This window comes from Pogoniulus pusillus, chromosome 5 (assembly GCF_015220805.1).
Source record: "Pogoniulus pusillus isolate bPogPus1 chromosome 5, bPogPus1.pri, whole genome shotgun sequence".
NCBI lineage: Eukaryota > Metazoa > Chordata > Aves > Piciformes > Lybiidae > Pogoniulus > Pogoniulus pusillus.
In genome coordinates this window covers 47,927,063-48,174,137 of record NC_087268.1, presented here as the reverse complement: position 1 = coordinate 48,174,137, position 247,075 = coordinate 47,927,063, and the positions used below count along the sequence as shown (strand labels likewise).

The window sequence follows — 247,075 nt, the reverse complement described above, 5'->3', positions numbered from 1 at the left end:
TGAAAAGTCTGTTAAGGAGCAGGAGGACCAGAATCTTTGGGGGAAGGTTAAAGAGACTCATGGGAGTCTAATAACACAATAACCTGTCCAAGTGAAAAAAATTACACTCTTTATTTCTGCCTCTTCTTTCTGTTGCAGTCACCAGTGCTGACTGACAAATTTACAGAACCATTCTGAGTCTGGATTCTGAGTCATACATTCCTCTTGGTAAGGGTGTACCCATAGGCAATATATTCCCCTGGTTAATTATTTTGACCCTGAGTGAAAAGTATCTTGGTACACAGAGCATCTCAATTTAAATAGGGCTGGACTGAGTGTTAAGGGAGGCACAGTCCTCTCTTAGTCATCTTCAAGAAGAAGGTGTCACTCTATGCATGAGCATCCCTTCCTTTTCTATGTTAAGTATTTGTTGCATGGAATTTCCCTAAATGACTCTTCTCCTTTTGACTCAACCTGCTAGAACTACTGGCTACACGTATAGGTCATCTTAGACCAAGCTTAGGCAGGAAAAATTCAAATGGTGGCAGAGATGGGCAACCCACCTCCCAGATAGATGTACCATTACCTCGCTGTGTCTGCCAGCTGAACGCTGCCAGGCAGCTGGCCATCATCCACTGCCAAGCCTTATCTGGGTTTTAGAGTGCTTAGTTTTGGTTGCCTTTTGATGTGGCTTATGTCAAACACAGTTAAGTTTGGAAAAGTCAGGTCCAATGAGCAGTCCCATAGTAGTGAACTAGGGAGAGCCAGGACCTGCACTTGAGCAATTTCCTGTGTTCATCCATGCCATTACTAAGCACACTTTTTGGCACAGTTTTGCTTGTGCCAGTCAGTAGTTATCGCTGGAGAAACACTTGAGCATGATGTCTGAAGTATAAGCCCGGGACTGTTTGCAGTAGAGGCCACGCAGGCCTTTTTGGAAGGTGAGTTTAGTGATACAGGTACAAACCATGTTGTGGCACTTATTCTTTGGCTAGACTCTGGGCTTTGGTATGTCACAGCTTCTGGAACAAGTGCAGCTTTTTTAAAGCTGTATCTTGACACTAAAAAATGTGAGCATCACTTGTTAGAACGTCTGTAAATCTTTCGGACACACTGGTTATACAACAAGCATCTTACAGTCCAGAACACAAGAGTACCAATTCTGTCTGGGAGCTCTGAAGTTGTAAAGGGTCTATCCTTTGAAGGACTATGTGTGTGAACAAAACACATCCAGTGATGTGTGCCTCCCTTTCTGGGAGCAGATTCTGAGTGGTCTTTGTCAAAAGTTACCTGCTGAGCCGTTGCTCATCACCATCCCTCTCACACAAAGCTACACAGAAGCTTCATAGGGCTAGACTGTATTATGCTGTTTTCATATGATGGCTTATGAGCCTGAATAAGGATGTGGGGGTGGAACAGTATTTTGTAGGATATTTCATACTTAAAAATGGAAATGGAACAAAAAGCTGACAAGAAGGTCATGTAAAGAAAATGCATCTTCTTAGCAATCAAGGGACACAGGCTTTGTAGAAAAGTCTATGCTGAAGCTAAGTGTGCAGAGCACAACCGTCTTGTTCAGGGGAAGGAAAACATGGGCAGTACAATAACGTATTGCCTCTCTGGAGTTTGCTGCATGCATTGGATTTTAATAGTACTGAATAAGTCCTTAAACCTAAACGACAGCATTTATGAACTAGTATGTGCAGTTTCTGACAGCACTCCTCTGTCTTAGAAGTCAACATCCCCTGCCGGCAGCTTCTTAGGAAGCATTTTAAGAACTCTTTTGCTGGCAAATAAGCCCAAGCTTCCACTGCTGTTTGCTAGAAACGGTCTCTGAACTATGCCAGCAGTCCAAACAGGGAGAGAGAGTGACCTCCAATTAGCAACCAACCTCGTTATTTTTTAATGGGAGTAGGGAAGGACTCCAAGGCACGTCTGGTTTTCTGTCACGAGTCGCATCAGGGCACCCTATAATCTGAAAAGAAATAATGTTTGGTTGGGACTTTTTTCCACCTTTGGAATATTAAATAATCACCAGAGCTAATACAAGAAGTCATTATCAATTGAATGTATTGGTTGTTGCAGATCAGTCAATAAAGGATAGATGTGCTGCTTTATTCTTAAGATGAGGTCAGTACTGTTTCCTGGAGTGTCTTACAAGTATGTGTTTTCCTGGAGAGGGTCTATTCCAACGCATCAGATGCTAAAGACTCAGCAATGATAAGTCTGGGGCTTACTTTGGGTAGCAGAATTGACTTACTGTGCCACATAGTTTCTTCTCTGTGTTCAAAGGTTTTCAGTACAGGAAAATACTGATTTTTCTACAGTCTGTATTGGTTGCATCTTTCCTTGTGTTTCTCAAACATTCTGGTTAAAGAAGGCAATGCTGTGAGACAGGTTAAGCTTATCTCTGATTTGCAAGCAGAACAGTTCTGCTTGAATGCAAAATGATGGCAAATGAATATCATCTAGCACCTGGATTGTGAAAGAAAGATGCTTCAAAACAAGAAGATATTCCTGGCCTCAGATGTTTTTATTATAAATCAAATCTATTTGCTCATATCAGCTGGAATATATATATATATATATATATATATATATATATATATATATATAAAGCCCTTTGTGCATTACTTATAAAGAAAAGACATCTCTTTCATTTGGGAGGCATGAGTGTTAACATGGCAAAGTTGCAGTTTATCAGAAAAGAGATGCATTCATAACATTTTCTTCTTGATTGTAAAAAGATAAACATATAGTACAGTGTATCTCAACTCGCCAAGACTGCCATAAATACTTTTCACTTCCAAATACCCAGACTATGAGATGTACCAAGTTCAGAAAGGTTTGCTTGCCTTGGTTAATTAACTCTGACACTTGTGGTAGTGGTTTGTGCTTGCTGTTTTCTTGTTGGCTGCTCTGCATCATCAGCTGAAGTTCATCAGATATTTGTTGTTTAGTCAATAACTTCGTGCTACAAAGTACTGAGCATAGGAAGAGCTAACCATCAGCAAAAATAAGGACTAGAAATATGGTTAAGGAGACATTTGCTAAGTTGATTTTTATCAGAGTTTGTTTTTGCTGTATTGAAAGAAACTCTTAATTTTCACAAAAGAAAATAGGACTGAAGGCTAGTCAGAAACTTGTATAGCATCCTACATACTTCATAACAAAACCCACCCCAAATATGAAGTAAGTGTGGGCCTGGATAATACCCTTTATAAACAGACTCTGAAATGTAAGCAGAGCCAAAGAGTAAGATACAGCATTCCTCTGTTCCTTGTTACTGGTAACAGCAGGGCAGTTCACAGCCTACAGAGAGAGGTATTGCAGCCGTTGTGAAGGTGTTAAAAAAAATGAAGAAAGCCTCTTCTCTCCTTTCTGTTTATTACTGGCTGTACTCAAGGAGAACACAGATGTGCGCAGATAAGAGGGACTTGAAACGAGATCTCATGTGGGAGGGCTTTCCCCCACAGATCTTTTGCCTCTGCCCACACACTCAAACAGCAGATACTTAGTGCGTATCAGATGGTAGTGTGTGTTCCCCAAGACAGGCTTCTGCAGAGCTTTCCTTTGATGAAATACAGTGCTTCTTCACTTCATCTGCATAAATACCTGGAACCCTCTAGCTGAAATGCAGCAGGTCTGCAATATAGATTTCTATGGAAAATTCAAGCCTAGTCTATTTTTCCAAAGAGTAATTCCTTCCATTTTGTGTCTGAAGGTCTGTGAAAGCACCTCATTTTGTGCAACCCAGCCCTACTGCACCTGAAAAGTACAGCAAGCACAGAAGTAACCAACTCACCAGAACTTCTAATTGATCTGGTATTTCTACAAGGTGCCACCCTTTTCCACACCTCCTACCTTCTCCTTAAGTGACTCAGCCTCTGAAGGAGAAGTCTCTTGACTTTTCAGACAGCCGAATGGGGAAGGACAGTTCAGCTCTCAGTCTGCTTTGATTGTACCTCCCTTCCAGGTATCTCCAGGTTGATTTGCCACACTAGGACACTGACTTCTACCATATATAGGTAAGGGCATTTACTTTTCTATTTTTATGTACCATATTTTCAGTACTGCAGTATGCTCTGTGCTTTCTTAGTGTACAGCTAAGGATACAACCTCAAAGGATCTAATTTTCAAGCAGTGTGGAGAAGCTTACTGTGAAAACTCAGCACTTAAAGTGTCTCAGTTTAGGTACTCAGATTCCCTGGACCTTTCTGAAATGTTCTCTTGGCCATAATATTTCACTTACTTCATTACACACGTTAATTGTATTTATCTTAGTGCTACTTCTCTCATGACAAACCTGTTGTTCAGTACACTTGTCCTGAGTCGCTGTTTTAATCTGCTTTTTGCTTTTCAGTTTGCTTTGCTGTTTCTTTATTCTGTTCTTGGAATTTTAATCTAAAATTTAAAAGTATTAAAATCTAATTTATTTGTATTTGCTTCAAGCATATGTTTAAAACAAAAAAAAATTAGCAAAAATTTGTTTTTTAAGAAAAAATTACTTGTGGAGTAGCCAGAAATCATTTCCACCTTTGCTAAAATTATGGCCAAAATACCTGTTCTGCTTTGATACAAAAATTTATCTGCACCATGAATGGAACCCATGTATAACCAGGTGGTGTTCTTCATTAGAAATATAGTAAAGTGAAAGGAACAAGTTGAATAAAAAAACAATTTTAAGATTATCATCCTCTTTCTATGCGCTATTAAAAACTAGGCACCATTTGGGACTAATCATGTAATTCTAATTTGAAGACATGTACAAATTTGAGTTCTGAGTTAACAGCTGATTTTACATTAGTGACAGTTCCAAAGCTTCATTTCTCTCAAAACAGAATCTCCTCCACCCACGTCCTGAAAAACCAGTTCTGAGAGCTCTTTCTGCTACAAATAGATGAGTGATTTCTGTCAGAGGTTCAGGCGTTCTCTATTTCTACCTTGCCATTTCCTCTTGTACTCACACATACACGTTATTCCTATTGTCTGAGATCTGTTATTAATTCTGTGGCCTCAACTGTAAGGTAAAATACTCATTCAAACACTCTTCCCCTGAAGTGTACAGATGTATTATATGGCTATTGCTCTGATACATAACTCTTGGGAGGGGGGAAAAAATCACACTAGGGAAAAGGTTTTTTGTTGCTCTCTTATACTTGCAAAATGAATGTTTTAAGTAAAGTAGTTTTAAGTAAAAGGTCAGTAAGACTAACTAATTTCCAAGTAAGCTTAAACATGTTACTTATGATTTTGAAGCACATAAATGATACTGCATATATACTTGGTGCTGTGTTGAGTCAGCAACAGCATCGTTCTTTTGCTTTGTGTCCTGACCCCACAGTCTTGAGCTACAGCAGTGGGTACTGGTGGCAGTTTTAGAGGAAAGAATGTGCAGCATCATGCAAACCTGCAATCACAAAGTGAATTCCTGTTAAGGAGTACAAATTCTAAGTAGAGCTGAAGTATGGGTAGCCAAACCTGACAGCCCAGCCACAGCACTTTTGGTATTTGAGAGGAAAAACAATGGATGTAGAGAACAGCAAAACTGGTATTAACTTCCAAACTAGAAAGATTTCATGTGACACCACTACGGATGTCTACCCAAAAGCTTGCTCATACATCTTGGTCTTGCTGTATTCAAGAGAAATAATGAAGAAAATAATAAAGTTTGCTGACCTGACATAAAAGTTGGTAACTCAAGGCAAGGAAATACAGTGATGTGCTTTGGAATGGTGATTAAGTAGGATCAAATGTGCTTTTGTTTGAAATGTCCCATTCTCCACATTCAACTCATATAAATGAAAGATAAACCAGGTAGTATAGAATTAACATTAACAGTTCCAATGGAAAAGAGGGGGGAAAAAAGGAGGAAACAAAGTTTTGAAATTCTGAGCAGAGTGCTCACAAGACAGTGAATGCTTAGCTTACTTCAGAGCATAGGAGTCCTCCAAGAAGATTGAATTTTGCTGCAAAGTTTCATATTTGAAACGGAGACATAACAAAGAATATATTTATTTTGTTTTTCATGTGGCAGATATTATGGAATATGAAAAGCTGGAATTTTAGGGCTGTGTGGCAAACAGTAGTCATCAAGCTGTGGCTATGTAGAGCCATGTATCCCAGCTGGAATTCTGTATTGACATGCCAAACTCGGTGCCTTCTCTACAGTCCAAGATGCTTTGGAAGCTGGAAGACAGGATTATTCATATTCTTGTTTGTTTTAAACTAGTGGTTCATCTACAGCTTTTTGTATCACCCACTTCATTAACAGAATCACAGAATTATTTCAGGTGGAAAATACCTCTAAGATCATCAGGTCCAACTGCCAGCTAAAACCACCAGGGCAAACAAACCATGTTGCAGAGTGCCATGTCCACACATTTCTGAAACACCTCTGGGGGTGGTAGCTCCCCCAGCTCCCTGGGCAGCCTGCCCCAGTGCCTGACCACTCTTGCAGGAAAGATTTTTTTCCTGATTTGCAACCTAAACCTTCCCTGGCATAATATCAGGCTCTTGCTCTATTGATTATTCCTTGGGAGAGGAGTCCAACCCCCCACCTCACTTCTACTTCCTTTCAGGGAGTTGTAGAGAGCAATGAGGTCTCCCCTCAGCCTCCTCTTCTCCATGCTAAACAGCACCAAGTCTCTCAGCTTCTCCTTACCGGACCTGTTTTCCAGACCCTTCACCAGCTTTGTTGCCCTTCTCTGGACCTCCTTCAGAACCTCAATGTCCTTCTTGGAGTGAGTGGGCCAAAACTGGTGTGACTTCACAAGTGCCAAGTACAGGGGCACGATCACTTCCCTACTTCCGCTGGCCACATTCATGCTAGTCTAAGCCAGGATTCTGTTGGCCTTCTTCATCACCTGAGCACACTGCTGGCTCATGTTCAGCCGTAGTAGGAAGTCTGATGTTTTAGGCACTCAAAATTGGCAGTGCTTTATAGGAAAAAACATGAGTATAAACCCAAATGTTTCTTTACTTTTATGGGAAGAAGGTGTACCTCCCTCAGCTCTCCCTCAACATCTACTATGCTGAATAGTGTGATGATCTGTGGTACCTTGAAGCTGTGGAAATACTGTTTATTTAAAGCAAAATACATATAGATTGAAGATTTATAAATAAGGTTTTAATTACTGCCAAAGAATAAAGTCTTGCTTGGTTTTAACTAGCTCAGTCTGGTGTGGAAAAGATGATCCTTACAGGAAATGTTTGTATTATTCTTGCGTACTTTCTTTTTAATAGGGCAGTGTGTATATGTGAAGCCTAATTATGCAGAAGGCTACAGCAAAGAACAGGAGAAGCAAAGCTAAAAAGGCTCTGTATGGGCAGAATGGCTGTGTTCAGATCAGCTGAAAGCTAGAAGGTCTGGCTTTGAGAATTTAAGGCAAGCCTGAGGTCTTCTGCTGATCAGTCACTGCAGGATGTGGAAAGGAAACGTGACAGTGTGAAAATGGCTATTTCTGATTAAAAAAAAAGAGGAGAGGATCTGAATCCAGGCCTGACATGTCTTGAAACTTTTTTGGAAACTCTTCATTGGACTGGCTAGGGCAGTTTTAATTTCCTTTTAAAGTTTCCTGACGCTGTTTTTACATTCAAATTACACTGGAGCTGCATTCCTGATTGTTTTTGTTTTGCATTCCAGCTGAGTTGTTTTGCTTTAGTGGTTGAGATCTTATTAAAAAAGTCTGAACGTAATTTACTACTGCACTACACTACAGAAGCCTGTAAGTTCTTTCTCACAATTCATGTACAGATTTTAAACCTTTTCCTTTTTTTTTCCTGAAACCTCTCTTGAACTGTGGCCTGAAGAGAAGCAGTTCACTGACTTGTGTGAATAATGTGGAGGTTCCAGACCTTTGGAGCTGGTTTCTAAGCAAAATGTGATCCTCATAATCTTCTCCATACTCTTTTTTCCAGATACAGAGATTTACGCACATTTAGTTCAGATCAGTGAATATCAAGGAAAAAAATTGGTTAATGAGTTATGTTCTGCCTCTTAATGCAAGATTATTTCAGTTGCTGACCTCTTGAAGTTTATCTCTCGCTGATGATTCTTGACTTTCTGTGATAGAGATTAGACCAATGTTTTTTATTATTACTATTTTGCATTTTAAATTATAACACATTCATCTTTGGTAAATGACTTGCAAGTTTGGAAGCAAGAAATAAACCCTGAGGACAGTATGGCAGAAATCTGTGAGACAAACATGCTTGTGTTTAAAATTTCAGAATGCCTGGCACATTTGCAGTGCCGGCTGTACAAGGCAGTGTGCCTCTTGCTTATGCTCTGTACGCACGCCGCTTTGGGGCTGGGAGGCTAGCTAGTGGTTTGCTTTGGGACGTGTGCAGAGATGCCGCTTTGCCCTGAAAACGTTACAAAAGGAGCATGCAAGAAGAGAGAAAATGCAGTTTTAATTAAGGGATAGAGGACAAAAGCATGCTCTTGCTGGCCTTTTCTTGTCATGGGCACAAGTGGGAGTTAGAAATGTGCTTTGCCCTTGCTTTTCAGGGTGTCAGTGTCATTAATGCATTGCTAGTTACTCTGTTGGCTTTTAAGACAAGCCTTAAAATAAATGGATTTCTTTTTAATCTTTGGCAATAATTTGCATTTCAGATGAAATGTCTGAGGCTTTCTCGCTTATCTTTAACAGAGGTGTGTAACACCTCCTTGCCAGTTCTGTGGGCATTCTTTTTCCATCGGCATTCTTTTTCCATCAGGAATCTACAGAAAGGAAGACTACAGTGTAACCTGATGTCTGCATAGCAATTCCTTGTCCGTTTTAATGAGAAATATTTAAATGGTGTCTTTTAAACAAGGCACTCTAAGCTCTAGACCACATGTAGCTTAATTTCCACAAAAGAAGGCTTCATTGTCAAAGTTTTGTGATTCAGTTCCCTTAGGAAATGACTGTGAAAGTCTTTATTAGAGAATAAATCCAGTTCCTTCTATACAAACTACCGCTTCTTCTCCAGATGGAGCAGCGGCAGTGCGCGCTGCTTGCAGAACACACCGAAACCTCAAGCTGCCTCTTGTCCTGGGGCTGACTGAAATAAAAAGCACTGTCACATGTCCAGCTGTTGCTAAGATGAGAACATAAAGAAGAGTCCTCCCTCTCATCTTCTGACAGCTCAGGAAAAACCATAGCAAAGTTGGCTGTTTTCTGGGGCTGATTGTCTGATCACCTACCTGAACACTTTCTAGGAAACCCAGCACATAGGTGCTTGAAGCCTCATGCCAGCAATTTGGGAAGTATTTTATGCTGCATTATAAATTAAATTAGGCTCAACATAACCCTAAGCGTATTTTTATGGGGTAGGAATCAGCGGTCATGTTTCCTGTACACACCTTGCCAAGGCATACTCGATGCCAACTACAGTTAAAAATAAGGGTGTATCAGAGCCTGCCAGTGGATGCAATGAAACTTTACACTCTTATAAAAACCTGGAATTTCACAACTGGGTGAGATTGGTGTCGTCTTTTGCACTGAATATTATATTCTTTTTTTCTTATCTCTTCACTCTCTGAAGATACCTGCATTTGTATGCTTCCATATTTTGCTCTCCTGCTTTTCTTTGTAAGTTTTTAGCAGTTACCTGTCAGGAAAAATACAGAATGGAAAAATCTGCTCTAAGTTCAGCTCATGGGGACACCTACTATTTCTGTGTATTTTGCTGTCAGTATTACTTGTAGGGGTCTTGCTAAACTTCTGCCAAAATTCACCATCTTCTTCATCTTCCATCCGTAAAGAAATAGCCACAAGCTCTCAGTCTACCCTTAGATGAGTAATATACTCACTCTGTGTCTCAAAAAAAAACAGGACAACTGTGTCATCCAGCAGACTGGGAATGTTCCTGATTTCAGTGAGTGCTTCTGCCACAAAAGCTGTTTTCCAGTGCGTCTGGAACTTTAGCATCCTGGCCAGTGGAGCTGGTTTGGACCTTCCAGTGTTAACAGTATCTCCTTGGGAAATGTTGGTTTTCAAATAGGAGTCTGTCTGCTAAAGAGGGTCAGTTTTGTTCACACTCAGGTGAGTATTAGGACGGCTGTTTTTTTGTACTTCAGGTGGAGTCTCCCATTGTTGACATGTCATGGTATTCTGGTTGATACCTTCTCTAGGAAAGCTAGTATTCAGAATCCAGCTACAAAGCACAACATGAAAGCTTTTCTGTGGCTGAACTCCTCAGTAATTACTGTTTTTCTAAAATCAGCAGTCTCAGAGGCTCAGCATTTCACCTGGTTTGAGATAAGGGCAGAAGTCAGTGACTGGAAAACTGCTGCAGGGCAGAAGAACCGCCTTTGTCTTGGACCCCTGTGTTAGGTGCAGGCACTGAAGCTGTGAGACCTGTCAGTGTGGCTAGGTGAGCCTGTGTGCTCCAGGTGCTGCTCTGAGCCACAGACTGTTATCATTTTCCTATTAAGCTCATTGCCTCACCCTATCCTTCATTACTCTGTCTTGCCCTCCAAAGCTTTCACCCTGCATCCTCTCAGGGAAGGATCTTCCAACAAGGAAAAGGAAGGCGAGACAGTGTGACAGAGACACAGGCAAATGATACACACAGTCATTGGTGCGGGGGTAAAAGTCACTGTCATGCACGAGTATCACTCCGAAGAGAGCTGCAGCTAGCACTAAGTCATTCTACTTGATCAGACTAAACTTCTGCACGGAGGTGATCATGTTGGCACATGAGCTGAAACTGTCCTTGGCCTGACTCCTAATCTCATCTTCGTTCTTCATATTTTCATTTAGATTCCCACAGAAGAGCAGCACACCGAAGAAAATGTCGACATTCAGCATACGGAAACCATCACCAAATCAGAGTGGTAATACTGAGTCTCCTTAATTTGCTGGTCTTGGGGTACTTAGAGGCTGAGGATAGCCTCCCTCTTCTTTAGGTGTCACCGTGCCCCTTGTGCCACTCCCTCACAGGGCTTGCCCCATGCTGCGGTGTCAGGCTGGTGATGGCTTTCACAGTAGGATCCATGTCAGTGGCACAGGCAGCAGTGTTGTGCAGAGCTTTCGCTGGCAGAGGTTGAGGCCTAAACAGCACCCCGGGCAGAGTATTGTGGTGGAGTCGAGGGAACCAGGCAGTGTGGTGCAAGATGGTGGTTCCCTCTGCTGAGGCTTGTGGTTGCTGTAGAAGTGCCTCAGAAGCATGGCGGCTGGCAGGGCAGTGGGCAGACAGGGCATCCATCAGTCTTGCTGTGGAGAAACAAGGAGAAGCTGAGGAAAATTAAGATGAGGGAGACAGGAGACTAAAGCTCATTATTATCAGGTGGAAATGTTTGTTCCCGTGGAGGGACAAACCTTTAAGAGAGGTAAAGTTTGGTTTCCATGCAGCAAAATTCTCGGGTGGAAGTTTGAAGCCCTCTGGAAGTTTAATTTCTCCAGAATGTACAAAATACTTATAAAAAGTGAAGGCGCCTGAGGACCAGGTTTGAGTGGGACATGCTGTTCCTGAGTAAACCAGAATGGGCACAGCTGTGGTGGGCATCAGCTTGGCTCTAATGTGTTAAGAAGAATGAGAAAGGGATGAGTTCTGTCTGCTTGTACTCATGACCTGAACTGTTGCACCAAATCTATATTTAATCCTTTAATTTTGGGCCAGAAATGAGCACTTTTCAGCAAACTCAGGGCTTCCTGCACTAACGAATTGCTTGTGATGCTTCCTGAAAATAAATGTGGCAGATCTCTCGAAACCTTGTTCAAACTAAGCACTTAAGAAAGCCATAATTGCTCTGGAATCCAACCAATTTTTTGGGTAGGTGATGACAGTTTTCCTAAAATATTGTTGGAGAAAGGATCCAATATTATACGTGCAAGGTCAGGTTTAATTTTCTGATGTGCACTGAGTGCTTCTTGAATATATTGGAAACACTTCTGTTGTGTTTGTGTTCAAGATTCACAGGAGGTTGTGGCTGACAGTACAGTGCAGATTAAAATGTATTGCAGACAGCTGAAAGCATTTTTGGATAAAACCATTAGCAAGATAGGAATGCTGGAATCATTTCTACCCCTTCAGCTGCCATCAGCTATCCTTGCTGTAGAGAACTTCTGTCTCTGCAACTCATATACTTGGGCTCACATTTTTCTTACTTGCAAAACTTAACGTTTTTTCCTTTGTACTTCTACATGTTTTCTTTTATTTTTGGTGCAAGTGATTGTACCAGATCACAAATATCTAAATATTGATGGGAATGGGAAGGTGCAGTTTTTGCTGTTGGATCTTCACTGAAGTCATTTATTGATTGGTGGAAAAGATTTTTTTTTCTATGTATGTTGATCAAAGTCCCTCTTGCGTCCCAGTCATTGCAAGCCTCATCAGTATATTCAAACCAGTAAACATTCAGAGCCAAGGCACTTTCTGTCATCTTGTTCTTCATTTCCAACTCTCTCCATTCTTGACTAGCAGATGGAGGTCTCCGTTCAGTTTGCAAGAAGTGGTTACTTTCATAGACGTTTTAATGAACCACTGGAGCTGTGCAGGCGAGGCTGGGGAGTCTTCACTTCTGGAATGCTTTAAATTAAGATTTTCATAAATATTTTTAGGAGACAAACCAGCTCAATAGGCAGTGAACAAGCTGATGCAGAAATGGTGCAGGGAGGAGGGACAGCTTTTTGTTCTCAATATACCGTGATTTCCAGAACATTCTTACAAGTGCCGTCTTTTATCTGCCTGTTCATTTTTCAGTCATTTCAAAGGGCTGCATCTATACTGATTAAAACCAACCAACCAACCAAAAAACCCTGAACCCCAAAATACAGATCTTGCACTAGAGCCAAGACATAGCAACATACATCTGTGCTATCACAGCCATACTTAAATAGTTTTTTGCTTCTCTGTCAGCTCAGTCCCAAGGAACGTTTGCAGTCTTTTAATTCCTTCTCTGACCTTTTACATTGGGTAGTATGGACATAGCTACATGGAACTGCACCAGATAAGAGCAGCTGCCATTTGAGTTACAGTCAGAGGCACATTTTAGACAGAACTTTTGATTTGTACTGCAGTGTTTTTCTTTTGCAAGAAAAGTGTACTTTAAAAATCAACCTTGTCTATTGCCAGCTAAAATAAATGTTTTGGGGCTTTGTTATGACTTGGTCTTTCATTTGCTGTATCTGTCATTTTTCATGTGAGGACTACAGTTGGAGTTCTTGTTTGAAAAGCAAGAAGTACATTTTTATTAAATCTCAGCAGACTGCCAAAAGACAGCTCTGACAAACAGCATAATGCTGACTGCCTATGAAGTGTGGTCTTTCTGAGCAGAACATTTATGGTCAGATGTCCTTACTGAACACTAGATAGTGATGTCTCTTGAAATCTGGTGGTGTTAAACTCCTTTTCATGGATGCTCAGAAAGTCAGGAATTGGTGAAAAAAATAATGAAGATGTCTAACAGAGAACATGAGAACTCAGTATTTGTCATCAACCAGTTTGGTGATTAATGGCATGCTACTGATGAAGGTTTTGCATATTTAGTTTTTCACCTCTTGTCTGGGAAAGTTCAAGGCAAGAAACGTGATCAAAAAGTGGAGTTTCTGTTTAGGCTTAAATTCTAGTTTCCATATTGAAGAGGAATTTTAAAGTGGCACAGTAACATTTCCTCTCATCTCAAACAGGCTGACGATATGAAGCTTAGGTGTCAAGAAGAAGAACTGAGAATACTGGAGGATAGTCACTGAATTTTGTGCTTGCTTCTGGGCCAAAGTTCTCATAAAGGGAAACCAAATGAGATAAACATCAGCTTTTTAATACAGCGAGGAAGACGTAGTCTCAAAAGTCAAGTGAACATTGTGTTGTCAGTTCCTCTGTACACAGAATATTAGCAGTGTCACAGAACATCAGAGGTTGGAAGGGATCTCCAGAGATTGCCCAGTCCACCCCCCCTGCCAAAGCAAGATCACCTAAGGTAGTCTGCATAGGAATGCATCCAGGCAGCTTCTGAAAGTCTCCAGAGAAGGAGACTCCACAACTTCTCCGGGCAGCCTGTCCCAGTACTCCATCACCCTCACTGTAAAGAAGTTTTTCCTCATCACTGGATCACAGGATATTAGGGGTTGGAAGGGACCCAACGAGATCGAGTCCAACGCCCCTGCCAGAGCAGGACAATCCTAACACAGATCACAGAGGAACACATCCAGACAGGCCTTGGAAGTCTCCAGAGAAGGAGACTCCACAACCTCTCTGGGGAACCTGTTCCAGTGCTCTGGGACCCTTGCAGTAAAGAAGTTCCCCCTTGTGTTAAGGCAGAACCTCCTGTGCTGCAATTTACACCCATTGCTCCTTGTCCTATCACAGGACACGTTGAGGCAAAACCTTCTATGTTCCAGTTTGTCGGGCAAAGATGTTTTTGGCTGTCTTCGTAGCTAAAGCTGGCATTTCATAGAGTATGTGAGCATGCATGTCTGTCTGTCCTTCCCAAAGACCTTGAAAGCCAAACACCAGTTTTAGTTAAATGTGACATAATGGTATAGATCTTAAAGATAGTGCTTTTAATAGAAGTTTAGCAAAACTTGATAGCTGGTTAGAGAGGAGACTCTCTAGTGTTAGCCACTGAGGGAAAAAGCCTCTAACCCTTTTGAGAAACCTGAAAATCCATGCATGTGGGGCTGGTTGTAGGTGGAAGGCCACGTGACCATCTCGAGATTAGCTTTCATCTGAAGTTTGCATCCTGTCACACATCTGCAAATGCAAAACCCACAAACATCCCAGGAAACAGGATCCATGAGTTGTCTTTCCTGGAATTACTCTTGTATGTATATTTCATCATTCCTTTATCAGATCTGTGATGTTTGTTTACATCAAAAATCTACAAAGCAGTTTCCTATTGGAATGAAACCTCATTTAATTTGGTAAATTAGGCTTCTGCCAAGTCCCTTCAAGATTGAAGGGATTAAGCCACCAATTTTTAAGGAAACAGCATGCAGTGGAATGCACTAGACCGGAACGATATCTGAGGAAGCAATCAGTGCTACTCAAAAAAATCAGCCTTACTTAAATCAGCAGTACTTAAAGCTTCCAAAGTTCTTCAGTATGTTAATGTTCAAGACATGTTTCTTTCCATTTGCAGATAAAAAGAGCCCCTCTGTTGCAATCAAAAGCAGGCAACAGGCTACTCACGATATTAATAAACGACGGACTCTTCTGCAGGACAGCAGCTGGATAAAGAAGAGGCCCGAGGAGGAAAGGTAAGGAAGATCTGAAATGCAGGTCTTCTGCACGCACTTCAGCTCGCCATGCACATGTTCTTCAAGTGCCTGCTTTTCAAGAGTGCTGTCAGCCAGAGCGATGTGAATTTGACCAAGTAACTATTCTTTGCTTACCTTACCTGAGCCTGCAGTGTGCCCAGGTGCCACGGAAGTGCAGTGGTGTCTTGGCCTGTGTCAGGAGCAGTGTGGCCAGCAGGACTAGGGATGTAATTCTGCCCCTACTGAGGTGCTGGATGAGACTGGTGAGGGGGCTAGAGGGAAAGTCTTATGAGGAGCGGCTGAGAGAGCTGGGGTTGTTTAGTCTGGAGAAGAGGAGACTTAGAGGGGACCTTATGACTCTCTACAACTAGCTGAAGGGAAGTTGTAGTCAAGTGGGGGTCATGCTCTTTTCCTAGGCAACTAGTGACAGGACAGGAGGGCATGGTCCAAAGTTGTGCCAGGCAAAGTTTAGATTGGATATTAGGAAGCACTTTCTCATGGAAAGGCTGATTAAGCACTGGAATGGACTGCCCAGGGAGGTGGCAGAGTCATCATCCCTGGAGGTCTTTAAGGAAAGATTGGACGTAGCACTTGGTGGCATGGTTTAGCTGATGTAGTGGTGTTAGGTTATAGGCTGGACTTGATGATCTCAGAGGTCTTTTCCAGCCTCAATGATTTTGTGATTCTATGGTTAAAGATTACCTTTGGAACTATTAGTTAGCAGGACTTACTGACTTTAGAGCACTGAGCATTCTACTCTACAAGACAAATTCCACATTTCATAAATTGGTGAACTTGCAGGAATAAATCATGACAAGGCCTTCTAAAGGAGCTTAGCTCTGAATCAGTGGCATTTACTCTAATGCAAACTAGGACTTGAATTACGGTAGAAACTCCACCTTGAGATCAGGCCCTCATTATCTTGCTCATCAACAGCACACAGAAGGAGATCATTCTTACTCTGAAATGTCTGGGGTCATCTAATGCATGGATCTCTAGCTGGTGTAATTGCAGTAGCAGTGAACACAAATCCTTTGCCAAGAAATCATTTCCTATTTTTAGAACTCAAATTTTAACTAACCCCTGTTTTTCTTTTGCTTGAAGTGCTGATGAAAACTATGGGAGGGCTGTGCTTAATCAATACAAATCCCAAGACAGCCTACACAGGTACTGTAGAATATTTTGAACACTTCTGTATTGTATTGTCAAAGAGAACTGTGTCCTTTTACTATGTTCTTTTGCATAGCAAGAGCTTGACTTGTTTAATTTTAGTCCCTGCAAGGTTCCACTGTGAATCTAACCCCAGTGTTGACAATCGAGCTCATCGTTGCAACGGATGCCAGATTGGATCTTGGGGGTTTGAAATCCTGTGTGATAAATTCTCTGAGACTTATTTAGTACTGTACTGGTGATAAGTTGTTTGACAACAACAGTGACCAAAGTCCCTCGTCCAAACTTTTTTTTATAGCACTGGCACAAATGAAAAGGAAGATCAGAAAGCTGTACTTGGACGATACAGGTCTGATACTACCTTGGACAGGTAGGCTTTTTCTGTATGCATTGTGTTTTGTGATTCTCATACCTGTCAGAGGTCTTAAAGTATGAATGGAATTGATTTGACTTGATGATCTTAAAGGTCTCTTCCAAACCAAACAATTCTGTGATTCTGTGGAATCAGTGAGGTGTTGGTTTTTTCTTGTTTATTGTCTGAGTAGAAGGCATTGTATGATTTTTGCATCAATTGCTGATGGGACAAATGGAAATGTGATTTGAGAAAAGGTTTTTTGACATCTTGTTCTTCTTTCTCTGCATCAGTCTCTGGGTTTTCCTGTCCTCCTAAATTAAGTAGCTGTGCAGATGATAGCCAGTCCCCAATTTCCTGTTTTTCAAGTTAAAAATCAAAGTCCTATCTCCAATAGCCAAATGCAGCATGCTAAACCCCTGGTTCTTTGCAGGTCCTTGCTGCCACTTCACACATTTTCAAATATGCTTATCATACAGGTGCTCAACTTGAATATCCTCTTCAGGCTTGGCCTCTGTTAAGACGTGACCATGCTTGTGTTTGCAGATTCTTTCTGCATTGCATCTCCAAGCTTCACCCTCCATTAACATCTGATGTCTACAAGGTGCTGAGGCTATGAGCATCAGCACTTTGATGCACACTGTGGAAAAAGTACACTTGTTTTGCTGGGTCTTAGCACTGTGTTATTTTGCCCAAGGAGCCTTACTTCTGTTATAAGAAAAGCAAAAATATTAGTATGAAAAATTTACCTTCTCCATAGAATTCTTGAACAGAATAAGCTACAGAGCGATGGGATATCATCTCTTCATTGATTCTCCTACAGCCATCAAATGCTGCTGTTTGTGCACTTATTGTGAGGAAGTCATTCTGTAACTTCAGTTTACCTCCTCCTTTGCCCTGCATCTTTTCTGTTTTCACATTAGTCTCTTTGATTTGGGCGTCTAAATCTCCAGGCAGGTATTTAAGATGGGGACACACTTTGTGTATATAGAGAAGTATAACAACAGATGATAGTTCATTTGCTAGTCCTTTCCTTGTACTTCATAATAGCGAATCTGCTCTTTTGAATACTGCTATACAATTTCAAGACCTCTTTCCTGAGTGATAATAGCTGTTTCAGAGATAAACTGTTTTTCTTGGCAGGCATTACTTTGCATCTAAGAAAAGTGAATGTCATCTGTCATTTTAACAACCTGACGTGTTAGGAGATGACTTCTGAAAGCTTTTGCAGTCAGAGTTTGTTTAGACTGCCATGAGTTAGTATCATTGGCAAGCAACATCATCCCCCTCCTTCTTTTCCAGATAATTCATAAGCATACGGAAAAACACAAAACTTGTCTCAGTCCCTCCTTGCAGCCTGAAAAATGGTTATTTATCCCAAGCCTTTGTTTTCTACTTTTTAGCCAGGTATTCACATCTGCAAGCACCTTCTCTGTTACCACATTGGACATCAGTCTAGTTAAGAACTCTGTAAGCAAATTTCTATGAGGGTCTCTGGAAAACCGAGTAAAACGTATCAGCTGCATCATTCCTACCCACATGCTTGTTGGCTCCAGAACTATTTTTAAGGCTTGGTTTTCATGCATAGAAAGCTTGATTGCTGATTTAGATGTCATAAGACAATTCCAGATTTTACAGTTGCTGAAGAGCATTGCTCTTTGCTGCTCTTTTTGCTTTATGCTGAGGTGTTACGATGTCTCGATTACTTTAGGCTGTAAGCTGACTCTTTGTGCTTCCATAGACACAAATATCTAACATAAAGGGTTCTGAACATGCAAGAGGTGACAGAGAACACAAAGAAAGGATTACAGGTCCGAACAAAAGCATGTGGTACCCAATGCAGGTTATGTCCATAAATTGAGTTAATAATAATGGTTCTACCTTGAAATGATCACAGTGAGGAAGTAGCAGTCAAGCAGTTTCTTTTTCCTCACTCATCTGTAGTCTTCTCAACACTGTGGAATATGCCATTTGGGGATTAACATGTGCACACCCATTGCCAGCAGGCATTTCTATAAGGGACGACCACGTGTTCTGCATCTCCTCAAACCTGTAGCCTAAGGCATAAAAAGGTGTGGTGATGAATTTTCTCTTAGCACCTTTTTGCAGCCTGCAGTCAAATTAGGTACTTATGCTTCCTCCCTGAAGGATGTTCTCCACCACTTACAATTCCCTTATTTTCTTATAAATGATTTCTGGCAAGCATAGCCACAGTAACAGAAGTCTTCAAGCTTAGAAGAGACCAGTTTGCAGAACAACTCTTTTTTATTTTTCACAACTAACAGGCAGCACTGAAAATGGAGCATGGTCCTGGAATGCAGGAACTACAGGACTGCTTTTAGTAGGCAGTGTCTCAGGGTGGTTTACAGAATTGTTGTAAGTCGTGTTGTCCGCATGGAAAACTTGTCTGGATGAGATGCTCTAAAACAGTAGTCTTCTATTCTGCAAAAGGTCTTAAGGAATTATCTGTTTTCAAGCTAGACATTGGAACATATTTCTACAAACCTGCTTTATGTCTCTTCTGGACATGACTGTAATATTACAAGAAGACAACCAGCCATGGAAAACTCTTATCTATTTGGATGAATGTCTCTTTGATAGCTCATTTTCAAAATGAGAAAGTAGTCATTGAAATTATGATTAAAGAAAACCAAATCCAAAATGAAAAGTTCGAGGCATGTAGGGGTAATTTGGAGTTCTCTTTGCATGTGTAAATATGTCAGTGAAAACGTATCTAAAAGCCACATTAAGTACAGCATTTTACTTCCTGAGGGAATTAGCCAATGTGGTTGCCAAGCCACTCTCCATGTTTGGAAAGTCCTTAGTCAGGTGAAGTCCCTGGGGACTGGAAGAGAGGAAACATTACACCCATTTTTATAAAGGGTAGAAAGGAGGACCCTGGGAACTATCAACCTGTCAGCCCTACCTCCATGCCTGGGAAGATCATGGAACAGATCCTCCTAGATGCCTGCTAAGGCAGGTGGAGGACGGTGAGGTAATTCAAGACAGCCAGCAGGGCTTTACTGGGCGCAAATCCTGCCTGACCAACCTAGTGGCTTTCTATGATGAAGTGATTATGTCAGTGGATAAGGGAGAACGATGGATGTGATCTGCTGGACTTCTGCATGGCCTTTGACATGGTCCCTAAGAACACACTAATTGGCAAGTTGGAGAGATACAGATTTGATGAGTAGACTGTTCAGTGGATAAGGGATTTGCTGGACAGTTGCATTCAGATGGTAGTGCTCAGTGGCTTGAGGTCCAGATGGAGAGCAGTGACAAATGGTATTCCTCAAGGGTCCACACTGGGACCTGTGCTGCTTGATATTTTTATCAGTGATATAGGCACTGAGATCAGGTGCACCATCAGCAAGTTTGCAGAAGACACCAAGCTGAGGGATGCTGTCAATACATCAGAGGGATGGGATGTCATCCAGAGGGACCTGGACAAGCTGGAGAGGTGATCCCAGGTGAATCTCATGAGGTTCAACGAGAGCAAGTTGACTGCACCTGGGCCAGAACAATCCTCACTATCAGTACAGACCAGGGGATGAGGTGATAGAAAGCAGTCCTGTGGAAAAGGACCTGGGGGTACTGAGAGATGAGCAGACAGTGTGCACTTGCAGCCCACAAGGCCAAGTGAGGCTTGACAGGGATCTGGGCAACCTGATCTACTTGGGAATGCCCCTGCTTACTGCAAAGAGAGTTGAATTAGATGAACTTTGGAGGTCTCTTCCAACCCAGACCATTCCATGATTCTATGATTCCTGCCATATCCATATTCAAATAATGCATTGTTTGATAAGAATTCCTTATAACCCAGTATCTACAAAATCTGAACATCAATTTCAGCATTAAAGACTTGAGAGAGATGTTGCAGACGAATCCATGCAATTACACCATTGGCTGCAAGCATAAGAATATACATAACACTCCATAGCATCCATGGCTTGACGACAGTGGGTGCAAATGTCTAGATCAGACAGCAATTACACTGTGCACATGAGCACACACAGCCTTTTTGGGTGGGAGGAAAAAATATTTTCCTGTTATTTCTCTCTTATTATTAGCAACCAATAAATATTAAACCCCAGAATATTAAAGATCAGATAGTTCAGAATGTCTTCCGGGACAAATAAATCCTAACTGTGATTACAGCAATTAAATGTAAAGAGGTAGGACTGAAGCCAATGAGACAGTTTCATTGTCTATTAATAATCTGATCCTCTGAAATGAGGGCAAACCAGAAAGCACTGCTGTATCATGGTTATCAGCCTATTAAGCACACCTTGAGCACTGCAAAATGCTGCCCTGCAGGCAGTATGTAACTTGAGTGAAGGAACTACAGTGGGACCAGAAAAAGAAAAGGCAAGTGAAGGTGAGAAGGAGTGATCGCAGGGGTGTGCTAGCTGTCATATGTAGCATGTCTGAAGAGATAAATACTTCTCAGCTTGGAAAAGAGTGATAACAGGGAAAGAGGATGTTCTTTGGCCATTGCTTAGCAAAAGCTGCAGTCATATAAGGAGTCTACTCTTGTGACCATAAGGCCCAATGCCGTTCTGAGGTGGATTAGCAGGGCTGTGGTTAGTAGCTTGAGAGAGGTTCTCCTGCCCCTCTACTCTGCCCTGGTGAGGCCACATCTGGAGTACTGTGTCCAGTTCTGGGCACTCAAGTTCAAGAAGGTCAGAACTGCTTGAGAGAGTCTGGCGCAGAGCCAGAAAGGTGATTAAGGGAGTGGAGCATCTCTCTTACAAGGAGAGCCTGAGGGAGCTGGGGCCCTTTAGCTGGGAGGAGACTGAGAGGTGCCCTCAGCAGTGTTTATAAAGATGTGCAGGTGAGCGCCAGGAAGACAGAGCCAGGCTCTGCTGGGTGCTGCCCAGTGAGAGGACAAGGGGCAATGGGTGAAGCTGAGGCATAGGAAGTTCCATGTAAAGATGAGGAGGAATTTCTTCACTGTGAGTGGCAGAGCACTGGAACAGGCTGCCCAGGGGAGTTGTGGAGTCTCCCTCTCTGGAGATATGCAAAACCTGCCTGGACACATTCCTGTGTGATCTGCTCTGGGTGACCCTGCAGGGGGTTCAGCCGGATGAGCTTTGGGCTCCTTTCGAGCCCCTGACATTCCGTGATTCCATGAGAACTTAACATTATTCTTACTTTTCTATCGCTTTTTCCACTGTGGCTTCTGCAGCATTGTGCAGCAGAAGAGTAAGACGCCAGACGTCCCTTGAAATCTTTAAAGGAGAAAACACAGAACAGGAGTCATTGTGCTGAGATGTTAAAGCCACGCAATGAGGCTGTGCACTGAGGAGCCGCGGATGGTCGCGATCCAGGCGTGCTGTCAGGCTTAGTGCGACCTCTAGTGGTCCTTTCAGTACCTGCAACTGCTGCGCACCCTCACGGGCTGGCGCTCACACAGGTAGCTGCCTGCAAGACCAGCGGCACGGAGCGCCTGCTGCTGCGGGTTGTGCCCCAGAGCAACCTCAAAGGCGTCTCCTTAAATGCAAAAGTATTCTGTGATACGTGGCTGAAAGGAGGATACAAAATGTTTTGTACACAGTATCAGATTGTAGTATCTACAGCTTCAGTTTGTAGATGGGGATAGAAAACTGAAGCTGAGTAATTTCTGTACATTATAGCTCCAAGTGTGTTTCAGCTGTTTTAACCAAGTATTTGGGTGGGCAGAGGCCAATGGGATGAGATTGAACAAGGCCAATTGCAGGGTCCTAAACTGCGGCCACAACAACCCCAGGCAGCACTGCAGCCTGGGGACAGAGTGGCTAAGAGCAGCCAGGCAGAGATGGAGCTGGGGGTGCTGGTAGAGAGGAGCTGAAGCTGAGGCAGCAGTGCTCAGGTGGGCAGCAGAGCCAATGGCATCCTGGGCTGGCTCAGGAGCAGAGTGGGCAGCAGGACAAGGGAGGTTCTTCTGCCCCTGTGCTCAGCACTGCTCAGGCCACACCTTGAGTGCTGTGTCCAGTTCTGGGCTCCTGAGTTGAAGAGAGATGTTGAGGTGCTGGAAGGTGTCCACAGAAGGGCAGCAAGGCTGGGGAGTTTCCTGGAGCAGAGTCCTGTGAGGAGAAGCTGAGGGAGCTGGGGGTGTGCAGCCTGCAGAAGAGGAGGCTCAGGGCAGAGCTCATTGCTGTCTACAACTCCCTGCAGGGAGGCTGTAGCCAGGTGGGGTTGGTCTCTTCTGCCAGGCAAGCAGCAACAGAACAAGGGGACACAGCCTCAAGTTGTGCCAGGGGAGGTCTAGGCTGGATGTTAGGAGGAAGTTGTTGTCAGAGAGAGTGATTGGCATTGGAATGGGCTGCCCAGGGAGGTGATGGAGTCACTGTGCCTGGAGGTGTTGAAGCAAAGCCTGGCTGGGGCACTTAGTGCCATGGTCTGGTTGATTGGCCAGGGCTGGGTGCTAGGTTGGGCTGGATGAGCTTGGAGCTCTCTTCCAGCCTGGTTGATTCTATGATTCTGTGATCATCTAGTTCCAGCCCCCATCATAGGCAGGACACCTCCCACTAGAATAGGTCACTCAAGGCTTCATCTAACCTGGTCTTGAACAGCTCCAGGGAGGAAGCAGCCACATCCTTGGGATTTTTTAATAGACAGACTGAAGTAATCATCTACCTTTTAACTTTATTGAAGGTGTGGCTGTTTCAGAAAAAAAACCCAGCATATCTGGAGTGTGTCTTTTAAGTAACTTCTGTGTTCTGACAGGATTCCAGGCAGCAGTGGCATTGATGAAATGAACGAGGCCCCACCTCTGAATAATAAGCCGAGCAACAGGTATGCATTTGGCAGACTGTCAGCTCAGTATTGTGTGTCATAATTTATTGTGCATCATTTGTCGTGCATTGTCATCGACAAAGTATCAGTTCTCTCCGCTTTGGGTTACACGAACGTACAGAGGAGTTACTTGTGTGGCATGTGGCCTGACAGTAGGCATCATTCCATCACCTGGCTGCTGCCATGCAGACATCTCCGTCTAGGTTACACAGATGCTTTTGTAGCCAGGGAGATAAAAACAGGATCTTTTGGAGGATAATGCATTGGGTATCCCTGAGATGTTTTCCTTAGAACAAGAAGAATATTCCTTAAAGATGCCTATTTCCCCAGACAGATGAGAAGAGAGACCGTCTCAGGTCACTGATTCATACAGCACAGCCATTCAGAAACATACAAAACGAAAGACTGCTGCTTTGAAAAGAGCTCAGTGTGTGTGTTTCCACCAAACACAGGCCATGCTTCTGAGGAAAGACTACAGGAGAAAGTTCCAATTGAAGTGTTCAGTGGAAAGTGCTATTGGGCATCACCAGTGCAAAACCTCAGTACCAAAACATAGACAGGCTAACTAATTTTTGCAGTGAGAAGATTTTCTTCTTTCAGAGATGAGACTTTTACTTAAAACAGGTTGAAATGAGTTTTTATTTTAACATAATCCTCCACAATATTTTGTTATTGGAAAGATCCTGGAGGTCTCTTCCAACCTGGTTGATTCTATGATTGTATGATTCTGTGGCTGCTACTTTTCATATGTAATATGACTATACAACACTGAACAGTTACCTTCTGAAGAACTTAGTGCTCTGACGTATTTGAAATGTTTATTTGCCAGTGGAAAGTCAGAAAAACTTAGCTGTCATACTTGCACATGCAAGGGGCTTAATGTATGACTTTGTGTCTTCGCCAATGTTGGGAGTGTTCTGTCGGTGATAAATGACACCAAACACAGTAGTTAGTGAAGGCTGAGCACAGCAATTAAATAGCATCGTGTGAAGTGCTAGGATACTCTGAAGAGCAAACAAAAATCCCTGGCATTTAAAGTTCAGGTGAGGGAACTCTTAAATTATGGCTTAGTTCCCTTGTATTGTAAGTCATGGTGATGATGACACATGAAAAATCCAATATAAATTGGATTTTATGTGATGTTATGTTACTGCCTGAAGATGATATTTTTTAATAGACCTACCATGAATTTTGAAGTGGGACTTAACAAATGAGGCTTCAACTCTATATACTTTCTCCTGACAGATACTAATATTTTTTTTTGCCAGGCTCTATTCTTCAGTTATTCTTTTTACATTAAGAATTACAGAGGACAAGACAATAATTTCTAAACAAACTTAATGAGAAAAATCACTGGTGTAGAATTTATGTAGTGAGGAGCATACAGGAATACCAGCTTCATTTGCAGGCATATAATAAAATAGAGCAGCATTGAATAAGTGAGTAAGAAACAGAAAACTGAAATTATGAAAAATAAGGACATTAATATTTTAGAGGTTGAAGACAGAAGTCTAGGTAGAGATGCCAACATTTTAAGCAGTCAGCACTTAGGCTATCAAGTAAAAACACATCTGTTGTCTAAGCATCAGGATCCCTTAAGGTTTCACAACTCTGCTATGCTCTGAGAGATCTCAGTTGGAATATGTAGACATAAACATACTATTTAGCACTCATAGTTGACTCATTCTGATATATAATAGCTCTGAGTATTACTTATGGCAATTGCTGTTCTCATTACAATGATGCAGTTACTGAAGATCAATGAACTGTGTGTATTTCCTTAACAGACAGTCTTGGACTCCTAATGCAGCAACCACAAACGCTGCTGCGACTTCTCCAATTAAGAAAAAAAGGTATTCATTATCCTCACTGCTTGGCTGCCAGAGGTTATATTGCACTCTGTTCAACCTCAGTAATGTACCACAACTGCACCAAAAAAGTTGCCAACATTCCCCCCTAGTGTGCTCTGACTCCTTCAAGAATTAAACCTGCACAACACACTCCCGTGCTTTCCATGGAGGTATTGTGTTGTAGCACTGTCTCCGAACAGCCAGTACAGCAAGTCTGGTGGACACAGCACCAGTGATGCTCTTTGGTGCAGCCCTTAACTGAGCTAGTGTAAGCCTTTTCAGTGTCTGAATTCACAGCATCGTAGCTGTCTGTAACTGCAATCACCTGAAATCTCTGATACCAGACTTGACCCCGTATGTACAGACCACAAGATTTCCTGCGTGACACACAGGTAGCTTTAACAATTTTTATTTCAGATAGTATTATCTGGACAAGAATAAAAACTCTGTGTAGGAGAACTCCACTTTTAATCTAAAATATACTGCTGGTCATAGCCATATTTTTTATGTATCCTTCCCAGCAGCAAGTTCTGTTCTTTGTGATTTTATCTTCTGTAATTCATGCATAAAAATTGTGATGAGTAGAATTATGAAAGTGAAAATTGAAATGCCATCATCTTCCTGTTAACAGCCCAGCTTGTTTGGTGGAAGCTTATGGCTCTTCGAAGATACGAAAGAATACTACCATTTGGAATGCAGTTTCTTTTTCCTCACAAACCATTGCTTGATTGATACTTTTGAGGGAAGAAAAACCTGAAAGTGCTCATGTGCATTAACCCACCACAGCTTGTGATCTTTATGTGACCTCTAAATGCCAGCCTGAATGTGTTTCTTGGGTTGATACTTGAACCCCTTCCTTTTGTGCACTCTATCCAGTTGTCCTTCCCATGAATGATCCATTTAGTTGTAGCACATTTGGGCTGTAGAAAAGCCAGAGAACACATTTTTTGCAGTAATAATTAAAATTACTCTATTATTTCCAATTCCACTCAGTTGTCTGGGAAAAAAAAAGCAAACAAATATCATTTCAGAAAACTTCCAGCAGTCTGCTTCTGACAGTTTAAATTCAAAGTGTGCTGTTCAACCTTAAATAGCAATAAATTAGCACTGAGTAATGTATTTGTTAACACTGACAGGCAATCTTGGATGCCTCCTCCAGTTTCAAGTAGTAAGACCACAACAGAAACAGTGGAAACCAAACAGTAAGTATTGATGATTTCTAGTTATTTCCTAATTCTTGGCTAAAGCTGATTTGTGAACAAGACAGCTCTTTGAGGAACTGTTTGGTAAGTGAAACTGCATGAGAAGAGAAATCATCCAGTCCTTAAATACTTGCAGCTTGGTGCCCAGCACTGACCAAGGTCTGAGTATAAGAGTGCCAGCAACTTGAGGCTACATGAGTGCTCTCCAGATTTTTCTACAGTGATTGTATACTTCCTTCGTGGTTTTGTTTTGGACTATTCCAGTTGGTTCTCCCTAAGACAAATCTGCTTTAGAACAGAGTAGCTACGAGGTCAGAAATCTGTCGTTGCCATTTGATCTGACCACAGAAGCTACCTTGAACTCTTAGTAATGGTCTGGATGAAACCTCAAGATCTGCTTAATCATCTTTGAGTAAGGTGTCCAAGAAATAGAGTAGAAGAAAAGGTCATGTTAAAGTTGCTTGCAAATGTATGCTTAATATTTATTTCTAAAGCCATGGTTGCATTCTGTCAGATCAAAAAACATTCCTTTTGTCCTCATCTCAAAGCAGAATATGGATAGTTTAAAATATTTGTGAATAAACTTTCACGATACTCTTTGCTTAGGTCTTCTGTTTGCTGCACTATGGCTTTGTGCTTCCCTAATTTTAACCTGGGAATCTTCCAACATGACTCATGCATATTAAACAGAATTTAAGAGACACCTTGTTGTGTTAGGTATAATTTCTTGGTAGACCATTGCCTAGGGAGTTTATGGAATCTCTGTCACTAGAAGACTTTAATCCTTAAAAACAAGTTCAGCATTTATTTTTACTCTTACTCTCTGTTTACTTCTGTCCATCTGCTTGACCAAGATTCAGTCACATACCAGGCCAGCAGAAATATGCTAAAGATGTTAAAGCTTATTTTCTTTTAAGTCAGTGGTTGCTAAATGCATTTAAATTTATGTCAACTGTGATGAATTTACCTGGTTTCATTTTAATATTTCACTATGAGCAAGATAATTTTGAAAGCACAGGCCAGGATGTATCCAACAGAGATGGAAATCCTGTGTCCTCTTTGACACTCATTACCCAGTTACTCCCCTGCTCTCAGCCTAGAGTTCCAGGAGATGGAAATATAGGCATATTCTTTCTGAAGCTTTCATGGTCTTTCCCAGATCATCTAACAGCAATGTCACCAAAGGCAGGTGGCTAAACAGTGATGGGCATTGAATTACTGATTTGTTTGTCTTTTAATGTGAAAGCTATTTTGCATTGCGAATATTACTGTGGCTAGCAATAGTCACCAAAGCAAAGCCTTTTACTTGCTTCTGAGTTTCAGGAAATAAAGTACACCTACAGATTCTAATAACCACTTTTAAAAGGTCACTATGAGTCTTCAAAGATGGGTGAAGCAAAGAGCTGTGACTTTACAACAAATATGACAGTGGCTGCTTATTCTGCAGTCCTCAGGAAGAGTGTTCAGCAGTCATGGGCTTGTGGTCAGGATTGTATTAGTCAGGATTTATTATTTACTTTTCTGACTCTGAGGAATTTTTCTAGTCTGTACAGTCAAGCATCACATGTACACTTCTAGCTTGCTTTGCTGTAGTTTCAAGCTGATTAAACACACTTTACAGAAATTGTAACTGAAGCTAAGAATATAAGCAGCTCCCTGTAACTGAGTTTTTGGTTGTGAATTTTGTGTTGAAAACAAAGCACTGTTGATCAGAGCAATCGACTGGAGAGTGTTAACTGAAGGATGATTGTCTTAGTAGCATACAAATAATATGATTGGAACTTAGCATTACACTAACTTGAGTTATACGTGTGATGTTCCAAATTTAGAGACAAATACCATCTTGGCAGGAAGGACAAGTAAAATTAATCACTGTTGATTGATCTAAAGTCTTGCAAAGTGCTTTGATACTATCATTTTGATACTTAGTTTCTGAATGTTTACTCTTTTCTTTCTCTAGGACCACTTCAGAAACTTCAGAGACCCCAAGAAGGTAGGTTGTGCTTACTTTTTTTTTCTCATTAGATTTAGAAATGCAACACACTCCTGTGCACAAACCTTGATTATTGTTTCACATTTATGTATGATACAAAGGCTGCATAATTTACCTGGGAGGGTTCCTCCACAGTCAGCGTCACAGAATCACATGAAGAAGACTTCCTTTCCCGTAGCTTTGAACATTGGTTTGGATATTTACTCAGATTGGAAAACCATCTGTAACTGCATAAAAAAATTAAAATCTGCTTCACATTTTTAGGCCCACAGTTACATATGTTGCTAATGCAAATATTCCTTTATGCAAAATTGATGCTCTAAAGAAAGAGGGAAAAAGAGAGCACAAGCCAAGCAAAGAGAAAGCAAGCGGTAAATTAAAAAGCTGTACACGTGTAAGGGCTTGCAGTAGAAGCCACTGACATAAGATGTAAACCTATTTGAGTGGCTGTAAATGTTGATTTTATATAATAAATTGCTGTAATTGTTTCATTAATTAAATGTACATTTCACAGGGTCTAAAGCAGAAAAAGATTGCTTAAACAACCTGCCATTTCATGGTTTATAATTAAGGAAGCTGCAGAACTCATTAGGGCATAGTTGCTACCCGAATGGAAGAATTTTCTGGAGCATGTGCCTTTCATTTCCAGTTGTATCAGCCACCTCCTCCCCTTCTTATAATTTCTTTTTAATTTGATTATTCCTGTACTGACCAATCTGACTACTGCTAGGGAAGTGTAATATCTTACCTCTTTTATTTTTAAACTATCAGTAATTTTCTAAGTAAGTATAGTGTGTGTTAGTCTTTACTACATTAGCAACATTTATTTAGTAAGTGGTAGAAATAGATTGAAAAATTCCTTTATTACTAAAATAATTTTCAAAAGGTAGAAGACTCCACTATATGTGTACTAACAAAACACCTAGTCTTAGAATGTACACCTTTGAAAAGGTTGAGTGGATGCAGTAATCTAGTGAACTAAGGCATTACATATCTATTTGTATTTATATATATGTATAGACAAGTCTTTATATACATTTATGTAGGCACAGCTTTATGGATTTATATATTTACATATATATATACACAAATCTTTATATATATAATATACAAGCCTTTATATATACATAGTATGTTTAAAGAGAAAAAAAGCAACAAACCCAAATTTGCTCAAAGAAAATCTAAACTACTTGTGGTTACAATTGTAAGAACTGTAATATCCGCAGTTATCACTTGTTTAAATGATATAATGGGTTTCCAAAGATCTTCTTGTTCTTTAAGTATGTTTTCACCTTTCCTGCTGCAGGGCTGATGTATCACCAGAACAGGTGACCCCCCAGAAATCAAAGACTGATGAGGGCAATCAAGCTACAGCAAGGTAACATAAGCAGTTACAATCAATTCAATATATCTGTACACATTGATAAATGTGATGTTAAGTGTGAAGTGTGACAGTTTGGGTATTACCTCCCCCCCCACCCCTATGAAATCACCCAGACTAGACTCAGCCTAGCTGGAAATTAAGAATGGAGCTATATTTACATCTTAGCACAATATACAGGCATATATACACAAATATATCAGTCATATACAAATTAAAAGTAACATAGAAACACAATACCCCTCCCAGAAACAAAGTCCCTGGGAGGGCTCCTGACCCAAACCCCCTTCCCCTCCCTCCTTCCCTCCCTTTAGAAATAACTGGATCAACCCACGTATGTGTCACATGGTAAATCTGGAGATCTGAGGTGAGATGTCAAAAAAAAGACAACAAGGAGGTTAGAGGAAAAAGAGGTTAGGTGGATTGCAGAGTTAAAGGCAGAGCCAACCGCAGAAACCAGACCACCAGAAGGAAAGCACAGCCAGAAGTGAGAGCTGAGAAGTGTGTGAGAAGTCTCTTATCTATATTTTCACTAGTTGTGTTTCTCAGCTGAAAACTGAGGGATATAGGTTACTGTTGTTTTTTTTTCTTCTCACAGCTAAGCATTTAATTTCTCTCAGTGAAAATTAGCCTCAAACCAGCACAATCAGCAAATTTAACAGCTCATTTGGATGTGGTGTGTGATAAATGCAGCATTTATCTAGTCCTAGCGGTTGGTGTAGAAGTACAAACTTTGAGTTCCATCTCATTGACTTGCTAAGTTACAGCAGATGTTTATTTTTTAATGCTTTTGGTTTACCTAGCCTGCATCTTAAAGACCAGCATATAGGTAGTTGCCACAGATGTTTGGAAGCAGATGAACTGCAGTAGTGGGGATGATATCATCTATTTTCTTTCATCTCTGATCAGTTGTGGGAGAGGCAACTTCTGCACGTTGCTATGCATGAAAAAGCAATTGACTTGTGTATTGCAGTGTTAGCATTTTAAATAGTAAAAACCCAACCTGCACCACCTCGTGAGACAAAACTGGCACGTTTAAACAGAGGGACTTATTCTTGTGATCCCAGTTAGGATGTACAGAATACAAAGGAAATTGCTGGTGGAAAAGAGGCAAAGTACTTTTTTTAACTGAAATCTCACCAGATGGTAAGGTTCTCTGCTGATGGAGCAGTTACATTTTTCAGAACAATCAGCAATAGCCATGCAACAAACTGGACTCTGATGAGAATAAAGTGCCTGAGTGTGCAATTAAAACGTGAGTGAATCAGAGATTTCTAGATATGTGCTGGCTCGTTTTTCAGCTCTTACCTGGGAATACTAAATGGTGCACACATTAAAATTAGTTTAAATTAGCTAATTTGTAAAAAATTCATTCCCAAAGTACAGTTATCTGAGGTCTGAGGCCACACTCTGTATTGTTTTTAATCCCAGTCTCCTCCCTGACAGCCCACAGTATGCAAAACCAGTACAGAACAATTAAGAAAATACACCCAAGATATGTCTGACAGTGTAATCCCTGGGGAAAAAAGACAACGTTTCAGTGAAACATCTTCCTGTCAACAAATGTGAGAGACCTTAGAGAATGAAATAGGCCACTGTATTAACTAGGGAAGTCAAAGCCCTTCTTTACTCCTACAGGCTTGTTGAGGTCTTACTTAATCCCTGCCCTCAGTCAATTCACATTCATCATCCCCCCCCCCCACCCTGGTGTCTCTCATTACCATATCAAGCTTTGTACCCCCCTCCCTCCATTGGTGGAGAGCTGGAGGAATACTTTACTGGTCTCCAGGTTTCTATGGTAACATTGCTGCTGGTACAGCTATTTGTGTCAGCATATAAACTATAAGTAGCCTGTAATCTTGGTGGGCAAAATTCAGTCCTCTCTACTGCCGTAATTCCTTTACATTTGGCTGGTGCTTCAGATATGGTCCATCTGCTGCTGCTGTGTTGGCTCCACAAAGGTAGAGATCTTTGTTACATTTGCACTAACCAAAACTACAGTAAGCAGCTGCCAGCAGAAGTGCCTTTTTTTCAGTTTGAGATACCATATATTTACTACACCTTGGGGCAGAAATGATTGTGTCACACAGAGGAAATAGACAGCTAAAAATATTTCTCGTAACACCAACATTTATTAGAACAATATTTTGTCTTACAGCCATTCATTTCCTATTTTTTTACTTAGAATGGAAAGACTTTCAGGTCATGCTTTTTAAAGTCATACTTAATTGATTAATTATCTTTCTCTCAGGATTTTGGTAAGGATGTTAAAGGAATAATGAATTAATTTCAGTATTAAAGTAAGTGGAAAATGGCCATTGTCTTTCTATCAAACTGGTCAGCAACAGAAGGAAAATAATTTGGAATGGCTTACCCAAAAAGGAGGTCAGATACTGTCTCTTTTGGCTAAAAGCGTAAGCTTCAGTATGTGCTGTTCCATGCAAGGCCTAACACTGATTCTGTCAACATAAAAAGCAATTTTTGCACAGTTTTCAATTTAGGCATTGCATCCATCTTAAAACACTGAGTATATAATAAACTACATGACATATCTGGATATATGGACATATGGACCTCCACCTTTTTGATATGGTTAAGAAACTGGATAAACATTCCACATGGTCCTGGGCCATCTCATTTAAACCACAGAATTACCTAGGAAGGCTGGACCAGGTGATCCTTGGGGTTCCTTCCAACCTGGCAGCCTGTGATCTCAAGGTTAGTTGGGATCTCTATGGCTACTCTAGACAACATAAGTAGGCTAGGATCCAGAAAGAGTAAAGGGATCACTGTATAATAATCATGTGCTTTTCAAATACTAGATCACCCTCAAATCAGGTCTCTTGGTACCTTAAAAATGCAGCAGCACTGCACTGGATACATACAGAGACATTCTCTGATTTACTCAACAGGTCTTTTATTCATTGCTCATCAAGTTCTTTTCAGGTTTTATCTCCATTTCAGTGGAGATCTAAGGTTCTCACCCTGTGCTTTTCCATCACAGAACTGTAAGCAAACGTTAAATCCAGCTGCTTAAAAGCCTGCCTTATTTTAGAGAACCCTTTGCTGTGGGAAATCTTGTTAAGCTGCTTCAAACATCCCGAGGGTGTTCAGCACAGCTTTACTTAGTATTTCATTAGTCAGGATGTAAAAATCTGTATTTCTAGAAAAGGTTTTCATATGGGTTTCACTTGCATTCAACTGCACCCCTTCCTGGAGCAGGGCCTATACTGAAGGTAGCCCTATTTAGCACTGGGCTACGCTTGCCAGTGCAGTAACAAAGGTATTGCCACCGAAAGAAGCAGAGTAATCCAACAGTCCTATTTCCAAGAGCTCACAAATTGTAGAAATAATACATTCAGTTTTTATTTCTGATAGATCTACCAGAATTTGTGTTGGACATGCTTGAGGAGAAGTTTTTGAGATGCCAGTAACACAGACTAGATAAGAACTTAGAGATCCGCTCAGCTCTTCGCATCCATAGTGTCTGCTACTGGTGGATGACTTAGTCTGTAGAGGCACAGAGCATTCTGTGGAAGCTTCACCATAAGCCTGTCCTTCTGGTCTGCCCACAAGAACAGACTGAGCTTCAGGAAAAGGTTGCAGCTGTGTGTTTGTATGTACAGAGGTGACAGAGGCAATCTCTAGGCATCAGGAACAACAAACTAGACTATCTGTCCGACATAATCACAGTATCACAGTATCACACAGTATCACAGTATCACAGTATTATCAGGGTTGGAAGAGACCTCACAGATCATCCAGTCCAACCCTTTACCACAGAGCTCAAGGCTAGACCCTGGCACCAAGTGCCACGTCCAATCTTGCCTTGAACAGCTCCAGGGACGGCGACTCCACCACCTCCCCGGGCAGCCCATTCCAGTGCCCAATGACTCTCTCAGTGAAGAACTTTCTCCTCACCTCCAGCCTAAATTTCCCCTGGCGCAGCCTGAGGCTATGTCCTCTCGTTCTGGTGCTGGCCACCTGAGAGAAGAGAGCAACCTCCTCCTGGCCACAACCACCCTTCAGGTAGTTGCAGACAGCAATAAGGTCACCCCTGAGCCTCCTCTTCTCCAGGCTAACCAATCCCAGCTCCCTCAGCCTCACCTCGTAGGGCTGTGCTCAAGGCCTCTCCCCAGCCTCGTTGCCCTTCTCTGGACACGCTCAAGCATCTCAATGTCCCTCCTAAACTGGGGGGTCCAGAACTGAACACAGCACTCAAGGTGTGGTCTAACCAGTGCAGAGTACAGCGGCAGAATGACCTCTCTGCTCCTGCTGACCACACCATTCCTGATGCAGGCCAGGATGCCACTGGCTCTCTTGGCCACCTGGGCACACTGCTGGCTCATGTTCAGGTGGGTATCAATCAGCACCCCCAGATCCCTCTCTATTTGGCTGCTCTCCAGCCACTCCGACCCCAGCCTGTATCTCTGCATGAGGTTGTTGTGGCCAAAGTGCAGCACCCTGCACTTGGAGCTATTGAACCCCATCCCATTGGACTCTGCCCATCTGTACAGGCGGTCAAGGTCCTGCTGCAGAGCCCTTCTGCCCTCCAACTCAGTCACATCTGCCCCCAGCTTAGTGTCATCTGCAAACTTGCTGATGACTGACTCCATGCCCTCATCCAGATCATCTATGAAGATGTTAAAGAGGATGGGGCCCAGCACAGATCCCTGAGGGACACCACTAGTGACTGGCCACCAGCTGGATGTGGCACCATTCACCACCACTCTCTGGGTCCGGCCCTCCAGCCAGTTCCTAACCCAGCACAGAGTGTTGCCATCCAAGCCATGGGCTGACAGCTTAGCAGTTTGCTGTGGGGGACAGTGTCAAAGGCCTTGCTGAAGTCCAGATAGACCACATCCACAGGCCTCCCCACATCCACCAAGCAGTCACCTGATCATAGAAGGAGATCAGGTTAGAAAGGCAGGATCTGCCCTTCCTAAACCCATGCTGGCTGGACCTGAGCTCTTTGCCATCCCTCAGGTGCGCTCTTATCACCCCCAAGAGAACCTGTTCCATCAGTTTCCCTGGCACTGAGGTCAGGCTGACAGGTCTGTAGCTCCCAGGTTCCTCCATCCGACCCTTCTTGTGGATGGGGACCACGTTGGCCACTTTCCAGTCTCCTGGGACCTCTCCAGTGAGCCAGATACTCTATTCTTGGCTTTTTAGCATGTTAATGTCTATAAAGTACGCTGTACATTAGTTCTGTGGGAGGTTTTCCTGTACAGCACAGCATAATTTACTATAATTACTCCTGTCAGACAGTGGCAAATTTAGACCATGATGTAAATATTATAATATGCTCCCCTCTAATGATATTCCTGTTTGACCCAAGATGTTTTACCAGTTTTAATTTTAAAAGACCATGGAAGAACAGCACATTAATTACCTGTGCTCAAAATATATCCTCTAAGTAGGACACATTTTTCTACATCCATCAAAGTTTGGCAGCTCTGAAGAGTGGGGGAAAAAATATGCAGCAGTTTTCTCCCATTATTTTTTCCATGTGATCAAACTGGTAACAACTCGGGATTTTCCAAACCAGTGGAATCAGAATAAACATGTAAAGTCTCTAAATGGAACATTTACTTATGGAACTTCTCTTGCTGCAGTGCTGCAAAGAGCGCAGAACTGAGAACATGGAGGTGCATGTTGAGGCAGTGGCCAATTATGTGGTGCCTTTACCTACCCCATAGAGAGAGACAGGCAACTCCCAGCAGTGACTAGAAACATCCTAGAGAGTTATATTAGGGTGAAGTGAAGTTTAGGTAACCAGAATTAAAAGGCACGACCTCCCTGCCAGGTATTCCTGGGTGACTTTTCTATTGTGGTGTCTTTGTTCACTTTCACTTTTTAGTGAGACCTTCAGGAGACATTTAATATGTTCGGAGGGACACACATGTCACTAAAAAAGTTGCTGGAAGCAGGGATACTAAAGCAGGACTGGAGTAGGCACACTCATGATGCAGTAGTCATAACTGCAGCCAGATCTGTCTTCCTTTGGCTACACTAACAGACTTTTCATTGCGGCCAAGTGAACTGGCTTTACACTTTCTAAACTGCTTTCCAATAGCACAGGCATTGTTGATACTTTTTTTTTGCTACAGCAGAAGCCACTTTCTAGTGACAGGGACCTTCTGCCTCTCAATTCTGACAGATTGAGCATTCAGTGGAATGCTGGGTTACAACTTTTCTGCATGCTGCTATAAATTGTTTGCTGCTGTAGTTTGTGAAGTGATCCAAGGCCACGATTTCTAACTGAAAAGTTAATACAGTATTTACAGGGTCATACATATTCTCCAAGCAAAATTAAGCTGTCCTTTTTCTGGTGGTCTTTCACAGTTCACCTCCTATAAAGTATTCTGATCGACAGCTTCTTCCTTTTGGAGCATTTAACTCCAAAATCCTCAGGACTAAGCATTACACTGGTTTTGGCACAATATAAATTGGCTCTCACAGTTGACTGCAGACCTCTTCTGTTTCCTCATCCTCAGCTGTCATTGATGAAAGGTATGAATGAGGGCTTCTGGCACCAATAAGTGAGCATAGTGATGTGGAGGGAAATGCATCCTGTCTCAGAATACATGTCACTTTTTTCCTCAAAGAACTTCTTTATTCATTCTTAGTTATATATGACAAGGTCTGTTTTAGGGACAATAAAGCAGCCATGGATGGCAGATAAAAATTCAGCCAGACCTATGAAGCATTATCCACTGACATACCTGACACACTTCATATACTCTAGACACTTTTAGGTCAGATTTGGAAGGTACAGCTGGCCACTGGTTGTTTTTGTCTTCTGTGCTGACATGACTAGGTCAGAAACACCCTTAAGTTTTTAGTCAGATTTTGTTAGTGTGGTCTTTGTATCACATCAGAATATGATAATGTTGATCGGAATGCTTTGCAGGTGTTACCTGGGAGGGATCCCTGAAGAAAGGACAACATGTGCTGCTTGTCTGGTAGCACATTCAGCAGTATTATATATCTTATAATATTGTCTGTTAGGAATAGGGGGTCACTTCAGTAGCTTTTATAGTCCTGCTCAGGGCTTTTCATCAGAAAGCAGATGGAGCTCTATGAAAAATACCATGTGTGTATAACTCCTTTAATAAATCTGATGATGATGGCAGAGTGAGCAGACCTGAAACCTCACAGAGTATCCTGACATTTGACATCAAGTGCCTCACTGATTAAAGCCCTCATAGCAAGTCTTCTGAAGTTGGTGAGGTCCTTCAGTTTGTGTGGTCCGTAAAACAACGCCTACAGTATCGGTGCCCGAGTATCACATCACTTGATTTTGTATCGGCCAAGAGCTGTGATAGAAGACTAGGTAACAGGGCAGGAATGCCGTCCAGAATTAGGGAACACCTGGATCTGTAAGTGGGCTCAGCAAAACTTACACAGGCTAAGTAAGCGTTTGCTGAATGACATGGGGCGTGCTGTCGCCTTCTCTCCTGCCCAAGAGCTGAGGTTCGAGACCGGAATGTATTTAAAATTTCATTTCTCGCTCTTTCCCACACACGTCCAGGATCAGCTTCAGTTTGGGCACAGCATAAAGGCAATCAGAAAAATGTGATCCAACTTTTGAAATTCAGATTTATTTTTTGGATTGTTTTCTTCACTGCCTTCATCATTTGCAAACACAAACATTAGAAAGATTTTCCCTGCCTTCATTGAACAATTAACAGTATTACTAAAGAGTTTTTTAGGCATAGTTCATGTTTCCTGTTTCTAAGCTTTTTGAAACATTATCTGAATATTTTCAAGATTAAAAACCAAATCAAAGCTCTTAGCTGTGCTTGAATGTCTGGATGGGATTCATTTGTTTTCCTTTTTGATGGTGATCTGACCTGTCACCAGTTAAACCAGAGTTACAGAACCATTACCCACTGAACATCTTAGAGAGCAGAAGGACTGAAAAGTATTAGATCTTTATCTGAAGTGAACTGAGTCAGAGATCAAATGCAGACTGAAAATGTAGGCTCATTTGCTGATGCTGATTCAGGGTCAGAAATGCTGAACTTTTGAAAATGTGTTGATTTCTGGAAAGCTTGTTATACAAGCACTGAATGATTTCCCTTTTTGTTTGTGTCTGAGAGACACAGGAGTCCAAGGTGTGACAGGATAGGAGTGCTTGGTTAAACTAAGCCATACACTTTGCATGCAGCCTGCCTTGACAGCTTTTTAAAACCTACTTTCCATATCTTCTTTGCTAGCCTTTTATTTAGCTAGACTCTCTTCCAGTTTCTAATCCTGTTTCATACAAAGGCAAAATAGCAAAGAGCAGCAGCAAAATTAGTGGTGACCAAAGTTCTAGCATGAGGCCCACAGTGGCCTGCTTACACATCGGTTTTCTGCCCCTCAGAGTGGGGATATTGAAGGCAGAATATATGTTTGTCTGGAGGTGGTCATTTACAAAGGGAAGGGTCAATGAATCAGTGGGATTGTCTTCAATATTGCAGTGATGCTAATAAAGTGCACTTGGGTCCTAATCTATGTGTTAATATCTTAATTTCGTAATAACTTTCTTTAATAATGAATCCTTTTGTACCAAATGTGATACAAAATCCTCTGTCCCAAGTATTTTTTATGCAGCTTTTCAAAATATATACTTCTTGTCCTGAGTTTGGGGCTTCTAAGAAATTCCAGTCACATCTTGTGCCTGTATTAAAGTATTTAATCTCGAATTTATAAGCAAGCCATACATTCTTCTCCTGGAAGCCTGCCTGACCAATCTCATTCTCATCCACTTTGAAAAACACTCACCCTAGGCAGAATGTGCACAGTGATGTAATGGCTGTCCCTGGAAACACTGTGCTTTGGAATGACCTGTGAAGAATGTCAGCATCTATTAAAGCCACCTGCCATATTTGAAAGGTATTTCCCCATGTAGGTCTAAACTGCTTTGTGTAGAAGTTGTATGCTGCTGTTTTCCATCACCATGCATATTTTTAAGCACTGTTGCCAAATCTGAGAAGTATGAATTCAGCTCAGGCAGTCTTGGAAATTGCAATTGGACCCTTTTTTTCAAATGGCAGGTATGCAACTGAAAGTCTTCTCCACAACAGCCTTTCACTGCATCCAGTATTATGATATTAAAAGAGCTTCTTTAATGTTTGTCTATATAGATTAGTCTCTTCCCCACTTTAATACTTGACATCTCTTTTAGAAGTAATATAAAAGGTATAAATAGCATTGGTGATTTTTAGCATGCCAAAACCTCTTAAACAAAACCTAAACTGAGATTCTGGCTGAGACCCTGTATTACACATCCACTCTAGTTTTCAGTGTGAGACTGAGTTATGCAGTGCTATCAACGATAGTGCCCACTGTGTGCCATTGCTGAAGTAAATACAGCTTTGCTAATGAGAAATTAGAGCTATTGCTAAAGTAAATACAGCTTTGCTTATGAGAGATTAGGAAAAATCAGCAGAAGTATACCCTGGACCTAATCAGATACCCTCTGACTTATCCACGGTTTCCTGCAGCTTGCCCTGCTTTACATTTTTTACTGTTATAAATACCAGCTCTCAAAACTTCGGCTTTATGAACTATATGAGCTATGCTTCAGCCAGTAGCTTGAAGCTGTGTGTCTTATGACCTCTCCTATGCTCTAGCCAGACACCTCCAGGCAAAGAACTTGGGAGACGTCAGACCTGATTACCTGCTTCATCACATCAAGCAGATGTTTCAAGAGGGTGAAAGCTTGAGAAGTGTTACCAGTGCAATAATATCTCAAGGTTATGGTTTACAGAAGTTTTGTTCCATGGGGAACCATAACACCTAGCTGAGCAGGTCAGCAGCATGTATTTTTGGGCTGCAGTCTTCAGCTGCCACTGTTTCTGTTCATTCACTGGGACTCTTCAGTGCTGGCATTCTATAAACCAGGCTGCTAGCTGACAAGGACTGCACAGGCAGCCTGGACTTCCATTACTTTTGTTACTGGCCCTTTGGAGAGAAAGCAGAATCTTCCCTGTAAGACAGCCACTGCACTGGAATACTCAAAGCACTGACCTAGGCTGTAGGTCAAGGCTATCTATTTTAGATACCTCCTCTTTTTCTTTTTTTCTTCTCTTTTGTTGTTTTGATTTTGGGTTTTGTTTGTTTGGAAGCTATGCAAAGTGAATGGAGCAATTTAAGGTGGAGAAAATCTGAAGTCACCTGGGAAGGCTGTTAAAATGCAAGAGAAATCTTCAAATTATCATTATTTCAGTGTCAGAATCTTTCCTGTGGATCTTGAGGGAGTCTCTTCCTTCCCTGCTTACAGGAAAATGTCACCAAGTACACAGGTGATACAACTTCCCAGTGGTCTACAGCCAATTCCTGTAGCAGTAAACCAACGATGTAAGATTTGATACAAACCCACTAAGATCTTTTAACATGTGTTACAAAGACTAACACAAAAGAAGTTCTAGTCCCTGGGCGGCCTTGTGGTGTGTTTGATTATTTAGGTAGCTAGGTGTCTTCAATGAATTTACCTGATTCTGAGAGCAAACTCCCCAGGAATTATTGCAAAGTATTAACTGAGAATGGCACCAAAGTGAAAGCAACATGGGATGTGTGTGCCCTAGGTAATAATGTCAGACATCGCCGTTTTACTGAACTAAGACTCATAAAAGCATTCTGGAATTTGGTTATCCAAATGCTTCTGTTCCTCTGAAAATCAGCCACGGGAGCTCGCCGACCCGCAGGGCACAGCTCTGCTACGCTAGCAGCCTCTCCGTTGCTCCACGCTGTGAGAGCCAGCAGAAGCGCGCAGCAGGGCTAGGGACAGCCTGCTGAAGCAGCCGTGCGCAGTGCCGTGCTTTGAGCCGGGAGGCACCGGGGCCCCAGCGCTGCTGCCTGCCTTTGCGGTGAATACGCGGTACTGAGGCTGACCCGTGTGCCCTTGAGGAGACTCGGCCGGGACTTCGTCACACACGACAGCTACCTGAATGGAAGTGGCAGGAAGGCGGGGGTCAGCCTCCTGTCCCAGCCAACTTGCGACAAGGCGAGAGGGCATGGCCTGAAGCTGCGCCGGGAAGCACTTCCTCACGGCAAGGGTGATTAGACCCTGGCATGGACTGTCCAGGGGGACGGTGGAGTCGCCGTCTCTGGAGGTGTTTAAGGAGGGATTGGACGCGGCATTTGGTGATGTGATCTGGTCAGAGTGGTGGTGTTAGGTCATAGGCTGGACTCGATGGTCTCAGGGGTGTGTTCCAGCCTCGGCAATTCTGCGATTCTCTGATGCTGTCTCTTGTAAAGTTCCCGTAGGCTTTATGAAAGACTTGAGCTGCATATTTCACATCTCTGGCAGAACGTAAAAAGGAACGGAGGGCGCAGGAGAGCAGAGCAGTCATGTGCATTTTATTCGAGTCAGCCTGTGCACAGCAGGAGTGTTTTCCTTAACAGAACCTGCAAAAACATGAATTAGCAAAGGAACTCCCTAAGGGCTTATTGGGCCTCATCCTTTTTGGAGCTGCTGCCTCGGAGTACTCTGAAGGCAATTTGCCATCCATTTGATAAAGGAAAGATTATTTTTGCACAACCTGAAGACTCCAGCCTATGGAGGGGAACTCTGAAGGGTGGGAAGTCTCCAATAATATAAAGAGAGCTTGCAAAAGTGTACAATGTGTAGATTGATTCATGACTGGCAGGGAATTGTAACTAAATGGCTCTAGGCCCTCCCTGCATTTTTAATACTCAAGTTACATTAATACATATATGTTTAGATGTGTTTTTAATATATTTAGATATTTAATGTTAATGTTAGAAAAAGTAGCATTAATTAACAAAATCTAATTCAAGGAGGACTTTTTTTCCCTGCATCACATAGTAATATTAAATCACATCTCATCTCTTTTACAGAAGTATCAGTGAATATAACAAGTTCTCGGTGTTCCTTGGTTTCAACATGCAATTTCTTGTGAGAAGGGAGAGTTAAACTGGGAAGGAGCAGGTCCAGATGGCCTACCTAATAGACTGGTGGACTTTTGGACTGATTTAGCCCAAACTTGCTTTCAGATGAGAAATTGTTTATGCACATGTTAGGAATTCTTGGCTGATGGTACTATATGGCAAAGATTTTAGTTACATCATAGCATGGCAGAGATCAGGCACTCTCTGAGGCTGTCCACGATGCATGTTCAGCAGGAATTATCCCTCTTGACATCAGTATTAGATATAGCTTGGTTTTTTTCCAAAACATAATTTGGTCCTCTTATTCCAGGAAGAGTTGTGCTTATGTGCATAGGAGAGGCATATGGCTGTGTCTATGGATAGCTTTGAATTACTAAAACAAGGCTTGCCTTGAAATTTTCATGAATTAAATTTTGCCTTTCATAAAGAATGTGCCAATTATAACTCATTTTTTAGGTGAGCATTTAGTGTGACTAATCGACAGCTGGCTGTACTAATTGTCATTGTTCTGTCTCCAAAGGAGCCAAGATCTTGATCGTGTCATCCAAGTGAATCCAAGTTCTTTCACAAGTGACAAGGAGTAAGTCTTCAGAGCCTCTCAGGGCCTACTTTTCTAAGGCAGTGAGTAGTCTGTAACTATGAGAATGTCAGAAAAGGTGAAGTTGCCCATCTGTAAAATGCTGATAGATTAATAAACAGCATTCCTTATGTAGAACGATAAATGCCAACGTAGGGATGAATTAACTGGCAGGTGCACTATCAGCTGAACACGTAATATCTATGGCAAGCTTGCCATGCATGCCTCATGTGCTTCCTCTGTAAAACTACCAAAGACATATTGCAATACATTTAGAGAAGGAGCATGAAACAAAATGTTGTAGAACTCAGGGATGGTGAATGTTGCATCAACAGGGTATAACAAAGCATTTGATTTAGCAAGGGTAGTGATCCATAAAGAACAGCTTGGACTTAGATTGTTGAACACCACATCAGTTCAGTGTGTTTCAGGCCAAGTTTCTTGTGGTCTGTAAAGTGCCCTTCAGCATGTAGAGACAGAGGAACTGCCAGGATACTGTGCTAGTAAAGAGCTGTGTAATATGTATCACACCTAACATCACAATTCTGCAGATAACTTCAGTAATGATGTTCTGAACAGTAGCACCACATAGCTGTTGTTGACAAGTGGTCATCTTTTTACAGTAGAACAAGTATATCTTCTTATGGTCAGTAGCATGGGTGTTTGCAAATTTTGAGCACAAACAATTCACCTTTTTCATTTTAAGTATGTGCATAAATATATTCATTTCTTTTCCTAGCCCTTACCTCTTCCCAGGTAAGGAGACTATTTTAACAGTTGGATGTGTTTGCTTTTTTTCAGAGGAAAGGACCTTGAGGATTTTACTGAATTAAATACTGCTGGCCAGAAAAATAAGGGGCAAGGCTGTCACAATCTTTTTCTTGTATATGTATAAAATTTGCTGGTTGATTTGATATTAGTGTTGCTAAGTTCTGTTGTGCAAAACTAATTAGGGAAGTAAATTTTTTTTTCTTTAAACCATAGAATTTTATTTGTTGTTTTTTTGTGTTTTTTTTTAATTCCTTATTAAACACAGCCTAATAAATGTAAATAATGCAGGGTGGAAGAAACACAGGTAGTACTTGACTTTATCTTACTGGAGCTCTAAGAAGACAGTGCATGACATCAGAGTTCTTTAGTGTGAAATGCTCCATCGAACTAAAAATTGCCCTTTAAATACAATAAAGGGGAATCATAAGTAAGTGTTTTAAATCCGCTTTTTTCCTTAGCGTCATGACTCATTTTTAAATGAGAACCAGTTGACCTGTTTTAAACCTTAAACAATTATTCAGCTGATGATATAGTAGTTTTTAATCACAAGCTATTTAATATAAATGTAATGTAAACTTGTAATAAAATATTAAGTAGAGGATATATCTTAATGTATGGAAACCAGCTTTCTCACAGCCAGTGATTTAGGAGTTACTAGTATAAATGCGGTCATAGGGTCCTAGAGAGTGTATACAACCTGAGATAACAACAGTTGTTGAATCTGGACTGGATTGCAGCTGCAGAGCGTATAAGACCCTTTGGCAGCCTGGCCACTTTCACAGCTCATGATGCTGATTTCTCTACTGAAATTATGTCCTCAAGTTCAGGTGGCACAGCCATATTCAGTTTAGAGACGCAGGCAGACGCTTCGCCTGCTGCATGACAACATGATGTGACCTAGCAGTCACGAACTGAAATGGGAGATTCAGACCGGGTATAAGGAGGAACGTACAGCAGCAGAGCAGGTTGTCTGGAGAGGCTGTCATCTCTGTCTTTGGAGGTTTTGAAGACCCAGCTAGAAAAACTCCTGAGTGGTGTGCTCTGGTTTCAGACCTGTCCTTGCTTTGAGCAGGTGGTCAAACTAGAAACCTCCCAAGGTCCTTGAATTCCAGTATGAATTATCCTACTTAGTTCATCATTCTTTTCTCGTGTCACACTGGAGAGTAGCTGAAAAAGCACTGAAGATTGAACTGACAACACTTCATAACTAACTAAACACTTAGCATGTGAAACAATTGTGGCACATTCTTAGCATAGTCAGGAATCCTCCTAGTGAAATGCATTTAATTTTTGTCTTCTTCAACGTAAATATTTTAACCCTTTTAATATTTTTTAAGTTGAATGAACAAATCAGGTTAATTCTGAGGTCTTTCTCACTTTCACAGAGATGATGGCCTTGGTGTCCACTCTGAAGTAAAGTCTGCTGATGACCAAAGTAAAAAACAGTAAGACTCAATTAATTGCTCTCTCTAAAAGTTGGAGTTGATTTGTCGTGAGTTGTAGTTGCTTAGTGTGGTATCATAAAAGGTGAATTCCTAACAAAAGCAAGTGCAGTTGGCCTCACTTGACTAAGGAGGTAGGTGCATTAATTTACAATACTGCTGGTTAAGCAAACACAAAAATATAGCTGCATGTGTTTCGAGAGTAAGCTGTGACTCAGACTTGCTGTCTTCTGTAGGAAATGAAAATGCCTGCGGATAAGAGCGTTACGAATATTTTTGTACTTATCTAGGTGTTTTGGGAACTTAGCTGTCAGCCTCTGAGAGGGATATATCTAAATGCATTTGTAGTTTAAAAGTTTTGCTTTCACTATTTGCAAAATCCAAGATCCATTTTGGTCACTTAAATTGAATTTAGTATTATGTTCCCAGGTACCATTCTGACGGTATCTCTTTGGGTCTTCCACTTAGTTGTGTATCTAAACTGAAGAGGAAGAACCCAGCTATCTGCAGAGGGAAAACACAGCTACCTACAAACATAAGCAGTTTTGCTCATGTTTAAGATAGACTGTTGTATCCTAGCAGTCCCACTTGACAGTCTAACCATAGGAGCATATACTAAATATCTATGGTGAATGAGTTTCTCTTTCAGTTCTGAACAGGGGCCTGCCAGATGATGAGTCAAGCACAATAGAGGGTGCTGCTTCATGCAGCATGCAATGCATATAAAACAGCAGTGATCACTGAATAAAGCTCATTTAGCAGAGCTCCAGACCTCAGCAAGCTCACTGAAATAATTCAAACTGCTGCCCAAACATCCAGAGTTAAGACTTATAACCATCAAGTTTATTCAGAATATAACCTTTGGCAGAAAAAAACAGGAGCAGCTTTTGGCTGAGCTGCTCAGTAGAGTCATGGAAAACGTTATTGGCACATACACCTTAAGCCCTACAGTTGGTCTGACCAGGTTTTTGTTTATGTGTGGCTGCACATCGTGTTTGTGGCAGGGACAGTTGCAGGAGGGGTGGTGTCTTTTGCTTTGATCATAATCCTGCTTTTGGAAATGAGTCTACATATCCATTTAGCCACTCATTGTGAATAAAAGATGTACTGTACCCCAAAAAGGAAATCCTAGAGTTAAAGTACAGTAAAATCAAGAACAAAACATTATGGAATATTGGCACTAAGAAGCAGAATCCTATCAACCACTGGATGCTAGTGTGCAGTTGAAAACCTCAGTGGGAACTCTGAGAAAACTGGAGTTCAGTTAAAGTTAGATGAAGTTACTGATATGAAAATATTCTCCACCATAAACTAGAGGACTTAGAATTGTAGGTCAGAGATTCCCTTTTTTTCCACAAGCAGCAATGTGACAGCAGCAAGTAAAAGAATAAAATGTCTTACTGCTTTACTTACAGTTTATATCCCATGCTTCTAGTCTGATGTCTCTGACTGTAACTGAAAGCTGCATAACTGAAATGATGTCTTAAAAGTGTTTGTTTTCTTGTTGCCTGCTTTCTGGTTTTAGAATAACTGAGCAAGCATATGAAAATCCTCCAAGGACTCCAAATAATCTCCCTGAAACAAGGTACTCCAGTGCCAGTGAAAGAAAGAGCAGGTACTGTGGACAATGAATCGAGAACTATAATGTCTGAAGCGCTATCCCCTGCAAAATATAAAGAGAAATCATCTTTATGCCTGACATTTCAGGGATGTTTAGAAACCTCACAGCAGTCTCTGGAACTATGCCCAGTCCCCTTCTGAATTCTGCTTCCGGCATCCCACACAGAAGCCCACAAAGGCCACACAGCTCCAGTGCGCAGGGCGGGGAGCTCCAGACGTACCTCGTGTAGCTTTAGAGACGCAGCTGAGGCGTGAAATCTCGGAAAGCAGCTAAGCCAGAATTCCTATATAAGCAATAACAGAGAAGAGGCATCTCCTGCACATTAGCTACACCGTGCTTTCAGGGAGCTGGTTTCTTTCTGAGGCTATAACGAGAAGAGCACACTCTTCACTCAAGCTCCTTGTTAAGTGTCTAGAACTTTATGGGAAGGAATCTTAACTCACACCTCATTTCCTATCCAAATTGCTGGGTTTCTCTCTTTCTGATGGGGTACAAACTATTTTTAAAACTATTTCTTTTGCACTACTCTGGCTCTAGATGCATCCTGTCTCTACAAGGCAGATCTCCATGAAAAATGGAATGCAGGGATATTTAGTGGAACTAATTAAACATCAGATCTGTTGTTAACAGGAAATGGAAGTAAATGAAAGTAAATGAAATAATGTATTTTTCATTAGAGTCAAAATGTATTTTCAAGAGCTATGACCAAAAAATACAATATAATATTGAATTGAAGAGCTTTTTGGATTAGGAAAACCTCTCTTCAGTACCAACCCACCCACCCGAGTGAATTAATTAAGTGTTAATATAGATAGCGTTGTTAAAAGACATAGTCCTGTATGTAAGGTGCCATACAGTTGTACAGCAGTTGCAGCTTAACACCAAAAAGAAGAACAGACAGGCCCATACTACAGAGGAATAGAGAGGTGATATTGCTAACCCACTTTCCACTTCATCAAGAAACTTCAGGCATTTGCATCACCAATATGCTCCACTCTTGTGGTGTGTATTGTGCAAATGCCTAGCTTGGGTGGGGCCAAAATAGCCAGAAAAACTCTTTCAAAAGGCAATCACTTTGCTTCCGTTTGCTCTCCTGCTGAATAAGCTTTCTTGCATCTTGCCTGAAACGTAAATGAGTTCAGGGTGTCATTAGAGGAGATACTTTCTCTGCTGTGAGCAAACCCAGCTTTGACAGATAAAGAAACATGTAATAATTACCACACAGCTTATGGATTTTTGGAGGAATAGGACAATTAGAATCATAGAATCAAGCAGGCTGGAAGAGACCTCCAAGCTCATCCAGCCCAACCTAGCACCCAGCCCTGGCCAATCAACCAGACCATGGCACTAAGTGCCCCAGCCAGGCTTGGCTTCAACACCTCCAGCCACGGCCACTCCACCACCTCCCTGGGCAGCCCATTCCAATGCCAATCACTCTCTCTGCCAACAACTTCCTCCTAACATCCAGCCTAGACCTCCCCTGGCACAGCTTGGGACTGTGTCCCCTTGTTCTGTTGCTGCTTGCCTGGCAGCAGAGCCCAACCCCACCTGGCTACAGCCTCCCTGCAGGGAGCTGCAGACAGCAATGAGGTCTGCCCTGAGCCTCCTCTTCTGCAGGCTGCACCCCCCCAGCTCCCTCAGCCTCTCCTCACAGGGCTGTGCTCCAGGCCCCTCCCCAGACTTGGTGCCCTTCTCTGGACATGTTCCAGTATCTCAGCACCTCTCTTGAATTTGGGAGCCCAGAACTGGACCCAGCATTCAAGGTGTGGCCTGAGCAGTGCAGAAATGCACAAAACATGTATGACGAGATGAGCTCTTTGGCTGTCTCATACATACTCATCCTTTCCATACAAACAGAACTGACAGTTAGGCAGGTAGAACTAGGACTGTTAAAGAAGGAAGATTTAATTTCCTTGATAGTTAAATTCAGTCTGTTCCTTTCTGCTCTGATAGAAGGAACAGTATGGTTACCTTAGTGAAAACAAATGACACACTGAACAGCCTGTATCATAAAGACCCTCACTTTACTTCTGGGGACGTGCTGTAATTTTGTTTGGCTGTTTGAAAGCTCTTTGAGGAAATGAAAGAAAGGGAGAAAAAGCAAAAATGCATTCCCTGACATGTATCGTTTGGCCTGGGATATCAGCAGAGGCAAATCCAATATTGTCATGTTGATTTCGCTCCATAGGCTTGTGGATTTGATTTTGAAATGCTGAGGAATCATTCAGCAGTAGCCTAAGGACATTGTACATCTAATTTATGCTTCTTTATTCGATATAGTTTTCTCAATGGTTGTGAAAGTACAGAACAAGAGCTCATCACTAAGTAATTTGCATATTATCATCAGTGTATTGACACCTTTACATAGTACTGTTTGGTGATTGCTCTGCACTCACTGCTTCACAGCAAATCATCCTGTGGTGCCTATGAAGAAAATGTAACTGGAAATACTATCAAAACTGTTTACTCTACTTCTGATCGGTGAGTACACATTGACAACACTGCAGAGTGTCAAAGGACACAAACATGTTGCATAAGTGTTCAGACAAAAGACAACTGTGGATGTCACCATTAAGTTCATCACACAGCTTTTCGTATGAGATTTCTTTTAGTGGGATCTTGCCATCAAATAATGAGCACACTTCAGCAGCTTACTGTTATGTTAGTCTTGTCACAGCTGACATCTGAAAACGTGTCTAGAACCAATAGCCAGCGCCTTAAGTGACAGAGCTGCCTGTGGTTGTGTAGGTTTCTACCTCGGGCAGCTGCCTGTCCTGCAGAGTGTCCTTCCTCTGTGAGAATAGTGTCTGTAGTGACCAACTTCACGTACGGATGTGAAGGAACAGGTTCACTCGACTGTTCGAACGCTGCCAAGAACTGTGTTTGCACAGCAGTTAAGGTGCTCTCAAATCTGAGATTTGTTCCATCAGTAATATTCATGGGAAGAAAAGCGAGAATAAAAGTACACTCACTATTTTCAGTTCAAGTAATCTGGACAGTTTCATTACTTGGAAGTACCTAATCAGAAAACCTTGCATCCTTTCCAGTGTAAGCACAGGGAGCTCTAGGAACGACTATGTATCAGTACAGTCATTGATCATTAAGTGGAAAGGAGCAAGACCAATTGATTTTGTAAAACAGCTGCATCTAGAGAAAGCACAGACTCATGTCACATAAAACTGCAAAAAGAGCTGAGGATTTTGAGTGACCTGATCTAGTGGGAGGTGTCTCTGCCTATGGCAGGGGGTTGGAACTGGTGATCTAGGGCTATGAGGATGATGAGGAGACTGGAGCACTGCCTGATGAGGAGAGGCTGAGGACCTGAGAGGGGAGTTAATAAATGTTTATAAATATCTGAGGGCTGGGGGTCAGGATGGGGGGACAGGCTCTGCTTACTGCTCCCTGAGGTAGGACAAGGAGCAATGGATGGAAGCTGCAGCACAGAAGGTTCCATCTCAACACAAGGGGGAACTTCTTGACTGTAAGGCTCACACTGGAATAGGCACTGGAACAGGCTCCCCAGAGAGGCTGTGGAGTCTCCTTCTTTGGAGAGTTTCAAGGCCTGTCTGGATGTGTTCCTGTGTGACCTGAGCTAGACTGTATGGTCTTGCTCTGGCAGGGGGGATGGACTGGATGATCTCTTTGGGTCCCTTCCAACCCCTGCCATCCTGTGAACGTTGAAAGAAATGTTCCTGTTACAAATATCAGGCAGGCAGTTCTACACACGTGCTCACATAGCTGCCATGCAAGTATGATTTTCATTTCTGAAGAACTCAGAAATGTTTTCAGGCACTTCAGCAGTATAGAGGAGAATTCTATATCACAGTGATCCAATAATGGCAGTTTAAATTCAACTCCCAATTTACTTTTGTGATTAAAACATTGAAGTGATTACCTCCCACTCCTTACCCATTTAGTACACATACTGCCAGACACTGAGCAGATTAAGGGTCTTGTTACTGTCTGAAATAATCCAGAGGAGAACAGGAGACCATGCTTTCTATCGAGGTAGCCTTGCTGCTTGACAGTTGTGCTCCACAGTTTGCCACCCCAGAGCATGTACATTGTACCTGTGGGCTAGAATGAAGGGAACATACACATGACATGTTCCCAGGGATGGCCATTTTATAGCGTACAAATGTCTTTCCCATGTCGTGCACTAAGCTCAGCAATTTCCTCCTTGAGATTTCAATGGTGCCTCTTTTCCTGACAGCTGATGTTATGTTCTACACACAGGAGCATAATTGGAAAAGATATATGTACATACTGCAGGAAGCCCTTGGGCATAGATGCCAAAATGATCTTAGATGCCTTGCAGATTTGCTGTCATTCAACTTGCTTCAAGGTAAAAAGATTTCACCTGCCACTAAGAAATATCATTTGAATGTAATACTTGCATTAAACTACACATATAGTAAGAGCATATTTAGGCCTCAGACTTTCTCCAGATGGGAGAACAGGACTGCTTGCACACTGAAGGAGAAGTTTAACATATGAAATACTAGTCTCACTTATCCTTGCATAATTTCTCCCTCTTTCTTTCCATCTCCCTCCCTCTTTCTCTACTCTCCTTCCCCCTGGCTCTCCTCTTTTGCAACCACAAGGATAAAGGATGCAGTGGAATGTATCCTGGATGTCCTGCAGATTGATAAGCCTTCAGTTCTATAGACTTCCAGTATGATATAGTGAATTATATGCTGCTTACATTTCCTTCATATTGTACTATGTTATTTGGTTTTGAGTTTGCATTCTTGACAAAGTGACATTTAAAACCACAGGCTGTGCAGAAGCCACCCCGAAAGGCATTAGTAGAGAAGTATTTAAGCCACAGAAGTGAAACAATTTTTGCAACTGGTGTGAAAGATTTTGTTAAAATGTTTTTCTTATGCATGGTTTCTGCTGCAGGATTAAATAGCGTTGAAAGCTTGTATCTTTGCCCGGCTGAAGGTTATGTGATTTCCCCCTCTGTTTCTGCTAAGAATTGAAGCACAAAACACATGCTTGTTGTTCCAAAGCCTCAGCCTAAAATTTGCTCTTGAACTTTTCTCAGGGTACACCTACCAGTGCTCAGTCCTGTAGTCTGTTTTCTTTCTGCTTCATTTGTCTTAATTCTGCTTGCCTATCCACACAGCTTGTTCTGGCCAACAATACTCGGCAAAATCTCTGCATTAGCAGAGTTCATCTTTCTCCCCAGTCTTGCACAGCTTTCACTTCTGCTTCTGATAGCAGCTCTTTTACTCAGTTACTGCACAAAAAGTATCCCAAAGCCGAATACAGCAGCAGGTTTGTACTTAACCTGTATGAAAGTCATCTCATCTGGACTTTCTGAGCTTTGTGGCCACAAGAAAGGCTTCTTTTTAAAGGCTTTTCCCCCCATGGAAATCACCATGTAATGCTTCCTCAATGCTGCTGTTGGAAGTACATACAAGGTATGGTATGTTTCCATTCTTTTTAGATAGACAAGCCCACGTGAGGAGGAATGGGCTTTTTCTGGTTAGGATGTTGGTTAACATGATTAGATCCAGGATCCAGACAACATGCAATTGCCTTATGATACATATGCTGCAGCATCACATGTTAGCTTTGGAGAAGTACTTTCTCTTCTTTTCTAGATCATATTCTGTTCCCAAGTGGGAACTTGTCTGACCAGCAAAATTCAGCAGAAGCTTTGTGTAGCTCCACATACTGTGATACTGTGATTTATGAAAGCACTTGCAGAAAATTAAACAACTAACGTAGGTCTGTGCTTCATGCTTGCAGTTGTGTATGTAGCTAAGTAGTGCAGTTTCTTGTCATTAATATTCATTTAGCTCCTTACAAACACCTTATATGCATTAGAGATGTGCATGTAGCTGACAGCAGTGTAAGGTCCTTATTTCCTTGTAAAGATACATGCCAAAAGTTCAGTGAGTAAATAATCCAAATCTTAGGGTTTTCTTTTCCTCTGCATAAAAATGCTAGGTAGCCTTAGTTATCGAAGCTTTGGAAGCTTCTTTTTGCTGGTTTATACAAAGAAACATAAAACCAGTGAAGAAAGCAGTCTGGTTTACTAGTAACTCAGTACTAACAGCTTATATAGAAAAGAGATGGGAAATTGCTTCTGTGCTTCTCTGACTCTACTTCTCCAACAAGTTATTCTAAGCAATACTGAGTGCTCAGCTGCAATTTCATGCCAGCCCTACTGAGCATGTGTAACATAAGGCATCTGCATATTGTCTCTACTCTGGATCTAGTAATTTATGTTCCATTTAAGTCTCTGGTGTTGGCATCTCACAATTTTATTATTAATTTAGCTGCAAAGAGATGTTCTGGGTAAGACTGTTAATTTCTGATTTTAATAAAGATTTCCAATCTATCTGAATAGCAGAGTGTTACAGAAATTATGGAAGAGCTTCTAGCCTGAGGTGTCTGGCAGTGGTTATCGAATTGCACTGTAAAAGTCATGCTGCTTTTCACTTGTTGGAGGATTGTAAAGATAATACAAGATATTTAAACAAACACCAAACAAACAAACAGCTCCAAAATGACCTGCAGCAACAACAGCAAACAAAAATAAGCCGACCCCAAGACACCACAGAGTTTGCTAATCTTTTATTAGATTGAAAAAGAAAGAATCTCACCTGAGCATAAAGATTTGGATTTACAGATTGGAATACTTTGCTTCTTGATCCACTGCAGGCTTTCCTTGTGATCTCCAGGAAGCCAGCCTTTGCCTGTATCTGTGTATTTTCACATGTGAAATATGGGCCAGGCTTCTCTATCTTAAAATTTAGCTTTCTGTGAAAGTAGCCTCCAGATTCTGTAATGGGAGACAGGTTAAGATAAACTGTCATAAAATATTCTGGAATAAGTCACTTTAGATTCTTTAAGACCTACCCAGAATTGGATCATGAAGTTTGATCATGCTTCCTTTACTCAATGAAGAAAGTAAAGAATCTCAGCAGAGAGCCTTGGCTTATTTTAGAATAAATGTCTAAGATAAGACACAGAAAAGAGTATTTGGAAATGTCTGAGGGGAGGAAGGAGTTGGCAAGTGTAACAAGAACCTCGGGAAAGTGTTGAGAGTTAGGTATCCCTTATTTTAGAGGCATGCAGATGTCTAATTCACTGCTCATCAAAGCTGCTCAGAGTTCAGATTTGATGATAGTGCAGTACTTGTAACCCCCAGTCTGGTATGAAGTTACTTCTTAAAACACATCATCTTGGGTATGTATATTAATTTCCATTTTTCTTGTTACTTTTACTTGTATGGTGAAGTGTGAAGTATGTAAAAGGCCACTGGAGGATCTGAAAGCAGGAGATAGCATTTGGATCTACAGACAAACTGTGCACTGTGAGCCCTGCTATTCTAAAGTTAAAGGTAAGATGCAAGATACATTGAAGTGATCAGTGTACAGAACCTCACTCGATTAACTTGAACGTATTACAACACAGCTGTTGCTTTTGCTCATTTCTGTGCACCTAAACCTTTTCAAAGTCTTTCATTCACTAAGACTGGGTGGTTTGGGATGTCTTTAGACAAAATAATTGCTCAATACCTATGAGGGAGATCTCTTAAAGTCTCATTGTAACCTGTAGAGTCCTACTTGTGCAGTCAGGAAAGACACCTGCATTAAGACAAGGGCATCTTGCATGAAAAAATAAACTGCAAGGCCACATGAGAATCATGTTGCCCTACTGAAATTAATAACCCAGGGCTCTGAGGTACTTTCACCTAAGCCAATCATTGTGACCAATAAAGAGAAGACACAAAATCTATTAAATGAAAATTAAAATACACTGTGAATACCATTCTTACTGTTGTGAGGAGCACAGCGAGTATCCAAATGTGCAAGGCAGCAAAGAATAAAGCTTTTGTTTCATTGGTTTGTCTAGAGCTTGCTAGATTTTAAATCTTCTCCATTCACAACAGTTACTAATAAATCAGTACCTTTACAGCAAACAAAGAGAAAAGGAAGTAGAGATGAAAGGTTTTGATAAGCTGGGTCTTACCTGCGTACTTCTCAGATAAGATCATGGTCAGTAAAATGATACTAATTTGTTTTGTGTTATGTCACTACAAAATTTGCTGGGAGGAGTGACTTTTGCAGTTCAGTCAGATGATAAAATTAATAAGGCATTGTGACAGTTAAAAAACTGTAGAAGACATAGCAAGGGTCTCTGTATAAAGCATTGTAAATTGACATATCTTGTTCAGCAAATGACAAGAGGAGGCTGTCAAGACTCCTCTGAAAACAAACAAACACAACTAAACCCAGAAGTTTATCTAAAGTTTTCTTGGTGCGGTAACTAGAAAGTAACAACTTAATGGCTATTTCTGACTAATCTTTTCTCTCTTTCAGAAAAATGGATCTACTAGTTCTGACATACAGAGAGCATGATAAAGAAGTTCCACTAGTGTTTAGCTAAGTGCATTGTCCTGTTAATTCAAACTCTTATGAAAATGATTAAGTGTTATTGCTAGAAACAAATGCTTTAAATGCAGGCCTACTGCGTGGTTCCCAAAGGCATTAAGTTCTTGAGGGTTTAGGTGCCTCTTCACACACATGCCAGGAAGCAAAACAAGCTACTGTTCAGTATACTCATCAGATTTGTGAAACTGTTAAATGCATGGAAAACTGATGATCATTTATTGACATCTTCTGACCATCAGGACACAGTTGCACCTATTTGTGAAGGGGCTGTATTCTCTTTACTGAAAACACATCCCTGTAGGTATCAAGAATTGTTATCTTTGTTTAGCATGAATGTGACTAATCTCATCACAGATCAGTCCTTTCAAAGTCAGCTATTCAATTTAAACTCCTCTTTCCTTAGAAAGTGAGGTGAATTCACTCTGTACCTTTGAGGAGAGACATCTCCAGAGTAAGATTCTTCCCAGGTAAATTAAATGATAACAATAGGATGGAACGAGTCCTCTTTGGAAAATGCATTGCTATTTCTGTGGAGGGATTCTAGACAAAACTTACTAGAGAGTTTTAATTAGAAGTATCCCACTCCATGTTCATAATTCTGGTAACTTCTGTGTTACCATTTTCTTAAAGAAGTACACGCTTCATAGTTGGAAAAATGCGATGAAATACTAACTTTGCACAGCACTGTGTTGTGTTTGTCTTTCCTACTTCATTAATCTGATTATCTCAGCACCTTGGCTGGATTCGTCTTGCCTAAATTTAAATATCTACAGCATAGACATTACTTCTAAGCTACTTGATCCATTCTGTCTATATAGTTCTATAGCCAAGTAGACATTTTTAGGAAGTGACTCAGTTGGCTAGACTGCAAACCTCTCTTCCACCATGTACATCTTGCTTTCCAATGCTCTGCAGAGGAACTGGAGTGAAGAGTTCAGGTTTCTAGACACTTACATTAGACCAGATAAACTCTTTCCTTCGAGACTATGATGATTTTTATTTTCACTTTTGGACAGTGTGTACTGAAGTATAAAAATGGAAAGAAGAGTTCATGCTTTCTCCTAACACATTGTGCCTTGTTTGCCTGAAATAATAAATAGTTCAGTAGTTTACTGCATAGAGAAAGATGCTGACTACAGGTTTCTGCCATGAGATGACTTAGATTGTGGTTATTCAGAAATGATTTTTCTCCCTTACATCTCTTCTTAAAAGGACTTCTTGTACAGGACCAGGTCCGAATTAGAGTGCTTGGAGGCTGCTGGTCCTGAGCAAGAGCTTAGAAAGGTGAAAAGCATCAAAGCCATAGGCTAATATTAGACTGCTGAAGGCTGTCCCAGTCAAACTTTCTCTCCCTGTCTGTACATTCAGGTAGTGGCTAGAGCAGGTATGGATGTGTGTGTAATTTAAACCTTTAGACCTGCAGCTGAATAATTATGTAGTCTGTCTGCTCTGGCTTAACAGATGTTCAGACTGATACACAAAGGAGTCAAGAAACAGTAGATAAATTTGTTTTCTTAATTTTATGCAAATGTCTTATGAATCAATGGCAATAGCTTTAATTTATTGCTACCCTTTCTTCACCAGGAAAAAAAATGACACTTGAACAGCAGATGGAGAAAATTAGCAGCAAAATTTTGATATTTGGGTTACAAATTTCATTCTGTTCAGAGGCCAACAATTCTTCTTTAGGCTCAGCTGCCACCAAAGATGCTAGCTGCTCATGTGAGCCTGTACATTAGAATCCAGGGCTTCCTAGTGTTCAAGATGATGAGAGATTTAATTTCACTCCACTAGACTCCAGGAGCAAATTCCGCATCCAGATATCTGCTCCTTAAACGCTCACTGACAAAGAAGTAGCAAATAAGACACAATAAATAATAATTCTGTGCTCATTAACTCATCCTTGCTGAACAGTCCTAATTTTGCCCTGTGTTTTTTTGTTATTTTTTATCACATGTTGTTAAGTTTGCTGAAAAGAAACACCGGGTTTGTGGCGCTTGATAGTTACCATATAAAAGCAGGCATGGCAGTACTCATTAAAAAAATCATATTAACATCTCAATACCAATGTATCAAAACTTAATTGTTTTTGTCCTCTTTGCATATCATTAGCATGTGGTGTTCTATTTGTCTCTGACTAGTGCTTCTCTGAAACAATCCAAATGAAGGGTTTGCTGGCAGATGCTTTAATGACCGTGTTATCTCCAATAAAGCATTAAATCAGACTGAAAAGCTGTATTGAAAGATGATGAACTAAATTATGGGGGGGCAGTGATTCATCAGGCCCATATTTTCAGAGTGTAATGGATACTTTATTTTACAAAGCTGGGGCATAGCTCTACATAGGGAAGGATCAGAAAATGAGAGGAAAAGAGTGAAATATTGCACGTAATACACACTGATGCAGTTAATATGAAGATGGCTTTAAATCTACTGATATTTAGAAGGACAAGAAATGTCTCAGAACACCTTTTCTTTATTAAAGCCTTCTCTGGGTTCTCACAGTACACTTAGCCTAAGCACACTCTCCCTAGCAGTGCTTGGCACAAGGTGACAAACACCTGTGACCTCTCCCTCTTGAAATGAACACCTCCGTGAGTTGGGCAAGACGTGCTCTCCTTTACCTGGTGAACCAGGCTAGTAAAGAGCTGGCCAGCATCAGAGGGGCTTCACTTTCACTCAGGAAGTCAGCTCTTTTCCTCACCCCTTGGTATGGAGAAACAGGTCGTGCTGGGATAATTTCATGTGTTATGTTTAGTTACTCAGAACGTATACAAAGGTCAGAACTCTCATGTGCTACCCTCCCTGGATATGTTGACAGAGTCCTGTTGCTTAGAATGAAAAGTATCCACTTTCCTGTTTGGTTTTGTTTTCTGATCATACTTGCATATTGCTTACTATACCTACTCCATTACACCAGGAGGTGGTTTTAGCTTCCAGTTCAAGTTGAGATCAAACTACAAGGGAGAGACTGCTTCCTTCTCTGTCCACAGAGCACCTCGTTTTTCTTCACAGCAGCATACCAGCAGAGACAGGACAAAGACACTAACTATTTAGGTGGCTTTGATGTTCTGAATCTGAAAATGTTGACAGAATTAGCTCCGTTTAGCTGCTGAGTGGATGCAGAATCACTGAAGTCTGTCATGAGCTCTTTCCTTCTCTGATTTCAAAGATCTACTGTCCAATTTTGTGCTCTGGATGCCATGAGCAACTTGGCTCTAATTTTCTGTATCTGTAAAACTGAGACTTAGAAACACTCTTTGCATGTCAGAGAGATGAATCTGCAGATATTCTCAAAACATGTTTGGCACACACCTCCTGAAAAATCTTCTTTTAACTACCACCTTAACAAAATCGTGGTAGTGGTGGTGTCCTCTTTGAGTAGATCACTGGCCCAGAAAATGGGAGGGTCACATTCAGTTTCTTCTTCAAATGTAGCTACGCTTTAACCAAATTGCCTGACCCAGGGGAACAGGCCAGTGTGTGGAACAGGCTAGTGTGTGGAATGAACAGGCTGTTCCCCTTCACGTTTTTGCTGCCTTCCCTGACCTCCGTGGGGTGAATCCTTATGCCCCACAGAACAGCTGCACACTGCCTGCACGTTTGCTGTGTGCCTGTTGACTCTCCAGGAATGACTGCTCGATACAAAACACAGAGACAGTCCTGGGAGCAAAGAATGTTTCCATCCTGTCCAAGCGATCTGATTCACAATTCCGTGTAGCCTGGGTGATTCTCTGTTTGTCTCTGTTAATGCTGTGCTTCTTTATACCAACGTTAGAGGGATCATCTGCACTCAGATTTGGCTGGAGTGGGATGGTGAGGAAGATAGGGGGGTTGTCTGAGACTACTGGAAATATCTTCATGTAATGATCCCTTCTAAGTCTCAGTATCTTCTTTGCCTTTCCAATCTCCAAGATCCTCTGGAAAAGAACTATTGTGTATGCAGTGCCCAGCACAGCAGTGGCCTCTGGGTGGTACTGCTGCACCTGTGTAAGCGGCTTAGGAATAAACCAGATTTCATCTCCCTTTCCAGGCAAGCTGCCATTTTGCATACGTTTTGTAACGGTGTCAGGTCTGAAGTGACAGCTAGTCTCATACCTCCTGCCAAGACATAAAACTCGGTGGTTTTGCCCTGTTAGAGTCAGTGTCTGAGAATAATCATGCCAGAAGCACCGGTCTGGGTCTTGGGATGACTACGCAGTCATCAGACATTATACAGCTATTGTGGTCAAAACAACCAACAGCCAACATTTTGAAGTGGCCTGCTCGGGGACAACAGCAAAAGGCAACAGAATCATTTCCAGAAAGAAATGGCAAAGTTTATTCTGTCATTCAAAGCCATTTTTCCTAATGGGAGGGGAAAACAAAAAAAAACAAACATACGCTTGTCAAAATACCCAAAGGAAGCAGAAATAGAAGAAGAGCTAAGAAACATGTGCACAGATTATGCAAAGAAGCCAATTAAGGACAAGTAGAGTTGGCAATCTTGAAAACTGGGGATAGGAATTTAGAAAGTAAGAGTGTAGCCATAAAAATGGTGCTGCTAAAATCTGCTCAAATCTGACAGTAATATTCCAGAACATGGTTGTCTGCCACCCTCTAGGGACCCAGACCATAGGCTGCCACCCATAGGACTTTCAGTAAAGTTACCCTCACGCACAGTTCAAATCTTGGACTTAAGAATGAGACCCCAGCTAACTGCACTTGTAGCAATATCACCTCAAATGTTTCAACTGCTGATACTTAGAAAACCTTCAGAGGTATGTGATCGGTAATGCAGTTGAACACTGGTTTTATCTGTTTATTTCTCTATCCAATTGATAGTGCATTCAAGCATTGCTGAAGTAACAGATAAGTTAAAAGTAGTAGTAAAGCCTTCTGTGATAAAACATCGGTTTTCTCACACCACGATTCTCTGTGGGAGCAAGTGCACCAGTTTTAACATGAATGACAGCTGTGGAAGCCTGGGGGAGGAAAGCAGGGTAGGAGCAATAATTTTTCTGCCTCTTCCACTCCAGTGCGAGACGTCGCAGATGGGCAGCCAGAGGAGAGCTCATGCCTTGCGAACGCTCCTTTCTGTTTTTCAAACCTGGAGACCACTGGAACTGTTGAGAAACTTTCCTGCCTTCTAATTCACAGCCAGTATCTCCTCAGTAGGAACAGAAACTAAATGAGGGAGTGGAGGGAGCAGAGCCTTTCCTTCTCATAATGAACTTGGAACAAACACAAGGAAAAGATCTAGCTAAGAAGAATATGCTCTTTTTGCAACCCCATAACCCATACATCCATTAACAATCCAAGCAGTGCACGCTAAGAAATGCCTTTGCTCAACAGTATTTCTTCTATTTCCAGGTTGTCCTAGAAAGGGCTGGGGAGAGAGCAGCTCTCCCTCAGTCTCGGAGGTGTGTCTGAAACTGACAGTACACTTCCAGAACAGACAAAAGGGGTCCAGAGGCAGAAATATTGATAGATTCATCACTACTTGGATTCAGGAGACCTGCTGTGGCAGGAGGAATGGCAGGGGTTTTATGCTAATCAAATTATTTGATGCAGGGAAGATCTCAAGTACTCTGTGGGTGATAAAGCATACGAAAGAGAGTGTCTGGAAACCAAGTTTGGATTTAGGTTTTTTAACTGTACCTACATTTGTTCTCAGTATCTGTGCCATTTACTGGGTGTTTTGTGATCGAGTGGGACACAGGCAGGATTTTTGCATGCTAGGCTTTGTTTTTAGATCCCATATAAAGGGAAAATACAAACCACACAAGTAAGTTACATAGGCACTTCCAGCTATTCAGCAAAGATTTCTGCCTGATCAAACTGAGCTTGGATGAATGTTCAAGCACTTCCTGTTCAAAACCATTCTCTCTGTAAACTTTCCATGCTCTTTTGACGTGGCATCAGAGCCACACTAATGTGGCTTCTCGAAAACCACAATCACTGTGGGACTAGGGGGGGCTGGGGGTGTAATATTTTATTTGTCACATGTTAAGCACCTTGCTGTTTAGTTTTTCAACATGGTAGCTCCTAAACCACTTCAGGGTCACAAAGCATTCAGTCTGTTGGTCTGTCTGTAACAACATTTTGCAAACTGTAAAGAGTTACTCATAAGACTGAGTTGCTAACATGGACAGTAAACTTTTTCTTTTCACTTCTTGCAAAGCTGATGAATTACCTGAATCTGCTTCTCCAGCTCGCAGACAAAATTAAGCACGATAGAAAGGGAAAAAACAAACAAACAAAAGCCAACCCCCAAACCAAACCAGAATGAGTTGAGCCCACAAGTGCATTCATGTCATCATGAGGTGAGGCATTTTTTCCTACGTTGGTGGCCGTTGCTCCTTGAAGACAGATCAAGGTAAAATGTGGATTCCTGGTAAGATGTGTCACAGATGTGTAGCTTCCTGGCGAGAAGCTGTACTTATGTAGTTTTACGCTCAAACAGCCTATCTGCTGTCTCAAAACCTTTAACGTTATCAGCTCGTTTATTAACAACCTTGAACTCCAGATCTTTCCCTCTACTTTGTCCTTCTCATTCATCAATGGTAATGTTCTGTGAACCGAATTATCCTCTCCAATACACTTACATACTGGAGACATTGCAAATATTCAAGCTTCTTTGAAAGCATAATTAGTCTTTGTTCACAGCGAAGATTCATTAGCAAGAAAGAACCCACCCTGATTTGTAAGGCTCAGAGTGATGATTCCTGTCTATAGTGAAAGGAAGGGATTGGATTAATACGGGGAGGATGAAGCCAGACTCTTTTCAGTGGTGTTCAGTGACAGAGCAAGGGGCAATGGACACAAACTGGAACACAGGAGGTTCCACATTAACATAAGGGGGGAAAAATCACTTTGAGGGTGACAGAGCACTGGAACAGGCTGCCCACAGAGGTTATGGACTCTGCCTCGGCAGGCATTTCAAAACCTGCCTGTATGTGTTCCTGTGTGATTTACCATAGGTGACCCTGTGCTACCAGAGGGGTTAGACTAGATGATATTCAAAGGCCACATCCAACCCCTGCCATTTTGTTATTCTGTGGTGTGAAAGCCTGAGTGATTTGATGTGGAACTGATAAGGCAAAATAAAATAACGATCCATTACCTTAGGGTTCTGTCTAGATGGATTAAACCAGAAGACCCTAAGCTTAATGCGCAGGCAGTATCTTTGGATGCCATACCCACTGGTTTTCTGGAGCAACTGGGGCTCACAGAACGTGATGCAGTTTGGGATTTGACCCCATAGAAAAGGCCATTCTAATAGTGACTCCAATGTACTTTAATGCCAATTAGTTTAAAAAAGGAAAACGTACAAAAGGGAGAAAATCAATTATCAGGAAATTAGCAACAGCCAGGAAGTCAAAATGTTTGCCAGAGACACTGAGAAGGCAGAATTCATGCCATAACTTCCAGGAAAGCATTTAGTTGCCCAAATGCTGTAAAGCAAAACAATAAGCATAACAATAACAAATTGCTAGGACCAGAAAGTGCCTCTGCAAAAGCTCTGCAGCAGCCCAAGCATGACACTGTTGAACTTCTCCCCGACATTTACCCCATCATTCGCAGCAGGCTCAGTGCCAACGAATCGAATGCATCAGCTGGGGCATTAGTCTTGGGAAAACATCAACGCAGCTCCAGGGAGCTCCATTTCAGTTAGCCTGGTTCTCCACCAAGCCAATTGTACAAATTGCAATAAACAGCAGAAGACAGAGTCATCCGGATTGCTACGCTGGAGGAGAGTCCACACAGCTTCTGTAAAGCAAAGTGTGCTCATGAATAGATGAGTGCTTCTGAAGGAGCCAACATGCTTTTGGTTAAGCTGATTTCTTTAACTGAGTGTATCTGGATGTACAAGATTTTTTGGTCACAGCCTTTCCCTAAGCGATCATGACATAAGAAAACATTATCATTAAGAAGGAGAGAATGGCTTAGAAAATTCAGTTTTCATTATGGAGGAAGAGAGGAAACAATGGGAGTTTCTGTGTGACTTCTCTGGGGCAAGGCTATATAAATTAGGGCTTGTCAGCTTGGAAGAGAAGTAACTGAATTGTATGTAGTCATAAATGACAAAGAGGAGATGACTAGAGAATGATTAATCATTCTGTCTTTCTCAGAAAAACAGGACTAAGGGACACCCAATTAAATTACTAGGCAGCAGATTTAAAGTAGATAATAGCAAGCAGTTTTTCTTACAATACATAATTAAATTGCAGTGCTAATTGCCACAGGGTGTTGTAGACTCCTAATGTTTAGATGATTTAAAAACAGGGCTCAGCAAATGTAATATTATTACACATTGGTGGCTATCAAAAATAAATGGTCCAGATGTCTCGGGTGATTTCTGAAAGATGGAGAAAATCCCTCACTGTCTGCCTTGTTCCTGGGATACTTTCCTTAGGAAGCTACTATCAGCCCTTTGTTAAAGACAGAACAGTGGACTGGGTGGCATGCTGATTGTATAAAACTACTTTCATAGTCACTTTTCAGACTGGAACTGAGCTTTAAAATATTCTCACCAGACTTGGGAGTCTACTGTCCATGCTCTGACCTTATTGTAACAGACTGGATTACTGCAATTAGTTCTCTACTGGCTTGCCTGAAAGGCAGGTCCAGCCTGCAGCTATTGCAGCACAAAGCAACAGGCTTATTATTGGAGAAGAGCAGATGGGATTTGTAGGCTTCCTGCTTCTTTGTTCTCCTCATTGGGAACCTGTTAGTAACGGTAGCGAATCAGAAACTTCCCCTGTAAGATACGATGTAAGTACCATGCAGACCTCTGCTGCCTTAGGGCCTTTTCTCAGATCCAGGAACAACAGTTTTCGTGGGCATGTTAGAATGTTTGGAACTGGCATTAAAACACATTCTGTCAATGCCTTAAAAAAAGAAAAGACGTGGGACAATCAGGTCTTCGTTGTGGTTTGCAAAGCTAGTGCCGTTACACGAGCATTTACAATAGAGCAACGAATAGGGAAGTGAAAGGCAGTGTTAGCCTTCACGACCCACCTGTGCAGGGGGGCCTGGAGAAAAGACAAGGTCTCACAGCGACCGTGAGCAGGGAACGTGAAGTGCACGCAGGTTTAAAATCTCTCAGTTACTGACTGTGTAGCTTTAATACTGTCTGGGCTATTGTCAAGCACTGTTGGGGCCATTCCTGTGTGGTTAAATACTGTTACTGCTGGAAAGGCTAACCTATACAGGTCACACAGCTTACTGACTTGCAAGGGGTTCACCTACCCCTCTGTGAATTTCTAGACAAAGATGCTCATTACCGCCGGGGTGGGACTGTCCTGGAGTCCTGCATACCCCCAAATCCCTCTGTGGTTTGAATGGGAGAGGAAAAGGCGCGAAAAGCCTGTCCCGTCCCCCCGCCCCGCCCTGCAGGCATGAAGGGGGGCAGCAAAGGGCCCTTCTGCACCAGGGGTGCCCAGCAGTGCCTGTGCTGGGCACGGGCTGTGTGCTTCGTGCCCAGGCAGTGGTAACTCGGCTCTTTGTCTAGGAAAGGGGTAAATACTGGGGTGCTTCCCACCCTGGGGTGTCTGCCTTAGAGCGCTCCCCCGCCTGGATGGTTCCTGCCGCAGGAGTCCCCTGGCACTGCGAAGGACAAGCTGCCGAGGGACCCGGCGGTGCCTGCTATGGACGGCTCCCCGCCGTAAGCACTCCCTTTCGGCAGGCTTGATAGGCCTTAGGAGCCTCGGAGGTCTCAGAGAGAGCAGCGGACAAGCATCTGCGCCGCCCTCTCAGCCAGCCTGGCTCACCTGTGAGTAAACTTTTGGCTCAGCCTGATCAACACTGGGGAATGCTGTGGTTAGTAGCTTAGCCTTTTCCACCTCCTGACCTCTGAAATAGTCACCTTGACCTACGGAGTCCTCGTAAGATCTTCTCAAACTGAATCTGCTAATGACATTAATTTCTGTATGTAGTTTTGGGGAAGTACAGTAACTCTGTGTTGGCCGCATTAATGCCCTGCCTCCCAACGTTACCCATACTCCTGAATGCACGTTAGGCCCACTCTAGTCTCAGTTAGGGAAGAGCCAAACTTCTGGGCCATTTTCTTGCTGACTAGGTGCAGTGAGCTGGTCCCACCTGTGATAATTAATCTGAACTGCCTGGAGAAGCTTCTGTACCCATCCTAGGGCACCGTGCTCAGTCCTAAGCTTTTTCTTCATGGGAACTGTTCTGAAACAAGTGTCTGCATGCAGCATTTGTGTAGGTGGCACTAACAGCACAGTTGGAAATTTGCAACTACTTTTACTCATAACTGAGGACAAACATTTCCATCGTGTCTTAAAGTTCTGTGCAATGACACTTGATGCTCTGGTGCGTCTCCAAATATGGCTCTTGATGCATCTCCAGACTGTTTCCCACATTGGTTTTGTTTTCTTTAAGGGAGCAATATGCTGACCACTCTGCCATGTTCTGTTCTGGCAGTATGAAAAATCAGATACCCATTACCTGCTTTGTTGTTGGCCCACTAAATAGCTTTGTTTGGTTGCTTCAAAGAGAAAAAGAGTAATGCCTCCATTTTTAATCTCTGAGTATTTCCTCTGCCTCATTGCATTCTCCAGCAATGATATTACAGGAAACTTCTTCTTGACTTTCTTTTCACTGTCTAAGGAACTCAGCATTACATGTGCTGTGAATTGTCCTTTTTATCACTTTACCTCTTCCTGGATTAGCATGTGCATTTCTAAGAACCGAGGCGAGTACATTATTAGTGACAACAACCTGAGACTATGCTTAGCCATGCGGAAACCCAATCCTTCTTCCGCATATGGGAATCAGGACTGTAGTTACCCCTAGCACTGAAAACAGGAGTATGTTGCTCTGACAATGCATGGCAGAGTGATAGCCAGACAGTTTTGACACTCCCAGTACTTTTCTCCACTTCTTCCAAATGGATGGTGGAGACCAAACAGGAGTTTTGGATCAAGTGCTGCCTGGTCCCAGTGCTGTACTTGTTTTCTTCAGTGATAAAAGTTACATTATATGGAACTCAGTGCTTTGTGCCCTGCTCCGCCTTCCTTTCCAGCCATTCTTGTAGCACCAGTTATTATCTGTGCTGCAAGAGTGCTTAAAAGGCTGATAAACACTAGCGCCATTGTCCCATGCACAAGTTTCCAGACTATAAGCAAGAGATCAATCTTATGGGTTGGATGATTCCAAAGTCGACTCCTGGCCTGAGCAGAAAATGTGTGCCTGTTCCTCCTTACATAGTAGAAACCTGAGACAGCAACAGAGCACCATGAAAGCAGTCGTGGCTGTAACTGCTGCTGCTCTGCCTGAAGCTGCTGCGCAAGCACAGGGCAGTGACCAACTGATAGCCATTAGTGGGTGGCCAGGTAACTTGACATGCTTCCTGCAGACACGTCCTCGCTTTCACACCAGAGCTTTAGGGGACTTCAGGACGCTGATTGCCCAGCAGTGGTATTTAGGTGAAATGCACACAAGTGTTGTGTGACAATCAAAACTGCCTTGGCTACGCTGAAGCTCTGCTCACCTGCTAGGTGGGATGAAGGGCCACAAGCATGGTTTCTTTCAATACCAGTCAGCGAAGGCCAACGTCAAAACACCACATTGAGTCAAATGTTGAGAATTCTAAAGTCTCAGGGACACCAATGTACCTGAGCAGCGCTAAGGTAATTTCGGTACGGGGGCATTCTTGGTCTCAGGGGTTCTAACATAAGCGCCACACTTCTCTGCTATGCTTGGTTCGGTTCTCTTGCTTCACCAGCATCACCACTAACGCATCTTCAAAAATACCTCCCTCCCCTCACTGTGAATCAAAACTCCGAGAATCAGCACGTTTCAACGCCACAAACGGCTGCTTTTGGCTTAATTCGCTCCCTTCAAGCCCAACAAAGCCTCCATTTGTGATTCTTATTCCCATCACACGTTCAATCTGCATAATTACAACCCTGACACCACCAGGCTCTAATTGCGCGGCTGACGAGGGGAACGGCGTGCTGGGCCGGGTGCAAGCCGCGGCGCGGCTGGGGGGAAAGGCACCTTTGTTTGAACACCCGTGCTGAGGCAGCCCCTGCTCCCGGGGCTCCCCGCAGCGCTTCCCGCCGCTCCCTGGGCGGCCGGAGGGGTAGCCGGGCGGCTCCGCTCCCGCCGGCGGCTTTGTTCCCGCCGCCCGCCTGCGCGCGGCACACCGGCGGCCGGGTGGGAGGGGAGCCCCGCGCGCCCCAGCCGCTGCTGACAGGCAGGCGCCAGAGCCGCGGCGCGGTGGGCGCGCAGCGCAGCGCAAGGCCCGGCCGAGCCCCCAGCTCGGCGAGGGGAGCCCCCAGCTCGGCCCTCCTCCCGCCTCCCCAGCACCCTCGGGGGCCGGGCGCTGCCCTCCGGCGGCGCGGCGGAGCAGGTGCCAGTGGCGGTGGGCCGGCAGGATGGAGGCTGCCTTGCTGAAGCCGGCGATGATGGCGGAGGTGAAGGGGAGCGGCGTTGGCTCCGCTGTCAGCGCCGAACTGGAGGTGAAGAAGCTGCAGGAGCTGGTGCGGAAGCTGGAGAAGCAAAACGAGCAGCTCCGGAGTCGCGCCGCCGCCGCGGCGGTCACGACCGGCCCGCCCAGCCCTCACCTGCTGCTGGCCCCGCCGCCGGCCACCGGTGGACTGCGCCCCGCCAGTCCCCCCTCCGTGGCGGGCGGCGGGGCCGCGCCGTGCATGCCTAGCCCGGTGCCCACCCTGCTGTGTGCCACCGCTCTGGGCCCGCCGGAGCCTCTCGCCTATTTCAAACCCTCGACCGGCCTGCCCGAGGCTGGCGGCGGCGGGCAGGAAGCTGGCGGCGGCGGCGGCAGCCCGGGGGCGGTGGCGGAGGCCGCCACGGTGCTGGACGAGGTTGCGGTGCTGGAGCTGGAGGACGGCTGCTGCGGACAGGACGAGGATACATGGTACATGCGGCTCGGCCCTGCCCCGCCCCAGCTGTGTGCCCTGGACCGGGGTGTTCGTTGTCCCCCGGTGCCCGGCCGGGCTGGCGGCACACGCCAGCGCTCGCAGCGCACACCCAGCTGGTACTCTCCAGGCTCTGAGTAGCATTGGCTCCCAAATCCACTCGATCTCGTTCCGCTTAAACTTAAATCTACCTGTTTGTTTTTTTTTTCCTCCCCCTGAAACCTGCCACCACTGCGGTTGGCTCTACGGACGGCCGGGGTTCGAGGGGGCGCTTTACCTCACCCTCCCGGCTCGCCTAGGGGGTCTCGCCCTCGGCGGGTTATTTGTGTTCGTTTTTCCCTTTGAGGAAGGTCGTCTCTCTCCAGTTTCAGGTGCCAGCCTCGCTTTAGCCTCCTGTTTACATAAGGAATTAGGGATAACGGAATTGTGCCGCGAAATTCTTTATCCGAGCAGCGCTGCTTCCCCATCCTAAAATCTCTGCCTGTTTGTCTCTCATTTTAAGGGATTTGGGAGGCCTTTTGTCTTCTAGACATAGATCTAAATGGTCGGTTGTGTATCTTAAGCGCCCCTGTAGCTCCAAAGGTTTCGGCAGGGTACTGGTAAACGGAAGTAAAAGCAGAAATGAATAGAGAATGAATGTAGCGGAAAATAAAATCGACCTAGAGGAATGATAACTCTGGTCTAGAGGGCGAATTAGAGACTAGAGATATAAATAAGTAAATATGCCTGGTGCCTCAAAACTTGTCTCAGCAATATGGATAGACACTGTAGGGATGCTGCAGGAATACCGTGGAAATCATTTGCTGTACCACCCAATTAAACCAAATGGATGCCCAATTGTCCTAAAGTGACATCAGTAAAATACGAGTCATCTGTGTTTGGATGACTGTATTAAATGTCTGCCAAATCTTCATTGTACGTTTTTATGCAGTTTACCTCAGGTGTCGGTAAAATGCAGTATAATGCAGCAGAGATGCATTTAAGCGTCCCTATTTTTGGCCAAAGAGAAGGAATTAAAAAGAAAAACCCAAGTATTTGCGAAGTGCTGGTGGTGTGTGCTGCGTGGTGCAAATACTGCCGTGCTGCTGTTCTGGGGAATCGTCAGCAAATTGCGTGGACGTTTGTCAGTGTTCCTTCATTCGGTGTACCATTAGTCTGCACAAGGCTCTTTTGGTGGTGTCGGTCCGTACTTGAAACCAGTTTTCTCTAGCCCTAACCCCTAGCATTCATTAACAGTAAGGAACATCAGATTTGGTTTATCTCACCCTGTTGAAGTGTTTTCTGCGGTTGCATATTGGGACGGTAGAAAGATGTCATTAACGTAGGTGGGTCGGTAAAATTTTCTGTTTGATCTGCCCTCTGGAGTGTGAATCCCAGTTGCTGATCAGTAGCTTTATGCCCTGAATACTTTTGTTGGTTTGTTGTGTATGTTGTGGTTTTGTTTTTTTTTTGTTTGCTGTGTTGGTTTTTTTTCTAACTGCAGTCACAACTGCAGAAATTGCATCATTACAGACAGGTCAAACCTCTTTCCACTGTTCAGCTTTTTATACTACCAGTTAGACGTGTAGCCTTTGAAGCACTTCTACAAGTTAACGGGAGAGTGGAAAGCTGCCTATTTTTCACAGCATCGCTTTTTAAATGTGTAGCCAGGCACTGCAGGAAGTTGAAGGGAATTAGTCCTCCCCTCAGAGAAATTCAGTAGTTGATCTCTGCTGGGATTGCCAAGAGAGACAGGAATCACAGTGAGGATATTTATACCTTGTGAGGGGGATAGAGAGGTCTGAGGTGCTTGAAATGAAAAACCCAACATTGAGCAGACATGAGAGAAGAGTCGCTCTTACGGGAGCTGGGTAGCTGTTGAGCCGAAAGGTGAAAGGCAGCTAGTGGTCCCCTGATGAGTTCAGTTGTCTGGGGTTTTTTAGTTGGTTTGTTGTTTGTTTTCTTCCCCCCCCGGGCTTTCCTTTTGCCTTTGTGCAGGCCAGATTCCGTTGCAATGGGTGGAGTGTTTTTGCTGGTGCATGAAAGCCTGCCTCTGACTGACTGTCTGCAGACGCATCGATCAGACGTGGTCAGGTCAAAGAGCCAGGAGCCTGTCTCCAGTAGCCAAGAATAGCTGCCTTCCCGGGAGATTTGTGCTCTCCCAGGTGAACCGGTGTCTGCTTCTGTTCTCTGATCTGCAAGGGCAACAGCAGCAGTGCAGAGTCCAGCTTGAAGAATTTCCCTGAGAAATCTGCTTTGATACCTGGCTTCCTAATGTGCTTGATCCTGTGATTAGTTGGCTACTCTCGCTGGAGAGTAACACCTATACACTAGCTCTTCCTGGCCTGTCTTTTCCTCTTTTTGCTAGAACTGAGTGTCAAAACTGCATTTTCATTGTTTCTCAGCAGGTGTTTTCAAATCTTTGAAAACAGTCTGACTCATACAACAGCTGGTTCATTTGGGAGAGTGTACGCTGTATAAAACTTAAGTCATAATCACCACTTTGACAAGATGGTTAAATTATCAGAGATTAGGGTGAAGTAAATAACATTGAAACCGTCGTTTGAATGTAAAAACAAATGCTGACATTATTGAATCTCCGTTAAGGTGAATATAAAAGGGAGAACTGGTAGCACCTTCGGGTGTGTGTACAGCACATGATTTGAACTCGGGCAGCGACAAAATGCCAACTGTGGTCATGATCAGCTGGAAGATTTTTATGGGAAATGCCCTTGCGCTTTGTTTCGACGTGCCAGACTGTAAGGTTCATGTTTTGCCACCTACTATTCTGAGGAAAGAACACAACTAATGTAAACTCTGCTACTTGGGAGTATCTTTTGCTGCCGTGTTGCAGACCTTTGCCTGATGCGGGAAAGGGAGAATACAAAAGTAAACAGTTAAGTATTGCACATCTTGATGATGCTTGTGTGTATTTTGGTTAAGGTTGTACGTCTTGCCTACCAAGATTCTCACTCCTCCAGAGAAATCACTGAGTCCTCTGCAGTGGTGCAGGCATGTCCTGGATCATCCAAGTCCTGAGATAGAGGCTGCAAAACGTTCCCTGTGCTTTAGATTGGAACAAGGTAATCTTGGTCTTTCAATCTCTTTACTAGTAACTTGGTGTTCCACCCATGTTTGGTCTTGTCCACAATTCAGCAAGCTTCACAGAAGGCAGATATGCATTTTTTCCCTGTGTATGCAAGTTTTTCTCTTTTATGTAAATGCTAATATTTTTTTCTGGGCATGGTTGGGTTTTTGTAAGTGTTCTCCTTTGTTTTCCTTTTCTTCTATTGCATAAATTGTGTCTTTTAATCTTGGCAATTCTCATCAATTTCTTAAAGAAGTGGACCTTTTGGAAAGAAAGAGTTGATGCTGACTTTAGTATCTCAATAGAGGTTTGAAAAACAATGCTTTTGGATTTCTGTAAATGGTGCTGCATGTTTCTGAGATGTGTTTGTCCACACCTAATATGGAATTTGGACTGCTAACTGTAGGACAGACCACAGACAGCTGTAACTTCACTGTTAACACCGCTTTGTAGTCTCAGATGCTGGGATCAATCTGATGGCTATTTGATGCTGATGAACTTCTAGAGCTATACCTGGGTCTGCTGAATTTTCTAAATAAATCTCATCTAACATTACATTATTATCATCTGTCTAGGGTCCCTTTTAAGACTGCAGTAGGTGTTGTTACAGGAAGTGATAAAGGTAGGATATTATCATAAGGTTTATAACTCTCTAGGAAAGGAGCAGCAAATGAACATTACAGGGTTGTGACATGAGTAGGAAATAAAGCTACTGACAACATGAGGTTATATAAGCTATCTACAGTCATCATTAGGAGAGATTGAGTATCTTCCTGTATCCTTTGGAGGACATGCGTAGCTGTGGATTAGTTTTACCTGGAATCATAGACTGAACTGAATCAGTCTCTGACAACATCTGTTTCTTTGTAGGATCTTTTGTAGCTAATGCACTGATTATTGTCCTGGCAATATTTAATTGAAATAATTGGCTTGGTGTTATCTAGCTTTAGGGTTGAATTTGGCTTGTGATTTGAACACCTGAATTCAGGCATCTGTAATGTGAGCTGAGTGTCCATACATGGCAGTCAGTGGGAGTTTTGTTCATAGTCTAGGAAATCTAGGGAGAGATGTAGCTATTTGCCTTAGGATGAAGTCAGTAGCTCCTGAGTCCACTGGTAGTGATGGGTGCTTGGCATTCAACTCCTTTCTGGTCACCTCAATGTACGTATCTGTGGTGTATGGTATCCCAATCTGGAGTTGAATCACAGTGTAGAACCTCCTTCTGTAGTGTTCCACAGAGCCATGTAGTGCTGTTTGCGATGGCCTCAGTTACCCTGGCTGACCTCCAGCTTCCACTCAGGATGAGTACAGACCTTCCATAGGTCCTATGCTTTACCATGTTGTTCATTTGATGATAACTTTGGTCTCTCAGTGGCCTCTCAGATTGACCCAATCCATCTAGCTATGGGCTACCAAGTCCATGATTTGGAAACAATCCAGAGGAGTCATGTGACCTACTTATCCCCTGAAAAATATTATTTCAATTTAATAGATAATAAAGAGCCTAGAAGGGCAAATCTATTGTTTGAAAAAAATCACTCTGTGGTTATCAGTTTAATCTCTGTGCCGAAGTCGCAGTGAGCGATACGCACCCTGTAAGGCTATGTTCATACTGAGTTGCACTGATCAGTGTGCCCTGCTTGTGGCAATGGGCTCATGGATTTCTTGGGCTCTGTAATAAGTTTGAGAAATGATATGCCGTGTATGAAGGCCGCTATGTGAGCAGTAGACTCCAGAAGTGAATGGACTTGTATTTCAACTGCAGCCATTCTGTGCTACAATGGTCTTAATTATTAATTCAGCTAGAATCAATTGACTCTCATATTTACAAAGATTTTACCTCTCTACCTTTAGAAATAAAATATGCAAATGTCTTATTTCATGCCCTAACTTTGTAGAAATTGTTTTTGCAGTATTTGTTTGTCCTTCAGTTTTGAAACCAGGTGTGAGATTGTAAATGTGTAATAATTCCATTTTGAAGTACAGCAGTTTGAGCAATGTGGCGTTGCTGGGTGTTGTTGCAGCGTATCAATTCGTACGCATCACTTTATCCTCATTGTAAAAGTGACTCGGTATGAGTGGCATTCTTCTTCTCTGACACTGAAGCCTCAAACTTTCTGCTTGCAAGCTGAAGGATGTTTTTCTCCTTTTAGCCAGGTGCCTTGAAAGAGCGTTTCAGAGGGATTTCTGAAGTACAGTTACGCATTTGCTGCTTGGCACTGAGTCAGCAGTAACACTGCTGTGCTTGAATTCGTAAAAGTGGGGTCAAACCCCATTTATAATGCACCGCTCTGTGATTTCTGACAGGCTCGTGGGTTAGAATTTGCCTGGTAATTCTGTCCATAGTGCACTGGCCAAAGATTAGTCTGGTTTAGGTTGCCTGTAGCTCTATGGGCACTACGGTGTGCATTGTAGTAGAAGACATGAAACTTGATTTTTGTTTGCAAAGTCAGTATGTCTGAAAAAGCACACGCAGAAAGGTCTGTGAGCCTAAAAGTAAAATTTGCCTAGGCTATTCCTCTGGGTTTTAAATAACTCCTGTTCTTATGATTTTCAATCTATATTCTTTTATTCCTGCTTGTGAAATTTCCACACTACATTTTATCCTGATTTTCATAACATTATTAATCTGTTGTATGAAATGTTGCAGCAGTAGGGTAGCTTGTATCAAGGGCGCAGGTCTTGTGAAAGGCTTCAGACAAAGCTGTCCAAGTTGATTAAATAATGTAGTGACCACTTGGGCTTTCAGCCTAGAGACTCACTTGAATGATGCCAGTTAACTTTTCATGTTGTGCTCACCAGTCTTTCTTTTTCTGATAAAAATGCCTGGTTAAAGTATTTGGAGTTGGAAGCCAGATTACATCTTGGCATGAATCTTCGAGGGCATGCCCAGTGGTGGTGTCCAGCATGTGGTTCTGCTGTGAAAGATTTTCAGAACTGGAACCATTTTCTTGAATGTTCTCTGATCTACCACTGAAGAGACGAAGTTTATTTTATAATGGACTAGGCTTGTTACAAGCCCTCTTTATGTGGACTGATGTGCTAGTTTGAAGCAAGCTGGAATGTTTTGGTAAAAGAACTAGATAACGGGCAGTGAAATGAAAACAATTGATGTCAACTTCTCTCACAGTCTCGCTGAGAACTCTGGGAAGAAGAAAGACTTTTTTCTCCATTTTGTCTCTCACTCTTGCCTTTGCCTTAGACCTGGTCACATCTCATTAACCCTGCTCCCACTAACCTTGCTCCCTAACCTCTTGGCTGCACCTCTTTTCTTCCTGAGAACTGGGGTAAGGTTGAGAGGGCCGGGGGGAGGTGTCGGGGTGGTTTGAGAGCCCCTCCTGGGGACTCAGGTTTCTGGGAGGGGAGTTGTGCTTTTGTATTGTTTATCCTTTGTATATTTCTGTATATAATTGTATATAACTGTATATATTGTAAATAGCTGCTTGTAAATTCTGCTAGCTGTAAATAAATTGCTTCATCTATATTCCCAGGGTCCATCTGAGTTAGCTGGGGCAAATACAAAGTGTGGGAGGGGCGGGGTAACCCCCAAACCATCACAACTGAGTATGCTAGCTTTAAGAGAGATGGAGGTTAAGTGATGCCTTATATGTTTAGATCTTTGCTCAGCTTTGCTGTGTTTTCTGTGAGCAGTTCTAATGGTGAGCTTGTATTTGTGGTTGTTTTGTTTTCCTCTGTGGCCTGACCTGGATCACTCCTTGAGTTTTGCTCTCCTTCAGTCATCTTTTGTTTGAAACCCTTGTGGTTTGTTTTGTTTATAGCATTTGTCTATGTACTGTAGTGTCAGTTCCCTCTCCGTTTTGTTTTTAGTATTGCTGTCTGTTCCATTTCTTTCACTGAAATTAACAGAACTGCATCACATCTTGGTAATACCTGGAGATCTTGGAACATGTCACTAGCAAGCCCAGTGAGCAGAGAGATGTGATGCATAAACTGCCTAGCTGGTCAGATGGATAGAAGTTCTTTGAAATTGATGAGATGTTGTTGATTGACACAAGGGCTGAAGATACCTTATATAGCTTTGGCTCTGTAAAATGCTGTGGAGCAGGCGGGTGGATAAACTCAGGAGTTAAGAGGCTTAGTAAGGAGTCAGTCTGTAGGAGCTCAGCTTTTATATAGAGCTTCAAAGCATATCATCCAATTCAGCCTTCCAGACAGAAAACTCCTCTTTCTTGGAGAATATGAAGTATTGGCTAGTTTTAGAGTTCAGAGTTTGGCTTAGGTGAATTCTTACCTGAGATGTTTAAAAAGACTAGGCAACAGAAGTCTGTAGGTTTTGCAATTGGCTGCAGTAGTTGATAGTCTAAGACTATAAATTCACGGGGAGAGTGATTGGCATTGGAATGGGCTGCCCAGGGAGGTGGTGGAGGTGCCGTGCCTGGAGGTGTTCAAGAAGAGCCTGGATGAAGCACTTAGTGCCATGGTCTAGATGACTGGATAGGGCTGGGTGCTAGGTTGGACTGGCTGAACTTGGAGGTCTCTTCCAACCTGGTTGATTCTGTAACTAAACTTTGTTTATTGAAATGAGTTGTGTGCTTCAGAATAAGTGCTCTTATATCATCTGTGGATGATAAGGTATGTTGTGAAACAGATAACCTTGGGATTTGTATCTAATTGGTTATTATTTCACAAAACCCAAGAATCCAATCAGTGACATGTTAGACTGACTTTTGCTGGGTCCCAGTGTGATATGATAATTAAGTTTGACATCCAAACATGTACCCTGAAGAAGAACAAGAGGAGAGAACAAAACCTCTCAAACCAAGCCAAGCAATTAAATTTCATAGGACTATATATGTATATATGGAAAAAAACAACCAATCAAAATCTAAACCAACCAAAAAAAAAACCACTGCAGAAAATCATGCAGTTTGACCTGGATGTGCAGCTTGTTGCTTACATAGGAGAAGTTCACCTAATTCTCTTCCATTTCCCAATGGCTCATAGTGCAGTCATTTTGTTTGGACTCTAAGATACTAATTACCTTTTGCTGACTGTTACAATCTGTTGTCTTAGGGAACTTTTAGTCTGGATCTGTTAACAGCAGAAGCAAACTGAAAAGACTGTAAATGGATGCAAGCTTTTATTTTGTATGCTGTATCCAGGGCTACACTCAGTGCTGAGTGGGATCCTTTTATTATTCTAGAATAGATTTAAGTTTAGGTGCTGTCCATTGGTGTACCCGGGATGTGTGTGCTAACACTCAGGACTGGATTAATAAGATCTAGTACATCTCTCTCATCCTTACCTTTCATATGCAGTGGAGATTAGTTTGATGTAAATTATTTTCAGGGTAGCAAATGATAACATGCTGAAGGTTGCAGATGATTGGATTGTTATTTCAATTATAAACAATACAATTTCTGAAGCTCTGAAATGAATGGAGATAGTGGCACAGCCGCTTTGATGCCTTTTAGTATGCTTCTGATGGTAAAAGTTGATGAGCAACTAACTGCTATCAGCCTCTGATTGCCTCTTGGGGAATGCGTGTATAATTGCATGTGTAGCAGTCTTCTGCTGCAGTACTGCGATGGTTTGGGTGTTAGCCGCCCCCCCCTTTGGAGAATCACCCAGGCTAGACTCAGCGGCTCTGGAAATTGAATGAAGCTCTATATTGGCAGCTTAGCACAATAGACAAGCAGGTATTTACAACATATACAGAAACAGACAAGTTAAAAGGTGATACAGAAACACAACAGCCCTCCCAGAAACCTGAGGCCCCAGGAGGGGCTCTCAACCACCCTTCCACCTTCCTCCCACCCCTCAACCTTGCTCTAGATCTTGCCTTATGTTTAAGGTAGTATGGAGGGTCGGCCACAGGAGTTAGGAAGCAGATGGATTAGTCACACAGACAGCAGGTTAGGTTAGAGAGAGAAGTTCAGCTCAAAGCCCAGATAGAGAGCAACTCTTGTTACCTGTGTTTGTGTTCTTGTTCTTATCCATCTCAGGAAGCCTATGAGTGCTGCAGACATTACCATTGTTTCCTTTCACAGCCTGTCATCTAATTCTTCTCACCAAAACATTCTAGGTAGCTTCAAACTACCACAAGTACAAGCCTAGTGCTGGGAGCACGCATGCAGAGTTATCCCTTTGTTTGAAATAACCTGTTGTAACAACTGCATAATTTCAAGCAGTTCATAGAGGTCTTCCAGATGCTGATATCCCTGGATGTCCTAACACCACTGCTACTGCTGGTTTGTATATTTCAACTGGGGAAAAGCTTACTTTTGGTATTCTCCATGTAAGCCTGTGATTGCATTTGCAGCAGGGTATTTCTACCACTGGGACATTTCTACTCTGAAGCACACTCAGGGTGGAAGTGTTGGTTGAAATCGCTTACGGCAACAAACGGGTAAATTAGACACTGCCCTTTATTAATTTCACGGATCTTTAATACAGATCTTAATTATGACTTGTGCTTTCTGATAAATTGTAATGTGTAGAATTTAGGACTATTATATCATGTTTGAGGATTGCCATACATCTCATCATAAAAAAAATCTTAGAACTGATTTCTGGTTGTTGTTAGAGTTCAGCATCTATGAAGGGGAGTAGAGAGGTGGTGTTGGACTCAATTGAGAAGATACCCACTCTGTTTTACAATGTAAGTGTTCTAGTAATCCATGATAGCTACTGAGCTGGCATTTTCACCATGAGTGTTAGAAATAATGCCAAATTTTATGTAGGCTTATTTAAAATGAGAGTAATTTGTGCTAGAAATACAGGCTTAAAAGCTGTAATGCAGCATATGTCTGAAAGCAGTGGTGGTAGCATTTACACTGACAGTTACACTAAAAATACAAGCACAACTGTTTCTGTTTCTAAAGTACACAACTACTTTCCTGGGTAGAAATTAAAAGAAAGCCTAGGTTTTATTTATGGACCTTGGGAGACTTAAAAGCTTATCTTCTGAAGACAGTTTTTCAGTGGGCTGTTCTGGAAACTCTCCTTTCGTTTTTGCTCCTGATTCTCATAGTTTGGTACTTTGCAGATTGTTGTTACAGCCTTTGTCTTTCCATTCTGGCTTGCTCTCACTGCCGCCTGCAGAGGAGGGCTATGAGCGACGTTTCGGGATGTCGAGGAGCCTCCCTCGCGTGGCCTGCAGAGGTAGCACTGCTTCTCTATGGAATGTCACCTCTTTTCAGAGCACCTTGCTGAGGGTCTTCATAGTGCTGCACCTCTGGGGAACCGCTCGTTCAGATTTATTCCGTGACCCCTGAGTGTCTTTCAAGAGTTGTTTGTATCAGGATGTAGTCTTCAATCCTGTAAATGTGCCTTGCAGTCCTTAGCGTCTGACCTCACAGTTTAATAGAATAGAGAGAAGTAATTATCTGCTCTTGCTTTACCTGCTCTTGTGGCACATCCAGCGTGTCTGGTGGTGTTTTGTTAAAGCACTTACAGCAGCGGTGACTTTTTAACTGGGGATTGTGCAAAAGTTCTTGTAATACTACAAAACTTCTGTTACTCTACTTGAGAAGGAGATGTAGTCAGTCAGCTCCTGTCCAAGTACTTCTGAAGTCTGGGTGTTCGTAGGTCCGGTCCATCTTTTCCCTGTCGCAAAACAAGGGACACGTTAACATGAGTGACAGAGACATGGGCTTATAAAAAACAAGCTCCCAAGTCTTTTAGTAAGTATTCTCTCATAAACATCCCCTAAAATATGGTTGACTTTTTTTCTTTTGTTACTTTTGGATGAGATATAATTGTAAAACTTTTAATTACAGCAGATGCTCCCTTTTGGGAGCTTTACTGAGCTGTTCTTACTCTGAATGTGGTCTGCTCGCATGCTGTAATTAAATGCTTAATTGAAAGCTCCACACTTCTGAGAAGGCTGAGACAGTCTTGCAGGCAGACTTCAAGCACTTTTCTAAAAGCTGCATCTCTCAGGAAAGGAAAGGAGACACAAATTTAGGTAGTTGTGTGGAAAACGTTTGCAGTAGTTTGATGGTTACATTTTTAGTCATTTTAAAGAATCATAAGTCACAAAATATACTTCGTGTTCTTCTCAGTTGCAGTCTTTGGATATGAGATGTTATGAAAAACTGATAGAGGGCAACAGTTGATTTCTAAAGTGATATTAAGCTGGTAGCTTAGACTTTCTTTCATTTATTTAATTGGTTTAGTGCAATTTAAAAGCCACATAAAAAAAGACACAAAACATGAATTTGGGCCACCACTACCACTTCTACAGTGTAAAGTACCTGAAAACTGTTTCTACTGAGCTAAAACTGTCTGAACTGAGTTTGTACCTGCCTTCTAACACCAAGGACATCTGTATGGTAGCACCATTTTGGGATAACGTTTTCTTGAAAGCAGACATGTGGAAAATGTCTGGAAGTACAGCTGCTGGCCAAACCCACTCAACCCTATGTAGAACAGGGACATTGCAAATGAACTCTGACTTGGAACAAGTCAGTTTTCCCACTTCTGGAAAGAAAGGCAGCTTTTGTGGATTCTTTTGTCTTTGTTATGTAGTACCAATATTGTCCTTGCTACCAGTGTGGTATTAATCCAGGGTGAGATGACTTAGGTGAAAGTGTGCAGTTCTGAAATGGTTACCTGTAGAGTTAGAGCTGGCTAACTTTGAAGATGTCCTTGTGTAGTTGGCTGTATGCCACTATAAGAGATCATAGGATCAACCAGGTTGGACGAGACCTCCAAGCTCATCCAGCCTAACCTAGCACTCAGCCCTGCCCAAGCAACCAGACCATGGCACTAAGTGCCCCATCCAGGCTTTGCTTCAACACCTTCAGGCACAATGACTCCACCACCTCCCTGGGCAGCCCATTCCAATGCCAGTCACTCTCTCTGGCAACAGCTTCCTCCTAACATCCAGCCTAGACCTCCCGTGGCACAGCTTGAGGCTGTGTCCACTTGTTCTGTTGCTGGTTGCCTGGCAGAAGAAACCAACCCCCACCTGGCTACAGCCTCCCTTCAGGTAGCTGTAGACAGCAATGAGGTCCCCCCTGAGCCTCCTCCAGGCTGCACACCCCCAGCTCCCTCAGCCTCTCCTCATAGGATTTGTGTTCCAGGCCCCTCACCAGCTTTGTTGCCCTTCTCTGGACACCTTCCAGCACCTCAACATCTCTCTTGAATTGGGGGGCCCAGAACTGGACACAGTACTCAAGGTGTGTTTCTCAAATGTCAGACCCTAGATCTCCATTCTCTGGTACTGATGTTTAGAGCTTGCTTTCCCTGCAGTATCAATCCCCCAAGTCTCCAGCCCTATTCAGTGATTAGTTTGATTTGATGTTTGCTGGCGTCTCACCTGCGTATTCCTTTGGATCTTTCTGTTATGTGCACCTGGACTGAAAGTCCTCCCACTGTTCAGTCTGTAGACCTGCAGCTGCTTGATAGTGGGTGTCCAGATCTTATGTCCAGCTCATTGGCTAGCATGGTTTGAAGTTTGCTGGAATATTGCTGACACACTTTGCACAGAAAAATGGTTAGGAAGAGAACTCAATAAGGAGTAGAGACTGGTTATATGCAGGACTGCCTCAGACCAATGCACTGACACCAGCTGCTTCCAGTCTTTATTTCCCATGCAGGTTCCTTACCTGTTCATTGTCATTCCTTCCTTTCTCTGTCCTGGGCTCTTCCCAAATAAGCAACCTGTCCCTAATTACTTTTGCCCATTGCTTATGGTTTTGGTAGATCTGTACCCAGGTCTGGTGTTTCTGGTGCTGTTACCCAAGTCATTGCAGCCTTGCATGGTTTTATGGATGGCATTACTAAGACACTGCTGTCCTTGCAGGACTCTACCCTCGAAGGTCTGTGGTGCTCCCATAGATCTGCATGTAATACTCAGCTGTCTCACGTAGCCCCCCTCGGCCCCCAGGAGGACTCGCTCATCTGTTGCGGTGCTGCTGGTCACTTTTGGTATCTTTACAGGCTGGTCCTTGTTGTGTTGAACAGTAATACCTCATGTTCAGTCCTGTAATGCATCATATTATGTAGTTTATATTAGAGTGGGCATTTTTTAAGTAAACATGGTTTTATGCTGGTCTTTTCTCACAGGTAACTAACTGGAGACAGAACAAGGGGGAATGGCCTCAAGCTGAGAATGGGTAGGTTTAGATTGGACATTGGGAAGATGTTTTTCACGGAAGGAGTGGTCAGACATTGGACTGAGCTGTCTAGGGAGGTGGTTAAGTCACCCACCCTGGATGTGTTTAAGGGTCATTTGGATGTGGTGCTTAGGGATGTGGTTTAAGGTGAATCTTGTAGAGTAAGGTTATGGGTTGGACATGGTGATCCTGAGGGTCTTTTCCAGCCTGGATGTTTCTGTGATTCTGTGAAATTACATACATTAACACTGCACCTGACATAAACATGTAATGTGTTAATTTGACGGAAGTACTTTAGGAGCTTTGGAAGGAAAATGGGTCTAAATAATCCTGGATGTAGCTCCAGGCTACGGCTTTTAGATCGTTACCATGTTGGTGTGTGCCTCTCAAGGTTTTGCATGTATCATACAGCACTATGTATTCATGATTTTGTCTTGTCCATTTGTCCACCTGGAATTGCTTTTTGCATAGAGGGAAGCTCAGCCTGTGTTTTGTACTGATGCTGTTACGTCATCGAAAGGTTACTGGTACAGAGGGCAGTAAGTAACGCAAGCTAACCTGCACTCGCGCGTTTCCAGCATGTGAATAGACTGTAGCATTAACTGCTGGCCACTTGTTTTAGAGCCACGTGAAATCCATGTAAAGATCTGTGTCAGAAATGAAAGCAGCACCTTAGAGCTAGGCACTGTCCTTTCGCAGAACATGAGAGGCTTGCAGGGACCTCCAGAGATGGAGTCCAACCCCCGTTCATTTTGTCCTCCAGGGAGAGGCGCAGGTAATGTAGTTCAGATTGCACTGGGCTCAAGTCAAAGAGTAGAATTAAGTCTTAAGGAATTGCATCTGACTGGTAGCACTTTTTAAATTGTATTTTTTAAAAGAATTACTTGGTGTTTTGTGCATTTCTGATTTCTGGCTTTGGGCATTTCTTTTTCTTTGTAAAGTATCATAAGTCTGTTGTGTGCAGGAAAGGATTCTGTGGCCTGTAGCGTGTGGGTGACAGCAGCGTCATCACCTGCTGTGTTGTTACCTGAAACACAGAGGAATGGGCTCAGCATCCTCACTTCTTAAGGTCCTTATTTCCTAGAGGTCTGCTGTGTCCCTCAAGTAGCTCCGTGAAGCACTAGCAAGGCTTTTTGATGCTCGTTGTTCCTCCTTCCCAGCCTGAAGGAAATACAGGGTCAAGAGTGATTTGTAGGCCAGCAAGAAACAGGGCAGGGTGGAGTGATGGAGGGAACTGTCGCTTCAGCCTGGTCCTTCGTGGCATCACCAGTCTCCTTTGTTGTCATTTCTGTCTCTATTGCAGTTAGATGGCCAACAATAGGAGTATCTCATGGTTGTTTCTTAATGTCTTTTAAGCACTGGGTGTGAGATGCTTCACTGTAATCACAAATGGCTCTTTATTTATGAAGAGTTGTTTCAAAGATTGGTTTGTAAGCAGGCACATATGTTCTTGATTTGTTTGCCTTAGTCCCCAGAAGATGTTGGGAGTTTTTTTGCCTATGTGGGTGCTGATAGATCTGAAATAATTACTTAGAAGAAGTGAAATAGGTTTTGTGGAGAAACTTGAAGAAACATCTTAAACTTCGTTGCATAATGGTAGAATAAGCCCATTTTTGTTTACTCTGGCCGTGACAGGTTGTCTTTTATGTTAAAGAAGGATATTGCAGCAGTATAATGACTGTACTGATGGTGCTTCTGCACCATGTGTGCTTTGAATCTTGTCCTGTGTGCTGTTCTTACTCTGTGTTGTGCTGTATCCTTCCTTGAAAATGTCGTACTTCTCTCTTCCTCTGACATCTTACACCTGTGTCACTTGTTTGTGGGGAGCAAGAACTGTCTCTTTGTCAAATGCTCTCTCAATTCTTCCTGCAGTGTGGGTGCCTCCCGAGAGGTACTTAACAAAGGTGGTGTTTACTTAAGGAGTCTCTCTCGATGTCTGAAATCACCCCAGGGGAGCTTAAATTTAGGAATGTGCTCTGAGTTGGTGGCAGGGGAAATCAGTTTTTCTCTAGGGAGAAGTCTCTGAAGAGACTAGTGTGCTTAGGCTGAAAATGGTCTTTGCACAAGCTCTAAGCACTGTGACAGCAATTATAACGGTAATAGTATCTATAGCAAACATGTCATCGTACTCGTTTTCCTAGAAATGACTGTTTGGTTAGTACTTCTTCATTTGACTCTAGGTTGGTGTTGAACCGTAATGCTACATGGGGACATGTATTCTGAATACCTTATTGTACTACATAAACCTCTGTCAGAACTTTTTTTAAATCCTAAACTTTCATGTTTTTTCCCCTGTTTAGTATTCTAGAAGCATAGAGAATCTGTTTTACAGTATCTTCTATTTGGAAGGGGTTATATCTTTTCTCTATTTTGGGTAATAGCATTAATACTTTCACATAGTAAGCACTTAACTGTGACACCTGCTATATTTATCCAGAGGCCACAGGGATCCAGGAGGGTAAGTGCTGCTTTTGACCTTGAATTGAGCCTAACTTTCATATTTTTCCAGTCTGAGTCAATAGAGACAGCAGATGTACTTGTGCAAAGGAAAAGGAATGTGACAGCTTGGAGCAGAGTGTTAGAGCCAGTAAGTGTGGACAGTGAAGCTCTCTTGCAAAACCCTCCTGCCAGAGTGTTAAAATCACCTGGTGTGGAATTGTTAGCCGGTGCTGTTAGGAGAAGGATGGTAAGTTGCCTTTCTGTGGGTGTTACAGAATGGAGCCCTTGCCCTTGTGCTTACCTCTCTCGCAGAAAGTAATGTGCAGAACATGAGCCAGCAGTGTGCCCAGGTGGCCAAGAGAGCCAGTGGCATCCTGGCCTGCATCAGGAATGGTGTGGTCAGCAGGAGCAGGGAGGTCATTCTGCCCCTGTACTCTGCACTGGTTAGACCTCACCTTGAATACTGTGTTCTGTTCTGGGCCCCCCAGTTTAGGAGGGACATTGAGATGCTTGAGTGTGTCCAGAGAAGGGCGACAAGGCTGGGGAGAGGCCTTGAGCACAGCCCTACGAGGAGAGGCTGAGGGAGCTGGGATTGTTTAGCCTGGAGAAGAGGAGCCTCAGGGGTGACCTTATTGTTGTCTACAACTACCTGAGGGGTGATTGTGGCCAGGGGGAGGTTTCTCTCTTCTCTCAGGTGGCCAGCACCAGAACGAGAGGACACAGCCTCAGGCTGCACCAGGGGAAATTTAGGCTGGAGGTGAGGAGAAAGTTCTTCACTGAGAGAGTCATTGGGCACTGGAATGGGCTGCCCGGGGAGGTGGTGGAGTCGTCGTCCCTGGAGCTGTTCAAGGCAGGATTGGAGGTGGCACTTGGTGCCATGGTCTGGCCTTGAGCTCTGTGGTAAAGGGTTGGACTGGATGATCTGTGAGGTCTTTTCCAACCTTGTTGATACTGTGTGATACTGTGTGTGAAAAGTAAAAGAATTATTCATGCTCCTGGAAATGTTGAGTTCTGTAGGAAATGTAAGTAGCTATATTTCCCCCCAGCCACCAGTTCTCCTGGCAGAAATTTACACTTTTGGTTTGGATTGTTGCTGATGTATCTGCTTAGCAGTCTAGTACCTGTGCATCCTGTGTGCCATGAGGTCAGGAAGCTCTCTTATTACCTGGAGCAAAACTCTGCAGTAGTATACTAATCACTAGCTCTTAGTCTTTTTTCTTTTACCTCTAGTCCAATGAATAACCTTAAAGAGCAGGAGAGCATGGGAGTGCCTTGTGTGATAGCTGAGTTCTGATCTGCAAGGGCAGTTGAACTAATACCCATTTGGGATAAGTAAGGTTACTCTCCCTAGAGGAATCCCCTAGGAGTGTGCTTGGAAGGAAAGGGTGAAGGCACCCAACTCCCTCCTCTTTGTGAATGAGCCCTTCTGGAAAACTAATTTTTAAAAATCTCTCTTTTTTTCCCTAAGATAATTACTGCAGCATTGTAAAAATAAACTTGCTTGCACTGCTCCTGGATGTTTGTCCTAGTTACTGCATACTTGTGAAGGGTTTTACTTGATGTGATTTTCTGGTCTTTCCTGGAATTGCACTTCTACTGCTGTCTCCTCTCATCTTCTGTTCAGCTCCTGAGAGGAAACTGGAGAAAGGGAGCCTGTCCAGCAGAGTTCTGGGGCACTGCTGTGATAGCAGTGACTCAACTCTGTACTGAATGCCTAGGAAGATAAATACAGTGGCACAGACAATCTTAGACCTACCAGTGCAAAGACACAAAGGCTCGAGAGGTCACAAAGCAGCTGTTGTTCTCCAAGGGATGAAAGCAGCATTCCCAATAGAGTGGATATGCTGCTGTCCTTGGAGTTTTAAAACTGCTCTTTGACGGGTTAGCCTGGGGAAGTCTAGTGTACAGTTGCAAGGGATTTGATCAGGCAAATAGTACTTCTGAAGGAAAAAGCTCTATTTGGTTGACTGGTTTTGGAAGCAGACCTCTTTCTTAGGCTGAAGGAAGAAAATACACAAGACCTGTACTTTCTTCCTGTGTACAAAGCAGCCTGCTGTCAGGATAAAAGCTCCTTATGTTCTTAGCCTGGAAGGGGGTGTGTGTGTGCAGAGCGTATACAGTCTTGCAGAAGACCTCACCCCTCCTTGTGGTATCAGAACATAAACAGAGCCTAAGAGTTGGCTCTGTCAGTGCATAGAGCCATCACCATGCAGACATGTGCCGAAGAGTCTCGCTCCAGTATGCCCACATGCTGCAGTGCAGTGCTGGGCCATGTGGATGACACACGCAGAAGTTACTGCCGCTCGGATCTGACTGCAGTGAATGTCATCGTACCTCGTGCACTACAGCTTTCAGGTCACGTCATCTCTAGCTGTCATACGTGACTCTGTTTCTGTGGGTTAAGCATGTATAACTGCTTTCCAGACACGGTTCACACTGCCTGATTTAAACACTCCTAAACTTGGAATTGGGCTGCATTGGGTTGGAAGGAACCATCGAGGGTCATCTTGTCCATCCCTCCTGCACTAAATAAAATCATGCTGTTGTTTTACAACAAGAATCTGGTTCTGGGGCATGTGCTAGATCAGTCACCAAGATCTGATTGTGTTCAGAAAACACACTCTCTATAAAAGTGTCTTAACTCCATTCAGTTCAATGGGCACACATGTAAATAGAAAATTACTTGGAATTGTTTGTTCCAGCCTTTGCCACTGTCCCGGGGTATTATTTGGCTGCAGAGGAAGAGGAGCTACCAGTTTTCCAAACCACTTTAATTCTGAAGTTCAGCAGACACTGTCTAGTCTTTTCAGAGGCAATGTAATACATTTCTAGATGTTTGAGGTTTACAAAAAGTCCAGTGTAGTAAGGGATGTCTGGAAGTATCCTGCCAAGAATTATTACCAGCAGAACTGCCATAAAACAAAGATTTGGTTTTCTTTTGAGGGCGGTGATGGTGTTGCCCCCTCTGCCTTCAGGTTACTCAACCAGGACCTAAGAGGTGTGAGTTCAACCAGTCACAGCCTCCAGGCCATTAAACCCCCTGCTGCAGTGAGCAGGGACTAGATCAGATTGCTTAGAGTCCCATCAGGTTTGACCTTGAATGTCTCCAGGGATGGGCCCTCCACCATCTCTCTGGACAATCTGTTCCAGAATTTCACTACCCTCATTGTAAAGAGCTTCCTAAATCAGAGATACCCTTCCTGTGCAAGTCACAGCGTCATGCCCAGCTGGCAGCCAGTCATCATACAGCAGCCAAACTTTGCATTTACCTGCTTCTGCTGCTACTGACAAAGATGCTCCCCGCACCCACATCACTTGTGAAAGAGTGGGTGAGGCACTCGTGTGAATAGAGAACCTTCCCCTTGGATGCTGAGGCACTCTTGAACACATAGAGGCAACAGAGGCAGTCCCACGGGGCAGAGATATGTGGCTTGGGAACAGGAGGACATGTAACAAGAGTTGCATACCCACTGTGTGTACCAGATGGGCCAGCAGCTTGAAAGCTTGCTTCTGCATAAGAGATAAGCTTGTCCAAGGAAGTGGCAGGTCAGATTTCTCTAAGTCAGCTGCACCACCAGACACTTTTTAGGATGACAGAGTGCTTGCTTAAGTGTGCAGAGTTATGCTCAAAAGCCCTTATTACATGCAAGCCCTCCATCCCAGCGTGCATTAAGCAGCTTTTAGATGATGCTACGTTGCACTCATCGTTTATCCAGGATCTCAGCTAGCATGAGTGGGCTGAGCATGCCCGTGGGGAGGTACAGCTGTAGCTCCCCAGGTCCTTTCTGTGCAGTGGTTTCTGAAGGCTTTCACAATAGCTCCTCTGGTAACAACTTTCATCTCAAAGTGGAACAACTGACAGGAATGATTGGGTACGGGGAAGTGCAGCAAGTGCTGCTTCTGGGGCATAAGGAATTTCTGCCTTCTAGGTAAGGCAGTTTAGTTAATGTTTTTGTTGAATGCCCTGATCACACTGTGGGCCTGGCATTAGGCTTAAACTTTCTTTGTTCCTTTACTGCAGACCTGAAAATTAGTGCTGGGCCCAGTCCTGTTCAATGACTTTATTGATGATCTGGACCAGGGGATTGAGTCCAGCATCAGTAAGTTTGCAGATGACACCTGCTCCTAGCTTGGTGTCTATCTTTTGGAGGGTAGGAGAGCCCTGCAGAGAGACCTTGACAGGCTGGATGGGTGGGCAGAGGCCAATGGGATGAGACTGAACAAAGCCAAGTGCAGGGTTCTGCCCTTCAACCACAATAACCCCAAGCAGCACTACAGGCTGGGGACTGAGTGGCTGAGAGCAGCCAGGCAGAGAGAGACCTGGGGGTGCTGGAAGAGAGCAGCTGAACATGAGGCAGCAGTGTGCCCAGGTGGGCAGCAGAGCCAGTGGTATCCTGGGCTGGCTAAGGAGCAGTGTGGGCAGCAGGACAAGGGAGGTTATTCTTCACCTGTGCTCAGCACTGCTCAGGCCACCCCTTGAGTGCTGTGTACAGTTCTGGGCTCCTCAATTAAAGAGAGATGTTGAGGTGCTGGAAGGAGTCTAGAGAAGGGCAACGAAGCTGTTGAGGGGCCTGGAGCAGAGCCCTGTGAGGAGAGGCTGAGGGAGCTGGGGGTGTGCAGCCTGCAGCAGAGGAGGCTCAGGGCAGACCTCATTGCTGTCTGCAACTACCTGCAGGGAGGCTGTAGACAGGTGGGGTTGGGCTCTGCTGCCAGGCAAGCAGCAACAGAAGAAGGGGACACAGTCTCAAGCTGTGCCAGGGGAGGTCTAGGCTGGATGTTAGGAAGAAGTTGTTTGCAGAGAGAGTGATTGGCATTGGAATGGGCTGCCCAGGGAGGTGGTGGAGTCTCTGTCCCTGGAGGTGTTGAAGCCAAGCCTGGCTGGGGCACTTAGTGCCAGTGGTCTGGTTGATTGGGCAGGGCTGGGTGCTAGGTTGGGCTGGATGATCTTGGAGGTCTCTTCCAAGCTGTCTGATTCTGTGATTCTAATGACACAATGACACATGTTATACAGAAATAGGAAATACTGACTGCATGTTTGGTTAGCACTTTAGCTGTGTATAACCTCTGCACAGGGACAACTGTGAAATACGAACCCTACAAACCACCTGATTTCAGGTGGAGTTGCCAAGACTGCATCTCTCCATGGGCATATGCCGTTGCTCCCACTACAGTTAAAGGCACATCTCTGAGAGATGGTGGCAGTATAGCAGTACTGAGTCAGAGAAAAGAGGTTTATATCCTTCATGTTTTTACAGTGTCGTGCTCCACAGAGACGTGGCGTTAGTAATCTAGCACAGCAGTGAGCAAACTGCTGGTCACCATTGCCTACTGTGCAGGAACTGAATCCTGGGCAGGCAGCCCTGATGAGGATGCTGCAAGTGTTGATGTAATGAAGCTGCGGAGGTGACTCCTGCAACTGCATGCTCCTTGCTGTTGCTTAACAACAGACATATCCTTGACTCTTTTAGATCTAGAGAGAATATGCCATGCTGCTCTGTGGAGTAAATGTCCGCTGGATTGGTGTGAGTTAGCAGAAAATCATAGTCAGGGTGCTGCAAGGAGGAGGTGGTAAAGAGCAGTCCTGAGACGCACGCTATAGGTGTGCTGCTTCTCAGTCCTGAGAGCCAGCATGTAAAGGGAAAATAAATACATAAGAAGATGGTGTTTTTCAGCTCCAATTTTAGTTGGTTTTGCAGTTTTTGGAGTATTGGGATAAATGGAGCATTTAAACCAGTGTTGAGTGATTGCAAAATTTGCTTCCTACAGAATTCTCTGAGATTTTGCTGCATCACACTTGTCATTGAAATACAGACAATGCAGTTATCAAAGATAATGAGTTGAAGAAGGAAAATAAGGCTGGGATAAGTTTCACAATGCTGATGCAACAAGCATGAGATTTCTGAGTGCTTGTGATGGTATTACAGAAAGGAATGTCTCTTTCACCAGTTACATTAGAGTGGAGGTAGACCTGTGATTTATGAAGGAAAATGTAGACTATGCACAAATCATGCCAATCAAAATGTTTTCTTTTTGGATTAGAAGGCAGTGTTAAGCAAAATGTGACTGCTGTGGGATAGACTACAACAGCAATTACTGTGTGAAGACACCACTCATAAATTGGTGTGCTGTGGATCTTTCTGCAACGTTGTTTGAAGCATTTGGGACCAGATTAGTTATACCCACCAGGTTGGGTGCACCTGGATGCTAGTGGAGGTGACACTAGTTTCTTGCCTTTCCCTTGGTAGGTTCACCAGCCTCTTCAGAGCTTCTTTAGGGCTCTTGGATGTTCTGCTGTATGGTATAATCAAACTTGCAAGTTTGTTGTGAATCCACTACATTCAGAATAAGATAATCTTAGGTAGCTGTGGTTGAGCCTTCCTCTCATCCTTTCACTCAGAGATGTAACCCACTTTCTCTTGGGTAAAGATATATGTCCTGTTTAATCTTCATTTGTGCTTCCAGGAATCGCTGCCCACTCTACAGCCTGAGACAATTACATGATAGCTTCCTTGCCCATCGTATTTGGTATGTGCTGGGTGAGCTTAAACAGAGCCCTGATAATTTATGGCCAGAACTGGGGCAGGAGGTCTGTCCAGCTGGCATGCAAGAGTTGGAAGAGGATGTTTCTGTGGCCTTAGGCATGTTCTCTGCGCACCATGGTGGTAGAGCATTTGAGTGACGTTTTCAGGGTGGTTACCGTTTTGCTCCCTTTTTTGTTGTTAATGGTTAAAACACGATGAAAGTGCAGTTGCTTTGTTCTGTGCTCTGTGTGTGAGCAAACCGTCAGTGTCAGACGTGGAGCTGCCTTTACACACATTGTGGGGGCTGTTCTGTGATTAAGAGGCAGCATTGGCTTCAGCAGCCCCATCTTTCTGCTGCTGCTTTCTGCTTCTCTGTCTTTCCCTTAAATGCCCCTGATACAAGTGGTCTGCATCTTCCTTGTAAAGGGCATTGAGAAACTCTTCCTTGTGTAGCAAATAATTAGCAAAAAGGTCTTTTGAATACAGCTCAAATAAGTGATCTGATCTAGCATGAAATCATGCAATGATGTCTGTACTTGCTGCTACAGTTTAATAGAACAGCTGAGAAGATGTCATGGGGAGGATTAGGGTGAAGCATTAGCCCGTAGGAAGGTAGCAGAGGTTCCCCTTTCAATTGGGAACTGCTGCTAAGAAAGATGTTCAACAACTTTAGTTTGGTATCTACAGCTGTTTCAGTAGGATGGATGCATGCATTGTGATGCTCAAGTGCCACAAAAGTTATTTCAATTGCTTAGAAAATGGGAAAGCTGAATGCAGTCTCTGAAATCTCTTCTTTTAAAGCTCTGTTTATTGTTCCCTGTAATTGATGCTGTCAAAGTGGGTTCCATTTGAATAGAGGCAGAGGTCTGCATCAGAGCCAGTCACACTGGGCTGCCTTTGTAGGCAGCACAGACAAACAGGCACAACTCAATAAATGCTGCTGAGGTGAATTGTGCCCCAGTCTTTCTTTTTTAGGGTGTCATTGCATTCTGTGATAACTAGGCTTGCCATTAATGCCTGTACATAAGTGCATCATTATTTCATCTGTGGGGCATAAGGTCCTGCATCCCACAGTGCTATAACTACATACTGGAAGAGAGTGAGAATACAGGGAAATAACATATTTGCCTGCCCTGACACCCTCCCACCTACATTTCCTGTTCAAAGACTGACTGAACCGGATAGCATCTCTGCTTCAGGTGGGATTTATTAACCTCTGCTAGATTCCTTTTCTGTCAGCTTGTGTAGCCTTCCCAGGTAAATTTCTGCATTCACAGTGTCCTTTGGCAAGCATTCCTTACATGATGGATCCTAAGATTCAATGAGGTAAACACTCTTTGTAATGAATGAAATGCCCGTAGTTTGGCAGAAGAATCTAGGGCTATATGTTTTGATTCAGGTTACCTTATTCAGTAACACATGAGAGTAAGCCTTCTGCATAGAAAGCTGTGTCTTATTTCAGGCTGGCTGAAATGTGAGAGCTTGTGTACTCATGAGTTCTGGTTAAGAATCCACCAAATGAAATGAAAATGCATCAGTTCCTAGAAAATGACACTTGCTGAGCATGGAAACTGGGGAAGGAGCAGACATTTGGGCTCTAGGGCTTGCCCAGGGCATAATACTTCGGCATAATATTTGCCCCAGTTTCTCAAGAAATGAGATGCTGGGGAGCCACCTTTTGCTGTTAGCTGCTCTGGAATCTGCTCGCCTGTAGATTCTCTTCATGCAGGGAGTTGTGCGCACAGGAAGAAATGAACACGGAGACAATGACATTTTTAACAAAGCCTCTGTGCTTGTCTCTTTATATAGGTTGTTTGGTAGAAAGTTTGCCATAAAAAAAAGAAAGGCAAGAGTAATAAAACCAATAGACATTTCAACCTTCAAACGCATACCTGAGGTGTAGTATCCTTCTTTGCAGAATTTTTGCTGATGGTAACTCAGATCTCTTAATTCCATTTAATTTCTAGTCTTTTGAGTACTTGCATGTCATAAAATAATTTTTGTGGCAGAGTTGGGTCGGAGAACAGTCACTAGAATCTCCAGCACAATGCATTTGGAAAGCAGTATTGTCATTTTTCCAGTATAAAGACAATTTTCAGGTCAGCCTTTCACCAAATTATGTTGCAGTAGGGTAACTGCCTATGTCTTGAAAAATATCTCTTCCCTGCTCACCCCAATAGGTGATAGCTGGCAGAACTGCAATACCTCAGAGCGCTTAGCACTTTCAGAGTCTTAGCTGTGGTTTTGCCATAACTGCAGTATGCCAAGCTACTGCTGACTGCAGTTTGGACAGGCTTTCTGATTCTACTCTTGAAATGTCTGCTTTTTTTCTGGGGCAGCTCTTGAGGTATCTGAGTTGGTGCAGTTGTGTACACCAGTTGTTCACCAGTGTGTGCCACCAGTGCTGCTTTCTTATTCTCCACAAAGGTTAGATCCTTTGATACTGTTTTTCAAGAAGTACTTGCTTGGTAGGAATGAACTGCAGCCCAGACCTCTCCAGGTACTTGCAGTTCTCTGGTATTCTTTAGTGTTACTTTCCAAGTTTCATAGGCTTGGGGGAAGTGGTGGGCAGTCCCTATTCGTTTTCTCCTGATCTGTCGCTCTGTGTCCAGACTGTAACGGCAGTTGTTTTTGTTAGGCATTTTAGGCTGTGCTTCATTGCTTTTTATTATTCTCAAGTGGCACAGGACTGTGCTATGTACATGACAGTTCTGTGTATTGGCTATTAAGGGCACTGTGAAAATTTAAGACAGTTGTAGCATAAAGACACTTTTGCAAAACAGAACCAGATTAAGGCATTTCATTGCTCTGTAGTGCCTTGCTAGCTGACCTATACTCAGGTCTTGAGAAACCATAGGATTTGGTCTTGAAAACAAAGACCAAAGAAAAATGTTGGCATGTGCATGTTCAGTTATAGTAGTCCAGTTACGGAGATTCATGTTTCAGGGTAAGACGTACACTAAACAGCGTTTTGGAGACACCAAATTACAGACCCTTGAAAGGAGTCCCCTTGTTCAATCTACGCTTAAATGGTTTCTCTCTTGTTGCAGCTGGAAAAGAGGGGGTGCTTTGCCTCTTGACCAAGAAATTAAGAGGCAGAAACAGCAAACAAGCCCCAGGAGCATTTTGTGAGCTGGATATGGCAGTGCAGGGAAATGGTTTCAGGCAATGACAGATTCAATGTGACTGAAAATGAGCTTTAAGCATAGGATAAAGTGTAGCTCTGTGTTGATGGTGAAGTTTCTACTGCTAGCTGTATGGCTGAAGAGCTGCAGCTGTGGTGAGGAAACTCGACATGCTGTAACAAGCTGTTGAGATGATCATGTCTGATGGTTGTGGGAGGCTGGAACTGGGAGTAATGTGCTTGAAAAGTCAAGTTCACTGAGCAATAGCGTTCAGCAAGACTGGAATATGTACATGCCCAGAGTAACTTTTCCAGTTACAATGGAGTGCTCTTGTATTTGCTGGAACTGAAAACACTGCTGTCTTTGGCCCAGAATTTTTGGCCTTGTAAGTCACAAAACCACAATCATTTCCCAAAAGGAGGAGTTTATGACTTGCAATTGCAATGGAAAGTTTTGAAGAACTGGGTTCAAATAAATCCTGGAAGATGTTACAGTCTTTGTGTTCTGAGCACAGAAGCCAGAAAGACAGTATCTACTTAGGTTTTGACTGCTCTTGGTTGCAGTTGAATATCTGGCACCTCTCTCCTACCTCAGACTGCTCCAAATTCTTACAGGAGCTTTAGGTTTGCCAGGGACCCAAGTAAATCTCTTCAGACTGGTGAGCAGTAGGAGTCCACATTAGCCGCTTCTTGGCACATGTTCAGTGAGTAGTGGGTGCTACCTTGATTTCCACTTCCTCTGGCTATCTTTTCAAGCACATTTGACACCTGTTCCCAGATGTACTTCTGACTGCAGGAGCAGTTTTCAGCCTCTGAGTACACTTTGACAAGCACTGGTTAAGTAGCTGTATTTGGGAGGAAGATACTAGATATGCCTCACCGAAGTGATACCTCGAGTTGGTTTAGACATGTTCTTATCTATAAGGAGAGGGTTTTGAAGTCCCTTGTAGCACGCTGAATTTCTCCAGTGGTTAACAAAGTACTTCTGTTTCCCATGAAGCACTGTGCAGTTTAGTCCTGAGAGAGACACTCCGCTTCTAAGCGTGGCTGCTGTGCCACCGTGCGTGTGCGCAGTGCGTAAGGCAAGTGGTTTGGGTTTCCTGCTCTAAAGAAAGTATGTCAGCAGGAGGGTGCTGTGTGTCCAAGACTTGTAGTTTTGAACTTGCTAGATTGTAAGTATCTTTTCAATGCTGGCTGAAAGAGTTTTTCTCTGGTTATAATTAGTACCCACATTGAAGTGTCTGCATATATGCAATTTAATTTATTTTTAGCTTCAATTTTTAAAAGTATTTTTAGCTCTACCCTGAAGGCCTATATAAAACTTAAGCTAACTGACTGGATAAACAAGCTAGAGCATGCTTTATATAGTTTAGTGTGGTTAGTTAGTAGTGCAACACGCTTATTTATTACTTTATTGTTTTCTATCTTTAGAGCAAAGAAATGTTTTTCATTTGTGTTGCTCAAAGTGAAATGGAGTTCCTGTTTTGGCAGCTGAGTTCACTCAGTTTTCCTAGTAGAGTTATGAGAATGGAAGATGTTTAAAATGTGCGTGTACTTCTTTTTAATTTTTGGAAATCCTGATATCCTTGGACAGTATTAATGTCCTAAGTATGTCTGGTCAGGTATAAGACCTGCACTTGATCTGTCCCTGTTTACATCCATGTAACTGCACCAAATTAAACCAGCACAGTCTGTGGGGTTTTACCTTGTGTCCAGGTTTATGAACATTCCCATTAATTTGAGTAGCAAATGTTGTCTTCACTTTGAAGTCTTGTACCTCATGGAACTTAAATTAGAAATTGCTTTTGGTAAAGGAAGTGCTTTAGGTGTGCTTTGGCTTTGCAGGGCTTTATTGCTTTGGGACTGTGTAGCTCTCTAGTTTTTCAGGCTTTCATGTGACATTTTCCATTAGTTTTTACCAAATGCTGAATATCTGTGTTTATGTAGTTCCTCTCACTTCTCTGTGTGAGTGACTGGGATCATCTGTTTTAGCATTTTGTTATCTCCAGGGAAGTTAGAAAAATAAGGTCTTAATTTTTAAACATTTGGTCGTGTGAATAAATATTTTAAAGTTACGAACTTGTTGCTGATGTTGTTATTTTAAAAAAGTCTTTGGTTGCTTTTGTATTCATTTGGAGAAATCCTTTTGCTGGAATAGACACTGTGTAGTGCAGTACATTATCGGTGGCCTAGTTACCAAGAATTGGTCACAACCAAGGAAATCATCCCCAAGAGCTGGGTGCTTCCAATCTAACCGTAGGCTTTGATGACTGGAATAATTTGTGCTTACTGTAGTATGGAATATTAGTTCCAACAAGTTCATGCCTCAAGAAGTCAGGTTGTTACTGGGTTTAACTCGTTGACATCAGTAAAGCAAATGTGGGGGTTTCTGGCATCTTTTCTCTCAATAGTTCTTTAGGTGCCCCTTTCCTTTCCATGGCTGATTCTTTGGCTTCAGTACACCTTCAGTGCAACGTACTGGGATCAGTACGTTTCTATTCAGCTGCAGAGCTTAGAGACTTCCTTTGTCTTTAAAGGGCAGCTGAGTTTCTTATTTCATCTGGGCCTTTAAGGAAGAGCAACAGATTTTGTGAAATTCAGAGTTTTAGGGCCAGGCATTTGAACTTAAAGGTCTCGACAGCATTGTCTCATCTCTGAGTTGTGTTTCATTGTGCTAACCATGGCAGTCTCAAATCAGCAAATCGCCCCCCTCAGGTGACTGTGCGTAGCATAGTACTGGGACGTTACACGGTTTGCATTAATTTGCCTGTTTTCCCAGATGCCTGTAGCACCTGCTTCTAAATGTTTCTGGCATTAGCACAAGGTTTCAGTAAGTCTGACTTTGGCAATTTTGTTGCTTTAGTAGAAATACTCAATATGCATGTTGACAGTTTCACTTGAAACCCAGTGAAAATGGTTTCCTGTGGTTCATTCTAAGCATTGGAGTCCGTTGATTAGTTAGAAAGTGTCAGTCCTTTGTTGATACTTAAACACTGTACAGTTTTATTTTAGACATGATAGCAAAACTTCTAGAATTCAGGGCATTTTACCTTGGCATATCTGAAGATTTAGTATGCAGAGAGACCAGTGTAAACAGTTTCTGAGCTTCTTCGTTCATCTCTCCTTGAGAACACACACTGTTTGAAAGAAGAGTCTGAGATCTGTTTTGCCATAAATACTAATTATATTCTGTGTGCCAGTTCCTGCTTTCACAGTTGTGATAACTGCTGCTTTGTGCTCAGTGGGCCAGCTCAGAGTGGTTATTGTAGAGGATAATGAATGATGGGGTTTTGTGCTGTGTAGTTGACCACATCTGGGAGTGAGAAAACACTGGCAGCTAATTGGCATGGCCATTGGTCAGGCAGCTACAAAACAGGGTCTTGTGTTAGGCAGAAAAACAAAGTGGCAAGGAACTCTCATCCTTTGCTCCTTATTGGCATTTCTAGTGAAAATGGCAGACCTCAACTGCTGGTATGGTACTGAGATCTACTCTACCACATGCATTTCTTTCAGTGAATGCTGCAAAGGATTTTGCAGTTATTAAATCCTTATGATATAATCTCATCTCTAGCAATTTGTGTTAATTAGTCATTAATGGAGTTGTATCCATCTGCCTTTGCTCCCCTCTTTGTCCTGGAGCACTTGCGTGCTTGACTTTTGAACTGATGATGTTAGTGAGTGTTAAAGACAGACAGCCCTGCTGGGAAGTTGGTGCCGAGCAATTTCCTAGAACTGGTGCTGATGCTGCTCTTAGTTAGGACTCAGACCTTTTTGTTTCTTTAAGCTTGAGGGAAATGGAATCATGAGAAGTAAGCAAATTGCAATAATTCCGTAATGAGGGCACAGCAAAGATCACAGTAGTGTAGCTTCCTCCCACAGAGTTTGAGCCTTGAGAAGTACTCCCATTCCCCAGCACCCTGCTTTGTGCCAGTGCTGGAACCAGACAGTTGCCTTCACTCCAAGCTTAGTAGCACTGATGGGAAGGGTAGAAAAGGCTGCTCATTCTTCACAAACGCAGTGGTACCTTTGAGCAGGTCAGAGCAAGAGGAATAGAAGGGAAATAGCATCTTTGAACTGATGACAGACAGTACTCCAAACATTGCAAAGATAGGATTGACAGCAAGATAACAACACTTCTGTGCAGTTTCTGTGCCTGCTCGGTGTTCATGTTAGCGAGAAGGAAGAATAAAGTCTGTTTGTTGTGCTTAGCCATTTTGACAGCAGTGAGGTTTTAAAATGGAGAGAGCCTGCATATTATTTGAGTGTCCTGGAGTGTTGCGATGCATCAAGGTTTCCAAAAAGCCGGTATGTGTTAAGTAGCCATGTGATGGAGAATAGCTTTTGAGGGCTCCTGAGCCTTTCTAGTTTTGAAAACTGGTTAGTGGCATCTGACACCTCAAAGTACACCTGCCAAGGATCAAGGTTATGCCATCAGTGTTTAAGTTAGGTGTAGGTATGATCATAGCCTCCTACCTTATGTCACTGTACACAGCATCTATGGGGACAAAGTAGATTCTATCACAAATAAACATCCCACACTAGTATTTGTTTATCTGTACAACCTTTCCCCAAGGATCAGTACTGGGCCCAGTCCTGTTCAATATCTTTATTGATGATCTGGACGAGGGCATTGAGTCCAGCATCAGTGAGTTTGCAGATGACACCAAGCTAGGAGCAGGTGTTGATCTGTTGGAAGGTAGGAGAGCCCTGCACAGGGACCTGGACAGGCTGGATGGGTGGGCAGAGGCAATGGGACGAGATTTAACAAGGCCAAGTGCAGGGTTCTGCACTTTGGCCACAACAACCCCAAGCAGCGCTATAGGCTGGGAACTGAGTGGCTGGAGAGCAGCCAGGAGGAAAGGGACCTGGGGGTACTGATAGATAGTAAGCTGAAGATGAGGCAGCAGTGTGCCCAGGTGGCCAAGAGAGCCAATGGCATCCTGGGCTGCATCAGGAACAGTGTGGCCAGTAGGACAAGGGAGGTTATTCTTCCCCTGTACTCAGCACTGGTCAGGCCACACCTTGAGTACTGTGTCCAGTTCTGGGTCCCTCAATTCAAGAAAGATGTTGAGGTGCTGGAACATGTCCAGAGAAGGGCAACAAAGCTGGTGAGGGGCCTGGAGCACAAATCCTATGAGGAGAGGTTGAGGGAGCTGGGGTTGTTTAGCCTGGAGAAGAGGAGGCTCAGGGGTGATCTTATTACTGTCTACAACTACCTGAAGGGGCATTGTAGCCAGGTGGGGGGTAGCCTCTTCTCCCAGGCAACCAGCAATAGAACAAGGGGACACAGTCTCAAGTTGTGCCAGGGTAGGTATAGGCTGGATATTAGGAAGAAGTTCTTCACAGAGAGAGTGATTTCCCATTGGAATGGGCTGCCCAGGGAGGTGGTGGAGGCACCGTCCCTGGGGGTCTTCAAGAAAAGACTGGATGAGGCACTTAGTGCCATGGTCTGGTTGATTGGGCAGGGCTGGGTGCTAGGTTGGACTGGCTGATCTTGGAGGTCTCTTCCAACCTGGTTGATTCTATGATTCTTTGCTTATATGTTTCTCAAATTTTGCCTTTTCCTTCTTCTTAGAACAACTTGATATCTAATATTAATTTTCTGAAGAGCATGTGGATATCTTGTATTTGAATTTTTAAACTCATGTTAAAAAATAGGCATGCCAAAGGACAGTTGTGCTCATGTTTTACTGATTGAGCTAAGAAAACGTAAGTTAAGCCTTTAGATGTTTTGCCTGCTCTGAGCAGCCAGATTCTTCTCTTTCAATCTTTCTGCAAGCAATACGTAGAAAAAGAAGTGGTCTGTTCTGTTATTTGGTTGATTCTCCAAAAGCAGTGGTGGTGGGGGGGGAAATCATGCTTATGTAATCAGGAATTTGATGCTGTAAAAAGAGAAGGGAAAATATGGAGGCTTAAAAGCTTGCTTTGGGATTACAGTTGTTTTTAGCACTCAGTGGTTAAGCATCTTTTAGTGCAGTGCTTCTGAACTCCCATAACTGATAATTTGACTGCTGAATCAATTGTGTGCTGATTGATTGCCATGAGCAATTCCTTGAGGAGCACTATGAATTTCATTTGTGTTTCTCTAGTAAGTGTTGTGGGCTTTACTGTTATTTTGTGTGCTGGCACCCAGTGCTGCGTGTGATGACTATATGCCCAAATGCTGTATACATCGAAAATGGGGAACAAGATATATTTGCTAGAAAAGTTTCTGAAGCACACTTCCAAATGCAGAAGGCAGAGCTGACCCTCTGTTTTGTTGCTGAACTTTGACTGTTGTTTTGCTTTTGCCATAAGTAAAAAATCTATTATGAACAGATTAAGATGAGATTATTGACTGTCTGGCAGCACTACTCTATTTATAACTACAAATCTTTTTTTTCCCCCCTCCTCCCCTGCATCTGTAACAGCTAGCCGATGGCGGAACCTCTTCTCTACACCTGTCTCCTTGGCTTTTCCCTATAGTCCTGTTGCAAGACTCACCCCATATACCAATGGCTTTAATAGTCCCAGCTTCTCTAAAACCTCCAGTAAAGCAATACTAACACCTGAACGGACAGGTAATGCTTATCTTTTTATTGATTTCAGCACTTACAGAATTGCTTCATTTAATCTGACCTGGCTAGCATTTACCAGCAGTACACACTCTTCAGGTGGTGCAGAGACTCTTGTCCAGGGGGAGATGATTTTTAATTACCTACATCTGGTCAAATGACAGGCAATATAGGCTATCTTCTGTAGTATACAGCATGTTATAGGGAAGTGATGCTGGTAAACAGAGCCTGTTTCTCAGTAATAGGGTACCTGAGCGCATCGTTGCAACTGTGTCCCCAGATTTGTCTGCCCTTTACTGCTCATTTGAGCCCCATAGTACCCGTTCCCTTATGTCCACAGAAACATTTGTGCAGCTGTGTAATGAAGTTGCAGGGAGAGGTTCTATGTGATAGAAATAGCTGGCAGAATCACATCTGTTTTCAAACTATTATTGTTGCTAGTATCCAAGATGTATTTTATGTTTGCCACTGTTGGGACACAGGAGTTTTAGGAAAGACACAAACTTTCTGTGGGCTGTAAATTGCAGAGTTACGTTTTTCCTTCTTCACTACAGGTGTCGGGAGTCTATTTGTATCTGTGACTTTCCTTAAGCTGCAGTGGCAGTGGAGAAAATAATCTTCTGGGGAAGAGGCATCAACATTTTATTGCTGGCAGGAGCAGGCATAGTCTAAGGAAGTTAGCATCACTGTCACACTGATCTGTGCACAGTTTTCTTCACAACGCGTGAAGTCAGTGCAGAAAGCCCTATTAGGGATATGGGCACTGAAGATGAGATACAGCTCCAGACTGAATGCCTGGCATAGGTGTCTGTGTGAGCGAGGTGTCTAAGCTCCCTTTTTCAATGGGATGTAGTGTAGTCCTTAACTGAGGGCATCTATTGCTACTTTAGCTACCCAAAGGTATCTTGTCTAGCTTCCCACTGCTGCTCTGAAACAGCATAGCTGTTACTACCTCTTTAAAGCCTTAGGACCACTGCAACATGCAGATTTAAAAAAGAGAAGATGTTTATGCCTTACAATCCTTTCAAAGCAAAGTAATCCCCTCTGTGTTCTTCTCTGTTGGAGATACTGTTAAAGAGCAGCTGAATTTAGGAGGAACTTCAGGTGGCTGTTTTGAGCAGTGCTAAAGGATGCAGACATGTCCATGGTACAAGCGCAGCTGATGACCTGTAATCGGAGTGGGTTTTGCCCTGCAGGCTGTGGACCTGTGGTGGCCTAGAGGATATTAGAAAATTATTCACTGTTTTATTTGAAGAATTTTTCTTTAAAATCAGGCCACAGCAACAAATTGCAGTTTAGTTTATTTTTCATATCCTACAAGGAAAATTTGGCATCCAGAGCTCTTTCCAAAAGGTGGCTCTGTGAAGGAGACAACGCTTTCCCCAGTTTTGCATGACGCTTGGCCTTAATTGCTACTGTCACTGATTTGTATGGAGATTATACATCATTTAAGGAAACAAACCAGTAAAATTTAGGTAAATGGCTCTGATATAGAATCTGAATACTGGCAGAAGTTGATGACCAGAGCTAATGACTTACTTTTCAGAAATGAGGAGGGAGAGTCACAGTCCCTTAGGGAGGATTCAGACACAGATGTGTTTAGACTACACTAACCGATCGGTGCAGTATCAGAACTTCCTTGGGTAAATTATTCATTGTCTAGTCTACGTGATGCTATTTTGGGAACAAGCAGAGGAATTCATGATCCATTGGTACACTTACTACTTCTCACAAAGCCCTCTGCTGTTTGTCAGTGGACTGCACTATGCTTCTGAAAGATTTTGTCTGTTGTGCAGGACCTGTTTTAAGCTACTGTAACGTGCAGGGCAGGCAGTTGTGAATTAAAGATGGCCAGGCATATTCATGGACTAAAGGTTATGTTTTCTTACATAGGTTATGTTTCTAGAAGTTCCCCTTTGAGCCCACAGTCATCCATAGACAGTGAACTGAGCACCTCAGAGCTGGAGGATGATTCCATCTCCATGGGATACAAACTGCAGGACCTCACCGACGTCCAAATCATGGCTCGGCTACAGGAGGAGAGTGCGTGCCTTGCTTTTTCTTTTTGCCAAACAGACTGAGGAACAAACTGCTTCACTCTGCTTTCAGTCACATGGATCTTTCTTAGTCTTGCACAGAGAGGGTGAACATATTGTTTGGTTCAGCTAAATGGTACTGGATCTTTCAAAACTTGATGCTTCTATTTATAGAATCGTAGAATCAGTCAGGGCTGGAAGGGACCACAAGGATCATGTAGTTTCAACCCCCCTGCCATAGGCAGGGACACCCTACCCTAGAGCAGGCTGCCCACAGCCTCAGCCAGCCTGGCCTTAAACAGCTCCAGCCATGGGGCCTCAACCACCTCCCTGGGCAACCCAGTCCAGAGTCTCACCACTCTCATGGTGAAGAACTTCCTCCTCACGTCCACTCTGAATCTCCCCACCTCCAGCTTTGCTCCATTCTCCCTAGTCCTGTCACTCCCTAAAGTGAGGGTCCCTCCCCAGTATTTTCATAGGCCCCCTTCAGCTACTGGAAGGCCACAATAAGGTCACTTGGGAACCTCCTTTTCTCCAGACCTAACAGCCCCAACTCTTTCAGTCTGTCCTCACAGGAGAGGTGCTTCATTTTCCAGAATCCCACCTGGTAGCTCCATATCCATTGAGCACATTTAGCCTTAGATTATTTACAATGTGTTACCACATTAATTGTTAGTGGTTATTGGTTTGTTGGGTTTGTTTTTCTGTGGAGGGAAGATGCTGAAGTATTTTTCTCATACTTGTATTTCATGAGGACGGTTGAAACCGCTCTTGTGAATTTCTTTGCCTCCAGTTTGATTTTATTAATTGTCAGAGGAATTTTGAAATTAATCACCCTTTAAATCATGAATCGAGGCATATAAATTTACCATTTTGGTTTAAGACTAGTGATCACACAAAAATGTAAACCCAAAAGCTTGTTTGGCTTGTCAGGAGTTGTTGGAAAATGCCTTTATTCATAATTAAAGGACATTCGACTTAGAAGTCTTTGTCATGACCTATTAGTGCCATGTGAGACATCAAGGAGGAAAATATGAGATGAAACCCAAGAGCAATTCAGAAATGAGGACAGAGGAGAAAATGCCAAGTAACATGCTGGTCAATAAAATACAGTTAAAATATAGGGAGGAAATCAGAGCTACACTCTGGCTGCAGCAACCAGGCTGAGCAGGCTGGAGCGATGCTCTTGTTAGCAGTCGAGCCCACCCAGGTGTCTAGTGTCCCTTGTTACCTTCAGCAAATAAGTTAGCTAATGTGAGACTTTACATGATAGCTAATCATGTAAAGCTTTACATGGTAGCTAATGAGTAGCACAGCTGGCAAATACATAGAGTCACAGCTTGGAAAATCTCTGCTATTATGTGAAAGTTATAAATAAACTTGTGACTGTCAAAGGATTGCACTGCTGAAGTGGCAGCTGCACTCATCTCCTTCAGATTGAGATTTAAAAGAAGACTTCAGACTTAGCTCTTTAAGGAATCAGGTCACTGGTAAACTGCAAGGAAAAACACTGTTTTTCTTCTAATCTGTGCCAGGTGTAGTGGTTGTATCTCGTCCTCGTAGTAGCAGCTGGTGCAGGACGTTTGAGCACGTGATGGTTGTTGCCCACTTAATCCCGCGGAGAATGGCAGTAGGATACGTGCATGTAGGCACACTCTCTTCACAGCCACCAAGGCAGGGGGGAAGCATATTAAGAAGTTGCTATGATGAAGAAAAGACATCTGTCAAAGCTGAGGGCTTTTGGTAAATCTGGGAAAGTTGTTATCTGCAGCTATTACTGGTGGAGTTACTCAGGTCTTGGAAATGCAGTCTGCATCTCCTTTTCCCCTGGCTACTGTGCCACAGGAAAAGATTGGGGGGAAGTAGAAGGGATATATGTGTTACCCTCTGACTTCCCTGTAGGAAACATGCTCTTCTAGGGCAGGGCTAGCAGTGGGGTGGTTTTCAAAACCTGACGTCCTGAGAATGGACTGGTGGGATGTGAACCTGCCTAAAACACAGCTGCATTACCACTAAGCTTTGTCCACGAGACGGACCAGTTGCTAGTAGGAACTAGATCTGGTTCAGGAAGGTTGGAGAGACAGAGTATTTACATGGGTTACAAGCTTAGGAAATATCATCCTCAGCACGGTGATTGCATGAATATGAAGTTGGAAAACTAACAGAGTGTGACTTTAGTAGTGTTTAAAAGTTAATACTTATGTAGCATTTCTGTTGTCAGAAAAATAGGTGTCTCCTGAAGACATTCAGCTTTTGTCAAGAGAGGCATCTGAGACCTCTCAGGGGTGCTGCATTTTGGAAATGCCTGTATTGCTTAAATACTTTTTATTAAAAAGGGATCTCAAGGGAAATGATTCAGGCTTAGATACCCAAAAGGTAGATACTGAAAACTAGATCAGATGCATCCTGCTTCAGATCTTCAGCCTAGTGACATTGTAAATCCATTTCTTGCTGTAAAATTGTCTACTTACCTGTGTATTTTTCAAGATTAAGTACATGTTAAGAGTTAATCATCACTTATCAGGAGCTGAATCATCCTCTTCTTGGAATTTACAGGCCTTAGGCAAGATTATGCTTCGACTTCAGTATCCGTGTCAAGGCACAGCTCAAGCGTCTCTCTGCACACAGGAAAGAAAGGGACATGCAGTGACCAGGAGTATGATCGCTACAGTCTGGAGGATGAGGAAGAGTTCGACCACCTCCCACCTCCACAGCCACGCCTGACTCGCTGCTCACCTTTCCAGAGAGGGATTCCTCACTCACAGACTTTCTCCAGTATCCGGGACTGCAGGAGGAGCCCTACCTCCCCGCAATTCCCTTCGAGTTCCTACCAGCAGCCCTACTACTCCCCTCAAGCCCAGACTCCGGAGCAGCAACCAAGTCGCAGTAACGGAGGTGGGTTGCATGCTGTTCTGAGAAGTGGTCTCTTCTCCATGCAAAGTACAGAGCCATTTCAAAGGTCCAGTTGTGTCGAGAGTGTTCGGTGTGTGGTAACTAGGCCAGACTGTCAATTGCAACAGGCAGTTTAAGTGTGTGTGTCTAAAATATGGTATGCTACAGTTAAGTGATTTGCTACAAAATGTAATCTGTGACCTGGCTGTGAAGGTTGTGGCTTTAGTCTGTTGTAAAGTGCTGCATAGGATGACTGCAGGGAGGAAGGAAGATACAAAGAAAGAGCAGCAGCTGGTGAGAACTGGTCTGATTTTTGAGTTTGGCCTATGCATATCCATCATAGATACAGTGACATGCAAAATAGGGGCTTAAGATTTTCACTCCCTTTTGTAGTCCTGACTTTGCCGTTAATGTGGCTATGCTGTGAATCTGTGATGAGTGCTTGTGGTGGGGATCAGCATGCTGCTCCTGCTCCAGGTCTGGTGGGGTAGACTGTTAAAGTAGTGGGAGAGTACATTGCTCTCCAGCTGTTCTGAGCTATTGGTGAGTTTCACACTGCATTTGAGATATATTCCAGAGTTTCTGGAGGAGCTGGTGCTTGGTGCTTGCTCCAGACTTAAGTTTCCCTCCATTGTTACTCTTACCTTCCTTTCATTCCATATTATGATCACAATTTTGTTTCTCCTACTGCATCTTTCTTTCCTATTCCCTCAGTCTTTTCCCCAGGCTCATTCAAAACAGTCAGTTTTAAGTCCAGGTCATGAGTGTGACATTACAGGTTATAGCTCACCCTTGGGCAAGAAAATAAATGTGTTGTTCAAAACAACACAAAGTTACTATTTATAGGGCATTACAGGTATGGATGTTGCTTTCCTGGCAAACACAGTACGACAGCTTGATGTCAAAAGCACTTACATTTAAAGACAGACATGGTATGGGAGTGTAATTGACCAGGGGTAGTATATAAACCAGGCTGATATTTAAGAGAAGACAGAGGGATGTGGGCATTTGTTGGTACAACGTATGTGCCACATTCATCTAAAAACTGGTTTTGTTGCTGGTGAGGTGCAAGAATGGGACAGTACTTGATGGCAGGCTTGCAGGAATGTCAGGAAGATAAAAAAGGAAGGTAATGGGTCATTTATTTATTCAGGAGTAGGGGAAAGTGGTGATGCTGTGATCATTTTATATGGCCCGCAAATGCTTGTTGCAGTGACTTATTTTTTATGTTCCATGTCAGTGGAATTTAAGCATTGAAATTCCCAGGTGGGAATCTGAGAAACTGCTCACGAGGGCACTGAAGATACTAGACTCCTAGTTGATTAACTAAAAAGCATAGAGGTGAAAAAAGACCAATTTAGCACTTAGTTGCCTTTTATTCTCAACAACTTTGAAGTGTTGGATAATCTATTTAGTGTTGCTCAGGTGTGGAACATCAGTACAAATATGCTGAAGATCTGATAAACTGGAAAACTCCAGTAATTCTTTGAAGACTCTAGTACTGGTGCCTGATGAGGAGTGCCTACATGCAGATGCTGAGATGTGGGTATCCACATGCGCAGGAAGAGACCAGTTCAGCCACTCATGTCTGATCTCTCACTATTGCTGATGATCTGCTTGTTCTCTATCCACAGGACACATCCACATAGAATAGAATCATAGAATCAACCAGCTTGGAAGAGACCTCCAAGCTCATCCAGCCCAGCCTAGCACCCAGCCCTGTCCAGTCAACCAGACCATGGCACCGAGTGCCTCATCCAGTCTTTTCTTGAACACCTCCAGGGACAGTGACTCCACCGCTTCCCTGGGCAGCCCATTCCAATGCCAATCACCCTCTCTGCCAACAGCTTCCTCCTAACATCCAGCCTAGACCTCCCCCACCGCAACTTGAGACTGTGTCCCCTTGCTCTGCTGCTGCTTGCCTGGCAGAAGAGCCCAACCCCACCTGGCTACAGCCTCCCTTCAGGTAGCTGCTGACAGCAATGAGCTCTGCCCTGAGCCTCCTCTTCTGCAGGCTGCACACCCCCAGCTCCCTCAGCCTCTCCTCATAGGGTTTGTGTTCTGGGCCCCTCACCAGCTTTGTCGCCCTTCTCTGGACACCTTCCAGCACTTCAACATCTCTCTTGAATTGAGGGGCCACATTTTAGGTAGCAGAGGGATTGTTCGGGGCTTCTGGCAACCTAGCAATCTTCTGCCTGTACTTGGAGTGAGAGTACTCCAAGGTGTTTTCCAGCTGTGTTTGAGGCCATAATTTTGATCTGACACATTGTTCTTGCCAGTGTGTTGTAGCAAAGTGCTGCCCCTGCTGTGGTTTTGATGCTCTGCTCGGATTTAAATTGCAGCGCATCTATTTTAAAACAAGATGCCATACTGCTGTTTTTAATACTGCAAAATCTAGCCCCCACACTCAGACCCAGGACTCTTTCTCTAACAGAGATGTGGAAAAAGGTTGGTTCTTAGTGGTTTACTGGCTCACAGTGTGTTTTCTGCTCATGACCTTTCTTGTTCAGCAAGGGAGAACTCACTGTAGGAAATTGTTGCAGACTTCATTACAGGAGGACAAACCCTTACTTTGTCCCCTGTGAAGTTATACTGAAAATAGTGGTCAGTGGGGAGAAGTCATGGCAGGATAATGAAAAAAACCTCTAATTTGCTGTAGCTCTCTGTGGTGGGAGATGTATGACTGTGAAGCCAGGATGAGATGAAGTAATAATTCTGAATAAAATGGAAATGTTCAACATTAGCAAATGTAGATATTGACAGTCATGACAAGTGGTGTCTCATGCTGCACTGGAACACTTCTTTTAGTTCTTCATCTGTGTTTGTGGTTTTGGACACAGATATCTTTGTTGTATCAACTGACAATTCCACAGACCTTTAACTAGACCCTGGTTATTTGGGGTGTCATAAGTACTATAACCATAGCACACGTAACACAAGTACTGAAATCAGGTACTCGAAGATGAAGAAGATCAATGGATCCATTAACAGGGAACAGCTACATAATACAGAATGCAGTATTTAAGGCAGAAAAGTACAGATACTTTCCTCCTGTTTTTTCCCTGATGTTTTTGTGCACACAGCAGAGGTAAGGCAGGCTGGCATTTGCGGGGTTTGTGTAGAGGATTTAAACGTGTCTGAGATCACTAAAATGGTGATACAGATTTCCCCGAGACACTAATAGTTATTGCTCATTGTATCCCATTTCTTAATGATAGTGCACTTCTGGTGAGGCTCCTGTGTCCTCTGTTCAAACAAGAAACTGACAGCACTTGCAGAGAGTAACAATGAATGGCTAAATGTGTGCTAAGACACTTCATTTAGAGGCAGCTTAAGCCATCCTCCCCAGGAAAGCCTCTCTGGATGAGATGGTTTGGTTGAGAGAAGATGCTGCTTATCAAGAATCACTACAGAACTCAATCTGGCAGCCCACCTAGAGCATGCCTCTTCTGGAGCAGCTTTGCTCTGACATCAAGGTCTGTGTGCATGCTACATGGACATTCATCTGCAGCTGATAGTAGTACTAGGTCAGGGAAGGGGAAAAACAAAGTGATGGAATGAGGGTGGCACCAGTAGTGCTGGGACTAGAAGACAGATGCTGCCTCTTTTGGTGTCCTGCCAGAAAGAAGCTCAGCTGCTGATCTTCAGAGAAGAAGCAGCACTGGGGGAAGAACTTCCTGGACAAAAAAAAAATCATAACTGAAGCAGCTGGGTAAGAGACAAACTGCTGACTTTACCACGATCTTGTGGAGTGCTTGACAAAACAAGGGACGCTTTTGCCTTTACCAGTAGTGAGTGTGCTGCGTGCTTCGGGGCAGTCTATTCTTGAGTGTTTTCAGCTGGGGGCAGCAGACCCTCTGTTTCCCCGTTTCCAGTTTCTCCTGTGCTGTAGGCAACAAGCACTCTTGCACAGATGCCACGCAGGGGAGAAATCTGTAAACATGCAGTAGGCGATTCTGGTGGTGCACCGTTTTGCTGCAGATACACGAAACAAGGGCAGCCAGCATACGCCTCTGAGAGAACACTCCTAAAGTGACAAACTTACATCTCAGAGAAGGCTGTGGAAGGTGAACATGCATTTGTGATGCTCCATATGGCTGCACCCTACTTAACAGCAGCTTCGGTTTAGCCTAGATTGTATTCAAGACTTGGTAGTGGGTCACAAAAACTATGGATGCTGTAGAAGACACAGGTCTTTTGGAGCTCCTCAGCAGCGTTGATATCTGCATCCTCCTTGCAGAATGAACTGCAATCAACTGATGACTGTTTTAGGCTTGCCACTGAACTAGATTAGTGTAGAAGAGATAGCAGAAACTGTAGCAGATTTCAGCATTTATCATAAAAAAGACTATTTGGGAAAATTACTTGAGGATACATCCCAGCTCTGCTTTTTCACCTCTCTCCTAATGCTCCCATCAGTGTTAGGAGAGCACAGACCTCCAGAAGGGGAAGGTTTGCTGCTAGCAGCTTGGAAAAATGGTTTTGTTTTCTTCTTGTGTATTTCCAGTAAGCTCATGCCTAGTCACGTCTCAGTATCCTGAAGTAATGCTAACGTCACATAACACCTACCTTCTGCTTCCATAGATCAGTCTCATAAGAGTTAGCATTTCATTTACAAACAAAACATCTGTAAGACTCTTTCCACTGCTCTTAGGAAGGCAACAGGTGACAGAACTTCAAGAAAGACATTAAGGAAGATCTGTCTTCCAAGGAGCTGACAGCTGCAAAATGCCATCAAGACAAACGCTTCTGGATTTTCTCCAAACACAGAACTGACTTGCTGTTCTCCTGAGTTTTCTGGGCCACTTATCTCAGCAGAGACAAGGACCCATCGAAGTAACACAGATGCTTGATGGATGAGAGTTTACAGGTGCAGCAGGAATCTGCTGCCTCAGGACTGAATGAATGAGCAGCACAGCAGACTGCTGGAAGAAGGGACTAGGGAATAGAAGATAAAAAATGCAGCTTCTCATGATGTGAGGGAAATCCAAGCCAGTTCTGTACTTGTTTTTTTCCTGCCACTGGACAATAAAATGCACTGATCATGCCTGAGTGACTGATGCAGCCCCTAAGTGGCAGAGCATGTACAGTCCAAGAAATTCAGCTTTTACATCATGATAAGTGGATAGTAGTAGAAAAGCTATTTTCTGCAATGTCGTCTTCTCTACCACCAGCCTGCTGCTTAAATCTTTTTTGCCAAGTGATGTTTTTGATTTGGGGTTTCAGAACCTAGGATTTTGAAGGGCATGCAGGATCTCCAAAGTTAACAATCGCTACAGACATCCCATATTCTGGGTCAAGCACTGCATCACAGAAAGACAGTTTTCTTTTCAGTTTGCCAAATCATGAGTGTTTCAGATGATAGGAGCATGCAGTAGCTGTGTGGATGCCATTGTCTGCATCCTTGGGAGAGTTTTGGAAGCCTGGTAACTGTTTTACCAGTGATACTCTGAAGCACAGTGATTGCCCCTTTGCTAATGTTCATTGCTGTACTGATTACAGTTTCAGCCTGCGACTGTCAGTGGTGAGCCACTGAAGTACAACACCCCTTAAGTCTTTGATGGAGGATTACTCTTAAATTGGCTCTTTATCAGGATTTGGCTGTACTCTTTCTTTCCCATAATTCAAACCCTGCATATCTTTTCCCTGCACTGAATTCCTCTCTTTCTTACCTCTCAAGCCCACTGATTACAAAAATATGAAAATGTAGTGTATTTAATTCACAAGATTATTTATTTCCTAGTCAGCAGAGTATTTTTTTGATGTCAGACCATCTATGGTAGCTGAAAGTCAACCTGAGTTGACATGAAAGAGAAGAAGGTCTCATCATTTCAGGACTAGTGTGCATGGTTCGGTGTCAAGGGCAGGTAGGCACTAGCAACTGGAACTTAGAACATGAAGATGTTAGAAATATTGGACCTTTGAAGTACAAGGATGGTTTGACTACTTGCAGGATTCTGTACCAGTTCTTACCATTGGCTCTAGCCATAAAAGAGCATCTGGAGCTGGAGCCTTGCTGTGGCCAGGTTTGCTGAAGCACAGGCATCACACATAGTGAAGTTACTTCAGTGGCAACTAATACCTTGTACAGATAGAACTCTACTGCCACTTCTTATTACACGCCAGTTATTAGCAGCTTTAAGGATTAGAGGAGCTCACGATGGTCCTAAATAGGTTATTATTTATGTGGACTGCCAAACAGGGATTCCTAAGTCTGTTCAGTGTTTCTGTGGACTGAACTTAGCTTGTGTGAGCTAGGAGGTCAACCTAAGTCAGCAGTTCCAAGCTGTGTGTGATATGTTGTTCCCGTGCATGAATCCAGAATGTCAGTCCTGAAATGCCCTGCTTGCTGTTGGAGAGAGCAGTCGTAGCACTCTGTTAGAAGACAAGCACACCCTTGCTTTCTGTTGCAGTGTAAGGACTGGAGGCAGGCTTCTGCCAGGTGCTGGAACCTATGGCAGGTGTGGGAGCTGGTGCCCCCCATGCTGTCTGCAGTACCAGCTGAAACATAGCCACCTCAGCAAGGCTTAGTCTTTGTGCTCCTGAACCTGGCCAAGAGGCCTGCACTAGTGGTGTTATTGATGTCAGATTAATGAATATCCTCCCGTGGTGTTTCATTGAAGTCTGTCATGTCACGGGAGGCAGTTCAGACCAAATTGTTCAGTGAGTGCCTGCCTGCCACTGCCAGACTCTTCTGCTTATACAGGACTTCATATTATAAAGATTTGAGGGCAAGTGTTGGGAGGACAGACCCAGGCTCTTCTCAGTGATGTCCAGTTGCACAAGGGACGGCAGACGCAAACTGGACCATAGGAGCTTTCAGGTGAACATTAGGAAGAGCTTTTTCACGGTGAGGCTGACAGAGCACTGGAGCAAGCTGTCCTGAGAGTTTGTGAAGTCTCCTTCTCTGCAGACATGCGAAACTCACCTGGCTATATTCCAGTGTGATCTACTCTAGGTGATGCTGTTGTGGCAGGAGGGTTGGACTAGATGATCTGTTGAGGTCCCTTCCAACCCCTAACATTCTGTGACCATGTCATCTCCCCCTGGCCCTGCTGCAGAACAGACTGAAAGAGCTTCACATTAGATTGCCTAATACTGTTGTGGCTGGGAGGTTTTCTTGAGATATCAGACTTGTTTGGGGCTTCTTTCTCCAAATCAATTAACGTGAGTGGAGTTGCAGACATCTTCTGACCTCTTAGTTGCCTTAGCTGTTGAAGCTTACCCAGAAATACCAGGGGCATTTGCAGGTTCATTTCTGAAAATGCTCACCAAACAGGCGCCAGAAACGAGGCAGGAGGGGGAACCAACAGATAAAAATCCTAATGTCAACCCAGGGCTCTTGGTGACTGATCAGCAGGTTTGTGATGTGACCACCTGCAGAAACTTAAGATGCTAAATAAGCATAGGCACTGAATGTAATGTTTTTGCATGTCACTGGCACCTGAAAGCAAGACTTTAGTCAGCATGGATTCATCTCAGCAGTCCTTAGACATCCACAGCGTAGATACCCTCGTCTGTCACTGCAGCCTTGCTTTGTATTCACTGCAAAGGAGCAGACACATTTAGGGCATGATTCATCTGACCTACTTTACACATTTGTGTGAAGCTCATCCTTATTGTGATACTTCAGTGATTAACTCCTTTTGATTCTGAAACTGCACTACCTGTTGGTGTCTTTAAAAGTATTTGTGAATAATCATGCTGTTGCTGTTGTCAGCAGAGTTTGACCGGTGGGTGTCTGTGGCACACTGGTGTTCGTCCTACAGAGCAAGGCCTTCCTTTGTCTGGAAATAATCTGTTTTCTTTCTGATTTTCTGCAGAAATTAGGCAGAGGCTGCTCGTGCTTGCTGCAAATTCTCACCTGACTGTGGATGTTCTTCTCTTGCTTCAGATAAACTTCGAAGAAGCATGCCTAACCTCACTCGGATGCCGAGTACCCCCAGCAATCCTGGCTTTGCTAGTTCTCCGGTCACCGTGAGGAGCAGTCAGAGCTTTGATTCCAGTTTGCACGGAGCGAGTAATGGGATTTCGAGGATGCAGTCATGTAGTAAGTACCTGTGCTCCTCGGCTGCACGCGAAAAACGCATGTCCTGTCACTGATCCACTGCCGCCTGACAAACTGAAAGCAGACTGTCTTCCCAGGTTTTGATACAGCTCAGGATCTTCAGAGATTCTGTTTCGGAAAGCAAACTCTGCAAGCCTTGTTATGCAGTCCTGAGAGTTTCATCCCCTTTGTTTGGTTTTGTTTTCTTTGCTTACTCATTCTAATTAATCACAATAATTAGTAGTAGTGGTGTAGTAGAAGCACCAAGAATGCAATCGATTCGCACAAGCTTACACTTCTGGTTTTGATATTGAAGCTGAAAACTGCTTTTCTTGGAAGTTCATGCAGTGCTGTTTTTACAGCACACAATGTAAATAATATCTTAAAATACACAGCCTCTCTGCTACTGCTGCTTTCTACAGAGCATGTGCGAGAAAGAAGGTCATGTGCTCACGCAGGCCTGCAACCAACTGGAGGAATTAAAATGACTCTAATTGGTTTAATTGAGGTGACTTCTTGGTGGAGAGATGAAAGAAGTATTGATTCAGTGAATGTTGAATTAGTAATTAGAACATGAACAAGAGCAGATCAAAATCCAGACCTGTCTTTCACAGCACAGCGCTTGAGGTAGTCTGAGAGAGAATGGAAAAAGTCAATCTCTTTGGACACAGGCAGGAGAAAGGATTTAACTTGAGCCTCCCACGTCCTGTCAGATTGGAGAGGGAGAAGTTAGCAAAGCCTTTTTCTGTGGGTGCTTTCTCTCAAATTTAAGCAGAATTTACAAATATCTTAAGAACTGTTCAGTTACATCTTATTGGGAAGACGGGCTTGACTGTTGGACTTAGTTTGCTTTATTTCTGTCCTGTTTGAAGAGAAGAATGGAAGTAGTTGTTGGGGTTCCCAGCTGAGTTTTCAGTGCGGTAGCACATTTAGAGTTACCTTTAGCTAACTGCTTCAGAAATATGTATTTGGTTATGTGTAGGTGTACCTATGCACAGATGTGTGTGCAAAGTGTGTTCTTCCTCAAATAACCTTTGGAAAGCATTTCTAACAAGCGGCCATGCTGGGATATTTCAGGATCTGTGTTACAAGAGTCCCACAGAAACATATTGCCAGTATTATTTAATGGAGTCATACATCTATTTTCTTCTCTGTCTTTAGATGATCTTAAGATGGAATTTCTCAAAGACTTGACAAAGAATTGGGCTGTATGTGGTGTATTAATTTACATGCTTCAGGCTTTTGACAGTTTGTTTGATATGTGGCCTCTGAAACAGATGCGTGGCTGATGTACACCAGAGGGCAGGATTGTGTCGGAAAATACATACATATATATACACACAAAGCTTCTGGAACCCTTAGCCTTGCTTTTGAGTGATACTTTACATAACATCACCCTCGGAATATGTTGTTAAATGTAAGAGTTTTTAATACACTTTGGTCACAACAGCCCCAAGCAGCGCTGCAGACAGCAGTGCAGGCTGGGGACAGAGTGGCTGGAGAGCAGCTAGGCAGAGAGGGACCTGGAGGTGCTGGTAGAGAGTAGCTGAAAATGAGGCATCAGTGTGCCCAGGTGGGCAAGAGTGCCAATGGCATCCTGGCCTGGCTCAGGAGCAGAGTGGCCAGCAGGACAAGGGAGGTTCTTCTGCCCCTATACTCAGCACTGCTCAGGCCACCCCTTGAGTGCTGTGTCCAGTTCTGGGCTCCTCAATTCAAGAGAGATGTTGAGGTGCTGGAAGGTGTCCAGAGAAGGGCAACGAAGCTGTTGAGGGGCCTGGAGCACAGCCCTGTGAGGAGAGGCTGAGGGAGCTGGAGGTGTGCAGCCTGCAGAAGAGGAGGCTCAGGGCAGAGCTCATTGCTGTCTGCAGCTACCTGGAGGGAGGCTGTAGCCAGGTGGGGTTGGTCTCTTCTGCCAGGCAAGCAGCAACAGAAGAAGGGGACACAGTCTCAAGTGCTGTAACACAGTGTTCCTTAGACAAGATGTGGTTATTCCAAACAGCCTTACAAAAACCTAAATGATCTAGCAGTAACTAATTTATACCTTCAGCAGTCTTTCCTGTTTAAAGATGTAATTGCATAGGTGGAATTAATGTGCTTGTAATAGCTAATGAAGCCTTTTTAAGGAGAGAAAGAGGTATGAATATGAGGTGGGATTTTTGTTCAGGATATGGATGGAACAGGGTATTTTGGTTCAGATGCGGTATTGGATCCAAAGGGGTTTTCTGCAGTTGATAATCAGCAAGTAAAGTTTATGATGATGTATTTATCCCTATTCAGTTTTGTGCAGAAATGAGCATTACTACCTTGCCACATCTGTTGCATACTGACCTTGTTACTTCCTTTTCTGCCACTCTTTACAGTTCCATCACCAGGACAACTTCAACACAGGGTTCACAGTGTGGGACATTTTCCTGTGTCTGTCAGACAGCCTCTCAAAGCTACTGCCTATGTAAGCCCAACAGTGCAAGGTAGTAGTAGTAATAGTAGTAACAGCAACATTCCAGTGTCCAACAACTTGCAGTTATATTCTAACACTGGGATTCCGATGCCAAACAAGACTGCCAGTCAAGGGATTGTAGGACGCAGTGCTCTTCCAAGACCATCGCTGGCCATCAATGGGAGTAGCATACCCAGAAGTAAAATTGCACAGCCAGTTCGAAGGTAAGAGTTAAACAGGCCTTACTCCATAGCTTGGGCTTGGATTGTGGGTTGGCTGTTTCTCTTTTGAGTATGAAACTGAGAAGTGTTTCTAGCTCCTTATGTGGTAACTGAAAGGGTGAAGAGTGCTTTCCTGAAATACTGTTGGGAGTTCGTAGTAAACTAATACTGACAGAATATAATCACATATAAATAAGAACAGTTTGCCACCTAGCAGTTAAGTACTCAAAAGGAAATCTGTATCATTGGCATAGGTGACTTGCTACCTTCTAGATTTGTGCCAGCTGCTATTTCTACACCACGGGATAAGCAAATCTTAGAGCACTCAAGTGGAGCTGCATCCGTGTTGTACACAGCTCTAGACTGTAAAGATGGAATTTGTGGCATTACAGCATGGTGAGGGATGGAACAGTGAGAGACCATAGGCAAGCAGGGACTCCTGGGGTATCACATGCTTGCAGTGAGCTATACTTCCATTGTGTCCCCAGACAGGCTTTTTGTTTCAGGGCAAGCAGTAACATAACCTTGAGGAAAGAGATACTGCTTTAATCACTGTATCACAGCTGTGTATTCAGTGATTAGTAGGCAGCGAGGTTTCTCAGAGGAAGCTTGACCAACTTGTGCCAGCTCCTCTGGTTCTTCCCATTGCACGCCTCCCTTCTCTTCCGAGGGCCTGCTGCACGACCTTCTGGCTCCCTCTTGAATGAGCTGTTGCTGTTCAGGTCTTGCTATTTTTGTTCCTTTCACTAGGTACTGGCTAAATCTAGAGTAAGTTCAATTGCTGACATTCTCTTTTCGGTTGAGTCACTCGGGGATTACACCAGTGTGACTGACAATGGATTTTGATGCACTGCAGTGAAACTTTGATAAAGAGCCACCAGGTTTCCTCTTTGATGAAGACTGTGCCATGAGATTTCTGCTTTAACCTCCTTTGTGCTCTGCTGGAACTCTCAGAGTTCTTTAGAGTAGAGAATTTTCTTTCTTTTCTCTTTCTCTCTTCCACTTCGTGTTCTTCTGCAGGGCTCTTCAGTTTTTCATAGCAACATGTGAGAAAGGCTTTCTGGGCTGCGAGGACCAGTCCCTTGCTGTTTTGTAACTTTTCACCCAACAGACAATGTTAAAGAAAAACAAAATTAAGAGGTTTCAGTGGGAGGGGCAGACACTGGACTCTCAACATTGTTTTTATTAGGAGCTGACTGAAATCAGTAATAAAACGATTTATAGTCCAGCAAACCGAGGCTCCGCTCTTCTTGCTTTCAGTTGTACCTTAACAGCATCATATGTTGCCATAGGGCCAGATCAGTTCTCCTTGCAGAGGAATGGTCTTTGCACTGTGGGAATAACAAGTTCGTAGCACTCTTAACAGCACAGGCAGACTGGAGCTCAGCCTGCACTTCCTTTAAGACCCTGGTTTCATTTCCGTTTTTCCTGTGGCAAACAAGGGCAGTTTCAGTTCACATGAAATTCTGATGGGCAGGCTTCAGCCAGCATTCCTGGATTTGCTGGCTGCTGTTTGGTTACTGTGATCATTTCTAAGAATGGTATTTTCCATTATCACTCTAAGAGTCTAACTTCTGTTAGACCGAAAACTAAAGTACTTTATTGACTGCTCTTCTTTTTGCTGTCAAAGATTCATGCATCCACAAGCAGTGTAAAGAAATTGTAACAGCACAGTCCATCTATTCTTAGGGTCACAAGTGAGACAGTACCATTTTTTGTTCCTACTGAATGGATTCAATCTCCAGTTCCAAGCTCAGGGCATCTTGCAGACCTCTACCTTCCAGTCTTCCAGGTCCTATCCTTGCACAATGTGAGGGGCAGCAGAGGCAGCTTCCTGTGGTGCAAGGTTGGCTGGGAGCTGAGTGGAACAGCCAGGCTGCCCTACAGTACCCAGCGAAGGGCAACACTGATGCTAACCAGGGTAAGCTAAGAGTCCCAGTCTCCAGACAAGTCCACAAGGCAGGTCACAGCTAAAGCCAGGAAGTCAATCTGCAGCTTTGGGTGTGGATCCTCTCAGGTAGCAAGCACAGGTATAACAGCAGCATGAACATAACTTTGGAACCAGAGTGGGAGGTTTCTGGTTCTTGCTGCAATCCAGCTGGTAGTAGAAAGCAGAAAGGGCCAACAGACCCTCCAAAGCTCCTTACCTCAAACCGTGTAGAATTGTGGTGGCAAATTGTGCTTGTTTGAAGCTGTTTTCAACACTTGCATCTTCCTGTTCACTGTCCTGTAGCAGCGACTCACTGCTGGTCGCATAGTTATTTTCAGCTTAGCTATTTTTTACTTTAGCCAACTCCATTCTTTTCTTCAAGACTGTTATACCTACTTTCCTCTTTCATTCTGGAAAGAAAAAAAACTAAAGCAGCAGCTGAGGACAGCAGCAAAGGCAGGTTGTTCCACGTTCAAGTAACTGTCTTTATATCAAGTAATAAGTGAGCCTTCAACAAAGTGGAGTTGCACAAAAGCAGCTTGACTGAACCCAAGTTGAAGCAACTTTTTTTTACTTCAGTGCAATGTTTTTGCCAGTAAAAAAGCAGTTGTAAAGTTGTAACAGGAAAGTGAAAAACTGCTCTGGTGACTTACTGACTCTGCCTGCCTTACAACATATCTCTGCCTTTTCCCTGCGGGGTCGTTTGGAAGAGAGAAGAGGCATCAGTAACTCACAGAAAAGAACAGAGAAATGTGAGAGTAAGTCTTGAGGCCTTGTTTTATAAGAGACATTTCACTGAACTCTAATGCTTTGTTCTCAGCCAGTTCTGGTGTAACTGAAATACAGTTGCAGCAAATGAGATGAGAGCCTGCCCTGTCACCCCTGAGTTGGCACTCGCATCCAGTTGGGTGGTCGATTTTACCTTTTTTAATCTAATTTGAAACAGTTACCTGAGTAGTAGCAGGAGGGTTTGGAAGATGCTCAACAAGCATTTTATAGTAAATCTGCCCTGGCCAGTGAGAGATGCAGTCCTGGTGTGAGTGTGGGCACCCAGGGGATGGCACATTCCGTGCAGGAGTGGTGGTGGTACTGAGGCTGGTGGCTCTCTGACTTTGGCTGCGGGATGGAAGTGCATCATCACATGTCTTGAATAGTGGGGGAGAGCTTGGTAGAGTTCTTCTACTGATAGGATGCCAGAATGCTTTAGTGCCTTGCACAGTGTTTATATAAAGCACTTTTTTTTTCATGAGCCTGCTGAGTGCAACAGCTTTTTGGAGATGATTTCCCATTGGGTCTCTGCTGTCTGTAGTGACAAGGATAGATTTTTATTGTCTTTAGCTCTGAAAACCCAAATCTTCCTGTTTCGAGGGATGTAGATCATGACACTCCCAGTCTTTTTACAAACCTTTTACCCTGTTGAAACCAGTAACAGCAATGGGAGTGCTTTGGAAGTGTCTTTAATTTATCTGTAGGTCACTGCATTCATATTGGTGTGGAGCCAGAAATGCACCAGAGTGACTTCTCTAAAGGAGCCACAAAGCCATAAGTGGTGCTTCTTGTCTTGATCTTTCAAACGAAATGTGATTTCCTCTGCCTTTTTTTTTGCCATTCCTTTAATACAGTTTCCTTCAACCTCCAAAGCCACTTTCGTCGCTCAGCACGATGCGGGACGGGAACTGGAGGGACGGCTGCTATTGATGAAGGACACCCATCAGCAGTGGGGAACAAGTCATGTGGCTTTCGTTACCCAGCTGGCTGGGTAGCACGGATTTGGGAAAGGCAGGTCATGCAGTGTTATTTCCCCCTGGGATTCTAATATGTAACCATCCATAATGCAATAGCGTTTTTTAAACCCAAGTATCTTATCAAATACTAAATACTGCACTTCATCAGTTACCTGAACCACTGCATTGTTAGCAGACCAGCAATGGCAGCCTGGGCCTTTGGAACGGAAGAAAGTGCCACGCATGTGCAAAGCACCAGAGTGCTTCCCTGGAAGGCGCTGGGAGACGATGCTTCTGGGCAGCTTTGCCGCGCTGAAACTCTAAGCTAGTTTTCCCAGGGTACAGGCATCATGCATTTTGTTTTGGATTTGGGGGACTTTGGAACTTAACCTGTGTGCTTGGATCTTTTTTCCTAGTGTTTCTGGTATGTTTTATTTTGTATACTTCAGTTCATTTAAACTTGCCTGGACCTCAAACATCAGCAAGATCGTTTACATTTTCTGTGCCATCAATACTGGTTTTGGGGTGGTGTGCTGCTTTTTTTAGTGCTAGGGACAACACATCCTACAAAACCATGCCGTTGGCAGTACTGAGCAGGGAGCACAAAAAAGGGCAGCGCTGAGGGGCAGTCGCCATCCAGCTGGGTCAGTATTGTTCTGTTGGTCTTCTCACCGTTTGCTCAGTTGTTAATTTATCGTCACGGTGATCGTATTAAAAACGGCAGCCTAAGTCACACTGCACCTGCAAAGATGCAGCAGTCTCTAAAGCTGCAGCTGATTTTCAGTACTTTAGTACAAAGAACAAAACTGTAATGTTTTATTAACAGTCGCTTATGGAAAGTGAGTTTTAATGTGAATAAACCTTTTTGATAGACCTTTTACAGAACCCAATTGCACTAATCAATGCTTTCTTATAACGGCATATGACTTACTACTTGGTTACAACTGTGTATACTGCTGTTTTGGAATGTTTCAGAAATAAAGAGTCTATTTCAGCAATAACACTGTGCTGGAGTGTGCCCTGTGAACGCTGCCAGCACTTAGCAACCGGCGCATACTCAGCTCCTCAGGTGGCTGTTACTTGGCATTCATAAAGATTATGCTGGATCTGTGCAGGTAGCAAGTTGAATGTCTGCTTTTTGTGTGCGTGTGTTATGGAGCCACGCTATGCATAGCAGGCAAATCTCTAGCAATTTAAAATTCATCTTGCTAAGATCTTATGAATTTTTCCCAATCTAATGCTCAGATTCTGCAACTTGCAGTGGGAAACACTGTTGGTCAGGTGAGTCTCTCACTATGGGCTGTGAATTTTCTCTGTTTTGCTTTGAATTTTCTAAAAAGGGCAAGCTAAAATAAAATACAAGAGACACACTTAGTGGTGAGTAAAACCTTCACTACCCTGAGAAGTGATGTATAGCAATACAGTAGTACCCCTGCACAGCATAACACTGTTTTACAGAGAATCGATTTGGTTTTCATGCTTTAGTTCTAATAATCCAGTTAAAATCCTGGAGAACTTGAATGTCTCTCCTGTGAAGAAAGACAGGACTGGGCTGATTAGTCTTGAGAAGGGTGAGGGGAGATCTTATCAATGTCTATGAATGTCTGAGGGGTGGGTGTCAAGGTGAAGGTTGCAGTCTCTTTTTAGTAGTGCCCAGTGACATCACTGGGAACAACAGGTACAAGCTGGAACACAGGAGGTTCCACCTCAACATGAGGAGGCACTTCTCTATGGTAAGGGTGATAGAGCATTGGAACAGGCTACCCAGAGAGGCTGTGGAGTCTCCTTTCCTGAAGACTTTAAAAACACACTTGGATGCCTTTCTGTGTGGTCTGCCCTATGTGATCCTGCTTTGGCAGGGGGTTGGACTTGACGGTGTCTGGATGTCCCTTACAAACCGAACCCTTCTGTAATTCTGTGCTCAAAGACTTCCATTGTACTAAACTGATGCCGTTTAAAGCACTCAGTCATTTGTGGGCAATCTCTGTTGTCTTGAACAATTCATTACTGCCAGCCTGGGAGGTGCTTTGCTCTTTGCCGGTGCCATGGAGGGCTGCAGAACCTCCAAAATTAAAGACCTCTTCTGGTGCTCGGGAACCAGTGCAGTGTTTTTCATAGAAGGTGCCTGGAGGCCAGTAGCAGTGCTTAGCTTCTGCTCATTGCTGGCTGTACCAGTCCTGAGCTGAGCTGGCTTCACTCTGTCCCACAGTGTCAGGATTTATCTCTGGTTCACCATGATCTGGGACACGACAGCCCCTGCATGAATCAGTTTTGGAACGAGGTTGCAGGAGGTGGTGGTAATACCGAGTTGTGCACCGGAGGGCAGTATATGCTTTGAAAATGCCTTCTTTTTAGCAGCTAAAGAGCTCTTGTTTTCCAGGATTCTGGTTGCTGCCCAGTGCATATGTTTTCTCCCCGGCGTTTGGTGTATGACAGGAGCCTGTTAACAGAAGGTGCTCAGCTGTCTGGGATTTGTGTTTTCACATTTCAGGCTACATGATGTGTTGTGAGCTGGAGACACAGGCACTGTGGGTATAGTGAACTCTTTGAGAAGATGCAGTTGTTCCCTTGCAGTACATTCTTTACCATAGCAGGGTTTGGTCATCACAACTTTGCTGTTTGAGTGGCTTTGTCAAAAATCTGTCACACATGTTGTTAACAAACTTCAGGAAGAAACCCAAGGTGTGAGTGGCTTGATCTCTTTTCCATGATCAAAGCCTCAAGGGGATAATTTCAGCCATGATCTGCAGTACTGTTACTGTTTATCCATAGCTAAGGGAGATGGCTTTTGCCCCTGAGAGTAGCATTGATGAACCAGACACTACTACATAGTGCTCAGAGTGTCACGTACTTCACAGTATGCAGCACAAAACGACTTGTCCCACTGGCTTTTGTCAGGCAGCATCTCCTCCGGAGCAATGGGAAACAGTGCCACATGTGGGTTAGCTTTAAAAATGAAGGCTCAAACTTGTGTTTCACCAATGTAGTTTGGCGTATAATGATAAGAGAGCATTTAGGAACTCTCTCTTGTCTGACTCCCCCCCTTTTGATCTATGAATGCAAATCCTGCTCCAGCCTCACCACTGCTGCAGCTCCCAGGTGACCTACCTTCTGTCCAAACTGTAGTTTGGGCTCAGCTCTTGAGCTGATGCCTCAGTTACAACTCAACCTTTTTCTCTAAAGGCTTCCTTGCTTTTGTCACTGCAACTAGGATTGACCTTGGGTGCATGTCAGGTGCCCACCAAAGCCACTCTATCCTCCTTGGCTAGACAAGGGAGAGAAAATGGAATGAAAAGCTCAAAGTTTTGGTAAGGATGGGGAGTGATCACTCACCAGTTACTATAATGGGCAAGCCAGGCTTAATGTGGAGAAATTTACTTATTATTACCAATCAAATCACAGTGGAGTAATGAACAGTAAAAAAAGTCTTAAAGCACCTTTGCCCCAACGCCCTCTTCTTCCCAGGCAGAACTTGACTTAGTAATCCTCTGCCTCCCTCCACTCTGATTTTACAGGGGGACAATGAAATGGGGGTCGTGGTCTGGCATCACATGCTGTCTCTGTCACTCCTTCCCCCTCAGTGTGAGGACTCCTTGCATTCCTCTCCTGCTCCAATGTGAGGTCTCTCTCATGGAAGACAGTCTGCCAGGAATTTTTCCAACATGCAGCCTCTCACAGGCAGCAGCTTGTTACAGATTGCTCCGTTGTGGGGCCTTTCCATAGAGTGACTACTCCACCATGGGCTGCCCATGGGATCACAAGTCCTGCCAGCAAATCTGCTCCCACATAGTCTGCTAGGAGGACGTTCTTGCCAGAGAGAGTGATTGGCATTGGAATGGGCTGCCCAGGGAGGTGCTGGAGACACTGTCCCTGGAGGTGTTCAGGCAAAGCCTGGCTGAGGCACTTAGTGCCATGGTCTGGTTGATTGGGCAGGGCTGGGTGCTAGGTTGGACTGGATGATCTTGGAGGTCTCTTCCAACCTGGTTGATTCTATGACTCCCCTCTCCACAGGCCACAGGTCCCACCAAGAACCTACTCCAGTGGAGGAGGCTTCCTGTGGGGTCAGAGCCTCTCTTAGGTGCACCGCTGAAGTGCTCCAGGGGCTGCAGATGGGTATCTGGTTCATTAACCTTCATGGGCTGCTGTGCAAGGTCCTGCCTCACCATGATTGTCACCACAGGTTGCAGGGGACTCTCTGCTCCAGTGCCTGGAGCACCTCCTTCCCCTCCTTCTTCACTGACCTTGGTGTCTACGAGCACATATTCTCACTCCTTTCTCCAGGCTTTGCAAGGTAAGCAGTTACACTTAATGTGAATTAATGACAACGGGAGGGACGTTTAAAGCATGACAGTATGCTAGCAGATCTGACAGAGTGCTGATTACTGCTGGAGGTTGTGACCCCTCAGTAGGGTCACACCTTTACTTTCTGATCTGGCCAGGCTGCCCATTAGTTACAAATGCAGTTCAGGGTTGGCTTCAACTGGAAGAGGCCTGAAAGATTATCTTTCTATCTGTGCAGTGGGAGATAGGTTTGCTTTTGAAACCTCATTCCTCTTTCGTGTAAGCCAAGGATTTAGGTGGTTCTGGCATTACAAAGCTCTTGCCCATAAACAAGACAAAACAAGAATCCAAACAAGTCCTCAAACAACAACAAAAGTAGTTGTGTAGAGTGGTTTTGGTCCTAACTGCTGGGTTTGGCATCGTGCTGATGGGGTGTTTGTGACTGTACTGCTGAAGGCTTGCCAAGGACATGCCATTCAGGTAGCAGTGCAGCACTGCAGTAGCATATTTTAAGTACTGTGAGCCCAAAAGGGAAAAGGGAGAGGTGGAAGATCATAAGTTTAGAAGCCTTGCTAGGCTCTGCATGTTTGAAGCGTCATTATGATCTATTTTCACAGATCCTGGCACTTCTGGATCATGACTATCTCATCTGGCTCCCCAAGCCAGTCGAGAGTATGTGTAAACAAGCGCCACTGTCTTTGCATGTACAAGGCAGGTTTTTATAGTCTGGGCTAGTAAGAGGCAGAATAGGGCATCCTGAGCATGACATTAGCTGAAAGTACTGTATGGTTTCTGCACTGTTAATAATTTCCTTTGCTGGGGAAAATCTGTCCTCAACTGTTCATGTAGAAGCATATGTGACTTGTGACTAGCTCACCTTGCGCTGTGAGCATCCTAGTGCTCATACTGAGTGAGCATAAGTGTATTTTGGAGTGTGATCCTGACTGTAGCAGCTTTTATTCCTCAATAAGACCACTGGGATAGTGCAGTAATGTTTATGACTACAACTAGAAGAGAGTGATTTTTCTTTCCTGAGATTGATAGGCATAGTGACAGCACACTACCCTAGATCTCTAGGGGTGCACAAGGCAGTCTTTGTCTTTTAAGTGCAAAATACATTTCTTGACTGGTGTGTTAGAGAGAGTACCAAATGAGAGCAGCCACAGGTAACTCTATACAAAAGCAACTTGTTACCTTGTTTTCTACTGGTTCATGTGAAAAATGGATAGATACAGAAATTGGCCTCCCAAAAGTGCATTAAGAAGTTTGGATGGTGAACAGCAGTTGAACTTTGTGTAGAGAAATGCTTAAAAAGTCAAATTCTTCTACTGACAATCCACCCAGGTAAGAGAGGAGCTCGGTGTCTGATGCAGTCCAGAGATGTGCACGATTCCTGGGTACACCTATCGACGCTTGGTGAAGCTGCAGGTAGACAGACTAAATTACATTCACAGATGGCAAAACTACTCTTAACTGAAGAAGAGGGTGACACACAGAATGATGGCAATCTTGTCACTGCTGTTGCTCTCTCACTAGGTATTTGATGATGCAGTGTGGAATTCATCACTCTTACTGCTGAGGAGTTGGACATCAGAAACTGAGCCACCAAGGTTGTTCTTACAGCTGGGCAGAAAAGAAACACCTCATGGCTCATACACACAGAGCAGATTTGGCAGTGTAGAACTGCAGCATGGGTCTACCACTCTAGAGCAGCCCTGTTGCTTCCCAAGAGCACAGCATCTGCTGCCCCTGTGGTACCCGGATGCAAGCCGCCACTGTCTGCCCTCCTCTGCAGAGGTACCAGAGAGCAGACATTCCTGCGCTTGCTGAAGGGGAGCACTTAAAAATTACTGATTACTGGGGCAGGCCAGCTCGGTGATGATACTCAAAACTGCTGGCTTTGGGTTTTGAGCACAGCTATAAGAGACCATTCTGCCTTTTCATACATGATCTTTTTCCTTTGTGGAGTTCTTTATGTTAATGCATTTAGTAGTATGTTTTGTGACTCACTTTTCTTAATTGAAAGGATGAAAATATTTCTTCGTTGTTTCTACTTTCTTCACTTCTTTCTTGCCTCTGAGATTTCAATCACTTTTCTTAATTGAAAGGATGAAAATATTTCTTCTTTGTTTCTACTTTCTTCACTTCTTTCTTGCCTCTGAGATTTCAATTTTTCCCCTAGAAAAAAAAAATCTCTTCCTTTGTCCTTGTGGCCAGACCCATACAAAGAATGAGCCTGCATCCAGATTCCCAAGCTGAGTTCTAGCAATCCAGCCAACCTTCGTACTTTGCAGTCTGCACACAGACGTCACCCTACAGAGTATATTACCTACATCCGAGACTGAACTTTTCAGTCATAAGACACAACAGAAAATGTGATGTGGATGTCAACTACAGTACACCTAAACCGAGCTATTTGGACCACTTTGTGTGTGTGCTTGTTTGGTTTGTTTCTAGTAATAGAAAACAGGAATGATACTAATATGTTTTTATGGTTTTACTTTTCCACTTTTTCCTACAGGTTGTAACAGGCTCATTTTTAGATACCCTTGCTCAGTGCTTTTTCCTTCAGAATCATGAATCATAGAATCAGTCAGAGCTGGAAGGGACCATGAGGATCATCTAGTTCCACCCCCCCTGCCCAGACTGGTTATGCATTTCACTGATCCAATACAGACAGGCTGAATTAATCTTTAGTACAATGTTTAGTGACTACTGACCTCTGCGAGAGACTCAGATGTTTCTGAAACTGAGATGCTCCAACACCAGCGTTAGGGAGGAATCCTTTTGCTTCACATAATGTGGCTAAGGTCCCATTTGGTTTATTTAAACTGTAGGTCATTTAAACAGAAGTTCAAGAACTCAACAGAAAAAAATCAATTTAGAAGTAATTCTTTTAAAAGCCAAATAAGATAATTACAACATGTTTTGATTTGATCTATGCTTTTCCAGGCAGTTGCTGCCCGCGCTGTATTGTACAACTTTCATTATGTATAAATATGCACCAGGAAAGAATTCCTGGCATATGAGAGAAGGAAAGAGCATCAGCCAACATGACATACTGCTGTATCGACGGCTTGCTCCTCACTGGATTGGAATTCACAATAAATAACCAGAAGTAGCCTCCAAAAAAGGAAGTTTCAGCACCTGACCTTTTCAGTGTGAAACAGCACCAGGGATAAAAAAGTTGGTTCCATTCCCCTTCATTTGCAGATGGAGATACCTGAGTGAGTATAGTTGGTCTCAAGTCATAGAATCAAGCAGGTTGGAAGAGACTCCAAACTCATCCGGTCCAATCTAGCACCCAGCCCTGGCCAGTCAACCAGACCTTATCCAGGCTTTTCTTGAACACCCCCAGGCACAGCAACTCCACCACCTCCCTGGGCAGCCCATTCCAATGCCAATCACTCTCTCTGACAACAACTTCCTCCTAACATCCAGCCTAGACCTCCCCTGGCACAGCTTGAGACTCTGTCCCCTTGTTCTGTTGCTGCTTGCCTGGCAGAAGAGACCAACCCCACCTGGCTGCCCTGAGCCTCCTCCAGGCTGCACACCCCCAGCTCCCTCAGCCTCTCCTTGTAGGGTTTGTGTTCCAGGCCTTCTACCAGCTTTGTTGCCCTTCTCTGGACATGTTCCAACATCTCAACATAGTGAAGTCTCCTCCAGAGGCTACACTGAGCATTAGTGGAGCTTATTTTCCTCCTCAAAATATCTTGTTACTTTGGCTACAGTCTCGCACAGATGGACATCTGTCGTTGGGTTAAAGGAGATTGTGCACCTGCCTTACCTAGTTCAGTACTGTCAGCCTGATAGACCATAACAAGTCTGTGGCTTTTAAATCTGGCCTAGGGTTTGTAAGTGAGCTACTGAGTGATGCTCTGTGATGAAGAGCCAAATGTAATGATGCAGTCTTACACTATGCACGTTTTTCTGAAGTACTGAGCGCTTGCAGCTCCCACTGCATCCAGCTTAAATGATAAGAACTTCAGTGCCTCTGAGATATTAGGTACTGGGCAAATTCTATCTTCCTGATATTCTCTTACCCAGCTTAAAATGACCTTTCATTTTTTTATTTTCACAGACCAGTATTTTAGAGTCTATCTCAGAAAGCAGTTTAAACAAGGCTGTTGAGTGAAAGATGGCTTGGACTAAAATCCGCTATCTGGGCATGAGATCTTGCATTTTTGTGGGCTTCCAAACTGTCGAACAGAACGTTCTGTTAAAAGAACACTGGAGGTGGTTTTGCATTGTCAGTGAGAAGCTTTCCAAAGGAAACAGAAAGTGCTAGTTCTCTGACAAGTTATTCCAGGCAATCACAATGAGAGTTTTTCCTGACAGCAACTGCTTCATGCAGAACTGAGTGTAGCTTCCAGTGTTCATTAAGAAGTCTCAGGTATTAATGAAGTCCCAGTTAACTACATAGGGCAGCACAGCCAAAACCACAGCCAAGGGTCACTGGTGGAAGGGAGGACTCCAAAGTGGTAGAGTAGGCTTACTGCCTCTGTACAGTTTGCTTAAGCAGTTACTGTCTTGGTTTACAATCTAAATCACAGGTGCTTGTTGGGTTTACAGAGGTGTAAGCATACTTCCAAGACATGAAGGCAGATGTGACAATCTCAGAGCATTTCAGCTGCATTTCAGAACAGAAACTGCTGGAGAGAGCTTTGCTTCCTTCTGCATCGTGTTGTACCCTCACTCAACATCCTGTCTACTTTAGATCCTCACTGTGAACCATGTATGAGAAGATGGAAGGCAGTTTACATGAAAGCAAACCGTCTCCTTGAAGAGAACTTATAAAGTACATCTCCTCTCCTGTGTATTCCTTTAATCCTTTCTGAAGTTGTAGGCTGCATTTTGCCCTCTGTTTTGAAACTTTTCCTTAGTTCCACAGAGCAGATAAGTTTATTGTGAAATGTCTTTTCCCCCCCACCCCTTCCCCCAGGGAGTAAAAAAGCTGCAGGAAACCCTGTCTCACGGCATGTATTAGCATGCTGACAGATCACAGAGCCATGAAGAGGGACACACGTCCTAAAAGCCTCAGCACCAACAGAAACCTGCCCGACGCGCCTGCACTCGTGCAGCAGCATTCACCGTCTGTGCTCTGCCGGTGTCTGTGGGCTGCAAGGAAGTTGGATTTTGTGCAATAAAACCCAAAAGCCTTCTCCAAAGCAGCTGGCAGTCCAAGTGAGGGTGTTGCCTGAGCTCCGGTTGTACACCTTGTCATAGCAATAAAGGCCTTACAGCCACAAGAGAATTAAGCACATGTTTCTGGGACAGGAGAAACCAGTCAGGACAGTGGACTGGAAACCAGAAAATGATGACTGTCTTCCCAAAACATTTTCTATAGGGCTGCACATTCTTAAGTTCTTTCCCAAGGCTCTGCTTAAACCATCTTTTCTTTAACAGACTTACAATGCACTCACAGAGCTTAGTATAATGTAGTTATTGTTTAGATTCGTAAGGGAGCTACAGTGAGGCAAATAACAATTCCTGATGCTACTGAACACAGGTAACTGGCTGGGGACAGAGTGGCTGGAGAGCAGCCAGGCAGAGAAGGACCTGGGGGTACTGGTAGATAGCAGCTGAAGATGAGCCAGCAGTGTGCCCAGGTAGCCAAGAGAGCCAGTGGCATCCTGGCCTGGATCAGGATAGTGTGGCCAGTAGGATGAGGGAGGTTCTTGTCAGGCCAAACCTTGAGTGCTGTGTCCAGTTCTGGGCCCCTCAATTCAAGAGAGATGTTGAGGTGCTGGAAGGTGTCCAGAGAAGGGCAACGAAGGTGGGGAGGGGCCTGGAACACAAACCCTATGAGGAGAGGCTGAGGGAGCTGGGGGTGTGCAGCCTGCAGAAGAGGAGGCTCAGGGCAGACCTCATTGTTCTCTACACGTACCTGAAGGGAGGCTGTAGCCAGGTGGGGTTGGTCTCTGCTGCCAGGCACCCAGCAACAGAGCAAGGGGACGCAGCCTCAAGTTGTGCTGGGGGAGGTCTAGTCTGGATGTTAGGAGGAAGTTGTTGGCAGAGAGAGTGATTGGCATTGGAATGGGCTGCCCAGGGTGGTGGTGGAGTTGCCATCCCTGGAGGTGTTGAAGCCTGGATAAGGTCTGGTTGACTGGATAGGGCTGGGGGATAGGTTGGACTGGATGACCTTGCAGGTCTCTTCCAACCTGGTTGATCCTATGATTCTATGGTTCTAACTATTTAAATATTAAGAGAAGGTGGGGAATAGATCTTACTAATTCAAACGTGAAAACAAATTCCTTTACAAGTGCATACTGTGGAGATGAGATTATTTTGTGTTATCAATGAATGTGGTTAATGAGGTCTGAGTTAAAGGCTCTGTAGCAACTTCAGGTATTCATAAGGAAATAGCAGTGTACAGCTCGTTCAGTTTTGTTCTGCATTGTGTAGGCAGATGAAGGTGTCATCATGTCACAGGATGAAATAGGAAACACACAAGTTGAAGGAAAAGGGAGAAAGAAAATGGGAAATAAAGCTAATTGATGAGAACAGTACTCACTGGAAGACAAGGAGGTTTCCTGGAGGTATTGATCTGTCATGTCCATCCACAATCTGAGTTTCCTCAGTGGTTTCAAATCCTATCACAAAAAAAAAAAAAAAGGATGTTTAACCCCTCTGTTTGTTCTCTTTCCTTTCCAGGCTTTTGTGCTTTTACATTACATGCATCTTTCTGAGAGGAGGTAGTGTTTCAGGACTCTGTAGCAGCTTCCAGCCACTAAAGCGCTTTTGTACAGGAGGAAAGCAAACATGTTCCCTAGCGTTATTCCCTGAGTAGTGAGAACCAGTATGGATGGGGCAGGAACTTGATCTTTTACCTCCAAAGCCATGTATTTGTCTGGTTTAGTTTTTTTCACTTTGATGCTTTAAATTCTCATAGAAAAGTAGTAACTGTGAGCCAGATTATTGGCCCTGTGATGCTTCCTTTGAGAACAGAGCTACCGCAAGCCATCCCCAGAGACCTTAACAGCACTATCAGTGGCACTACGTATCTCACTCTTATCTCACACATACGGATTCCTGTGAAGGGTGGACTTTCCTGGGGTGTTGCAGAGACAAGATGACATAGGGATGACCAGAACTCAGGTGGCAAAAGTTTTTTTTGTCTAAAATGAGGAAAATTTGACGTCCTTCAGTGTCCACTCTTGTGCCAGCTGCTAATCCAGCTGTCAAGATGGAGAGGAGGAGAAAGACTAGTAAAAACCTGAGACAACTGTGGTTGCTCCATATCTATTGCTATGCTTCATTGTATTAAGGTGACTCACGAGTGTAGGAGAGAGCTAGAGCACCTGGGCTAGGACACTGAATGTTCCAGTGGGGTCTGCTGGCTGTGCATGCACTTCCCTCTCCAGCACAGACCAAACACCTTGATATTTCTGTGCATGGCGTTCCAATAACTGTAACCAAAATTAGCATTCTCTTTTCGGATGTTCAGTGTGGTGCTGCTTCAAAACCAGGCCTTGTGCACAGCTGCCATGCAAATGGCATAGCTAAGGAGGTAAGACTGGATCAAATTAAGAGCAAGTTCCTGCCTTGGAGAGCTTAAGAGTCTGAGGAGGAAAGGGGAAAAAACAGTGTAATAATAAAACAAACTGTGAGTATTTTTATAGTGCAGTTCAGATGCATTTTAGATTCCCTTGAAAGAGAAATGTCTCTGGCAACTTTCATTGTCATCCTCTTTATTTGGATTTACCACAGAAGATGGTCTTGAAGTATTAATTCTGAGAGAAAGGACTGTGAGAGTCAGCAAGTGTGGTCATCTCTAAGCTGGTGTTGACCACTAAAAAGCAAAGAAAGAGCAAGAGTGACAGGATCTCAGATGGCCTGGAAAAAGGCAAAGGAAAATGACTATGATGCTGTTATTTGATGCTCTAAAATCTTGGGATGTGCTTTTTTTCCTAACGTGAGCTTCTGGCCTGCCTGGGCTCCTAACCAAGAAGCTCTGAATTGGCATCAGCAGAGATTACTTCTAAGCCAGATGAAAACTCCATGAAGCATTTTAGGGGCGGATCTGATTGTGGAGGTGGGTGTCTACATGGTCCAGAATGCTGTACCTGCCTTTGACATTCCTATCCTCCTGGGAGGTAGTCCAAATCCTAAGTGCAATAAGGAAGCATTGTAAATTGTAAGCAACAGAGAAACACCTCAGAGGAGAGCTCCTATTGAGGCTAGCTAATGAAAAATGCTAATTAAAACTTTCCTGTTTTCTAGACTGCAGGTGCTTGAATGGAGTCAACAAGAGAAGGTACTCTGCTTATTTGGGATCCACAACCACAAATCCTCTAATGAAGTTTGATGCCCATGTGTGCTCTTTAAATAAGTGTTTATGCTGCTAATCTAAAAGGGGCCATGAGCCAACTCCTGACCTCAAAAGCAAGCAGCACAAACTAGTTCATGGCTATGCAGCTGAGGGAACAAGAAGCTGCCTCTGCAACAAAATTGGAGCGTGTTACCTGAAGCAGTCTGAAAAGGGACCCAGGTCATAAAGTCACATTTAAGTACTGTGGGCAGCTTGTGGAGTTGTTGCTTCACCTAAATTGCTGGCTCTTTTATTTAGCAGTAAAGATGTGCCTTGTAAGTATTGAGCAGGACTATAAGCCTTAAAAATAGACAGCAACTCTCTAAACAGCTATTGATGGTTACAATGCTTCCTGAAGAACAGTAGACCTGGTCCCTGATATGTCACAGCTTGCGTCCCAAAAGAGTGCCGCTGATACAAGGTTCTCTCAACCTCTGCCATTAAAGTGGACAGAAGAAAGCTACAAGAGACTTCAGGACAGAAAGAAAACACAACTTGCCACCTAACTTTGAATGCTAGTGGTTGAGAGGAAACAGTTCGCTGGGTTTGGTTTGTTTGCTTATTTGTTTGCTTTTTCCTAGGGCTATTTCCAAGTCATAGAATCAGTCAGGGTTGGAAGGCACCACAAGGAGCAGCCAGTTCCAACCCCCCTGCCATGCTCAGGGACACCCTACCCTAGAGCAGGCTGCACACAGCCTCAGCCAGCCTGGCCTCAAACACCTCCAGCCATGGGGCCTCAACCACCTCTCTGGGCGACCCATTCCAGCCTCTCACCACTCTCATGCTCAACAACTTCCTCCTAACCTCCACTCTGAATTTCCCCACCTCCAGCTTTGCTCCATTCCCCCCAGTCCTCTCACTCCCTGAGAGCCTAAAAAGTCCCTCCCCAGCTTTTTTGTAGGCCCTCTTCAGATCCTGGAAGGCCACAAGAAGGTCACCTGGGAGTCTCCTCTTCTCCAGCCTGCACAGCCCCAACTCTTTCAGTCTGTGCTCACAGCAGAGCTGCTGCAGCCTCTGAGCATCCTTGTGGCCCCTCCCTGGACATGCTTTAGCATCTCCACATCCCTCTGGTGCTCCAGAACTGGAAGCAGTACTCCAGGTGGGGTCTCAGCAGAGCATAGTAGAGGGGGAGAATCACCTCCCTCACCCTGCTGGCCATACTTCTGCTGCTGCAGACCGCCTGGTGTCTTAGAGCAGATAGTTCTTACATGCAGGAATTGCCATGTAGTCCATATGCCTGTAGTTCCCTTTTCCCCTCTCTATTTCTATATAAATAGGCTTTGAAAAAAAAAGTCACCAAGTATGTTACTGTAAAGCACTCGTGGCAAATGTAGGTACAAGATGTGTGCAAGATGTGGATGCAGGCTGTGTGTATTATCACAGAAGGGAGCATGTTCTGCAGGAGGATCTGAAATCATCTGTTGTAATAATCTTTGTGACTGCTGCTTTCCTGGAAGAGGCTGCAGCTGTTGGAGGTACTCAGAAGAGTAAACCTTTATGCAGATGTTAGGAACTAACATCAGCAGACAGAGCCTGTGGTTTCTGCATGCATTTTTTTTACTTTGGACATAGCTTACAGGAGTTGTAATTAGTCTTTCAAAATGTGACCAGAAGAGGGAAGATCACAGAAGGGAAAATTAGCAGTTTTACACCCTAATATTAATTGCCTCAGTGTTTTGTTGCCATACTTAAAGCCACATGCCACATGAATGCTCTGCAGATGAAAACTGGGATGTAATGGCCACAGGCAAATTTATTCATCTAGAAATGTTTTACAAATACTTTTAGAGAGCACTTTTTACAAAAGGTCATGCTGAGTTTTTGAAGGCCTTCAGTATGCATTGGTTTTGAAGAGTCTCTAGGGAAAAGAACGACATCAGTTTATCTGCCCTGGAATAAATCAGAGAGCGTTTGACTACATGTGGTGGTGCAGACACCTCTGGATCCAAATTAGGCCTAATGGAATCGAGCTGTTCCTGATCACCATTTGTCATCCAGCATGATCCCAGTTCTCTCTTTTGAGCAGATCTGTGTCTCAGTCAAAACAGCAGAGAAATGTTTCAGCAGCCAGAAGAATAGCGGCACTGAAGAGGGATTACTTTTGTTACCCGTGTCGCTGACACTACTGGCAGCAGGCACTGTTAGGACATCAGGAATCTCTCTGCTGTTGAAAACTACGTTTCACAAGTAGAGGAATATGGAATGAGTGCTGCAACTTAAACTGCTGTGTTGGGTGATATCATTCACTGGGCTTTATGTAACTCCTGTTAGAATCCCAGAAAGATACCCCACACTGTCCACCAGCCCATAGCCTCCACTATCTAGGGCATCTTTCACTGCCAATTGCTTTCTTTCCTCCTGGGCAGCACTTGACATACTGCACAGCATCACTAGAGTGGTGAACACAGAGGGGGTTTGTGAAAGGGCATTTCTGAGAGCAGAGTGCTCTTGTTCACCTGATAGCTTCTGATATGGATTTAAGCATAATCAAATCATGAATACGATTCTACTTTCATTCCTTTGCTTTGGTTTGCTTTGCTTTAATGGCTCTATGCTGATTAAAGTCTTTCCTGTTCTCTGCAAGTTTACCCACTTACCTTACCATTGACCTCTATGTTTAGCTGAATCTCTGAGAAGGCTAAACATACACACACATGATCTGAAGTGCTCAGGAGAAAGACATAAAAAGAGTTCCCTAGTAAAGTTTTCTTTTGCTGATGCCATTCCTATTGGTAAAAACACATACCTTGCTTCTCCCTTCATTAGGGTAGAAGTCGTTGGTCACCGTCTTGATCATTTAGGAAAAAAAGTAGTTTAGGGACTTCTGTAACTCGTATTAGTAATAAAAACAAACAAAAATCTCCAAGAAGGGCAGGAGGCAGAAGTTGGGGAATGGACTGCAAACGTCAGTCCCTAGAAAGGTGAAGGAAACGACCAGGCTTTGTCAGTAGCAAGAACTAGGAAGGTGGTGAGTTGCTCTGAGTTTGTCAGCTGGCAAATCCTAGCATCACCGAACATTCCTTGCGGTACTGAACTTCCGCAGTGCAAAGCACTTTGCCAGACACACGCAAACTATTTGCCAGCGACCCTGAGGCGATGTACTCTGAATGCTGCTTCGGCACACAGGCAGAAACGCTACTGCTTTTCCAGCAGCTGAGTGAGGCTCTTTAGTCGCTCCAGATGCCAGGGAAGTGAACGCTGTGAAAGTGCCGTTGCCAAAACAGTTCGGAAAGCTTGTGCTCTCTGAAAGGAACATTGCATGGATACTCTTTCTGTACACACAGGGGACATGAAGTCCTGTTTCGAAGCCTTCAAAACAGTCCTACCTATGTGGTGCCGTTAATGCTAACTGCAGTTGTAACCCGACTGAGAGAGCTCCTATACAACAGCGCTATCGATCCTATCGTGAAACGCATGCACCGTTAATTACAGCCTGTCTTTCAGTAAGCAGTCCTTAACTGCTGTCTCTGGACGGGCAGTTCTGAAGCTCAGAAGCCAAAGAGCTCATGTGTTAATTTCCAGCTCTCAAAAGGCTTTTCAAATGCTACTTCTTAAAAACTGAGGACCATATCTTTTACTGAGGGACATTCCATTATTTCATTAGACTTCAGTGAAGTGGTCTGAGGATCTCACTCTGAATCTCTTAATTGTCTTCAGAAAAAGTGATTTGTAAGATGGTATTGGTGCTCTGCATTAACTTACTTCTTTTTTCCCCCCTGTGTTTTTCTGCCCCAGAGAACAAACAGTCATGCTGTGAGAAAACCCCAGCGATTAGGTAAGCTTTTTAGCAACCATCCAAGGGAGAACAGGGGCAGTTCTTGCCACTTTCAAAATAGGTCAAAGGTACAGATGGTAATGTTCAAGTCTCATGCAAGTCTCATGACTTTCCTGCATGTGCCAAGCACTCTGCCTTCTGGAAAATCTGCACTCCTATCAGAGGTCACCACCAAACTATCACACGGTGGCTACCTGTGAGCCTCTACCTAAACCAAAAGGCAGTGCTGCAGAAACGCGCAGACATCTCTCCCGTGTGCTCCGTCAGTGTATGGCTTTTGCAGCACTGAAAGCAACTGTAGAGCATTTTCCTGACACAAATCTTTTGCAAACAGAAGTTTGCTTAAGAACATGCTGGTTTCATTTGGAGCTTCGAATATGAATTTTGGAGTGGATGTGCTACAACAGTGTGTAACAGAACAAGGGGACACAGTCTCAGGTTCTGCCAGGGGAGGTCTAGGCTGGATGTTAGGAGGAAGTTGTTGTCAGAGAGAGTGATTGGCATTGGAATGGGCTGCCCAGGGAGGTGGTGGCGTGGCCGTGCCTGGAGGTGTTGAAGCAAAGCCTGGCTGGGGCACTTAGTGCCACGGTCTGGTTGATTGGATAGGGCTGGGTGCTAGGTTGGGCTGGATGATCTTGGAGGTCTCTTCCAACCTGGTTGATTCTATGATAAAGATAACTTGGTTACTGTAATGGAAAACCAGCTGCTGGGGCCACACACACACTCCTGTGGCTTCTGTGTATGTGTGTGACCATGACTCTAAACTATCGGTCCAGCTGGTGGCCAGATTACAGATCTATGCAAGCTGGATCCTCATGTGATAAATATATAGAATCATATGTTTGATCCGATCAATTCGTGGCAAGAGGTCACAGACAAGGAGGAAGGGGGGGGGTTTGAATGTAAGTGCATTCCTGCTTGCACCACCATCTCAATAAGCTTAAAGATAAGAGTAATTAGATTGACAAAGGAGGGAGGCATGTGGAAGAGATAGTCTTTTGCATATTGAAATGGAAATGCATTCCTCCTGGTGCCACCTTTCCTGTATGAGCAAATAGAAGAACCAGGACTTTGGAGTTCATGAGGAAGACACTTAAGCAAGACCCCTTACTTCATCAAACATTACCAGAGGGACCACCGGATAAAAGGAGGCCTGTGTGGAAGAGACATCTCACATTCCTAAGAACTGATAAAGAAAACCCAACCTTTTCTTAGAACTTAGTAAATATGTAATAGAATAGGGTATAAAAAGAGAAAGCTGAAGGCAAAGGGTGTGCGTTGGGGTAGATCAGAGTCTCTCCTCGCACCCAGGCCTGTACATTGCTTGATTCCTGCAACTTTATTAAAGCCTTAACTTGCATGAACACCAGTTTGTGCCTGTTATTTATGACACTCATGATCACACAAAGATGAGAAGGACTATAGTACCTCCATGTTTTTTTGCCACACCAGCTCCTCTTGCAGTGTGTATTGCTAATTACATGAAGGGGAGGAGAAGAATGCATTACTGGGCATGTACAGTCCAACACAACTGGAACATTTTTGCTTCTAGCTACTCTTACTGAACACGAAAGAAACAAACAACAAGGGGAGGTATGGGGGGAAGTGGGAATGGAGGTTGGCAGTGATATATAACATACAGGAATATTTTCTCCCTGCCTTGAAGTAAATAAAAAAATATAAAAATTCTAAAACCATTGCAACCAAAACTGGGAACAGAACTTTTTTTCTTCTTGAAGAAGAAATCTCTACAAGATTTTGTCTTACTCTATGCCACTGTGGGCTACAGAATCACAGAATGTTAAAGAGTTGGAAGTGACCTCTCAAGATCATCTAGTCCATAACCCCTGCCAAAGCAGGATCACCTATGGCAGGCTGCACAGGAATGCATCCAAATGGGTTTTGAAAGTCTCCAGAGGAGACTCCACAGTGCCTCTGGGCAGCCTGTTCCAGTGCTCCACCACCCTCACTGCAAAGAAGTTTCTCTTCACTTTGAGATGGAACTTCCTGTGTTCCAGCTTGTACTCATTGTTCCTTAGTCCCATTACTGGGCACCACTAAAAAGAGATCACAATTTCAAAATCATTATAGAAAATACTACATAAGAACCTTCTCATTTATTTTCTGGAACCTGTTTCTAAAGGAAAAAAAAAAAGGACCAAACAGCAGATTATTGTTTTGTAGAAGAAAAAAAAATTATTGGTGTAAATAATTCCCTTTAAGTAGCAGAACCTGGCTACTCAGTAAATCACCGTGCCAGGTTTCAAGTGTGTTTTAAAAGAAAGAGCAAGACTTTGCAAGTTATCTTTTCACAGCTCAAGGGGAAAGCTCCCTCCCTTCCTTTCACACCAGCTATTCTTGACTGCTAAATTGTCTTCCTGCTTCCTCCCTCTTAGATTTCATGTTTAAACTGCAGTTAAGATAAACAGGAGTTGTCACACTAACATATGACTCAGTAATATTGCAAAGCTTTGGTGGCTTGGGTTTGTTGGTTTTCTGTGGTTTGTTTTGGTTTGATTTGGTTTGGGTTGGGTTTTCTTAGGAGGATTACCAGTGCTGCACAAGGTAATTGTGGGTTTGTTTTTTTAGTGTAAGCAGCTGCCTGCAGATTCTTTAGTTGGATCTTTACAGTCTTACTCTTTAAGTAGATGGCTGTCATAATTTACAGTCAAACAAGCTATACCTGGCTCTCACATTTAATTTACCTTCCTTGTAATGTAAATCGACTCATTTCCAAATTGTCCAAAAGCTATACACACACACACACAGGGGCATGCATGCTACCACAGAGAGCGAGTTGGCAAAGCATGAAAGAAAGAAAGCCTGGCTTTATGATCCACGGCCCAGGATCTCCAACGTCCACTCCGAATAAACAGGAACTTTTAAAGCTTTGTGCACGACACACATTCCCCAGAGCACTGGTAAACTGCCCCGCGCTTTGTTTGTGCAGAGGGTGGGAGGGAGAGTGAGCACTCACCAGTTCTAAAGTTTGGATTCTGTGATAATAGCATACTTCACCACCCAACGCTTAAAACGTGTACCCCTTCCCTCTTCGGAGCAGTAAACTCCTAGTGCACAGGGTCTGTAGGGCTGTGGTATTCTCCCCACATGCTGAAACTTGCCTCAAGGTGTGTCTGCAGATCTTTCATACTTGGTGAAATAAATCACATTTCCTTTAGGACCGGGGGGAGCTTGTCAAGCATTGGAGCAGAACGAACTGTGTTGTTCCCAAAATAATACATACTCGAGTGGTACCCAAGAAGCTCTAATGAAGCATATTTAGTCCTGAGCAGAAACAGCCAAAGGACATACATCTTTTAAGGCATCAAACAAACGCTTCTCACTAGTGAATGTCACCAAGGGACAACAAAACCAAGAAACACAGGTGTGCAGTTCCTGAGTTTCAGTTTAAGGAGTATTCCATTCAAAACTACAGGAAAAGTGGGCTGCTTTTACACAAAAATCTGTACTGAAGTCTTCCCTCCTATTTGAAGGGTATTTTCTGTATTATGCTGAAGGGAATTAAGCTTTTCATTCCAACTGTGTCATTCCCCTTTACTGGCTGTTGCAAATGATTTCTCAGTGGCTCTGAGATTGTCTGGGTACAAGCTCTTTTGCATCCTTTACTGCAAAACACTCTGCACATTCTCTGTACTTAATTTCCTTTCATTGAGGAAAAGAAATTGACTTAGAAAATTTACTTACTTATGCATTTCTCTTCTTAGTCCTCCTTTTTTTTTCCCTATTGTCTTGTGCAAGAGGCTTGGATTTGGAGCACTTGAGTGTACTACAGCTTTCTAGATCTTGCAAAGCGAGAGAGAAGTTGTAGCGCCATGCAGTAAGGAGGGGTACAGGTGTCTGTATCAGGTCCGTGCTCTCCTTTCCTGAACTCGTTCCATTGCTACCCCATGCTGCCTTTGCTGTCTCACTTTCCACAGCCTCCTTCCTGAGGATTAAATAATTTAATGCAAAATCTGTTAGTAAATATTTCAAAGCTCATACAACATTTCACATCCCTGTGTTTGTGGTGCTACTTAGCACTTCCCTTCCTGAGAAGCATTTCTCTGACCTGACGACTGAAGGTCCTATTCAGGCACAACCTGCAGTTGAAGTATGGATGGGTGTGTTGCTTGCTGGTTCAGCAGGAAACCCCAGCCAGCTGGAAAAAGTTCTTTATATTACACAGCCATTTATTATTTGCACTGGCTTACTAAGTGTTTTATTTAGTTTCACTTGCCCCTGAGAGACTGTAAAGCAACAGTAAACTGTGTGGACATTTTTTTAAGTTTTGTGCTTCAGGTCTAATCTGAGACCCATGGAAACAAAGCAGATCCTCTGTCTTCTAGAGGATTGGCAGTGTGTTTAGTTTTGGAGTAATGACCTAGTCACAGAAATGCCCTTTTTGTTCAGCTGGGCTGTGGCAGCAGGGATGCACTGGGAACTTCAACTAAAGGAAAACAGCCACTTGGCAGGCTGAACAGGGATCTGTAAGGAGAACACCTGAGGCTTGACTGAAGCACAGCGCTCACAGCTCTGATTAACTCCTTTCAAGTTTGGTGCAAGTGAAGAGGAAAGTTGCTTAAAGAGTGCCCTTGAGAATTTGAGAAGTCTTTTGGATAGTCTACTGCATGCTTTCTGTTGGGCACTGAAAATGCTTGAACAGCACATTGTGTTCTGGGCACAGAATTTGAGCTAGGGGAACTTGCTGATGGATCTGAGTCCTCTGCAATCAAAACGTGGAATGTATCAGAGGACCTACAGGTTCCCTGCACTATACCAGACTGGGTTTGATTTAATGCAAGCAGTATGTTTTGCATTTGCAGTATCTTCTGTACATGCTGCAGTGTACCATTGGATGTGGGTAGCTAGACTTTATAAGACAGAAGCAGGAACATAGGAAATTCATTGGTGGAGATAATTTGGTGTGCTTATTGTCATTGCTTCTGTGTCTTCTAATGTTTCTTGAGTAGTATTTGTTTTTATTAGTTGTAGGAATTTTATATCAAATCACAACCAGATTATACAAAGCAAACTCAAAATCCAAGAAAGGCAGTGGAGCAAATTTAGATTTAAAATGCAAAGGGTAGAAAGCAAAACCTTTCTGCATTTGAGAAGGTAGCTGTCTTGACTATGACTGCTGAGAAATCCAGACCCTGAAATACAGCGCAGGTTTCCTTCAGTCTGTCTTAGCTCATTCAGTTCTCTAGGCCAGATGTGAATTATGGCCTCAACTATTTGACCTAAATCTGTCAAGACATTTAGCTTGCTGGTGAAAATGCAAACTAGTTTTAGCAGCTGCCAGCAGTAACATCTGAACCTCACTAGATCACAAACTCTCTAGTAAATATGAAAAGGTATTTCCCAGCATATCCTTCTGCATGAAAATGAAATTTGCTCGTGGGATATCATTCAAATACAAAAGAGGCCTTTCTTGTTGGGTTGATTTGCAATGTTTGCCTACTCCATGTGTCTGCTCTTTTGTGGCTTTCATGCTTTCAGAGTTCAGCACCAGCAAAAGCCTAAAACATCACAAGCAAGTAATAAAACAAGAAAGGTGGTTTGGGTATTTGATTTATTCATTTAAGCAGAGAGTAAAGCTGGCAGTGGAGCAGTTGATAGAGAACAACTATGCTGCACACACTGCTTGTTCCTGCCTGACCCACTGCCTTCCCCACTCCTGCAATGGCATTAGAGGTGAATTAAAGTTTCTCTAGCCTCTACTCTTCATTCTTTCTGAAATATGAACACTGTTTAGTTCAGAAATACAATTCCTGAAGCTATTATTTATTTGAGCTAACTTTAGCCATCCAAAACTTGCCTATCTGGTCCAAACTTACTATGTTCTTCTCTATCTTCAGTGAAGATACATCTATTATACTTCTCTATCTTTAGTGAAGATATACCTATTATACTTCTCTATCTTCAGTGAAGAAAGACAAGTTTTTCATAGGATCAATATTTCTCTTTTAGTCTTGTTCAGATCAGCTTCCTACTGGAGACGTCAGTGTCTCTCTTTCCACTAAAGATCCAGACAACTGGAGAGAGGAATCCTGCCCTCAATCTAACAACATGCACCTGTCATTTTTAGGGCCTCTGGGACAACTGCAAAACCTGCTGTCCATGCTTTCAAGATGTAGGGGCACAATAGCTCTTAAGTGAATTAAAGGACTTTTTTTTCCTTTGGTCAAAATGAAGTTACATTTCATCCAAATGCTGCTTGTGTTCCCAGTGACAGCCTTGGAAAGTGGTTTATATATCTGAAATAAGTGATTTTATATGTTTTGATACATGCCCATGGGCAATTCTGAAAGATTTCCATGTCACTGGAAGATAAACTTTCTCTGTCTTCTCTGTACATGTACTTACATATAATATTTATACTGTCTGTGTAGTAAATATTTTATGTTTGAAGTATCGGAATTGCTAAGCTACTTCAGGTAGATTAAAGCAAATGGCAGGTACCCAAGTAACCACTAGAATTTGTGCAGAAATAAAGTGCTGACAGACAACAGGGGAGGCACTCCTCATGCCAATTAAGCAGCAGTAAGAACTTTGTCCTCAGTTTGATTTCATCATGCTCTCGGTTTCCATGCTCTGCCACATTTTGACTGCTCTCCTCAAATGGCAATGTGCTGTCACTTACTGATGGTCCTCTCCCACACACAAGTACATTTCTCCACGGCTTCTGCTTGCAAACTATTTACTTCTGACTCCTGGTGCTATAGGAACCACTGTTTCCCCAGCAGTTAGAGTCACTGGTGCATCTCTAAATAGGTATGAACGGGACACCTTTTATATCTGTGCGTAGTGGCTCTACAACAACAACAAGCGGAAGGAAGAAGGAAAGAAGGTAAGAAAGAAGGAAAGGAAGGAAGGAAGGAAGGAAGGAAGGAAGGAAGGAAGGAAGGAAGGAAGGAAGGAAGGAAGGAAGGAAGGAAGGAAGGAAGGAAGGAAGGAAGGAAGGAAGGAAGGAAGGAAGGAAGGAAGGAAGGAAGGAAGGAAGGAAGGAAGAAAGGAAGAAAGGAAGAAAGGAAGAAAGGAAGAAAGGAAGAAAGGAAGAAAGGAAGAAAGGAAGAAAGGAAGAAAGGAAGAAAGGAAGAAAGGAAGAAAGGAAGAAAGGAAGAAAGGAAGAAAGGAAGAAAGGAAGAAAGAAAGAAAGAAAGAAAGAAAGAAAGAAAGAAAGAAAGAAAGAAAGAAAGAAAGAAAGAAAGAAAGAAAGAAAGAAAGAAAGAAAGAAAGAAAGAAAGAAAGAAAGAAAGAAAGAAAGAAAGAAAAAGAAAGACAGACCCTGGATTGGGCTGCCCAGGGAGGTGGTTGAGGCCCCATGCCTGGAGGTGTTTAAGGCCAGGCTGGCTGAGGCTGTGGGCAGCCTGATCTGGGCACGGCAGGGGGAGTTAGAACTGGCTGATCCTTGTGGTCCCTTCCAACCCTGACTGATTCTAGGATTCTATGAGATCATCGAATCAGGTTATCTATCTTTTACTGCTTACTGCAAAAGGAGTTTTCTGGGAGTCAAGGGTTTTTAATCCAAATGCAGTGCACAAGCCCCAGTAACTTTCTCTTTCACATTTACACAAGATGAAGAGCCAGCCAACAGAGGGGTGTGAATTTCGCATTGAGGTTAGTAACAGTGCTAGGAATTTATGTGATTTTCTGACTTTCATAGAGAGAGTTCTTGAAAAGATTTTAAGATCATACCTGAAAATGTGCAGCTACCTCAGGCTAGCAGCAGCACAACCACTTTGGGTTTGCTGTGATATGTGCAAAATCAATGACTAGCTTTAACTTGGCCATTTTACTTCACATCAGAAGTGTATTTTTCAGTGTTTACTATATTTTTACCACATACCCATGAAAGTCAGGCATACAGTATCCAGAATAGGAATGTAATCCCCTTATGTGGAGAGAAAGGAGATGGCACACAACAGGAAGGTAATTCAGTCTTTCTGCAGTGCTTACATCTCTCCGCATCACACGTTTACATTTCTGCCTCAGTTTTCTCACCTAGACATTCATCACTGTGGCTGATGATGCCTCACAAGACTATTGTATGAGCTGATTTTATGTGACACGTTCTGGCAAAGTGCTGGGTCTAAGGTAGGCCAAGTGTGTCCAAGTAAGAGAATGGAAAGCACAGCTGCTATGGCAGGCTTGGATGACTTGGAGAATTCAAAGCAAACAACCGCAGACAGGATTTGGAAAAGGGAGGGAGAGAGAATGCAGAAACACTTTACGTTACCCATGATGTTGGTACAGATGAAAGAACCATTGGTTAAAACAGAATTACTTCTAGGAAGCAGAGAGGCAAGCTCTCTGCTCTGCCCTGCTGAGAGCACATCTTGAATACTGCATTCATCACTCTTAGACAACCTTCTGCTGGGGGATTCTCGTGCTCAGTTTTAATACCTGAGTCTCCACGCGAGTAGAAAGAAGCAGGCACTCCCATATTGTTCATCTCATCTAAAGGTTAACATGTAGGAACTAATTCAGTTGCCCAAATGCATTTCTTTTGTATCTTCAGCTGTCCACATGGTAGGTAAAGCCAGAACTTGCAGGAGGCCTAGGAGGTCCATCGTGGTGCCCTTTTGTATTTAAGCTAACAGAAGGGGTCCTAAATTCTCAAGTTTTCAACATTTAAGCCATTTAGGAGTGCATGTTAGTACTAGGCTGACTGTCTAAGCTCCTGTTACAATAATCAAGGCATCTTTAATTACTGCTGCCAGTGGTATCTGCAGAGCTAGGTAGAAGTTTTTCAGGAAACAAATGCTTCAATGAATCACTGACTCAATTATAGTAGTTTTTGACCTGACTTGTGGAAGCCAAATTCTTGTATTAGCTGGCATATGGAGGAGTGTTTTAATGTTCAGTCTTATTTGAGAGAGGTGGAATTATTAAGAAAACTTTTCCAACTGTGTGTAGATGCCAGACTTGGGCTTTGCATTCAGATCTAGCACCAGTTAGATGAACTTGAATATTTCATTCTAAGCAACAGAGGCCTTGGGTTTATTCAGCTCATAACATCATTTTTTTCCCATGCTCACTTTATTCTCATTTTGTTTGAATTTTAAGTTGTAGGTTTTAATCAGTGCATATATATATATATATATATATATATATATATATATATATGTATGTTAGGTTGTTACATAAAGCCGTGCAGTGCCTCAATCAGCTCTGAAGAGAGAGGCACTGCTCAGATTGGTTTATTTTTACTGCTAGTCAGGAGGTGCTCTCTGACATGACAGTACAGTACACCTCATACTGGCACAACTATTGTAGAAAGCAATGCCTCGAGGTGTGATAAAACTACAACACTCTCTAGATCATGTTTGAATCAATCATAGAATCAAGCAGGTTGGAAGAGGCCTCCAAGCTCATCCAGTCCAACCTAGTACCCAGCCCTGGCCAAGCAACCAGACCATGGCACTAAGTGCCCCAGCCAGGCTTGGCTTCAACACCTCCAGCCACAGTGACTCCACCACCTCCCTGGGCAGCCCATTCCAATGCCAATCACTCTCTCTGCCAACAACTTCCTCCTAACATCCAGCCTAGACCTGCCCTGGCACAACTTGAGGCTGTGTCCCCTTGTTCTGTTGCTGCTTGCCTGGCAGAAGAGCCCAAGCGCAGCTGGGGTCCCCCCTGAGCCTCCTCTTCTCCAGGCTAAACAACCCCAACTCCCTCAGCATCTCTCTTGGAAGAAACTTCGGCATGAGTAAAGATTGTTCTCTGTCATAGAGGACAATGAATAATGTCTATAAGAAGTATGACCAACAGAGTAGAGGGTTTTGGCTGGTTAGTATTTTGGGGGGTGGTGTTGGATGGTTTTGGTTGCTTTAGAAGTCCTTTAGATGCTCTGTAGTGCCCCAAGCATTGTTTTTAATTTGCATTAAACCAGAAGACTTCAAGTATAGCACAGCCTTTGAGGTGACAACTTAGTCACTTCCTGACTTTGGCAGAAGAATTGCTCTCAGAGAGAGATTATCTGGATAAACAGCCAATCAGAAGGTGACCTAGAAAGACAAATGCAGTGGGATCGTTTCAAGCCAGCTCTGGGCAGGGCAGCTGACAGACTTGACATTCCTAATTGTAAGACCTGTCCAAAGAGCTGTCAACACCATTCCTGCTAACAACTAGACTCAGAGACTTTTATGCCAGTGTCAGCTTCCACAGAACTACTTGCAGGAGACTCCCTGGGACTTTGCTGTATGCCCTGTGAATGATGCAGCAGAGTGCATAAAAAGGAGTACCGAGTCCTGCAAAGCTGTGGTCTGCCAGCCTTAGTTAAGTGCCATGTACTGGGATTTCTGTACAGTAAACAGCCTGGAACAACAAAAGCCTTCTGAGGAGCAATCTGAAACAGCTACCTCCTCTATTCTTTCCTAGTTTAGGTGACTTCATCTGCTTTCTTGACCTGCATCACCTCAGTTCTTTGCAGTTGGCAATGATGCCTCAAGGTGGTATAAGCTCACCATCAATCTTCCCCCACTGCTTGAACAGACTCTATTAGTACCCCTTGCATCTGATGAAGTCCAGGCTTTGGTGCTGGATTTGCTCTATGTCTGGTCAATACCTCAGGTGAAGCACTTAACTGTGCTCCTTTTGCTCTCTGCTTTTCAGCCCTGCAGCACAAAATGCCACTCTATGACTTGATCTCTGCCCAACTCCCCCAGCAGGTGGTGGTGAGACCTTCTACCAATCTGTTCCTGAACCTTCTCTAAAATGATACAGGCACTCATTATCTGTATGTTAGTGCTATGGCATTTCCATGGTAGATGTTGAAAGATGAGGGTAGGACACGGTCAACACTGATGAGCAGAAGACAGCTGAGGAAGGAGCTCAGACACTATACCCAAGATGTTCTATATCACTTAATTCCTAGCTCATTTCCTAGCTTTCTTTTTGGCTGCATCAACTAGCCATCTGCAAGACAAATCTCTAGGTTAGTTTTAAGCCAGTTTGAGGCAAGCAAGCTGGTGCCACCTGGCCTTCAGGCCAGCCAAAGTAGCAGACTTCATTGAGCAGTTTAGACATAACTCAGGGTCTGTGATAATGGAGTTAGATCCTTTGTGATCAGTGACACACTTCCCAGAAGGAACCCCTTTGAGATAAGAATTCACAGACCACAGCTTATTTTCCCAGGTAATTCTTAATAACACTAATCTTACTGGCAGCAAAAAGTTTCTGGAAGTCTCTTTTCTAAAACATATTTAAATATTGACCTAGAAACCTGGGAAAATAAAGCTACTTTGCCTGGACAATGTCTTGGGTTCAAATGCAGGTTCCCAGAGACTCTTATAAATTTGGTAGACCCAATGACAATTTATAGGATTTATAGAGTTTATAGAGTGCCCTCCCCTCCTCCCCCTCCTTTCCCCAAAAGACAGGGAGAGAGATAAAAGGTAGGGACACCCCAATAAATCAATCTCGACTCGATTTGGAAGTAAAAAAGGAAAAGTTTAACAATAACTTAGAAAAAGGGATTGGAGGTAGGGGAGTTTACAAAGGATAAGGAAGGGAAAACAGAAAAAAATACAAAACAGGGATGGATACAACCCGAGTAGTGTGATGGTGTCTCTGCCTCGTGGCTGGTATGCAGTATCAGTGTGTGTGTGCGGTCATGAACGCAGGTAGGGAGCAAGAGGGCGAAAAGAGGAAGAGACAGGAGAACTCCTGTCTTTTATACCGCAGGAAGTGGGGGGAGTGGGCTAACCATCACCTGGAGTGTGGCCCACCCCTGAGGAGGGGCCGAGACCCCTAGGGTCAGGTTCAGGGTCACTCCCCCAGGAGTGTTAACCCTATACATTCCACCCCTTGGTTAGACCACTTCCACCTTCCTAAGAACAGTCTTCTTCTCCAAAGATGGGAAAAAGTTGTCCATGGGTTAAGAGTTCTTAAAGTCCTTCTTGGTCCCCGGCTGTGTCTCAAGGCGATGTGTTCCTCTGGTCCGGTGCAGGTTGCTGAGATGTGAGCAGGGCAGGAACGGAAGAAAAGTCAGTGAATCAGGAACAGTTCTTGTTGGTACTCAGGAAAAGAGTCTTTTCCCTCTGCGAAGAAAACATCAGGGACAGTCTCTTCATGTCTGGCATCAGGGGAACAGGTGTAGATGAGATGGCTGTAGACATCCTCTGGAGGGAAATCAGGAACAGTCTCTCACTGCAGGGCATCAGTGACGAATCAGATGCAGGGTTCTGGTTGGACGCCGTGGTGTGATGCGATGCTGTAGGACTCTGGATAGCTGCTGCTGTCATGTAGGTTCTGTTGGACGCCGTGTAGTGGTGAGGGTATAACTACAAAAACAACTTGTAACCCCTTATGAACTATGATACAAGTATTGGACAACTATGATACAACTATTATACAACTATAATACAAGATAACCTGAAAGTATCTGGAACACATGGAATCAACTCTGAGATTTCAAAACCTTTTCAGCTAAAGAGAGGTTTCTCTGAGGGACACACTCGATAACACCAGTTTCCATCATCACCCAGTATGTGTGACCAGGACCCTCTGCAGATACCACCCCTTTGATAGGTTTTCCCCCACCAGAGGCAGGAGCAACCCACACAGTCTTTCCCAGTAGATTCCTTTCACAGACTACAGGAACTCCATCTCCCTCAACTGTGGGCAGTAGGGCAGACTGAGCAGGACCAGCTCTGTTAACTGATCCCCTGCTGTTCACCAGCCAAGTGGCTTCTGCAAGGTGCTTCTCCCAGTTTCTGAGAGTTCCACCTCCCATAGCCTTCAGGGTGGTTTTCAGCAGGCCATTGTGTCGCTCAATCTTTCCTGCAGCTTGTGGGTAGTATGGGATGTGATAAACCCATTCTATCCCATGCTCTTTTGCCCAGTTGCTTACAAGGTGGTTCTTGAAATGGGTCCCATTGTCTGACTCAATCCTCTCTGGGGTACCGTGTCTCCACAGGATGTGGCTCTGCAGGCCCAGAATGGTGTTACGGGCAGTAGCATGAGGTACTGGGTAGGTTTCCAGCCACCCCGTGCTTCCCTCCACCATGGTTAACACATACTGCTTGCCACTACGAGACCGAGGCAGAGTGATGTAATCAATCTGCCAGGCCTCCCCATACCTGTACTTTGACCACCTTCCCCCGTACCACAAAGGCTTCATGCGCTTGGCCTGCTTTATGGTGGCACAGATGTCACATTCATGGATAACCTGAGTTATGGCCTCCATGGATATGTCCACAGACCTGTCTCGGGCCCATTGGTATGTGGCATCTCTTCCTTGGTGACCAGAAGAGTCATGTGCCCACCGAGCTAAGAACAGTTCACCTTTGTGCTTCCAGTCCAGGTCAATCTGGCAGATGTGGGCAGCCTGGTCAGCTTGGTGGTTATGCTGCTGCTCTTCAGTGGCTCTGCTCTTTGGGATGTGAGCACTGATGTGGCGGATTTTAACTGGTAGTTTGTCCAGGCGTGCAGAAATGTCTTGCCAGAGATCAGCAGCCCAAATAGGCTTCCCTTTTCTCTGCCAATCATTTCTCTTCCACTCCTTCAGCCACCCCCATAAGGCATTTGCTACCATCCATGAGTCGGTGTAGATGTATAGCATTGGCCACTGCTCTCGTTCTGCAATGTCCAGGGCCAGCTGGATGGCTTTCACCTCAGCATACTGGCTGGATTCACCTTCTCCATCTCTTGCCTCTGCAACCCTGCGTGTGGGGTTCCAGACGGCAGCCTTCCATCTCCGCTTGCTGCCTACCAGGCGGCAGGATCCATCTGTGAAGAGAGCATATGCCTTTTCCTCCTCAGGAAGGTCACTGTATGGGGGGGCTTCCTCGGCACGGGTCACTGCCTTCTCTTCTGCTGGCTTTCCAAAGTCAGTGCCCTCTGGCCAGTTGGTGATGACCTCCACAATGCCTGGACGCTCGAGAGTCCCCATCCTAGCCCTCTGAGTTATCAGAGCCATCCACTTACTCCAAGTGGCATCTGTGGCATGGTGCGGAGTCGAACCCTTCCCTTTAAACATCCAAGTCAGGACCGGAAGCCTTGGAGCTAAAAGGAGTGGTGACTCCGTCCCAATCACCTCAGAGGCAGCTCTGACTCCCTCATAGGCAGCTAGGATTTCTTTCTCTGTGGGGGTATACTTGGTCTCTGAGCCTTTGTACGCCTTGCTCCAGAACCCGAGTGGGCGGCCTCTTGTCTCATCAGGAGCTTTCTGCCATAGGCTCCAGCTAGGACCATTCTCACCGGCTGCTGTGTAGAGAATGTTCTTAATCTCTGGGCCGGTTCGAACTGGTCCCAAGGCCATGGCATGGACCACCTCTCGTTTGATCTGGTCAAATGCCACCTGCTGCTCAGGTCCCCACTCAAAGTTATTTCTCTTTCTTGTAACGTCAAAGAGGGGTTTCACAATTTGACTGTACCCGGGAATGTGCATCTTCCAAAAGCCCACAAACCCCAGGAAGGATTGTGTCTCCTTCCGGTTAGTGGGTTCCACCATAGTGGCCACTTTATTCACCACATCCATAGGGATGTGGCGTCGGCCATCCTGCCAGCGAACTCCCAGGAACTGGATCTCTCTGGCAGGCCCTTTCACTTTGCTTCTCTTAATGGCAAAACCTGCATCCAACAGGATATTAATGATCTTCTCCCCCTTCTGGAAGACCTCCTCTGCTGTCTCACCCCATACAATGATGTCATCGATGTACTGCAGATGTTCCGGAGCGCCACCCTTCTCCAGTGCAGTCTGGATGATGCCATGGCAGATTGTAGGGCTGTGCTTCCACCCTTGAGGCAGTCTGTTCCAGTGGTACTGGACTCCTCTCCAGGTGAAGGCAAACTGCGGCCTACATTCTTCTGCAATGGGGATGGAGAAGAAAGCATTAGCAATGTCAATTGTGGCATACCATTTGGCCTCCTTCGTTTCCAGTTCATACTGCAGCTCCAACATGTCAGGCACGGCTGCGCTGATTGGAGGAGTCACTTCATTCAGGCCTCGGAAATCCACCGTGAGTCTCCACTCCCCTGTCTCCTTTCGCACTGGCCATATCGGGCTGTTGAAGGGCGAGTGGCTCTTGCTGATGACAAGCTGCTGCTCCAGGCGGCGAATCAGCTGCTGTATGGGTAGCAGGGAGTCTCTGTTGGTGCGGTATTGCCTGCGATGAACTATACGAGAAGCAACAGGTAACTTGACATCTTCCACCTTGTGGGTACCAACCACGGAAGGGTCATCTGACAAGCCAGGCATGATAGACAGCTGCTCTTTGTCTGCAGTCTCTACAGCTGCTATGCCAAATGCCCACTTGTTCCCCTTCGGATCTTTAAAGTACCCTTCCCGGAGAAAGTCGATCCCCAGGATGCAAGGTGCATCAGGGCCAGTTACTATGGAGTGCTTCTCCCACACATTCCCGGTGAGGCTTATCTCAGCCTGCAGCACAGTCAGCTCCTGAGACCCCCCTGTGACTCCTGCAATTGTAACAGTATCTGTCCCCCTGTGGCTGGAGGGGATCAGAGTGCATTGGGCACCGGTGTCTACCAACGCTCTGTACTTCTCAGCTTCAGAAGTGCCAGGCCATTTCACAAACACGTCCCAATATACTCTGTTATCCCTGGCCTCCGCCTGGCTGGAGACAGGGCACCTCTAATTCTGAGCAGTGTGACTGCATGAGGCACATGGACCTGAGTTACTGGCTTCACCACCCCTTGAGCGAGAGCGCTGCCTGCGGGACACTGGGGCAACCCCTCTTCTGGAGGAGTTATTCCCTGTGTTTGTCCCCTGCAGTTCCCTTACCCTGGCCCATAGAGCTGAGGTGGGCTGGCCATGCCATCTATCCATGTTTTCCCCATGGTCACAGAGTGTTCTCCAGAGTGACCCCCTGTGTGCACCCTGTCTGCTCTGGGCTGGTCTCCTGCGGGGAGGAGGAGGAGCACGGCGGCGTGTGTTCCTTATAGCTGAGACTTGCACCCATTCTGAAGGTGAGGAGCAGTCATCCTCTGCCTTCTGCATTTCAGAGAAAGAGGCTTTCAGCTCGTTCATTTCTTGGGTGAGGGTCTCTACAGTGGCAATTAAGGTTTTCCTTGACAAACTGTCTTCAAACTGTCTCAGGTCATTCACAAACTCCCTGATTGTGGGAAGGTTGTTGGGGTCTCTGCCCAGCAGCAGTGCTCCCAATGTGGGGGCATATGTGGAAGGGGCACACTGAGTCAGTTTCTTTAAGAGGGCTGGCTTCATGCGGACATCATCAGGGTCCGAGGGCCTCTGGTCGGCTCCATAAATTATCTCTTGAACCGCCATTTGCCTCAGGTATGAGATCCCCTGTTCCATATCTGTCCATCTAAGGGGATGGAAAATCATGTCATCCTTAGTCGGGTACCTGTACCTCACAGCTATCAGAAGCCTGGCCCAAAGTGAGTGGGTACCATCGAGCCTTCCCAGCTCCTTATCCACACCTCCATCCCTCGACAAGGATCCCAGCTGCTTCGCCTCCCTGTGATCTAGGTCCACTGTTTCTGCTCCTGCATCCCAGCATTTCAAAAGCCAGGCTAAAAGGGACTGTCCGTTTGCCCTTGCATACTCCTGCCTTATGTGCCTGATTTCCTTTCTGGGCGTGGAGCTGATAAGGATCACTCCATTATCAGGTCCATTTCCAGCTGGTTGCTGTTGCTGGGGGGTGCTGGTTCCCGAAGAGGTCCCTTGCCCTGGATCGGTATCTGCGGGAGGGTTTTGATTTGATCTTGCTGGCCGCGTCGTAATTGGCGCCAGGTGAAGGGGGCTGGGCTGAGGGGGCAGGGTCCGGGGGGCTGCCCTGGGCGGGACCGGAGGCGGAGTTCGGGGCGGAGCCGCGCTAGGGGCGGTCTGCCCGGTCTGCCCTGTCGCCCATCCCCCGCAGCTGCAGCTGGGGCAGTGAGGACTACCCCTCCCCCTAAGCACCCTAATGGCGGCGCCCACTCGATATTTCCACGTGTCCCAGTTCACCGCTATCTTATTAATTCCCAAACCCAAATTTACACACAGTGAAATAACAGCTATCCAGTACCATTTCTCGCCCAAAATATCTGGAGCTTCTGTGCTCCAATGCATATACTCAGATTGATTCCATGTTCCAGAAACATTTCTAAACACAGTGATATTACTAACAGAATTCAGGAAATAGGCATAGACTCGGGCAGGCAAATGCTTAGAATATTCCCAGAGCATATCAATGACAATCCAGAAGACATGGTAACTTATAAACTTTAACAGCCAGCCCCACAACAGCCATGCAAATGCGTTAATGATTAAGACTTTCAGAATATCCATTTTTTAACTTCCAAATCTTCTCTGAAAGAATTCTTTCTACCTAGCCCCACGTTGGGCGCCAAATAAATTGTCTTGGGTTCAAATGCAGGTTCCCAGAGACTCTTATAAATTTGGTAGACCCAATGACAATTTATAGGATTTATAGAGTTTATAGAGTGCCCTCCCCTCCTCCCCCTCCTTTCCCCAAAAGACAGGGAGAGAGATAAAAGGTAGGGACACCCCAATAAATCAATCTCGACTCGATTTGGAAGTAAAAAAGGAAAAGTTTAACAATAACTTAGAAAAAGGGATTGGAGGTAGGGGAGTTTACAAAGGATAAGGAAGGGAAAACAGAAAAAAATACAAAACAGGGATGGATACAACCCGAGTAGTGTGATGGTGTCTCTGCCTCGTGGCTGGTATGCAGTATCAGTGTGTGTGTGCGGTCATGAACGCAGGTAGGGAGCAAGAGGGCGAAAAGAGGAAGAGACAGGAGAACTCCTGTCTTTTATACCGCAGGAAGTGGGGGGAGTGGGCTAACCATCACCTGGAGTGTGGCCCACCCCTGAGGAGGGGCCGAGACCCCTAGGGTCAGGTTCAGGGTCACTCCCCCAGGAGTGTTAACCCTATACAGACAATTATTTCTGCAGATGTGAGTGATGAAGCAAAGAAATTAATAGATTAAACTAAAACTATTTTGCAGAAAGGAGGGAAGGAGGAAGGGAGGAATGGAAACAAAGAAGCAGGAACAAGGCACAGATCCTTCCCTGAGACACACATCTACTAGTTTGAGCTCTTTCAAACAAGAGATTTAGAGCTCTGATTGTTTGCTGCTTCTTTTGATTATATCTCATTCACAGTTGGACCATCCTGGTGTCAAGGCCAGGGCTCTATTACGTCTCCCTGATGAGAACAAATCACAGAATGGCAGAATGTTATGCACTGAGAGGAACTTCTAGAGATCATTGATCCCAGCCCTCCTGCCAAAGCAGGATCACCCAGGGCAGCCCACACAGGAACACATCCAGATGAGTTTTGAAAATCTCCAGAGAAGGAGACTCCACAGTCTCTCTAGGCAGCCTGTTCCAGTGTTCCATCATCCTTACCACAAAGAAGAGTCTCCCTATGGTGAGGTGGAACCTCCTGTGTTACAGCTTGTACCCATTGTTCCTTGTCCTATCACTGGGCACCACCAAAAAGAGACCATCACCTTCATCTTGACACCCACCTCTCAGACGTTGATAGGACCCCCCTCAGCCTTCTCTTCTCAAGACTAAACAGCCCTTGTTCTCTGTTTTTCTTCATGTGGATAACTTGCCCAGACTATTTTTCCACTTGTTGTAGGCTTCCCTCTTCCATCTGAGTTTTTCTAGCAGCTCCATGCAGGTCTCCTGTCCCCTGCCTCCTCTGCTAGATTTTTTTCCAAGGGTATACATTTTACATTACTTCTTGAGGAAGTGGTGTTTGAATATTAACCATCTCTTTTGGACCTTCTTAGCTTCTAGAGCCCAAGCCCACAGGACACTTCCAAGTAGCTCTTCCAACAGGACGAAGTTAGCACTCCTTGGGCCCAGGGCAGAAGTTTCACTGTTTGCCCTGCTTCTTTCCCTAGCAATACTAAACTCTATCATTTCATGGTCACTGCAGCCAAGGCTGCCTCCTACCTTAAAGTCCTTGACCAGACCTTCTTTGTTAATACAAGGCCCAGCATCACTCCTCTCCTTGTTGGTTCTTCAACCAGCTGCATCAGAAAGTAGTCATCAATGCACTGCAGGAGCTTTCTGAGCTCAGTATGCATGGCTGTGTGATCTTCCCAACTACTATCAGGGTGGTTGAAGTTACCCATGACCACAGGGGTATGGGATCTCGGGGCTGCTTTCAGCTGTTTATAAAAGGCCTCACTGACAACTTTGTCTCGGTCTGATCCTTGAGCAGCTTGTATAGCATTTGCTTCCAAGTATTCGTAACCATCCTACCACGCTAAATAATGCGGCTGTCGTGTGCTGAGCTTAGTACCATTTATGGCTAGTCTCTGGTGTGCCCTTCATAGTATTAAGGACCTGTGATTTAGCTGTTGTAAGAACCACTAATAATGACCATCTCACAGAAAAAGTAATGGTCAAGATGAACGACTCTTACCTTCTCCCCTGAAACTGGTGAGAGTGGCATTTGTCTACTGCTGTGCATCTCAGGATATATCAAATAGCTGTATCAGAGTTCATCTGAGCTCTACAGGCCTGGGTCTAGACACAGAATGAATAGGAAAGTAAGGGAAGACAAGGAAACATTGTCAACTGCCATATGATTAGAATGCAGGACTTAAGACACTTTTAACTGGCTTTTGTGCTTCCTCCATCTCCTTCGTTTTCTGATCACTGATTTCCATCATGTGCATGCATGGTGTGCCAGGTCAAGGGACTGTTGAGAACTCCATGACCATTAGGTCATATCACACATAGCTGTATTTACACTTCCACAAAACTCTGTCATCAAGTTCAGCCACCAGTGAAACCACTGTAATTCCCCCTGTCTACTAAACTAAATACCTACCTGCATTCAGTTGCTAAATCCTGCAATGTAATTGTAGTAAACCTTGAAAAAGTCACTGCTAGACTATGACTAAAGGCACACTAGCAGAAACCTGTCTATACCCAAACATCACAAGATACTGCTTCTTAGTCAACTCAGTCCACAAAAAAACCAAACCAAAAACCAAAACAAAACCCCAAGCATTTATTTTCTTGGCCAGTCTAAACAAATCCTAGCCTAAGTTGCTCCAGGGGAACATTTTTTTTCTGTGCCACCAATATGGGCTCTTTTGCTTGACTTGGCTCCTTCCTCTGGCTTGTACAACACATCTCCGAAGTTTCCTCAAGATCTCTGTTCAGCTGAGCCAATATAAAGCATTTCTTCCTAGATTTTTCAATCCTTAAATGACCTGTAAGCTCTTCTTTATAAAAGCAAGGGTGGGAAAACTACGGCTTCCTTTTTTTACCCTGCAATTGAAATTCCATCTGTGCCTGAAGGTCTCCCTCGAACCGGCTGGCGGGGCCATTCCCTGCTAATTGCCTTTTTTTTCTTGAAAAAGAGTCTTAAACGTAGCTGGCAGTCGTCTTTTGTTTGCTCGTTCGTTTGCTTTCTTTTTGTTTCCACTCATAACCTGTAGCACATTCCAAATTGACTAGAAATCGCTAGGGCTATGTCTAGATGACCAGGTTAGAAGTGTGTCTAGATGCCAAAGACACACAGCTTCCCCAGTTTACCATTTTCTTAGAAATGGAATCTAAGAACAGGGGCTGAGCAGAAGTTAACACACTGTGATTTACACATCGGGGAGTACATCACTGCCCATCCAGGTGGCAAACTGAGCAGATCTTAGATTTCTTCCTTCCTTCGCCAAACAGGTTTTAAGACCTACAAAAGCTGCAGCAGAGCTGAGCCAGCCCAAGAGTAAAGCTAACAGAGCCACTGCAGAAACTGTGGAAGCTACTGTACATGTCCAGTTCGTTTGACAGAGACAGGCACACAGCATCTTACCTGGACTTGCTACCTGGTTTGCCTATTGCTGTGCCTGCTGCTGCTGTTAGTGGCAACGTTAGGCTTTTGGGAAGAATAGCTCAGGTTCACAACCCAGGTACTTGAACAAAGGTACCTAACACAGGATGAGCAAGGCAAGATGGACTCCACTCAATTCACATGCTATCAGACAAGGCATTTTTGGCTGGTATGTTACCCTTTGGAGGCAGCCACAGTCCCTGATGAGCAGGAGTTTTTGATGAGAAGGTCACTCTTTGATACCAGAGTTAAGGTAGGTATAGGAACATACCAAGGTCTTTGTGGAGAGCTCATTCCTGCCCTGTAGGAGCAACATGCAATCATCAGTGCCTTTCTGCCATGGACAAGAAGTGGCCTTGGGAAGCTGTCTATGCCAAGCCAGTTTAGAGAGAGAAAGTTTCCTGCAAGGTAACTCAGAGGAAAAGTAAGCAAGAACCTGGGGTGCATTAAGAGAAGTGTGGCCAGCAGATCAAGGCTGAAACCTCAACGGGAATATTGTGTTCAGTTCTGGGCCACTCAATTCAAGAGAGACGTTGAGGTACTGCAATGTGTCCAGAGAAGGGCAGCAAGGCTGGGGAGAAGCTTGGAGCACAGCCCTGTGAGGAGAGGCTGAGGGAGCTGGGGGTGTGCAGCCTGCAGCAGAGGAGGCTCAGGGCAGACCTCATTGCTGCCTGCAGCTGCCTGCAGGGAGGCTGTAGCCAGGTGGGGTTGGGCTCTGCTGCCAGGCAAGCAGCAACAGAACAAGGGGACACAGTCTCAAGTTGTGCTGGGGGAGGTCTAGGCTGGATGTCAGGAGGAAGTTCTTGCCAGAGAGAGTGATTTGCATTGGAATGGGCTGCCCAGGGAAGTGGTGGAGTTGCTGTCCCTGGAGGTGTTCAAGAACAGACTGGCTGAGGCACTTAGTGCCATGGTGTGGTTGATTGGACAGGGCTGGGTGCTAGGTTGGGCTGGATGAGCTTGGAGGTCTCTTCCAAGCTGGCCAATTCTATGATTCTGTGAACACAAGCAGCATTTGGATGAAATGTAACTTCATTTTGACCAAAGGAAAAACAAAGTCCTTTAATTCATTTAAGAGCTACTGTGATTCTAAGATATCTATGATTCTAAGGGGAATAGAGATCTACTCAACCCAATAGAGGGCTATAAAGATGATTAAGGGGCTGGAGCACCTTCCCTGTGAGGAGAGGCTGAGAGACCTGGGGCTTTTTGGCCTGGTGAAGAGAAGACACAGAGAGTATCTAATCAATGGTTATAAATACCTGAGGGCTGGGGGTCAAGAGGGAGGGAATAAACTCTTCTCAGTTATGCCCTGCGATAGGACAAGGGGTAATGTTTACAAACTACAGCACAGGAAGTTCCACCTCAACATGAGAAGGAACTTCTTCACTGTAAGGGTCATGGAGCACTGGAACAGGCTGCCCAGAGGAGTTGTGGAGTCTCCTCTGGAGACTTTCAAGACCTGTCTGGATGCATTGCTGCACAACCTGTGCTAGATTCTATGGTCCTGCTCTGGCAGGAGAGTTGGACTTGAACGTCTGCAGAGGTCCATTCCTATCCCTAACATCCTGTGATCCTCTTATCCTTCTGAAGCCCTCTGTGCCCATGAGTTGCTGTGCTCTTGGTCTCTGAAGCACTAAGTGCAGCTTCCTGTGATGCATGTAAGACACCAAAGGGATGCTTTTCCCCAGTTTTCCCATTGGTAGGACCTAAAACTGTATGAGCTGGTAAAGACATCACTCCTTGAGCCTGTAGAGAATGGTTTATGAATGAGGAGATTCATGAATGCCATGACCACATGCCTCTCCACTTCCTTCCAGGACTGTCACAGCCACAGTTACCATCATCTGAAGGCTACTCCTATGGGAGGTTGCACCACTGGGCCCTGGGGTGTCTGGAGATGCTGAGACAGCAGCTCTGTGTAAGTCTTTGCCTGAGCACATGGTGCCATATTGGGTAGTTACTTCTCCATGAAGTTGATGGGCATATTTCAAAACCACTGAAGCTTCCCTCAAATTCCAGCTTCTTTCTTTGGTCTCAGATGATGTGTTCTGACTCTGAGCTGAGGAAAACATGAGCGTCATCTCCTCCTGCCTCCAACTGGCAGTTCCTTAAATGCTTTTTATCACTGCTTTTTTCAGTAATGGGCACCAATGAGAAGGCTGCCTCACAATCCAGCAGAAGAATGTTTTGAAGCTGGCTGCCAAGGCTAAGTCATGTTTTGATCTATAGCATGAGAAGCAGAAAGCACACAGGCGGCCGTGAAGCCTGCGGGCTGAAGAAGCCAGCTCTGCCAGGATTCGGTTTTGAACTTTATACAGGAACAAAAGCTTGGCATGCACTCTCCTCCAGTTCATGCTTGCAAGTGTCTTTTTTCCACTGGGGAGATGTTTAGGCTCCTACCATTCCGACACAGCCCCACAATGGGATCTTTGGTGATAACATATGCATATAGCCAGGCAGATCAAAGGACTAAGACCCGAATGCGCCACATGGGACACAGCAATGTGGCAGTATGAATACAAACTAAGTGGAACTCTGCAATGGCAGGAACTCTTCTGTACCCAGTGTTCTTTCAATAAGTGCAGAAACACGCACCCTGTCCTCAAATTAGCTGGGACTAGAGCTGAGAGAAGGCTATGGAGAGTAGAAGCAGACTGATGACACAGTATTACCCAGCATCACAAATACGCCATCTATCTCCCTCACCAAGTGGGAGACAGAAAGATTTCCTCCTATCGGATCTGCAGACAGCACAGGCACGTAAAGACTGTGTTTTTGGAAGGAGAGTAAGCATTTCCAGTTGCTGCCACTGCAGGAGCACTGACAAATAGAGGGAAAAAAAAAACCCAAACCAAAACCAAGAACCTGAACTTATCTTCAGGCTCATGATCCATCCTGGCAGAAAAAAATGACTTGAAATGAAGAAGCGACATTAAAAACATGTCTGTGATAAATACAAGAGAAAACAGAGAAGGACAAAGCTGTGAAAGACCAGAAAAATAAAAGTTTGTGTTTATGTCTAAAAATAGCATTAACAAATATTTAAAGGGACTTGAAGGAGACAGGAAAACACTTTTCTGAGTTCAAGTAGTTAACTTCAACATTTACTGGATATTAGTCCAGAATACTCAAGGTTCCTTTTATGAGGGCCATTAATACAGTGAATTTCTGTTAAAATCAGCATCTCATACTAAAAGAGTTAACTTATCAGCTTAAACCAACAAATAAATCATCCTTCCAGAAGCTCTTTCAACTACTGTTTCTTTGGAATGACTCCAAATAATATTAATGGCATGAGTTCTTTCAACTTGAGCCTTTTGGAAGGGCTCCCAACAAAGTTAATGACACAAAGCTCTTTCAACTAGTGTCTTTTGGAATGTGTTCCTTTAATGGTAGTGTCATCCCCTCCACTCATTCATCATTATGCTGATCATAACATCTTAGTAATTGCACATTCATTTGCCTAGATATTGAAATACTTTTCTCTGTGATAAAGTAACATTTTAGGTAATTAAACAACATTTTGATCTAAACTACATTCAGCATTCATGTATGCACTGTTTAAGCCAAGCACAGAGGGCTGAAGTAGTGAATCAAAAATGCCACCAAAATGACAACATCGGCGTTTCCTGACGAGGTGTATGCTTTAATGAGAGACTACTACGAGATGGACTCAGGCATGGAGAAAGTCATGCAAGCACTACTTGCTCCAGAATTTACCTAGTCGTGTTGTCAAGCCACGCGGTGTGACACAGTGCTCTGAATTCTTCACGTGGCTGCATGGAGAAGAGTCGTACAAAGACAACCTCTCTTTTAACCTTTTCTAAGTGCCTATCTCTGAGATGCCTGCTTTGTCATGAGCTATAGTTTGATGCACCTTTTCATGCTACAATGACAGTGAGTGTTTTGGCCTCATCCTGAAGGTCTTAGTGGGTGAGGCAGTACGGGCAAGAGTAACTTGCCTCTTTATACTCTCTAACTACACATACTCAGCACAGGACAGCTTTCTCCTAACAGTTCAGTCCCCTACTCTTTCCTTCTGTCTTTTCTATTGTTCTTGTTTGCTTGTTTTTGTGTTGGTTTGGTTTGGGTTTTGTTTTGTTTGGGTTTTGTTTGTTTATCATGAACGGTTTAGTTTGGGAGGGACCTCAAAGCTCATCCAGTTCCAACCCCCCACCACAGACACTAGAACTCCCACTAGAACAGGTCACTCATGCAGAGGAAGAAGCATGAATGGAAATATAAACCAGACTGTATGCCATGTATTTTTTTGTTGTCTAATCTATTTCATCCTTTTTTTCTCACACCATTGCTGCTCTTTAGGAAAAAAGAAAAAAGGAAATAAAAATAAATGCTTGTGTATCATGCTCAGAAATAAAGTAACACCCTCAGGAGGCTCCTAGACTGAGGTAAAGAAAGAAATAGCCTTTCTGTCAAACTTCTGAGCTGTCAGAGTTCTCAAATTACAGAGACAGGAGTGCAGTTTTCTGACAAGAAGTCATTTGAATATAAAAGAAAGAATTGCTATGGCCAGGACTTACTTTCTTCATCATGCCACAATGCCAGCTCTTTCCACATAGCCTATCCACCTTTTTGCTTCCAGAAAGGGTGAAACTTTGGGTGTTACCCATATAAGTGGAAAGCTGAAGAAAGAAGCCTCCATGACATTATTCAGGTGCCTGCCTTCAGGCCACCAGCAGCCACTGCCTTTTCTTGCACATGTCTGAGCAGAGGCATCATGTGCTCCTCTGAAGAGCTGAGACTTTGTCATGGTTTGGGTTGGTCGATGAGCTGATTGGAACCGACTTTGATTGTACAGGACAGTTCATGGCCTCTTCCCACACAATTGACTCCTGTAGTCCCCTGCTACTCAAACCTTGCCAGCTATGCCCACTATACCCTTCCAAGATAGATTTAGGCGTAGCTCTTGCATACACAAGCAAGCAGTTTTTCTTGGCAAAGGAATTCCCTTCTCACTCAGACCCCAGACATACCTGTAGGTTGTGAAGTAACCCAAAGTGGAATGAATAAATATCTTTTCCCTGTGTCCTTAAGACTCTGAGATCCTGGTGGTTGCAGGGAAAGGGAGGAGCAAAAACCCCTCACCTCTCTAGGATATCTGCAGGAAACATAAGACAAGATGCCTACACAGTGCTGGGACCACTGGAGCTGAAACACTTGATTGGTTTGTATATCCAAAAGGAAGAGGATTTCGAGCAACACATCTTACAAGTAAGTAACTTATCCAACTCAGAATTCAGTCATTCATATAGCAGGCAAACCTCAGAAGGAAGGGAAAAAAGCCACAAACAATAAGAGAATTATTTAACAAAAATGTAATAGTGCTCTAGGAAACATGCCTCCTTTTGGCAGCCACGAAACCTGCAGCATTTCTGTGGTGAAGATGAGTTCCATTTTCATCTCTGACAGGCAAGCATAAAACACTGTTAAGGGACGCAGCAATTGAAGGGGATCTCAGCTCATTCAAAACCAGATACTCTGGAACACCTCCCAAATATCCAACTAACAAATGACCTATACTTAGAACATGCAAACTGTTGAACACCAAATGCTAGACCCTGACCAATTCGCAACCTCAGAGCAGCTGATTGTCAGACTCCATCTCTTCAAGTGTGAGAGAATGCAGTCTGGATGGTCTGATTGCCAGTTGGTTGTCTGGACTTAATTCAGTGGTGCAGACTCCCAAAAAGACACATTTTACTAGAAAGGATTGGATTGTTTAGGAACACAGAAAGCTTATGTAGGATTTTAACCCCAGGGTCATTGGTTTGAGCTTGGTCCAGCCTGATAAGAGACCAAACCCATTAAATCTCTAGGTTCTCATGCAATTCCTCCAAACAAGTATTTCCTAAAGCATAAGAGGGAGGTCACTGCTGCTGTTTCTCATGCTTTCCCTTCTGAGTTCAGACTTGAACACTTTGCCTAGTATGATGATCTGCTTCTGCTTTTAGTGATTTTTTTTTTCTGTAGAAAGAATGTTCCTGCTTCCCAGGAGAATAGCACTTATGGCACACAATTGACTTCACCAAGACATTGAAATGGAGTCTCAGATACTGCTCAATGGGAACAGCTTTTTGTCCAGCCCATATGTTCTGGATTTATTTCACACAGATTCAGGCACCCAATCAAATTACCTAATTTAAATTTGAGTTTCTCTAAACTCTGTCATCCTGGAAGAGAGAGAAGCACAAGCAGAGCACGCCCAAGGATCTCACATGTACCACCTGCTCTGCAATAACAATATAATCACACAACTTTGGTTAGTGCATTTTGAGAATGGATATGATTGGGGACGATCCTTAAATTCATAAAAGCACTTTCAGTGCTCATGCTGGGATCTGAGATTTATCAGATGGATTTAGGTTGATATTTTATGCCAAGGTTCAAAAGATAAGTTTAGGATTTCTACAATGCACAGCTAACAGCCCTTGAAAACATCCAACTCTATCAGACTTCCGGTGTAGTTTCCTGAACAGGGGAAATGCAGCATCCCACCTATCCTCAGAATATTACCACTCTAGACCTGTGGGGACCTGAACTGCAGAAATTTTGATAAGGAATGTTTGCAGTTATCAGATTGGTTGACACACATGTAGAAAAAGACACAAAGAAGAAGGTGGTAGCACTGCCTAAAAACATTCTGGGGCTGAAAACGTCCCAGAGTTTGGGTCTTCTGTTTCTAGCACTAGGGCCAGCTTTTGTGCATCAGGAAGCTTCCTCCCCCTTCACTGTGACTTTCTGGCTTAGACATCAGTACAAGGATGACTCAATACTGTGGTTTCCTTATTAGCTGCATTTTAATTTCTCAGGGCCTCAGGTTGCCTAATATCCCCGTACAGCGAACGATGTTACAGAGGTAACTGTCCTTATCTCTTCTATGGTTAGGCTGGATGTTTTCATTTTTGCATACACTGCACTATGGATGTTGCTTTTTACTAACAGCAGGGCACTGTGTTAACGATATATAGCTGAAGGTTTGTCACGGTGTTGTGGAAGGCACAACAGGCCAAATTAAATATGTCCTGGCTTGCTCAGACATGTTCTTCCGCTCTCCCTCCTTCTGCTGATCAGAGAAGCACCATGGGAAAGGAAGACAAAGGCCCTTGGTGCCTCCATGTCTGTCCAAACTTGTCTACAGGGTACCTGTGCTACGTTTATACACTTGTTTGTGCTCTGTCCTGAAAGGTAAAAGCAAGCTCTGACTTCATCTAATGTGGCTAAGCTTGGCAAAGTGCCATGCTGGCTGGCTAATCTGTGTCCAAAGGCCCACTAGACTCAGGCCACATTGCTAAGAAGAGATGAGCAGGTAGCACAACGTGTTACTGCCATTGCTTTTGCGCTAACGTGCTCTCTGCTTCGGGCAGTGCCTCTGCCTCACTGCCGCTGTATCCTGCCATGCTCTGCCAGACTGTAAGCTAGCCCTGCTACATAGCAACAAGTCCAGATACTTTGAGCCTGTCTGCCTGGAAACTGCTCTGAGTTTACAGGAATAGGCCTTAGGTGGCTTCACGTGGTAGGTTCACACAGCCTGTGTGACATTGTGCCTTTCTGCACACCCACAAAACACCCTGCCTGCACCTCTGCAAGTCCTCTGCCGAGCCGGGAGCCAAGAGGAACTAGGACCAGGTCAAAGATCTCTGCTTTTCTCCCAGCACCCCCATTAAGAGCCTGGGAAGATCAGAAACCTCACCAGCTAAGAAGACAGAGCTCCCTGCAAGAGTCTGCGTACTGTCTGGAACTGGAGCTAACCCTGGGAAATCCAGAGATAATATTGGTGAGTAAATACTCAAAAGGCTCTTTAGGAAACCTTTAGTGAAATTCTGTAAACTCCTAAGTGAATCTGAGTGCCTTCTGCTGTGAGCAGAGAGGAGTTCCCAAGTTCATCTAGTGGGTGAGCGGTATAATTCACCTCAGGAACCTCTCTTCCAGTTCAGTGAAGCGGCATGTTTGTGTCGTTGCTACTTATCTCTTCAGTGCTCTAGATTCTCTTAGCCCTTTGTAAAATGTTTTCATGACCCTTGCAAGGAACCTAAATATTACTAAAAACCACTGGGTGGGCAGCGAGAGTCCTGAATATCAAAATCATTACACAATACTAATGCTGGAGCATCCCACCTTGCGCCTCATTAGTTATCCTCCATAACACAGCAGTGGTTACTGCTGTTTGCTGTGCAAACTCCTCATTCCTGAGGTCCCCTTTTAGAAAAGCTCTTCTCCCTGCTGCTGAGCATCACTTTTGCCAGAACTCACTACTGATTTTATCAGAGTCCTATGTAACTTTGAACCTACTTTTCCCAGCCGACACACAAAATACCAGCACTCAGTGACACCAGCTACTCAAACCGCCTGTGACTTCTAATCCGAGTAACGTGTTTGAGGAAGAGGTTTTCAGTTCCATTTGTTTTCATGACTGGTAAGCAGCATAGACATGGTGCTGATGTGAACTGGTGCTGATCTCTCGTAACTTATATCTCTACAGTGCTTAGTTTCTCTGAAGCAGCTGTGTCTGCGCTACTCCTTTCCTAAGACCACGTGGAGACAGCAGCTTTACACTCCACAAAAACGCCTGTATCGTTCAGCCAGCCTCCTCCTGTCGTTTTAGCAGCTGAGTGGAGGGGAAGCAGAATGGAGAGAATAATATGTCCCTCAGTGTTTGAGGAGCCAAGTGAATAGGGTATGTGTTGCTTGCATCTGGAACCAACAATAGGGTGCTGTTGATGGTACTGGAGTCTGTGATGATTTCAGAGATCTGAAAATGACGTTTTATTTTCAGCAGCAGAAATATACCATTTTAATTGCTTGTACTTTCCCACATAGTAAATATTGCTGATACAAAGAGGATACAATCAGCTTCTTGTGGGATTTGCAACTGTTAATAGTTGAGCATTCAAATACATTCACTTGTGAGCTTTCCAGCAGTGGTGGTGCACTGCTGGCATTATATGCAGCTGTGGGAAATGTGGGGTAGGTTTGAGCTGGGCATGGGAGAATGGTGATAAAAGCCTTGTCTGTGTAGCAGCCTTAACATACTTTGTAACCTAGTTAAAGCACTGCTTTAGGCAGCTATAATCTGTGTCTGTACCTGTCACAGACACTGAAACTGTATTTGAGACATATTTTAACCTCAACCACAGTACTGCAGTTAGTGAATATAAACAGCACTGCTTCCATATGCAAAAGCATTCACCTTCATATCTGTGTAGGTGGGATAGCAAGCTGTTCAGACGAATGGCCGTTCACATCTCACATGTATAGTGGTTTAAAAGCTCTTTTTGTAATCAAGCCTTAATCCCCTCAGTCCTCTCACAGAGGTAGTGTTGAGCATTCAACAGGTAAGCCACTGCCAAATTGCCTTTTTCACCTGGAACTGGCTGACAACACTCACTTCTCAGAACTGTTAGCAGTAGCTCTCAGCCATAAAATAGTCTCTGCATACATGTAAGGGTATAGCAGTGGTTCAGAGTCCCTCCAGCACAGTACCCTGCCCTAGCAGTATCTGTATGCAGGATGTGGAGGGAAGGAAAAAAACAAGGCAAGCCATTGTCTGTTCCTAATATCCTTTCTACAGTGAAGGCATCAAAGCTGTATACAGTATTTATTCAAGGCATTGACGAATGATAGGTTCAAACAATGACACAGAGATATTTTCTGTCCTCTTTGGTATTCCTTTGCAAATGTCTCCTAACATGCCACCAAATTTTGATGATCAAAATGGTTCTTTAACAGCACTATCAAGCCTATCCCCAAGACCTTTTCTCAGAATATATCAGCTCATTTTATGTATAATCATCTTTTCACATGTGATACCAGATCCTTTTTTTTTTCCAAATGGTTTCCCTCAGGTCCTGCACCTGGGTTGGGGCAATCCCAAGAACTGGTATAAGACAGGCAGTGAGTGGCTGGAGAGCAGCCCTGGGGAGTGGGACCTGGGGGATGCTGCTGGATGAGAAGCTCAACAGGGGCCAGCAGTGTGCACTTGCAGCCCAGAAAGCCAAGCAGAGCCTGGGCTGCAGCAGCAGAAGTGTGGTCAGAAGGGCAAGGGAGATGATTCTCCCCCTCTGCTCTGCTCTGGTGGGACCCCACCTGGAGTACTGCATCCAGCTCTGGAGCCCCTAATACAAGACATGCTGGAATCTGTCCAGAAATGGAGCATGATCAGAGGGCTGGAGCTCCTCTCCTATGGAGACAGACTGAGAGAGTAGGGACTGTTCAGTCTGGAGAAGAGAAGGCTCTGAAGAGACCTTATTATGGCCTTCCAGTATCTGAAGAGGGCCTACAGGAAAGCTGGGGAGTGACTTTTTAGGATGTCAGGTAGTGACAGGCCTAGGGGGAATAGAGCTAAACTAGAAGAGAGTAGATTCAAATGGCGATGTTAGGAAGAAGTTCTTCACCACGAGCATGGTGAGACACTGGAACAGGTTGCTCAGGGAGGTGGTTGAGGCCACATCCCTGGAGGTGTTTAAGGCTAGGCTGGAGAGGGCTCTGAGCAGCCAGATCTAGTGGGAGATGTCCTGGTCCATAGAAGGAGGGTTGGAACTAGATGATCCTTGAGGTCCATTCCAACTCTGACAGTTCTACGAGTTTATGACTTCATGTTTGTCTGCACTGAATTTCACCTACTGTTTTACTGCTTAGCTGCTTCAGCTGTTTCTGTAGTTCTTTACACTTTGCCTCTGCTTATGCTGTTTCAAGTGACTTAGTATAATGCACAGGCTCCACCACTATGGCACTGATTATCTTCCCCAGGCTGTTTACAAACGTCTGGAATCCCACATACATGACCCGACTTGTGCTGACTCTGAGACTGTCAATTCACTTTAATAGAAGAGGTTACTCAAACTATTAGATACCTGGAAGAACTTTTCTGTATAGAAAGAGCTTCCTTTAACTACTTGTTCCCTGTGAACTAGACCAGTGGACCTGTACCACTCTTGATATAGAAGATCTAAACCTTCCCTCTATACCCATCTGCTTTTGTTGTGTGTTTTGGTTGTTTGGGATTTTTAAATCATAAGTAGACATTACATATTGAAATTCTCTTGAGAGAGTTGCTTGCTCTCCTACTTCAGCTTTCTTTAAAGCCACAATAGCTGTTCAGCAGGAGGTTGGGGTAGGGGTGTAGGGCTGGGTTTCGGGAGCACGGCATAGGGCAGATAACTGCAATGGTGACTGGGATCAAGTGCTAGAAGGTTTATTTATTTACTTGTTTTTCAAATTAAAGATGTAACCAGCACTCTAAGGAAAGGATAAGCTAGGGACTGCTTTGCAGATAGGCTGCGCTTAAGCAACGTGAACTTCAGACTCAGCACTCAGCTGCACTCGTCGTTTCTTACACCGAGAGCTGCTGAACTGTAGGGGGTCACAGAGGTGTTCAGCCCATCAGAGCATGACGTGGGGCAGCGGCTAGCACGTTGTGAACTCCCCTTTTTATCTAAGTGTCACTTAGGAAATCCTGAAGCAAGAGGCATTTTCAGAGCCAGCCAGGTGGGCCGCTATGGAGAGAGCCAGGATTTCCTGTCCTGAGCAGCAGTGCTGCATGGCTGCCTACCATTTGCACTGGGCGTGGGCCCCAATTCATCACAGAACTGCTGGAACTGGACAAAGCGGCAAGGCGCTGTGGGTGCACCGACCTCGCCCAGGGCAGAACCGGGGGAGCTGAGGCTCAGCTACTGTGGAGTCAGCCTGGCTGCAGCAATCCTGTGCTACACCATCTGACAGCCCCATCACAGATATCAGACTGCAGGTCCAAATGCTACAGGATTAGAAGCAATCACTGTACATTAGTGCTCTGTGCGGGACAGTCAGCGGGCGGGCGGCAGGGGACTGTGAACAGGTAGCACGGAAAGAATTAGGCATCAGTCAAGACAATGCATCTGCGTATTAGTGAAGTTTGCTTTCATTTGTTGGACAGCAGTTTGGTTTATAGAACTGTTTGGCACGCAGGCATATTCACCGTCTCGATGATCCTTTGCAAGGGGAGATTATTCTGTCTGCCTTTTTCATTTTCTATTTAGTATGGAAACAGTCACCCTGGATCTGTGCTAATCCATCTTCTGGTTGGACATAACGAAGATCTGAATGAACTGAAAGAAGAGACAAATTGCAGCGGGCATGTAACAAGCCCCCTCTTCTTTCTGTTAAACCTCCGTTAATAACGTGTGAAGGGGTGACAACAAAGACCGTCTGTCCTCCTATAAAAGACCCTCAAGGGCAGAGACAGGCTGTAAGAATCTATTCTTTTGCTAATGATAGCCGAACTACTGAGAAAGCTCAGTGTTAAAGATTCACGAGAAGGATCTTGTACATGGAAGGGAAGTATTTCCTTGGATGACTTTCTAATGACTGTCAAACATTTGCAGCCATCAGACAAAAGGAAGCATTGTAATGACAAGGCACAAGCAACTTAGTGCTAGCGCTGTGGTTACATCTGCCAGCTGCATAGATGTGAACTATAAACACTGATGGGTCCCATAAGTTAAAAATTGGCTCCCGATTCTGAATTTTCTTTACTTCATTCTTCCCACTTGTTCCTCTCCTCTCCCTTCCCCCATCTTCCTTCCTTCTCCTCTCCCTTTCCCTTTATTTTCCCCTTTCTTTTTTATTTTTTAAACATTTTCTTCCTAAGGGTAGCTTGATTGATATAGTTTAGAAACCTTAGAGCCTTTTAACCACACATAACCCTTTTTTTCCCCTGACTTACATAAAAGAGTTTAGTACCAGTAAAGATGCTCACTTCTTCATGACTCTTAGGTTTCCATGGCATCCTAACTCTTCCCTTAGCTCAAACCATACCCTTATGTGCTATGTGTAAAACTTAGTGGCTTTGAAGAACACTCTTGCTCAGACACAGCTACGTATTTCCTCGGTGGTTCAAAGGTTTATGTAGTGTTCTGGTTTGATATGCATCCCAGTGTATAGCTCACAAGTGGGAATTTAGTCCCAGGCACATATCTTTCATACTTTCAGAAAACTCCATGAAAACCCTCACATCCTTCTGTGCCACTCTAACCTCAATAGTTTGTGATTTTTTTTTCCCCTCAAACATGAGGCAAAAAAGACAAAATAGTTCATGGTTCAGTAATTACACAGAACAGAATCAGTCAGGGTTGAAAGGGACCACAAGGATCATCTACATCATATATAACAAACCGACCTCACCACAGAGTCCACAGCTGAAATCTCACGATGGTAATTTTGTATAGTAACTATATTTTGACAATAACGTGGAGAACCAACAGCTAAATAGCAGAGAAAAGTAATTCATGGAGCCTGTATTGCAAGCTAGACTCAAACAGGTCTGAAACATTTTCTTCCCCACTGTGACAGCAACAAGAGACTGATTTGTGGGGATGGCACTTCTGTAACAAGAGGCTTGGAAATGAGGCACTATTGAAATGTGTAAATGTGTGATACGGGAATAGAGAGTGGTTGCTTGTGGAGCTTGCCAAGCTGCGTGCCCCAAAATACTTCTTGCTGAAAGCTATGTTTAAGATTTCTTTGTTTGTTTGGGTTTATTTTCTTACAGTAACCCTACGAGTAAGGCTCTGTGGACAACATTTTACATATGTGTCTGGTTTTTCTGTCAGTGTGATATCTCCACTGAGCTGGGGGAAAAGTCATGTGCTCTAATCACACATATACCTGTTCACACAAAACCCAGCTCTAATTTTGGCTTGGCTACTCATTAAAGTAGGTGTGGTGGATACACCGGTGGAAAAATTCTTTAGTATCTTGTTTTGCTAAAAGAGCTCTAGCAGCAGAGCAAATTCATGGAATCTCTTCAGTGGAGAGAAGCAGATTTATGATGCAGCTAATTACATCATAATCATACTAATTATTAGTAGTAAAGCTAATACAGGCTTTACTGCTGTTCCAGCATATGTGCCTTGAGAAGCAACATCCCTAAAATCACTCAGAAGTTTCAGTGAACACCAAATTCTCTATGAGCTCCTCACATATTGCTATGATTAAAAGGGCTAATGTAAGACTTGGACACGTGGCCTGTGCATTACAACATCAGAGAGGATTTGCAATAGGTACTAAAGAAGTGATGAAGCTCTACTGGAGTGGGTTAATAAGTTTAACAGTAAGGGTGATTAGTTATAGCAATAATCTAACAAAGGATGTGATGGTGTCTCCATAATTCTAAATATGTATAGAAGAACAATTGATTTAGACTAAAATAGATACTCTGGTTCAGAAACCAAACAAGCAAACAACCCCCAGATATCTACTTATGGAATTCAGCCTCATGTGTTATGCTCTGTGCACCTGTCCTCAGAAACAGAACTGAACACCAGCACAGCAGATGTGAACTGCCTACTTTGCAGGCTTAAAGGGTACCTCTTACAGTTTACAAAAATTCCAGGAAGGGGTGAGAAATATCTGCTAGACAGCTAAACATTCAAGATCTAAGTGTGTTATCCAAACCTCCCAGTATGATTCCCAACAAAAAACAAACATCAGAAGGCAGCTGTTCATCCCCGCTGACAGTATACACTTAAGAGATCAGATCAATTCGGTGTGACTCTTCCTTTTATGCTGAAGGGAACCTGAAGGATTAGCTTCCAATTTCTAGACAAATTCATTAAGAGAGATAAATCCCTTCAGAGGGGTAGATTTGGCAGAGAGAAAGGCATCAAGATTTTGTATCTTAAATATTTACTTTAGCTTTTCTTAGGGGGTATGGGATCTCCTGGGCTCACCAACAGGGAAGATACACAAGGACATTTTTCCATAGCAGCTTGCTCTGGTTGCTGCTGTTCGCCTCCCATTGCATCAGCATCTGCATCACAAAAACACATTCATAATTTTCTCTCTGTGACACAGGCACTGAGGATTAAAGGCTTGATTTAAATCCCATTAAAATGGGAGAGACTTGCATTGACTTTAATGGGATTTAGATTGAGTTCAGAGGAGGCTAAATGCTGAACTGCTGTCAGGTTTGAAGTACAGGCGGTATCAAAGGGCAAGCTAATACTGCTTCTGTTAAATGTGAAGTACCCATTCTACAGAGATACTTGCCAAACTGGTTAGTCAGTCTCATTCAGAATGACTTAAGTAACTCAGTAAGCAATAAACAACACTATTAATATAATAATTAATTATCTTATCATCTGTGTTATGTTCCAATGAAGTAGGACAGCATTTAAGACATGATGTGCTCACTAGATACTATTAATTTACATTGTAAGGTGCTTTTCAGCATCGATACTGTCAAGGAATGTTTGTCTTCTATTCATGCGTTCTTTGATCAATTCACAGGCCAAAGAAAACATGTAAGGGTACATTAAACCTGCCAGATGTACTGAGGGGATATACTGTAAGCACCTATGCATCTGGAAAGTCCTCAGACAACGGCATGAAATGAAGAGAAACTCAGTTGGAGTTGATAAATGCCCATATTACCTTGAGCATATGGACAACACAGGGTTCATGATGGAATGGTGTGGTCAGCAGGAGCAGGGAGGTCATTCTGCCCCTGTACTCTGCACTGGTCAGACCACACCTCGAGTACTGCGTTCAGTTCTGGGCCCCCCAGTTTAGGAAGGACACTGAGATGCTCGAGCGTGTCCAGAGAAGGGCGACGAGGCTGGTGAGAGGCCTCGAGCACAAGCCCTACGAGGAGAGGCTGAGGGAGCTGGGGTTGTTTAGCCTGGAGAAGAGGAGGCTCAGGGGTGACCTTATTGCTGTCTACAACTACCTGAGGGGAGGTTGTGGCCAGGGGGAGGTTGCTCTCTTCTCTCAGGTGGCCAGCTCCAGAACAAGAGGACACAGCCTCAGGCTGCGCCAGGGGAAATTTCGGCTCGAGGTGAGGAGAAAGTTCTTCCCTGAGAGAGTCATTGGGCACTGGAATGGGCTGCCTGGGGAGGTGGTGGAGTCGCCGTCCCTGGGGCAGTTCAAGGCAGGTTGGATGTGGCACTTGGTGCCATGGTCTAGCCTTGGGCACTGTGGTAAAGGGTTGGACTTGATGATCTGTGAGGTCTCTTCCAACCTTGGTGATACTGTGATACTGTGATGATGTAGCTGGAGGCAGGACATGGTTTTCATGTCCTTTTTATAAGAACTTCGAACCCATAGCTGTTATTTGGCATGATTACAGGGAACAGGCTTCATATGCTGTTCACGATGAGTTGCCATGCAGGGATCAAGGTAAGAGGCAATGGCATGAACTGAAGTATCAAGAAGCACTTTTTTACTGTGAGAGTGACCAAGTGCAAGGTCCTGCAACTGAATTGAGGCAATCTCAAACACAAATCCAGGCTGGACAGTGAGTGGCTGGAGAGCAGCCCTGAGGAGAGGGACTTGGGGATGCTGCTGGACAAGAAGCACAACAGGAGCCAGCAGTGTGCACTTGCAGCCCAGAGAGCCAAGCAGAGCCTGGGCTGCATCAGAAGTGTGGCCAGCAGGTGGAGGGAGGTGATTCTCCCCCTCTGCTCTGCTCTGGTGAGACCCCACCTGGAGTCCTGCATCCAGTTCTGGAGCCCCTGTGACAAGAGGGATGTGGAGATGCTGGAGTGTGTCCAGAGCAGGGCCAGGAGGATGCTGAGAGGGCTGCAGCAGCTCTGCTGTGAGCACAGACTGAAAGAGTTGGGGCTGTGCAGGCTGGAGAAGAGAAGGCTCCCAGGTGACCTTCTTGTGGCCTTCCAGGATCTGAAGGGAGCTACAAAAAAGCTGGGGAGGGACTTTTTAGGCTCTCAGGGAGTGACAGGACTGGAAGGAATGGAGCAAAGCTGGAGGTGGGGAGATTCAGCCTGGATAGGAGGAAGTTCTTGAGCATGGGAGTGGTGAGAGGCTGGACTGGGTTGTCCAGGGAAGTGGTTGAGGCCCCATGGCTGGAGGTGTTTCAGGCCAGGCTGGCTGAGGCTGTGTGCAGCCTGCTCTAGGGTAGGGAGTCCTTGGGCACGGCAGGGGTGTTGGAACTGGCTGATCCTTGTGGTCCCTTCCAACCCTGACTGATTCTGTGACTGACCACTGAAACACATTGGTCACAGTGATTGTGAAGTCCTCCTCACTGGAGGAGCCGCCTAGGCGTGGTCCTCACCAAATAGCTGTAGGTGGCCTTGCTCAGGCAGTGGCAGCAATCTAGATGACCTCCACAGTCCCTTTCAAACTTTCTGCAATGCTGTAGCTCTGTAAAGAAAAGGTCTGTGGGGTAGTGTGTGTCAGTCAGGTTCCTGACTCTGAATCCCTGTGGGAAGAGAAAGTTGTGGAAGGAGGGCATCCTGGCTTCAGCTTTGTTCCGCCGGGATTCCTCAGCCACCCTTTATTAATAGGCGATTACAGAGTTCTTTGATGAATGAAGCACAATGTAGATCTCTCCAGGGAGCCCTTGTGTCTCTGACCTACTGAATAAGGTGTTTTCTGCTCTGCACTCACAGAGACCTAACATGTGGGAACCCCCAGACAAAATTGCGAAAGTCTTCCAGGTACAGAACAAATAAAGAGGATTACAGAGACAAAAGTCCTGGAGTTGCGAGGCAATCTTCCACATGACATTCAGGTAGACTCAGTCTTATCTCCAGGTTGCTTAAGAAAAACTAAAGGTTGTGCCCATCAGCAATCTTAGATTTGTGGGTATTTGTGCCAATGCTAACGTTGGTGTACCTTTGCCAGCCATGCCACACTAAAAACCCTAAACTTAAAACTGACTCCTGGTCTGCCTCACCAGTTGCAGCTCTTGTTCATATATAACAAGAAATACAAAGAGCAATCCAAAATAGTTTCTGAATGAAGCACTTCTGACTACTGACTTGCAGTGGCTTTACCCTCCTTTGTCATTCAGAGGGATCTAGACAGGCTGGAGGGGCAGGCCCATGCCAACCTCATGAAATTCAACAAGGCAAAATGCAAGATCCTGCACCTGGGTAGGGGCGATCTCAAGTGCAAATACAGGCTTGGTGACAAATGGATTGAAAGCAGCCCTGAAGAGAAGAACTTGAGGGTGATGGTAGATGAGATGCTTTGTATGAGTCAGCAATGTGCACCAGCAGCCCAAAAAAGCTGAAGTACTGCATCCAGCTCTGCAGCCCCCAGCACAAGAAGGACATTTATCTGTTGGGGAGGGTCCAGAGGAGGGCCACAAAGACGATTAGAGGACAAGGACTGGAGCAACTCTCCTGAGAGTAAGTTTGGGCCATTTAGCCTGGAGAAGAGAAGACTCCAGAGAGACCTTATAGCAGCCTTCCAGTACCTGAAGGAGGTCTACTGGAAAGGGACCATTTATAAGAGTATGTGTTGACAGGACAAGGGACAATGGTTTTAAACTAGAGCAGGGCAGATTTTCATTAGACATTGGGAAGAAGTTCTTTACCATGAGGTTGCTGAGACACTGGAATGGGTTGCCCAGAGAAGTCGTGCGTGTCCTCTCTCTGGAAGTGTTAAGGACCAGGCTGAATGAGACTTTGAGCAAACTGCTGTAGTGGGAGGTGTCCCTGCCTATTGCAGGGGGAGTTGGGATTAGATGATCTTTCAAGTCCCTTCCAACTCAAGCCATTCTATTATTCTGTGATAAAGAGCTTGCACAGACACTGTTTAGTCACAGTGATGACTTGTAATGTCTCAATGAGGCATTCTCTTTCTGATGAAAACAGAATTTATTGGGAAGTTTTCTTCACATTCAGGACTTTTCATAATACAGCAAGAAAAGGAAATCATTAAGGCCCTCAGTGCTTCTGCTAGCTGGTGACAGTTACAAGTCAAATGCAGACTTTGGCGTAGGAATGAGACTCTCATATTTGTGAGTGAGTGTCCTAATTGCTAGAGTAATCTCTTTTCTGCTTGTTCTCCAGACTAATTAGTCTTGGCTTAATTTAATTTTTTTTTGGATGATGGATAGTCTTTGCTTCTTGACACCAGTAGCATGCAGCCTGATGTCTGGTACACATTTTGGAGTTGAGAAAAAGCAAACTGGCCCCACCATTTTAAAGGGCCAGAAGAGAATAAGAGAATGACTCATTTTTATTCTTTTGAACAGTAAATGCACTTCTGTTGCATACCAAATACCCTGGCTTTGAACTTTACAGGGAATATGGTCAAGACTGTTGTTATTCTTCGTGGCATTTATGCCTTGGAAGTGTGTTATGTGTTCAGAGATTCTACATGCCAGTCAGGGGTTCTTGGAAAACAGGTATAATTTAAAGTCTCCCTTACATATAAATGTAAGATACATGCTGAGATGCTCAGCTGTGCCAAAATATTAGCAATCTTCTGCATCACTACAACTGTAGGCTTATTAGGTTGGTCAGTAAGTGTAGGGGGGGAACCCAGAACCCAGCACCCATTGCACTGCGCACATCAATTATGGCACAGAAAAGCAGACTCTGAGAAAAGCCAGCAGAGTGAGGGACAGCTCAAATTATTCTAGTCACCTGTGTTTAGACATCTGAAAACCACCAACTGGGCGTTTGCAAGGCTGATATTTGATTAGAGCACCCATCAATGTATGTATTTTGTTCTCCATTTCTGTATAACTCAGTTATGCTAGGTACACAAAACTGCGGACCTAGGTCTGGCTCTTAGTCTTTGGCCCTGTAAGGTACTCTCACAGCTTCTGAAGACAAATGGTTTAAAACCCCCTGGTTTTAATCCAATTATTCCCATGTGTAAAATGATTCATGATCTCAAGACTTCCTACAACAAAACATAGACCTAGTCTGACTTGTTCTTCCTCTATCCATTTCTCTTTTAAGTATCCCAGATGATGGCTGACACTAGAACCAGGAATCCAGACACACTGACATCAAAAGCAATTGTAGTATGCATGTGGTAAGAAGGGTGGGGGACAGAGTGGAAGGAAGAGGAGCACTTTGAAGATGTCATGATAACTCAGGCGTGTTTAGATTCAGTATATAGGTGTGTCTTTCTCTGTATCCTGCTCATCTGCAGACTAGGATGTTTGGAGAGAGGGAAAACCCAAATGTTATTTCCAGTCAAGGGGAGGAGACTTAACAATGGCAAAATCATTACAAACCAACAAACAGTGGAGAGAACATCAGATTTTTCAGCCAGGCAATAACTGCAAGAAACCAACCAGACAAAAAGTGTATGCATTTGAAACAAAGGAGAAAACATCCACATCGAACTGTTGTTCAAAGCACTGATATTTGTAGCTAGTTTGTGGCTAAGCTTTCCAAAAGCAGTTACAATAAATACAAGGCTGCAACCAAAAAGTATTTCCCCCCATCAGTTTGGTTATTTGCCAGGAATCAAACCTAATGGGAGATTTAACATATTGTTTGTTACCAGATAGATCAGGACCTCGGCAACCTCGTGAGATTTTGGCAGAGGTATCTCACAGGCATCATATGCTCAAATGCAGGGGGACCTCCAACCTTTACCTACCATGAAAGCCTTCACAGTCCTAACGAACTGAGACTCAGACCACTCACAGAAAAACTGTACCAACAAGGGGTTGGCAAAGACTCTGAGTCATGGCTGGTAAGGGAATTGGAGAAGCCCTTCCCAAGTGAGAACATCACAAAATTGACAGTGATAGTCAATGGGAGACATTCCTTAGTGAGACACTTTTAGTTACAGGGCAACAATGTGTTGAAGTCCAGGAGCTGTGATTCTGCACAGTCACACTTGTAACTGTGGAGACTTTCTTCTACCTCTGCTATCCTTTGTATTTCCCAAACCTGCTGGCAGGGTGAGGACAACCAGAAACCACTGCAATTGCTCCTGGAGCAATTTCTCTCTTATCTCCAGCAATACTGATATCTGCTGAAACCCTGAGGAGGGGATGCAAGTAGTGCAAGATGAGTTAGTGGAACTATAAGAATAATTTTCAGTTTGCAGATTTTTTCAGGACTCTATCCACACAAAATAAAGGAAAGAAAATGTTATTCTACTTGTGTTGCTTTTGATTTTTTTTTTGTCTGAACACTGAAGGCTTGTCTCCTAATCCAGATCATACATCTGTAACTTCAATATATTACCCTAGTTTGTCTCTGGATGCATTGCTGTGCGACCTTCACTAGATTATGGTCCTACTCTGGCAGAGGAGTTGGACTTGAAGATCTGCAGAGGTCCCTTCCAACCCCTAGCATCCTGTGATCCTGCAGTCTGAGAGTCACAGCCTCTGACATTCAGTTCAGTCTTCACAGTTGCATGCACAGTACTGTATCTTTGCATTCAATACAATATGCATATGTAGTTAGAAGAAATGTGAATGATAATTAGGACCTGCTTAGCAGTGCTTCACTAGATGTTGAAAAAGCTACAGCTGATGAAAATTGGTTGTGTCTAAGAAAAGAAGCAGTCTGGAGATAAAGGAAATCAGAGCAGAACAAATAATAGAAAAGACACAGTTATGAGTGATGTCAGTGACCAGGACTGAAGTCAGCACATACAGAAAATTTATGAAAGAAGATTAAGAAATGGAAGAGGAAGGCTGTGACTCCCTGGGATAAAGAAAAAGTATTTTCTGAGTAGATCCAAACCAAACCAATAGTAGCAATAATAAAGCCTAGATGACCCTAGCAGAATTGCAGTGGCTGACACAAAGGGCAGAAGTATTCTGTAAGTGTTGCAGTTCAGTGTTATGGACTGGGAAGGAAAATTAATAATGTCTTCCTGTTGGGTGATGATGATTTAATATCCTCCAGTGGTGCTAAGAATAGCTACCAGGTGCAAAATATTGCATGATTTTAAATTAGCCGTTCCAGTAATGGTGCAACCAAACCCTTCTCAAGATCAGCACTGAGGTGTTCATTTTCAGGAAGCTTTGGAACATCGAGAGGACTGCAGAGAAGCTAACAAACACTGTGCCATTGTTTCAAACCAGAAAATGGATAAAACCCCAAGCCTAGAAAATGCAGGACTGGCTGCCAGGCCATAGTATTAGGTCAAATAATAGATGACTTGGCATACACTGATTAAAAAATATTAAGAAAGATTAATATGATTAATCTTGGTCAGTGAAATCAAGAGAAATTTGCCTTTGCAAAGTTACTGAATATCCTGAGTGAAGATCCAACTTTGACCAAAGAACTGAGAAATTTCTGGTAGAAGATTGGCTTTGTACTGCATGAGATGTTCATTAATGCTGCCCTGGTCAGTGTAGCACACATGACACTGATGAAAGCCTGCTTATTTCCACATGTGCTTGTAAATAACACTGTCTATGTGCTGTTTGATTAACTACGACTATTAGCCATGAGTCGCCAGAAAGACTCTTTTAGCCTCTCTGAGCATTTTCACCAACGACTAGAGAAGGAGACACAGCATTATGACTGCAAAAATGTGCTGATGGCACACAGACATCAGGAGCAGAAAAGTTAAGAAAAAGTGGATCAGCAATGAAGAGTGTCCAGGACCAGTGGATGAGCAAGAGCAGATCAACAAATGATGTTTCTGTAGAGTAGAGAAGGGAACAACCCCCTAAGCCGTGAAGCAGGGGAGAGGAGTTGTCCATAAAGCAGCAATTCAGAACAGCGCACGTCAGCAGCCTGTACTGGAGGGCTGAGTACGAGCACATGACATGCTGTAACCCCTCACTGGGACCACGGAGGGAGAAAAAGGAGCTACCCTTAGGTGTAACTTCCAGACAGGAGTGCATGGGTAAGTCAGTGCTGCATTTGGCAGAGAAGCAATTGCTACTGCAAGAGTGTGTCCAGTTCCAGTGCTCAGAATTCATGATGGATGCGAATAATTTGGAGAGGGGTCAAAGAAAAGCCATGGGAACATTAAAGACCTGGAAAGTCTCCAGGAGTTCAATCTACTCAGCTTATCACCGAGATGACTCAAGGATAGCTCATCACAGTACGCAAAAGCAGGACGAAAGGCAGAGAGCTCTTCAGTCCAGCAGCAGGAGGTCTGACAAGCTGCTCTGTCAAACAGGTGAAGCTAAAAGTTCAACAAGAACGCAGCACTTTTTTTGCTTAAGCGTGTATTCAACTAGTGGCTAAATTCACTCCCCAAATAAGCCTGGCAACCCTGGCAATTTTTTACATGTCCAGACTGGACACTTCTCCAAAGACAAGTTTTCATTTCCAAATGGCCTACCTACCCTGAAGCAGAAATAGTCCTGCGGAACTCTGTGCACTCCAGCATTAGTGGAATCAGCCTGGACAGCAAGATTTGAGGCCTTCTGCCCTTTGTCTGTGACTGTCTGTGTATGCCCATTCTTCACGGTGCTCTGAGAGACCTGCTATCTGTGTGACACATGAATGATGCTACCTCAGGCCTGATAAGCATAGAGCAGTGTTACTTTGGTGATGAGCTCAGGCTAATTAACCATGTCACACAGAAGGGGTGGTCAATCATCTGTGGTACCATGACCATGTTGCTTCCCTTTGTGGAACTGGCTCTACACAAACAAAGGTTGTGCAGCTGTTTGATGTATCTACAGCTCAGTATAAACCGAATGTAATTGTTTCCATGCACTAAAAAAATGTTTGCAGTGCAGTGTTTGGCCCTTCAATGAAGGTAAAGTCATTCCTGTAAATTGCACTGTGGTATTTTAAACTGTACCTGGACACCAGTGACAGCTGCGACATGAGACGGTGTCTGTTTCTTTTAACATACTAGGCACACCATGACATACTATGCCTGGTTTTCTTAGCTGTTTTTCAGCTCTAATGTGTGTGATGTTCCTACTTGTATCATTTAATGAGAAACACTGAACAGAGGCTTTATTGTGACATTATTTATACTGAGAACAGGAAATCAATGACAAGAAAATGAACAACACGTCTGTGAAAAACTGTGAAGTAACAAAAATCTAACTGAGACCTTTTCATAGTTGTCTGTAGCTGTTTATCATCTCAGTCAGTAGCAGAGGCACTGCACTAGAACTTCTCTCACTCTTTATTTACTCAAATACATTTTTGCAACATGTAAGCAACTGTTTCCATTACTGGATCTCATCCCTGGGATTTTCCAGGCACATTCTCTGATCCCAAACTGCCTCTGTGGGCTAGGAGTGCATATTCTACACTACCTTCCCGAGATATTATAGTCACTTGGAGCTTTCACCAAATAAGCAATCCCAATACATCAATATGCAATGAACACTCAGAATTAAAATAACAGCTCTCTCATTAAATGCAAGTGTAGAAACTCTTCATAATCTGAAAAAAAAACTACACCAAAAGTAGAAAAAGCTGAGGATGGGTATAAAACCAGCGAAGGCATATGTAGGTTGAATTGAGGTGGGCTAAGGGAGTAATCTGTATCTAAATTTTATGTGCCTCATCAATCAGTCTTCCTAATCTTATATGCTTTCATTTCTGCCTACAGCAGCTTGGCACAGAACAATAGGATGGGTTTTAAAATAAACCTCCAGATTATCTTTTCTTGATAGGAGTTGGTTTGATTCTTGGAGCAATTTCAGTGGTTTCAAAGTAGAAAAAGAAATAAAATCCATATCTATTCGAGTGTCTGATGGTGGTATTAGCATGTGAACCTAGGAAGTCCACACCATCGTGCAGTTCTCAATGTGTACATAACAGATACATAGCAATAAAAGGCCACTGAGAGATGCTGTGGCCCACCCAAGTATGTTTTGTGCTGTACTAAGTGCTATGTGCTACGATAACAAGGACTGCTGTGCCTTTTCAAGTCAGAGCCATGAGGTACAAGATACAATTTACAAAGCAGCTGCATCAAAACCTGTTCCCTCTGTCTTGTCTTTTACCTTTTTTTTTTTTGTTTTACTCAAGAAAGTCTTTCTATTGTATTTTCAGCAACTCAGTGAGCTGCTCATCTGACAGCCCTGATAACAGGTTTCCAAGCTCTATAGGGCTTACAATCCACAGTGTCCAAACTTAGAGCAGGGATGCAGTTTTGACAGAAAGCACCACAGTGTCACTAGGAAACAGCATGTACAGGAGAAAAAGGTCAAAGAATCATAGAATCAACCAGGCTGGAAGGGACCTCCAAGATCATCCAGTCCAACCTAGCACCCAGCCCTGGCCAAGCAACCAGACCATGGCACTAAGTGCCTCAGCCAGGTTTTGCTTCAACACCTCCAGGCACGGAGACTCCACCACCTCCCTGGGCAGCCCATTCCAATGCCAATCACTCTCTCTGCCAACAACTTCTTCCTAATGCCCAGCCTAAACCTCCCCTGGCACAGTTTGAGACTGTATCCCTTTGTTCTGTTGATAGTTGCCTGGCAAAAGAGACCAACCCCACTTGGCTACAGCCTCCCTTCAGGTAGCTGCAGACAGTACTTGTTGAAATAAATGAAGTCACAATCTTAAGCACTCACATTGCTGTTGCAGCTACCAGTCTATCACACCGCATTACACTGCACAGAGTGAAGGAACTGGCATGCCTTGTCAGGTAAGGAGCCTTGAAGAGAAAATTCTTCATCAGAGTGGGAAACGTGCTGCCTTCTCTTGTTTAATAACCACGAAGGAATGCATCTGCTTATCTTCTTTGACTCTATTTAACATCTGTATGTATATGATGTCTTTCACAACTTCCTTCCTACTTTTCAAGAAGGCCAGCAAAATCAAAGGCTTCTGAACAACAAAATGAATGCTTCAAGGTCACTCCAAATGCACACAATTGTTAATAGGACATAATGGAGGAAAGAGTATGCATTATCACTAGTGTCACCTTTCAGTCTTTAGCTGCTCACCCTCTGAAAGATGCACTAGGTTCATCTTATTTAATCAGACTATAGAAGAAAGTAGTTCAGAAAATCTTGAGGGATTGTGGCTTCGTATTTACCACACAGCGAGTTAATGCAACGAGAGACACATCATAACTTAATCCCTGTTGAAGGATGTGAAAGGGTAGGTAAATCCCAGGTATGCTGGAGCCTGCAGAAAAACATGCAGAGTCTGAACATTGGTCCTAAACTAAAAAGTAAACATATATATTCAGTGTTATTAGCACTACACCTGGCACGCGTGTGCTTACAACACATAGAATGAAATCAGTCACTCAGTGGAATTCAGCTTGTTCCTCCCTTAAAAGTAACTGTTAGCTACAGCATAGCTCCCCTGTGATATCCTTGAACACATTATGGCCCTGAAGGCCCTTTCCTAAGAAAGCCCTGAGCTCTCCTACCAATCAACACACATTTGCCTGGCAAACTTCCACTGACTTAAGCTCTCCAGCTACTCTGCAAGGAAGTCACCTCTGGTGCACTGTAAGACAGGCTTTCCGAAATTTCCACTGACTCTTGTTGTTGTAAGCACATCTGTCCGTACTTAATGCTACACACCAAAACATCTATAATCACCCAGTATCTTTTTAGTCAAAAAAAGAAATAAAAGTGTCTAACAAAAAAGACTCTACCAGCACTGAAGAGGAACCGATAAAGGTAAAAATGGGATCTCAACCTTTTTTTAAGGCACTAACTTGTCTGTCTGGTCATATACACACTCTCTGATGGTGGCAGCCTTTCTAGGGTCATATAGGAATTACATACTTGATGAATAGATTACATCTGACTCACAGAAGTGTTCAAATTGGCAGAGACTTGCAGAGATTTAGAATGCCCATGAACGGTCACCGACAGAGGAAACTGTGGAGGGTTTTAGATATGTCCATGGATGGATTCTCCACAGTTTCTCTGGGCAACCTGTTCCAGTTTTCCACTAAACAATGTTTTTCTTATAAATCAATTTCCCATGTTTCAGTTTGTGCCCACTGCCTTTCTTCTGTTCAGTGGGCACCACTGAGAGGCACCTGGCTCTGCTTCTTTACTCCTCTCCATTAGGTATGAATGAGATCCTCCCTGGGCCTTCTTTTCTCCAAGCTAAACAGTCCCATCTCTGTCAACTTCTCCTTGTCTGTCAGATGCTCCAAAAGCACATTCAGGTAATGAAATACCTTAAAACTGATCTTGTCAGTTCTTTGATGCTTCTTTCAATTAAATACGATCAACTCTAGTTCCTTTCTAGGCCATCTTTTACTTCACAAGTACCACTGGTTGGAATATACTTTATTTTGCACTGGGAATTCTGAAATTCCTGAATATAAGCAGAAAGCCTTTTGTTTATTTGTTTGTCTTTCCTCATAGAGCAAATAAACTATGATGGCCTTGTTTCAGTTATACTGTCTAATGCTTCAAACACTTAGTCATGCCTTACTAAGTAGTCACACATCCCTTAGTATCGACCTGCATGGCTGGAAGCAGACTGTCACTAGCTCACTCTAGCCAAGATTGGAGCTCAAGAGAAGTTAGCCACTTTGGAAGCAATGCAACTGCCTTAAGCCTGAGCTTGGTGCACAGTGAGCTCTGTAGCTTCCTGCGCTCAACCTTGTAGATGTGCCTAATGCCTACTCAAAGTACTTGAGTACCATTTAATGGATTCCAGATCATAATAAATCTTTTAAACTGCACAAATAAAAGATACAGAAAGATTTAAAAGCCTTTTAAAACATATGTTTATAAAACTCCTTAACAGTCAGTTAAAAAAGAGAGCATGATTTAGATCCACTTAACATCGAGTTTACACACACTGAAAGAAACTAAGTGTTAAGATACTGATTTTGCATTTAAATTCTGCTTTCATTCTGGAACACCCCAGAATACTCTGCAAACTGACAAAGGATTTGGAAAGCTCCCATTTCTTAGCATTGAATTGCATTCACCTCTGGCATGAGACAGAGCAGATGTCTCCGTGCAGAGTGCAAAGCTGCAGAGCAGGGCGGTAATGCTCTTCTAAGCCACACTGCAGTTGATGGGAGGAGAGAGGAACAGAGGAAACGGGTTGTAATTATTTGGATGGGAATTCGGCCAAGAGCCCGCAGTTGGCAATCCTGCTCTTTTGTAAGAGTGCCATGAAATGTGACTATACTCCAGACTGGACTAATCATGGGCAGACACTGAAGAGCTGGAAAACTTGGCTATTTCTGTGAAAGCCGCAAGCTATTGAGTAGGTAAGAGAAACTCATCTATACCATCTCATATATTTCTGATATTTCCGCTCCCAGTTATACTTTCTCTATTTCTCTGCTACTTTACCATGACCAACATTTTGGTTTATGCAATGTTGGGAGGCCTCTTCCAACCTGGTTGATTGTATGATTCTATGTATGCATGTGTATATGAACACACAGAAGAAAACATATATGCGTAGGTGTGCTTATGACTCCTTCAAAAGCATCTGACTTGTAGTTAGGATATGACAGGATCAATTTATCATTTGTCAGTCAAATAAACCATAATGTGCTGAATGCTGCTGCATAAATTGCGTAAGCAAACGTCTATCCAATAACCTCACCTGTTTTGTGACACCCTGGTTTTCCTATGAAGACATTTTAAACTGTAAGCACTTTCATCAAGACTAAATGCCTCCAAGACACTAAGTCATGACTTGCAAATACAAAGGAGTTTGCATTATATTCTTTATCTGTTTGTCAGCATGGCGAGATGTGGGCAAACAAACGTAGCAAGAGAATTTTAGTAGTGAAACCTGCAGGAAGCACCTCTGTACCCTACGGAGCTGGTTGAAACAAGAGCATCAATTTCATGGTTCTTTCCACATTTCACAGTCGGTTTCAACCTCCTGTCAGAACACCAGGTTCTGAAACACCCAGGGAAGAGAAAACATGCAAGCCCTTCTCGAGTCACATAAAGTGCTCATAAAAGCGACAGCATTTCAAACTATCAAACATTTAAATGCCAACTATTACAGTAAAAAGTATTCTTTCACAACCATTTCTCATTAGAACTTCACTTTTAAGGACACCACTTTGTTGTGGAGGCAGGGAACTGACATGGCTGAGCCAGAAACACGCACAAAAACAACACTGTTCTGTTTTCCCGAAACCTCACCCCCAAAACTACATACCCCAACGAACTTAGTTTGGTTCGCAGGTTCACTTTGATCGAGGAGACCTTACAGGGACGCCAGAGATACATTTGACTGTTTTAGAAGTCAGGGAATGGAAAAGGCTAAGCGCCAGCAGCTTCCATGGGAGCACTCTAGGAAGGCTGCGTGTGTCAGCACGGGCAGGAGGTTGCTACTCACAGGTGGGGCAGCTGGCGGCAGGGCGGTCCCGGCGGTCCCGGCGCCTCTCAGCTCGCTCCCCGCAGAGGACAGCCGCGGCGCGTTAGGCCTGGCAAGCTTGCACAAAGGCTGCTGGCGGCGGGGAGCCGTCCTGGGCAGGCACCGCCGGCTCCCTCAGGAGCTTGTCCTTGGCAGCGCCAGGGGACTCCGCAGGAAGCACCCAGGCGGGGCAGCGCCCCAGCCTTAGGCCTTGGCTAGACACAGGGCCGCGACACCTGCCCGGGCGCCGCTCGCGCCGCAGGGCCCTTGCTGCCCCCTGCGCGCCTGCAGGGCGCGAACAGGTTCGTGGCGCCGCGGAGGGAGCGCAGCTCTGGGGTGTCCGGGACACGCTTGGTAAATGCTTTTGCATATTCCATCACGTTTCTTAATTTCACCACTGCGAGTGGTGCGTGAATGCTGCTTAAACTGCTGCTGCTGCTGAGCGCTGGCATCCACGCCAGCAAAGAGCAAAACCCCAGCAGTGCTCAGGGGCATTTGTGCCTAGAGCTCACCGACTCCGAACTCGCGGAGCGGCCACTCCAGTCCTTAGGCGGGCATTGAGAGTTCGCATGTTGGACGTAACAAAGTTCGCTTGCTCATGTTGTGGACTAATGTAAACATTGTTCCAAAATGTATTAAAGCCACCTTGAAATTCAGCCTGCGAGCTCAGAGCGATGCAGCAGGCATCGTCTGGATACTGATGAGGCTTTTTCCATGCTACTGAACATTTCCATGCGGCCTCAGATCCCATAGCATACATAGCTCCCTGCTGAGCTGTATCATTTCAGCTGTTAACCCCAGCGTTACAGGCAAAGTCCTGCCAGATACTACCTCCCACAGCCAGGACGTCTTTGGTCTGTGACAGAGATTTAATGGAGGTTTAAGATACTGCTCGTTAAGGCAAAATGTGAGCTTTTAAGGTTTGCTTTTAATTACGAGAGTTGTCTTTCTAAGTGACAGAAGGAAAGAGGGCTCAGGGCGTTGCACTTTCTCTGGTGAGGATGAACTTTGAGGCCCCCTTCGCAGGCAAATGAGAGTGCTTGGCAGGACACAACACAGAGGCCAGTTTTATTTAGTGATAGCACCTCCAAGGTAGCAACTGCAAGCCAACGACCATGCGACTACTGTGTCTGAGTAATACAACAACCTCGCCAGCGCTGTCTGAGAGGAAAGATGGCCAACAGAACATATGTTCCTTTGGGTCTCCTGATGTGGGCACCTTTGCAGCAACTTGAATTAGACATTTCAACGGTAGTGCATGACATGTTCATGGAGAACTCTCAGGTGTTCTTAAACACACTACAAGGACACAACAGTCCTTAGCAGCAGGCTGCAGAAAGATGCGATAAGAACCACTCTACAGACCGGGGCTGGCCAGAGGCTTCTCCTCCAGTATCAGAGCGCCAATCTACCCTTCTCAAAGGTGGTAAGCGAATCAGTGTTTCAACAGCAGAAGTGAGATGTATCCATGTGGCTGTGTGAATTGTAGTTTGTTTAGAAAGCCGACAAGTTCCAGTTAATCCCCTACACGGGAAGAGCCAAGACTGCAACAGACAGAACTGAGGACAAGACCAACAGTTAGAAAAGTGAATTTTGGCAAGGGAAGAAGTAATCTGGCCTGTGAAGCCTATGGCCTCTCTGTAGAAAGCTGGAGGACTTGGAAAGAAAAAGTGCTTCTTTTACAAAGTGGTTCATGAAGCCTTCAGATCATAGCAGTAGTGAGGAACAAGAAGGCGGAATAAGAAATGAAGAGGCCATTACAGATATTCAGTAGAGTATTTACTCACAGAGGATCTCTTCTCTACACATGCCTTTGTTCCAAGAAGTTATGTCCTAAAGATCCTGGGACAAATCTGTATGGATGCTGTAGGCTACCGATTACTCAGCAGGAAACCTAACTATTTGGAACGAAACAGCAGCAGCAACTAACACATTCTAGGAGGCACAGATACCACAAGCACTTGACCAGCTGCAGCACACTCACTGTGATACCGTTTTCCTCTGCTCTAAAAAACACAAATACACACAAAATCCCCCTGCCAGCATAGCAAAGTAGGATAGTTTCCAGGACAATACACCAGCACCGAGTGCCCGCAGTTCCAAGTTAATGGACTAAAACTGTCATGCCTTTTGTTTGTGATGTCCCTAAGAGAGGAGGATTTCTGACCGTATATGGGTGTGCAGAGAAGAGATTGCAACTGACATTTTGAGCAAAAACAAACAGAGCAAAGACAGGCGTGACCAATTGTTCCAACAAACACCAGACAGTTTTGCAACATGTACGCAAGGCTGAAGTCTCTCCAGTTTCAGCTGTGCAAAACTAGCCCGCTTACAGGCTTGGATTTTTAGTTCTGAATCAGTAACAACTAAATGGGACTCTTAGAAGAAGGGGGGGAAAGAAAGGTCAGATGTCTTTTTGTAATGAATCAAAAGTACAAATAGTTTATTGGTAATTTATTATGTTGACAATGTCTGAACCACAGAGATTGCTATTTTAAGTGACCAAAGGAAATGAAATATAGAATTATTTTACACAGCTATACAGGACAATTTCCAAAAATCCTTTTAACATTAGTTCAGAACATACAACATCCTCTTGCTGAGCCAGCTGTCTGTTGATGAAGATCTGTTTTGGACAGTGAAATGCCACAGCTCACTGCAGATGCTCCAGAACCATCAGATTTTGCATCTGATTCTCTGAGGTGTAGTACCAGTGTATCAGTTCTGTTCACCCAGTCTGAAGTGCCCTCTTAACTCTAAGAGACCTGAATACAGGCAGAGTTAAGAGCAGCTGGGGAAGTAAAATGTAGCTCCTACCTTCAGGTAGCCAAAACACAGAGGGAGATGTGATGTAGTTTCTTAGGAGCTCTTATTTTTTTCATCTCAAGGTATTCTGTGTCAACCCTTCAGGCCACTGGGACAGTTGACTCTGTCACACCGCTCTGGACAGGCACATCAAAGTCCTATAAAGAAGCATGTGCCTCTCTGCGGTTCTGCTACCTGTGCTTCCCTGTTTGACACTTAGAGAGCCTTGGGCTGGCTCTTCTACCCTACCCTCTTTTCTTTTCTAGAAAACTCCTTGGCCAAAAAAACCAAATAAACTTTCACTTTTATATTTTTTAACTTCAAGGTACCAAATCTCAGCTAGGGGTTTAAAAGAGCTGCTGCTGTGCCCTGATTGCACTCTAACTGACCCGAATGTGTAAGCATTCACTGATTTCAGTGGATGGACCAAGAGACCTGTGCTGAGAGCATTGGAAAATGTCTTTGGTAGTAAGAGACTGAATCTTAGCTTGAACGCAGGTGTGCTGCAGCTCTCCTCAGCTGTGGGCAAGCAGAAGTTTTGAAGCTGTTCATTACAGAAAATGAGAGCTTTGGTAAAAATACTGCAAAAGTGCCCCACAACACATATATTAACGTGAAAATGGGCGGCATACATATGGTCCTCTGCCTGCAAAACACAAAGGTCTGACTCAGCAGGACTGGTCTTAACAAAGAATGAGTGGAAGAGGAAGAATGAAAAGTACGGTTCAGGGTTGCCAATACAACAGGTGTATTTTAAATAACAGTGAAGTACACATACAATATTGTAATGAGATAACAGATTAAAATAACACTGCTGGGTATCAAATTTAGGATTAAACCGATTATCCATCCATAACAGATGAAAGGCAGTTCACAGAAACAGGGGCAGGCAGGGTGAAGAGACATTCATGGCCTACTGTGAGGGAGTTACCAGGAAAATAAGGTAACTTACAGAAGTTATACAAACCTATGCAAGTTCAGCATTATAGAAGTTGGTGCACGTGTTGCTGAAAGACTCAACAGCCAACTCATGGTAGACGACATAGAGATTTGCACACATACCCACACGCACACATGTGCGTGCTCAGATGCAGCTGCACAGCTCCACGGCGTGATTGTACAAGCATACCCTGACTAGTTTTTGATGGGGCAATATCACCAGGGGGGTTCTCCTCTCCTGTTTTGAGCTATCTGCAAGGCAGCTCTGTAGCTGCTGAAAAGCCAGAGGAGATGGAAACTATCTTTAAGGTAACACGAGTCAGATATTTTAATGAAAATCCTTTTACTCCTGAGCATATTTAAGGCACTTTATTAAAGAATTTGAACTTAATCCAGACTGGAATAAAAAGTGAAAATCCTTGCATGTGAAATTTGGAAATAAAAAAGTTCCTGAGTTTTGATAAATATTTTCATTATAATAGAATACCTTGCCTACTGAAAACATGTCTTTTACAACAGCATGTTGCAAGATCCTTTTCTCTTGCAAAACTCAGGCCTTAGTGCACAACATACACTAATAGGTCTTGGGGATATCTGTAACACATCAGTAGGAAATGAAAAGCCAAAGAATGACCTGTCACGTACGTACAAAACATGCATTGCTCCCGGCAACACACATCGTGTTTACTGCAGGCATCTTTACCTTTCTCTTTGCTTACAGGGTCCTGCCTGTATTTTAATACTTTACATTTACTTATGCTTCACCAAACTATTTACAGAAACTAACCACTCATCTTGCTATGCCCATAAATACGGAACCACAAAAGTGGAATGTATTTTAAAACAGGATGAAGATGAGTGTGCTACATAGTGCTCTAGAAGCACAGTTTGTGGATTCTTTTCTTTATGATTTACATCTAAATGAAAATAGAAGTTCAAATTGTCTCTCTGCTCTCCTTAATTTTTTCCACCTGCTATTTCTAAAGGGTTTTGCTCCCAGACAGCATCTCGATTGCAATAACAATTGTAAGTTGTTGCAGAAGTATCTCAAAGAAAGAACTGCCACCAGGCTTTTGAATGGTCACTGTTTGAAGGGGATACAGTTGATTTGTTTTCAGTTAAAAATAGCTGTTTTCCAAATCTAGCCCTCATTTGTACAGTTTCAGTAGTAGTATTTTTTGCTTTCTGTGTGTTTTTCTCTCCTTTGCTATCATTAAGCACGAGCAAATGTGGAAACGGTGAAATGGGCAATATGCAAAGCGCTGCCAAATACAGTGAATACACAAAGTGGTTACAAAACGGTATCTATAGAGGCCTTGGGAGGTTCCTTCTAAGGGGAATAGGTAAAAACAATCATCAGAGTGAAATGCACTTTTGACTTGAAAGCATCCTTTAATATGTTGATTATTGGCTACCTCTCTAATACCCCTGATGAAATCTTTACGTTTAAACTTCTAGAACAAAATACGTCACACCTTACTTCAAAAGAACACACCACCACGGTGGTGGTTAATCTGTTTGACAGAAGAGAATATACTGAGTTATATATCATAATGGCTTTGATCCAATTAGCGTTAATTATACTGCTCAGTAATTACTGTGACTTCAGTTCCTACAGCTGTTACAGTGAATACAAATGCTCCTTTAATGTACAGGAAGTGGGGATCGTCTGGAAGTGCTGATTCAGAAGTATTCAAGTGCTAACAATGACTCGTTCTTCCTAAGCTTTTCTTCATGTTCCAGGAGCGATGACCGTATAAGCGTCCATGGTTTTCAACGGGACACACTTCCAGGGCAAGTGTTTTGATTCTTTCTCTTCCTGCTCTTTGTTGTGCAAACACAACACTGGACTTTTCTAAACGTTGCCATCCCATCAGAAGTAATTGCCACTTTACTTAGAAAGGCACCAGCGCTCAGGTAAGGGAATATACCTTTGTGTGCTTGTTTTATGAAGAGCTGTATTTGTTACTGGAGCGGAAGTTATCATATCCGTGATCGTTAGCTTTGAACTTTAAACAGGACTGCCTTTCCTCCAGGGACAGCAGATCTTTGGATTGGCACCAGCAGCACAAGCATGACTGTTAAAACAGAAGGAATAAACGTTTTACATCATTTTGTTTTGCACATGCGGCAGAACACACTGAAGCGCTGACCTCTTTCAGCGGCACGGTAAGCACCGTCAAGCATGTGAGCCGCCCCTTTGGCACTGTGGCGTAGGCAGTGACACCAGGTTAAGCTCTACGCTTCTCAAATGGCTACTATCTTCCAGGGCATCCCACTAGCAACTAAACTGAGCAACGAGGGCAGTGAGTGGCCCCACACACAGAGCTTCGAGCCTGATCTACAACTCTCAATGTATCTGAAAATAAAGTCAGTCTCCTTGTCCTTTACCTGACCGTCTCCCTTGGGAATGGATGCAGGCACAGCGATCCATACTTTCTCAATAAGCTGCTAGACACGGTTTAGTTGATTTTGGTTTTGAGGTGGAAAGAAAAAGAACTGAGTAGGAGAATGGTGAAAACCTACATACAGTTCAAACATTTGCTAGATGTACTGCACACCTTTTGCTCGTGCTACTGACTAGCTTTTGGCTGCTGCAAGTCCACCTGGGATCCTCCACACCTATTGTTACCACAGTCAGTGTGCTAGAGACCTCTTAGGTGCTCTCAGCTCCAGTTACGTTCAGGGAACTGGTAATGAAAATGGAGAAGACAAGATTGATGCTGAAGTATCTGCAATGTGTGCTTCTCATCATGAGGAAAGTACCCCAACAATACTAGATGTGGAGCTGCCTGGCTTCTGCCCGAAAGACACGTCCGTGAAGGAATTTACAAAGCTAGGAAACAAGCCCAGCTGTGGCCAATGGTTAAATGTTTGACAACAAAACCCAAAGAAATGGCAGGAGATAATGTAAGAACCCTGATACAGTGTGTGAAGACAGTAAGTGGGCCACAAAAAAGACTCTAAGGACTGAATCTGGAGATCTCTCCTAGTAGGCATGAAGGCTGAAGGACTGATGGGCTGCAATCCACATGCAATCCAGAGGCTCAAACTCTGCACGGAGAATTAGTGCCCAGACTATTCCCTCAAACCAAGGCAAAACTACAAACAGGTCTATCTCATAAGTGCTACCATTGGAAAGGGACCAGCAGATATTTGCACCCTCTGCCTTACATAACTGCCTACTGTTTAAGTACTCAGGCAGGATGGAGGCAACCATAGGACAGTGCCCTCCCCACTGGGTTGCAGAGGATATGGCTACATGAACATCTGCAGTACAGTCTGAGTCTGCTTTGTCAGTGCTCTCAAAGTGGCTGGATGCCATCTCCAGTCAGGAAGTGATGTAGCACTGATTAGCATGGTGCCAAGAGGTCTTATTGTATGCTCCTCTCTTTTGCTTTCTCTTTTTGCCCCTATGAATCCAAGGGTTCTTTCTATGTAGCTTCAGCAGGAAAGAGAAAGAGCACTTACCATGACTCATTTACAATTGCAAAGAAAATACATATAAAGCCCATTTAAAACACTTTGTGAGTGTCATGGAATGAATTTTACTGCTGACATCATCTTCTAAGTAGAGGAGCAGTACCCAGTAGTGTCTTACCTTAAAGCAGTTTTGGAATCTTTTGCTCACCAAATACAGAGCTATCGGATTGATGCAGGAGTTCAGTGAAGCCATATTAATACCAATGTAGTCCATCACAAGAAAAAAGCTGTTTGGAAAATTAAAGAAAGAGACACACTTATAATTTCCTCTGAAAAGGCTTAGTAGTTTAGGACTATGAAAATCTGACTTAGCTTCACTCAACCATGACTAACAATTAAATGCTAAGGGGCTTGTAACAACAGTGTTAACTCATGGAGGTAAAATTGTGCTCATTAATGAAGTTTGAATTAGGAAACCATTCCCAAGAAAGTAATTTCAGAAGCTCCAACCACCTTAACTTGTGGGAGGAAACATTCATGAGGTTGTCCTCACAGATTTAATCCTAGCTGTTTGGTTCAAAGGGAAATCTGGAACAGAAATCTTTTTTCCACCCAGATAATGCCACGAGACATCAGAACAGTCCCAGAAGGGATCTGAAGGCAGGCAAACAGGACAGACACCCTGTGTTCATGGGATTCCTTGTCATTTCCTGACACTGCTTCTGCAGTGAAGCCAGAGTGTTCTGGATGAAGCAGCAGGGAGAACTTCAGACACACAGAATAAGCTGGCTCATTAGGAAATTCAAATGTGCATATGGAGAATGTCAGCAGTGCAAAGGCATTTTAAGTTTGCAGTCTCACCTTAGAAGTTCACATCTGTTGGGGTCTTTCTGATCATAAATAGTGAGTTTCAATATTCTGCTTAAGTGAAGTGGGAGCCAACACAAGGCAAAAACAAGTACCAGGCAGAACACAGTTTTGGCCACCTCACGTCTCTGACAATGAAAATTGAACAGAACAGTGTTACAGTTTACATCTCCCCCTAGACTGTTGTCTTAGCCAGAGAAACGTTTAATGAACAAAAACAAATCCCTATCAAAGCAGGAGTGAGGAGGACACCAGATTACCTTATTTTCTTGGAATATGTACTTAATATTTTCTATTGGCTTAGGTGTCTTGCACTGATTCTCTGAGTCTCTAAGAAGTATGAGTAATAATAGGAAACATCAAGGACATGAAAACAGTCATTGAAATTATAATAAAGACATAATTAGTCTCTTCAATCACTTTCAAATACCAGCTTGTTTCCAACTGAAATTCCCTGTGCTTTCATCACAGGTCTTATTTGAAATGCCCCAAGAGATTTCAATTACAGCTTCAGTAAGGCAGCAAAAAAAGAAGCACAAACATACATGACAGTGCAAATGTAGTTTAATTCTAGTGACTTACAATGTTTCTGTCTGGTGCACTACTAACTTGGAATATATTTTGGAATGTGTTTTGTTCTGCTAACTTGTACTGCTCACCTCACTACAGTTCAGCATGTAATTGCTTCAGAATAGTGAACAACTTTGTAGCATCAGTTTCCAAATTACAGCATGACTTCAGTTTTTGTTACAAAATATCCACCTCTCATTATTGTAAAGAAATAAAAGCTATAAAACTTGAAGAGTTGCCACCAAACAAGGAAAAAAAAAAACACCAAAACCCCAGAGTTTTGTGATTGTTAGCTAAAATCCTAGGTTTCTGGGAGCAACTATATATACATACTCATATGTACATATTTTCAGCAGTACCACTGCTAGGAAGTCTCCTCCTTTCGTCATACAAGACCAGAATAATGTAAGTCAGCAAAGGTGTTCTTATTATCCTCTCCACAGTCAGCAGAAGTGTCAGGGAATTTGTACCTGTTTTAAATGGTCGTTTAGAGCAATCTGCATCCCACTTTTCTTCCGTAACATCTCACAGGTCATGAGAGTGTAGAAAAACGCTGTGATAGCCAGAGGCAAACAGAAGTAAAAGCTGAACAGCCACCAGTCCTTAGCTTGCTTGTAAAACTAGAAAGCAAGCAAAAGCAAGGAACACCGCGTTAGGAGTTCAATACGGAGCACTCTGGAAAGCATGCTGTAACTAAGTGGTCAGTCTGTCCTGAGAAGCATCTTCATAAGGAATTCAGCACAGATGAGGAAACAGGACAAGACAGGAATATGTTCAAAACCCAGAGGAACCTAAGTCTCTGTAGGTTCTTCTTTCAAATGAACACTTGAGAAAGTTGCCAGCATCTCATTTCAACATTATATTCACCTGTCTTTCACACACACTCCTGCCCATTACAATCCGCACAAGACTAGGCTGATCCCAGGAACTGTCCTGGAAAGCTGTTACTCTATAAACGTCAGTGCCTTACCATCATAAAGGATGTTTTCTGCGTGGGGTGAAGCAGGCAGATTCTAAGGTCCTTTCCTCTGTACTCCATTGTAATCATGTCAAAGGCGATGGCTTCTGGAACTGCCAGTATCACCGATACAACCCAGATCAGCACGATCTCAACAGCCGTCCACTTTGGCACCCCGATGCCTTTAATGCGACTCCAAGAAGCCACTGCTCGGTACCTGAAGCAACACCACACGTTTGCAAAGTAAAACTCACCTGGTCTAACTAGCTGATTAGTATTACATCAGCTGAGAGGAAAGGCACATTTGAGCCAAAGCCCATTCTTAAAAGCAATGACTACAGAGCTTGATGAAAAAAATGTGTCTCACCTATCTATACTGAGGGCACACAAACTCAACACTGTGATGCCCACTGATGCCTTCTGAATGAAGGGTACCAATTTGCACATTTCGACACCAAAGGGCCAGTCCTCTGCAAGCAGCTGTGAAAAGGAAACAGTTAGAAGTGAGTCATTTAAAAACATGTAATTCCCAAAGCTGCAGCCTAGACTTCTGTTTCCCTTGTTTTTCTTTCCCACCATGTAAAATTTTGTCAAGCACTTTTCCACAAGGGAGTCTGAAAGGTGTGTCCTAAAAACTAAGCAGTAGACTCACTCACTCCATGGATGGGCAAGGACATACCCAGGGCTGTCCTGACCTTTTGAGCTGCTCAAACTCCACTCATTTTGCTTCCAGAGTCTGCAATGAAAAATGACTGAACAGGTGAGGATTTCCCTTGCCTTTGTACTGGCTTTATCTGCCTGGTATGTTCATTGCCTTTATGACACGTTCCAAATGCCTCTGTTTTTTAGAAATACAGAAAAATGCTCGGAGCTTACTGGAACAAGGACAAAGCCCACAGCTGCCCATCTGAGGTGGTGGTTTATCTGGTGTCTGGGCTCCCTCAGTTCAGAAATTGGGCAACACAGGAGAGCAATTTGTCCCACAGTTTTCAGCAGACCATTTGATGACTAAGGGAGAGATGAACCACTGGGCACTCATGAAGCCTAAACAGATGCCCTGAACTCAGCAGTCTGCAGCACATACAAAGAGATCAGATAAATCCCACTCTAAACATCTTTATTGATCAGTTTTCCAGTCCTTCTGGATTGTAATACTGAAAGGACTAACTGCAGATTTGGCATCCCTACAAACGTTACAGAACAAAGGAAAAGGCACGGCCACTTCGGGCTGGTTCAGCTCAACTTTGGGGTGGTACATTGTAATGGAAATCTTCTGCCACATGCCCTGTGGTGCATTTTAGCTGATTTAGAGGACCAGACTTACTGGGCACAAGAGAACGCAGAGAGCACAGCTGATGCTATGAACTTTTCACCTGTAGCTTTAGTTTAGAAATATTTGATCTTCATACTCTGATGTGAGCTATGCTGATGGCTCAAATACACTGCAGCAGCAGCCAAATTTTCCAGTTCCTCGTAAAAACAAGACTCTCCAGAACAGAGGTTATGCCAAGAAATAGTTGCAAATGTTACACACAAAAGTAAACTTTCTGAGTTTCTGTAATTAGTTACATTATCTAAGTCCATCTCTGTTTTTCATAACTTTCTCCAAATGAGGCCTATTGGATCTGTTGCAGACAGAGGGCTATGAACTGGCAAAGGGGAGGAAAGAATGGTAACTATCTAAGAGGTTGCAAAGGCTTTCCCTGAGCTCATGCCTCCTTAGACATCTTAACAGGGATGCAGCAAAAGAAGCAGGGAGCTACTGCTGCAGACCAAAATGATTGTGGATAGCCATGGAGTCGCTCACCTGGCTTTGGCTGGGCAAAGTCCTTAAGCACAGGCACTTGTGCTTCTACAGAGAAACAGCTACAGGGTCCAAGGCAGGCTCTGAAAACCCTCATTATGAGTTTAGGTAACACAAAGGAAGCCAAGCATGCTTCCTGTCCGTGTGCCTTTGGAAACCTTTGCTGAGTGTCCACCAGTATCTTCAGACACCACAGACCTTCAGAAATCTGACTGAGTTGTGTGCCCAAATGGGACTCTGTGAAGAAAAGCAGTAGGAGAACTGTAACATAGCCCAGCTCTGGTCTGCCTCTGAAATGTTCTACTCAAGTGAGAAAAAGAGTCTAATGCAGAAACGAAGCAGAAAGATTAATCCTAAGGGTTTATGTCTCTGGAGAATTCTGTGGAACGCAACAAAGCAGAGGCAGTAAGAATGAGGCTGTAACAACCACACAGCATACTGTACTTATGTGATGTGGGAAAAGAACTCAGCCTGTAACTAGAGCGCTTTGAGTAAAGACTCTCCCTGAGACCTGAATTGCTGTAAGGAGTTGACAGTAACAAACTCCTACTAAATTGCAGTGTGAACAATTGTAGGTGTCCTACGTAATCGAGTGACACTGGACTACTTTAATTTATATTGATCAGGCTTCATGAACCTCCAGCCTACCACATCTAGCTGCTACAGAAATCAAGGAGTGAGCAGCAAGTACATCATAGGCTTGTTTATAGTGTCTGTGGTAGCTTGCACATGTGTATGCATTAAACCAGAGGTGACTCATTAAAAAAGCACTTCAAAATTAAAGTATTTGTAATTTGTTGAACTCAAATCTGAATGTTTGGTAAAATTTATATTGAGAGGTTCTGTTGAAGACTTTTAGCTACACCTAGCTGGTAAAGATGCAAGCCACTCCCTGCCTCTCTCTTCCCTAAAATCACCACTACATCAGCCACAAATGGGAGATTCCCCTGAACTAACGCTTATCTCTCAGGTGCAGGTCTGTGCTCCAGGCTAACTGGATTCCAGCCAGCTGTAGCTTGTGAGCTGTAAGGCTGGGCTGCCTTTGAGTGAATATGGTCTACTGAAAGAAAGAGTGCATTTAGCTTGGATTTACCATAACATCAAAATGTGACTTGCATTCAGCCAGCTTAAACCAGAGGCAGGATGGGCGCACGTCTGTCTGCATGGCATTGGAAAATGTGTCCTTTATCTCTTGCGGCTGATGTATGGTGAAATGAGACCATCTGCATGCAGGAGTCGTAAGCTGACCGTGGTATTGCAAGTGGTTAGCAGTATGCTCTGCAGCAAAAGCAGGAAAACATGAAGAAAGCAGAAGAAAAAACCAAGAATGTTTTAACTGCTGAACTATGCTTTTTGGTTGTTTCTGCCTTCTGTATTGTCATCTCAAAACACTGCCTTAACATACAGTGAAAATCCAGGAATCCAGTATGAAGGAGCACCATATTTGTATGCAAGAGCAATGATTATCCTTAGTGGAGTACAAATGCAAGTTTAATCCAATTTCCTACGGGCAGAACAATTTTCTGTACAAAGAGTGCCATTTACAGATGATAATCGACTTAGAGTCAGGACATACTGCCAAGTGGCAGCAGAGTGAAAAATAATACTGCACTTTCAGCAGTAAAAAGCCAAGCCAAGGCTACCATCAGCTGTATTCTTAGTGAACTTTTCCTGTGGTTTATAGTCACTTATGGGCAATGTTTTAACTTGGACGCCAACAAAACATGTTGAAGGTTAAGTAGAATGGAAGGAAAGGGAACACGGTGCAGAAAGAAGTGGAATAAATCATACTTGAAAGAACTAATACATCTGATGCACTCCTAGCCAACACCTTCTCAGACCAGGAAAAGATCTGAGTCTCAACTGATGTGAACACTGCATAGTAGCCCCAGGAGATGTTGCAACTCAGAGACACATCTGTGAATTGAAATTCCTGTTCTGTTTCCTCTTGGTTGTGTAGGAAAAGAAAGATGTTTGCCATCTGCTGCTGCACTACGCTGGCATGCAAGCACGATACGCTGGCCTCAGCGGCTCAGCTCTTGTGGTCACCACACAGAAGGCTGATGCCACGACTACCACCTACTACTACTACTGTTGACTTTCTGCAGACAGACATGAAGAAGTAGCAAAGTGTGCAGTTATGGCTATGTTCCAAGCTATGAGTGCACACAGACGTAGAGAGCAGGAGCGTTCACTCACAGGATGACAGGATTTGACCTTCATCCTTAGGAATTGCAGAACTACAGTGGAGATCAGACACAGAAGAGTACAGCTCACTTAGGAGCAACATTTCTTCCATACATCCATGAGAAGACTGGTAGATGTTAGGCTGACACCTTTGTGAGATGGGGAGGTTGTGCCTACCAAGTCCTTTTTAGCATTTCATAGAGGCAAGCATTTTTGCCCAGGAAATTAAAACTTATGGTCAGGGACAAGTCAGACAGCATTACAAAACTTATTAATATTTAACAATAATTGTGATTTAGGGGTGGAGATCTTCCCTCTAGACAAGAAAATGTATTTCCTGCTTCCTACTTAAGCCAAGAGTGTTTTACTGGTCTATCCAATAAACTGGAAGTCATAATATGAGGCATGCAATTAGTTTCTTGTCCTGTGCCCTTAGGAGTAACCTGGAAAATTAAGTTTTAAGTTTGGCCTAGAAACTTTGTTTAAAAAAAAAAAGAACAGTTAAGATCAGGCAGTAACATACAGACATCTTGGGAATGACAAGCCTCGCACTGTTCTCTCAGTGTCAGGTCGTCTGCTGGGAGGAGAACTGCATCAGAATGAAGAGTTAACGCCCTGCTGCCGTTAGACTGGGAGCTGTAAATGCAGGGTAGAGACAAAAAGCCAGGAGATGGCCAAAACTTGTTTTGACATTTGTCACAGGCATCGTATCAGCAAATACACACAAAGAGTGCATACAGCATGGAGAACGTGCTCTAAGTGTACAAATCTGCACTGACATCACCGAATGGTGGTTAAAGGACTGGATCATGTGCCTTGTGAGGAAAGGCTGAGAGCCCTGGGGCTTTCTAGTCTGGAGAGGGGATCTAATGCATGTACAGAAATGTATGAGGGCTGGGTGTTGAGCAGGAAGGGACAGCCTCTGCTCACTTGTGCCCTGTGATAGGACAAGGGGCAATGGAAGTAAATCACAGCACGGGAAGTTCCACCTCAAGGTGAGGAAGAACTTCTTTACTGTAAGGGTGACAGAGCACCCCAGACAAGCTCCCCAGAGAGGCTGTGGAGTCTCCTTCTTTGGAGACTTTCAAGACCTGTCTGGATGCATTCCTGAGTGACCTCTGGCAAGGGGGGTTGGACTTAAAGATCTGCAGAGGGCCCTTCCAACCCCTAACATCCTGTGAGCCTGTAATTCTGTACTGTATTTCAGTTTAAAAACCCACCATGAAAACTACATGTGTACTATGGACTGAACACAGACATGTCCACCACCTCACACACTGGACATTATAGTAGCTTGTCCCCATCTAACTACTGAATAGGTTCTTAACTGCCTATAAATTGTGCTTGTTGAGCATAAAGAACACTAAGCAAACTATGCTTCTAGCTTAATATGGCCAGAGATCAACAAACTTTGTGTACAAATTTCTGCGACGAACTTTGGAAGACCTCTGTTTGTTACCTTTAACCTCAGAAGGACCACTGGCCAAGAGCTCTAATAGTCACAATGTTTCCTAAAGAGGAGCACCCTGACTTCTCTGGAAAGGTAGTATCATGATGCATGCCCTAGTTACTTGCTTTACAACACTTAGTAAGGTCATCATGAAGACATTTCCATGGAAACAGGCCTTTTCATAGCACAACCTGATTAACAAACTGGGTAGTCTATGCTTGCCTGGCACATGCAGTCCCTAAGCAGGTCTTTCTTATCTTTCCAGTGCTTGACAATACTATATATAATGTTAAATACATATTGCCATGCAATTCCTAAAACACATGATTGAAAGATAACAAAACAAACACTGCCTAAGACTTTTTTGTTTTCTCTTGGATTTTTTTTCTCTCTTCTTCTACTGTGCTCTAAGACAAAGCAATCTGTGACATTGTTTCCAGGTAGATACACTTCCTCAGTCATTTGTGTCATAGCTAATTGATAATCAAGCATTTGAAAGGCAACACAGTAGTGTGCAGAGGACAGGTTGTTCTCCCTGTTACAAATCCATTGGAACATAACAATAAATTGCATTTAATGTAGAGAATAAGCATTGCAAAATAAGAAAGATGTTGTCTAGATACCAGAAGACAAAGCATGTTATTATGTTTTTGCATTATGGCTTTTCAAAGTCTGTGTTCCTATCACATTATACATAAGTGAACCAGAGGCAGTTTGCAACTTCCAATCCTCGTCTTGTCTTGGCATCTTGCGCACAGGAGTCACTAACCTGACAGATTCGAGAAACTGAGCATAGGATTCCGAGAACTGCAGCCTTGTACTGCAGGCGTGCAAGCTGCCACTGCCTTGTTTTCCAAAGACTAAGTGCAGAGAACAACACAAAAAGCTCACCAACTACCTACTCTATTCCTCTGCTCCTTATGTTTACGCCTTTAATCACTGCTTGTGGCCTCAAATTAGAAAAGACAAGCTTATGGTCTGTTCAGGGAAGCAGCTGACCAGACCTAGGACTGCCTTCCTAACCCATTAGTAGCAGTTTTGCAAAGGACCAGCACTGCCACAACACTATGGACTGCAGAATGGCTGTCTCAGACTTTATTCCCGTCCTGCAGTTCTGGGGGCTCCACTAAAGCCAGCTGGTTTACCAGGAAGGACCTGAATGCCAAGAAAGGTCTTCCAGGTTCTGCACACTGAAACTGAATGCTCCTCAAACCCTCATGTCATACCCAGTCTCCTGACTGTGTGACAGATTCCAGCATTTTTCGTTTTCTACTGAACATATTGATCAATGTTCCAATTTGTCAAGTGCAACGGATTCATTAGCACCTGACACATCAGACTGCACGTGCCCGACCTAGGTAACTTCTGCTTGTCTTTAGATACCTTCAGTTTAAGAGATGTAGAGTTTTGTTTGCAGAGTTTTCCAACTAGCTAAACACTTAAACAGTCAACAGGGTTCATCTTTTACAGTTATCACATTTAATACCTACCAAAATGCTGTTCTCTTCTAGGTGGGTCCGGAAAGCATTCACTGATGCTTTCACACCTCGCACCGCAAGTGCTGCTGAGTAAACTGCTGGCATGCTACTAACAGGAGAAATTCTCCCACACTCTTTTCCACACAGCTGTCTGACAGAGAGGATCTGCTCGCAGTTCTGAAGGCCTGTTTCATACATTTTAAATAGTTTCAGATTGCAAGGTACAACTGTAAGCTGTGCTTGGTTTACAAGCCAGGCTCTTATTTTCCCTGTACTGCTGGATGATTATTGCTGGCCCTTTGATTGCACTGCTATATTCTCCCTTATAACATTATTCTGCGGGTGGGACTAAATGGGATGCAGAAATGATGAAAAATACCAGATCAAACCTCACTTAAACTCTTAATCTGGATCACATAAACACCAAATCTAAGGTTTGCCTGGGGTTTTCTGACTTGAATTTATTCAGAAGTCCTGTTTTAAAACAGCACACATTTCTGTCGTTATTGCAAAGGATAATACCAATTTATTATGGGATATTCGTTAGGATGAGGAGCAGTGTGAGAGGTTTAACTCCTGAGGCCTCTTGCTTAGCTCCTAGCATTACCAATAGCACAGTAGAAATCCTGGACTTGTACTTGGTATAGTATTTTAACGGTTTGCAACCCGACCTTTCATTCCTCCCACTCCAACCCACTCATAATGATGCACCTGATGACATGCAGTCAAGATAAGGGCTGCAGTATATTTTGGCGTGCTATCATTCATTTCACTCTGAAATGGCATCAGTGAGATTGCAAAATTTTGTACTGAGCAGCTGTTGGGATTTTTTTTTGTCTGAAAACACACCAAAAAATATTTTTGTGCAATATATATCTTTTAACCAAAAACGGCATAAAGGATTTTGTTTCACAAATTCCACTTCCACACAGAAGAGTACACACCCCTCGCAAGAACTATGATACATGCATATAGTATGCAGTATATGTATATAGTATGGCAAAAAAGGAAACTCCAAATTGAAGAAGCCATAACTCAAATGATCTGGCTCATGAATTTATAACACAGCTGTGATGCTCCCTGACTTGTCATACAGTGGTACTTAAAAACGACGAAGACACAGGATTCCCCCTTTCCAGTACCCTCTTGGAGTAATTACTATGGCTAGAGAAGACTTCAGACTCAACAACTGTAACGCCGACGCGGTTTGCCAAAGCTAAAAGTAGTCAACCTCAAAGTTTACAAACACAGATGTGAAATGAGGAGAAGGAACAGATAAAAGCTATCATGTTCACTTTATGCAGTAACTAATGGGTGCTCAGGGACCCAGACTGTAAACTCTAAACGCAGAAGAAGATGCCCTGTTATTGCAAGCATCCCTCCCAGGAGGGCTGATCATCACTAGAGGCTGGATTCAAGTACCCAACGAATTCCTGAGCAGAGTGTCTTCCCTCCCTCCTCCTCCTCCTCCATTCCTCGGGGGAAAGAAAGGAAGCCATGAGCACACTGAGTACCTATCTACTTTATCTATTTCTGTTTTCCCTAGGGGAGCACCTGTTTCCAGGTGATTTTCGGAGCCTGGCCACTCCACCCTCACATTGCTCTCCCGTTCCCAACCTGGACCACTGAAAGGGTTGGCTCTGGGGCACTGAGGGAGCGTGATGTGGAACAAAGACAACATCCGACCAGAATTCCACCTTCGGCAGGTTTTTGGCAGGACGTTTGGCTCCCGGGTTTCTCCCTGCCAGAAGCGGGACGCACATCCCAGCAGCAACGGAGATGCTAGGTATCTGCGAGGGTCGGGCGAGAGCCCCAACGAGAGCCCGCCGCACCCCCGCGCTCGGACCTTGGCCCGGCCCCCTCTCACCTTGTAAACGTTGATGGGAATGTCGATGATGATGTGAAGCAGGTCGCCCAGGGCCAGGCTGGCGATGAGGATGTTTGGGCCATTCCTCATGCACTTGTTCTTGTAGATGATCCGCAGCAGCGTGGAGTTGCCGATGATGCCCAGGACGAAGACGAGGCAGGACACTACTGTGTTGATGTACTTGAACGTCTCTTTGATCTCCGTTTGCCCCGTACACATCGGCGGCGAGGCCGAGCGCGGGCGTCCACCAGCCGGCCCCCCGGCCTTTGGCTGCGCGGCCGGGCGGGAGGCGTTGGGCTCAGCGGCCCGCAGCGCGGGGGTCCCGGCCGTCAGGGGAACGGCGTCGGCAGCCGCCGGCTGGCTCTGCCTGCCCGGCCCCGGCGGACGCAGGGAGTCGTCGGCCTCGGCGCGGCAGCTGAGGAGCGGGAGCAGTAGTAGGAGGGCGGGCAGCCTCCAGGGCTGCGCAGCGGGCATGGTTCTGCCGCACGGCTGATCCCCCGCCGGGCGCCCGTCGCCGTCAGCGCCGACCTGCGTGAAGAGAGGGAGCGAGGCGTCACCTACGGGGACGCTGCGCCCCGGCGGGCGCCGTCGCTGCTCCCGCCGCCCGAGGATGGAGCCTGGGAGCTGCCTGCTACAGACGGGGTCGGGCAGCGGTGGAGGCGTTGCAGCCGGCAGGTCAACGTCGGCACGAAAACCTGTGCGGTGGCAAAGTCCCCCGTGGCTTGACCTGCTAGGCGTCGCCCCGCTGTGTTCCCGCTCCTGTCGCCCTCACCTCGCCAAGTGGAGTCTAGTCGGTCCTCGCCGCCTGCCGAGCGAAGGGAACGCGTTCCGCCGGTTGCTGCGCTCCGCGCACCCGCTGACTGTGCCCTCCCGCAGCCGGCTGCCCCGGTCGCCGGCGATGAGCGGAGGCGGGAGGCACAGGCACTTGCAGCAGGACCCGGCGGCCGTCCGCAGCGAACCAAACCCTGCGGCTAAAGCCTCGCTAGCGGGGCAGGGCCCCCCTTTTCTAAAACATTCAGCCGCATCTGGCCCATCAGTCACGGCCAGACCCCACCCGCGCCCTCCTCCCCCCACCCGCCCCCACCCGCCCCTCGGGGCCGCATCGCAGCCCGGCCTGGCCCAGCCCCTCCGCCCGCCGGCCCTATTGCGCCTCCTTTCAGCCTCTGTCGGGGGTCGCCGCCGCGATCCGAGGGGTCTGTAACTCGCACCTCTCTGGCGGTCTGCGTTGCGACCTGCCCCTTCTGCAGTCTGCCCGCTTCTTCTTGTTCCAAGCGACAGCCTAAAGAAGTAATTTTCCGAGGTTGGGCGCAATTTTTCGGATCCGAAGGGTTGTTAAAAGACGTTTAGGCATTGTTAGAGGACGCCAGCGGGCTGGAAGAGGGCTTCTACCCGCTGCACTCTCCGAGACTCATTCCCAGTAGCTGGATATGGAGTCCTTCCTACGCATTTCATCCCATCTGCAAACACCCCCTTACACATTCAGAGTGGCACATATGCTGGTGCAAGTCCTTCAAGATTAGTGTCATGTTTTAAAGCGCTTCCCAAACGTGGTGTACTCTTCTTCTATCACAAATAGTGCTCTGACTGCACCGCAGCTGCAGTGAACCAGCTTGCTCATCTGGTTGTCTCTTTGGGCAGCCTTAGCAATGCGTCTGACCTCAGCAAGCTTGTTCTGGCCGTTGTACCCTCCAGTGAAGCGTAAGGTAAAGCACCAAAGAGATTTACACAGGATTTTGTGGAGTCTGAGAAGAGCCTTTGAAGATTGGAAATAGCTGCATGTCTAAACTAAAAAAGCAACTTTTCCAGCAACTCTACATACATCTGCCTGATCTTTTTAAACAACCAACCAACCAACCATAAACACATTCTGGAAGCTAAGGCATATGCAGAGCATGAATGTGTAAATGCTTCATTACAGAAGCGACCCACTCACCTACACTATTGACATATTCGTGAACAAAACACTGAAAACCAAATGTTGCTTTGAAACCTCTCCCCCAAATTTGTGCTCTGATCTATCTCATCTTTCCAACATCTCCTGTTAACATCTTAAGTTCCTATAGCAGACAGATTTCTTTTATATCCTCATTTAGCATCTCCATGTTTGTTTAAAAGCCTGCTGTACCAAGCATCTTTGCCATTTAACCATTCTTGATTCATTGCCTAATTTAGCCAGAACATTCATTTTTCTTCCCCATTTTGTAGTGCAGGATTTGTGAAGTAAAGGTGCCAGAGTCACTTCTAAACTGCCTGGGGGTAGTTGGAGCTTGATTGCACTCCAGCTCGAGAAGACTGATCTCGTCTTCCAACCTGGTTGAGCTCTTCCAACCTGGCTGATTCAAAAGAGATGCTGAGTTGCTGGAACGTGTCTGGAGAAGGGCAGCAAGGCTGGGGAGGGGCTTGGAGCACAGCCCTGTGAGGAGAGGCTGAGGGAGCTGGGGGTGTGCAGCCTGCAGAAGAGGAGGCTCAGGGCAGAGCTCATTGCTGTCTCCAACTACCTGCAGGGAGGCTGTAGCCAGGTGGGGTTGGGCTCTTCTCCCAGGCAAGCAGCAACAGAAGATGGGGACACAACCTCAAGCTGTGCCAGGGCAGGTCTAGGCTGGATGTTAGGAGGAAGTTGTTGGCAGAGAGAGTGATTGGCATTGGAATGGGCTGCCCAGGGAGGTGGTGGAGTGGCTGTGCCTGGAGGTGTTGAATCCAAGCCTGGCTGGGGCACTTAGTGCCATGGTCTGGTTGATTGGCCAGGGCTGGGTGCTAGGTTGGACTGGATGAGCTTGGAAGTCTCTTCCAACTGGTTGGTTCTATGATTCAGCTTCAGGCTTTGTCAGATTACGTTTTGCAGTGCAGGAAGGTCCAAGTGTGAACACTGAATTAACCCTACAGTGTTCTGAGCCCCAGGGATTTAAAGGCTCCTCAGGTTTTGCTTCTGTGCTTGTTCAATGCCCAGTTCAATGATAGATAAGTGAACAACATTTTGCTGAATGCAGTATTGATTTTATTTGAAACTTTTGACATAAAAGAACCCAAACCAAACTAAAACAAACCCAAACATCAAACAAATGACACCGAAAAACCCCACAAAACCCCAACAACAACATCAATAATAAGAAACCCAGAACAAACAAAACCCCCAAAACAAAACCCCAAACCTCTTTTATTTTTAAATGCCTTCCCCTGTAAGGCTCTTGCTAAGTCTCAAAAGCTTCTATGCCGATTCTGGTCATCAAAAACCAGATTGACCCCACATTGAGATCTATTTGCTGACTCTTTTGTTAAGGCAGCACTACAAGACATGTTTGGCACTGTTTAGCAGCACCACCACTGTCAACACTCCAGCTTCGGACGTTTTACTAATAGTTACTTAGTTTCACAGTTTTCTCTTTCAGCAGCAGGATTAGTATACATGGAACCCTGAGCAGCTAAGGCACATTACAGTACTGCACAAAACCGGGTCTACGTGACTAAAGGGTTGTTTCTAGTTGCCAACAGCTTGCCTGGGCCAACACTTTCATGCAGTTACTGTTTGTTGTGGTGAACGATCATTAACAAAACAACTGAACATTCATAGAAAAGATGGGATAGCCAAGGAAGCACAACCAGTGACATTTACTACCTTCATTTCCACTCTGGTTTTTAGACATTAGAATAAATGTGAACATTTTAAAAGAGCATATGCTGTGCAACAAGTATACTTCAATTAACGAAGAAGTAAAGACAAATGCGGTTTCTCAGGAGTTTATGTCAAGATTAAGATAAAAAGTCACCTGTAAATATAGACTGGTGCCCTTTAAGTGGCCTCTGCTAATTAAACCATGAAATAAATGCCTTTCTGAACTGTATGGAATCCATTATTTAAGTTTATACAGACTGCTGCTAGTGTATCTGGGTGTTGGTGAGTGCTAGTTTGAGCCTAGCTGGGATACTGGTGGGTTTTGTTTTGTTTTTTCCCTGGAAAGCAGAGACACTCTTTGTCCCATGGAAAGGTCCCTGTTGTACACAGAGAAAGCTGGAGTGCCATCGAAAAGATCCTGCAGACACTCCTTTTATTATGTTCTGCACTTTCACTGCATTCCATCCCACTGGCTATTAACCATTACACGATTTATAGCCAGACACTCTTTTAGTTACAGTTCAGATGCTCTGTTTCCATCAGGGACCGATGAGGCTCTGGTTTTTTCCTTTTTAATAGTTTTAAGAGTGACACAGAAAGTCAGTAGACTGGGGAGCTTCTCATCACCAGCAGAATGGTCTCCAGCAACAGAACACATGTAACAGATGCTTTGTAGATGTAGCATACACCGTGGGCAGTGGCCACGATCACAGCATCAGTGAACTCCTGCAGTAACCAGCACAGGGCTGTACATTTTAATTCCTGTTACGCCCACTGAGCCAACGGGAATTTTGTCATGAGCTTGCAGGAAGTTTTGTAAGTCTCACTGCTTTTCTGTTTACATTGTTCAGAAACTAACTAGCCCAGGAAATCTGCCTCATCAGGCCTGCTTTTCTTTTTATGGAGTCTGGTAGAAATTTGCCAGCTAACTGGGATGAGGCTGGGATGAATACAAAGAATAGCTGTCCCATCGTCAGCTGTGCATTAGATAGAGGAGATGAACTAAAGTCAGAAAATAGTCTTCTGTGCTGTAGAAGGTGCCACAGAAGCATTAGGAATGGCAATTCTAAAGGCACAAATGTACTCTATAAACTGAGACATTAGGATATTGCAGCTGTGTCACTGCACAGGTTTATGTGCTGGATGGGTGATACAGAATACAGACTTCTGCCTCTTTTTTTCCTTCCCTGCCTATATTCCACATTTATGCAAAACTATTATGTACTTCTTAGTGTGATCATAGAATCATAGAATCAGCCAGGTTGGAAGAGACCTCCAAGCTCATCCAGTCCAGCCTAGCACCCAGCCCTGGCCAGTCAACTAGACCATGGCACTAAGTGCCTCATCCAGTCCTCAGTGATGTGTAGCTATACTATGTCTCTTCTTCTGCAAAGATAAGCAACTTCTAGAAAATATGATGTTGGTTGTCAGCTGCAATGTATTGACATTATACTTAATTTGTGAAACAGTGGAACAGTACTCAGAAGAGATTATAATAAAATGGTAACAGTAGCTATCACAAATGAGACATGAAGTCTGCGTGCAGATACCTCTTCAAATGCACATTACATTGTAAATGATTCCATATTTTATCTTAGAACAGTAAGATGAAAAACAAATTTGTCTAAGAGGATATTTGTCTGTCTCGTCCTTATTTATATGAGGCTAAGGATTTTTATGTAGAGTAAAGTTCAAGTCTTCAGTCAGACTGGTGGCTAACTGAAAATTTCCCATCTAACTCTAAGATTAAAATCAATATACCACTTAGTAAAATATATTCCACTCATCCTCCTTAATTCAACATCATCAGTGGAAAGCAGAAGGTAAATCACAGTTCTGCAATCTATCTAGCAGCATGTAATCAACCTGAGTTATAGACCTGTAGTCTATCCAAGATACCCAAATGGCTTTGGGGATGTAGCTGCAGCTTTGAAAAACAGCATTTCTGAATTGTATAGAATGTATTAGTGACACTTTTTTTCCCTATGCTGCTTCAACAGAACCAAGGTGAGCAGGCTCACTTTGAAATGCCAGTTGTAGCAGGAGTTTGGGTCGGAGTCACCCAGGAAGCCTAGAGAAGATCTGCTGCTAAAAAATAAAGTCAAAGCAGGTTTTCCAGCCGCTGGGCATTGTATGCCTGTGCACAGAGGAGGTGATGACTGGCCATAGATTGTTCCTGTTGCTGCAAAGAAGTCACTCCAGGCCAGCCTTTCAAGCCTGGGTTAAGTTTGTTTCCCTGACTTCAGCAAGAGGTGCAGTGATGCACTCACCCATGCTCTTCTGCAAGTGTGGCCCTGTAATGCAAACAGCACTCATCTGGGTAGAACGCACCCACCACTGTTCTGGTAAGCTGCACACCAGTACAAACAGCTCTCTAAGAACCGCTGGAATAGTGAAATCCGTGCTCTGAAGTCAAAGGGGGCCAGGGAGAGGTCTTAGGTGCTAGACAGCTGGCTGCCTACAAGCTCCTCGTTTCCTTCATGCTGGGCTCTGTTTGAGATGGTTCCCACTAACTGAAGACCAAATCTATTTAACGGGGGGTCAGCTAAGTAGTGGTGAGAGCCAGCTCTTGCCATGAGGCGCTGGAACTCCTTCTGGGCAGTAATGTGGCTGCACTTCCTAACAACTAAAGTAATCCCAGAGAGCCTCTGCTCGTGTTGGAGAGGGAGACGCTTCCATTTCTAAGATGAGAGCTGTTACCTTGAGGGCACTTGAAGATCTTCAGGGTCTTTGCCAACCTAAGCAATTCTATGACTTCCACCAAACTGCATTGACAGAACACAACAATTAGTTACCTTGGGGGAAATCAGCAGGAGACAGTGTTTAGATGCCACATACCAAAAGGTAGGAGTCCTCTCTATGTCCATGACTGAAAGCTATTGGAATGCTTACAGAGACCTAGAAAGGGCTTTCTATAGATCTCCATCACTGCCTTGGGTTCTACACTTTTCTTTTATATAAAAAGATCTTTTAAGTACAATTAGGTCCTCATTAATCAGATATTTGAAGAAACTCTTCACTTCTATTTTGAGCAAATGTTAGCTTGTGGTTGAAAAACAGTGCTTGGCCATTTCTGTCTTGGATGTTGCCCATGGAAATAGCTGGGTGGCTACAAGGGGCCCAAGAGAGCTGGTTCAAGCACTACTTCCTCCAAGCTTGAAAAAAAAATCAGGTAAGGGAGGCAGGAGACCTGTATGGGTAAGCAGGGAACTCTTGGGAAAACTCAAAAAGAAAAAGGGGGTTTACAGCCTGTGGGAAAAAGGCCTGGTCGACTGGGAGGCTTATAGAAACACTGCCAGAGAAAGCAGAGATGTGACAAGAAAGGCCAAGGTGCTCTCAGAGCTTAGTCTTGACAGTGGGGTGAGAGAAAAGAAGAGCTCTTTCAAATACACCAATGACAAAAGAAAAGCAGGGGAAGGTGGATCCACTGTTGAATGGTATGGGAGATACGGTAACAGAGAATGCAGAGATGGCAGAGTTGGGAATGCCTTCTTTGCCTCAGTCTTTACTCCTAAGACTGGCCCTCAGTCACCCCAGTCTCTGGAAGCAAGTGAGCAGAACTGCAGAGGGGACACTCCACTAATCAGTTAGGGCTGGGTGAGAGATCTCTTGTGCCAACTGAAAACACACAAATCCAGGGGCTGCAGTGGAGTGCATCCAGGAGTGCTGAGAGAACTGGCTGATACTGTTGCTGAGCCTCTCTCCACCAATTTTGAGAAGTCATGGAGAACAGGAGCGCCTGACGACTGGAAGAAAGGCAGTGTCAATCCAGTCTTCAAAATAGGCCAGAAGGGAGACCCAGGCAACTGCAGACCAGTCAGCCTCACCTCCGTCCCTGGAAGCAGCTCATTCTGGAAGCTCTCTCTAACCACGTGGAAGGAAAAAGGGTTATCAGGATTTGTCAAGGGGGGCTCTTGCTTGACTAACCTGATAGCCTCCCATGAAACCATAACCAAATGGGCAGATGAAGGAAGGCTGTGTCAAATGCCTTGACTTCATCAAGGCTTCTGATACTGTCTCACATAAGATACTCATTGAAAAGCTCAGGAAATGTGGCATAGAGAACTGGTCCATGTGGTGGATTGAAAACTGGCTTGACAACAGAGTTCAGAGGGTTGCCATTAGTGGCACAAAGTCGACTTGGAGTTCTGTGCCTAGTGCAGGTCCTACATCTGGGGAGGAATAACAACAGGCACCAGTACAGGTTGGGGGTTGCCCTGTTGGAAAGAAGCTCTGTGGAGAAAGACCTTAGAGTCCTGGTGGACAGCAAGTTCTGCATGGGCCAGCAATGTGCCCTTGTGGCCAAGAGAGACAAGGGCATCCTGGGGTCTATCAAGAAAAGTGTGTCCAGCAGGTCTAAGGAGGTTCTTCTCCCCTTCTACTCTGCCCTGCTGAGACCACACCTGGAATACTGTGTCCTGTTTTCTGCTCCCCAGTTCAGGAGAGACAGGGGCCTGCTGGAGAGAGTCCAGCAGAGAACCACAAGGATGACTGGGGGACTTGAGCATTTCCCCTATGAAGAGAGAGTTTAGTCTGGAGAAGAGAAGGCTGAGAGGAGATTTCATTAATGTATACAAATATCTGAGGGGTGGGTATCAAGTGCCTGGGGACAATCTCTTTTTGGTGGTCATCAGCAGTAAGACAAGGAACAATGGATACAAACCTGAACATAGAAGGTTTCACCTCAACATGAGCAGAAACTTCTTTATAGTGAGGGTGACAGAGCACTGGAACAGGCTGCCCAGAGAAGTTGTGCAGTATCCTTCTGTGGAGACATTCAAAACCTGCCTGGATGCATTCCTGTATGGACTACCCTAGGGGGTCCTGCCTTAGCAGGGGGGCTGGACTCACGATCTCTGGAGGTGCCTCTCAACCTCTAACATTCTGTGGTTCTGCGATTCTCAGCTCTCAATGCAGAGAGAGTCAGAGCACTCTCTCCTGCAGGTCAGCAAGGACTGAAACTGGCTGATAGCTTCCAGGAAACTCTTAACACTCCTAGTCTTACTGGACATGGGGTTTTTGGTAGGAGGTCCTGATCAAATGAACTGAAGCCACAGCAATCTTTTTTTTTTTTCTATCTCCAGGAAATGGAATATTCTTGTTTCAAGAGGAACTCTCCAAAGCTACTTCCTGCTCAAAAATACACTTTGATTTCTCCAGGGAAAAGTTTCGCCTAACTTTTGTTTTAGCCCTTTCCTCATCCTTGACCTTTAGGTATCATTTTTCCATGAGCCTTCACAACTCTTCCTTCTTTCTCTGCTGCAGTGGAGTACTTATATATCTTTCTCTTAAACTTCTGAAGTCCAGCAAAATCATATTCCCCTCAACATCAGTAGCAAATGAAGTCCTTGCAACTCCTCCCACCACTGTTTAAATCTGGACACTTTGTGCTGCCTGCGTTCATTTTTTCCTAAGTAAGCTTTCCCACTATGGCACTATCTATCTTCTTGGAAACTTTGCTTTCCCCTAATTTGCATGGGGTACCTCATGTAGTCTCCTTTCTTTTGTTAACTGCTGTCTAACGGTGCTTTCTTCATTCTTCCCTCATCTTTTTGCTATTTCCATCCAGGTGGTCGAGATATATGCCAGGGTCTATGCCTGCTTCTGGCACGTCTCTTCCTGTAATACCTCATAGACCTTTGGTAGCTTCAACCTAACCTATTAATATCTTTCCATAGAAGAGCTTGAAATTTACTGGAAGCCACATCTACAGAATATTGTCTTTCCTCAGATAAATCCTCTGGTTTCTTCTTATGAATGCATTACAAGGCCCAGAGAGACCTCCATATTCACAGATTCACAGACTAACAACATGACCCAGGTGTGTGTTCTGATAAAACTGATACTCAAACATTGCTGCTGTCCTCTCGCCTACCTTTCACAGGCAAAACTTGCTGACCTTTCTTCTACCCTTCTGATTTCTACCTCTGGAAACTATCTTGCTCCTTCTCTCTTGGCAGAGGCATGTACCTCCTCTGAGTCCTTCATAAAGGCATTCATTTCTTATGTACATATTGATACCTTTTTCACCATGACTAAGTAAGGGCTGTTACTCTGTAGTAAGTGGGCAGAACATAGGATCTTTAATTCCATTCTGACATTTCACCTTTAGGTTTCAGAAAGATTATACAATCAGGGGAGAAAACCTTAGAAAGCAAGTTTGCACAGGGTTAACCCTCCTGAGGGGAGTGATCTTGAACCTGACTCCAGGTAGTCTGGACCCCTCCCCAGGGGTGAGTCTGAACACTACCAGGTGATGGTGGTTAGCCCACTCCCCCTTCCTGTCTAAGATCCATAAAAGCAGGGGGACTTCCTATTTGCTCCCTCTTCCCTGCCTGCCAGCATCACCATTCCTCTTTTCCTGCTGCTCTTTGTCTTACCACATGGCCGTCATCACCACGAGGCGGACAGAACCCATTGCCATCAAATCTGATTGTGTATTTACCTGTCTTGCACCTTGTTGTTCCCTTCCCTACGCCTTTGTAACTTCCCTACCTCATATACCTTGTAGTTATTGTTAAACCTTTCTTCTTTTAACTTCCAACTCGCAGTGAGATTGCTCATTTGGCTCTGCTTACCTTTCCTCTCTCTCCATCCAATCCCTTTTCTTTTGGGAGAGAAGGGGGAAGAGGGAAGGGCATCCTATGAATTGTTATTGGTTCTACCAACTCTATTTGAGTCTCTGGGAAATTTAAATTAGAACTGAGACAATGTTCTAAAATTAGGAGCAGTTGGCACGAATCTATTTCACTGAAGACAATGAGCTCCTGGGATTTTTCACCTGAGAATGTCCTTAAAGTTCATAAATATTCTGCATCTTGACAAGTGACAGGTAGATGTTGTGCTTTTGCAAGAGTCTTCTGCCTCACAGCATTCCTGCCAGCTCAGATGGCTCACTTCTCCTCCTCCACCATGCCAGTCTTCTGTTGGCATACAAACAAGTCGGCACATTCTTGTCTTCCTGTGCTAATTAAGCCCCCAGCAGATTGAATGGTTCACAAACACAAACTCGTGTGCCCCACGTCTCTCTTTTCTGGTGTGTTTGACATTCGTACACTGTTGTCTTCTAGAATGGGACCGTGTAACATGTGCAAAGCAACTGAACAGAAATTGACAGCATTGAATTACACCGTGTTAGTCACAGTGTGCATTCAGTTTAGATTAGCAAATGCAGCTCTGCATACTCCTCGCAACAGAAATTGACAGCATTACATGTTTTACAGCATGCTAGCTACAGTGTGCATTCAGTTTGCAGCTCTGGATGCTCCTTGGAAGCAGTTTTACTGCACTGAAAACTCTCTCTATAGCTATTTTTACTTTTTTTGCATTGTTTGTTGGGTTCTTGGGTTTTTTTGTCCTAGCCAGGACTGAAATTGTACAATAAATATCTTCCACTTGGCTCCTCAGCATTTATGTTTTGGGTTATCATTACAGGAAGAAAATCAAACAATGATGAGGAAAAGCAAGCACAAATATTGCAGCTTCTGAAAGGGTCATTCTAACTTGGGTGCGAGGGTTTCATCATATCTGACCCACGTCCCCTGTTTCTGTTCATTGTCAGCAGAATGAACTCGCTCCTCTTATGTTAAAAATAAAGTATTCCTTTTGTGGTTTTAGATCCAATATAAGAGAATGATAACCCATTACCCCACGTCCTCACTACAGATGCCCTGCCTCCCTGCTCTAGTGATGTCAATGAGGATCACTCCTTCCTCTAGTTTGGACACAGCATGCCCTTACACAGGGGACACTTTATTTTAGTGGGAATTTCCTGGTTAAGTACAGATCACATCCCTCAGACATGACTCCTGTGCACTTAGGTTAATGCAACTCTTCCTTAGAATCGCTCGACCGAAATGCGCATTTCTTGCACAGCTGAGTTATGCCAGAGGTCTAGATGCAAAGAACACAGACCCATGAGGATTAGCACACAGACAAGAAGATGCCATGGCAGTTAAGGCTGTAAATGGAATTTTCTCTGCTGTGTGATAGTCTTTCTCGTGACATCCATTTTGCCAAAATTATGAATGCCAGCATAAACTTGACAACCTTAAAAAGAATTGCTCCTAAGTTGATGGAGTAGCCAATACAGGATGGCAGATTTACTGCTGTTTAGCGATGGTGTAAGGCAGCTTGGATTAGTCAGCACTGCTGTAGCTCAGCTCAGCAAGGAACCTGCCTATGCATCTCTGCGCTGGCCCTCGCTCTAGGAAAACCACATATGCTCCACTCCTGTTCTCATCGCGCCTTCTGCAGATGTTGTTTTCAGCAACTCCTCTACCCCTTTTGACATGTTAAACTCCAGCAGGCTCAACAGATGAAGCATGAAACTGGCACACAGATTTGTTGCATCTGGAATAAAAAAGGAAGAGCTAGAGAACTTGGTTCCTTCCCTAGGCTTTCCACGGTAGCTGCAAACATGTCATCAGTGCTTCTGACCACACTGCAGGGGCTAGGCGCTGAGTATGTTCTAAAGAACAAAAGTCAACCCTCATTTCTGAGGGCTTCATATCCCACTTACTGTCCCCTCCACCTTGCTAGGTGATCAGCTTCATGAGCCTGACAGTCTGTTAAGCACCAGGAAGAGTTATGGATCTAGACATTGTTATGAAAGAGCAGGAGTTTTTGTAGTATTAACCAGTGGGTAGGTTAAATTCACCACTCTCCAGGGACACCCCACAGAGCAGTGTGACTATGTCTGTGGCAGCTAGCATTGGCCTAGCTAATGTCTGTGTGTGTTACAGGGGTAATGCATCACAGAGAACATTGCAGTGAGGAATTTGGATACAGGCACCTTGTTTTGTTGGGGGGTGGAGCGGTGGGCAGGTGGTGCTAGGGAGTGAGAAGGTTTAGATATGTGCTAGTAAGGCACCGATCTTTGGGTCCATGGCCAATCCTATTTACTGATGCAGACATATCCTGCAAGTTCCAAGGAACTCTTGAAGACAGGGATAGGATGGACCTTGGAGCTGCCTTTTGCACAGGAAGAATGGCACACAGTGAAGCACTTGGCTCAAATGTGAGGATATGGAGCTCCAGTCAGAGACGGATCCACACAGAGCTGCAGATGATGGAGAAGATAAGCAGCTGGTAGAAAAGAAAAGGGTTATCTGGCAAAACCGTGGAGCATTTCAGCCTGAACTGTAAGGGACTTGGCTGCTGTGGAACAGGGAATTGAAACAGGACATCTCTTCTCAAAGCTAAGATGAGAGCTATCTAAATAGCTTAATGACTCTGTGAGTTGGCCATAGGATGTCTGGGAGGACTGTTTGTGTCTCAGAGAGTACAATGTAAAGGAGAACTTCAGTAATAAGTTAATAATGGTGGATGGGTTCTAGCTAAAAGGAGCTCTGTTTTTCCTGATCTCCTTGTTTATCCACAAAAAGTTTGCTGGAGGCCTGTACTTCTAAGCTAGCCATCTGCATGATAGATGCTGGAACTGAAGTAGCTTTTATAAGGGTTCTTTGCATTACTGAAATACATTTTCTCTGAAGGTGATTAATTGCATCTGGACATCAGGGCATAAAACTGCTCAGAGGATTTGTCTTCTGGGTGATCTAATATTCTCTCTCTCTTGAGTCTGGTGAGAGTTTAGCAACTAGCTCACATTTAACATTCAAGCTTCTAGATACTTAAATCCAGATGAGATGAAGTCCAGTGTCTGAGGTTTAGTTGAAGGAAGGTTTAGGGGAGGACAAATAAGTTTAAAAGAGAAGCATTTTCCTACATCTGCTGCATTTCTTGAGAGTCCTCATCTTTCTCTCTCTCTTGACACATGCATTTTACATCCACTCAAGGGCAGGAGATGTCTTATTGCCTGTTTTATGATTTATTGTTCTTCTTCTTCACGTGTTTCCTAACTGACTAATTCTTCATGTGTCACTTCAGTGACCAGTAAATCTGGATCTCTTTTTCTGGACAGTGGTTCATTGCATTTCCCATAAGTGCTCTGTTTCTAAAATTGCAGTGTAGCACAAGCTTTGATTCACATGGGTTAATATTCATGGTCAAGAGGAAACATTTCCTTTATCACTATTTTTGGCATAAGGAACTAGCCAAAAGCTCAGACCAATCCAAACTTTTTCTTGGCATGGATTCAGCTAATTCAGATCCAATCCTGCTATTCTGGAAATCAATAACAGCACTTCCATTAGGCTTCTGGAGGGACAGGAGAGGGTCCTTCATAATGGATTCTTTGGTGAACTCAATTATCTTAAAGCTAAAAGCTGGGACTGCAAGAAATAAATTAGCATTGGTGGCATATTTGTCTGCTCAAACTCCAGATCTAATAAATATGTCAAGAGTAAGTGAGACAGGACATTACTGAAAAGACTTTGACAGTCTAATATTTTTTGTACTTAAAAATAAAAGGCAATGCTCTCTTATAAAGAGATTTTTTTCCTGTATGGAGCATCAGAATGATTAAAACTACTCAGAATATCTGAACATCTAAGAAGTTCATTACTGCACAAAAAGTAAGTTTGAGATGATTTGATGGCCTAGGCTGTCTTTGCTGGGTGTGCACAAATAACACTGAAGATAGCTTTTGACCTGAAAACTTTGAATTATCATGCATGTAGTTTGAGTGGCAAAATTCGGGCTGGCTTAGTTGCAACTAAAGTGCAAACTTAAATGAGTCATTCATCATTACAGCCTAGTTTTCTGGAACTCCTAGGTTCAACAGGGAGAGACCAGCATATGTAGAATGAGATCTGGGCCATATGAAATCTGAGGTATCTACCTCTTCTGTTAGCCAGAAGGAAAACTTAGAGCAACGATGCCCTTCATTTACATACTTCTTCCATCATATCTTATTAGGAAGCTAAGCACTCTCCTGCAGCTGTCAGTATTTTTAAGTTGTTAGAGTAGCCCATGACATGACATGACATGACATGACATGACATGACATGACATGACATGACTAGCAATCTGTATGATGTCAGAGCATTTGAAAGTACACTTGACCTTCTGTTCCCAACAGACACTAGGAATGATGCCACTCTTCTTTGGGAGGTGAAAATATTTATCTATAGCATCTCTAACTAGGCCACTTGGCCTCACAGCTGGAGAGCAGGCCCAAGACTTTCTATTATGCAGGCCACATCAAGGAATTTAAATGGGTAGAATTTGTCTGAGGCAAATTAACCCTTCCCTTCCCCTTCCTTCCTCTCCCTTTTTCTTTTGTCCCTTCCCCTCCCCTTTTCTTTTGTCCCTTCCCCTCCCTTTTTCTTTTGTCCCTTTCCCTCCCTTTTTCTTTCCCATTTGTTTCTTTTTTTTTCTCTTTCCCTTTCCATGATATGCAGGAAGAAATTCCAGATAACATTACTTAGGCCTGAGTTCTCAAAATTCCATAGGGAGACTACAGTAGGAGTATGCAGTGTTTATTGTTTCAGCCTGTTTTGCCCTTCCTAGCATCAACTTGGATGCCCAGTTTGCTTGAAGGGCTCGCTGTTGAAACGGGTTCAACCTGCAGAAAACTGGCTTAAAACCTGTACTTGGTTCCAAGTGAAATATTTTTTTGGCTGAGTTAGTGCCCACTGGAGCCTTCTCAATATAATAAATTCACATTAGTATTTGTCTGCGTTTGATGCCAGGGGTAACAGATCTGGAAGAGCAATGCAAAACGACAGCACATCAAAGGCAAGCGTTGAAAAAGGCTTTTCTTGTAACAATGGGCAAACAGAATAAATTGCAAAGCTCTGGTCCAGGCAGTTGCTTAGCCTCTCCTGAACTCACAGTGGTGCTGAAAGTTTTGGGAGGCTAAATTGTGTGACGAGATTTCCAACATGTGCCAGTCTTGGGCGAATTGGACAACACAAAGTCACAACAGGACTTTGAAATATTTGGTGCAAGATGGCACATCTGGGCTCAGGTTTGCCGTGTTTCACAAACCAGGTCTTTTTCTGACATCCTGAGAAACCCTCCTTCTCATTCTAAGAGGTGTCTCTTCCATGACACTACCCTTGCTGCTCCACCTACCCAATATTTTCATTTTCTCTTTTCGACAGGATAGCGTAATTCAATCCCACTCCCCTGCAGCCACACTTGGGCACTTTTGTAGGCATTGGCTCCTATACTGTTTCCATAATGAATCCATAGGTCTGGACTTAGTAACATGCTCTAACCACTGGCATATTCATCTGCACAGGCATACATATGTAATACTTGTTTTGCATCTGAGTCTGAGATGTCTAGGGGACAGGAACGTCCGGCTAGATTTGAGAAACAATGGCCCAAAGTCATAACAAGATCCTCTTTTCTGGGGCACGCATGAAGAAGACACATTTTCCATTTTCCATTTTCCATTTTGGCAGATGAGAACACCACAGCCTCAGATAGATACTGCTTACAATGTTGAAAAGGCGACTCCTAGAGAAACTACAAAATGAAATGTCTTCATATGCATAGCCCATAGTTACAGCTCCTTGTCCTCCAGGGTGCTCAGCACCTTCCTGGCACAGCTACTGAGACTGAGGAGAACTGAGAGAGTAAGGGCTTACACATCCTTCTCACTCCTAGACCGAGGAAGATGAGAGGAAACACACACAAATGTTCTGTTATGAGAACAGTTCTGTGACCGTGAGGTTGCTTCTAAAGCATGTACTTGCTGTATCAGAATTGAACAAGAAACTAGGAAGAGGAGCTGCCTGCAATCTACTCTTTTTTTTCTGCAGTGCATGAGGCAGGACCACTTAACATCATTATTGCTGTTTCTACATCCATATGCAGAGTTTGCTTCATCCCTTGCAGAAAGTAGCTCTTACCATCCCAAGAACATCTTCCTGTGCAGGTGTTAGTGAAGTAGACATTCCCAGGGAACGTCTTAGGCACAGCAATTTGGAGGGCCACAGCGGTGAACTCCATGGCATAGTTCTAGTGGCTTGCTATGGCATTCCCAATCAAACCTGAGCATGACTGCAGATTTAGCAAGGGACAGAACTATTCCAAAGAAGCAGCTGGAGCATGGTGATTCTTTTTCTGGAAAACTGATCGGTTTACTGTGTAGATATTGGCTGTCATGTGCCATTTGGTCTGAGTGCCAAGGGATAGCTTAAGCCTCCTTGTTTCTCTGTTACAGATTTGGCCTTAGTCCAGGGGCTAAGACTGAAAAGACCCTTCTTTGGCTGTCTTAGCGATACAGATAACATTGCAACCAGAAACTGCCATTCCGGCATCCAGCTGGCACTAACATTTGGCCATTGCCCTTTAAATGAGCAGCTGTATGTTTTTTCCCCAAATATTACTGCTGATACTGTGCTGGCTTATTTGTTCTTGTGGACTTCAAGGTTTCTTGAAATAGAATATATAAAATAACCATGAGCACACACAGGTTATAAGGAAGCTCCACGGAGGAGCCTGAAACCATTGCCCATGTGTCCCTCTGTCTGCTTACGACTGCTTCTTCATTTACATTTCCAACTATTTTATTTTAATGACAGTCTAGAGGAGGAATTGGAGTGTGTTTGAGATGACATTGGAACTGAAGGAACCTGGATGTTTGGCTGACTTTTTGTGATACTCTTTTGTCAAAATGGTTGCTCCATCCCTTTCTCACACACACCACACTTAATTCCACCAGGATTCGCAGTCGCCCGTTTGCGTGAGCAACAGGGTTTTATAGCAACCAAATAAAGGCCTGTGTGTCTATAATGTCATTTGACATGTGGCAACATTAATGTAGTCCTTCCTAAACAAACCCAGATGCTTTCAGAGCAAGAGCAAAGCTATAGCTTGGTGGAAGAAGTTTAGCATCAGCTCTGTCTGAGCCGGGGTAGATTTTCACTGAATGCTGAGATAATTGCCCATTGGTATTAGCCAGAAGAGAGGAAAAACATTTTGCTTACAGTTTTGCTGTCATCAGTTCACTTTGCACAGCGGCAGAAGGGAGGGAAAGATACTGGGAAGGAAATGATGAATTGGTGGTTTTGGAGGCTTGACACATCACCACTTTGGGTTGGCTGAAAACATAAAAAACATATCATGAATATCAGAGTAGAGTGCAGAGGGGTGTAATAACCACCCTTCCCCCTGGGACACTTTTCCACTATTTCACCTCTCCAGTATAGTGTCTGCCATCACATAGTTTGGTGTTCACCTTGATTTATGTCAGTGTCTCTCTCTTTCTCTTTCTCTCTCTCTGTACTATTCTTTTTTTTTTCCTCAGCTATACGTTGGTGCTTGTGAATGACCCCAGATATGAAAACCTTAGGCATATGTTGTAGGTTTTCATCTCAAGCAACTGATTCCCAAAGTACAATGACAGGAATTCGAGTTAGTAAGTGGCAGGGCCTTTATTTCCCCAGAGATACAAGTGTGGAAGTCAAGGGAAATACAGTGACGTTGTTAATGTTGTATTTATAACTGCTGGTAGTCCCACCCTCAGCTGCATTGTCTGAACTGCTACTGCTCATTTCATAAAAAGCCCAGCAGGCCACCTCTGGTTTATACAAATGATTCATTTCTACATGTGAGGAGAACCCCCCCACACACTTTCACTGGCTGGTTGTGACCTATTAAAAGAATCTTGTCGTAACGATTTTTACTTTAAACCCCCTCATTAGTTAAGACAGTTAATAATTGGGCAGCCTTCAAAGGTGCAAGGTTACAGGCATTCACTTTCATCTCACAAAGGGTAATATAACCATAACCACTGCTTCTGGCCAGAGAAATATTCTTACTAAACTTGCAAAAACTAATGCAAAGTGTTGGTGAACTTCAGCAAAGCCATCCTGGGAGTTTGCCGTTTATGATTGATCAGCTCCTGATTTCTAACATAACTCCAGACATTCAAATCATGCCCTTCCAAATTCCTTTGTTTTATCCTACACAAATATTCTTTCTCCTTACACATCTATTCTTTTCTTGTCCCTTTCCTTCGTTTCCTTGTTCTACTGTTCTTTTTGTGGTGTCCCACTATAATTCAAAGAGGGCATACCATTACTGTAACATCTTTTGTACGTAAGCTACAACATCTTATGCTAGCAAAGCTGATTGCCAGTTGCTCATTAGAACTCCTGATACTTCTGGAAAATAACCTTGCAAGAAAGAACTGAGATTATGGGAAACAGTTCAGAACACCAACTGAACTAAAACTCCTTACAAACTCAAACTAATCCCATCTGTTTAACTTTGATTTTCAGTGATTACAGGGAATTCTTTGTTTCTGGATTAGAGATGTGTCTGTCAGTGTATTTATAGAAGTCACTGTTTTCACACATTCTTTGGCACAGTCAAATCTAGGAAGTGTCTCGAAGTAACTCATGCCATGAGGTTGCCATGAAACATGAGTGAAGTTCAAATGACCTTTAAATAATCATTTGGACATCTGCTGGTTTATCCAAGCTTGCCCCTGGTTTTCTGTATGAAAACACTTCATTAAGTACTTAATTAGTTCCCAAGTCTGAAGTGAATGTGACCTGACAGAAACATCACAAATCTTTTTAACACGTGCCTTTAATCATAGTAAGTGGCATGATTCAGTTGCTAATCAACTAAAGAGTTGTTCGGGAAAGTAACTAGAGGTTTGCTTTTAAGGTGTCTTGCAGACCAAGCAAGATACTTCCTTTACAAGACTCCTGAAAATAAAGGAAATCTTCCGGTCTGGTCTCAAGCACTCGTGTAGATACTCGGTCACAGAACTGCATTTCAAATACATGACTGAATTAAATAACTGGAAAAAGGGAGGTGTCCATCCCAATTCTGTTCTCAGTCACACATGCAGACACTTGAGCAGCTGAGTGTAGCTGAGAGACTTCCCTGACTCTGTTGGGGAGGTTGGAGCAGATGATGCCTAAGGTCCCTTCAGACCTAAGCCATTCTATGAGTCTATGAAAATGCAATCGTACAGGTCTTGAGAATGGTCCAGTGAAGTGCTATCAGGATGCTCTGGAGGCCTGGCACACCTGGCTTTTGAAAAGAGGCTGAGGGATGTGGACTTGTTCATCCTGGAGAGGAGACGGCTTTAGGGGGACCTGATGGAAGTCCCCTGGTATAAGGCAGTCATTGGGAGACAGAAGACTGGTAGGAGAGGCATAACAGGAGAACAAGAGACAAATGTACATTGGAAGAGAAAGAGCTACCAAGTTATAGAAAGCAAAGGAAGCTTTTTTTTTAGTGACAGCAGCATCTTTGTCAGAAGCAGTGGATGAGCACTTGTCATTTCATTCAGTCTGACTATGGAACCAGGCATAGTCTCTCAGGAATGTGGGGTTGAGGAGACTTCTGTGTGCTTCTGTGTCTTGCTATAGACAGATATTTTGTCCCTCTGGGTTCACCAGCCAAAGTCTTTGCATCTTCTGTGCATTTTTTTCACCCTGCAGATCTGACTTCTTTTCACCCTGCTGCAGATCTCACTGTTTAGCGTTGGATTGGTAGTGTAGTTTTATCTTCTTGACTCTTGCTTGTGTACTTCTGTTTTTGCTCTTGATAAGAGAGCATTAAAAGGTAGATGTACTGCAGTGTGAAATAAAAGGAAAGTAAAAAAAGGAAGAAGCTTGTTTCTCCCAGGAAATCTTTGTGACTCTTTTCAGTACAACTATGATGCAACTCATTTCCCAAAATGTAGGCATAAAGACAAAACCAACTGAATTACTGAATTCTGGTTACGCTTCTTTCAGCAATGCTGTGTCTGTACACACTCCCCTAGTAAATCTGTTTAACTGATCAGCCAAGCTGGATTTACACTGCTTTGCTCAAACTATGCCAAGCAGCCAGGACTTTACAGATAATTGGGCCATGTACATGCTAAGAAGTCAGTAATAGTGGTGTAACTCTCTTCCCTGGGTGTCTTGGAATGTTATTACTTGACATGGCTTAAAAATACCACTTGAAAAAGTAAAAAAGAAGTGTGATTTAGGACCAGATTCACTGACACATTCCAGTCGCTTTGGGCTTGTCTGGTGATAGAAAACAGCAGTAAACTAACAAGCTAAATGGATTTATGATCGCTTTGCATATCTGACATGACATGAGCTATGAGAGCATACCAGAAGCAGTGCTCTCTTCTTTAGTGATGGGTGGAGATAAAGGCAAAGGGTGTTTGCTCTTGCTTATAAACGAATTCCTGGCAATGCAAAATAAAACCATAAATCCAGTTTAGTCATACCTTAATGATATTTTAGCATTGATTTAACTGTCTTCTCTTTGTAATTATCAGTGGATGCTAAGACAGCATAAGTGTCCCATGGGTACCAAAATGCTAAGGAGGTGGAGGAGCAACTCACAGATAGAAGAAGTATTTGAAGGCTTTTTTAAAGGAAGACTTGTGAGTATGACATGGTCAGCTGCACCCACTATGGGCTTCGTATCCTTCCTGCTCACATAACTTTAACTGATCCAGCCTAAATGAAAGTCTACTGCTATCAAGAAGGAATGCCACCAATGTCATGCAGCACAGGGATATTCAATTATGTCTGTCTTGCACATGACATAAAAGGTTTCACTGAGCCACAGCAATGTGAATTGTGCAGTGGAAGACCTTTGTCATCTCATCTGAGGAATGTCTTAGACATTAAATTGGCCTTGGCATCTCTGACATGATGATAAGTGTGCACAAATACCTTACCAAGCACAAACTACTTAGAAAATTAAATGCTTTTCCGTTTTTCCAAGCTAGCTCAGTGTGCATGCATCATTATCAACAACAAATTAATGTTTTTCTTCACTGCATGTAGAAAGTTTTCCTTGTGATGGTGTCACTGCTAATTCTGAAGCACAGATTTATGTATTAAAAGTCTCATACTCTGAGTATGGCTTTTGTGACACTCTTGCATGGTCCCCTAGGAAACAATCGAGTACTAGGACTCTGTCCAGATATGGAGAGCTCTTCTGGCAGCTGGATGAAGTGAATCTTACCAGTTGGGAATGTATTAGATTGAAATGTTTCTCAAAGTTTAGGGCACCAGAAACAAGGATAAAGTGATTCTCTGAAGGAACAAATTGAGCTTGTGATGTGTGGGAGCCATGTGTACCCAGCAAATGTGTAAGTGTGAATGATACTTGTTGTGTAAGGATTGTAATCAAAAGAAGATGCAGAAGGTGGCATGACTGCAGGCCCAGCTCTGTTCACTTGAGTCATTCAGCTTCCTCTGTCTCTGTATGCTGGCAGACAGAGAAGCTGAATGACAGTAGTGCTAGTCAAATAATTTCTGCCTGTATAGCATGTCCAGCTAGTCCTTGTTTAAATAAGGGCTATGTACATAGGCAGATATCTCAGGATGAAATGCAGTGAAGTCCCTGGAGATGTTTAAGACCAGGCTGGATGAGGCTGTGGGCAGCCTGCTCTAGGGTAGGGTGTCCCTGGGCATGGCAGGAGGGTTGGAACTGGCTGCCCCTTGTGGTCCCTTCCAACCCTGACTGATTCTATGATTCTAAGTTGTATTTTTCTGGTGGCTGTCTCAACTAGTAATTAAGATCAAATAAATCCTAAAGAGAGGGAGTCAAGTCTGAGCAGAGGTGTCCCTAGTAAGGCCTCCACTGTTAGACTGCAGGTTCTCTGGCATCTTCCAAGAGAGCCTACTTCAACATTTAAAAGAGCCGATTGTCACATGATTCCATGGCACCGAGAGAGCTTCAAGTTTAGTTGACAAGTATTATTTAATCAACAGTTCTTCGAGGCAACACAAATACCTCTTCTGATAAATATATAAATAGAGCTATCCCCAGGCCGATGCATTGCACAACAGCTGAATGGTATGATGAACATAAACATCCACAGCATTTTTTGGCCTGCTTTTCAAGACCTTCTCTGCCTTGTCAGAATGTGCAGGGAGATATATCAGCAGTCTAAATGAGAACAGATTGCTGTTGCAGATCATAAAATTTAATGATGATAGAACTTTCATCTGAGATAAACTTGAATACCTCTGATGGGAAAAAAAGTGACCACCACCAAAGCAGTGTGGCCACCCAGGCCAGGGCTGATGTGGCTTCAGATACTTTGTTGAAAGCCAGATGCAATGAATTAAATGTATGATTCTCCTTGTATCAGATAAGCTCGTTGTGAAAATATTTCCTCCCCCAGATATTCTACACATTTTCCAGATGCCCTATCTATGGTAAGCTCTTTCTTCAGCTTCCTCCCTCTTTCCTTTTGTAAACACACACATCTCCATACAGTTCTCATAATTTACACATCAGTCTTGCCTTTCCTGTTCACTGAATGCCACCATACCAACTTTGTCACTTTGGCTACTATATCTAGTGCACAACTCTCTACAAAAGAGCTGCTATAGCTTACAGCATTGGCCAGTCCTGCCTGTAAGTGTAGCAGTTGTTGACTTCTACAAGAAGCTTGTTCCATTAGTGGAAGGTGTTGTCCTTTGCATTTATGCTGCACATTAGCCACCTACAAGCAAACCAGAGCTGCAGCCCAAGGCTACAGCTATTTCAAATTCACTCCTGGTTCTGAGGAATCCTGTATTGCCTTCTTCCCATTAAGCAGAGGACACTTCGTTTGTAGCAGAAAAGGGAAGAATCAAATGCTGTCTGGATCCTTGAAGGAGAGTGACTAAGTGTGTTATGACAGAGGTCAGTCTTTGCATGTGGAAAATGGGTGGAGCAGGTTTGAGATTCAAAGGCAGTGTAAGCATAAGGTTTGGTTCAGACCCAAGTACCTGGAAGAGCCACTGCCATAAATTGGAAAGTGTGCTTTTCAGTGATGGATGTGTCCAAGCCATGCCAAAGGGAGTTTTTGAGGTGAGATTCAGAGTAAGGAAGCTCAGGGGCCACTCTTGCATATCTCGTTTGATGGGAATAATCCTTGTTATTTAACTGGGGCTCTTCATCTGTATGAGGATTACTGGCAAGACTAAGTCACCAGGCACAACTCTTTTTTTTAGTGCAACAGAGATTCTGATCATGCTGCAGATTTTGTTTGACAAGCCAACCACCTTTTGCTGAAGTCCAGTGCTGAAGTCCAATGACTTTAATGGGGTGTACTGGGTATGGGATGTGTGAAAGCTTTCAATTATGGCCTGTGAGACTTACTAGAAAACACAGGAGTGAGCCAAACAAAAGAGTTTCATTTATAATTCTGTGGTTTATACATCTGCTTTTCCCCCTGTACTCAGCCCTGGTGAGGCTGCACCTCAAATAATGTGTTCAGTTTTTGGGCCCCTTACTACAAGAAGAACATTGAGCTGGAGAGTGTCCCCAGAAGGGCACTGGAGCTGGTGAGGGCCTGTAGAACAAGTCTGTGAGGAGTGGTCGAAGGAACTGGCGTTGTTTAGTCTGGAAAAGAGGAACCTGAGGGGAGAACTTATTGCTTTCTACAGCTACCTAAAAGGAGGTTGTAAGGAGGTGGGAGATCAGTCTCTTCTCCCTACTATCAAGTGGTAGACCAAGAGAAATTGGCCTCAAACTGTGTCAGGGGAGGTTTAGATTATCCAAGCTGTGAAAAACTTATTTACTGAGACACTGGTCAGGTGCTAGAATGGGCTGCTCAGGGAGGTGGTGCAGTGACTGTGCCTGGAGGCGCTTGGAAAATGTGCAGACTTGGCACTTAAGGACATGGTTTAATGGACATGGTGGTCTCAGGTTGACAGCTGGACTTGATCGTAAGGCTCTTTTTCCAACCTAACCAGGTCCACAATTGTACGTTTTTAGTTTGAGCTCATGTGTCGGTAAAACACAATTTTCTGAGTCTTTTTGCTGAAAAAGTGCTTAGCATTTCCTGGGGGATACCACAACATGGCACACAACAGTGCCCTGTGTATATGACCCAGTTCTTTATGAGCAAATTTAGGCTTTGGAAACAGGACACACCTGTAGTGTTCTGTCCAGCCTAACAGACACTGTTGCACTCTCCTCCCAGTAACATTTGCATACCAAAATGCAGTCGCTGATGGGTAGCGAAGGTACTCTCCTATCCAAGGGATGCTGTTGACAATTACGGTCTGAGAAAAGTTAGAGAGAAGCTTGGGCAAGACACATGCCTTGGAAAGGTAAGGGTAAACTACAGGACCAGGCTCCCCTTCTCCTTTCTCTCAGTGTAAGGTATAAGCCCGAGACTGCCACTTGTCAGTCCACGTCTTCCAGGCCATAGATATAAAGCAGTTTACTCAAGCTCTCAAGGGTGCTCAAGGGTACTCTCAAGGGTAAACCAGATCATTCTGCCAATCTTTTTGTTTCCCTGCACCTCCAAGTGCTCAGCCTGGGGCAAAGTAGCTCACTTCAGGCGCAGGGCAGTGCTTGCCTTAATTGCACAATTGAGGCCATGGAAGAAGAGAACACAGGAAACCCTTTATTTTTCTACAGAACTGATACAGTACAGACAGAGTCTGCACAATAATGCTTCATTTACTGCCCTTCTCTTTTTATTTACCTCTTAGTGACCTAGCAGAAGCAGAGGTCACTTAACTGCATGGCAGCTCTGAGTTCTGGAGCAACTAGAGGAGACTGCCAATTATTCATTGTTTTCCCACAGTTTATCAGCCCCTGCAATATGAATCTCTGCAGTGTTCTGAGAAAGGGAGAGACTGTCTGGGGGAACTGCCATTCCCCTCCCTCATCATCACACAGGCCAGCTCTTCTCACAGCTGCAGCAGCCTGCCCTTTTAACATTCCTGTAGCAGCCACTGTGAAAGTGTGCAGTGCATTTCTCTCTTCTAACACCCTCTTTCCTTGCACAGTCTTTCCCTCACAGTGTGTAGAACTACTGTACTGTGTCTAACAACCAGTAATATTTTTCCATGAAAAAATAATCACTCATTCCCACTTCCTGCTGGGATGGACACAGGCATATGGGAAAGAGACAGCTGACAAGGTAGGTTATCACCATGCAAAAAGGTTGCAGAGTTTCTGCTCGCTTCAACATTTCCCGGCCACCAAGTCACTAATGCTGGTCAATGCATTGTTGTGATTCCTGATGGATGTTCGAGCTCAAGGTGTTTGTATTTCATGTTGTTCTCCAAAAAGTAGACCTGAGGAGGTGTTAAACTGTTTTTTTTTTCTGTGACAACTTCTGTAAGAAGTGGCTATATTTTGTGGGTTGTTTTTTTTCTGAAGCAGTGGATTCTGAGGTCAGGCTAAGAAATTATCTTCATACTTCAGTGTTCTTCCATTCTAACCTGTGTTCAGGCTGAACATTGCCTACAGATGATATGTACTGTACATTATCACTCATCTGGTTTGTTTCTGGCTCTTCCTCAAAGGCCATCTGATGAGCCAGACTGACTTTTTTCTGCTACGCCTTTTACCTGCTGGAGATGAGAGTCTAATTCTTCCACTGTGATGAAAGCCACAGATTATCAGGGAAAGTAAGCTCTCTAGACCTTCTCTTTTTTTGGCCCTTACATATGTTATGTTTGTAACTTTCCTCTTTTGATTCCTGCTTCAGAGCATACTTCCAAGCTTTGCAGTCTGTGTTTTCCAAGAAACAGCTACCACAGTCTTGACTATCACAGTATCAGTCAGGGCTGGAAGGGACCACAAGGATCAGCCAGTTCCAACCCCCCTGCCATCCCCAGGGACACCCTACCCTAGAGCAGGCTGCACACAGCCTCAGCCAGCCTGGCCTCAAACACCTCCAGCCATGGGGCCTCAACCATCTCCCCGGGCAACCCAGTCCAGGCTCTCATGCTGAACAACTTCCTCCTCACCTCCAGCCTGACTCTCCCCACCTCCAGCTTTGCTCCATTCCCCCCCAGTCCTGGCACTCCCTGAGAGACTAAATAGTCCCTCCCTAACTTTTTTGGAGGACCCCTACAGATCTTGGAAGGCCACAAGAAGGTCACCTGGGAGCCTCCTCTTCTGCAGCCTGCACAGCCCCAACTCTTTCAGTCTGTGCTCACAGCAGAACTGCTGCAGCCCTCTCAGCATCCTCCTGGCTCTGCTCTGGACACACTCCAGCATCTCCACATCCCTCTTACAATGGGGGCTCCAGAGCTGGATGCAGTACTCCAGGTGGGGTCTCACCAGGGTGAGCAGAGGGGAAGAATCACCTCCCTCGACTTGCTGGCCACACTTCTCCTGATGCAGCGAGGGATCTGGTTGGCCCTCCGGGCTGCAAGTGCACACTGCATAATTTATGTTTATGTTGCCAAGAAAGTAACTTCCCAAGACTGAGCAAGTGCATAATTTTAGTGTGAACTAAAGAAGTGTCTGCATGAAAGACTTACATGCAGTTTTGGGGGACACTTGTCTCCACAGGTTGTTTCCCTAAGTGGAGGTGGCATGCTTATCATCTTCCATGCCACATGTTCTCATGATTTCCCAGGAATCCCCTCATCTTGGGAACCCTTGAAAGATTCTCATACACTCCAAGATGTGTAACACACACCTTCAGTTCCCTGTTATCAAATGGTCACTGTGGTGGGCTGCAATTTGGTCACTTAGAATGAGAGGATGGCAAAAGATAGCAATTCTAAGAATCTTCTGGAGGTGAATTCTATGAAATACAGCGAGTTGTTTTTATTTACTCTTTTGCATAGCCACTGATTTCACAGTGACAGATGCTGACTATACTCTGGTGCCATGCCAATGATATGATTAGACCCTAAGTAGTGCCATTCATTATACTCTTATTAAACTAAGTCCTTTTCCAGGTTGACAAGAAAACATCTGGTCCTCTGAGCAGTTGACATGAAAACATCTGGTCCTCTGCATGGCTGAGCAGTGATTTTGGCTGGAGACTGTAACAGAGCTGCACTGATTCAAACCTGCATAGGACTCAGAATCACACTGGAATACTTTTCATCCTAATTTTCATCAGATCCTTTTATTTGGGTTGTCATGTAAGTTCTCATTGTCTAATCTTGACAACCTCACTTGGAAGGCAATTCTTTAGACATGCATGGGTTGAGTTCTCTGTCCTCATTTCAAATGCACTGAGCTTGTTCCATCTCTCAGCGATGCAGTGTGTCGTTAGTGTAAACACAGTGCCTTCACTCACTCTTTTTATGGATACATTCTGGCACAACTGAGTGCCAAATATGACACTCTAGTGATTAATTCTATGGTATTTATTCTTTTGGTCTGTAGCTTATTAAGCCAAAGAAGTAATCGTAATTTTAAAAGGCTCATTTTGCCCCATGTGTTTCAGGTGAGAAATCATTCCACATTCAGATCCTCTTGTTTGAAGACCTAAATGCTAATTAAGCCATTTATTTTTATTTGGCAGAAAGACAGAGGTAAGACATCTCAGTCTTCCGAGGTTCAGGATGTGTTATGTTAGCATGCAAGAGTATGAAAAATTGTGTAGACTAGCTATCTGCAATAGACCAAATATTTATTTGTCTCTCATGTAAGCATCTGTCTGGTGGTCAGGGTAGAAATGTAAGACCAAATCTGTGCTCTTGTGTTAAATTAAGAGACTGTAAAGCTCCTATCTAAGAACATTAAACTTACATATTCAGTTTCTGATTCTTAAACTTTTTGCATTTGAACTGTTTCCATCTCATAAACACATAAGATGGAATAAATGAGGGGTTGAAACCATTCGTGATGCGAAAGAATTCTTATAGTTGCACTTTAGAACTTGTGGTCAATGCAAAAAGGGCTCGAGGCTGTTTCTGTGTTGTTTCCATGTCATTTAAAGCTATCCTTTTTTAGTACCACTACCCATGATTAGACAGCACAGTGGGCTTCAATTATGCGTCAGTGTACAGGGACAGTAAAATGTCTGGCTTGTGTATTACAGCACAGAGGTAAAATGGAGCCATGAGAATGTTAAGGATGTCCTTCAGCATCGGTATTGGCTGGTATAAAGTCTGATTTCCAGGTTACATGTCATGGTACTGTTGATACTCCTGGCCAAACTTCTGTCAATTCGGATGGACTGCAACATCTCGTGTTAATTAATGAATTGATTTAATCTAAACTCCAGATTCAGTCACTCAGATGTGGCTGTCTACAGTAAAAAAATCAACATGCACTGCAAGCTCCAGTACTTGAGCCTTCTCAAATACATGCAATTTACTCTGTGTGCTTAATTACAAGCATGTACTCAATGAAGTCTGTATAGGTAGTATGGAGGATTTCAGCTCAGTTAACAGTGACATGCAGATTGTTTCTTGCTGATAGGTGATTTGTGTACTTTTACACTCAGCGAGCTATCCACCTGTCCCTTCAGAAGAGCACAAGTCTTTTCATAGGTGCTCATATACTTTGACTGATTTGTGATGGTCTCCCAAATACCCAGAGAAGTCTCAGATGTCAGACCTTTCTTTAGCCACATTAGTCTTCCCCAGAATGTCTGCTCTAGCATGAATCCACTAGCTCTCCAGGCTACATTCAGCATGCTGTGTTTGCTTAAACATCTATATTCACTGCCATCAGACTCCCTGCAGTTTCTCTTGTGGTCTCCAGATGCTTTTATAGATCATCACACTCTCCCACTGGTCTCGAGTTGCAGCCATCAGATGTGATTTTAACATCCTTGTAAGTGCAAATGGCACTTGATGCTTGTGTTTGTCACAGCATACTATGATTGCGTGTGGGCCGAGGCCTAAACTCAGTTGTTCAGATTATTTTACTTGTCCTTTTGTACCACTTGCAAGGGCCCAGAGAAAATGTAGGTACTGCGTCATATCTGCCAGCAATGTGTGGGATCTTAGGTGCCCGTGGATGTTAGAGAAGACACTACATCTACTGAATGTACAATGAACTGAACACCGTGTCTGCAATGTCAGATTGGATTCATAGTTCCTAAGTGCATTGTGATAGGCATCTGATTTTAAGTGCTTGAATAGATGTGTTATCAACTGTACCATGGTGGAAAGTGCAGAAACAACAGTACATCTTCTCCAAACCATGCCTGTTGCCGATGTCTTTATTGACATTCAGTCAGAGCATTCTTCAGAAAGAATAAAGCTTGTGTTGCATATAGTGTTCACAACAGTATGGCTAAGCATTTAGCTTCTTTCTGGGGGTAGCTGGTGGAGTAGGTCAGGAGATTAATTACTAGAGCGCTTAAGTCTTGTTGCCCTGCTTTTCAATGACTCAATTTATTATGTCTTATTTTCCTGTATTTGCCTCCTGGTTCTTTACTTTTGCTCTTCTATTTTGGCCATTTGCAAAGCACGCTGTCTCTGATGAAATCAGCAGTGTAATAGGGCCCCATTGCTCACTATGAAATGTTTTGTAAAGAAAAAGTAAGGACTCCAAATATTTACATAATGTGGTTTGCATGACGCTAACTCGTCGCATTTCTGGCTGCACCTGAAGAACAAGGTTTTTTTAATGCAATATTCTTACAAATCTTAAGCCAAACTCTCTTCTCTAGTAAATAAGAGCAGTAATGAAACTAGTGGGTGCTGCGTACAGGTATCCAGAAGTAAATTCTGACTGGAAAGTTTGGCAATTAGCTCCTTGTTTTAATGACATGTCTGGAAATTTGGTTCTGTCATGGTGGCGACAGCTTTTTCCCCTCATCTGACTCTTCTTTTGCATCCTTTTTATGCAGCTTCTTTAAGTTGTACTGCTGTAGAATATACACTGAGAATTCAACAGTGATTCCTAAGGAAACTGAGTCTGTGGGTTTGAGCTGAGCAAGAAGAGTTTGGAGAACACAGATTTTATCAATTAGGTAGCATGTGTAGGTAAAAAAATCCTGGTCTATGAATACAAATGGTTTCACTGGGCACCAGGCATAAATAAGACTTTAATTGTTGCTGGAGTATGATCTCATGTTTTCTTCTACTCTTGTGTGGCATTATTCTTGTTTGATGTTATGACTGATCTTGAGATTAAATGCACAAATTAATACTCTTAAACACATGTATAACTCCACACGACTGAAATGGAGATCAGAAAGTCAATGTTCTTTGGTACACTGGCAAAATCTATCCTAAAAACTTTAGATTATTCATTATGTAAGATGGTGTACATATATATATATATATATATATACATAAACTTCTTCATAAAGCATCCAGGGATGTATTTTTATGTACTCCAGAGTATCTGTAGTAGTTCAAATTTGCCAGTCAGGATGTACAGATTTATTTGCATACACACAAATATCTACCCACATTCCTCCATGTGTTTACACAAACAGACACGTACAAAGACTATATATACACCTGGTTATATGCTGTGTGTATTAGGTATATGGTGTGTTGGAATTATAAACATACTGTATATGTGATTTTACTCACCTTCAACACTTTCAGCTGTATTGAAATTCACAGAATCACAGATTTATATTAGGCTGGAAGGGACCTTCACAAGTCGTCTTGTCCAACCCCTCTGCAGTGACCAAGGAGACCTCCAACTAGATCAGGCTGTCCAGGCCACATCAAGTCTGATCTTGTATGTCTCAAAGGACAGGGTCTCAAACACATCCCCATGCAACTTGTTCCAGTACTTCACCACTCTCATTGTCCACCATCAAAGAAAGCCACCGGGTTGCTCAGGCAGGACCTGCTCTTGGCCATGCTTGTTGTCTTGAACTATATCCCTGCCCTCCATATTCTTTAAGATAGCTTCTATGAGGATGTTCCATGATCTCCCCAGGCAGAGGTAATGCTGACAGGTTAGTAATCTCCAGGGACCTCTTTGTTACCCTTTCTAAAAAGGAGTGCAGCGTTTCCCTTCTTCAGTGTTCAGCAACTTCACCTCACTGCCGAGACTCTTCAGGTGTTACGGAGAGTGGCTTTGCAACCACATCAGCTATTTGCCTCATGGCTCTGGGGTGCATCTCATCAGGTTCCACAGACTTATGCATGTTCAGGTTCTTAAGGTGGTCCTGAACTTGATCTTGCCTTACAGTGGGAGGGCTTTACCCTACTGGTCCACACCTAGTGGCCCATTGACTCAGGAGAGAACAGCACAGACTGTCAGCGAGGACTGAGGCAATTGTTTCAAAGCAGGAGTATTGTGTGTGGGAAATAGGCTATTTTCTGAATATCCAGTGAACATTTCACTCTTTTCCACTGTGGTCCCTGTACACCAATTATCTGAACAGACTGAGTTATTGCTCTTCGTACAGCAAGAGCAGAAGAATTCAGAGAGAGAGTTCTCTAGTCTGTTTTGATTTCACAGTGGAATCGGCAGAGCAATAAATCACAGTTCATTATTTTTTCCTGCTTCTAACAGAACTATTAGTTATTTGAAATTATCTGTATGCCAGTCCACACTTCAAAGCATGGGAAAAATACTCGTACGAGGGCATAGACTTAAAAGGGTTGCTAACTTCTTTCGAGATCTCCATCTAGCCTTACCTTTCCCTTCATCAAATAAACACTGACCCTACAGCCAATGGCTTCGTGTTGAAGAGAAACCATTCTGGTTGTGCTGGAAGGCCCAAACGATGCCCAGAGCACATCTCCATCTCATGCCCTGAGCACCTGCCCGAGTGCCCACCTTGGCGCCCCCTTCCCGCGGGAGGGCAGACAAAAGCTTCGGCGCCTCTCGCTCTCTCACAGCCCCACGTTGGGCCTTGCTTTGCAGCCTGCTCTGTGTGTGCTAAACACAGGTCCGGGTCCTAGGCCTGTGCCTCTGCCTGTTGTGGAGAAGCAACTCAGGATCGGTTCCGGGGCTGGTTCTGCCTGTTGCTGCTGGTCAAAGTCTCTCGCCAAAGCGCCTAAAGCCCTGCAGAGTGCCCGTGTGCTGCTGCTGCTGCTGCTGCTGCTGCTGCTGCTGCTGCTGCTGCTGCTGCTGCTGCTGCTGCGCTCGCCCCCTGTGTGCCTTACCGCCTCCGTGTGCCCCCACACCCTGCGCCGTGCGCCACTCGCCTGCGGCCGGCAGCCCTGACCCTGCCCGGGGGAGCCCGAGCATGGGCAACGACCTAGCGACGAGCTGCGGCTCCGGGACTTGCCGGCCCGCCGCGCCAGCCCGAGCCGGCTCCTTGCCGTGCACAGCGCTCGATCGGACTGCTCCAGCCCGCAGACCCGGACCCTGCTGTGCCCAGGCGGCTGCTGACCGCCCGCTGACTCCCTGAGAGCCACGGCAGACTCCTCTCGTGTCCGTGGGCCTCCTCAGCCGACCTGCTCAGCCTGGGCCGAGCCAGCAGCGCAGCGCCATCGCCTCACTGCCGAGAGAAGGCCACCGCGTGGATGCGGCCGTGTGCTGCCCGGCTGCGCCTCCGGAGCGCAGCCACCGAGACTCGTCACCGGTGAGCAACCTGAGCCCCTTCGCTCGGGTCTGTGAGGGTTTCGCTTCGCCTTTCAGCGGCACTTTGTGCCGCAAGGCTCGGCAGCGACGAGCGTTTTCTGCAGGCTTCTCCTGAAGCATCAGTTTGGCTGTGTAGGTACATCCTGCGGAGCAGTCTCACAGCCGCATCGCAGGACCTGCCCCTGTCAAGTCTCACTTTGGGGAGAGTTTCTTAGTGTAATTAATAGAGTGATTAACTGCTGTACGCGGGCCTGGTTACAAGGCACTCCTAACCCAGGGCCAGACCCCTCCTTAGCAGCCGTGCACATTGCTTCTGCCCAAGGAAATGATGTAGCATGTATTTTGTTCCGTCTTCACCAACTTTCCAACTTTGGAATGGTTTCTCTTTTTTATTCGTGGTGCCTGAGGGTCAGTGCTGGAGTTTTTGCCTACCGGCATGCTTGTATTTGTCAGATTCCAAGAGGCTCAGTTTATTCTGTATGACTTGTCGAGGCAGAGGTTAGAGGTATCTTGAAATCCTTCCTGTGCCCTCTGCTAGAGTACAAAACGTGGAGGAGCAGTGATGAATATGTTAAAGGTGTAATGAGATCAAACTTGTAGTGCATGGAGGTAGCACACAGCGTGGCTGGTCAGAGTGAATGCTGTCCACCGTCCTCTGCTTTCAGCCTCTTGGTAGGCCCATTTTCAGGGAAAGCACTGGAGGTCAGCATGAAGGAAGCAGTCATTAATGCTGTACAGATGTTGCACATCTAAACGCACACATACAGTCTTTAAATATGTTTGTCTGTCTGTCTGTCTGTGTTTACAATACATATGCACACACCAGGCTCATAACCAGCTAAGAATGTGAAGGATATTGAGGTACTGGAACATGTCCAGGGAAGGGCAGCAAGGCTGGGGAGGGGCCTGGAGCACAGCCCTGTGAGGAGAGGCTGAGGGAGCTGGGGGGGTGCAGCCTGCAGCAGAGGAGGCTCAGGGCAGAGCTCATTGCTGTCTGCAGCTGCCTGAAGGGAGGCTGTAGCCAGGTGGAGTTGGGCTCTGCTGCCAGGCAACCAGCACCAGAACAAGGGGACACAGTCTCAAGCTGTGCCAGGGCAAGTTTAGGCTGGACGTTAGGAAGAAGTTCTTCATAGAAAGAGTGATCAGCGTGGAAATAGGCTGTCTGGGGAGGTGGTGTAGTCACTGTCGCTGGAGGTGTTCAGAAAGATACTGGATGAGACACTTAGTGCCATGGCTTAGTTGATTAGATTGTGTTGGGTGATAGGTTGAACTTGGTGGTCTCAAAGGTCTTTTCCAACCTTATTAATTCTATGATTCTATGTACTGCTGCTTTGGTAAGAAATATAAGAAAACTTAATACATGCCTGGATGTGCAGGTGGGAATTTCAGTGCTGCTGACCACCTAGGGTCATGATGGTCAGGTGGGGATTTCTGCTTTGGTTTTGTATGCTTTGGTTAGGACTCCTTGACGGTCTGGTTCAGAAAGAAGCTGATAATACGGGTCCTGGAGACGGTTTGCATGGCACCGCCTCCGGGCTAGCCAAAGCTGTAAACTGCAATTAATTAGCTCAGGCAGATCGTCTGGCTGTCTTAGCCTGTCATGTTTTCAGTTCTAACACTTCTTGGTCTGAGTATGCACAATGTAAATCCCTTTTGAAAATTCACTACTTCTAATCATCCTTTCTGTCCTCGTTAGTAAGAGTGTGTGGTGCTCTGGACTGTGGACGTTTCAATGTCAAATACCCTGTGAAATATACAGAACTCTGCAGGCTTTAAGCAGTGTATGTAAAGGCCACAAAACTTAGAAAAGTTTTTAGTTTTTCCTATTTTTTTTAAATCTGTGCTCAACACAACCAGCATGATTTGCTTCATCCTAGATCTCATTTCCTCAGACCTGGGGAAGCTAATGAAACGTGCCTGACTGATGGTTGTGTGTGTTCTTTGCCATGAGGCATTAGGTCTGTGCAGTGCTTTTCTTTCCTTTTTGCAGTGTTTCAAGACAGTATCTTTGCCAAGCTGCCCGATAAGAACTTAGATTATTTAGTGGGTGAAGGAATTGGTAAAAATGTGAGCTACAGATACCTGTGTTTCAAATCCCCCTCTTTATTTTTTTTTCTCCTGCACTTGCTGCTGAAAAAGCAACACTAACAAGAAAAATCTGAACTGTACAACTTTTTACTGCCTGTCCTTGTGTTGCCACCACTTGAATGAAGATGTAGTGGTCTAGGGTACAAGGAAAGGCCGTAGAGCCAACAAACACTCTGGCAAGAGACTATGGAAAAGGAAATGCCAAGATAGTGTCAGCACAGAAAAAAAGTGACAGGAGAATTGATATGTTTTCCTGAATTGCTACCAGGTTTAATAGTGGGTTGGGAGATGTCAAAACACAGGAAGAAGAACCTGTGTAAACAAATGTGGAGTCAATTATTAAGAGCGTGACAGAAGTCTGTGATGAAAGGACAGATCCTGATGAGTCACTAGGCTTAAAACATTTACTTTAAAATTAAATATTTAAGGGTCTGTTAAATCTGAATTTAATAGACTTCCATTCAGGAACCACAGAGGATGCTTACATAGCCAGAGTTAGCTAGCTAGCAAGACAGTGCAGGCTATCTACAGCCTTGACAGGTGTGCAGTGTTTGTTACAGGTTTGGGTGTGTGGACAAAGTCATCTTGGGTTTTAATAGATTATTTCTGAGAAAGGAGTATGATATGTGTTCAAAGGCCAGATGTTTCACAGGAAAAAAAAGAACCTCAAATTAGGAAAGCCACTTAAATGCACAACAACTGCAGGTGATATCTAGTTGGCACAGGGGGTATCTAGTTGGCTTAAATATAACTGAGTATACAGGTGTCTGATATGCTTAAAGTGTTCAAAGACTGCTTAGCTCCTCCCATGGCCGCTTTCGCTGGATGCCCCCTGCTAAGCTCAAATACCTCTAGGATGCTTAAAGAAAGTCACTGATGACTTGAGGCCTATTCTTTCACTTTGGCCACAACACCCCCAAGCAGTGCTACAGGCTGGGGACAGAGTGGCTGAGAGCAGCCAGGAAGAAAGAGACCTGGGGATGCTGGTAGAGAGTAGCTGAAGATGAGGCAGCAGTGCCCAGGTGGGCAGCAGAGCCAATGGCATCCTGGGCTGGCCCCAGGAGCAATGTGGCCAGCAGGACAAGGGAGGTTCTTCTGCCCCTGTGCTCAGCACTGCTCAGGCCACACCTTGAGTGCTGTGTCCAATTCTGGGCTCCTCAATTCAAGAGAGATGTTGAGATACTGGAACATGTACAGAGAAGGGCAGCAAGGCTGGGGAGGGGCCTGGAGCACAGCCCTGTGAGGAGAGGCTGAGGGAGTTGGAGGTGTTTGGCCTGGAGAAGAGGAGGCTCAGGGCAGAGCTCATTGCTGTCTCCAACTACCTGAAGGGAGGCTGTAGCCAGGTGGGGTTGGTCTCTTCTGCCAGGCAAGCAGCAACAGAACAAGGGGACACAACCTCAAGTTGTGCTTGGGGAGGTCTAGGCTGGATGTGAGGAGGAAGTTGTTGTCAGAGAGAGTGATTGGCATTGGAATGGGCTGCCCAGGGAGGTGGTGGAGCGGCTGTGGCTGGAGGTGTTGAAGCCAAGCCTGGCTGGGGCACTTAGTGCCATGGTCTGGTTGGTTGGCCAGGGCTGGGTGCTAGGTTGGACTGGATGAACTTGGAGGTCTCTTCCAATCTGGTTGATTCTATGAGTCTATGATTCTTTAAACCCTGCCAGTAAATGGATTCTGATCTAGGATTGGGTATACAGGTACCCAGACTTTAACAATGTTCTAAAGTGCTGACACTGCTTTTTGGAAATAGTATTTATAATAGGCAAGAAGTCTGAACAGTAATAAAGAAATTAGATGAACTTTGACTTAATTTAGTCTTAACAGAGTATTAAATCCTCATCTCCAAAATGCTGGAGATTGCCCTGGCCACAGGGTATATAGCAGGTGACCCTTTCTTGAAGCTGGATTATGTCACTTCAATAAGCATGCCTCTTCTGTTTGGTAGCTTAGTGCTGAGAGAAGAGGTTCTTTGTTCCTTGGTGGTTTATGCAGTGGCATAAACATGGGGAGTGTACAGGCTTAATCTTCCTCTCTCTCCTGTCCCCAGGGAGAGTTCCAGCCATGTTCACCAGACAGCCAAAATGTAGAAATTACCTTCCTTTGACGGGCTGCCGTGATCTGGGGGGAAGGAGAAAGAGACGCCTGTGGCAAATACTGCTGCTTTCTTTGACAGAAGCAGAGATCTAATTGAAGTGGGGACAACATTATCACGAGGCACCTCTGTTTGTTGGCCTCTGTTGGGAAGGCAGTTTCACTTTCTGCTGATCTTCACATTTATTTTAAAATCCCAATAAATGCTGTAAACAATTTGAACAATTGTGTTAAGTAACCTGGGTCATTCTCTGAAGCTGCCTAGTCTGAATAGGATGGATTTCACATGCAAGCTCCTCTGCAGCTAAAGAGCAGGTGAACGTTAAACCATCTGAAAGAACTGGTATAGGCTCCAGCACATAAATTCTCATATCCCTTATAGCCACTGTCTGCATAATACGTCATCAAAATCCTCTTCAGGACACTACATCTGAACACATATTTCTTCACTTAATTGTGGTGGGGATTCAGTCCTAGGGCTTTGGCCTCTGAATATAGCTTCCAGAGAAACCTCTCTTATTAGGGTGTCTTGATGTAGTCCTTAAGGCTAGCAGATTTTTCACTGCTAGAATGTAAAGGTATATGGTCCAAGTGCATGAAATAATCAGCCCCTACTCAATAACTACCTAAATTTGCAATGCAGGTGAGGCAATGTGTGCCATCTCTTCCCAAATTAAGGGTTGGGGCAGTCTGAACTTCTGAAAAACTGCACTGCTCTCAAAACAGTTCAGACAAAGGTTTTGACAGGTGATGTGGTCCACTTCTGATTGTGTAACATTGCAGTGAATCTTAAGGCCACCGGGATGAGGGAGATGATTCTCCCCCTCTATTCTGCTCTGGTGAGACCCCACCTGGAGAACTGCATCCAGTTCTGGAGCCACTGTTAAAGAGGGATGTGGAGATGCTGGAGTGTGTCCAGAGAAGGGCCACGAGGATGATCAGAGGGCTGGAGCAGCTCTGCTATGAGGTTAATCCATTTTGGAGCAAATGTCTAAAGCCAGGGACCATGACAATGCTTTTAAGAGAGCACATGGGAACTGGCAGGCAGTGAATAAGCACCCACTCTCTTTTGCCAGCCTGAACATTTGCAATTCTCATCATGTTAGAACAATGCCAAGACACTGCATGGTGTTTAACTGGACTAAATGTGTAAGGATTTCATGGAGAGATAAAGTGGAATAATCCCTTCACTGACTCAGTGGATCCAAATAGCTTGTCCTGCTCCTGCGACATTGCAAGTTATCCTAATAAAACATATCCACTTTCCAAAATGCCAGACAGCTCTGGAATCAAAGTCTATAACATGCAAAGCATGAATATTTGCTTTCCTTGCTGCGTCATTTGTGCCTCTGGACTTGTCATGCATTAAGGAAAACTTACTTATTCCCATGGGGTAAGCCTGGCAACACTGAGACAGTATAAAAGCATATCAAATGGTAAGGGCCATAGATAATGTATGACTTTGATATGGCAGTAGTTGCATTTTAAACTACTTAGAGATCTGCAGTGTGCTGATTTGGAGATTTACTTTTGACTGAAGGGTTAGCATTAGAAATTCCTTAGGAAAAGAGTCTTGTTTAGGGGAGAAACTCATTTCACAAAATTATCAGTGCTTTCATTTTTACAGCTTTGAGGTTTAATTAATTGGACAAGAACATTATTCTTGACTGCTTTTTAAAGAACAAAATGAAAACCAAAGAAAAGGAAAAGACTTCTTTTAAAACATTTTGGTCAAGTATGTTCTCAGCTAGAGTACATCCAAGCTGTGATCATGCTACTGAAAAGTCTGCCGCAGGCTCCTCTGTATCCAAGCTACCAGTCTGGTATTTGATACTGGTGATCTGCTTAGTAAGTGTTTAACAACCACCAGCCACTGTGTTGCTTTGATGAATAGTGCATTTAGATAACCACAGTACTGCTTCATTTAATCTTTCTCTGGACCTTGGTTGGGCTATGACCAGACCCTTTACAGATTGGTTTGTAGATGCAGATTTTTTGATTCATCTTTTAAAAATAGCTTTTTTTAGTTAATTATATTTAATTAGAGTTTGTCAGAGACACTGCATTCGTTTCATTGTTTACTGTTTCTTCCTTTGATAGAGGATTGTTTATTAAATAGAATGATGTTATCTGTGATCACTGATGCTTATTATTAGTCTCAGAGCTTGAGTCAAAGCCAAATAAATAAAATGCATTAGCACCTTTATCTAGCCAAGCAGGAAACACTAAAACAATAAGTTACCTGTTCTTAGTCACATGGCTAACCCTACATCAGCCAAGAATTTGATCCCACTGATTTCTCACACAGTCTTACTCTTAAGGTAAAGATAACTTTATCAAATATTTTGTATTAATTTCTGCATAGTAGTGTTTATCTTCAAATCTGTTGCAATAGAGAATTATAGGAGGCTCAGGAGTGATCTCATTGCTGTCTCCAACTACCTGAAAGGAGACTGTAGCCAGGTGGGGTTGATCTCTTCTGCCAGGCAAGCAGCAACAGAACAAGGGGACACAGTCTCAAGCTGTGCCGGGCGAGGTCTAGGCTGGATGTGAGGAGGAAGTTGTTGTCAGAGAGAGTGATTGGCATTGGAATGGGCTGCCCAGGGAGGTGGTGGAGTCGCTGTGGCTGGAGGTGTTGAAGCAAAGCCTGGCTGGGGCACTTAGTGCCGTGGTCTGGTTGCTTGGCCAGGGCTGGGTGCTAGTTTGGACTGGATGATCTTGGAGGTCTCTTCCAATCTGGTTGACTCTATGTTTCTATGATATTTAAGAGATAATTGATTTGTAAAGTACAGTGTTCTCCATTTTGTTTATAGTATGAAAGTAGAAGATAAATGTTGTGGGGCTTCTCCAAAGCACAGACATAGCTTTTCCTAGAGTCAGATTCACATTATTAGCTTTAAAATATTAACTGATTACTTCTGTGGCTTTCCTCTGTTTTCATTCTGTTCTAGGAATGCCTTTACCATTTTTTTTTTACCACTTGCATATTCATGACTAACCACACGAAGTTCAGTAAGAACAAGTGCAGGGTCCTGCACCTGGGGAGCAATAACAACAGACACCACTACAGGTTGAGGGCTGCCCTGCTGGAAAGCAATTCTGTGGAGAAAGACCTTGGAGTGCTGGTGGACAGCAAGTTCTGTATGGGCCAGCAATGTGCCCTTGTGGCCAAGAGTCAATGGCTCTGCGTCCAGCAGGTATAGGGAGGATCTCCGTTTCTACTCTGCCCTAGTGAGCCTTCACCTGGAATACTGTGTTCATTCTGGGGCTCCCCAGTTTAAGGGAGACAGGGACCTGCTGGAAAAAATCAGAGAGCCATGGGGATGACTGAGGGACTTGAGCATCTCCCCTATGAAAAGAGACTGAGATGCCTGGGGATGTTTAGCCTGGAGAAGAGAAGACTGAGAGGAGATCTGATCAATGTGTATAAGTATCTGAGGGATGCGCATCGAGTGGCTGGGGCCAATCTCTTTTCAGTGGTCAGCAGCAATAAGACAATGAGCAATGGCGACTGATTGGAGCATAGAAAGATTCACCTCAACATGAGCAGAAACTACTTTACAGTGAGGATGACAAAACACTGAAACAGGCTGCCCAGGTTAGGTGGGATTAAAGAGTTAAGGCAGAGGCAACCACAGAGATCAGCCCCCCAGAGAGAAGGAGCAGAACTGAGAACTGAGCAATGTGTAGCAGTGAGTGTCTTACCTATATTTTGCCTAGTTGCATTTCTTCAGCAGAAGAATGAGTGCTACAGCATACTGTTGGTTTAGAAATGAGTGCTACAGAGTACTGTTGGTTGAAGAATGAGTGACACAGAGTACTGTTGGTTGAAGAATGAGTGACACAGAGTACTGTTGGTCGAAGAATGAGTGACACAGAGTACTGTTGGTCGAAGAATGAGTGCTACAGAGTACTGTTGGTCGAAGAATGAGTGCTACAGAGTACTGTTGGTCGAAGAATGAGTGCTACAGAGTACTGTTGGTCGAAGAATGAGTGATACAGAGTACTGTTGTTTTTTTCCTTTCTTCTCACAGCTGAAGATTCATTTCTCTCAGTAATATATTCCAATTAGCCTCAAACCAGCACACTAAAAGAGAATAGGCACCTTTATGTAGGGGTGTGAATCCTGTTTCTACACTATCATAATAGTATGGATATGTTTGCAATGTGGACATGAATCTGACCCTGCAGTTCAGAAGTCAGTTCCGCTTTGCCTCTGTCTGACTCAAAGTGCAAAATGAGATTAGCAAAACTTTCTTCCCAGAAATGCCATAAATTTTAATGAAGTACTTGGAAAATTATTTGTACTGAAAGACACCGTAGAACCACCAGGGGGTTTTATTATCCTTGACAGTAATTCTTGCCTTTCATATACAAGAGCTTTCTTTTTATAGTAAGACTGAGATTTGAGAGGCACTTGATGACAATTTCAGCTTTCAGCACCTGTATTTTGAATTTGTCACGTATTTTCTAAGGGTTACCCAAGCTTCCTCCAAGAAATGCTAACAGACTCTAGCTATTCCTTTTCACAGCATGGACTTTTCATACCCTGTAGGGCAGCTGGGCCCCAAATCCTCCTTAGTCTTTGACTTTTCAGAAGACTCCCGTTCTGGATGCCTGGGTATATTGTCTGATATCCTTTGTGGGTACAATAAAGCTGTGTGAAAAACTGGACACTTCAACAGCTGAGTGCTCACATTTAACTGTGTTCAGCCTGGCTGTGAGGAGGAAGTTGTTGGGCATGAGAGTGGTGAGAGGCCAGAATGGGTTGCCCAGGGAGGTGGTTGAGGCCCCATGGCTGGAGGTGTTTAAGGCCAGGCTGTCTGAGGCTGTGGGCAGTGTGCTCTAGGGTAGGGTGTCCCTGCCCATGGCAGGGGGTTGGAACTGGCTGATCCTTGTGTTCCCTTCCAGCCCTGACTGATTCTATGAGATCATGTCATCCAGTATTCTGCAATTAGTACTTTTGACTTGCTATTTTAATTAACTGTGGTTTAACAAGAATAACTAATATCTGTACTTACTTCCTTGAAAGAAAATTCCCTGTGGAAGTAAAGAGCATTAGTTAGAAGGATAGACCTCAGACACTTTATATTATATCTGAAAGATAACAAAAATGTGTTTGAAACAAGAAGCAGCAGCAGAACAGAATGTGTCCTGGTAGAAATGAAAATTACTTTCTTTTTTAAAGTCTCTTTTTATGAAACTTATGAAAATATCTACCTGTCATGGATTTTTTGAGATAAGCTAATCTTGTAGCTTAGTGTTCTACTCAAGGTACTTTGTCCCGGTCCAGAGGAGTCCCAGATATGGGAGGTTTGGATTCTTGGGCACAGACTTAAGGCACAAATGGTGTCAAACACATAGGCTAGTTTTATTGCACACACGTGAGGATAGGAAGGGATGAGGAGGTGGAAAGAGAAAGAGAGGTGGGGGAGGAAAGAGAAAGGATTGAAAGAAATACCCCCGTGCAGAGAGAAGAAAGGTCACCCCAGAATCATTGGGTGTCCCGAAAGTCCGTTTGAAGAGAGTGGGTGGGGAGCACTCCATCTGCAGGTTGGAGCTTCTCTGCTTTTCCCTGCTGCCTCACTGAACATGCAGGTTCTTCTGAGAACCACTTAGCATTTTCCAGGAGTGATTTGCTTAGCCAAGCCCACTGTCCAGTTGTATTGGGCGTGCTGGCTGTGGTAGGGGGTTCCCAGAGTTGAGCCCCGCCTTGTCTGGCCAGTTTCTCCGAAATGCTTGCTGCTGTTGATAACCCAGGAGCTACCAGACTCTGGTCAGCTCAGAATCAGCATCACCTGGCACATTAGGAAGCCTTCACCTCCTATGCGTGTTAGGTGACAGGAGCTCAGTTCCAGGTGTGGTGGTCCAGAGTGGTGGTCTTTCAGTCCATGCAAGCTCAGCAGTCTGGCAGGTGGTCCTGTGTTAGCATGCACAGGCTCATTCTGCATTCCTTGGCTGGTGTCTTGTCCAGTTGTTGCATACTGGGGAGCTTTTGGGGGTCTGAGCTCATGCAAGAGGGGATCTTCGGGACAGTGAGTACAAACAGGATGCTCACTTAGCACTTCTCGGAAATGTAGCTCAAAACAATCTTTCTGAGATGTTGGGACATATTGCTTCTCTCAGTCTCTGACATACTTGATTAGGACTTGCTGAGGATTCCCAGCAGAAATTTTCTAACCACAAAACTGCAGCTGTAGAGTCTTATGTGACATGGATGACTTTTCAAAGGTTTGAATAGGCAGAGGAAAGACAAATACCGACAGAAGCAATCAAATGTCTTTAGCTTGAGAAATACATTGTATAAGTAAGGTGCATAAGCAGAAGCCAATCAAACAAGTCCATAAGAGTACAGCCTTATAGCTACACTGATGACATCTAATAGCTCATTATGTTTAGATAGGTGCATCTTTCCCTGCATCTTTCTTAGGCATCACTGTGCAGGAGAAGGGAGGAGAAAGGTTATGCAAGCCCCAAACGTTTCAGTTGTTAAAACCTTTTCTTTTCCAAAGGAACCGCTGGAATAGTGCTTGAATTAAATGATTAAGAATCATTTGATATCTTGAGTACTTTTTCATGTGTTTCTTGGATATAAAAGTATTTGTCTGACAATACCTTGCTGGAAGCCTCAATAACTGGACAGATCTTGGGCATGTTTCCCTTCCTGGTTACAAGAAGAACTGCATGATGTCACTAAAGAGAGTCCAAGTCTTCATGAAGCTGACTGGAGGTGACTGGCTGTATGCTCCTGTTTCTTTTGTTGTCAGTCTGAATCAAGTCTTTAGCACCTACAAAGGTGAACTTTGTGAACTTGGATTGTCATAGGACACTTTGTTTTTTCCTGGAAGAAACCCCCATTCTTTTCCATTTAAGAGGAGTTACAGCAGTATGATTTGGTCTCTCTTTTTACAATCAAATTCCAGCTTTGATCCCACGCTTACATTGGCCTGTGGCTACCATTGGTTGGGCTTTTGTGGTTGTAGACTTTTCCAGCCTTTATAGCTTGCCTTACAAAAGTTTAAGATATCAAACGTGCTTCAGTTTGTCTCTCTTGTTTTGAATAGGCAGATGTGTGCTTAAGCCTACGATTTGCATCAAGTAAGTATTATTACCGCAGATAGTTACAGACTCTGGCCTTCTTACCTCTGGCTAAAAGAAGCACACTTGTTT

At 44.0% G+C, this 247,075-nt stretch overlaps 3 protein-coding genes and 1 long non-coding RNA gene across 6 annotated transcripts; 2 read left to right on the top strand and 2 right to left on the bottom strand.

Moving 5' to 3' along the window:
- Nucleotides 1-3,979: 3,979 nt before the first annotated feature.
- On the top strand, nucleotides 3,980-56,683 carry SCEL (sciellin). Its single transcript, XM_064143927.1, has 18 exons — nucleotides 3,980-4,007; nucleotides 10,731-10,804; nucleotides 15,050-15,167; nucleotides 16,272-16,334; nucleotides 16,636-16,707; nucleotides 23,398-23,466; nucleotides 25,254-25,319; nucleotides 26,453-26,518; nucleotides 28,479-28,511; nucleotides 29,818-29,889; nucleotides 42,317-42,376; nucleotides 43,175-43,231; nucleotides 44,530-44,589; nucleotides 46,112-46,201; nucleotides 48,614-48,688; nucleotides 50,444-50,552; nucleotides 53,465-53,567; nucleotides 54,550-56,683. Exons 2-18 carry the CDS (start codon nucleotides 10,762-10,764, stop codon nucleotides 54,564-54,566), a joined length of 1,173 nt encoding a protein of 390 aa, XP_063999997.1. The 5' UTR covers nucleotides 3,980-4,007; nucleotides 10,731-10,761; the 3' UTR covers nucleotides 54,567-56,683.
- A 10,178-nt stretch (nucleotides 56,684-66,861) lies between these two features.
- SLAIN1 (SLAIN motif family member 1) lies at nucleotides 66,862-119,586 on the top strand. Of its 2 annotated transcripts, XM_064143926.1 has the most exons (8): nucleotides 66,862-67,507; nucleotides 70,431-70,570; nucleotides 99,155-99,304; nucleotides 101,192-101,341; nucleotides 103,891-104,229; nucleotides 112,121-112,276; nucleotides 114,634-114,934; nucleotides 118,484-119,586. In XM_064143926.1, exons 1-8 carry the CDS (start codon nucleotides 67,008-67,010, stop codon nucleotides 118,557-118,559), a joined length of 1,812 nt encoding a protein of 603 aa, XP_063999996.1. In that variant the 5' UTR covers nucleotides 66,862-67,007; the 3' UTR covers nucleotides 118,560-119,586. The 2 variants fall into 2 exon arrangements, with proteins under 2 accessions (XP_063999996.1, XP_063999995.1); XM_064143925.1 differs by lacking the exon at nucleotides 99,155-99,304 and having other exon boundaries at nucleotides 66,930-67,507.
- On the bottom strand, nucleotides 102,336-184,801 carry LOC135175593 (uncharacterized). The gene is made up of 5 exons (XR_010302402.1): nucleotides 184,705-184,801; nucleotides 138,658-138,898; nucleotides 129,381-129,459; nucleotides 103,806-103,952; nucleotides 102,336-103,035 (listed from the first exon to the last, which is right to left on the bottom strand). It is a non-coding gene; the product is annotated as an uncharacterized LOC135175593 (long non-coding RNA).
- A 5,108-nt stretch (nucleotides 184,802-189,909) lies between these two features.
- Nucleotides 189,910-204,478, bottom strand: EDNRB (endothelin receptor type B). Of its 2 annotated transcripts, none has more exons than XM_064143923.1 (8): nucleotides 204,279-204,478; nucleotides 203,071-203,598; nucleotides 194,652-194,764; nucleotides 194,297-194,501; nucleotides 193,797-193,946; nucleotides 192,751-192,884; nucleotides 192,068-192,176; nucleotides 189,910-190,544 (listed from the first exon to the last, which is right to left on the bottom strand). In XM_064143923.1, the coding sequence occupies exons 2-8, from the start codon at nucleotides 203,542-203,544 to the stop codon at nucleotides 190,413-190,415; spliced, it is 1,317 nt and encodes a 438-aa protein (XP_063999993.1). In that variant the 5' UTR covers nucleotides 203,545-203,598; nucleotides 204,279-204,478; the 3' UTR covers nucleotides 189,910-190,412. The 2 variants fall into 2 exon arrangements, with proteins under 2 accessions (XP_063999993.1, XP_063999992.1); XM_064143922.1 differs by lacking the exon at nucleotides 204,279-204,478 and adding an exon at nucleotides 203,843-204,077.
- Nucleotides 204,479-247,075: the final 42,597 nt, after the last annotated feature.

Coding starts and splice junctions, on each gene's coding strand:
- EDNRB (XM_064143923.1), bottom strand. CDS start 203,544: ATGCCCGCTGCGCAGCCCTGGAGGCTGCCCGCCCTCCTACTACTGCTC. Junction 192,177..192,750: donor AACAGATGTGAACTTCTAAG/GTGAGACTGCAA, acceptor TTTTCCAAACAG/CTTTTTTCTTGTGATGGACT. Junction 190,545..192,067: donor GATTCCAAAACTGCTTTAAG/GTAAGACACTAC, acceptor CTGTTTTAACAG/TCATGCTTGTGCTGCTGGTG.
- SLAIN1 (XM_064143926.1), top strand. CDS start 67,008: ATGGAGGCTGCCTTGCTGAAGCCGGCGATGATGGCGGAGGTGAAGGGG. Junction 67,508..70,430: donor GGACAGGACGAGGATACATG/GTACATGCGGCT, acceptor ATTTTGGTTAAG/GTTGTACGTCTTGCCTACCA. Junction 99,305..101,191: donor ACTAACACCTGAACGGACAG/GTAATGCTTATC, acceptor TTTCTTACATAG/GTTATGTTTCTAGAAGTTCC.
- SCEL (XM_064143927.1), top strand. CDS start 10,762: ATGTCGACATTCAGCATACGGAAACCATCACCAAATCAGAGTG. Junction 26,519..28,478: donor GAAACAGTGGAAACCAAACA/GTAAGTATTGAT, acceptor TTCTTTCTCTAG/GACCACTTCAGAAACTTCAG. Junction 44,590..46,111: donor GATGACCAAAGTAAAAAACA/GTAAGACTCAAT, acceptor TTCTGGTTTTAG/AATAACTGAGCAAGCATATG.